This window comes from Schistocerca americana, chromosome 5, assembly GCF_021461395.2.
Source record: "Schistocerca americana isolate TAMUIC-IGC-003095 chromosome 5, iqSchAmer2.1, whole genome shotgun sequence".
In the NCBI taxonomy this organism is placed as follows: Eukaryota; Metazoa; Arthropoda; class Insecta; order Orthoptera; family Acrididae; genus Schistocerca; species Schistocerca americana.
Window position 1 is genome coordinate 218,147,603 of NC_060123.1, and position 262,783 is coordinate 218,410,385.

Here is a 262,783-nt window from a genome sequence, read left to right on the forward strand (position 1 = left end):
AAGCAATATAAGGGTTTTTGGGTGTGATGCAATGGCACATATTCCAAAACAGCTAAGAGGAAAATGGGACCCAAAAGCTAAAAAGTACATTTTTGTAGGCTATTGTGAAAATTCAAAGGGCTACCGATTAATGGATCTATTGACTAAAAAGATTGTCACAAGTAGAGATGTAATATTCTTTGAAAATAGAAAGGACTCAAAAGAGAGCAAAACCACTAAGTCAACTGCACCCAGGCAGAAGGTGAAACCTTGTGTGAGGAAATAGAAAGTGAAGAAGTGGAAGACGACAGTCAAGGATAAATGGAAACAATTTATGATGACAATGAGTTAGAGGATGAAAACAATGAAGAAAACAATGTAAGGCGTTCTTCTTGTGTACCAAAACCGAAGGAATATCCGGATTTTGAGATGTATACAGCACAGTCTTTTAATGATGAGCCAAGAACAGCAGAAGAAGCAATGAGTGGCCCAAACTCTCAAGAATGGAAAGAAGCGATGCAGAGAGAATTAGAATCTTTATATCAGAACGAAACCTATGAATGGGTAGATATGCCAGGAGATAAGAAACCACTGCAGGCAAGATGGGTATTCAATTTGAAGACTCCTGAAAGCTCATCACCAAAATACAAGAAAGACTTGTGGTAAAAGGATATTCACAAAACAAGGGGTAGATTACGAAGAAACTTTTTCACCTGTAGTCAAGTATGCATCATTGAGATATCTTTTAGCCTTGGCAGTAAAACGAAATTTAATAATTCATCATATGGATGTTAAAACGGCATATTTAAATGGGAAATTGGAGGAGGAGATATATGTCATTCCACCAAGGGAAGCCATAAAAACCAGATCAGAAAATAAAAAGATTTGGCGTTTGAGAAAAAATATTTATGGACTTAAACAAAGTGGACGTTGCTGGAATCGATGTCTACATGAAACTCCAATAAATATGAATATGAAGCAATCCAAGGCAGATCCCAGCATTTACTATAAGGGGAGAAAAGAAGAAATAATAATAATGGCGATATGGGTGGACGATTTCTTTATCCTGACTGAAAGTGAAGGCCAAATGAGAATTTTCAAGAAACAGCTGCAAACCAAGTTTAAGGTGCATGATTTGGGAGAAGTCAAACGTTGTTTAGGTATGCAGATTACTAAGGATGAAGAAAGACAAGAATTGAGCATAAGTCAATCATCATACATGGAAAAAATATTTAAGAAATTTGGCATGAGTGATTGCAAACCCATAAGTACTCCAATGGAAGTAGGAGTGAAGATAAGTGTAAATGAGACTGATGTGGAATGTGACAAGAATGTTCCTTATTTAGAAGCAGTAGGGAGTCTGTTATATTTGTCTCATACGTCAAGACCCGACATTGCTTTTGCCACCAATGCAGTGAGCAGATATTGCAGAGACCCAAAGGAAAAGCACTGGAAAGCTGTAAAGAGGATATTCCGATACCTAAGAGGAACCTCAAACTATGAGTTAAAATACCATAGAGATGGTAACGCAAAACTAGAGGGATATAGCGATGCGGACTGGGGGAGTGAATTGGGAGACAGATACTCCACCACTGGCTGCTGTTTTAAATTAATGGGGGGCCTCACATCATGGTCCTGTCAAAAGCAAAAAACTGTTGCATTGAGCACCGTAGAGGCCGAGTATATGGCACTATCTTACACCACACATGAAGCATATGGCTACGAACATTAATAAGTGAAATAGAACCCAATTTAATTGAGGAACCTACAACCATCTTCTGTGACAATAAGGAAGCCATAAACCTAGCTAAAAATGATGTTCCTAGTGCTACAACAAAGCATATTGATATACGGCACCATTTCATTCAGGACCACATAGAGCGACAGAACATTGCCGTGGACTATCTGCGCACAGAAGACATGTTAGCTGACCTTCTGACCAAACCCTTGAAAAGGGAGAAGTTTGAGATGATTGTGGGACTATATGGTTTATCTTGTGGAAGCAACACACAAAGTATAAGTTCAAGGAGGGGTGTTGAAATTGTGTGAACAATATATTTCATGTGTGATGGCGCAAAGTGCACTGTGTAAAATAGACCTCTTTGGCATTGTCTAACACTCTTTGTGTGCGCTAATTATTCTGTTGTGTTCACTGTAATTTTTTTTGTTCTTGAATGTGCAAGTGTAGTTACTAGTAAAATGTCCTTTTTTTTCCCTTAATACTTATCCAGCTGCGCAAATTCCGATAATTTTTTACTGATGAAAGGGTAAAACATATTACATTTCACACCAATTTGTACGCCACACAAAAAGGAAAGCCGTTCATCCCAACTACTGAAGATGAGATAAGGGTTTTCTTAGGCATCAACTTATTTATGAGTGTCAAAAAATTACCAAGTTATCGAGATTATTGGTCTTCATCTCCAGATTTAAATGATTCATATATATGCTACTTGATGACTGTAAAACGATTCTGTTTTCCCCTCAATCATATACATTCGAATGACAACTCGATGATGCCTAAAAGGCGACAGGCCAATTTTGACAAGCTTTCTAAAATAAGGCCTCTAGTTGAAATGTTCAATAAAAGGTTTGCACAATGCTATCAGCCTCGTCAAAAAGTAGCAATTGATGAGTCAATGGTGAAATTTAAAAGCAGAAGCTCAATGAAGCATTACATGAAGGACAAGCTTCTGAAAAGAGGCTATAAAATATGGATGCTGTGTGATGAATCTGCATATAATATGAAGTTACAAATTTACTGGAAGATTAGCTACAGAGAAGTCTGAACTGGGACTGGGTGCACGGGTAGGAACAGATTTATGTGAAGAACTTTATAGCAAAAATCATATTGTTTTCATGGATAATTTCTTCACATCTTATTATCTTTTTGTCCTACTAAAAGCCCCGAAAACATTTGCAGTTGGGACTGTGAACCCTACACGTAAATTCCTCCCAAAACTGAAGGAAGATAAAAAGATGAAACGAGGGGACTTTGACACCAAAGTCAGCAATCATGATGTAGCATTTTATAAGTGGATGGACAAACGAGCTATGAATTTGCTCTCTACTATGCATGATCCTAGTAACACCACAAGTGTAAATAGGAAGGGAAAAGATGGATCAGCTACTGTAGTGGCATGTCCCCATGTATTGAGTGACTATAACAGGAGCATAAATTTTGTTGACAGTTTTGATCATCTAAAAGGAGACTATGGTTGTGATCTTAAAAGTAGAAAATGGTGGCATAGGCTTTTTTTCCACTTTATTGATACGTGTATAGTGAATGCCTTTATCATACACAAAGAAATTGAAATGGAACAATTCACCAATAAAGACTTCTGAAGCAAAGTGTATGAAGGACTGCTTGCCAAGGCAATTGTCCATTGCAGTGGCCTAAGTCAAAAAGGGAAGAGCGTAACTCTCAGTAAACATAAACCACACGTGGACAAACAAATCAGACTGGAAGGTAGTGCACATCAGCCAAAACAGGCCACCTCAAGAAGATGTGCAGTATGCAGCACACGTGCTGTTCCTGTTAGAACACTGTGGATGTGTTCTTCATGTAATGTACCTCTTTGTCTACGAAAAGGCAAAACTTGCTTTCAAACATTTCATTCTCAATAATGATGTACTTTTGAGTTGTTTGTGTAAATAATTTCCTAAGAAAACTGTTCAAAATTTTACCTCTCATAATTTCTCAACAAATAAGTAACTACTGAATATTATGGGTGGTGGTTAACAGAGGTAACCACAATTTGATTGACTGTAATTAGAAAAGCAAGCAAAATATTGTAAAATTGTATTAAAATAAATTGTTTTGTTTGATAAAAAGTTTTATAATTTTGACAAATCACGTGTTTTCATTGAAAAAAAATTCCTGCCCCTCAAAGAGTAAAAAAATATGTGGTTAACACTGATAACCACTGCCCCTGAAAGAGTTAAGTATGGAAAATAGCCACTGCGGCTTAACAAAGACATTCCAAAAATGCTGAGGTAACACTACGTCTACATCTACATCTACATCTACATGACTACTCTGCAATTCACATTTAAGTGCTTGGCAGAGGGTTCATCATACTATCTCTCTACCATTCCACTCCCGAACAGCGCGCGGGAAAAACGAACATCAAAACCTTTCTTTTCGAGCTCTGATTTCTCTTATTTTATTTTGATGATCATTCCTACATATGTAGGTTGGGCTCAACAAAATATTTTCGCATTCGGAAGAGAAAGTTGGTGACTGAAATTTCGTAAATAGATCTCACCGCGACGAAAAACGTCTTTGCTTTAATGACTTCCATCCCAATTCGCATATCATACCTATCACACTCTCTCCCCTATTACGTGATAATACAAAATGAGCTGCCCTTTTTTGCACCCTTTCGATGTCCTCTGTCAATCCCACCTGGTAAGGATCCAACACTGCGCAGCAATATTCTAACAGAGGACGAACGAGTGTAGTGTAAGCTGTCTCATTAGTGGACTTGTTGCATCTTCTAAGTGTCCTGCCAATGAAACGCAATCTTTGGCTCGCCTTCCCCACAATATTATCTATGTGGTCTTTCCAACTGAAGTTGTTCGTAATTTTAACACCCAGGTAATTGACAGTCTTGAGACTTGTACTATTTATCGAGTAATCGAATTCCAACGGATTTCTTTTGGAACTCATGTGGATCACCTCACACTTTTCGTTATTTAGCGTTAACTGCCACCTGCCACACCATACAGCAATCTTTTCTAAATCGCTTTGCAACTGATACTGGTCTTCGGATGACCTTACTAGACGGTAAATTACAGCATCATCTGTGAACAACCTAAGAGAAGTGCTCAGATTGTCACCCAGGTCATTTATATAGATCAGGAACAGCAGAGGTCCCAGGACGCTTCCCTGGGGAACACCTGATATCACTTCAGTTTTAGTCGATGATTTGCCGTCTATTACTACGAACTGCGACCTTCCTGACAGGAAATCACGAATACAGTCGCACAACTGAGACGATACCCCATAGGCCCGCAGCTTGATTAGAAGTCGCTTGTGAGGAACGGTGTCAAAAGCTTTCCGGAAATCCAGAAATACGGAATCAACCTGAGATCCCCTGTCGATAGCGGCCATTACTTCGTGCGAATAAAGAGCTAGCTGCGTTGCAAAAGAACGATGTTTTCTGAAACCATGCTGATTATGTATCAATAGATCGTCCCCTTCGAGGTGATTCATAATGCTTGAATACAGTATATGCTCCAAAACCCTACTGCAAACCGACATCAATGAAATAGGTCTGTAGTTCGATGGATTACTCCTACTACCCTTCTTAAACACTGGTGCGACCTGCGCAATTTTCCAATCTGTAGGTACAGATCTATCGGTGAGCGAGCAGTTGTATATGATTGCTAAGTAGGGAGCTATTGTATCAGCATAATCTGAAAGGAACCTAATCGGTATACAGTCTGGACCTGAAGACTTGCCCGTATCAAGCGATCTGAGTTGCTTCGCAACCCCTAAGGTATCTACTTCTAAGAAACTCATGCTAGCAGATGTTCGGGTTTCAAATTCTGGAATACTCCATTCGTCTTCCCTGGTGAAGGAATTTCGGGAAACTGCGTTCAATAACTCCGCTTTGGCGGCACAGTCGCCAGTAACAGTACCATCGGCACTGCGCAGCGAAGGTATTGACTGCGTCTTGCCGCTTGTGTACTTTACATACCACCAGAAATTCTTCGGATTTTCTACCAAATTTCGAGACAATGTTTCATTGTGGAACCTATTAAAGGCATCTCGCATTGAAGTCCATGCCAAATTTCGCACGTCTGTAAATTTTAGCCAATCTTTGGAATTTCGCGTTCTTCTGAACTTCACATGCTTTTTCCGTTGCCTCTGCAACAGCGTTCGGACCTGTTTTGTGTACCATGGGGGATCAGTTCCATCTCTTACCAATTTATGAGGTATGAATCTCTCAATTGCTGTTGCTACTGTATCTTTGAATTTGAGCCACATCTCGTCTACATTTGCATAGTCAGTTTGGAAGGAATCGAGATTGTCTCTTAGGAAGGCTTCTAGTGACACTTTATCCGTTTTTTTAAATAAAATGATTTTGCGTTTGTTTCTGGTGGATTTGGAAGAAACGGTATTGAGCCTAGCTACAACGACCTTGTGATCACTAATCCGTGTATCAGTCATGATGCTCTCTATTAGCTCTAGATTGTTTGTGGTTAAGAGGTCAAGTGTGTTTTCGCAACCATTTACAATTCGCGTGGGTTCATGGACTAACTGCTCGAAATAATTTTCGGAGAAAGCATTTAGGACAATCTCGGAAGATGTTTTCTGCCTACCACCGGTTTTGAACAAGTATTTTTGCCAACCTATCGAGGGAAGGTTGAAGTCCCCACCAACTATAACCGTATGAGTGGGGTATTTATTTGTTATGAGATTCAAATTTTCTCTGAACTGTTCAGCAACTATATCATCGGAGTCTGGGGGTCGGTAGAAGGAGCCAATAATTAACTTAGTTCGGCTGTTAAGTATAACCTCCACCCATACCAATTCGCACGGAGTATCTACTTCGACTTCACTACAAGATAAACCACTACTGACAGACACAAACACTCCACCACCAATTCTGCCTACTCTATCTTTCCTGAACACCGTCTGAGACTTCGTAAAAATTTCTGCAGAACCTATTTCAGGCTTTAGCCAGCTTTCTGTACCTATAACGATTTCAGCTTCTGTGCTTTCTATTAGCGCTTGTAGCTCAGGGACTTTCCCAGCACAACAACAACAATTTACAACTACAATTCCGATTGTTCCTTGATCCAAGCACGTCCTGTATTTGCCATGCACCCTTTGAGATTGCAGCCTACCCCGTACTTTCCCGAGGCCTTGTAACCTAAAAAACCGCCCAGTCCACGCCACACAGCCTCCGCTACCCGTGTAGCCGCCAGCTGAGTGTAGTGAACTCCTGACCTATTCAGCGGAACCCGAAACCCCACCACCCTATGGCGCAAGTCAAGGAATCTGCAGCCAACACGGTCGCAAAACCGTCTGAGCCTCTGATTCAGACCCTCCACCTGGCTCTGCACCAAAGGTCCACAGTCGGTTCTGTCAACGATGCTGCAAATGGTGAGCTCTGCCTTCATCTCGTAAGCAAGACCGGCAGCCTTCACCATATCAGATAGCCGCTGCAAGCCAGAGAGAATTTCCTCAGATCCAAAGCGACACACGTCATTAGTGCCGACATGTGCCACCACCTGCAGCTGGCTGCCTGTGCTCTTCATGGCATCCGGAAGGACCCTTTCCACATCAGGAATGACTCCACCTGGAATGCACACGGAGTGCACACTGGATTTCTTCCCCTCCTTAGCCGCCATATCCCTAAGGGGCCCCATTACGCGCCTATTGCACTTTCAGGCAAAAAACAATGCACAACTGACAACAGGCAAAAGTTAGTAGCAATTCGTGAATCTTTAAAAAGATATACGTTTGAAGGGTACAACTACTACCGTCATATCTTATCAGAAGATCTTGCTGAGAACCCGTGAAAATTCTGATCCTGTGTAAAATCGCTAGGCGGGTCTAAGGCTTCTATATAGTCGCACATTGATCAGTCTGGTATGGCAGTAGACGATAGCAAAAGGAAAGCTGAAATTTTATTTCGCATTTAAAAAATCGTTCATGCAGGAGAATCATACAAACATACCGTCATTTAACCAGTGCACAGACTCCCATATGGAGAACATAGTAACAAGCATACCTGGTGTAGAGAGACAATTGAAAGAGTTGAAAGCAAGGAAGTCACTAAGTCTGGATGGAATCCCAATTCGGTATTACAAAAAGTACTCTACGGTACTGGTCCCTTACTTAGCTTGCATTTATCACAAATCTCTCGCCCAGCACAAAACCTCAAGCGACTGGAAGAAAGCACTTGTGACTCCTGTAGATAAGAAGGGTAAAAGAAAGAACCTGCAAAATTACAGACCAATATCCTTAACATTGGTTTCCTGCAGAATTCTTGAACATATTCTGAGTTCGAATATGGTGAATTTCCTTGAGATGGAGAAGCCGCTGTCCACGAATCAGCATGGTCCTAGAAAGCATCGCTTATGTGAAATTCAGCTTGCTCTTTTTTTACATGATATCCTATGAACTATGGACGAAGAGCAGCAGGCATATTCCATACTTCAAGATCTCCAAAAAGCGTTTGACACGATGCTCTACTGCAGTTAACGAAGGTATGAGCATACGGATTCCGAGGTATGTGAATGGTTCAAATACTTATTAAGTAACAGAACCCAGTACGTTTTCCTCGATGGAGATTGTTCATCAGAGGCAAAGATCTTGTCAGGTGTGCCCCAAGGAAGAGTGATAGGACCGCTATTATTTTCTATACACATTAATGATCTGGCTGACAGGATGGGTAGCATCTGCAGCTGTTGCTGCTGATACTGTGGTGTATAGGAAGGTGTCATTGTTGAGTAACTGTACGATGATACAAGACGAGGTAGATAAAATTTCTAGTTGGTGTGACATATGGCAGCAAGCTCCAAATGTAAGTTAATGCAGATGAGTAGGAAAAACAAACCCATACTCTTCGAATTAGGTGTGCGTGGTAAACAGGCCCTAGTGCCTGCGGGATAAGCAGGTGGCCTCGCCTCCCCAATGAGTCACCGTGTGTTGACGCCATTGATGATACCAGTGCAATGGTATCACGGCACTGCCCATCTTTGCCCATGCCAAGCTCAGTTTGCTCACATCAATTGCAGCATCATAATTCCTGCCCATGATGATTTCTGGGTCCTTGGTGTTACCTTCATCTGCTCATTGGGCCACCCAGTGCCTCTGTCCTGATTGTCATTTGTTGGATGTTCGATGAGACTGGCCAAATGTGGTAGCCACGTGTGGGGTATACCACTGATAGGCCATTTGACAACTGTTTGTGACAGCTGGCGAACTGGAAGTCAGTGGCTGGATGCCCATGTTTTCACTGGACCCAGCACCCTCCGTAGGTTGCCATGGCTCATTTTACTGAAGTTGGTTATGGATGGGTGGCTGGTTGAGTTTCAGTTTCACAAAGGAGTGACAGTCAGCCTCATTATTTTAGATATGTACAGGCCCTTGGGGTGCCCAGAGTTGTAGTGGCTGCTACATCAGTTTTTGTCTTATAGTAAACAGTACATTCCTTTGCAGCGACAATTCTGTCTTCAGCAATGTGCAATGGTAACTTACTCTGTTAGTGGTCAGTTCACCACTGGAGCAAAATATTTTTGTGCTAGACGTCTTTTCTGTTTTTGGCTTCCAGATAGTTGCCAAAGAGCATTTAGTATCTCAATCCATTTCTTTTCGCAATTTGAACCTTACTACTGTCTGAGAATATCTTGGGCTGGGCACAAAATTTTGAGCCACATTTCTCTCTTAAGCCATCAGTGGTACCCAAATTTTTTGCCTCTGCCCATTCCTTTCTCCATGCGTGGGAAAATAGAAGCCAAGTTGCAGTGTTGGCAGGATGAAGGCATAGTCAGGGAACCATCTCTTTGGTGGCAATTCAGAAGTCCAACTGCTGTAAACCTTAGCAGTGATTTCAAACGGACAGTCAACACTCAACATGGTGAGGATACATATCCAGTTCCACGGCCAGTGAAGTTGTTGGTGAAGTTGTCAGGAAGCCAGTACTTTTCATGCATAGACTTGTGGAGTGCCTACCTGCAGTTGCTGCTGGATGCAGTCTCTTGAACTTTCTTTGTCCTCATTACCCCCTCTGCGGTTTACCAATTTAATACCTTGCCTTTTGGAATCCTGTCTGCGCTGGGAATTAATCAGTGGTATTTGGAGCAGTTGTTTCATGACATTCCCTGTTGCATCAATTACATTGATGAAATTTTGCTAATGGGCCCTACAAGAGAGGAGCATTTGCAAAATCTTCAGTCGGTTTTCCCATACCTCCTGGAGAATGGGCTTCGTTGCAAGCTGGAAAAGAGCATTTCTTCTCCCCGAAGGTGCAATTTTTTGTGGCGTGTGGTTAGCAGAGATGGACTTGTCGTGACTGATGACCACATCAAAGCCATTGTCAACCAGCTGATGCCCAAGAACCCGACAGAGTTCTAGTCTTTTGTGGTAAGATTTCGTATTATATTCACTTCTTTCCTCAGGTCACGCACATCTGGCATCCTCTTAACCAGATTCGCAAGAAGGGCACTAAGTTTATATGGTCTGCAGATTGTCAATTGAGCTTTTCAGTCTCTCAAGCAGTGTGTGTGCTCTGCTCCCTGTCTGGCTTCCCTTACACCAGGTAAACCTGTGACTTGTACCAGTATGGGACTGCTGCAGTCCTGTCTCATCGGAACACAGATGACACTGAACAGCACATCACTTACATACCGAGGACGCTTTTTGCAGTACAGTGTAATTTATTATTCTCAGGTGGAAAGGGAGGCACTAGCTACTTTTTTTGGAGTTAAAAAGTTTCACATTTTCCTGTGTAGGGTGATTGTTCTCCTCATCACCAATTAAAAGCTGCAAGTTTCCTTATTTAGTCCTCATTTCAAGCTGCCTGGTGGGAGTGCTCACTGGTTGCAGTGGTGGACGCTCTTTCTCAGTAATTATTATTATGACATTCGGTACCACTCTACCACACAGCTTGCCAATGCTGGTGCCCTGCTGTAGTTAACAGTGTGGCCTGACCAGGAGTTAAGTAGGAAAAACGCTTTCGTGTTTACTTGGATGATACCTTACAGTAGATGCTACTGGATTTTCCATTAACGGTACAAGAGTTCGTGTCCACCACAGCTGCTGGCCCACTTTTCCAGAAAACCACTTCAGCAGTCGAGACGGGTTTGCCAAAGCGCGTCCTTGTGGGAGCGAATCTGACATTGCATACTTTTTTCCTCCAATGTGATCAACTTAACATTGTCCAGAGAGTCCTCTTGCTTGCCGTGGAGGAGCAATGCTGTCGAGTGGTCATCTCTCCAGTGTTACACCCTTTTTATTTATTTAGTCCTTCAAATCCTATATGTATAGAATGTATACAAGGATACTGGACATGGTTAGGTATTTACAAGATAAAATACAGTTTGTATTGCAATCCTATGGACTAGATATTGAAATAATTTAGCAAAGATTCATAAATACAACAAACATTACAGGCAACATACAAAGTAGAATATTAATAATGCATCTTTATTTTTGTTGTTTGGCTTTTATATATTCTGTCAGACTGTAAAAGCAATGATCAGTTAAATGTGCCTTTACTTCAGCTTTAAAACTACAGAGTTTACCAATTGATTTAATATGTTTAGGTAGATTATTGAAAATCTTTATCCCAGTATGTAGTGTGCCTTTTTGGCACAATGATGTTCTCACCTGTTTCATATGAAGGTGAGATTTTTGCCTTGTATTGTGTGCATGTATATCTTTATTTTTTAATAAGATACCTGGGTGTCTATTGATATATTGTTTGATGAAAACTGATGTTTCATAGATAAAAATGCAAGGAAGAGAAAGAACTGACAGTTTTTCGAATATGGGTCTGCATGATTTCGTATTGTTTACCCCTTCAATAATTCTTAGTATTCTCTTTTGCATCCTGAAAAGTTTAATATTTGTTGTTGTATTTCCCCAGAAGATTATGCCATATTTAATTACAGAATGCACATAGGAGTAGTATACATTTAACAGGCTGGCTTTGCTGCAACAAGTTTTTAAGATCCGTATCATGTAACAGGTTTTGTTTAGTTTTCTTTGCAAATATTCAATGTGTACCTCCCATTTTGTGTTGTTCTGGAGCCAGAGCACCAGAAATTTAGTGCTGTCAACACTTTCAAGAACTCTGTCCCTAAGTTCTATTTCTATGTTTGGTTGGTGTCTTCCTTTTACATTATAGAAGTTCAGTGCTACTGTCTTTTCCTTGTTTATAATTAGCTTGTTGTAGCTGAACCACTGTTCTACACTGTTCATTGTTTGGATAACGGAGTCTTTTAGTTTTTCTTCTGTTTTACCACTAATAAGGAAGCTTGTGTCATCTGCAAATTGGAGGGTAGTTTGGCAATACTTGTTATACATAAGATGATTGACATAGAGGAGAAACAGAATGGGTCCTAATACTGATCCTTGAGGGATGCCATATTTCACATTTTCATATCCTGAATAGTAGTAGCTGATTTTGTTATGGTCGGTATATTGCACTTCAACCACCTGTTTGCGACCACATAGGTGTGTCTTGAGCCACTCATTGGATATACCTCTAATTCCTAATTGGTCAAGCTTCTGCAGTAGGGCATTATTGTCAATGACGTCAAAAGCTTTAGATAAATCAAGACATATGCCTGTTACAAACTCATTTGCATCCAGAATAGTATAGATTTCATTAAGAAATTCAAATATTGCACTTTCAGTTGAATAGCCTTTCGTGAAGCCATGCTGTGAAAGAGACGGATAATTTATTACCCTGCTGTAACCTAATCCTCATCCTCATCCCCTTTGCCGACAGCTGAATTAATTATGATCCCTGGAGTTCTTGTGTATTAAACCTCTCTGAATTGATTGACAGCCTATGTCCTATCAAACCCAAGGATTTTAGACCTCTCTCTCTCCTCCATGTCACTTGTCTTATGGGTGAAAATGGCAGAAAATTCAAGAACAGTTTTCTTGTTGTTGCAGTATAACAAGACAATCGGCATGACTGCCAAATGGAATTAATTGGTAGCATCCTGCCAGGTATGTGGGTTTTGGATGTCGCACTGACTAGTGTATGCTCCGCAACAGCTGATCGTTCCATTTTAGTTTTAGTGGGTACCACTAAAAGAACTGTTTCAAAATGCTTGGAAGAGCACAAGGGCAATTGTAGAAGAGGAGAAATGGAACAATCAGCTGTTGCTGAGCATGCTTTCCAGCCAGGGAACCACCATATTCGTTTCGAGGAAACACAAGTACTAACGGCCGCAAGCGGATGTTATGAAAGGCTCTACAGGGAGGCAATTGAAATCGCCAAACACCCTAATAATTTCAGTCGAAAGGAGGAGGGCATGAAATTGAATGTTATATGGATGCCGGTGTTAAAGAAGATGAGTACCACCTGTCCACTACTGGGTGATGGCAACAGCGATCGACAGCAACGGACAGCGGCCAATTGCACTGACGTTTTCAAAACACGTGACGTCACGCCGTGGCGCGGGAGTGCGCAGACTTGGCATTTAGCAGCAGTCAATAGTGAGCCAGTGGGTGTGTTGGACCTTCCATCGAGCTACAGACCTCCTTGAAGACGTCTCCCACAGACGGGGACGAGACGTTGGGAATTAGCACAAAATTCATCAACCAACCACGGCATAACAGCCTGGATAATTACACTTTAAGAAAACTCAAGAGCTTACATTGAAAGATATTGGTGTTCAATACAAGCATTTTTACTTCTGTTGTACTACATACTAAACCTTATCATTTTTTCCACCTTCCGAGGGTGACCTTGTACTGATAACTGATGTAACTAAGAACTCAGCTATTAATCAGGGCTGCGCAGGATTAGCCGAGTGGTCTAAGGCACTACAGTCATGGACTGTGTGGCTGGTCCCGGCAGAGGTTCGAGTCCTCCCTTGGGCATGGGTGTGTGTGTTTGTCCATAGGATTATTTTGGTTAAGTAGTGTGTAAACTTAGGGACTGATGACCTTAGCAGTTAAGTCCCATAAGATTTCACACACATTTGAACATTTTTTTTTCTTATTAATCACGTTAGGGAAATGATCTCAAACTTAGCAAGATCGGGCAATAACAGGCCTCACCCCAATACTGTTGTTTAAACAACAGTTGTGACAAACTAAATGTCTAATTATTATGGAAATGTGTAACACTAATTAGGAAGCAAATTATGTAGCAGAGAGTGATGGCAAAGTATTTCGTTGGTAAAAGTAAAGTCTCAGAGACATTTCATTTACTTAGCACATCAATGCTGCATACAATGTAATCTCAAACTATAATATAAGTTGGAGGTGAAGTCACATAACCATACTTAAGCAAACTTCATCCATAAGCACATGTCTTTGCAGGAAGGCTTCGGTAACTATATTTGTAATCAAATTGCAACTGTTACATATTAACAAAGTTCTTTCACACTCAATAGTGACTGGCTTAGTGTACATCATTTATACAGCATGATTGCAATAATCTCGATCCCAGATATTTGGTGACACAATGTCTTGAATGATGGACAGCACACAGACACAACAAAGTAAAACTTATGCTACACTACTACTGCATCATTTATAATTTGCAAGCAACAATTTTTAAATAACTACGACACACAAGTAGAAAGCTGTCTTGGCTTCAAACTGTCACTGACTATGTAGGCTGCTATCACAACAAGAAAATAAACTGCTAAACTATGTACAAAATTCGCCACCACATAAGAATTTCTATCACAGCTCCATAAACACAATGTACACACTGACAGATATCTGATATGTGCACAGGGAGTAGCATATGTATAGGGTTCCACTGTCACTCCTATATGCCTCTCCCATATGGGAACCGTTGACTGACTGGTGAAATGTTCCCAGACATTTCAGTCATTATAAAATGTGTGGTGTGTGGGGTTTTTGGTTACAGCTCTTTCTATACTATGTATCATATTCAAAATGTGTGCTGTAAAATCTCTCTTCCGTGGTAGTTACAAGAAGTGAAGTAAACCATTCCCACTGTATTATTCATGCAGCATTGTCACCCCACCACTGATTCCTTTGCTTATAAAAGCAGTAATGATTCATTTTACAAAGAAAGATGATGACATTGACTTTCCTTTTTTAATCATGCATTCACCATTGCTTTCTAGTTTTCACATATTACACAGCCACACAATTGTAATTTGAGAAGGTTATAGCATTCCACAACAAAATCCTGTGGTGCTCAAATCAAGATTGTAGTGTCAAAATCTAGGAGACGTATGAAATTGTCATGCATGTGATAGTAGGTGTCACCAGAGGTATCCCAACACAATGCCATTATTTGTCAGCATTCAGTACCTGTAGACAGTATTCTACATGTCTATAAAGCACCATTTTTCATCATTTTATCCCCAGCAGTATAACGCGGCTGAAGAAATAATATCTATATATTTCAACTCTTAATATGACGACGACATCTAATTGCAGTCTTACAGTTTCAAACATCAGATTAGTAGTAAAGAACCACAGATATATATGTCACAGTATTGGAGAATTACAAAATACCAGATAGGTGGTGCAAGTGTTAACAGAGGTATCCTAACACATTAAAACTGTATGTTGATGTTTATTACAGTTAGGTAGGGTTCCACAGTGTTAAAAAACACAGTCCATTTGTATTTTATTCCCTGTATAGTTTTACTGTTAAGGCATTTGCTATGTATACATTGTGATCTTAAGGTTTCAGACATGCCCTTTGAAAATACTTGCCACTATCTGATTAACATTAAAGAATCATGATTTTTAGCACCAAATTATGATAGACTTATAGAAGTATATCTAAAAACAAAGATGTTGTGACTTACCGAACGAAAGCGCTGGCAGGTCGATAGACACACAAACAAACACAAACACACACACAAAATTCAAGCTTTCGCAACAAACTGTTGCCTCATCAGGAAAGAGGGAAAGACGAAAGGATGTGGGTTTTAAGGGAGAGGGTAAGGAGTCATTCCAATCCCGGGAGCGGAAAGACTTACCTTATGGGGAAAAAAGGACGAGTATACACTCGCACACACACACACACACATATCCATCCACACATATACAGACACAAGCAGACATATTTAAAGACAAAGAGTTTGTGCAGAGATGTCAGTCGAGGCGGAAGTGAAGAGGCAAAGATGATGTTGAATGACAGGTGAGGTATGAGTGGCGGCAACTTGAAATTAGCGGAGATTGAGGCCTGGTGGGTAACGGGAAGAGAGGATATATGGAAGAGCAAGTTCCCATCTCCGGAGTTCGGATAGGTTGGTGTTGGTGGGAAGTATCCAGATAACCCGGACGGTGTAACACTGTGCCAAGATGTGCTGGCCGTGCACCAAGGCATGTTTAGCCACAGGGTGATCCTCATTACCAACAAACACTGTCTGCCTGTGTCCATTCATGTGAATGGACGTGTGAAGCTGGCCATTGGACAGGAAAGTGGCATGGGATTTGGAGTAGGACCAGGTGAATCTGATGGAACCAAAGGAGTTGAAGTTGGAGAGGAAATTCTGGAGTTCTTCTTCACTGTGAGTCCAGATCATGAAGATGTCATCAATAAATCTGTACCAAACTTTGGGTTGGCAGGCCTGGGTAACCAAGAAGGCTTCCTCTAAGCGACCCATGAATAGGTTGGTGTACGAGGGGGCCATCCTGGTACCCATGGCTGTTCCCTTTAATTGTTGGTATGTCTGGCCTTCAAAAGTGAAGAAGTTGTGGGTCAGGATGAAGCTGGCTAAGGTGATGAGGAAAGAGGTTTTAGGTAGGGTGGCAGGTGATCGGTGTGAAAGGAAATGCTCCATCGCAGGCCCTGGACGTGCGGAATATTTGTGTATAAGGAAGTGGCATCAATGGTTGCAAGGATGGTTTCCGGGGGTAACAGATTGGGTAAGGATTCCAGGTGTTCGAGAAAGTGGTTGGTGTCTTTGATGAAGGATGGGAGACTGCATGTAATGGGTTGAAGGTGTTGATCTATGTGGGCAGAGATACGTTCTGTGGGGGCTTGGTAACCAGCTACAATGGGGCGGCCGGGATGATTGGGTTTGTGGATTTTAGGAAGAAGGTAGAAGGTAGGGGTGCGGGGTGTCGGTGGGGTCAGGAGGTTGATGGAGTCAGGTGAAAGGTTTTGCAGGAGGCCTAAGGTTCTGAGGATTCCTTGAAGCTCCGCCTGGACATCGGGAATGGGGTTACCTTGGCAAACTTTGTAGGTGGTGTTGTCTGAAAGCTGACGCAGTCCCTCAGCCACATACTCACGACGATCAAGTACCACGGTCGTGGAACACTTGTCCGCCGGAAGAATGACGATGGATCGGTCAGCCTTCAGATCACGGATAGCCCGGGCTTCAGCAGTGGTGATGTTGGGAGTAGGATTAAGGTTTTTTAAGAAGGATTGAGGTGCAAGGCTGGAAGTCAGAAATTCCTGGAAGGTTTGGAGAGGGTGATTTTGAGGAAGAGGAGGTGGGTCCGCACTTATAGAAGTATCATAGATGTGATGAAAAGGATCAACAGAGATATCTCTGAACAATGCTACTGTTCATCAGCTTTCAATACATGTAGACAGTCTTCCATAGGGTTCAAAAACACCACACATCAGCGTTTTTTATCCCTTACAGAGTAATACTGTTATGACATTAAGTTCAGTACTACAAAATTCTACATCCTTTGTAAACAAATGCGTTGCGATATGAGATTACAGCTTGATTTTAACAGAGGTGAGTGAGATACTCCAAATACGTGCAAGTTGCATCTTACTGGTATTGAAAAAGAATACTACAGCAATCAGAACCCATCAAAGCAAAATGGAAAAAGCCTGCTTGCACATGACAAATCACACTCCACTAACCTAGCATTAGCAATAAAAATGACTCAAAGGAACATAACTTAATTTTATGTATATAAGAAGATACAGCCTACAGTTGCAGGTTAGATAAAGTTAACCTGCAACTGTATGCTGTATATTCTTATATAAACAGTATCAGTTGCTGTCGCTGTACAAAAATGTTAATTTTATGTATAGCTCAGAAAATATATGACTATAATAGAGGGAAACATTCCACGTGTACTACACACCACCTACACACAAAACCTCCATAAAATAAATACTTATAATTTGGTGTTTGTGGAAGACCAACATAGTAACCACAGGAATCCATGCTTTCTACTTCTATATGTCAGAATCCTTTACAATTCTCACTTTAGTAATGTTTGACTGGTTTGTACATACACTGTTGAATAATGCACATAAAAACAGTTATTTGGAAAATAGTGGCACTAAGGATCAATACCTAGCGGTCTTCTAAATTTTGGAGTCATAACCGAAACTGACCAAAAAATGCCATCATCTTCGATCTTTAGTGTATATAAGAAGCTTTGACAGCTGCAGTTGACCAGTATTCAATGTTACTAACATACTAGAATGTAAAATGGGTGTTACCTTTGTTATGTGAAGAGCCTGTTAGCAATGTTGGTGGTCAGGGAGTGAGATTTTGTAAGAATCAGTACACATAAAGCTGTATTTAGGGCAGTTGACACCAACAAACTGACCTATGTTACAGTAACTACCATTTCATTCCACTCCTCCTCCACCACAATCCATGCATTTGAGTGCATATGATAGTTTGCTTTGATAGCTAGCACTGTGTTGATTCAGTTTTTTCAGGGTGGACATTTGATGTAAGAGGAGCTCCTGTAAACACTTTGTAGGTACTTGGATTGGATGGGGAATTTGAATCAGTGATGGGTACTAAAGGAACCATCCCACACCTGGTAGAGTAACAAATAACAAAACAAATATTCTTGTATAAAATATCCATTAATTTTACATATATGCTTATGTAGTGTGGTGTATGGATCAATTTGTTAAAATATTGTTATAATACAGTGATATATGGGGCAATTTGTGAAGTTTAGGATGTCCAGGAATGTGACAGCCTGATAGTGCAGACACATAAACAAAACTAGGCCTGAGTGTAGCAGAATTTATTTTACAACTGTTTGAGATCAAATAAGTGCCATCAGGACACATATCCAGCCAGGAACATGACATTCTGCTAAAGTATAAACAGTACTGTAAACTTATTAGAATGTACCAGCTATCATTTACTGGGGAAGATGTGGGCAAATTGATCAGGGCAGCAAAGTGGCCATTAAATGCTTTTGTACACAGAGCTATCATCAGTCATTCTACCCCTTTCTGATAATATTGAATGAGTTATACACACACACACACACACACACACACACACACACACACACACACACACACACAATCTATAAAAACGAAGATGATGTGACTTATCGAACGAAAGCGCTGGTAGGTCGATAGACACACAAACAAACACAAACATACACACAAAATTCTGGTTTTTGCAACAAACAGTTGCTTCGTCAGGAAAGAGGGAAGTATATATATATATATATAACAAAGATGATGTGACTTACCATACGAAAGCGCTGGCAGGTCGAAAGACACACAAACAAACACAAACATACACACAAAATTCAAGCTTTCGCAACAAACTGTTGCCTCATCAGGAAAGAGGGAAGGAGAGGGAAAGACGAAAGGATGTGGGTTTTAAGGGAGAGGGTAAGGAGTCATTCCAATCCCGGGGGCGGAAAGACTTACCTTAGGGGGAAAAAAGGACAGGTATACACTCGCGCACACACACACACACACACACACACACACACACACACACACACATATCCATCCGCACATATACAGACACAAGCAGACATTTGTAAAGGCAAAGAGTTTGGGCAGAGATGTCAGTCGAGGCGAAAGTACAGAGGCAAAGATGTTGTTGAAAGACAGGTGAGGTATGAGCGGCGGCAACTTGAAATTAGCAGAGGTTGAGGCCTGGCGGATAACGAGAAGAGAGGATATACTGAAGGGCAAGTTCCCATCTCCGGAGTTCTGATAGGTTGGTGTTGGTGGGAAGTATCCAGACAACCTGGACGGTGTAACACTGTGCCAAGATGTGCTGGCCGTGCACCAAGGCATTTTTAACCACAGGGTGATCCTCATTAGCAACAAACACTGTCTGCCTGTGTCCATTCATGCAAATGGACAGTTTGTTGCTGGTCATTCCCACATAGAAAGCTTCATAGTGTAGGCAGGTCAGTTGGTAAATCACATGGGTGCTTTCACACGTGGCTCTGCCTTTGATCGTGTACACCTTCCGGGTTACAGGACTGGAGTAGGTGGTGGTGGGAGGGTGGATGGGACAGGTTTTACACCAGGGGCGGTTACAAGGGTAGGAGCCAGATGGTAGGGAAGGTGGTTTGGGGATTTCATAGGGATGAACTAAGAGGTTACAAAGGTTAGGTGGACGGCGGAAAGACACTCTTGGTGGAGTGGGGAGGAGATCCATCCTTCATGAAATCCTCCCCACTCTACCAAGAGTGTCTTTCCGCCATCCACCTAACCTTCATAACCTCTTAGTTCATCTCTGGGGTATCAAACTTCCTTCAGTGATCATGAGGTATCCGTCCCTGATGTCTACACACGTAAATACAAACACTCACTGATGAAACGTTAACCAACATAGAAGAAAGCGAAATGGGTATTACCTTTGTTAGTCGGAGATGCTATCAGAGCAGTGGCGAGAGTTAGGGTGAGACCTTTGATAAGACTCAGCAAGCATACAGTAAGCATTCTGGACTGAGCTGCCAGAGTTGGTGGTCATGTGTGCAGGAAGTGTGCTTGCTTGTGTGTATGAATGGTGTGTGTTTCTCTTTTGCTGATGAAGACTGTGGCTGAAAGCTGTATGTAAGTGTCTATTAATTATGCCTGCCTGAAACTTAATGTGTTTTCTTTATGGTAAGTTCTAATCTATCTTTTCTAGTACTCTATCTTTTCCTACATTGTTCAGTAAGCATACACATATTTATTTAAGGTAACTGAAGTCAAAACATTCATCTGCAAAGTGCTAATTAACATTGTGATGCTCTCCATCTGCACCACAATACATGCATTTGTATGTATATAAGGGCTGGTTATAACAGGTAGCATTGTGTTGATGGAAGTTTTTCTGGGTAGACATTTGGAAGAACAAGTGCTCCTACAAACACTTTGTACATACTCAGGTTGAGGTAGGCATCCAATCATTATTGGATACTAAAGAAACCAGCCTACATCAGGCAGGGCAGTGAATAAGAATAGGCCAGCCGGTGTGGCCGAGCAGTTATAGGCGCTACAGTCTGGAATCGCGTGACCGCTACGGTCACAGGTTCGAATCCTGCCTTGGGTATGGATGTGTGTGATGTCCTTAGGTTAGTTAGGTTTAAGTAGTTCTAAGTTCTAGGGGACTGATGACCTCAGAAGTTAAGTCCCATAGTGCTCAGAGCCATTTGAACCATTTGAATAAGAATTCTTGTACAGTATTTACAGGAGACCATAAGAATTATTGAAAAGGGATGCAAGTCCTGAACCTCTTCCTCCCCTCCCCCCTTGCGCACACACACACACACACACACACACACACACACACACACACACATAATTACACATCACTGAAGTTGTTTTTCAACAGAGACTGAAGTGCATTTGTCAGAATTTGTGTTAATGACTTCTATACTGTGGGTTGAAAACAGTGAATTTTGTCCCAAAATTTGGCATTTGCATCTGAATCAGTCAATTTTACATCCAATTCAACAAATTTTGGATTTAAATCAGTAAATTTTGTTTCAGAATCATGATGTTTCTCATTGTTTAAGGCAGTCTTCCACTGAATCCAACAAACAAGTGGATAATCACATTACTGTTTCCTTGATAGTCCCCTTGTATGCAGAAGTCATTATCTGATTTTAGTTACACCTACATCCACATTTACATATGTACTCTGCAAGCCACTACATAGTATGGTGGAGGATGCACTGTCATTCACATGTAGGAGAATGGTTTAATTTATGCTTCCTATGTCAGTAACAAGACTGCCCAAGTTTTCCAGTAATAACAACAAACCAAAGCATTCTTAGGCTGGGCTTATCTTCCTACCAAGAAGTTGATGGATGTTTAACACTTCAGAGTAGAACATACTGACACTTTGAACTACCACAGCATTAAAGTCAGAAATTGCATGTGCATGCTGTCAGTATGTGGATGGTCAAAAATTAAAGTATATATGGATGAACTATACAGTTTCTCTGTCGGAGGGAGGCTGCACCCAATGTGCGCCACTCTGTTTTGCACTGTGCTACATAAATTGGGTACTGTCCATGTTCATGTCATTTAATCTGTTAATCTGAATATCAAGTCCGAGGGGGCCACACCTTGTCCCAAATAATCCAGGTGTTGCACTGTACTGTTTCATATATACGGGTGGTACTTGTGTGGAGGAGGGAGGGGGTTGTGTGCAGACAGTGTGGCAATAGATTCATTCATGGTATACATCAAATTAATTTATATTAACTCTAGTTGTTTTTGCTGAAGCTAGGTTGGGGGAGTGTGACTTGTTGTGCACAAGTTGACTCTTTCACAAATGCTATAATTGGATTCTGAATACTGTAGTATTCTTTCTCAATACCAGTGAGCTGTAACTTACATGGATTTGGAGTATCTAACCTTACAAGGCACTTGTTTGTAGAAGATACTGAACTATGTAGTACTCATCTAAATATCTTAACAATAATACTCTGCAGGAAATGAAAAAAGCTGATGGATGGTGTTTTGTAACCCTGTGGAAGATTATCTATGTGTGTTAATGCTCACACTTGTCATCAAATGTACAACTATTTTATGTCTCCTACAGTTTGCCACTAAAATTTTGTTTCAGGTACATTAGGGTTTTGTTGTAGGATTCTGTAGCTCTACAAATTACAACCATGTCACTGTACATTGCTGGGAACTACATAGCAGTTGTAAATGTATGAGTTTTTTAAATAAGTAAATGTCACTGTCATTCTTTAAAAATTGAGTTATTGATGCTTTTATTAGCAAATGAATCAGTGGCAGCATTGCAATCCTGTGTAAATAGTAAACAGACAGTAGTTTACTTTGATTTTTGTAACTACTGTGGAAAATACATTTTACAGTATATGTCTTAAATGTGCGACATAGTCCAGAACACAGATCTGGGTTCCAAAACTCCACACAGCATCTTTTTTGTAATTACTGAACCATATGGGGACACTTTGCCAATCAGTCAATGATTCCTGAATGGGAGAGACATGTATGAGTGACAGTGGGTCCTTATGCATGTGCTACTCTGTATGCACATATTGGCTGCCTGTCAGTTACGTGTGTGTGCACTGTGCTTATGGGGCTACGGTAGGAAATCTTGCATGACAATGAATTGTATGTTGTATAACAGTTTATCTTCTTGTTGTGACAAAGGCCAGCATAGTGACAGAGACAGCCATCTAATTGAATGATACTGTGACAGGAATTGAGCAGCATGCATCCTACCTGCATATCACAGTTGTTTAAAAACTGTGACTTGCGAGTTCTGTATGATGTGGGAGTTGTGTACCATATTTCTTAGTGTATTTTTGACTATGTTCTAATCTGATTACAAATGTGGTAACCTAATCCCTTCTCCAGAATTACATGCTTATGGAGTAAATTTATTACAGTACAGATATGTGATTTCATCTCCAACTTATATTACAGTTCATGCCTAAATCACATACTGAATGCTAAGTACATGAAATATCGCCAGGACTTGGGTTTTACTGACAAAATACTTAGCAGTCACTCTCTACTACATTATTCACTCCCTAATTACTGTTATGTGTCTCCTTAATAACTACACAATTACTTTATCACATCAGTTATATAAATAACAGTTTTTGGAGAGGGGCTGCAACTGCCTAATTGCATTGAGTTTGAGATCAGTTTCCTAACCTGATTAATAGCAGATCTCTTAGTTACAACTGAGGCCAGTACAAGGTGACCCTCAGAAGCTGGAGAAGACAATGAGTTTCAGTATACAGCACAGCCAAAGTACAAATGCATGTATTAAACATACAAATGTTTCAATGCAAACTCTGATTTCTCTCATAGTAGCTCTGCAACATGCTGCCACCTCAAGGGAATATGTCATATCAAATAATGCTGGCCTGCAGATGCAATAAATTATGATATTGAAGTCTGAAAAAACTTGAGGAAAATTTGGAGGTTTTTTTATTTTGTCCATTTCACTTACACAAATATATACTTTTTAGCTGCAGTGGTTACCAGTGCCAGGCTGACTTGCCCATTCTCAAACCACACAAACAGTTATTAACTGTAACTAGTTAATAAGCTGTGTGGTTTGAGAATTAGTGAGTCATCCCAAAACTGGTAACCATTGCAGCAGTAAATTGTATATTGTGCAACTGAGATGGTCAAAATAAAAATTTATCAAATTTTCCTCAATACTATACAGCTGTGGACCTACCATCCTGAAACAGCATGCCCCAAATCAATCGGAAAAATCTGTCTACATTGGTGCATAAAAAAAGATGCGTGATGGGTACCATGCAGATGCATGCACATATGCAGGCAACACTGGTGGGTGAACAAGGTGTCTGGCTGGCAGCTACATCATGTACCATTGGAGCAGGAGCAGTCAGCACACATGTAGTTGCCTGCAAGGATGACAGATGGAGGTCACATTATATGTGCAACCTGTGCATATGCATGAATGGAGTTAGCTGGTCTCTTCAGTTGCCTCCTGTGGCATGTGAAGCCTGCAAACCTGGAAGGATTGTACAAATTAATACTGCTTGGCAACCATGCAGACTATGCCACTTTCCTTAACCCTTATAGCAACTGCTCTTAAATTTTCTGCCATTTTCACTAATGGGGCAAGTGGCCTAAAGGGGAGGGGAAGGAAGACATAAAATCCTTGGGTAATATAGGGTCTTAGCTATCAATTAATTCAGAGAGGTCTAACACACATGAACACCCAGGACTAATTACTTCAGTTGTCAGACAGGAGGATGAGGATTTGGTTCCAGCCAGGTAATAAATTATCCAGCTCTACATCCAGTGCACATACCTGTGTCCAGTTCTTTGTCTTTTTGACTCTGATAACAAATTCCACCACCTTAGAAATTATCTGGCAACCATGCAGACTGTGCCAGTACCATTAACGAATAGGACATGTGCCCTTCAATTTTGCATCAATGGGACAACTGGTCTACAGGGAGGAGGGGGAGGGGGAATCTGGCAACAATGTAGATTGTACTAAGAACTGTCAATTCCCCTACTTACCATACCATAAATTTTCTTTCCTCAGAGATGCTACTTGAAAACCAGTGCAGGACCTGTATGCAGCCATTGCAAATGCCAGAGGTCCACTTCCTTAAGTCACCCAGAGGTGCAACATGCAACACCCATGGAAGTCATCCTCCCCCCCCCCCCCTCCCCACCACCCTCTTCTGCAACCATCTACTCAGCACCCACCTAGCATGATCATCATCAGTGCCAATGCTACTATCTCCTGTGCCTGTTCATTTTATTACCAGTTTTTTGGCAGATGATTCCAGAAGTCTGCACAGAGAATATAATTTTGTGAGATGGACAATATCATCTGTTATAGTCTCCCATTAAGCTTCAACCATCCCACCACAGCACACACTTTCCCCACACTGTCGCCTACACTCACACTGCATGACGATGGTGTGGAAGTTTGGGGAGGAGGAATGTGAGATTGGCGTTGTTTATGCAAACTGAACACTACGCTGCAAGCATGCTGCTCCGAAGTCAACATACTTTGATAACAGTATTTCAGTCATTCATCACATGACCTTTGAGTGGTGCTACATATGAAGACAGTATTCACTGCTAATGGTCACATGCCCAACAGAGCAAACTGTAACATTCCATGCCTGTTTATGAACCAGCAAGTGCAGAGATCTGGCAGAAAACATGCTGAAGACACGCCAAACCTTGGAAGCCAACCGTCGATGCCTGTGCCACAATCATCAGTTACTATAAGCAGTTAATCAGAACCAAGAACAGTATTCACTGAGACAAACCATAGTAACACCAACAGGAGAGGTTAAGTGTCTGTCATCTGCCATTGCCAGGTAGGTTACATGTAAATACAGTAAATAAAACTGTGGCTTTTACCCATGCATCTGTATTCTTTGTGTTTTTAATATAAATATTAACATAAAATCTGCCACCTTCAAACGTAGACGGAGCACGTATAGCTTAAAACTGTTGATGCTAAGTCAAAATTCCCAAACATACAACACATGTGTTCCAGTATGGTGGATGTAACAGTGGAAACTCTAGCATAAATTTTTGCCATAGGATGGCCTTGTGCCAGGGACATAGACAGTAGTAGTTCACATCAGCCCCTTTCACAGAATTCTGCACCCACAATGGCATGCAGCATCTACTGACTCTACCATGTCATCCACAATCAAATGATGAAGCTGAACATTTTGTGAGAACTTTTAAGTCACAGATATTAAAAGTGTTATTGAAAATGTCTAATCAGGCAGCACTGACTTCTCTTTTCAGCACTTTCAACTCAAGACCAGTAAGGGACAAAAGTCTAACATAACTCTATATATGATGTTACTGCATCTGCTGCAGCCAAGGCAGCATGACAAGAGGCAGCATATCCATCTAACTTTCCAAGAGTTTCCTACATATAACGAATGATTTTCAGTTGCCAGATGGTTGGGTTGTGGCCTGGGTGCCCCAGAGCGACAGGTGGAGGATTATATGGTGAACCTGTTGAAGGCACCAGACTATGCCACTGTAACAAGCTTCATTCAAGGGGATCCAAACACACATAGCAGAAACCACCAGACCATCAAGAGCCACAGCCGACAGCAAGAAGCGTCACCAGTCTTATCAAAGGTTCAGCAGCAGAGCCCCACCATAAACATAATCCAGCAGCAGTGTTAAGGTGCAGATTCAGCTGCTGCCAGCAGGGCCACAGCAGAGTAATTAATCAGCACTGTTCCAGCCACAGTTGTTCTAGGCATAAGACCTACAACATGCCACTGCCGCAGCTGCCCCTGTCTACATGACAGGCGCTTGCAGCTGATGTGGCTGGCAACTGCACCTACGCCCCGAAGCAGCAGCAGCAGTTGTAGTGCCTCTGGTACCACCATGGTACTGCCTGACGAATTCCACAAGTGCCACCCTGTCAACCACACTGAACCTCCCTCCTTCCTATTATGTGGCCACACATGGGCTCGGTAGAGCCCAGGCTGCGCCCGTACACCACCAGCAGGAAGATGTCCCTAATGACCTTGATTCAGTACCACAGGGCATCACAAATTTGGAAAACAGCCAGAACACATCTTTTAAACAATTTGAAAAAATAACCCAAAGGGATGTGGAAAAGGAAATATTGTCTCTAAAAAACAAAACCTCACATGGGTGGGATGAAATAACAACATCTGTAATCAAGTATGTGTACGATATTATTTCCCAACCACTGTCAACTATTATAAATCAATCTTATGAACAGGGATGCTTTCCAGAGGTATTGAAATATGGTGAGATCAAACCTCTATTCAAGAAAGGATCGACAGAAGATATGGGGAATTACCGCCCTATCTCTCTCTTGCCGGTCTTCTCTAAAGTGTTTGAAAAGATTGCAGCAAAACAAATTAATAACTTTCTTACTGTAAATGATATAATTTTTGAAAACCAGTTCGGATTCCAACAGGGTAAAAGCACTGCGAATGCTATAAATGAGTTTACCCAAAAAATATGCTCCACGTTAGATAAAGGTAGAAAGGTCACAGGTATATTCTGTGATCTGACTAAAGCTTTTGATCCAGTGAACCATGCATTACTCCTCCACAAATTACAGATGTATGGAATCAGAGACACTGCTTTAAAATGGTTTAGCTCTTACCTGTCAGGTAGGAAACAAAGAGTAATTTTAACTTCAAATGGAACCAATTATTCATCAGACTGGAAAACAGTTCCCCAAGGAGTCCCACAAGGTTCGATATTGGGTCCCTATCTGTTTCTTTTTTACGTAAATGACCTACCACTTGCTATTGATGTTCATTCAGTCTTATTTGCTGATGATACATCAGTTCTAATTGAAAATGAGGTATCCGAAAATATTCCAGAAAAAGCCAAAAATACTTTAGAAAAACTTGAATCTTGGTTCTATCAAAATGGACTAAAACTAAATGTAACTAAAACCAAAATGATGCAATTTGAAGCTAAATCAGTAGAAAGGAGTGAAATAAAGATAACTTGCAATGATCAGGATATCACAGACGCAAATCACATGAAGTTCTTAGGCCTAAATCTTGACAAAAATTTAAATTGGAAGGTACACATAGATTACTTAGCAAATAAACTGAACAACTTAGCATTTGCAATGTGTATTTTGTCAGGTGCCACAAACATGGATACCAGAAAGATAGTTTATCACTGCTACTTTGAGTCAGTTATTCGTTATGGCATAATCTTCTGGGGAAATTCAGCAAATGTCACTAGGCTCCTAGTATTACAAAAGAAAGTAATTAGAAACATGTGTGTTGCAAAAAAACGGGAATCCTGTCGACCACTGTTAAAAAATTTAAAAGTACTATCTATCCCCTCACTTTACATATATGAGATGGTGGTGTTCCTATATAGAAATCGACATACACTAGACAATTTCCGTTTTGACCACAACTACAGCACTCGCCACAGAGATAACTTCAAACTTCCAACACATCGTTTAAAACTTTATGCCCAAACGCCAGAGTATTTGGGGTTAAAAATTTTCAATAAAATAAAAGGCAGTAATATATTTAAAATGGAGATTGGTTCACTGAAAAGATTGCTCTTTACTCTCCTGGTGGAAAATTGTTATTATTCTGTCGATGAATTAATTGAGGACAGCTTCACAATCTGAACACAGGGATTGTAATACATTTATTATTTTATGTACATGTGTAGCTGTAACTTAGAAATGTATTTCTCTTAAAAAAAGTGAAAAAAGTTTCTTTTGTAAACCTTGACATGTCTCCTGTACATCAAATCAAATGATTTGAAAATTGTATGTAATGAGATGAATAAACCACATAACATAACACATAACAGCAGCAACCTCTGGTCCCCAAATAGGCCACACCAAGCACTGCACCTATGGAAATGGACCTCCCTGAAGAAAAGACCAAGACACACTCTGTCTTCCTATGGCTCTGTTCACAAAAGCGTTACTACCTTGGGGAGCAGCAGGAGGATGTATCTGGATCGACGGACAGTGAGCATGTCAGTCAGAAGGCCTGGGCACATCATTTTCATTACAAGCACAGTACAAAGAACACCTCGGAAAACAGTCACTGCAGCACAGCTACAACAGAGTGGTTTACTGACCTGTCTGCTTACACACTTCACAAACACACAGTTGTGAATAATGTAACTAAATACAGATGAGTTTTGTAAACAAACTATTTATTTCCTGCAGTATACACCATTATTGTTGACAATATATTGCCATTTCTCTGGAACCTTATAAATGTCACTGTTCCAAAATGTGGGGGTTTTCAGGTTGATAAAGTCTTTGAGGTTCAGTCTGAAGTCCTCCAAGGAATTGAGGCATTTACCATTCAGGAAATTCGACAGGGAAGGGAATAGATGAAAATCCGAAGGGACAAAGCTTTCAGCCACAGTCTTGGGGTAATACATCCCTCTGAAAAGAACACAGCTTTTGAGGGGTCACCATAGAGGCAAGTAGTCCAGTGTTGTTGTGGTGAAAGATGACATTGTGTCCCAAATCTGGTCGTTTCTCATCAATGCCTACCTTGAGATGATCCAGCTGTGAACAGTATTTCTCAGAAATGATAGTTTCATTTGGAAGAAGTTTGTCATATGGTACGCCTTTGTAATGCCACTAGATGCATAACAGAACCTTTCTCAGATACAGCCCTGGTTTAGGAACTGATAATGGTGGCTGCCCTGTCTTCTGCCATGATTTACTCTTCTGGGCATTGCTGTTCACAATCCACTTCTCATCTCCAGTTACCAACCATTCCATAAAAGGAGCATTCTGATTGTGTCTAAAAAGCAGTCACAAATGGACAAACGCGGAATCAAAGTCGGTTCACTCAGTTCACGAGGAACCCATACATCATGAATATTTACATAAGCATGAACAACATTGAGTTCTAATGCCAACACCCAAGTTTTCATTCAAAGACTGTTGACTATCATGTCTTTAAGACATTCCGTGTCCATAACCACTGTCCATCCAAATCAAGGTTTGTCGGTTAGAAATTCCTAGCCTGAAATTTACTAAACCACTTTTTACATGCTTGGGCCATTATTGCATCATCCCTGTTGTTGTCTTCAGTCCTGAGACTGGTTTGATGCAGCTCTCCATGCTACTCTATCCTGTGCAAGCTTCTTCATCTCCCAGTACCTACTGCAACCTACATCCTTCTGAATCTGCTTAGTGTATTCATCTCTTGGTCTACCTCTACGATTTTTACCCTCCACACTGCCCTCCAATACTAAATTGGCGATCCCTTGATGCCTCAGAACATGTCCTACCAACTGATCCCTTCTTCTGGTCAAGTTGTGCCACAAACTTCTCTTCTCCCCAATCCTATTCAATACTTCCTCATTAGTTATGTGATCTACCCATCTAATCTTCAGCATTCTTCTGTAGCACCACATTTCAAAAGCTTCTATTCTCTTCTTGTGCGAACTATTTATCATCCATGTTTCACTTCCATACAAGGCTACACTCCATACAAATACTTTCAGATATGACTTCCTGACACTTAAATCTATATTCGATGTTAACAAATTTCTCTTCTTCAGAAACGCTTTCCTTGCCATTGCCAGTCTACATTTTATATCCTCTCTACTTCGACCATCATCAGTTATTTTGCTCCCCAAATAGCAAAACTCCTTTACTACTTTAAGTGTCTCATTTCCTAATCTAATACCCGCAGCATCACCCGATTTAATTCGACTACATTCCACGTTTTGCTTTTGTTGATGTTCATCTTATATCCTCCTTTCAAGACGCTATCCATTCCATTCAGCTGCTCTTCCAAGTCCTTTGCTGTCTCTGACAGAATTACAATGTCATCGGCGAACCTCAAAGTTTTTATTTCTTCTCCATGGATTTTAATACCTACTCCGAATTTTTCTTTTGTTTCCTTTACTGCTTGCTCAATATACAGATTGAATAACATCGGGGAGAGGCTACAACCCTGTCTTACTCCCTTCCCAATCACTGCTTCCCTTTCATGTCCCTCGACTCTTACAACTGCCATCTGGTTTCTGTACAAATTATAAATAGCCTTTTGCTCTCTGTATTTTACCCCTGCCACCTTTAGAATTTGAAAAAGAGTATTCCAGTCAACATTGTCAAAAGCTTTCTCTAAGTCTACAAATGCTAGAAATATAGGTTTGCCTTTCCTTAATCTTTCTTCTAAGATAAGTCATAAGGTCAGTATTGCCTCACGTGTTCCAGTATTTCTACGGAATCCAGACTGATCTTCTCCGAGGTCAGCTTCTACTAGTTTTTCCATTCGTCTGTAAAGAATTCGTATTAGTATTTTGCAGCTGTGGCTTATTAAACTGATTGTTCGGTAATTTTCACATCTGTCAACACCTGCTTTCTTTGGGATTGGAATTATTATATTCTTCTTGAAGTCTGAGGGTATTTCGCCTGTTTCATACATCTTGCTCACCAGATGGTAGAGTTTTATCAGGACTGGCTCTCCCAAGGCCGTCAGTAGTTCCAATGGAATGTTGTCCACTCCGGGGGCCTTGTTTCGACTCAGGTCTTTCAGTGCTCTGTCAAACTCTTCAAGCAGTATCGTATCTCCCATTTTGTCTTCATCTACATCCTCTTCCATTTCCATAATATTGTCCTCAAGTACATCGCCCTTGTATAGACCCTCTATATACTCCTTCCACCTTTCTGCTTTCCCTTCTTTGCTTAGAACTGGGTTTCCATCTGAGCTCTTGATGTTCATACAAGTGGTTCTCTTATCTCCAAAGGTCTCTTTAATTTTCCTGTAGGCAGTATCTATCTTACCCCTAGTGAGATAAGCCTCTACATCATTACATTTGTCCTCTAGCCATCCCTGCTTAGCCATTTTGCACTTCCTCTCGATTTCATTTTTGAGATGTTTGTATTCCTTTTTGCCTGCTTCATTTACTGCATTTTTATATTTTCTCCTTTCATCAATTAAATTCAATATTTCTTTTGTTACCCAAGGATTTCTACTAGCCCTCATCTTTTTACCTACTTGATCCTCTGCTGCCTTCACAACTTCATCCCTCAAAGCTACCCATTCTTCTTCTACTGTATTTCTTTCCCCCATTCCTGTCAATTGTTCCCTTATGCTCTCCCTGAAACTCTGTACAACCTCTGGTTCTTTCAGTTTATCCAGGCCCCATCTCCTTAAGTTCCCACCTTTTTGCAGTTTCTTCAGTTTTAATCTACAGGTCATAACCAATAGATTGTGGTCAGAGTCCATCTGCCCCTGGAAATGTCTTACAATTTAAAACCTGGTTCCTAAATCTCTGTCTTACCATTATATAATCTATCTGATACCTTTTAGTATCTCCAGGGTTCTTCCATGTATATAATCTTCTTTCATGATTCTTAAACCAAGTGTTAGCTATGATTAAGTTGTGCTCTGTGCAAAATTCTACCAGGCGGCTTCCTCTTTCATTTCTTAGCCCCAATCCATATTCACCTACTACGTTTCCTTCTCTCCCTTTTCCTACTACCGAATTCCAGTCACCCATGACTATTAAATTTTCGTCTCCCTTCACAATCTGGATAATTTCTTTTATTTCATCATACATTTCTCCAATTTCTTCGTCATCTGCAGAGCTAGTTGGCATATAAACTTGTACTACTGTAGTAAGTGTGGGCTTCGTATCTATCTTGGCCACAATAATGCGTTCACTATGCTGTTTGTAGTAGCTTACCCGCATTCCTATTTTCCTATTCATTATTAAACCTACTCCTGCATTACCCCTATTTGATTTTGTGTTCCCTGTATAAAGCAGAAATCTTCTGCTGGCATGCTGAGGCAGTTTGCCCCTTATGATAGTAAAATGGCACAAGATGTCAGAAATGTTCTTTCTTGCTTTTCATAGCCTGTAAACACATGTTCACCCTGTTCCATCCAATGCCAGGCACACACCTCTGCGTCATAAGGATGGTTAGGCAATTACAACTGTGTTACCCTGGTGGGCTCAGTGGGTGCAGGGTTTGCAGGTGCTATAAATTGAACATGCAAGCAAAACAAACGAACTTATGAGACAACACTGTGTGTGTGATATTATGGCTAATGCAAGCAGTAAGGTGCCAAGTGGACCAAGACATGCCACTCGGGGTTCTTTCCGTGGGAAGAGATCTTGGAGTGCAGTTCTAACAGCAATGCAAGGAAGTAAAATTTTAATACTAATTTGCTTTCTTTGCCAAACTAGCTGAATAAACTTTAATTATATGAATTAACATAGTAACTGGCACTGTTAAGTGACAATTAAATAAACATTAGGCCACCCCCTGTGGCAGTTATTGTGTTAATTCATGTATTCAAAGTTTATGCAGCTAGTTTGATAAAGAAAAAAAATCAATGTTGAAATCATACTTCATTTTATTACTATTAGTACTGCACTCTAAGACTCCTCCCCACGAAAATATTGCCAAGCAGCCTTTCTCAGTCACCTTGACACTCCCAGTGCTTCCATTAGTCACAGTGTCCCTGAGAACAGAGCCCCTTCAAATATGGTACATTTACAAATTGCACATGCTTTGGCATTTTAAAGTAAATCACAATGTCTTTGAATGTTAAACTAAGTTTCTTCAGAATTAGATATGCACACTGGATAAAAAGTAAGTCATTCCCAGGAGACATCATGTTAATACTTTGTAGCATCACCTCTAACATTGATAATGGCCTCAATATAGTGAGTAAAAGAGTGCACAATATTCTTCAGGTATGTCATATCCAGCTGAGGCCACTCATCGATGATTAGATCTTATGGTGTTGTTGTCTTCAGTTCTAAGAATGGTTTGATGTAGCTGCTCATGCTATTCTGTCATGTGCCTGCCTCTTCATCTCTGCTCCAACAACATCCATTTGAACCTACTTGCTGTATTCAAACCTTGGTCTTTTTCTACAATTTTTACCCCCAACACTTCTTTCCATTACCAAATTGATGATAGCTTCATCTTTCATGCGTATCCTATCAGCACATCCCTTCCTTTAATCAGATTGCAGCTTAAATTTCTTTTTTCCCCAATCTGATTCAGTACCTCCATATTAATTACTCAATCCTCCATCTAATCTTCAGCATTCTTTGGTAGCACACATTTCAAAGCTTCTGTTCTCTTTGCAAGTGGCCTATAGTGTTACCAAAAATATTTACCAGTGTTTAATCGGTCAACTATTTAGGATAGGGGCTGGATGGCAGAGTTTGATTGTGACGAAGCACATTTGGTGAACCATTAGCCAGTTTCATTTACATGACAATCCTTGCAAATAAAACTTTAACAATATAGTAATTCAAGCAATTTAAAATAAAACTTCAACAATTTAAAAATGTAGACCATTTAAAATAAAATGTTAACAACTTAGTAATGCAAACAGCTTAAAACTGACTTAATAAAAAGTAATAATTCAAACTCTGTCTGGGAATGGATGGGCTTCAATAACGGCTGCCAAACTGGGGTGATGATAAAATTAACTGGTGGAAAAAAAAGCTTAAAAGAACACAACAGACCGAGATACTCGTAAATGACAGATCAACACACTCTTTGGGCCAGAAACTGCTCACATGCACCACTCTCCATGCCCATCCACATGCAGACTTGCAGCAGGCCCCAGTTGCCTGCTGCGTCATTGCTGCTTTCTCAGCCCACACTAAGAGAAGAATAAGATGCTGTTACTCCATCCAGAAACACTCTGCTTCTTTTCCGGTGCATCTCTCTCAATTCCTCAATGTACAGGCAGTGTCCTCTTCCCAGTTCACAAGCAACACCTAACTGGACAATCAGCAAGGCAGGTGGTTTGAAGTCAGCAGACTGTGACTAATAAGAGTGTGCTACCTAATGGCACACACTTCTTGTCTGAACTGCTTATTGTCACTGTTTCATTTTTGTACAATGTAACATTCCTAAAAAATAACTTCAGAAAACTTACTAATACTGAAATTTGTATTAGTTGTTAACAAATTCCTCTTTCCCAAGAATGCTTTTCATGCTATAGCCAGTGTGTATTTTATATCTTCTCTACTCCAGTCAACAATCAGCTATTTCACTGTCCAGATAACAGAACTCATCTACTGCTTTCTTTGTTTCATTTCCTAATCTAATTCCTTGATTTCATTCAACTACATTTCGTTTGCCCTTGTTTTACTTTTGTTGATATTCACCTTATAACATATTTTCAAGACTTTATTCGATCTATTCAACTGCTCACTCAAATCCTTTGCTGTCTCTGACAGAATTAGAATGTAATCAGCACACCTCAACATTTTTATTTTTTTCTCCCTTAACATTAATCCCCTCTCCAAATTTCTTCCTGGTTTCCTTTGCTGCTTGCTCAATATAAAGATTAAATAACATCGGGGATAGGCTACAGCTCTGTCTCACTCTCTTCTCAGTCACTGCATGCCTTTCATGTCCTTCGAGCTATATAAGTGCAGTCTACCAAATTGTGGGGATGTTGATTGCTTCATCTCCCCTGCTGCTCTAAATAGTCCCAGAAATTTTCTGTGGGTTTAAGATAGGGTAATGTAGTGGGCCAGCTGAGCTGCAATAAGGTGCCTGACTGTTAATCAAGACATAAATCTATGTGTGCAACTCTGTGATCATGACTGTTACCTTGGAAGAGGCTAGTGTCTGCAGAAGACAACACTTGGTCACTGAGAATGTTCAGATATACATCTTGGTTCATGTTTACAGCAACCGGAATGAGAAGCCCTGAGTCATGGTACGATAAACACCCCCAAAACATAACAGAACCACCTCTGGCCTGAGCTACAACCTCCGCACACTGCAGGCTAAATGCTTTGTTCATTGCTGCTTTCAGTGCTTTGCATCCTTTGAAAAAGAGGCAAAATTGTGACTCATTGGACCACAATGCAGGTGTCCAGTCACATACTGCCCAGTTTCTGTGTTGTTTTGTTCACTGAAAAATGCAACTTCCTAAGTCACAGCAAGCAATGGTTTTTTGGTGAGGGGTGAGGAATCCAACTCCAAATGTTCATTAGTTGCAGTCCCCTTCATAATGTTCATGAAGAAGCTTACTGGAATGGATCTGCATTCACTGACAACAGCATTGCCAGTCGGGTTTGAAACTGACTGTATTTGGCAACGTCTGACACTCTCTGTCAATGACATCTTCTTACACCTGCTTTCCTTAAATGCCACATAGCGGTAGGTGGTACACCACTCCTTGTAGATACACTACACAGGATGTGTTGATACACCAACAACTTGGGAAACTTGGTGTCGTCGTGGACTCATCCAAACATGATAGCTCCTTTATGCCCTTCTGTCACGTTTGTGTCAACCTATCTTATTGTGCTGATTCCATACCATTGACTGGCCCACATACGCTATTCACTGCTATGACTTTTATCAGGTGGAGTGTCCCTTGACTGCTTGGTACCACCATTACACCATGTACAGTGTTCCAAACTGATCAGCATGCTCTTTTGAAGGGGTAACTAACATTTTGTCTCGAGAGCTTATGATTAATTTGTTGTGCTAACAGAAGAAAATCCTTCAAAATGTATGGCATAAGAATACAAACCTTGCTGATTATGTTTGATGGCTGGGAAATTCAAACGGATGATGAGTATGACAGAGCTATCAGCCCTCTTTTTCACATTCCTCCTCCACTTATTCACTACTGCCATGGGTCTCCTAATGGAGAAAACTGACACACATGAAATTATCAACTTTGCATTAGCTACAGAGTTTCAGGGCCAGACAGCAGTTTCCATATAATGCTGGTGTGTCACCTCCAAGGTGTGAAAGATCTTGTGGTAATGTTGTTACCTCGGAAGTGTCGTGCTCACAGCTGTACTGTGCCCAAAAATAACGGCCAGTGTTGCAAATTTTAGGATGACAGCTATGGCTCTAGGGCCCAGTTTACTGCCACAAGTTTAATGTTGTGTGCTACATAGCACCAATGGATATTAATATATTTATTGGATGCTAGTTGTGAATTGGGATTATGAGTGATGTCCTGGTGAATCAATTTAAATTTTCTTTTCTTTCAATGCCTCCTGGATCACCAACTGGTGCTATCTCTTTCTAAAGTAGGAAATCTTAGGTTGCGACACCTAAACTGTTACCTGAGAACAGGTCCTTCAACATATATATCCTATGTTCTTGACTGTGTTACTAATGCAAAATCAAAATATGGAACAATAATAAGATCTTTTTCTACAAAACAGTCCTTTATTTACACAAATATACAAGCTCAGATTAAAGTCTGAAGACTTCAGCAAAGTTCAAAAACTTCTCCTGCACAAATAAGAGTAACAACCTGTTTGAAGTTAAGAATCTGTATTTCTAGAGAAACAGTATAAATTGTATACAAGGAAAAAATATTCATTTTTGATTTGTACATTGCTTATGTTAAAAGTAACCATTATCACAGATAATTACAATGTCTTATGAAATCCTACATGGTTCATCTTGACCTATATCATCTTCAGTTTCTGGATTTGCAGAATGTGTGACAAGTTGACCTCCTTGAAGAACATTATTCACAGCAGCACGTGCTAAATAACCTACGGTTATGCTGTACTGAGTTGAAAAAAATGGCATCAAATCTTCAGTGACCTCATGTTTATTGTCCTGGAACAAAGTTATTTATCCATCAATCTGTGTATATAGTTTAGTAGTAGAGGAGGCCATTCACCAAGTAGTAGGAGCATTAAGAGATCAACAGACACACAAAAAATAATGAAGACTTTGCTAGCTTTCAGATTAATCCTTTACCAAGCATGTGCGTGTGCACACCTGCCCACACACACACACACACACACACACACACACACACACAGAGAGAGAGAGAGAGAGAGAGAGAGAGAGAGAGAGAGAGAGAGAGAGAGGGGGAGGGTGTGAGAGAGAGAGAGAGAGAGAGAGAGAGAGCGAGGGAGAGGGTTGAGGGAGAGGGAGGGAGGGAGAGAGAGAGGGAGAGGGAGAGGGAGAGGGAGAGAGAGAGAGAGAGAGAGAGAGAGAGAGAGAGAGCTGCATTGTGCCGACTGGACAGACAATGCTGGATTTGCAGTTTGGCAAGTGGCCTGGGGTTGTTTCAGATGAGGTGGTCAAGTAGAGATGGAAATGGGAAGCAGGAGGAGGAGTTGGAGAGGGGTGACAGGTGGCTTGAAGTAAGGCAGGAGGTGCGAAGGTTAGGGATGTGGGAGGGAGAGGCAGCGGATGCACAGGGTAGAAAAGCAACACAAGGTACCAGACTCAGTGGCTTTGTGTGGTACATGATGATGATGATGATGATGACATGGAGGTGTGAATTGGAAGAGGGTGTCAGGACCGAGGAAGGGGAGTCAGTTGGGTAAAGGGTGTGGGTGCAGTGGATTTGCAGAGGCTGAGGTCAGAAAGATAACAGGAGTGAAGGATGTATTACAAGGATAACTCCACTGTGTTGTTACGAGAAGCTGCTGCCGAGGAGAAGGATCCAGATGGCACAGTTTGTGAATCAGCCATTGAACTTGACAATATTGAGCTAAGCAGTGTATTCTGCTTCTGGGTGGTCAACTCTATTCTTGGATAGAGTATGACAGGGACAATTCATTCTAGTGGACAACTGGTAGTTGGTCATGCCCACAAAAAATGTAGTCCAGATATTGCAGCAAAACTGGTATGACATGGCTGGTTTCACAGCTGGCCATGCCTCTGATGGGAAAGAACAACCCTCTGACACAGAACTATAGTAGGATTTACTGAGTGGGTGAAGCAGGTAGGTCTTGCACCGGGCTCTTCCACAGGAATTTGACCCCTGTGGCAAGGGACTGGGAGAGGAAATGGTGTAGGAATGGACCAGGATTGTTTTTCTGGTTGGATGGGCAGTGGAATACTACTGCTGGGTGAGAAGAATAGTAGATATTATATCCCTCACTTGTAGGATAGAAAATCGAAGCCAATGCTTCAGTTCTGGATGATTTTGGGTGGTGAATGGAGCACTCCTCCGCAGAGTGTGGGAATAAGGTGCAGCAAATCTATTTGCAGACTAGGTTTGGGATTAGTGCCCATCTGTGAAGGCCTTTATGAGACCTTCAATATACTGTGCAAGGGAATTCTTGTAAAAACTGCATATACACCACCCACTGGCAGCCAGTCTAAATGACAGAATATTTCTCTTGGCAGGGCATCCACACCTGTTGATATTCAACATCAATGATTAAATTTGCTGCAGTTATAAAAATTTTTACAACTGTAGCAGATTTTATCATTAGTGATAAATGAGAACAGTTTTATGGTGTGGATGGGGTGACAGCTGTCAAAATGCACGTACTTAATATGGGTAGAGGTATAGATGGAGCTGTCAGAGAGATAATCAACATCCAGGAAAGGGGCATGCTGGGCTGAGGAGAGCCAATGGGATATAAGATGTTGAGGCTGTGCAGGACCGAGCTGAAGACCAAATTTGAAATTGGCAGAAATTAGTGTGACTGATTTACATTTCAAGCTCTGTGAGGAAACATCCATTTTTTTGAAACTTTCTGAGATCAAACTATGTACTGGGCCAAGGTTCAGAAGATAACATGTGAGAGAGATAGTGCAGTGCTTATTGCAGTAAACTTGCATTAACAAGGAGCACAGTTTCAATCCATATCTCAGAATCCTGGCTTAAGTGCTCCAAGTGCATTGTGATTCATTTATCTTGCGATATACACTTACGAACCATTTGGGTTGTGTGCAGGAGATGTGTCATAAATTGACTTTATAACTGCAATAATTTTGATGATGGTAAACAACAATATAACATTAAAATAGTACTCCAAAGTATAAGCAGCAGCATTTACTGAGTGAGATAAGTAACAAGTTTTATCCAGCTAAAATTACCAGTGTGTGCTTTACAGAACTTTCTTTTTAGTGCTGCTAACTTCATCTGCTACAAATTGTTCTAGTTTATTTATGTTTATCATGTAGATAAGCGAATTTTCACATTTTGCAACTGACTGTATAGTTTGATTTTAACCAAATGTGTTTCACCTATTCATACTAGGCATCATCAGTGGTCTAAAAAAAACTATTTAACTATCTATGTTTTGTTAGGAGGTACATAGTGTTTCGTGGGAGCAAATTTAAATTATCTAATTATTTACAAATATATGGTTGTGATTTATCACCCACTTTCATTTTTCTGGAACCAGTGGACACACAAAGAGAGTAGAAAAATGAAAGTAAGAGATAAATCAAAACTATGTCTTTGTAAACAGTAAGATAACGTAAATGTTCTGCTAGGAAACACACAGACATCCTAACAATATATGTATAATTAAATAATTTTCTTTAATTGTATCACAGACCACTGATGACGCCAAGCATGAATAGGGAAAGCATGTTTGTCCAGAAACATAATAAATAGGAAAAAAAATAGGACACTTATAACTAAAGTATGAACTCAAGACGAATGGCAGATAACATTAACAATATTGTTCCACTTTAATTTATTATAAATCTTCCTGCCCACATATTGAAGAGTCTGGGCATACACTCTGAGTGGTGGGAAATGGGGTTTAAAGTCTTGTTTGTTTCTTCTGTTGTATGTATGAAGAAAATAGTTTACCTTATACACTGAAGAGCCACAGATACTGGTACACCTGCCTAATATCATGTAGGGTGTCCATGAGCATGCAGAAGTGCCGCAACATGATGTGGCATTGACTCGCCTAATGTCTGAAGTAGTGATGGAGGGAACTGACACCATGAATCCTGTGGCGCTGTCCATAAACCCATAAGAGTATGAGGGTGTGGAGATCTCTTCTGAACAGCATGTTGCAAGGCATCCCAGATATGCTCAATAATGTTCATGTCTGGGGAGATTGGTGACCAGTGGAAGTGTTTAAACTCAGAAGAGTGTTCCTGGAGCAACTCTGCAGCAATTCTGGACATATGGGGTGTCACATTGATCTGCTGGAGTTGCCCAAGTTCATCGAAATGCACGATGGACGTGAATGGATGCAGATGATCAGACAGGATGCTTACGTATGTGTCACCTGTCAGAGTTGCATCTTGACATATCAGGGTTTCCATATCACTCCAGCTGCACACGTCCCACACCATTACAGAGCCCCCATCAGCTTGAACAGAACTCTGCTGACATGCAGGGTCCATGGATATATGAGGTTGTCTCCATACCTGTACATGTCCATCTGCTCAATACAATTTGAAATGAGACTCATCCAACCGGGCAACATGTTTCATCATTAACAGCCCAATGTCAGTGTTGATGGGCCCAGGCGAGGCATAAAGCTTTTTGTTGTGCAGTCATCAAGGGTACATAAGTGGGTCCTTGGCTCTGAAAGCCCATATCGCAGATGTTTCATTGAATGGTTTGCACGCTGACACTTATTGATGGCCAAGCACTGAAATCTGCAGCAATTTGCAGAAGGGTTGCACTTCTGACATACTGAACAATTCTCTTAAGCCATTGTTGGTCCCGTTCTTCCAGAATCTTTTTCCAGCTACAGCAATGTTGAAGATTTGATGTTTCATCAGATTCCTGATATTCACGGTACACTTGTGAAATGGTCGTATGGGAAAATTCCCACTTCATTGCTACCTTGGAGATGCTGTGTCCTATCACTCGTCTGCCGAGTATAATACCACATTCAGACTCACTTAAATCTTGATAACCTGCCATTGTAGCAGCATCAACTGATCCAACAACTGCACCAGACACTTGTTGTCTTATATAGGCATTGCTGACCGCAGCTTCGTATTCTGCCTGTTTACATATATCTGTATTTGAATACACATGCCTATACCAGTTTCTTTGGTGCTTTAGCGTACAATTCCTGCCTAGTGTACAAGATAATAATTTCATAAATATATAAGAATGGGACAGTTAATAGTAGCTTGTTACTAAATAATTCACAATATACTTGTTTCTTATGTATTGTGTATGTAATACAAGTTATTTTTCCTGATTTTTAGTGTATGTACTGCAGCTGAGCTTCCCCAAAATGATTCCCCTGAATCACTTCAGGCAGATGCTGGGGTAGAAGATTTATTTCATAGTAACATGGCCTATTTTCTCGTCCCTGCTTCTGCAATTGACTTAGGCTTTGCAGAAGGATCATTCAATGAAGTATACTTTTAATTTTCTTTTGAATTGGTAGGGATTCATAATTTCTTGCTTTAACTTTAGATGGGAGCTTGTTGAATACTTTTACACTAGTGTATGAAACTCTTTTACAGATGCTGGACAAGGAGACAAAGTCTAAATGAAAATTATGTTTGTGTATTGCATTGCTGTTGTGATTGCAGTAACAGTTTGTGAGCAAATTTTTTGTTTGGTTGCGGGCACATGCCTGTAGTCCTGGTACAGACTGAAATCCCTGCACCATAGTACTATGACATGCCACTTGAAAAACCAAATCAAAATGATGAAGCCCATTGAAAAAATATAGTATTGTGCAGTATTCATTTTCTGCAGGTAAACAGGAACAACACTTAAACAATCCACACTGAGCTGGTGGAAATGTAGAGCAAGACTGCATCATGATTAACATAGTGGTTAGATGGCACAGACATTTCTGTTTCATCGAAAAAGTCTGAATGACAATGAAAGAAGTGGTACAACATCTCCAAGAAAGAAACACGAACTGCAAGAGACGTGGTGGCAATCTTCTGAATTGCAGCCAGCACAGTTTTTGCACAGGCCTATACAGAAGACAGTGTTAGAAATTTAAGACAATAACAAAAGTGTGGTAGGAATCAAGCTACATATTTCAAAGGCCTTTGATACAGTAAACCATCAATTTTCTCACACACTGGAGACAAAAGGCATCAGCGGAATCAGGAAGAAATTGTCTGACTCCTGTCTCCAAAACAGAACTCAAGTTTGGAACTCATCTCAATACAAGCATAAAATGAAGTAGGTATCAGACGCTAAGAAAGAAGAAGTAAGTGTCCAGCAAGGTAGTATTCTTGGCCCTCCTATTATTCTTCATCTATATAAATGACATTAAAAGCCCCAACAGTTCATACAAAATTACGTTATTTGCAGATGATACTAGTAAAAATTCTTATCCATTTCAGTACAAAAAGTTCTGAAGTGTGTGTAACAGTGGTATCATGCTAACAAGTTAGCTCTTAATTGAAAAAAAAAATATATATATACGTTGTAGTAAAGTAAATGAGAAGGATTATCTCCATTTATTATGGAGTGAGCAGGACATTGAAATAAAACAAATTACATACAGTGTAGTAAAGTAAATGAGAAGGATGATCTCCATTTATAATGGAGTGAGCAGGACAGAGAGAAAGCACAGTCTAGAAAAGTTTTGGGCATGAGAATCGATCATAACTTGGGTGGGAACAACCATGTCATGTACATAACCCCAAAACTCAATTCTGCCTGTTTTGCAATGACAATAATTTCAAGAGTTTGGAGCACAGTGTGTGTAACATTAGTGTATTTTGCTTATGTTTATTCTATTGTATCTAGTGGAATATTGTTCTGAGGTGTGACAGAATCACATTTGAGAGACTTTTTAAATGATAGAAAATGACCATTGGAATTATAACAAACAGCTCTCCACAAACACACTGCAGGTCCTTATTCATGTAGTTAAAAATAGATACAGAACCAGCTTTGTACATATTCACAAGTGAACTCTAAACAATAACAAACTTGAGTAGTTTATACATAAATTCAGCAAGTACAATATACATATCAGTAAAAATCTGCAAGTAGAAGAAGCAAGGAAGGAAAACCTCAGAAACATGTGGATTATTTAGGGAATAAAGCTGTATAATGCTCTTTGAATTTGCATCAGAGGAATGGAATATGAGGGAAAGTTTAAGTTAGAGTTAAAAAATTACCAATTAAATAAAAGTTTTTATAATACAGATGAATATTTAGAATCCCTACATCACTAACAAATACTTGTATTTTGTTCTTTGTCATTTGAATCATGCTGTTCTCATTGTAAATTTTCTATTTTCTTTGTATACTATTTTAACTTTAAATGATATGATAACTGTGTTTTTCAAAGTATACTGTATATATGTCAAATTACTATTCACTTGTTCAGAGAGCACGTTCGAGACCAAGACTTTAGTTCACTGTATCAATTTTCTTAACACATAGTAAAGTTCTGATTTTACGTTTATTATATAAATTTGTAGAATGTGCTGTGCATATTGCTGCACAGTATTATGACAACGTCTATATCGTGTAAGTGACGCAAAAGGTGGTACTAAACTAAACTAAACCAAACTAACACTGTCAACAAATTTCATGGTTGGAACTTCATTTTTTTGAGATTATAATTATAGCTTTATGACTATGACTTGTATTACCAGAAAATAAAGCTATTAAGGAGCAAATGTTCTGAGAAGTGTGTGAAAGAATTTTAAGATCCTTGAAAATATTACTGAATGATATGTCATTATCCTCTTTCGCAATAATGTTACTGTTTGCTTCTGGTGAGTGAATGCTTTATTTACTTTAGGTATATTGATCCAAAAAGATAATTACATAACAGTGAGAACATGGAAAATAAGCCAACAGTCTTACCTTTAGGACAACAAAATGAAATATTTCTAGGATCAAAACATGTTGAACTAAGTGTCTTGATTAGTGATTAGTTTATCTGTTTGTTGATTCCATTTTAATTTGTACTTCAATTGGACCTCAAAGTGTTTTCCACAGATTTCACTTAGAGTATGTCCATTAATATCTTATTTTTTTATAGCAATTTATATTAACTTGTTTTAAATTGCATAATATGAATCTTTGAGATACAAAGACTGTTAGGAAGTATTGGGAAAGAAACATATAAGAGCAAACTTGGGGAACCGTGAAACACATATATCCAAATAATCATATGGGAATTTGAAAGTGCTCCTTACAAGCAAAAGCCATGGACCTCCACATCACACCATTGCGTGGATTATGAGAATGGAAAGTATGCTGGATGTTACATGAGTGAATGTTTTAAAACTGTTGTTCATTTTAACAAAGAAATGACAATGGCCATGAGATGCAAGATTAATCACGTTGTACCCACACACTAATGCTGACTTTCAGTTTTCATTTTGAATGTTTTACAAACACCAGATAAGAGTGATTACATGTGACATACCAAGTCAGTCCTCAAGGCATGTTTGGGTGACATAATTGCTAGTACACTGCTTAAAAATGGATTTATCAAGAGTATTGAATATGAGTCTGGTGTGAGAAGTCTTGTAAAAAAAAGTATGTCTTGTAAACAACTCACCATACTTCTTGACATAGTCTCCTTTGAGGGATTTGGTCCAGTGTCCAGTGATCCTCCAGCTTTTTCATCCCATCAGAAAAATTGGTTCTCTCAAACTCGGCAAAATACTCTTTGACTGTAACTATAACTTCCTCATTTGATGAAAATTTCTTGCGTGCAAGCCAAAGTCTCAAGTTAGGGAACAGGAAGAAGTCACTTGGGGCTTAGTCTGGTGAATAGGGCAAATGAGGGAGGGATCAGAAGCCCAGTTCATATATTTTTGCCAGTGTTAGCCCTGATATATGGTATGGTGCATTATCCAAGGGAAAGAGCATTTTATTGCATCCCAGCCTTGGTCTTTTTTCAGCCAACATGTTTCAAAAGATTCAACATGAAGCATAGTAGGATCCAGTTATAGTTCTGCCTTTTTCCAAGTAATCTTTGAGGATTATTCCTGGGGAATCTCAAAAATCGTTGCCATCATCTTACCACCTGACAAAATGGTATTTGACTTCTTCGGTGCAATTTCAACAGCCTCTGTCCATTGTTTTGACTGTCGTTTTGACTCTGGTGTGTAATGATGGAACCAGGTTTCATCAACAGTCACAAATCGGTAAAAAAAGTCTTGCAGATAGCAATTCAACATCAGCAGATATTATGTTGAAATGTTGTGCCAATGCTCTTTTGGTCGACTGTCAGCAATTGTGGCAACCATCTCGCACAAAGCTTCTTCATTGTCAATTCTCTGTGCAGGATATTATGCAGTTGCTCAGATGAGATGCCTGCAGTCTCAGAAAGCACACAAATTCTTATTTCTTGCATTACTGTAGCATGGATTTTGTTGATGTTTTCCTTTGTGGTGACCTCAGTTGAAAGGCCAAAGGGTGGTTCATCTTCGGAACTTGTCCAGCCACATTTAAATTCTGATGTAATTACATTTGCCTGGAGACATATTGAGTTTCAGGTACCCTTATCTAATGTTTAAATTCATTAATCCACAAGTAAATGGTCTTCAATGATGATGCAGAGTCTGCATGAACTTCGTACAATTCTGTTTTGATTTGTGCAGCAGTTCAACCCTTCACATGAAAATGTTTAATAACAGCACAAAACCTGGTTTTCTCAATTTTTGATTGCAGCTGACACACTGACTAATTCAGACAGCTGTCAGTATGAACTGTATGCTATACATTGTTAATATTCTTTACATGATCCTTGGAAAAATCCAGATTTGCAACAAAAATGTTTATTCTTTCGTGGAAATTTACCAGACTTATTAAACCAATCTATACAATCATTTCTGCACAAAATGTTCATTAATGCATAATGAATCTGAAATACAATGACTCACCTTCAGAGGCTTTTCACAATTCTTACATTAGTTTTTAGTCATTTGTGTACTTTTTACAAAACTAGTCTTACAAATTCTTCTTACCTTCTTACATCAGTTTAAAACATAATTTTAAAGATATTTTTACTGTTCAGTTCAAAATATACTTACTGTGAATCTTTACAGCAACACTTTTGTGCATTTTCACTTTCACCACTTTACTGTTCGAACAAACACTATGTGATCAAAAGTATCCGGACACCGCCAAAAACATATGTTTTTCATATTAGGTGCATTGTGTTGCCACCTACTGCCAGGTACTCAATATCAGTGACCTCAGTAGTCATTAGACATCATGAGGGAGCAGAATGGGGCGCTCCGTGGAACTGACTGAGTTTGAACGTGGTCATGTTATTGGGTGTCACTTGTATCATACGTCTGAACGTGAGATTTCCACACTCCTAAACATCCCTAGGTCCACTGTTGCCAATGTGATAGTGAATGGGAACGTGAAGGGATACATACAGCACAAAAGCGTACAGGCCGACCTCATCTGTTGACTGACAGAGACCGAACAGTTGAAGAGGGTCATAATGTGTAATAGGCAGACATCTATCCAGACCCTCACACAAGAATTCCAAACTGCATCAGTATCCACTGCAAGTACTATGGCAGTTAAGTAGGGGGTGAGAAAACTTGGATTTCATGGTTGAGCAGTTGCTCATAAGCCACACATCATGCCAGTAAATGCCAAACGATGCCTTGCCTGACGTAATGAGCGTAAACATTGGACGACTGAACAGTGGAAAAATGTTGTGTGGAATGGTGAATCACAGTACACAATGTGGTGATCCGATGGCAGACTGTGGCTATGGTGAATGCCCGGTGAACGTCATCTGTCAGCGTGTGTAGTGCCAGCAGTAAAGTTAGGAGGCAGTGGTGTTATGGTGTGGTTGTGTTTTTCATGGAGGGGACTTGCACCCCTTGTTGTTTTGTGTGGCACTATCACAGCACAGGTCTACATTGATGCTTTAAGCACCTTCTAGCTTCCCACTGTTGAAGAGCAATTCAGGGTTAGCGATTGCATTTTTCAACACGATTGAGCATCTGTTCATAATGCAAGGCTTGTGGCGGAGTGGTTACACAACAATAACATCCCTCTAATGGACTGGCCTGCACAGACTCCTGACCTGAATCCTACAGAACAGCTTTGGCATGTTTTTGAACGCCAACTTCATGCCAGGCCTCACCAACCAACATCGACACCTCTCCTCAGTGCAGCACTCTGTGAAGAATGGGCTGCCACTCCCCAAGGAACCTTCAGCACCTGACTGAACATTTGCCTGCATGAGTGGAAGCTACCATCAAGGCTAAGGGTGGGCCAACACCATACTGAATTCCAGCTTTACTGATGGAGGCTGCCACAAACTTGTAAGTCATTTTCAGCTAGGTGTCTGAATACTTTTGATCACGTAGTGATGATACTTTTGATCACATAGTGTAGATACTTTTGAAACATTCTGGCAACTTAAAACTATGTGGTGGATCCATGTACAAACCTGGAACTTTGCTCATATCAACTGAGGTATTCATTCATTACCCAGGACCCACTCTTACAACTTTACTGATCAAGCCAGGATACTCGGTCAGCAAGAGCACTGCTGACAAAAGCCAAGGTTTTGGGTTCAAGTTCCTACCCAGCCCATAGTTTTAACCCACCAAGATGTTACAAAACAATGTACACTCCACTGAAGAGTGAAAGACTCATTCTGGCAATATAGATTTTTTGTTAATGGCTACTACTTGAAGAAAACAAGCCACAGATGTACAAAGCAACAAGCCATTACACAGATCTTAATACACTATTGAGTCCACAAGTCATATATCTCTTTTAGCATGTTCCAAAAAACGTTTGCAAAATTGGCAAAAAGTTATGTTTATTAAATTATGTTGATTATTAAATTGTGTTTTCTTTTCCTTCTTTTTCCATTTAGCATGTATTCAGATGCTTTTAGGGAGTGTCAGCAATTTTACAGTTCATCCAACAGATCAAGCTCTCTGCCTTTGTTAGTTCCTACAGGTGCAACATGGTTTTTCAAGTGTCAGTTATTAATGGAAAAAAATGTCAATATGTTCCAATTACAAGTATGTTGTGGGTGAAAATGTACAAAGCAAAGAGTTTTTTTCATGTGTCAGTCATTAAATGGAAAAATGTCAATATGTTCTAACCGCAAGTGGTGTGGAAGTGAAAATGCACAAAACTGTCTTGAACATAAAGTATAGAAAAACAATGTAAGAACTATAAAAACTGCCTTCCTGAAGATAACCTCACATTTCTTTTTGGTGTATTTTACAGTCTTAAACATTTTGTAACTGAAGTAAGATTTATTCAGTATGGCAGTGTCAATCACATTTGTAAATATTCTTGTCATGGAATAAGTGAAAGGGAATATCTGGGACAGATGCCTCATCCAGTGTACATTTCTAACTTGTCACAAATAATCAACACAGCTTGTACTCTGCAATGGAGGATACAAATTTGTTCTCAGTATTTTTTAGAAACTGCCTTTAGTCATAATTGCCAAATTTACTCTTATATAAAATAAGTAAAAATTTCCAATTTGTTGTTTATTTTTACATGCTCATGCTTTGGCCATAAAATTAAGAAATTAAATAGAAAATGTTCACTAAAACAAAACAAAAATGATTAATTACCTTGCAAAACATATGGTATGCTTCATTCATAAGGTGGTCTAGGTCCAGTTGCTTCTGAAAGGTCAGCTCTGGATTTCGGACGAGTATTGTGGAGACAATGCAGAGCAGCTGTGAACAAGAAGCATACAGAATAGCGTTTATGATACTAACTATAGACCTCTATAAGATTTAAATACAGCAGTCCACAGAGAATATGGGGGAAAAAATATCAATCCAATGTGTGCTGGCAGAAGAATTTTTTGTTGAAATGAGTTGTACGGTAAGAACAGAGTAACAAATGGAGATTATAAAGTGAATATTGATAAGCTTGAAGGGCCTGACAATTGTGCAGAATGGAAATGGCACACGTCTATGGTGCTCCGTTCATATGAACTCAAAGACATTGTCATCAGTACACACAAACCTGTTGTATTGCCTTGAGATTCTACTACTGAACAAAACGCAGCAAACGCAAAATGGCAAAAGAGCGACGTGAAAGCAGCAAGTCTAATAGCAAGTGCGTTAAGCAAATGAGTTGCTCAACTTGTGTTGATGTACAAAAATGTTAAAAAAAATATGGGACAAACTGCATGCACGACTTGTATGCAGCAGAAGGCAACGCTTGAACACGACAAAACAGAAGAGATTAGCACACATGTTGCTAAGTTACAGATTGTATTTGTAGATCTAAATGATGAATTAATTTAATATGAAGAGAATACATTGCCAAAAGGAATATTAAATGGTCAAATGTTATCAACGCTAGGAAAGGAATACAATAATTTTAAAGATCCCTGGGAGACAATACCATCAGAAAATCAGAGTCTAAACTTACTTGTTGAAATAATTGCACCACTGAATTGCATGAACAAAGTGCATTTGTTGTTTCTAACACTCAGAAATAGAAGATGTCGAAAGAGTGAGCAAAACAAAAATTTCATGGCAATGAATGTAAACAACCTGAATGCTTTTAACTGCAATAACACATGGCAAGAAGAGAAAGTGAATGGTAGCACTGTATTTATCTCATGCACAATGGCTTTGTCTAGAAGAAATTGTATTGCTGTTAATAAATGGTATTGTAATGATGGTGCTACAAAGCATATCACTCCAAACAAACAGTACTTCATTTTGTATAGCAAATTTGATGTTGTTTCATTAGGAAAGCAAGGCACTAATGTGTGTGCATTTGGCCAAGGAACAGTCTGTATCGGAATAAGATGAAACAATAAATGGTATAGGGCTAGAATGGAAAGTGTTATGCATGTGACTGATGCAAGTGCTCATTTGTTCTCAGCCAGAGTAGCCGCATATATCAGCTACGGTATAACGTTTGACAGCAAAAGTTGGAGGAAGCAAGTATCAGATGACAATAATATAGAATCAACAGAATTCTTGAAAGCCAAAACCCATGAATTTTCTGAGGAAGTAGTGAATTCTTCATACTAACAAAGTTAGTGTTGACAACCATAAAGATCCAAACTGTTATCCTGGTGTACTGCAGTCAAATGAAGAAATAGAAGCACTAAAGAGACACAATAAGTGGGTATTAGGCAAACATCCCATAACTGACAGAGTATTGTAAAATCACTGGGTTCTATGTCGAAAAGTTGCAACTAATGGAAGCACTCGTTTCAAAGCCTGATTAGTTCCTAAAGGATATACTCAGTAAGCAGGAACTGATTGTGAAGATGCATATACTCCTGTTGCATGTTATGACACAATTCAAGTTTTGCTACTAGTAGCAACTGCTTCAAAGTAGATGGTGTTGAAACAATTTGATGTGAAACTGGCCTTTTTGAATGGACAAGCACCATGCTGCTGGAACTAACATTTTAGGGGAGTAATTAATAAAGTGGGTTTTCAAAAGAGTGCTGCAGGCCCTTGTTTGTTTTATCATAACTACAAAAAAACAGCCTGTTGTTCTATATGGCTGTGAGACATGGAGTATCTGGATACAGGACTTCCATAAGCTCCTTGTTTTTGAGAGAAAATTGCTTCGGAAGATCTTCGGTCCAGTTCTGGATGCAGATACAGGGGAATTGAGGATCAGATACAACCAAGAGCTTGAGGAACTACACCAGCAGCCCAACATAGCAGGAACTGTCAAAGCCAAACGAATGCAGTGGGCTGGCCATGTAGTCTGGATGGAGGATCACAGATGGCCTCGGAAGCTCCTGGATTTCACACCTGCAGGAAAGAGACCGCCAGGGAGACCCAAGAAGCGTTGGAAGGATGGACTCCATGAAGATTTAAACCAAGTGTCAATAGATGTGAACGGACGGCGGATAGCAGCAATGGACAGAATACAGTGGAGGAGGAAACTTGTAGATGCGTGCGGTCCACTGGGCCTGATCACATAGTAGTAGTAGTAGTAATAGTTGTAGCAGTACAATGGAAACAGACTTCATGCAGCAATATAAGTTGATGATGGTGTAATCGTTGGAAATGACAAAGAATGAATTACAACTTTTCTGGACACTTTACAACATGAATTTGATATAACAATGGGGACCCTTGAGAATTTCATTGGCATAAAAATAATGCAAAATGAAGGTGGAGCAATTATGATGTCAAATATATATACAATCAACAAATACTTGAAAGATTTTGAATGGCAGAATCCAACATGATTTAAACTGCTGCTGGATATGAAGAAAATGATCAAGATGAAGCAGTTTTATCCTCTGTCCCCTATCACAAGGCAACTGGATGTCTTATGCATCTGTCGATAGCAACTTGTCCAGACATAGCTTTCGCAGTGAATAAAGCTGCTTGACCTATGGAAAAACCAATCACTGAGGACTGGAATTGAGTAAAATGCATATTTTAATATCTGAAAGGTACATTTATTCGTAGTATTATCTATGAAAGGGAAGAAAATTTGAGAACTTACAGTGGGGTTGATTTCACTGGAGACAAGTAAACAAGACATTCAAAATCTGGCATTGTGGCAAAGTATTCTGGTGGGACAATATCATGGACAAGTTACTTGCAGAAGGCTGTGGCTACATCTACAAGCAAAGCAGAAATTATTTCTGTAGGTGAAGAAGCCAAAGAATTAATTTGGTTGCACTGTTTATTAAGTGAATTAGTTGAAATGCTGTGACACTCTCGAACACTTTACATTGACAATGACAGTGTACTAAAATTGGCAAAAAATGCTGAATATTATCATCAATCAAAACATATCAAGATTTGACACTTTCATGTTTGTGACAGATTTCTGAGCATATGGATGGAAAGAACCAGTTGACTGATCTTCTGACAAAGCCACTTGAGTGGGTTCACTTTAATTTGCTGCAAGCAGAGACTGGTGTGCAGGAAGTCAAGCAGCAACTTATTGTTTATTTATTTGGCAGATTTGTTTTATTTTTCCTTTGGGAGGAAGTGTTATGATAAAAGGAAGAATGTTTTAGTGTTCACTGTAAAGTGTTATTCCTTGGTATTTTCTGTAATATTCTGGTTTTTATATAATCTCTTTGAAGTTCATTTAAGTTATGAATAAAAGTTGTGTCCTGAGAAAATATACAATTCACAAATAAAACTGTGGAGTTCAGACTTTATAATTTACAACAGGGAACATAACACATTGAGTGGTTCAAGGATCAGTACTGGGCTCAATATTGTTTCTTACTTACATAAATAATCCTCCACTGACTTTAAAAGGAAGTTCAAAAACTGTAACATTTTCTGATGACACAAGCATAATAATCAATGGGCCAAACTCAAGCTTAGCACACACAGCTCAGACGATAGCTATACATGTCTGCAAATGGTTCATAACTAACAGTTTAAGGCTTAATTTCACAAAGATTTGTATATGAAATCCTAATTGGCAAAGATTGTATGTTAGCACCAGAAGTAGACATTAATAGTCATACATCAAATGAAATCCATGGTAAAATTCCTTGGGGTCCATTTGGATAACAAGTTAAATAGTACCACACATAGATGAACTAATCAAGAAGCTCAGTTCAGTATGTCATGCCCTTAGAAGCATCTCTCACTGTGTTGGGAAAAAAAGTTTGCTTATTTAGCATATTTTCAGTCCCTGTTTTGGTACAGAATTATCATATGGGACAGTGCACCTAAAGTAAATAAAGAATCCATTCAGCAGAATTAAACACTAAGAATATTATGTAAAGTACTGAAAGTACTTTTTGCAGCTCTATGTCTAGGAATTCTTACTCTCACTTCCATAAGCATTTACTCCTGAATGGTTTTTGTTGCAGATACTAAAAATTATTTACATTGTCACATACAGACAATGTTGTTGTTGTTGTGGTCTTCAGTCCTGAGACTGGTTTGATGCAGCTCTCCATGCTACTCTATCCTGTGCAAGCTTTTTCATCTCCCAGTACCTACTGCAACCTACATCCTTCTGAATCTGCTTAGTGTATTCATCTCTTGGCCTCCCTCTACGGTTTTTACCCTCCACACTGCCCTCCAATACTAAATTGGTGATCCCTTGATGCCTCAGAACATGTCCTACCAACCGATCCCTTCTTCTGGTCAAGTTGTGCCACAAACTTCTCTTCTCCCCAATCCTATTCAATACTTCCTCATTAGTTATGTGATCTACCCATCTAATCTTCAGCATTCTTCTGTAGCACCACATTTCGAAAGCTTCTATTCTCTTCTTGTCCAAACTATTTATCGTCCATGTTTCACTTCCATACATGGCTACACTCCATACGAATACTTTCAGAAATGACTTCCTGACACTTAAATCAATACTGGATGTTAACAAATTTCTCTTCTTCAGAAACGCTTTCCTTGCCATTGCCAGCCTACATTTTATATCCTCTCTACTTCGACCATCATCAGTTATTTTGCTCCCCAAATAGCAAAACTCCTTTACTACTTTAAGTGCCTCATTTCCTAATCTAATTCCCTCAGCATCACCCGACTTAATTAGACTACATTCCATTATCCTTGTTTTGCTTTTGTTGATGTTCATCTTATATCCTCCTTTCAAGACACTGTCCATTCCATTCAACTGCTCTTCCAAGTCCTTTGCTGTCTCTGACAGAATTACAATGTCATCGGCGAACCTCAAAGTTTTTATTTCTTCTCCATGAATTTTAATACCTACTCCGAATTTTTCTTTTGTTTCCTTTACTGCTTGCTCAATATACAGATTGAACAACATCGGGGAGAGGCTACAACCCTGTCTTACTCCCTTCCCAACCACTGCTTCCCTTTCATGTCCCTCGACTCTTATAACTGCCATCTGGTTTCTGTACAAATTGTAAATAGCCTTTCGCTCCCTGTATTTTACCCCTGCCACCTTTAGAATTTGAAAGAGAGTATTCCAGTCAACATTGTCAAAAGCTTTCTCTAAGTCTACAAATGCTAGAAACGTAGGTTTGCCTTTCCTTAATCTTTCTTCTAAGATAAGTCGTAGGGTCAGTATTGCCTCACGTGTTCCAGTGTTTCTACGGAATCCAAACTGATCTTCCCCGAGGTTGGCTTCTACTAGTTTTTCCATTCGTCTGTAAAGAATTCGTGTTAGTATTTTGCAGCTGTGACTTATTAAGCTGATAGTTCGGTAATTTTCACATCTGTCAACACCTGCTTTCTTTGGGATTGGAATTATTATATTCTTCTTGAAGTCTGAGGGTATTTCGCCTGTTTCATACATCTTGCTCACCAGATGGTAGAGCTTTGTCAGGACTGGCTCTCCCACGGCCGTCAGTAGTTCCAATGGAATATTGTCTACTCCGGGGGCCGTGTTTCGACTCAGGTCTTTCAGTGCTCTGTCAAACTCTTCACGCAGTATCACATCTCCCATTTCATCTTCATTTACATCCTCTTCCATTTCCATAATATTGTCCTCAAGTACATCGCCCTTGTATAGACCCTCCATATACTCCTTCCACCTTTCTGCTTTCCCTTCTTTGCTTAGAACTGGGTTTCCATCCGAGCTCTTGATATTCATACAAGTCATTCTCTTATCTCCAAAGGTCTCTTTAATTTTCCTGTAGGCGGTATCTATCTTACCCCTAGTGAGATAGGCCTCTACATCCTTACATTTGTCCTCTAGCCATCCCTGCTTAGCCATTTTGCACTTCCTGTCGATCTCATTTTTGAGACGTTTGTATTCCTTTTTGCCTATTTCACTTACTGCATTTTTATATTTTCTCCTTTCATCAATTAAATTCAATATTTCTTCTGTTACCCAAGGATTTCTAGCAGCCCTCGTCTTTTTACCTACTTGATCCTCTGCTGCCTTCACTACTTCATCCCTCAAAGCTACCCATTCTTCTTCTACTGTATTTATTTCCCCCATTCCTGTCAATTGCTCCCTTATGCTCTCCCTGAATCTCTGTACAACCTCTGGTTCTTTTAGTTTATCCAGGTCCCATCTCCTTAAATTCCCACCTTTTTGCAGTTTCTTCAGTTTTAATCTACAGGTCATAACCAATAGATTGTGGTCAGAGTCCACATCTGCCCCTGGAAATGTCTTACAATTTAAAACCTGGTTCCTAAATCTCTGTCTTACCATTATATAATCTATCTGATACCTTTTAGTATCTCCAGGGTTCTTCCATGTATACAACCTTCTTTCATGATTCTTAAACCAAGTGTTAGTTATGATTATGTTGTGCTCTGTGCAAAATTCTACCAGGCGGCTTCCTCTTTCATTTCTGTCCCCCAATCCATATTCACCTACTATGTTTCCTTCTCTCCCTTTTCCTATACTCGAATTCCAGTCACCCATGACTATTAAATTTTCGTCTCCCTTCACAATCTGGATAATTTCTTTTATTTCATCATACATTTCTCCAATTTCTTCGTCATCTGCAGAGCTAGTTGGCATATAAACTTGTACTACTGTAGTAGGTGTGGGCTTCGTATCTATCTTGGCCACAATAATGCGTTCACTATGCTGTTTGTAGTAGCTTACCCGAATTCCTATTTTCCTATTCATTATTAAACCTACTCCTGCATTACCCCTATTTGATTTTGTGTTTATAACCCTGTAGTCACCTGACCAGAAGTCTTGTTCCTCCTGCCACCGAACTTCACTAATTCCCACTATATCTAACTTCAACCTATCCATTTCCCTTTTTAAATTTTCTAACCTACCTGCCCGATTAAGGGATCTGACATTCCACGCTCCGATCCGTAGAACGCCAGTTTTCTTTCTCCTGATAACGACATCCTCTTGAGTAGTCCCCGCCCGGAGATCCGAATGGGGGACTATTTTACCTCCGGAATATTTTACCCAAGAGGACGCCATCATCATTTAATCATACAGTAAAGCTGCATGCCCTCGGGAAAAATTACGGCTGTAGTTTCCCCTTGCTTTCAGCCGTTCGCAGTACCAGCACAGCAAGGCCGTTTTGGTTATTGTTACAAGGCCAGATCAGTCAATCATCCAGACTGTTGCCCTTGCAACTACTGAAAAGGCTGCTGCCCCTCTTCAGGAACCACACGTTTGTCTGGCCTCTCAACAGATACCCCTCCGTTGTGGTTGCACCTACGGTACGGTTATCTGTATCGCTGAGGCACGCAAGCCTCCCCACCAACGGCAAGGTCCATGGTTCAAGACAATACAAGACATAAACCAGACAGTAACATATAGGTATTAGTGTCAGTGATGTAGAGAAATAGCTGAAATTGCTAAAGTAGAATATATTTCCAGGATCTGGTGGAAGCCCTGTCAGACTAATTTGTGGTTGAGTTAACCCCTCTTTTAATTATAATCTACCATAGATCTATTGAACAAAAAGTGCTGCCAAATAGTTGGAAGAAAGTCCCAGTCACACCCACCTACACTAAGGGAAGGAGAAGTGATCCGTAAAACTACCGTCTAGTATCCCTCACATCCATTTGTTGTAGAATCTTAGAGCGTATTCTGGGCTCAAATGTAATGAGGTACCTCCGACAGAATGACCTCCTCATCCTGGCTAACCAACACGGATTCCAAAGATACTGATCATGTGAAACCCAACTCACTCTTTTCTCATGACATCCTGAAATCCATGAATCAAGACAGTTGGGTCGATTTTCAAAGAACATTTGACTGAGTGCCATATTTATGTTTATTATCAAAAGTGTAATTATATGGGGTATCAAGCAAAATTTGAGGGTGGATTGAGGATTTTTTGATCTGGCAGACACAGCATGTTATCTTGGTTACAGAGTCATCAGCAGACATGGAAGTAACTTCCAGTGTGTCCAGGGAAGTGTGTTGGGACTCTTGCTGTTCATATTGTATACTAATGATATTGCACACAATACTAATAGTACTTCAAACTTTTTGCAGATGATACATTTACCTATAATGAAGTGCTGTCAGTAAAAGTTGGACAAATATTGTCAGATCATCATAAGATTTAAAAATAGTGTCAGGACTGACAACTTGTTTTAAGTTTTTGAAAAATTGAAACTGCGCACTTCGGAAAATGAATGAGCCACCATTGAAATCAGTGAAACCATACAACACCTGGGTGTAACACTTTGTAGGGATCTGAAATGGAATTATCACATGAGCTCAGTCGTAGCTAATGCTGGTGGCAGACTTCAGTCTATTGGTACAATAGAAATGCTATCGGTCTACAAAGGAAATTACTTACAAATAACTCATGCAACCCATCCCAGAAATCACTCAAATGTGTGGGACGCATGCCAAACATGCAGTGGTTAGTACACTGGACTCGCATCCAGGAGGACAATGGTTTAACCCCATGTTCGGCCATTTGATTTAGGTTTTCTACAATTTCCCTAATTTTCTCCAGGAAAATGCTGAGATGATTCCTTTGAATGGCCAATTTCTTTCCCAGTCCTTGAATCAATCTGAGATTGTGCTCCATCTTTTTTACCTCGACATCAATGGGCTGTTAAAGCCTAATATTCCTTCTTTTTTCCATGCCAAACAGGATTAACAGACGATATTGAATATATATATAGAAGGGCAGCACATACATTCAGAGGTTTATTTGACCTATGGAAGAATGTCACAGAGGTGCTCAAGAAAGTCATCTGGAAGACACCTGAAGACAGATGCAAACTATCCCGAGAAAGGATTTTTATAAAATTTCAAGAACCGGCTTTACATGATGATCTAGGAATGTTCCCTAGGGATCGTGAGAAGAGATTAGATTAATTACAGTATGCTGGTACAATGAGAAGTACCATCTGTCATGCACTTCGCAGTAGTTCACAGAGTATAGATCTAGATCAACATAATTTTTATGTAGACTTAGGCTCCATGCCTAGAGTTCAAAATGGACTCATGTGCTCTGATGGGAAGATATTCTACAAGCTCCCATCCAATATAAAGCAAGACATTGCTAATTTCTACTAATTCGAAAGAAAACACCTCAATGGCCACACAATCCAGAAATTACGTAAATATCTAGATTCATAGATTGAAAAGTTCTCTTAGCTAAATGCTAAGTAGTAGTGTTTGTTGTAAGGATCTGTGACAAATATTAATGTAGTGAATAAGGACTCCAATACGTAGATGTAAGTACATTTTTCTTTTAAAAACACCATTGTAACCAAATAAATGTTAAGCTACTAATTGTTTATAGTAAAACTGAAGTGGCAGCAACTTTTTTCAAAGTAGCTACTTTCTTTCTAATTCACTCAATTAAATTTAGACAGCATAAGCATGACTAGAAATTAAGTAATACAGTTATAGTTTATTGTTAATATGGTATACATATTAGGCTTCTATGATTTCCTCATCACATCGTTGAAAGCTTGCCTTCTTGATGGAAACTATGGGACTCAATGACTGAAAGAATGAATGGAAAGCTACTATACACAAACCAGTTACACAGCATTTCACTTCTGTCACCTGTACATAGAAGACAGCAGCATGTTTGAGAGAAGCACAGCTGTAGTGAGCTATCTCTGCATAGCTGTACCCATAGAAAACTACTGCACATGCCTGTCAGCTGTGGGTATCCTGCTGTAGTATTTGCCTTGTGGCCTTGTATCAGGTGGGGATATTGTATCAAGTGGATAATGCATGTCTTTGTGTATTTACTGTGATCTCATGTTGGATATGTTATGGCCATCTCCTTATTTAATCTCCTTCCTTTGTGTCCTTGGAGCTGAGGCATAGGTAGCTAGTTGTGCGTGATGGGTCCATTGAATGATTGAAATTAAAATTTGTGAATAAAATTTCAGAATTTTAATTACATTAATGATATTCACAAACTAGATTTGTGACTTCTTGTAAATTCAAACAATAATATTGTCTGCAGCCTGAAATGCTATATTCATGAATGAATCAGTTCCGTGATATCTTCATGACTCACAGTTTTGAGATGCAACTCTAGCCCAACTCGATCATAATGCATCTTCACACTGACTCAACTGAAACTGAACTGCTCCAAGAACCTATTTGCAATTGATCAGGAACCTATGACTGCTACCGAACAACAATTTAAATGTCAGTGGTTCCGCAAATTAACAAGTTTACTGCTTTCGTAATACTATAACAATAATGATCTCAAGACAAACTTTTTGCTCAGTCTGTGTCATTTAGTATCTTTGTTTCTTTATTTATAATTGGGCCATCCTCTCTCTATACCACAGAAAGTCAGATTCTTCGCCCTTGAGTCACCTGCATGTCTTAAGTGTGAAATGAACTGTTCAAGTGGGAATCTCAATACTCACAAAAAACCTTATAAATTTAATTTATCACTTATGTCAGAGAGCAGAGGTACATGCAGTGTGACAAGGAACCTCACACTAGGATATCCAACTTTGGTGGACGACATAATTTACTACACAAACTACAACAGGGGCTCACTTGCAAACTGGAGACAGTTGCGACTCTGCAGAGTTATGCTCCTTTTCCTGGTGTTCAAAAACTTTGGTACCAGTTTCCAACTGCAGGTTTGGCAATGAGAATGTGCAGCCAGGGGTGACTCAGGATATGTCATCAGTGGCCAAAATTTGCTGTTATTCACTCCACAAAATGTGACTATGAATCCATTACAATCATTGTCTTCCTCCTATCAGACACACTGAAAGAGTGATATGAAGAACATGTGCAGAGGGCTTAATGAAAGTGATGTATGCAGTGCAACCAGACCTGTGTGTCTCACTCATTATTCATAATCTGATGGAGCATTTGCAGTGGGGCACACTCATTGCTCATAATTTAATGGAACATTTGCAGTAGGCTAACCAACATGTACAATGGACTGCAACTAAGTGGATGGCTGCTCCTTTTATGGATACATAAGAGACAGCAGATGTGACATGTGAGAGGCATTCGATAAGTAATGCAACACATTTTTTTCTGAAAGCAGGCTGGTTTTATTCACAGTTCCAAACACCATATTATTCCCCACTCTTTTGGGTACAAAACACTATCTTTCAACATAATCTCCATTCAATGTGATGACCTTATGCCATCTTACTGGGAAGGCCTGTATGCTTGCATGACAGCACTCTGCTGGTCAATTTCATAGACAACATCTTGCTGCATCAATAACCTCCCCATCATCCACAAACTGCTCCCTGCAGAGTGCATCTTTCATTGTGCGAAACTGATGAAAGTTGGAAAGTGCAAGATCCGGGCCATGGGGTGGATGAGGAAGAACAGTCCAATGAAGTTTTGAGAGATCCTCTGGGGTGTGCAGACTTATGCGAGGCTTTGCATTGTCACGGAAAAGAAGTTTGTTTCTATTCTTGTGGTGACAAACATGCTGAATTTGATTGTTGCACCATGAGGGAGGACATCAAACAGAATAACACCTTCAGAGTCCCAGAAAACCATCGCGATGACTTAACTAGCTGAGCGTGCGGTTTTGAACTTTTTCTTTGGAGACCTAGTGTGGCGCCACTCCTTGGACCGCTGTTTTGTTTACAGAGAAAAGTGATGAACCCATATTTCATTGCCTATTTGACAAAAATATGTCACAATCAGCCTTGTAAAGCTAAAGTTTCACACATATGGTCCTCTGCTGCTCTCAATGGTCTTCCGTTAGACAGTGATGAACCCAGTGGGCACCATCCTTTGAGTAACCAAACTAGTGGACGAATGTGTCAGCACTACTAACATAGACATCCAGTTGTACAGCAAGGTGTTTGACTGCGATCCATCGATCACCTTGAATGAGAATGTGTGCATGTTCCAACGTTGCAGGAGTCACAGCTGTGTGCAACCGACCAGCAAGCAGGAGATCAGCCAGGTTTGAGGACAAATGCCTAACCCAATGACTCACGATGCTTCTCTTCACTGCCAAATCCTCATAGACATTCTGCAAGCACCTATGAATATCTGTGATGCTCTGACTTTCCAACAGAAAAACTCAACAACAGCTCTCTTCTTGGAACCGATTCTATTATAGATGCCATTTTCAAGGCAACATACAGCACCACACCTATTGAAACTTCATGAAACTATAGTGGCTGAAGTAGGAATGTTCCAAGATGTTTCACAATAAATTCTGCATTTTTTCGACTGAAATAGGCCACGAAAAAAATTAGCTGCATTACTTAATGAATGCCCTAAAATAAAAGTCTTTTCCTCTCACAAATACAGCTCCCAGTTCCGAAGAAACCTCATAAATACTCCACTCATCACCCAGCACCACCAGGACTTCAAATTCTTCAATACATTATTCTGCCAAGGCTGTGAATATCTCAGTAACTGAAATGAGATCATCTCACCCACTGCTGATTTCAGCTATTGCCTAATGTCTGTAACATAATTGTGAAATCACACGACATCCCCAGACCTTTGTCCATACCTCAAGGTTCGTGCCCCTGCAATAATTCCATTTGTAAAACTTTCACGTATGTACCTATCCACTATCCCTTATTCCATTTACACCCCAAATAAAGCCCGCAACACTGAAAACAGATGAATGTGTGACACCACAAACGTTGTTCACTAACAATCATGTATTCACTATACAGCATTTTACATTGCAATGACCACCTCTAAACTGGCTGAGCACATGAACAGACAATGAAGAAATGTCACATTTGGGCACATCAAGCACTGAGCTGCTGTGCACAGTCTACAGCCTGACGCACGAGAGCAGAGTGCCTGCTACATCACATGGGCTATTAGGATTATAGGAAGGTTCCTTACTTTATTGAAACAGATAACACGGTGTAGGAAGGTTACTTAGTTAACTGAAGTAAGTAAGACGTGAAGTTACACACACAGAAAGAACAGGTCCGCATGTTGCTGGAGTAACACAAATAGTCTCAGGTTCGAATGTAAATCAGTCAATCATTCAAGATGCGAATGCAGTAGACGAGTGTGGTGTGGAAGAAATGGTAGTCAGAGAAATCACTGCCTCATCCCCGTGTTCACCGCACAATATCCGCACTTATGATACCACTCTCAGACACACAAGACAAAATTTATAGCCTGCACAGGAGCCTGACACAAAAACACAATATCCTCGGTGACTGAGTGCCAGGCATAAACACATGGTAGTGTGGGCATCTTGCAGCAGCGCAAAAGCATCAGAGTCAGGTGGACCAACATATGGCCACTTCCTCTTGGCGCAGGTGTGGAGCAGCAACCAAACTGGATGCTACGAGGGATGGACAAAGACTGGTGAAACTTGGTCAGTGGAAGCCTTGCTAGGGGCAGCTATTGTTCTGCACCGGTAGTCAGCGACCATAACGATGAAGTGTCCTGTCATACGGCAAGATTAACAGCTGTGAACAGAAGTACTGCATGAGGGGTGAAACTCGCTGCCTTAGCAGAGGGCCGTAGCAAGTTGTGAGTGTACAGAACTGCTAAGACAGCTATGTGGTGAAAGGCCACCACACCACACCCCCCGTTCCTTGTGAGAGCGGAGCTGTGGTATTGTGTGAGGTGGCAATGGTGAAGGCTGAAGGCTGATACCAGTGGAGGATCATGTTGTCAATGGTGTGGATGCCGACCCTGGGGCAGTGATGGGTGCCACATGTCAAGTGTTAAGTGTTGGGCATAGTGTCTGTCTGCTGCCTGACAGTGTGTACGGGCGCATGGGGTGAATGATGCCATGCCAGGACAGTCTGAGCCAGTGTTTGGTGCTGTGTGCACAGGTGTGGGCAGGTGCAGGATGCAGCTGCCAGAGAGGGACTGCGATGGTGAGGGTGCAGCAGCATTGCCGGGTGGTTGCAAGGTGGTGTTGGCAGGGCGGCCTCATTTTACAGCTGAAAGCGTATCTGCCAAACCCTGAAAGCATGAGTCGCCTGTGCTTCTGGTGTCAAGACAGGTGGCAGTAGGTGGGGGTGCGGCACTGGAAGCACATGAAATAACACTGTTGTGTAAGTGTTGGGGGCTGTGATGAGGCAGTGGGGGTGTACCCTGCAGTTGACTGTAGGAGAGGGGAAATTGCTGGTTCGGTTGTAGGCTGTGGATGAGTAGAGTAGCAGGGATGTGAGCATCCTGTGCATCTACATCTACATCTACATCCATACTCCGCAAGCCGCCTGACGGTGTGTGGCGGAGGGTACCTTGAGTACCTCTATCGGTTCTCCCTTCTATTCCATTCTCGTACTGTTCGTGGAAAGAAGGATTGTCGGTATGCCTCTGTGTGGGCTCTAATCTCTCTGATTTTATCCTCATGGTCTCTTCGCAAGATATACGTAGGAGGGAGCAATATACTGCTTGACACTTCGGTGAAGGTATGTTCTCGAAACTTTGACAAAAGCCTGTACCGAGCTACTGAGCATCTCTCCTGCAGAGTCTTCCACTGCAGTTTATCTATCATCTCCGTAACGCTTTCGCGATTACTAAATGATCCTGTAACGAAGCGCACTGCTCTCCGTTGGATCTTCTCTATATCTTCTATCAACCCTATCTGGTACGGATCCCACACTGCTGAGCAGTATTCAAGCAGTGGGCGAACAAGCGTACTGTAACCTACTTCCTTTGTTTTCGGATTGCATTTCCTTAGGATTCTTCCAATGAATCTCAGTCTGGCATCTGCTTTACTGACGATCAACATTATATGATCATTCCATTTTAAATCACTCCTAATGCGTACTCCCAGATAATTTATGGTATTAACTGCTTCCAGTTGCTGACCTGCTATTTTGTAGCTAAATGATAAAGGATCTATCTTTCTGTGTATTCGCAGCACATTACACTTGTCTACATTGAGATTCAATTGCCATTTCCTGCACCATGCGTCAATTCGCTGCAGATCCTCCTGCATTTCAGTGGCGACAGCCGGTGGGTCAGGTGCGGCACTGGCATAGCATGGTGAGTTTCCCACAGTTTTTTTGGCTGTAGTGTTGTGAGTGTCTCATGGGCTTTGTTGACAGAAATGGTTGGTGCAGTGGTGTCGATGTTTTCGGAGGGCCTGATATTGTCAGTAGTGGTGGTGTGTGTCTGCAGGTTGTTGATGTAGACTGTAGACAAGCTGGGCAGCGTGGGCCACCGGCAGTCATGTCGCTGCGAGATGTGTGCGCAGGTCGGCATTGCAGCGTTCCAGTTCCGTGAGGCACATGGTGGTGCTGGCATGGCAGCTGCATGCATTGGGGCATCAGTTGGGGATGGGGTGGTAACCATTTGTCACTAAGTTCCACAAGAGGTGGCAAAACATGCATAAAGGAGTGAGATCACGATGTGAAGCACACTTGCGACCGTAACATAAAAAAGGAAGTTGCTGTGTGCACTTGTATGGGAGTGAGAGCTTGCACCTAATGGGGAGAGGTGGCCAAAAGTGTGCTGAAATAGAAAATTAAGTTGACTGAGTTCACTGTCGGGTCACCAGTGTAGAAGGGTTCCTTACTTCACTGAAACAGGTAACACTGGTGTAGGAAGGTTCCTTACTTTATTGAACTAAGTAACACACAGAGTTACAGACACATAAAGGAGAGGTCCATACGTGGCTGGAGAACCATAAACGGCCTCAGGTTCAAATGCAAATCAGTTCTTCACTCGAGATGCGAATGCACTAACCGGGTGTGGTGTGGTATAAACAGTGGAGTCAGAGAAATCGTTGCCTCATCTCAGTGTTCACTACACAATATCTGCACTACCACAACCACACTTCGAAAAACAAGGCACAATCTATAGCCTGCACAAGAATGTGAAGCGAAAACACAATATCCTCGGCAATTGTGTGTCAGGTACAAAGATGGATAAGTGCAGGCACCTTGCAGCATCGCAAAAGCACCAGTGTCAGTTGCATCGTCACTTGCGCGGTTCCACAAGGCGTGGGTGCAGAACCGCAGCTGAGACGGATGATATCAGGGATGGACAAAGACTGGGTAAACTTAGTCGGCGGAAGCCTCACTGGGGGCAGCTATTGTTCTGCACCGATAGTCAGCGACCATAGTCATGAAGTGTCAAGTTGCAGGGCAAGATCAACAGCTGTGAATGGAAGTACTGCATGAGGGGTGAAACTTGTTGATTTAGCAGACGGCCGTAGCAAATTGTGAGGATGCAAAACTGCTAGGACACTGTGTGGTGAATGGCTGCCACAGGATCCTTCTAAACAAGATTAGCGATGGGAACTTGCTCTGCAACACACTCTTGCACCCTGTAAGCATCTCTCCTTTCTCCAGTAGTAGAATATTATTACTTCTTCAATTAATTTTTTATCTTCGTTCTCCCTCTCCTCTCTCTCCTTCACATACTCTCTATCTTTGGCCCCTCCCCCAGCCCCCTCACTCCCCCAATTATTTCTCCCTTTTTCTCCTAGTTCTTAATTGCAATATTCATCACACATAAATTTTACTTCCCAATCTGCTCCTTCTATTGCCTCTGGTTGAGATTCTTACAATGTAGCATCATTGACCTTCTACTCTCACTGACACCATCTGTTTCAGTGAGAAAGAAACATACCAATTCTGAAAGGTAGGATAATTATTTTCTAATTTTAAGTTTGTAATTTGTAATTTACCTCCTGAATTATGCGTAGGCTAATCATTGTGTTTCAGAACAGGTCTGAAGAAATGAGATGCACAAGATGACAACATCTGACATAGAGCATTCACACTGAGAATGAACATCTTCAACAGCAAACAATTCAATATACAGGGTGTATATGCTGACAATGACAAAATTTTCCCAGATTTTCTGGTTAAAAATACACTTTTCCCAAGCTAACATACACTTTTTCCGTGTCAAGTGACAGTATACTGCCCCTCAGAACTGTAAAACTTATCAGTCCTCTCAATGGACAAGATTCCCGAAACTTTAGAAAATGACTGCCCCCCCCCCCCCCCAAAAAAAAAGCACTTTTTAAAGATCTTTGATAATCAGCAATGTGTACAAACTTAGCACGTTAGTTTCTGAGGCATTGAAATCGAGATTGCAATGCTTTTTGTAAGCCAGGCACAGCTCATGTCACATGGTCTTGCCAGTTGATGACAGCAGATATTCAAAGCACAGGACATTCCATGTAATCAGCCAACAGCAACACCACTGTCAAGTAGTGTGAATACACAAACAGGAAGAATTAAGGTTTAAATTAATACACATAGTGTAGCTACAAGAAAAGCTAAGCTTTCACATATAATTTATTTATTTATTTTTTGCGCGTGTTACATTTTACGATACATTATACAAATGTGTCAGTAACATTTTATATAATGAAACAAATGTCTGGTCTTCTGGACATGAAGTTCTTTTAACTAGCTGGTCCTTGAAGTGTTAAGTTTTAAATGAGAGTCAACGGCTTTGTGATTTAAGAAACTGATCCCACACTGACACACATAACTTAAGTCATCTTCATAAAAGGAAATTTACTTTGAAAGTAATGCTTTTCAAACCACCATTCGCAATATTTTCCAGCGAACTGTTAGAGATAAGTTTGTTTCATCCGTTTCCAGAGCGCGTCAGAAAACAGGCGTTACTGCATGTGGCCAACTACGATGATGCAGGAAGCCCATATGATTGTAAGTATATAGCATTACAAGATCTTATATTATGACATAAAAGAAAAAGGACATCAAAGGATACTCGAAGAGCGTCGGGATTTTGTAAACCATACTAAAAGGCATAATTTGGCTTAAATGCAAATTTGTATGTCCGGATTCATTGGGCTTACTTTTAAAAAAGTTAGCATGAGCTACAATTTCCTTCTACTATCTCAAATTTTAATTTATAGCTCACTTTTTTCCATACAAAAATTATAAAAAATATAAATGTTATTATAAAATTTGCATAACATTAAGAGAAAATAAAAAAAGGTAGATGCAGGTAAATCACTACGGTAAATTCACCTACTTCCAGTAGTCCACATTTACTTAAAATTTTAAAGCAAAATACATAGAAAATTAAGAGAAAAGTGAGTATGTTTGTTTTCTTACGTTCCCTTTCTCAGAAAAAAAATCAAGTTTGAAGAAAACAGGAAAACAGAGGTAAATAAAACAGCACAATAAAATCATTCACATTTACTAAAAATGTTTGTTTTAATATGATAAAAAAAACAACCTCCCCATTGCCCTCCACACAACTTTTGCTTGTTTCAGACTCCTCTGACCCTATGTACCAGTACATTTCACTCCACAGAGACTAACTTCTGAATTATCAGAAGCACTCCATTTGTTTGGGCCACTATTACGTACATAAGCGAGTGTGTTGGTTGTTTTAGCCAAATGGAAGCCCCAATCTGATATTAAGCTTTCTTGGTGTACCAGTACTGTATTATGTCATGTTTGGTTCTTTATTATGGCATAATACAATATATGACAGAAGATGAAAACATGCACTTGAAACTCAGTGAACAGTTGAAATTAGCCAATAGTATGGACTAAAACCGTTTCAAATAAATTGACTGCCTCTGTGGAAAAGATTAATAAAAGTAAAATTTCTTTAGCTAACACACAAAACTGACTTCATTGTTCTGCAAGCCGATTAATTGCTTGACTGCCACAAATGTGGAGATAAAATGAGACAAAAAAACTGAAACTAATAACATATTTTAGCATTTCATGATTATGAGAATGTATTTTAATTCACTTGGTAGCTCACAGCCACAGAAATCTGCTTTATTTTCATTTGATGTAAGAGTGCTAAACAAAGAAGAAAAGCAAAATCATGAAACATAAACATGGGTCATGTGGAGAAGCTTGGGTGTATAAGAAATTTTTTTTGGGGTAGCATCTGGTAGCTTGTTGCTACTGCTGATACATCTAACAGCCCCATTTCAAGTCGCTATAAATGGGAGAAGGTACTGCTCATATTCAACTCAACTGCGCATGAGCCTGCTGGCAACTGCTCAAGTGAACCTAATGTAAATATTTGTGCCATCACGCTTGCTGGAACCTGGTTGTCATTATGAAGTACTGCATAGTCTTCATTCTAAAGTGTTTGACACATTCGCTGGCAGTTGGCCTGTGATTGAGGAAGTGTAGTAAGACAGATACCGGTAAGCCGAAAAATGATGGAACAAATTGAGCAGTGATATTGTATCAAATTTTGCCAAAAGCTTGACAATGCCTAAGTGGAAACTATTCAATAGATTCAATGGGCTTTTGGGTGTGATGCCATGAGAAACACAAGGATAAAGGAAAGGTACAACCACTTCAAAGGCGGCTCCAAGTCAGTGGACAGCAAACTGGCTTCAAGCAGATGCTTGACAAGCCAAAATGACAATGTCACTGGGCAAGTGCAGACTTTGGTCAGGGAAGATCACCATATCACATTGTGAGAACTTGTGGAAGAGTTAGGGGTAAGCATGGGATCAATACATAAAATTTTGTGCAATGATTTGTGCATGAGAGGATTATCTATGAAATTTGCCTGCTGCATATCTGATTCGGACTTTCCTCATCACACACAACATTCCTGTGGTTACTCAGACTCGCTATTCCCCTGGCATTGATCCATGTGACTTTTCCATTTCTCAAACTGAAAACACCCCCAAAAAGAACTTGATTTCAGTCAAGAGAAGACATCACACAGAAGGCAACAGCTCAGCTGGTCACCATTCCAAAAGAACTGTTCCCCAAGTGTTTCCAACAATGGCAAGAGTGTTAGAAGAAGTGTATACATTACCAAGGAAATGAGTTGAAGAAGATTAGGGTTCTGTACATACAAATCAATAAATGTATTTCTGCCACCCGAAAGGTTTGATACTCCTTGAATGCATCTCAAAGATCATGTTTAGGATATTCTCAGGAAGAATGTTGCCACTCCACAGCCCTATTCCCATTATCAGTAGTTTTGAATGCAACTCTGTAAGAAGAACAGCATTAACTGTCTATGGAGCTCACGAACAGCATCATAAACTGCTGCATGGGGTGCATTGCTGTCAAGGCTAATCACACACTGCAGAGATGTTACTTGTAATATACTGTACTGATATATTCGTTTTGTGAATTTCAAACACATTCTAATTTTGAACATAAACCATTAGGAACTTTGTTTCATGTGTCATGTAAAGTGTGTATTTATTATACTTTCAATAGCTTGAAGCAACATACCTCAACTACAATCTGTCTATACTCAGGCTGTTGGATGTGATTGAGCATTTGTTCAACCAGTAATGCAAAATTTAGTTGTGAGCGTGTCATGTTTGACAGCGTTGGTTGCTGGGGCAGATGATAGCCTCGGACCTTGATACCTTGTGGAGTTCGAGTCATAACATCCCAGACCTGGTTATAGAAATTTGTAGGAACACGGCACAGGCAGCCTTCAAGACGCCGGCGTTGAAGAGGTGACAGCCTGGAATTTACATAAGAAACATTTTTAATGACGTCAAACACTGTCATGGTCTCTTAAACATGGCTTGTTAGACATTAATAAGAACAGTTTATTAAAGTCATCCATCACTTATATTTACAGTGTAACTAAATTATGTGAATCAACATTGTTTTTGATTTCTGTTCCAATTTAGAAATAAATCAAATTTCAACAGAGGGAGAGAACATTGCTTTAATTCCAGTTGACACAAAAATATGGATTGCAAGCTAGAAATTAGTTTTGCCATAGGAAACCATAAAATAAAGGAACTGGAGCTGTGCAGACATTTTGGATCAGTTACCATAAATATTATACTTACACACAGATACCAATAATAGTCATGTAATGAGGTATGCTTCAAAATTCGGGACTTTCATTACATCCACTGGCACTGGCTTTCTAGTTCAAAGTGATGAACCTATGTTTCATCTCCAGTGGTGATTGGTTTCAGAAATGTTTCAAATTTGTTAGCATGGCAGTCCAGTGAGTGCTCACAGATTTTCACATGGTAGCTGTTGAGGTCTTCATCAAATTGTTTGGGAATCCATCTCACAAAGACTTTGCAAAAGTTGACCTTGCTATGCATGATTTAATATGCCGAACAACAGCTAGTCTGTGTATGGCTTGCCACATGATCAACAGTCAGTCATCTGTTGTCTTTGCCTGTGTTAGGCTGTAGCATTATCACATCATCTGCTTTGCGCTACTGCTACATAAAGGTGGTCACACCACTCGCTGTTTGTACAACAGAAGAAAAGCATTCCTAAATAAGTCTCCTTTTTTTTGGTCTGAAGATGTCCAAGGAGTGGCAGTTCATAGAAGACTTTCAGCACAATACATGGACAATGTTTTGTCACAGCAAAGTGTTTACCAGTGGACTGAATGGTTTAAAAGTGTTTGAACGAGTGTGGAGGATGAGGAAAGAGTGGGGCATCTAGTTACTTTAGCGGGAGGGGGTAAGGGGGAGGGGGAACTAACAGAAATTACTTCAAAAACAGTTATATCCATTACAATAAAACATAAATCAAACAATGGAAAATCCAGGATGGAATGTAACAATATTATGAAAAGGAAAGTTATTACTCACCATATAGCGGAGAAGCTGAGTTGCAGATAGGCACAACAAAAAGACTGTCACAATTTAAGCTTTTGGACAACAAGGCCTTTGTCAAAAATAGATGACAAACACACATATACACATACACACACGCAAACACAATTCAAACACACATGACTGCAGCCTCTGTCAGCTGAAGCCACAGTCTTTTTGTTGTGCCTATATGCTACTCAGCATCTCTGCTAAATGGTGAGTAGAAACTGTTCTTTTCAATATTGTTACAATAAAACAAAAACTAGATACAATTTACCCACAGAAAAGGGTTATTACACACTTAAAGTAGCATGTTCCACCAGGAAATAATTTTATGTGAAAAGTTAGAAAAGAGATTAAAGAGCTATACAAAACAGAATACCTTGTAAATAATAGCTATGTAGTTAGAAGACAGCAAAAGACTCAGAGCAAATTTAGTAAAATGAGTAATAAAAATAAATACTAATTTTTATTTATTCTTTCTTAAAAGTGCTCATAGACAATAATACATCTGGTTGGAAAATCCTCAGTTCAATATTTATGAAGGATAATATCAGTCTCTCTCCACTTTCCACTGTTCAACATCCCACTTTGGGTGACTCAAATCTTCCTTGTACATGAAGGGAAATGAACAGAACATCAGTGCCATTAAGACTCCATCTGATGACCAGGACATCAGCACTATTAAGGCATGTAAGAATTGGTGCACAGTATGTATGATACATGTTGACCTAACTGATAAAAAAATGCTCTATAGCACTCAGATACGTAACAAAATACAAAAAGATACGTGCCTCAATTTTACACAACACAGGTAATTATTTCCCTTTGAATTACAGAACTGCCAGGTTTTCAGTAGCAGATAAAAATTATAGAACAGTAGAAGTAAAACAACATAAGCTAATTTTTATTTTTTAATGTTAATTCCTTGTGTTTATGGACAGCTTTTCTCTTGCAGTATTCTCAGCCTTAAATAAAAAAAAGCAACTGATACTGACTACTTTCACATGTGCAACAATCGTCAATGATCATTAACTTATTAGAGTCCTAAAGTTAAGCACAATCAGGAACTGAGGAAATCTGAACGAGAAAATATGAACAACCACTGTAAATTAGCTACCAACGTTTCTTTATAAACTGAACTGCAGAAACTGTACAGTGAAGGCAACTTCCTGCTTTGAACAGCAACTGTGACTCAAAGGAAATGATAATCACTATATTCAAAATCTTCTCCATATCACAAAGATGAAACCTGGATCCTATTTTGCAGGATAGAATCTTTGTGAAAGCATCTTTGAATATCCTGAGGCAGTTCAATGCAGACGGCACCCTTGAGATGTGTTGAATTAGTCACAAAGTGTAATTTTAAGGTTTAGATAATGGCTCTGACACACACAGGAAATGTCCACTGTAAGTGAGTGCTAGATCAAAGGAGGGAAATCACCCCCACAATAGGACCAAAATCCAATGATATCCAATAGATAATTGTCTTCACAGCTTATAGTGCCTATTGAGTTCCAGTTTCTCCTTCACATTGTGTACTGTGGGCTCAGAGAAGTTGGTCTATATGCTACACCTACAGTACTGTGTGTCCACTAATGGCAGTCCAGATAGGAGCCCAGTTATCTTGGCAACGAGCTCATGGCTGTCATGTTGTAGAGCATGCTCTGCAACAGGATACTGTGTGTTGCCAGTATAACCCTCTGCCTATGCACAATATTCTGTTGCAGAGCATGCTCTTACAAAATGGCAGCCATGACCTTGGTGCCTGTTTCAACACACGCGTCATTTGAATTCTTCCCCCAGACATCATTTTCTCAGAACTCCACAAGTAGGAACTAGTGCTACAACATGTCCTTGGTTCTGGCCTTAATTTACATTAATTTCTTCCATCTCAGCATTTCTTAAAATTAACTACTCCTGCCTTCACTCTCTTTTAGTTTTCTACACTTTTCATTTTCTGACCTGTCTATTTTTTTTTACACCACCCTCCCACATCTGTTACATATAATGCACTTAGCTTTTCATTCTTATTAACTCGTGCACAGTCTTTTAGCAGTAAACTCTGTCTTGCATATTGTCCTGTCTTCCATCTTTAAGCTCTCAGGTTTTCAAATCTCCTCTGATGCAGTCCCCAACAATTCTCATCCTATCCAGTAAGTCTCCCCTGACTTGGGGTTCTGGATGACTTTTCTGAACTCTACCCCTTTACCTAAATCTCTCCACTTCCAGTCCCTTTAGCACTCTTCCTTCTCCTTCAACTCTTCTGCTGGAAGAAGGAGCCACTGACTCTGAAAGCTTGCATGAGTAAAACCTTTTTTAATGTGTGTGTTTTCCTGCCGCTGCTTGGTGAGCAAATTTTTTATCTATCCAATTACAATATGTTGTCAAAAATTTATTATTTTTTATTAGAATATCAATAACAGGTGATTAAGTTGAAAAATAAATAATTATTTTAAAAAATGCATTTACATTCTCAACACTGATGCTGAAGTGGCTTCATATTGCTAATATTTGAATGTATAGCAGTTACAACTGCAATAATGGTCACTCACTTGCACTGGTGGATAAATTTCTCACAGATAAAGGTATGCATCACATGGGCTACTAGCAAGGTCTCTGTATCTGAATAATATAGAGCAGGTACACACAGGTACACAATGCACTGTGGAGATAGTTTGCAGCTTCATAACCAACATTAAAGATTCTACCAGACCTACACTCAAGCTCTTTCTCATGAATGGGGTCAATTATCACGGGAGATCTCAAATTAATTCATAAAGAATATTTCATGTTGCTGCCAAGGACATGTGGAAGCTATGGTTAACCACATCTACTGTAGTTGTGGAAGCAATTATTTTCATCTGTCCCTTCTCTTTAAGATGAACCGTTGGTTTCAAAACTTTTCCAATTAGATTCTTTGGCCACTGTTGTAAACCACCCTGTGATTAAGCTTTAATTTGGTCCATAACCATTTCGAAATTCTGTTCAGGAAATATGCCTTCATTTACTGATTATGGTGAACTTTTGGAGATAGTGCATTTAATGTAGCACACAGCTGTTTCTCCGTACTTATGTATTCTTAACTTGCTCCACATTCTTGGAGGCTTTTCTTTATAGTGGAATCTACATAACATGAAGTCAGAATGTGTGAGTGAATTTCTGAGTAGTCCTCTGGTTTTTCAAATGCTTAGCATTATGTTGCTAAAATATACTCTTGGAACACGTAATAAATCATGTATGAGGGTAACACAGGAAGTAATGACAACTGGCTTTACTAAGTACAAGAGGAGACTTTTATTACAGAAATTCATGTTGTTACACTGCCCATCAAAATACACAGTAAAGTTAAATTTTGGTATACATCCTACAGACTTCTCTTTATAATATGCAGGTATGACTGCAGCTAATTTTCACTGATTATAAATGCAGATCATTATTATGAACAGTTTAGGTGTGAGATGAATTGTCTGTACAGTTCACAAGTTTGAGAAACAGCATAGCTCACTGACTTCTATAAATAGTATTGAATACCATCATCATCCCTCTCTTATTTCAGGATGAATCCACCAGAACCCACAAGTCAAGAAATCTGCCACCTACTCAAAGGTTGTCATTACAGCCACTGAGCACTATTTCTGAAAAAGATGACAGGAAGGAAACATAGTGATATCTATATAGCAAAGACCACGCTGACACCAATTCACTACACAGTACAAATAAGGGCCTTATCCAAACAGCAACTCTGTGCACAATGGGTCTGTCAGAGTAGGTCTAGGCTTACAAAATTGGAGCTTGTTTCATTTATCCACACAGTCATTTTCATTACTCAAACATTTGTGATATCTGTCTTCAAGCTTTAGAATTCCTGTGTTGTTGTCAGTTGCTTCAATTTGTTCACCGCTCTCTTTCCCTCGACATCATTTCCAAAATGCTTAGCACCTAGGAAGTCTTGTGGAAAGAGGTCTTGCATGACTTTGTTCTTCATAGATTTTTTTTTTGGGTTGAGTTTTGACATTCACATTTATTCAGCCATTATTGAAAATTTCACATAACTTTCTCTCACTTCTTTTGTTCATTACAGCATCACCTTAGTCTTTTTTTAGTTGACAGAAAATTTTAGCAAGTTTCAACGTATGAGCATACAAAAATCGAACAACATTGCTGACTTCATAGTTGGTGCAGCTTTGTAGCACACATTTCATTCACAATACCAACTTGTTTTGACCAGTGTTTACAGATAAATGATTTCAGTTTGTACAATGGAAATATCAACAGATTGTTACTTCTTGGGTTACCCTCATATTTTTAAAGTGTCCTTACAAAAGAATGTAAAATGTGGACTAATTACGAGACCTGTGGCAACAACAGCACTGTAATTAGAAATATTTATATTAGAGCAAATAAGACATTCAGTGCTAACTTCAGTACATCATGCAGGAAGCATTTCACTGCTCTAAATTTTACAAGCAACATTCCTGACCACTCTTCCTGTATGAGTGTTAATGAAGTTTATTTCTGTTCCACAAGCTGAGATAAATTGTTACAAAATTTACTTCTCTCTGGACAGAAATTATTTTTGGTGTACTTACTTTTCTTGAGCAGCCCATTCTCTCACTGTCAAGACTTTCTGTAACAGAGTTCTGACTTCATAAGGGCTATGGTGTTCCAGTGGCTTCGAGTCTGATTTCATTTGTAAGTACAGTTTCATTGCCTCCAAAACCCACCTGAAATTTAATAAATATAAGACATGACTTGGGAACCAAGAACTCACAAGATCACACTCTAAAATAGATGGTAGAACCTACTGAGAAACCCACCTGTGAAACAAACCATGAAATATCATCAGCTGATATGCAACCTCCATTCAGTTCGCCAATCTAGGAAAGGATAGATTGCTACTTACTGTAAAGAGGACATGTTAAACTGCAGACAGGCACAAGTCAAAGACACTTACATAGAGCTTTCACTCACAGGCATGATCAGTAAAAAAGAAACACACACCTTTCATACACACAAGCAAGCACATCTCATGTACACATGACTGACAACTCCAGCAGCTTGGACCAGAATGCAACTATTATGTGGGATGGAAGCAGCAATCTAAAGGGGGCAGGGAAGTGGATGGAATAGTAGTGCAGGAGTGGGGGAAGAGATGAATGCTGTCTGGTGGAGTGTGTAGGAACCAGAATGCCAACACGTGCAGCATCTGGAGCTTGTGGGGCAGGCAGGTGGGGGGGCAAAGGAATGAAAAAGCAGAGCAGTGGGGAAAGATGGATGGGTGCATTGGCAGCGGGCAGCAAACAAAGAGGGTGGGAGATGAGAAGGGAAGGAGATGATAGGATGGAGGGGTTAGAAACTGTTGCATGGAGGTTTTTGGAATGGCTTGTTACCGTAGGTTGAGGCTGGGATAATTATGGAAGCAGAGAATGTATTGTATAGATAACTCCCATCTGTGCAGTTCAGAAAAGCTGGTGGTTGAGGAGATGGTCCACATAGCTTAAGTAGTGAAGCAGCCACTGAAATCAAACATGTTATGTTCGGCTGCATGTTGTGCCACAGGACAGTCTAATTTGTTCTTGGCCACATTTTGGCAGTGGCTGTTCACCAGGATGAATGTCGCCACATTGTGGTCAAGAACAAAGTAGACCACCCTGTGGCACAACATGCAGCTGAACATAATGTGCTTGATTTCGGACTCCACCAGATAGCATTCATCTCTCTCCCCACCCGCTTACTACTATCCCTTCCCTTCCCCCGCCTCTCCAGAGTGCTGCTTGCATCTCGCATGATTGTTGCATTCCAGTCCAAGATGCTGGAGGAGGCGATCATGTGTGCATGAGGTGTGCTTGCTTGTGGGTATGAATGGTGTGTGTTTCTCTTTCACTGATGGAGGCTGTGGCTGAAAGCTCTATGTAAGCATCCTTTAACTGTGCTTGTCTGAAGCGTAACATGTCTTCTTTACAGTAAGCAGCAATCTACCTTTTCCTACGCTATCAATATTCCTACCTGGGGTTTCCATTGTTTCACTATTCAGTTCACATTTTTGTGGTGGGCTAAATGAATACAGACAGGGAACAGACACACAACACTCAAACTCTGTGACAAAACACACTTTTTTGTACAACAATTATGATCAAATTGCCTGTTGCAGCACACAGGAAATTTAGTATTCCTCCTGGCACTATCATCACAGAATATTGTAGGCATGAACTTAATAGCCAGTGCATGCTTTATTCTTGTGTTTACCTAACCTCAGTTCACACCAGCTCTCCTTGTTACTCCCTCCTCTGCATATTTACAACTGATTTCTCATTCTTTCCTTTCTCACCCCCACTCTGCCTATATTCTATACTCTACATATAATACTGATTTCTCTTTCCTTTGCTCTCTCCTCTTTTCCTGTTACAGCCCATCTTTGTCACATGTGTACATTTTGATAAAAGTGTTCCTTTCTTTGTCTCTGACAAATCAACTGCACTTGTTGCACCTTCTAAGTTCTTATCTGTTGCTGTAATTGACATCTCATCTTATCCTGTTATGTTAGCAGGAGCTAGAGTCCTCTGTGATCTCTGCTTTGTCAGAGAATTTATTTTCTTCTGTCTGTCAAAGACATCTATGGTACTGAAAGGCAGTATTTCTATGAACATGTTCCATATCTGTGAATCTACATCTTCGTCCAAACTCTGAAAACTACTATGAAGTGCATCAGGAAGATTCTACAAGATGTATGTTGAAGATATTGGACGTTATGCTGTTACACGATAATTGGAATATTTCAATCATTATTTTATGATAGTGTCAGTTTGCTGACTCTCTTCCAGATATACAGAGTGTGTTCCATAAGTATTGTAACCAATTTTTTTTCTGATGCAATGGTATACCACAACATCTTGTAACTGGCTGGGCTAAGTGGAGGGGGGTGTTAGCTTCAAAATGCTCTTTGTCTCATTAGGGTGTGAACTGCTGGAGAGTCAGGATGTGCATTTCTGTCAACCCCATTTTGAGTTTATGTGACACGGCACAATGGATCATTCTATAGAGCAACAGTATGCTATCAAATTTTGCATTAAACTTGGGAAGTCCACCATCGAAACGTTTCCATTACTTCAGCATGTCTTTGGGACTGATTGCTTGTCCAAACCATAAGTTTTCCGATGGCACAAGTCATTTATGGAGGGCCAAGAGGAGATCACCGATGAACCTTGCAGTGGACGGCCATCAACCGCATGAGTCAATGAAAATGTGACACGTGTGTGCGATTGTTTGAACTCTGACAGAAGGCTGAGCCTTCAAGTGATACCACAAACTCTAAATATGTCAAAAACAACCGTTTTCCACATTGTGACTGAAGATTTGAACATGAGAAAGATGTACTCATCCCAAAAGTGTTGACCGATGAACACAAGCACATGCGGTTCCGAGAAATGTTGGAAATGTGTGAAAATGATCTTCATTTCTTAAACTCAGTTATCACTTGTGATGTGTCATGGATTTTTGAGTATGACTCGGAGACAAAATGGCAGAGTTCAGAGTGGCACACCCCATCGTCGCCCTGTCCCAAGAAGGCGTGCATGAGCAAGTCCAGGATCAAAACCTTGCTCATTGATTTCTTTGTCATCAGAGGCATTGTCCACCACAAATTCATACCTGCCGGGACTACAGTGAACTCAGCTTTCTACTTGGAAGTGCTCAAAAGACTGAAAAGGAGGATCTCACGCTGCCAAAGTGACAGCCAGGACATGTGGAAAGTTCACCACGACAACGTGCTGAGTCACAGTGCCTTCATTGTCAATGACTTCCTGGCCAGGACCAAGACCAGATTGGTTTCACAGCCTCCCTACATTCCTGACCTGGATCCCGCTGACCTTTTTTTTTTTGTTTCCTCGGATAAAAAGAGCCATGAAAGGAAAATATTGGGACACGATTGAAAGCATCCAGGTGCATGTTACATCAGCTCTAAAGGGCATTCCGGAAAAGGCATTCCAGGATGTCTTCCAGGCATGGAAACACCGCCTCCAGAAGTGTATCAATGCAAGAGTGTGCTATTTTGAAAATTTTTGACTATTTGTACAAATATATTCAATAAAAGATTTTTTATGAATTTGCTCGCATTACTTATGGAATGCACCCTGTATGGTTTTGGATAACAGAGAAATATTTTACAAGAAGATGATCAAATGTTTCACAACTGTATCTTATTAGGAGATTTTGAATGGCTGTAATAAAGTAGTTACATGATGAACTGCTTAATCATTACAAATACCTTCACGTGTTTTACTCAGTCATAAGAAACATTTTCATGAAATTTTCAAGATGTTTTATATTTCCATTTAGTACATCGGTTTCATTTTGACTGATATAAAAAAGTAGTGATGGACTGTGAAAGTAATATAATGATTTAATTTTTATCATCAGAACATTTACTACTGTGTGTCACAATCTCTTTTTTGATTAATTTATTTAATGCACAATGAATGCATTGCAGGAAATAAGTCATATTGTTAAATGTATGTGTTTTTTATTATTTTTTAATGTAATTTGATGACTTGAATGTTATGGTTGCTGTGAGAGAACTGTTGCAACAGTACAGAAACTCCACTGTGAAGAAAACACATGAAAATTTATCTTCACTATTATTTTATGCTCGACACACATTTAGTTACAGAATGTTGAATGTACTGTTATGCAGAAACTCACACATGCTAATTATTGTTTACATGTGCCTGCAGATTAATGGAGTGAAGTAGGAGGCATGAGGAAAGGTTGAGTTGGCTATGGTAGAGGGGCTAGAGGACATAGAGGCAGGAGGATTATGGTATTGGATGATATGCTGTAAGGAGTACATGCCCCTTAACCCCTCATTACCCATTTCTACCCCAGAATGAAACAAATTTAGCACATCCTCTGACAGAGCTTCACATATCTTTCATTCTGCCCTGAAATGAAGAACATCTTTTGCACCTCTCCCTATGGAATATTCTGCTGTCCATACCATGGTTCATCTTCATGCCACAACTGCTCCAAAAATATAGCCACAAGGGTCATATCCCTTGTCCTATGTTCTCACACAATAAATTGTATCATACTTTCATCACAGGCTTATCCTGTTCTATCAAAGGTAGGGCCACTTGTGAAAGCAGTCATATCATACACCAGCTCTGCTGTAACTTCTGTACAGCCTTTATGTGGGCACGATCATTAACCAGTTGTCCCCCTGAATGAATGGCCACCACCAAACCATGGCCAAGAAGGTGTTCTTACAACACACCTTTTCATCCTGTAATCTGTGTGGCCTCAGTCTCCCCTTGCCCGTGTCCCTTGCCTCCACCTTCATCCCTGTGCATCTCAGTTCATGCAATTAATTTGCACCCACAGTGTTCTCTCCACAGTCTGTCTCATCCTCTCTTCTAACTACACTCTTGTCTTACCCCCTCTATTCTAATTACTTCCTTTCCTATCCACTCATTCAATTCACTGTGTGTAATGGGCAACTTCCTCAGTTTGCACCAGGACAACCTAACTCAAGCCACATTCCTATCCCTATCCTGTTCCCTTGCTGCCTCCCAACCCCTTCAAAAATGGTTCAAATGGCTCTGAACACTATGGGACTTAACATCTGTGGTCATCAGTCCCCTAGAACTTAGAACTACTTAAACCTAACTAACCTAAGGACATCCTACACATCCATGCCCGAGGCAGGATTCGAACCTGCGACCGTAGTGGTCACGCGGTTCCAGACTGAAGCGGCTAGAACCGCACGGCCACACCGGCCGGCCCACCCCCTCCATTCCTCCACTTCCTTCTTTCTTGTTCTTCTCACTCAATTCACCTGACACAATCCCTCACCCTATTTGGGCTGTAGGAATGGGTTTCAGGATGATATTCAGTTTAGTTTTAAGTATTTGCATTTGTGTACACAGCTTAAAGTGGGAACATTTGGGATATGATTTACTAAATTGTACAGGCATCTGATACACACAATGGTTTCCTACAAAGATGAAACTGGTACTAGAAGTATTATGGCTTACAGAGAACATTGCAACAAATGTAGCAAACCACTGATGATTATAAAAGAGGAGATGTTAACAATTTTTGAAAAACTCCATGAATACCGTATTTACTCGAATCTAAGCCGCATTCGAATCTAAGCCGCACCTGAAAAATGAGACTTGAAATAAAGTAAAAAAAATTTCCCGAATCTAAGCCGCACCTGAAATTTGAGACTCGAAATTCAAGGGGAGAGAAAAGTTTTAGGCCACACCTCCAAATCGAAATAAAGTTGGTCCATTGTAATATGAGACACAATTTAGGTCGAATGAATGACGATACAGCTACAGTAGTTTGGTTCGAGTCGTAAGCTTAGCAGTAAAGCTTTACCAGGTAGCCATTGTTATGCGTCAGGCGCTCCATCCGTATTTATACGGGTACCCTTCCTTTTTCGTGTGCTTCGTCTGGTTTGAATCGATTGCTTATTTTGCTATGATCTGATAAGTGCCGTTTTCTTTGTTACAGGTGTTTACATCACTCTAAGCTGTACTGTGTCATGCATTGTCTGTCGCATTCTGATAGTGTGTGTTTACAGCCTGTCGCCGCTCGCGGCACGGCTTGCTTTTGTGCACACTACCGCCGCTTACAATTAAAAAAAGGGAGGAATCGTCTCATTAGTGAAACAATGACAAGAGACTGCTATTTGTTGTTACTTACACTGCTGCTTTCTTTGATAATGATCAACAAGAACCAAATAATAGACTGCGTATGATAGAACTTGTTCTGAACAAGAGTTAGGCGAAAATTTTTCTCCGTTTGAAAATCTTTGCGGCTGCTTCTGTAGTACATCAAATTCTGCACAGAAATTAGAGTCATCTTAGATTTAAAAATCTAGTCAGTTGCCGTGCTTCATTCTGACTATATCACTATTAGGCACAAGAATAATACGAATATAAACATAACATGATACGTATATTCTTCGCGTCTGCTGTTTCACTCTAGTTTCGTAATTTATTACGCAGACAGGATTTAAATGAGATAGCAGCAGACATGAAAGAATACATGGCAAAATGTTTATATTCGTATTATTCTTATGGTGAAGAGAATACTGCATGTGATTCACATTTCATCAGGTTCCTATTAGCAACCATCTCTTCTCACAGGTAGGAAAAAATTCAGAATGTAGAGTTGGCCATATTGACAAACATCCCAAACAGTCTTGCCGGTCGGATTTTCGTAGTACACTGAAATTCTGCTACATTAGAAGATGAACAATACGAAATTTGTATTTACTTCATTGGATAATGTATGAAAATGCAGTGGTCGAAACTCGGGGCTGAGAAAAAAAGCTCGTCTTCCAACTTTTTTAAAAAACATTTATTTACTGACGCAGAGGTTTTGGCACCAGTATTTATCTTTGTGCCTACAAAGCATGCCTGTGTAGCGCTACATATATTCGACGGCAGAAGTTAGTTGTGGTGGCACCAACCAACATTTTTCAGAACTTCCGCTTGCTTTGCACTCGATTCTAAGCCGCAGGCAGTTTTTTGGATTACAAAAACTGGAAAAAAAGTGCGGATTAGATTCGAGTAAATACGGTATCCATTCTATGGCTTTGTCATGTAGAATAAGTAATAATAAAAAATGAGATATGCATAATATTTATGGCCTGTGATAAAAAATGCCGCTGTATCACATTATTTGAACAATAATTATAGATTACTGATTATTTACAACCATTCACCACTTAATGTCAAAATATGTTTTACCATTACATGATATGTTAGTAACAATGGTACTTTTTACAGCAAAATTCTTCAAATTTAAGATTACCTCTTAAAGTGTAATGTTAACACTACTGCATTTGAAAATATGTGTAATGTTGTTGACTTAGTGTTCTAATACAAACTTATAATTAGTATTTTAAAAAAATTAAATAGTGAGTACAGAGTAGATTGAAATAGCTTATTAAAATTTTTAAACATGCTATTTTGTGTGTGTTAGCAGTCTCTGACACCCATTGTCTCTGTGAGGTATTTTTATAACAATTTTGGACAAATCTGATTTTATTACAACATAAATAAACATAGAATTAGCTCACAAAGTGTTTTCAGCAGTACATTCTTTCAAGATCAAACACAAAATTCAGTATCTAGCTTGAACAAAGATTAATAGCTCAAAGTCCGGTTTATCAAATCAACATGCTACATTATCTCTTTGAATTATTTTTAAAATTAAACAAATATCAAAACACTTCCTCAAAGTGGAGATTCAGATGCCTTACTATCATATCCAGGATTTTTAATGTTAAAACATGTGAATGTTAGGTCAAGTAGTGTACTCTACAATGATATTAATTCATGTGTTGTCTGCACTTTATGTTGCTCTGCTGATACTAAACAAAATAATAGACTTGTTTGTAGAAATAACAGTTTTTTCCATTTACAGTGCAAAGATGTCAATCATCACGACATCTGAGCTTTATTCACAGCACCTACACTAATGTCGAATAGAGATACTGTTTATAATCCAAAGACCAAGGTAATGTTCACTAAAACACAGGTAATGAAAACTACAAACAGATTCCGTCATTTGTTTTGAGCTGAATAAAAATCCATTCAAATGTTATACTGAAGTAATTCAAAATTCACTAATAATTAGTAAATCAATGATTATATTTGTGTTTTGATGACAGAAGTGAAACTTACCCAACTCTAATTTTTAATATACCCTTGAACATTTCCGGATTGGTGGCAATCAGACGTCCACAGTACAAAACTACCTCTTGCTGAAGAACTGCTTGAATAACATCATATGGCTGTATTGTGGAGTATATTACTTGTCGTATCTCAGCTGGAGTCATTGGTTTGTCAAACACTGTTTCCTGCTGCCCTATGACACCAACTGTTAACTGAAAAACAGACAAAGCAAATTGTTCATGTTTAGGCTGCATATTACTAGAACCGATGACGTCTAGTTGATTTCTATCCACCAGCTCCAGGATCAAACAAAATATCACACATACTGTAAATATACGGTTTTAATTCATTCTCATATCATACAAATTATGACATAATTTTATTTTCAAAACTGGAAAACTGCATTCCAACATCATTGGAGTATATGCACCAACAAAGGGACAAAATTAAGAAACAAAGGTGTTTTCTAACCAGCCACAAAGAACACTGAAGGACACAAGAAAAAAATAACTATCTGATAATATCTGGTACTTTAAAGACAAAAATTGGTAACAGAATTGTACCTTCTACCACTGGACAACATGGAGAGTGAATTCTGAATTCAAACAGATGCCAGCTTATTGATTTCTGCACAATAACTTTAATTATTAATACCTTATCATCCACATAAAGATATTCACAAGTACACTTTGTCAGCTGGGGGAAACAGATCTATTATAGGCTACACAGTAGCAAATGAGAAAATTTGATCATTTCCAGGACATAAGTGTGTTTAGAGGAGCTGAAACTGATACTAATAATTTTTACTGGCGATCCAAGATTTCGCTTGTCAGGTTTCTGAGGAAAAGACAAAAAAGTCAGGAAAATAGCAACCCAGTCAGCTAAACAAAGAGTGGTAGTTCACAAACTTGCTAGACAAGCAAACAGAGGTAGCTGTGAAAGAACTGTTAACAGATTAGAACATGATTTAACTGGAGCTCCAAAGTTTGTACTCAAAATATACAAAAATTTTCCCAGTGAAATCAATGACATTGCACAGATAGATATAATATCAGGAAAGGAATGGTTGCAGTATTACAAGCAGCTATTATCCAAGGAAGACAAGCCTTTCTACATCTATACTGTGAGTGTTGGACAATATAATTCAATCACAATGACAGCCTTAGAAAGTAGTTTAAAGGAGGCTAGAAAAAGAAAGGCTAAAGGTGCAGATGGAATAAAACTGGAACTTATTAATATATGCCAGTATTAAATGGAAAAAGTTATTTGTGCTGTTTCTGGATGACATTTAGTGATGGGGAAAAATTCTGGAGGCAAGGAAGTTGTTAAGAATTATAAGTATGTATGTATATATAAAAAAAAGAGATAAAACCGAATGATCAAATTACAGTTGTATGTCAATTTTAAGTACTGCTTACAAAATCTATTCATCTGCCATTAAAAGGAAACTTCAGCCAATAGCAGAAACATTTTTACGAGAAGATTAATGCAACTTCCATAAAGATATGTCCTGTGCAGATGCAACTTTTGGTATAAAACAATTGATAGAATAGAGATGAGATTTCTACAAATCACTATTTCTACTCTTCCTGGACTATGAGAAGGTCTTTGATAAGGTAGGTAGGATGAAATTATGGCAAATACTCATTGACTGTAATGTACCCTAAATTTGTTGAATGCCATTAAATCACTATACAATAATGCTAAAATTAGTATAAATGAAGAGTTATTGACTGTGAACCAGGGACAAAAAAGGGGGGGGGGGTGACCTCTCACCAGTCCTTATTGTTACACATATCAACAAAGTTCTAGACAAATGTAATTCTAAAAACCCAAGGAAATGTCAGAGAAGGAACAAGTTTATTAACACTGTTTTATTTTCAGAAGGCTAAATTCTTCTAACAGGCAGTTTAAGCATTTACAAGAAAATGTTTTTAACTGAATAACATTTTACAAAGTTATGAAATGGTTGCATCTGTAAATAAATCAAAAATAATGTCAATGGAAAGGAAACACATACAAACAGTATGTGCTGAGTACATGGATTAAGGAAGGAAAATACCCACCATGGTTTAATAGCAGAATTCAGAAAATGCTGAAAAGCAGAGATTGTTGCTCTCTCAGGTCAGAAGAGAACATGGAAATGTCAACAGGCAAAAGTTAGTAGAAATTAATGCATCTATAAAAAGATTGATATGTGAAGCATACAACAATCTCCACCATCCAACCTCAGCAAAGGGTCTTTCAAAGAAACTAAGAAAATTCTGGTCCTATGTAAAATCGCTAGGTCGGTCAAAGGCTTCTATCCTATCACTCACTGACTTATCTGATATGTTAATAGAAGGTAGTAAAACAAAAACTGAAGAGGGGGAGGGGGGGACGGACATAGAAGTAGGTGTCCCTTGCATTGAGAAGCAACTGAAAGAGTTGAAAACAAGTAAGTCTCCAGCTCCAAATGGAATTGTTTTCTGACTATTGGTGGGCTTGTTACTGGAAGTTACAGAATCAAGTTCATTTTGGCTCTGCTACAATCGACTTTCTTGGTTGCACATGATGGCATAACATGCTTAATAAGATGCACTGTTTCCATTTGAAGACTCTGTTGGTCTTTGTCACTGTGGTTCGTATGTTGATTGCAGAGATCACTTGGGGCCCGAAGAGATGCTTTTTCGCATTGAAACTGGTAGCACGTTTTGAATAAACAACATGTGATTTACAGTTCAGCTGTTGGTTTCAGTTTTAATTATTGAAGTACTTCAAGTCCAGCTCGTGTCCCATTGTCCTCAATGAATTACCAGAGAATCCAGTTTGGTTTACAGAGAGTACTCCACAGCACTGACCCCTTACCTAGCTTGCATTTATCACGAATCTCTCACCAGAATAAAATCTCTAGTGACTGGAAAAAAGTGCAGGTGACTCCTGCATATAATAAGAATAAATGATTGAACCCCCAAAATTACAGACCTGTAACCTTGACATTCGTATGCTGCAGAACTCTAGAACATAATCTGACTGAACACAATAAATTTCCTTGAAAAGGGCAGTTGCTACATCCCGTATAGCTGAAGCGCCATCACAGAAAAGCACAACAAAAACGCTGTCAGAGATTTAGTTTTTGGCCAACAAGGCCTTCATTGGAGATAGGCAACAGACACGAACACACACACACACACACACACACACACACACACACACACATGAGCAGGATATGGGTGGGGGACAGTAAAGTGCTGCTTGTTGGAGCATACAGGGGCAAGGTGGAGAGAGGGTATGGCAGCTAGGTGCAGCCGGAACATTAGAGGGAGGACAGGATGGGGGGCCGGGGATTAGCAGGAAAAGAGAGAAGTAAAAGGACTGTGGGTGAATTGATGGAATAGAAGGTGGTGTAGTGCTGGAATGGGAACAAGGTTGTGATTACATGGGTAAGGATAACTAATGATGGTTGGGGCCAGGAGAGTTACGGGAACATAGGATATATTGCAGAGAGAGTTCTCACCTGCGCAATTAGAAAACCTGGTGTTGGTGGGAGGGATCCAGATGGCACAAGCAGTAAAGCAGTTATTGTAATGAAGAAAGTCAAGTTGGGCAGCATGCTCAGCAATGAGGTGGTCCATCTGTTTATTGACAACAGTTCGTTGGTGCTTTTTGGTAGTCATGCCCAAGTAGAATGCAGCACAGTGATTGCAGTTTAGCTTGTAGATCACATGACTGGATTGACAGGTAGCCTTGCCTTTGATGGGGTTGGTGATGCTTGTGAATGGACAGTGGTGGTGGGAGAATGTATAAGACAGGTCTTGCACCTAGGTCTATTACAGGGTATGAGCCATGGGTCAAGTGTTTGGGAGCAGGAGCTGTGTAGGGATGGCGGAGGATATTGTGTAGGTTCGGTGGATGGCAGAATACTACTGTGGGAGGGGTGAGAAGGATAATGGATGGGACATTCTCCATTTCAGGTCACGACGTGAGGTAGTCAAAACCCTGGTGGAGAATGTGGTTCAGTTGCTCCAGTGCTGGGTATCCCTGAGTCAAAAGGGGAATGCTCTTCTGTGGTCCAATAGTGTGACTTTGGGAGGTGGTGGATGACTGGAGAGGTATAAGGCATGGGAGATCTGTTTTTGTAGAATTTTGTACACGGTTGGGAAGGTAATTATTGTCTGTGAAGGCCTCAGTGAGAGCCTTGGTATATTCCAAGAGGGACTGCTTGTCATAATGGATGCAGCAGCTATGATTGGCTAGGCTGTATGGATGGGACTTCTTGGTATGAATGGATGGCAGCTGTCGGAGTGGAGGTATTGCTGATGGTTTGTAGGTTTGATATGGATGGGGATACTGATGTAACCATCTTCAAGGTGGGGCCAACATTGAGGAAGGTGGTTTGTTCGTTTGAGTATTACCAGGTGAAGCAAATGAGGGAGAAGGTGTTGAGGTTCTTGAGGAATGTGAATTGGGTGCCCTCACCCTCAACCCAGATCTTGAAGATGTCGTCAATGAATCAGAATCAGGTGAGGGGTTTGGGATTCTGGGCATTTAGGAAGGAGTCTTCTAGATGGCCCATGAATGGGTTGGCATAGGACAGTTCCATGTGAATGCCCACAGCCATACCCCAGATTTGTTTGTAGGTAATGCCTTCAAAGGAGAAGTAATTGTGGGTGAGGATATAGTTGGTGATGGCAATTAGGAAGGAGGTTGTAGGTCTGGAATCCATCGGGAATTAGGAAAGATAGTGTTCAATAGACTGGCAATAGCAAGGAAAGCGTTTCTGAAGAAGAGAAACTTGTTAACATCGAGTATAGATTTAAGTGTCAGGAAGTCGTTTCTGAAAGTATTTGTATGGAGTGTAGCCTTGTATGGAAGTGAAACATGGACGATAAATAGTTTGGACAAGAAGAGAATAGAAGCTTTTGAAATGTGGTGCTACAGAAGAATGCTGAAGATTAGATGGGTAGATCACATAACTAATGAGGAGGTATTGAATAGAATTGGCAAGAAGAGGAGTTTATGGCACAACTTGACAAGAAGAAGGGACCGGTTGGTAGGACATGTTCTGAGGCACCAAGGGATCACAAATTTAGCATTGGAGGGCAGCGTGGAGGGTAAAAATCGTAGAGGGAGACCAAGAGATGAATACACTAAACAGATTCAGAAGGATGTAGGTTGCAGTAAGTACTGGGAGATGAAGAAGCTTGCACAGGATAGAGTAGCATGAAGAGCTGCATCAAACCAGTCTCAGAACTGAAGACCACAACAACAACAGTGTTCAACAGTGGTAATGTCATGGGCACCATGTGTTAAAGGAGCAGGAACTGCAGAGTGTCAATGGATGAAATCGCTGGTGTCTTTTATAATGGAGGGCAGGTTGTCAGTAATAGGCTGAAGGTGTTGGTCTATGACAGCATAGATTCTCTCAGTGGGGGCTCAGTAACTGGCCACAATGGGGCATCCTGGGTGGTTGAGTTTATGGACTTTATAGGAAACATGTAGAAGATATGAGTGTGGGGAGTGGTAGGAGTGAGGAGAGAAATGGACTCCAGGGAGAGGTTCTGGGATGAGCCTAAGGACTTAAGAAGAGACTGGAGATCCTGTTGGATTTCTGAAATGGGGTCAATGTGGTAGGGTTTGTAGGTGGATGAGTCTGGCAGTGAGTGGAGTCCTTCCGCCAGCTAATCTTCACAGTTCAAAACAACAGTGGTAGAGCCTTTGTCACCAGGTAGGGTTATAAGGTCCGGATCAGCTCTTAGGTGGTTGATTGCTGTTTGTACCATGGATGTAAGGTCAGTTTGCATGTTGAGGGATTTTGGGAATGATGATGAGGCAAGGTTCAAGATTATAAATTCTGGAAGGTTAGCAGGGCATGATTTGGGGGCAGTGGGGGTGGATCACAGTTGGATGGAACAGTGAAATGAGTCAAGGAGGGTTCAACATTGGTCTCTGATTGAGTCTGATTGGTAGGGTTGGCGACAAAAAGTTTTTCTATTGTAGGGACAGGAAGAAGGAGAGAAGGTATCTACCAAGTTCCATATGACTGAATTTGGGAGTGGGGCAAAAGGTGAGGCCTTTGGAAAGCACTGATATTTCTGCAGAGCTAAGGCTTTTGGAGGAAAGGTTCACGACTGTGTTTCAGGTCTGTTTGAGTTCTGGATTCCATATGGTGGTGGGAAGGAGCTTTAGTAGTGAGGTAAGTGTAGTAGGTCTGTGGGGCAGGGTTTGTTAGCTATGAGGGGATGTGGGGGAGGTTTGGAGGATGTTGTAGAGGTGATGGATAGTGGCAGTCCAACAACAACCTCCAAGCCTCCCACATATCCCCTCATAGCTGGATTTAGAAAGAACCGCTTATGCAAAACTTAACTTGTTATTTCACATGATATCCCACAAACCATGAATAAAGCACAACAGGTACATCACATATTTGCAGATTTCTGGAAATTACACAGTGCCCCACTGTAGACTGCTACTGAAGGTCTGAGATTCAAAATAGGTTCCCACATATCCTTTCTTTCAGGAGTGCTAGTCCTGCAAGTTTCGCAGGAGAGCTTCTGTAAAGTTTGGAAGGTAGGAGACGAGATACTGGCAGAAGTAAAGCTGTGAGTACCAGGGCGTGAGTCGTGCTTCGGTAGCTCAGATGGTAGAGCACTTACCCGCGAAAGGCAGAGGTCCTGAGTTCGAGTCTCGGTCGGGCACACAGTTTTAATCTGCCAGGAAGTTTCAGGTTCCCACATATTTGAGTGGCTTGAAGACTTTTTAAGTAATAGTTCCAATTATGTTGCCCTCGACAGCGAGTGTTCATGATGGACAAGTGTAACATCAGGAGTGCACAGGAGGAAGCATGATACACACACACACACACACACACACACACACACACACACACACACACACACTCTCTCTCTCTCTCTCTCTCTCTCTCTCTCTCTCTCTCTCTCTGGGCCAAGCAGCTGTCTGTAACTGTTTGCTGTAGCATATGGGAAAGTATCACTGTTGAGTGACAGTAGAAGGATGCAGCATGACATAGACAGAATTTTTATCTGGTGTGTTGAACGGCAGCTTGCTCTAAATGTAGAGAAATTTAAGTTGATGCAGATGAGTAGCAAAAACAGTCCTGTAATGTTAGAATACAGTATTACTGAAGTGCACCTTTTTAAAGTCAACTTGATTACATATCTAGGCATAACATTGCAAAGCGATATGAAGTGGAATGAGTATGTAGGACAGTACTAGTGAAGGCACATTGTCAACTTCACTTTTTTGGGAGAATTTTAGGAACATGTAGCTTGTATACAAAGGAGATCAAATATACGACGCTTGTGCAGCTGATTCTTGAGTACTGCTTGAATGTCTGGGATCTTCACCAGGTTGGATTAAAGAATGACATTGATGCAGTTCCAAAAAGCACTGCTACATATATAGATGCTATGTGAACTCAAATGGGAAACCCTGAGGGAAGGATGAGGTACTTTACATGAAATGCTGTTGAGAAAATTCTGATAACAAGCATTTTCTGCTGAGTGGAGAATGAGTCTATTTTGCATAAGGACCACGAAGACAAGATAAAAGAAATCAGGGCTTGTATGGATGCATACAGATAGTCATTTTCTCCACTTCATTTGCGAGAGGAACAGGAAAGAAATTGACTACTAGTGGTACATGGTATCCTCTGCCATAAACGTAGTGGCTTGTAAAGTATTTATGTAGATGTGGATGTAGAAGAAAAAAATAGTATTAAACAATAAAATAATAAAACAGGTCAATTTTCAATAGCTTGAGACAAAAATATCAATTAACAAAACTAATTGAGATGTGGTTCAAAGTGTACAGAAAAATAATACTACAAAAGGTTGTATAAGGTGGCATCTTGGTAGAACTATGAGGAAAGAGGTAACACTAAGACTATACAATGTGATAAATAAGTCTGCTCTTATCTATGATAACGAAAACTCATCCTAAGGAAATGAGATTAAAGAAGCATTAAAGCAGCTGAGATGAGGTTTCTGAGGTCACTTCTTGGCCTAGTGCTAGGAGACAGAATGCAGAGTGAAGGTATAAGGAGAACAATCTCCAGTTGTGAAATGATCCAAGAAAAGTTGTGCCTTACTACAGTTTGTCTACCAAGCAATTCTAAGACAAAATAAATGGCATTCCAGTCAAGGGAGCTCGTGCTGTTCCAATGATATCCTTAAACTGTAACTACATTCGGTGTAAATATATGTTCAAAACTCTTTATGTAAATGGTCAGCATTTACATATATTACTTTTGTAACCCTTGGAATAGATTTTAGATAAAAGTAAGTTAGTGTGCATATGATACGCAACCTTTGAAGTTACATTAAGTGTATTACTTGCCTTGATGCTTTATTTACATTAACAGTCTGTGACAAAAAGTGCTATGCCAAATCTATATGTCTACAGTTTCTTTTTGTCATTTAATCAGTCTTTGAGATACCAGAAATAAACACCTACCATGCTGTGCACACTTTTGGATCTTGACTTGAGCTTTGCTTTTGAACTACAACTGTGATGCTGCTGCTATGTAAAATCACTTGGTTTGATATCTGGGATTTTCTGGTCTGTGCTTTGGTAAAGGGTTCTACAGCTAGATGTTAAATTGGCAGTGAGTATATAAGAAATGGCAGACCTTCCATGGATCAGTATTAGTAGCACATAAATTCCTCACATTTCAAGTGTTGACTCATATTCTGTGTGTTTTGGGAGTAACGAAAGAGGTAGTTTGTGAACTACTTCTGTCATGGTAAGTCTGGACCAACAATTGTATTGAATGGCAAAATGCTGGTGCAGGTTGTCTGACAGAATTACAAACAAAGACTGACTCCCTATGATGCAAGTTAAAATAAGTATGGAATGTCAGAATGCAAACACAACAGCCAGTACAGCCTGTTTTCAAGTTGGCGCCACCACAGTTTCAAACATATAAACATGAAAAGGAAGATCCGTCGGCATATCGACAATGACCCTACCAGCACATAATGATTTTCCAGGTACACAACCCAAAGTGACAGTGTTCTTGTTCTTTTTTCCCCCTTGCTTGGCAGAATCTGAACTAATTCATTTTCACTACAAGTTGGAATCTCTCATGAACCCTGAAACTTTTCCATCTGATTGCATGTCAAAAATGTTGGAAGACTATTACAGTTACGTCATATAATTCAAAGAGGCTTCAATCCCACCAGTCTCAGGAGAATTCAGTCAAGAAAACTAACCAATTATAAGACAGGATTTCTGGCCAGTACTTACCTTAAGTAGGTGGAATGTGTAGTACTGCTGATATACACGTACAAAAGTTAAAGTGACACACTAGATGTAACATCCTAGCTTTCAGAACTAATAGTTCCTTCCTCAGGAAGATGAGCAGGGTAGGTAGGGGAGGATAAAAAGAATTGACAGGTAACTCAGAACCCAGGATTGTAGGGACCCACCTTTAATGAGGAAAAGGGTCCAGCAGTTCTGTCTCATAATTTATTCGTTTTCTCTATATCAGGAGAAACTATGGAGACAGTAAAATGCTGATTCTGTTATTAGGGAGATACTCAATGTCATACTCCTGATAAATGTGTCCAGTAAAAAGCATTAAAATGTATAATATGGCATAGTAAATGGGACTTGAGTAAACCCACAAACAGCTGTTAAGTGATGATTTATTAACAACCAGTTTCGCTGCATTAAAGCAGCATCTTCAGTTGGTTCTACAGAGAAAGGAAAGCATTCTTGCAATCTAGCATATCCAAAAATCAGGTGCTGCCTGACATGATGATGATAAACAGCACAGCAAAGAATGATGAGTCAACAGATAGTCTGACAATATATACTGATGAAAGAGAAAGTGCAAGAAGGAGTTGTGCGACATGAACAGAAGTTGCTAGGCATGTTTCTACTTCTGAAAGATGATACCTATTCAGATTTCACACCAGTCACATAATAGTGGCACTAAGTGATGTTAGTCAAGAATGTCTTTAAGGTGAAAAGACAACATAGTTAACACCTCACTGACTTTGAACTAGGCCATGTTATAGACATCACACACTAGCACTTAAGTTGTATGGTGACCTGCACCAGTTTAGTATACAACTGACCGCCTCCAGTGCTTTACTCTTGCGACAACAAACTACAGGGTTTGCCTTTATTAATGGGGTCATCTATTATCTGATGTTCATTTTCGGTTTTTAGTAGTTTTTGTGCCTCATCCCTTGCACTATTCGCCCAGTGCTCTGCTGGTTATTACTTGTTGTTGACAACTTCCCCTCTCCTAGTGATTGGATTCTGTGACTGCAAATGTTGGGAGTGTCACTGTGTGCTTATCTATTTGACACTATTTTTAGTAGTTTTATTTAGGTTATGTGGGCTGGTGAAACATGTCACTTGACAGCTCGCGTGTGGTTGGCTACACTGCGGTAGTGAGGTTGCAATAGCTGCCACCGCACACGCCCGCAACTCTGAAATACATTTTGTAAACGAAAGCTACGATCAACGTTTATACGTTAAGTGCAACAAAGTACATTTTTATAACAATGGAGAGAACAATGACGGAGACTCAGCGTTTGATAGTATATGAAACCGGGAAATAAAAACAACCGAAGTTAATGACAATATCTGTGAAAAGTCGTTCAAATTGTTACTGTAATAGCTGTACGTAAAACGTCGTATACTAATGTAAACCTAAGCATACCAAACAACAAGCTATCTACACTCATACAAAGAAATAAAGCAAAACATGCATAGCCTACCCAACTGCAGAGACAAAGAATTAATTCTGTGTACATTTAAACTCGCCAATTTATGATGTCAACGGCACAATACTGTCCAGTTCTCCTTCACTGTCATAGGAATAGGCACCAAAATTATTGTCTTCATCATCATTAAAAAAAAAAAGCACTCCATCTTCAGGCCACAAGTGGCCTACCGGGACCATCCGACTGCCATATAATCCTCAGAGGAGGATGCAAATAGGAGGGGGCGTGGGGTCAGCACACCGCTTTCCCGGTCATAAGATGGTATTCTTGACTGAAGCTGCTACTATTCGGTCGAGTAGCTCCTCAATTGGCATCATGAGGCTGAGTGCACCCCGAAAAATGGCAACAGCGCATGGCAGCTGGATGGTCACCCATCCAAGTGCCGGCCACGCCCAACAGCGCTTAACTTCGATGATCTCACGGGAACCGGTGTATCCACTGCGGCAAGGCCGTTGCCCATCATCATTAAGAGAAATCATTAATTGTTTGTTTTCATTTATAATGCCATCTATAATCTGTGCTTCTCTTATGAGTTTAGCAACATGGTCTACTTTTTTCCTCCATGATGTAGCGTCTACAGTAGCAAGACCTTTACGCAGCAGTCTTTCCACTTCTGTTATAGTGAAAGTCTTATTGTTACTTTTAATGTATGCCTTGACTTCACTCCAAACCAATTCGATTTGATTAAAATGGCAGTGATAATGTGGTAGCCTAATTACCAAGTGACCCTGTTCGCTTGCAATTCCATCTACAACGTATTTAGGCGTCACAGGCTTATTTTGTTTTATGAGCAAGTATAACAGCAGCTTTGTCATGCTCATGTCTGCAGCAATGTGTCTCGCCTGCAACCACTGCACCATAGTTTCCTTACAGTCACTAGTGATGGGAGTGTTATCTAAAAATCACGGAACTGTACAATGCATTGTCCAGCACAAACACTGTTGGAACACTAAACTGGAGCAACAAGTTTTTAAACCACTGTAGAAACCATGTGTGGTCCATATCCTCATGATAGTCACCTGCTTTTTAGATCAAAAAACTAAAAGTCCTTCGGACACAAAACCATTTGAACATCCTGCATGGGTCACAGTTAATCAGGATCCTCTTCCTATTGGCTGATTACCGCTAGTAATCGGAGTATCATCTGTCCAGCATTTCTCAACTGATTCTCCCACGTTGACCCAGGTTCCGTCTTACCATATGACTGAATGTGGGTCACTTCCTACAATTTTGTGTAAGAAAATGGAATGAGCTGCAACGACATGAGCGTTTTCAAGTAACAGTTTTTGTCCATCTAACTTTTTAAAATGGGAGCCCGTACTTTTTAATATCATCTTAAGTGACATTTTCCCTCCTGAGAAAAGTTCACTTTCTTTTAAAGAAATTAGCTGCTTTGCTATTGTGGAGTATTCTTTCCTTTTATAGTATCCATATACGTGCTGACGAATTGCATCGGATTGGAAAGAATCAATATCTGTAAAAGGACGAGGCTGCTTTTTTTTCTTTCCCAGAGAACTTAAAAACACACTGTTTCTCCCACAGAGGCTTTCTTCCACATAGTTTACCTCGCTGTCTTGTAAGTCTTGAAGTAGCACCCCTTTCCTTATAACTGTTCTTTCACTGAGTCCTAGTGTTTTTGACGTATGCCCTAAAACTTTATCGGCAGGAATCGATGCATGCCCAAGAACAGAAACAAATTATTTTTCTTAGCTGTAAAACTCGCGTGTGCTCCATGACACAATGGATTGTCGCTTGGTGAACAACATCGTTTTGGTGACATTGTTTAACAAACAAAAACTGTAGTCGAGGCAGTAACACCACACAACACAACAGCAGGCATTTGCGCACTAACATACAATGTTTACATGGAAGATGGCAACGTGGTAGCGTTGATGCCAGAACCAGCTTTTGTTTGGTGCTGTTATTGGTTGCTTTCCTCACTTGTTTGTTAGTTGTATTACCAACTCTACGGCATTTGGGGAGTGACCTTGAGGTGACAGGTTTCAGCAGCCCGGGTACGCTTCTACTGCCTGTTCTTAATATATATTACAAGAATGCTTTCTTCCTTAGTAGAACCACCTGAACATGCTGCTAATGTTAATAAATCATCACCTAACATCTGTTTGCGGGTTTATTCAAGTTCAATTTACCATGAATTTCAGCGCTGTGACTTCCCATGCCCGCATCTTGTGGTCGTGTGGTAGCGTTCTCCCTTCCCACGCCCGGGTTCCCGGGTTCGATTCCCGGCGGGGTCAGGGATTTTCTCTGCCTCGTGATGGCTGGGTGTTGTGTGCTGTCCTTAGGTTAGTTAGGTTTAAGTAGTTCTAAGTTCTAGGGGACTGATGACCATAGATGTTAAGTCCCATAGTGCTCAGAGCCATTTTTTTGACTTCCCATATTATAAAGTGGAACATGTATAAAATTTGGCCAAGGGCTACTAATTGTACAGTCTTTTTTCATATCTTTTTAGGGTATCACACACTTGATTCTTATTGTGTGAACTGTTTAGATAATATTATTGAATCTGGGAGGACTCAAGCACAGCATCCACAGCATTTATGGTAGCTGTCTGCCAGACATGTCTCCTTTGGAATCTGGTCAAATGCTGTTTCTTCAAGGGTGGTCATACTACATGAATCAGGTATTTGGGGCACACAGGAGCACATAGCAGTGATAAATCAATTGCCTTTTCCTTAGTATTCAAAGACCTGCTTTCTTAACAAAGGCAAAAGATTGCACTATGTTTATACTGCACGTGACCACAGACAAACTTCCATCATATCACCTGAAGAAAAAGGGAGCACATTTTCAATGGCTTGCTGCCGGTCAAGCAGCTTTGACCAAAGTTAGTGGTTGCCTGCAATTGGCTCCTGTACTAACAATATTTGATGTTAAGTGTCCCCTTATTCTTGTAGCGGATACTTCGTCTCTTAGTATTCGAGCAGTGCTCTTCCAAAGTGATGCCTCAGGGACATAGTGGTCTGTTATATATGCATTTAAGATGTTAACAACAGGCAGAATAAGCATTCTCAAACTGAGCAGGAGGCAATAGCAGTTCTCTATGGCATCTTTCCATCTGGCTTCTAACAAAGAGCCAAAGAGAATGCTATGCTTCTTTAAAACTCAGATGCCCAATCCCATGGGGGAGATAGCCACCGAAGCAGAATTAACTAACGCTGTACTCCTCAGTTAAGGTGGCATCAATATGTCACGATACCACCACCATCGCCATTATCACTGCAGACTTATGCAACAGCAAGGCCATTTCATGATGGATCCTTTTGGTTTCTCCCTTGGCCAAACATCTGTCTGGAGGTTATTGTTCAGTAAGAGAACACACCACTGCCTTCTATCTCCACATCAGTCTCACTTCAGAATACAATTTCTCTGCCCTTTTAGCAGCCATCATCACCACTGCAGTCATCTCACACAACATCTGGTTACAACCATGTGGATTTTCTGATTATGCAGTACAGTCATTTTCCTGGGTCGTGATCCCAGGGATTTCACCCACTGCCAGAGAGGCCTAACCATTGTCCAATCACAATGAGATGCAATTGCCACCAATGGTCCACACTTCCATCATGATCTTATCTCTTCCTCCATGCTGTAACTGACACTGACACACTAGGATCACTCAGTATTAGGGGATGGTTCTATTATTCGGCAGGAACAGTACAGCACACAATGCATTGCACCTGGAGCTTGCCTCACAGTTTGGCATCATTAGCAAACCTATGCAGAGTCACATGGTCTTCCCACCTCACTTTCTTAGTCCCATATGACAAAGGAATGTGCCACTAGTTCAGGAGATAATGAAAGTGGCTCCAAAGGCCACTCTTACCTCCATTATTATGCTCCTGCCTGAATGCTTATCACACCCTGCGTATTGCTGACCATCTTGGACTTTGCTTTTGGACCGCAAATACTACCCTTGCTGCTGTGTAAGATGACTTGGGATCTGGGGTTTTCATTTCTGTGCTTCGTTAATCGAGTTTAACACTATGACCTCAGTTGCTAGTGATTGTGTAACTGGTTATCTTCAGTGGACTGGCCTGAGATACTCACTCGGTATTAGTAGTGCAAAAATGGCTGTACATTTCAGCTGGTGATTCATATTGCCTGTACCTTTTATTGAAACAAATGAGTTGATCTGACAACTATTTCAGAGAAGGGGACATATTACAGCAGCTGGGGAGAGTGGATGATAAGGAAAGAATGATTAAGGTCTAATGTTGCTTTGATGATGAGTGTGGCAAATTTTGTGGTAACGTCTTATGGGACAAAACTGTTGAGTTCATCAGTCCCTGACGACGAGAGTATTCATTACTATTGTAATCAATCCAACCTAGCATACAACAACATAAGAAATGGTAATGTTCATAACAGTATTATTGAAAGGTTTCTTGCAACTGATATCACTTCCAATTTTAAAAAAAATGCAACATATTCACTTATATACATCTAGAGATACTACACCAATCATACATGTTACATGTGGTGAGGAAATAATAACTAGGGTGGAAACTACAAAAATTTTTAGTGTCCATGATGATCAGTATTTATACCGGAAAAAACACATTCTTGAACTCTTAAAACAACTAATTTCAGCCACATTTGCACTTCAAACCACTGCAAATCTTGAAGAAAGACAAATTGGTAAGTTAACATATTTTCACTCAATGATGTCCTATGGAATAATGTTCTGGGATAATTCATCTATAGGAAGAAAACTGTCATTGCTCAACAATGTGCTGTAAGAATGATATGTGGTGCTCAGCCACAACAATCTTTTAACTCTGTTAACAGATTTAGGTATGAGATTTATCTCATTGAGTCTAGCTCTATGGTAAAAGAGAAGTGCATGTTGTTCAGTACCATGTTACTACAGTTTTCACTAGGTTTTCAATGGAAGGCAGTTTTAATTTCTTTCAGCTGATACCTGCTCTTTTCTTTATAGTGTGATTACATTTTATGTCAGTGCCTGTATAGAAAGCCACTCACTTAATACCTTTAGCAGTCAATTTTTTTTCCCATTCCCAATGATAAAAACAAAAGGACCTCATTGGAATTTCAATATTTTAATTAGCTTTAAGGCTGCATGATGCTGTGAACATTATATCATAAATAAATTTGTGGTTTTATCACATATTACTAATAAAATACCTGTTTTCCATGTACAAGTACTGTTGTAATGAAAGGACTGATGCTGTCCACTGTGTGGTGTAGTAAACTGCTGCAGTATCGCACAGTGACCCAGTACAGCAGGCTCCCGGCTTGTTGATAAAGTTTTGTTATGTGCTCCTCCACTGCAATAATTCACTCATTTGACTTTATGTATATGCACAGACCAGTAAAAAAGGTAAATAAAATGACTCTAGTGACTGAAACTGCCGCATCTTCAAATTTTTATTCTCACTCATTGTAAAACAAATGTTTGTACTGATATTTCATAATGAATATTAATTTCTTGAGAGCTTATTTCGGTGGCCAGTTAATGATATTCAAACGTGACAAAAATAGTTAATAGTAATAGTAATAATAAGTTAACAGTAATAGTAATAGTAGTAATAATAATAATAATAATAATAATAATAATATTTGTTCAAGATCAAATAATCAACACAATCACTGAAATAATACAGTTTCATGAAATCACACACATCATTCTTCTGAATATGTTAGGTAAGAATAACAACAATGTAGGAAAATATGGATTGCTACTTACCGTAAAGATGACATGTTAAGTTGCAGCCAGGCACAATTAAAAGACATTTACACAAAGCTTTCAGCCACAGCCTTCATCATCAAAAGAGAAACACACACCTTTCACACAAACAAGCAAGCACACCTCCTGCACACATGACTGCCAACTCCAGCAGCTTGGTCCAGAATGCAACTATCATGTGGGATGGAAGCAGCAATCTGGAGGGGGCAGGGAAGTGGATGGAATAGTAGTGTAGGGATGGGGGGAGAGAAGAACATGTCTGGCGGAGCATTCACAAACTAGAACGACAGCAGGTGCAGCATCAGGAGGATATAGGGCAGGGAGGTGGGGGAAAAAGAGATGGGTGGGGAAAGATGGTGCATTGCCAGAGGGAGCAGACAAAGAGGTTGGGAGATGATAGTGGGGAGGAGATGACAAAACAGAGAGGTGGAACTATCAGGTGGAGGGTGTGCGGTCAGTATGTTACTGCAGCTTGAGACCACAATAATTATGGGAGCAGAGAACGTGTTGTAAGGATAACTTCCATATGCGTAGTTCAGAAAAGCTGGTGGTGGAGGGGAGGGTCCAGATGGTTCGGATAGTGAAGCAGTCACTGAAGTCAAGTATGTTAAGTTCAGCTGTCTACCAGGATGAACAGCCAATAGCAAAGTAGACCACCCTATGGGACAACATGCAGCTGAACACAACAAGCTTGATTTCAATCACTGCTTCACTAACAGAGCTATCTGTATCCTCCCCTCCACCACATGCTTTTCTCAACTGCACTGATAGGAGTGATCCTTACAACACATTCTACATTCCCATAATTATCCTGGGTTCAACCTACAGTAACATACTGTCCCCATCCCTCAACGCAACAATTTCCAACTCCTCTGACCTATCATCTCCTCCCCATTCCTGTCTCCCATCCCCTTTGTTTGCCACCTTCTGCCAATGCACTCGACTATCTTCCCCTGCTTCTCTCCATTATTCCCCACCTCCCTGCCCCACAACCTGCTGATGCTGTGTTTATTGGCATTCTAGTCCTGGCATACTCTAGCAGACAGTGTTCTTCTCTCTCTCCATCCTTACACTACTATCCCTTTCCCTTCCCCCCACACACGTGATAGTTGCATTCTGGTCTGAGCTGCTGGAGGTGGTGCTTGCTTGTAAGTATGAATGGTGTATGTTTCTCTTTTGCTGATGAAGACTGTGGCCAAAAGCTTTGTGTAAGTGTCTGTTAACTGCGCCTGTCTGAAACTTAACAAGTCATCTATAAGGTAAGTAGCAATTTATATTTTTCTGCACTGGCATATTCCTATCTGGAGTTTTCACTGTTAGGTAAGAATATCGAATTTTAGCGTTTAGAAATTAGTTTTAATTTTTAAAACACATTTTACATTTGTTATAAATGAGGACAGAGTTACAATTAGTGTTTGTTTTACTCATCATCAGATTTCTTGACATTATGGAATACTATGCACCAAAAATCCTTTCAAAAACATTTCTATTTATTGTGCATGAAGAAAAAGAACTCTTTTAGAGTATTAAATGGTTTATCTGTCATAATATTTTAAGTTTTTTTTATTTGATAGTAGGATGGGCTGAGAGATTTCTATGATCACCAGGAAGTGCAATTTTTTTTTCATATAAAGCTGTTCTTTGTACTATACGGTATTTAATTTTAGTCTAGTATTACGCTGATGCAGGTCATAACTTAAGTTTGATATCATTGTTCAACCAATATCACTTTTGTAATATATATACTTTTAATGGTGAGCACACCCAATTTTGGAAACAGGTTACAATACAGTTCTTTAGGTTTGGTATCACAAAAAATAATGATTTTTGTTCCACATTATTCATAACATATTTAACTTTGCTTGTGTTGTTGCACCTCGTATTTCTACTACATAGTAGAAAATATAATGGATTATCTGTCAGAATATGTTTAAGATTTTTTATTGTTATTATTTGGTAGTAGGAAGGGATGGGAGATTTCTAGGTTCAACATAAAGAACATTTTCCACCCTAGAAAGCAGTTCTATTTGGTATACAGTTTTTATATTTTATTCTAGTATTCTGCTGATGCATGTCATAGCTTAAGTTTGGTTTCATTGTTTTCACAAGCAATATTGCTTTTGTAATATATACACTTTTAATGGTAAAAATATGAAATTTTGAAAGCAGGTTATGACATGATTAACTTTGGGTTTGGCGCTACAAATAATTCTGAGTTTTATTCTACAGTAGTAGCAATATGCTTACATTTGCTTCTGTTGTTGCATAGATAAAATTCGATGAGAACAGTGCAGATTTTACCACATACAAATCTTTACAGTGTTTGCTGATGTCAAGAGTAACATGGACATCACTTATTGTTAGTAAAAGTGATAGGAAGTAAGAAAAATAATACAGACCAGCATAATGTCACAGTACAGAACCAACACAGAAGTACAACTTGTAAGTCTCTACTAGTTACACTATGGACACCATCAAAGTTTTTCTACATGGCACCAAAGCCTCACACTAGGAAGTGCTCTTAAAACATGCTTGGTTTCCTGTGTCTAAGTGCAACTTCACCTACATCAGCCTGCTCCAAAAACTCACTAAATTTCTTTCAAAATCATTCTTATTCTAATACTTTCCTGAGGAAATGCTTTTCACAGCACCGTACTAACAGTAAAACAACGGTGCAAGTTAGTAACTTACACCATTAATACTAGCAGTCAACACTGCTTCCCTGTCACATCATAATCACTAAGTCAGAGTTGCAGCTTTGAATCAAGTGTACTAACGGAATTCCAATAGCATCTGTTGTATCATGCAATTAACACACATTTGTGGAGAAGCACTTACATGACTGTTCTATCTGTGACTGTATAAAGTGTGAATCACAAATGCTAACACTTTTGTTATGTTATCCAGGGAAATGTTACATTAATAATTTGAGGATCCACTCTTTATGGAACAAAAAATATATCTAATCTAACCTTTGCTATTTTCCTCTCTTTTTCTCTTCTGCTTTTCCCTGTGTTTCACCATGTTTTTAGTAGTGATGCTGTAGATACATGGGGCCAATTCCTACCCACTTCATGAGGAAGTTTCTTAAACGGCACTGACACTTTTACCTTAATGTGCAACTACATATACTCATGAATAGTGTTTGTGATTAACAATAAATATTAGATAATTTGAAATTGATATACACTTCCATATAAAGATATATGAGGGCTGTTCAAAAAGTAAGGCGACTTTTCAAATTGCACGGGCAATGTACATTCGATTATCGATCTCTTTTTTTGTTATGTTGGTACACATGTCCCAAACATGTTCACAGTTTCAAGCATCCAGCATAATTCATTTGTTATTGACAGATAGAAAGGTTACATGTGTTTTAGTGTGCTACGCAATTTTCAATTATTATAAAAAAATGGAGCAAAGAATTTGCCTTAAATTTTGTGTGAAAAATGGAAGCAAGTGCTCTAAAACACTTGAAATGGTGACAGTGGCAAGATGGCTGAGAAGGTGTCAATGACGAACCTTGCTCCAGATGCCCCGGCAAATCAACAACAGATGATCATGTTGAAGCTGTGAAGAAAATTGTTTTGGAAAATCATCGCATTACCTTAAGAGAAGTTGCTGAGGATGTTAGCATATCAGTTGGCTCATATCATGCAATTTTTTGGATGTTTTGGGCATGAGACATGTTTCAGCGAAGTTTGTTTCAAAACTTCTCAATTATGATCAGAAGAACCGACGCATGAGCATTGCTCAGGAGCTCTTGAATGACATTAATGATGATCTTTGTTTCCTCAAAAGGGTCATAACCGGTGATGAAATGTGGGTTTATGGTTATGATGTGAAAACCAAAGCCCAATCATCCCAATTGAAGCATCCCAGAGAACCAAGACAGAAAAAAGCACGCCAAGTTCGATAAAATGTCAAAGTTTTGCTCCTTTTTTTTTTCAATTAGAGTGCATCATGAATTTTTACCTCAAGGTTGTAGGGTCAATAAGGAGTATTACCTTGTCATTATGAGCTGTTTATGAGAAGCAATACACAAAAAATGTCCAGAATTGTGGAAAAACAATTCATGGCTTTTGCATGATGACAACGTACCGCTCATTCATCGGCGCTTGTGAGAGATTTTTTTGGCTAAAAACAACATGACAATCATGCCTCAGCCACCATATTCACTGGGTTTGGCCACCTGCAACTATTTCTTGTTCCCAAAAGAGAAGAGACCTATGAAAGGACGAATATCTTCAACGACTGAGGAAATAAAAACTGCATCACTGGAAGTACTCAAGGCTGTACCAAAAAGTGCTTATGAGAAGTGCTTCGCGGATTGGAGGAAGTGTTGGCACAAGTGTATTGTATCTGAGGGGGTTTACTTTGAAGGGGAAAACATGAATATTTTTTCATAAAAATATAGAGCCACCTTGTGATTCCGTAGATTTTGAAGATCTCGCACTCAGGACTTCTTCTCTTCAACCTACATATTTTTGGAGATTCATGGATGATATTTTTATTGTTTGGCCACATGGAATGGAAGCTCTTAATCGGTTTTTAGATCATTTTAACTGTCTTCATCCACACATCAAATTTTTGATGGAAATTGAAAAAGATGGGAAATTACCTTTCTTGGATGTTATAGTACATAAAAAAGAAAATGGTACCTTGGGACATGGTGTATACTGCAAACCCACACACACACACATGGACCGTTATCTTCATTCTAGGAGTTATCATCCACCACATCAGTGCATGGGAGTTCTCCGTACATTAGTCAAGAAAGCTTATGCCAGTTCTGATTCTGAAAATTTGACACACGATCTGGATCATTTTAAGGCTGTCTTCAAGCTCAATGGATATATCGATCATCAAATTAATCGTGCTTTTCAGTTTGGACCATCAAGTGAACCAGCACTGGACACTAGTAAATCAGTTGCTTTTCTACCCTTTGCTGGAAGTATTTCTTCAAAAATTTCTAGAATTCTCAGGAAATATTATATTAAAAGTTTATTTTTGCCTTTGGCCAAGACTAGAGCCCTGTTTGGATTTGTTCAAGATGATTTGTGATTGAGAAAGCCTGGAGTTTATAAAATTCCCTGCCATTGTGAAAAGGCCCACATTGGACAGACTATTAGCATTGTTCATGACCAATGGAGTGAGACAGGGTTGTAGCCTCTCCCCGATGTTATTCAATCTGTATATTGAGCAAGCAGTAAAGGAAACAAAAGAAAAATTCGGAGTAGGTATTAAAATCCATGGAGAAGAAATAAAAACTTTGAGGTTCGCCGATGACATTGTAATTCTGTCAGAGACAGCAAAGGACTTGGAAGAGCAGTTGAATGGAATGGACAGTGTCTTGAAAGGAGGATATAAGATGAACATCAACAAAAGCAAAACGAGGATAATGGGGTGTAGTCAAATTAAATCGGGTGGCGCTGAGGGGATTAGATTAGGAAATGAGACACTTAAAGTAGTAAAGGAGTTTTGCTATTTAGGGAGTAAAATAACTGATGATGGTCGAAGTAGAGAGGATATAAAATGTAGACTGGCAATGGCAAGGAAATCGTTTCTGAAGAATAGAAATTTGTTAACATCGAGTATAGATTTAAGTGTCAGGAAGTCGTTTCTGAAAGTATTTGTATGGAGTGTAGCCATGTATGGAAGTGAAACATGGACGATAACCAGTTTGGACAAGAAGAGAATAGAAGCTTTCGAAATGTGGTGCTACAGAAGAATGCTGAAGATAAGGTGGGTAGATCACGTAACTAATGAGGAAGTATTGAATAGGATTGGGGAGAAGAGAAGTTTGTGGCACAACTTGACTAGAAGAAGGGATCGGTTGGTAGGACATGTTTTGAGGCATCAAGGGATCACAAATTTAGCATTGGAGGGCAGCGTGGAGGGTAAAAATCGTAGAGGGAGACCAAGAGATCAATACACTAAGTAGATTCAGAAGGATGTAGGTTGCAGTAGGTACTGGGAGATGAAGAAGCTTGCACAGGATAGAGTAGCATGGAGAACTGCATCAAACCAGTCTCAGGACTGAAGACCACAACAACAACAACATGACCAATGTGTGGAACACTGGCATCACATCCAACCTGAAAAATCTGCCGTCACCGAACATTGTCTCAATGAAGGGCATAACACGTTGTTTAAAGAGAGGGAAATTGTTGCTCTGGCTTTTCGTTGCTGGGATTGTATGCTCAAGAAATCCATCGAAATATGATTATCTGATGACATTATTAATAGAGATAAAGGTTTTCCTTTGAGCAAGATATGACACCCTATTTTACCTTATATAAAACAACAACAGTCTGGTGTTCGACCCGTTACACCTTAATTTGCGGTTTATCACTTTTTTCAGTTTCTACTGCTGGCAGCACTGTAATTCTTCACTTCGTAGGGGGCAGCTCTTCCACATCTCACGCAGGCGCAGTGACCTGTGCCTGGCAGATAAAGGAGCTGCCATTTCTGATGTTCATTCAGTTCTAGTGTGATCGGGTACTCAGCGATTGCACCTGAAGATCGTGACCAGCCGTACCACCAAAATATCATGTACTAAAGATGATCGTATCCGGCAGCATACCGGTGAGGAGCATAAACATATAAAGTCACCTTACCTTTTTAAACACACCTCATATAACACTAATATTTTCACAGAATTTTCATCTATACATAAGATAATACTTAAATTATGTATTCTCTCACCCAATCATTAAAAGATGAATACCAGCAATGAAATATGAGTGATACTTAAAAATATATGAAAATGTATTCAATAAAAGACAAGAAAATCCGGATTATGTGGTTGCCGTACCCAGCACTGCTAAAACAAGTCTTCATACTTCCAATGATAAGTATTGTTGTTTTTATGGGATTCAGTGTGAAGACTGGTTTGATACTGCTTTTCACGCTAGTCTATCCCGTGCAGGCCTTTACATCTCTGCATAACTACCAGTCAAGTGTGTGTCCAATCAGCATTACGTTCATACGGCAGCATGTGTGAGAGAGGGGATGAATAAACTTTGGCACAGCTTGGCAGAAGTTGCTGAAGATGATCAACACTACCTTGCCTAATGACACAGACATTTGTGTGGCCTGTGTATCCATATGGAAAGCACACACATGTGCAAAGGCCACGAAGTTGCAGTTACACAGGCTCAATGTTGTTCTGTAGGTCTTGTACTGTGTTATGACACAGCTAATCCTAATGTTTCCTTACCCATGTGGAAGGGGCCATATCTCTGTTAGACTGCAATCACTGAGTGCACATCCACTTGGAAACAAGTAAGATGCAGCCACATAAATAGTGAATGATGGGGAAGAACTGTCACTCACAGGGCTCGTAATGTAAACACATTGCTGAACTGCTTACTTTAGTCAAACTCAGGACTCCCACTACAATGACTATCTCTCACACTTCCCTTCATCACTAGAATAACATTTCCATGATGCTTCAAGTTGTGTGCTATTGTGCAGTTTCTTCTTTTAACCGACTTGTATCATAAATTTCTTTTCTCCATAGTACAAAGCAATACATCCTCATCAGCCGTCCATTTTATCCACATAATATTCAGTAGTCTCCTGTAGCACAACATTTCAAAAGCTTCTATTCTCGTATTGATTGAATTGCTTATCATCCATGTTTCACTTATCTACAAAGCTACATTAAAGACAAATACCTTCACAACAAAATTCCTAACATTTAATCTATACCCTATGTTACTGAATTTCTCTTTCTCATAAATGTTTCTCTTGCTATGCACAATCTGCATATTATATCCTCTCTACTTTGGCCATTGTCACTTATTCTGCTGCCCAAATAATGAAACTCATTGACTACTTTTAGTCTCTCATTTTCTAATCTAATTCCCTCAGCACCATCTGATTCAATTTGTCAACACACCATTGCTTTTTACTTTGGCTGATTTTCCTCTTATAAATTTCTTTCAAGACACTGTTCATTTCGTTCAACTTTTCTTCCAAGTCATTTGGAGCATGTGACAGTATTACGGTCTGCAGTGTCATCAACAAATCTCAAAGTTTTAATTTATTCTCCCTGAATTTTAGCTTCCTTTACAAATGTCTCTTAGTTTCCTTCAAAGCTTGCACAATGTATACATTGAATAACTACAGGGATAAGCTAAAATTCTGTCTCACTACCTCCTTGACTATTGTTTCCCTTTTATGTCCTTCAACTCTTATAACTGCAGTCTGATTTATATAAAACTTCCAGATAACCTTTCACTCCCTAAATCTTATCTCTGCCATCTTCAAAATATCAAAGCGTATATTCCAATGAACACTGCCAAAAGCTTTCTCTAAATTTACAAATGCTATAAACACAAGTTTGCAGGATTTTATTTCTTTAGCCTATATTCTAAGGTAAGTCAAAGGATCGATATTACCCAGCATGTTCCCCAATTTCTCCAGAAACTAAACTGATCTTACCTAAGGTTGTTTTCTATTAGTTTTTCATTTTTCTGTAGATAATTTGCAAAAGTATTTTCCAATTACAATTTATTACACCAAGGGGTCAGTAATGTTCAAACTTGTCAGTAACTGACTTTGTCAGAATTGGAATAACTATTATCATTCCATAAATATTTGTTGGTGAATAAACATCAATTGAGAAGTAAAACATTAATGAAAATTCCTGGATGGAGTAATACACAAAATAAGGGAAAGGCAACCATTCACCCAAAGTGGATCAAAGCATGGGCACAGTAATACATGACAGAATACAGCATTCACACCGGCTTTCAAGCACTAGCTCTTCTACTAGCAATAGTACACACATTCCTGCACACAACTGCACAGACATCCAAACACACACTCCTGTGGCCACAGCAAGACTGTTAAAGTTAAAGCAAACCAGTGCATATTCAAAGAAAAGAAACTACTAAAAACAATATAAAAATATAACAACTAAAAAGATGTAACCAAATGGATAATTTGAAAACTTAAAATTTCACTTGTATAGAGACAATAATAATCTTATCTGTTGGTGTGGAAACTATGAATGATTAATCCCATCTGTTAATGTGGGAACTATGAATGAAATTGCTATTTTGATTATCTGTAAGCAGAGTGCCAGTAAAACTGTCAGGATATCTTCAGTTTCGTAGCTCAGTTTGTTCTTTGGTAAGTGTATTTGGCTAAATTTTAAAATGACTCAACTTTTGATTTTTTTCTAGAATTTTTATTTTTTTTTCCTTTTTTGCATGATGAAGGATTTTGAATTTATTACAAATGTTTTGGGATGTGTGTTTGTTGTATTTGAGACTGTTATATCCGTGAGTAAAGCCAAGTCTGAAGTACATAGTTAATAACAAAACGGGCAACTGTTAATGACAAAAGAGGCAACAGTAAGGTTTTAGACGTAGCGAGAGGAGCTACACACCCGGTAGTGGGCTGGCCAACACTGGGCTGATGAGTGGTTGGATTTGATAACAAGTTAAAAGCTACAAAAGCACTTCTGACAATGGGGTCCTTGATAAGGATTGGACTTAAAGTTAATATACAAACAGCACTTCTGTTTAGGGAGAGAGAGAGAGAGAGAGAGAGAGAGAGAGAGAGAGAGAGAGAGAGAGAGCATGGGGCAAGAGTGAGAAAGAGAGAGGGCCTTCTGGTGGGGACAGCACTACATTGTCAGAAGCCAATACAGGGCTTAGGACGCAGTGTGTGACCACATTAAGAGAGCCTCTGAAGAACCACTGAAGAATAGTGTAAATTTACAGGCAATAAGGAGGCAAGAAGACCTTGACATTACATCATGGCAATAGCTGGTGAGGTCAAAGGAAAAAAGTGAACAAAACCCAGCAGTAGGACACTCCGAGAGGAGAAGAGATCGGCAGGATAGCACTAGAGAGAAGTTGAGGATACTCTGACGCAAAGTGCTGCACGCAAGCAGCTGTTTTCAGTGTAAAGAATATGCAGACATTATAATATTTAACACTGAATGAGTGCAGGGAGTTGAGTGTAGCACACAATGTAGTAGAAAAGTAGACTGTGTAGGTGGGTGGGCGGAGGGGTGGGTGGAAGGTAGAACAGTAGAACAGAAAGACGGAAAGAAAGAGAGGAAGGGATACTGCAAGGAGGGAAACGTGATTTTAAATTAACATGATGAGGGGGACAGGGTGGGGGTACGGGGTAGTGGTTGAGAAAGGTATGGCCCAGGAGCTAGCAGAGTTTGAGGCCAGGAGGATTATGGAACCAAAAAATGTGTTGCAAGGACAGCTCTCATTAACATAATTTAGAGAAGCTGCTATTGGACAGGAGAAGCACTAATATTGAGCATGCTGTACTCAATAATATGTTCTCTTAATAAGAGATCAATTGTGTCCTCAGCCACAGTTGGGCGGTAACTTTGTGTTTGACTGAGAATAAGAAGAAGTAGAAGACTCAATCCTATGATCTTCTTCAAATACAGTACTAATGATGTGCTGTTTGTCACAATCTTGTCAGTTAGATAATATAGGCATGACACAGCAAATTGACGTGATATGGAACGAGCATGTAAGGTTGTTTGTAGGGAAGGCTAACGTTCAACTTCAGTTTATTGGGAAAATTCTAGGAAAAGTTTAGCTCATCTATAAAGGAGACTACATACAGAACAGTCATGTGAACCATACTTGGATACTGCTCTACTGTTTGGGATCCCCACCAGGTTGGTTTACAGAAAGGTACTGAAGCAATTCACAGGTGTGCTGCTAGGTTTGTTACTGGTAGTTTCAATCAATGTGTGAGTATTACGGAAATGCTATGTGAACTCGAATGGGAATTTCTTGGAGGGAAGAAGTTATTCTTATCAAGAAACACTACAGAGGAAGTCTAGAAACCAGCATTTGTGACAGACTGCAGAACAGTTCTATTGCCATCAACATACAACTTGTGTAATGACCGCAAAGGCAAGATAACGAAAGTCAGGGCTTGTATGGAACAAATAGAATATAGACAGTTGTTTTTGCCTTGCTCCAGTTACAAACAGAACAGAAAAGGAATGGCTAGCTGCAGTAGAAAATGGGCATGTGGAGCATATACATAGATGTAAACGTAGATGTTTGGTGGTCATGCCCACAAGCTGGGCAGACATGACAGCAGGGTTGGTATACAACAGGAATGCTTCCACCAGAGGTCCTGCCTCTATTACAAAAGGATATGCCTATAACAAGATTGGAATATGATATGCTATGAGGATATATAGAACAGGTCTTCCACCTGGTCTCCCACAGGAACATAACTCATATGACATGGAGGAGTGTGTCATAAAGATGGACAAGAATATTTCATAGGTAAACTGGGTGGTGGAAACCACTTTTGGGGAGGTAAGAAGAACAATGGGAGCAATGTTCCTTATTTCTGTACAAAATAATGAGAAGTTACAGCCCTGTTGAAGGTTGTGTCTGCATCTGCAACACCGGGACAGTGTAGCTGTGTGTGTGTGTGTGTGTGTGTGTGTGTGTGTGTGTGTGTGTGTGTGTGTGTGTGTGTGTAATGGGGCGGTGCATTTTTATGTTGATTAGTTAGCTCCAAAGAAGGGTACTGTATAAGGCTCAGCAATGTTGTAAGTTTTTTCATGCCTGCTCAAAGCTCAGTGTCTTAACTGCATGGATAATAGATACCTTTACTCACTACATTATTTACAAGCTCTCATTGCTTACTGTTAACGTGTTGGAATTGACAAACCTGTTGCACCATTAAATTCATAATTTGGACCTTCTCTCTTCAACAAGAGTCCAAAAAGCTGGGCTCTTCCATGCAGTCCTTCTGTGCTTCTAAGAACATCTAGAATTTCCCAAGTTGGTTTATTCCACAAGACCTTAAATTAATAAAATGTACATTCGGTATAAGAAAATTAATTTTTTCACACACACACACACACACACACACACACACACACACACACACACACACACCAGCACAGCACAGCAATGGGATACATCTTAATTGAATATATACAGGATTTGTTTCTGGCCACTGAACAGTTTGCAGTTATGTGATTTTTAAAACCATACCATCTAAAACAAAAAACAATTATAGTTGAAGAACAGCTTCCCCATGTGACTGTAATAAATACAACAAATGTACTTAACAATATGTGACAATATAAGCATATCTGCATTTACTTAGTTTGCCAAAATACAAGACATATTTTACTATTAAAATGTTTCTTTGCACCATGGATGATGAGATTATATTATGTTGCTCTGAAGCAGTTTGTAGCTTCAGCCCATATACAGGATCCAGAACAAATTTTCACTCTGCAGTAGAGTATGCACTGATTTGAAACTTCTTGGCAAATTAAAACAATATGCTGGAGCAGGACTTGAACCTGGGACCCTTGGCTTTCACATTCAAATGCTCTATCAACTGAGCTATCAAAGCATGACTCACAACTCATCCTCACAGCTTTATCTCCACCAAACTTTGAGTCATGAGTTGTGCTTGGATAGATCAGTTGGCAGAGCACTTGCATGTGAAGGTTCCAGGCATGAGTCCTGATCTAGCAAACAGTTTTAATCTTCCAGGAAGTCTTAGGTATAAGATGTTTGTGTGATGATAATCCAAATGTTCAGGAATGATGGAGAAGGGCAACTGCAACAATATGAAATAAGGATCCCATGTTCAAAAACAAGTGAGTTGAAAGTTCTGGGAGAAAATCTGTTTTGGGATAATTCCACTAGTTATACAATGTACTAAAACGATTTATTACATATGTAGTTACTAATATTGCAGGACTGGCAATTACCAACATGGAGGTGTACACTTTAAGACGTTCTACCAGGAATCTCCAATGACACATTGGAGGTGATGTGATGTGTATGCAGATGTGGTCAATCCTAATGTAAAGGTCTGTAAGACTGCAGTGTAGTCAATCAGTTTTAATGAAATGGTGTTTAATCATGGTTTAGAATTAGTAGAAATGAATTTTGTGGATGAGCAAGCAAACCGAAAATGTATGGAAACTAACAAGTTAAATCAGTCCAAGTGTCCATGAAGTGGAAAGAAAAGGAGAATTTTTGTTAAACATTCTGTCGATGAAGAGGTCATTAGAGACAGAATAAAAGCTTAGACTGAGGACAAAAACTGGGTGTGCCCTTTGAAAGAAAGAAACCATTTTCATATTCACCTTAAACAATTTTTTTCATTTGAACTTCCATCCCCTTAAAAAGTGAGTCCAATGTCTTATCAACATGCCACCACACTCAGTATGGGGGAACACCTTATGTAAAGTAATATTGGAACAGCAGCTACATCCCTACTGTTCACAGGAAATGTCTGCTTTCAACTTCTGCTGACAATGTGTTGTGTTGAATTTACGTGTGCTACATTACTGTATGCCTGACCACCTGTTTCTCATTTATGTACTTTATTCAGTTGAAACCTGTTTCACAGAGACAAAATGCTCAGAAGTCACAATAGTCATTTGTGACGAGCCATCACCACAGATTTGCAGTGAAACTGCATGTGGACATAGTCAATAATTGCTTCACAGGACCATACTCCAAAAATTTGTGGAAGATATCACACTTGATCTTTGTGCAAGTGACATTCTGCTATCACAAAATAGCTTGAACAATGGCCACTGACCTGATAGTTTCTTCTGTCTTCATCATAAGCAACAGCCCTTGGGACATCTGTTAGACTCTGATAACCAATGTAATCATGCTCAAGCTGTTTAAATGGTTCAAAAACCATTTCAGAGGTTTCTACAGTGTTCATGAAATCAAGATGTTCTGGAAAACAAGTTTTCTGATTCAGGCATAATTATATAAAAATGAAAATAAAGTTATATGGTGTCACCATACAATTGTTACTGTACTGTCTAATGTAAGCTTAATAACGCAGAAGTTATAGCAACTCACCAATGCATGAGGAAGATATTAAATTCTGTAACCTCCCTATTCTCACTTTCATTCCATCACAGAATCCTTTTTTCAGCATGGCAAGCAAATCTAACATCTCTGTAAACTGTGGATCCCTTAAATCAAGAGAATATTTTTTAATATATCATATAGACAGTAGAACAAAGAAAAACAACATGCGTCATAGGTTTAACTATGATGATGAAGAATTACAATGAAAGTATACAGTGATTTGAATGGATGAACAAATAATTTCCATACAGATCCAACCCTCTCTATGGTTCACAATGTAATTTCTTATTCTGGTGCAAAAGTCTATAACAGATTGTCAGTGAACATCAAGTAGGAAATTGAAACTCCCCAAATATTTAAAAACACAGTGAAAGAATATCTCATTAGCCACTTCTTCTACAATTTATCAGAATAACTAGACTCAAGAATGTACATTCTATTTAACTTTAATATCGGTATTCGATAAATCTTGACTTTGCCAGTATGTAGACAACTGACAGTGATCTGTGTGAGCTTCATATATGCTCCAATTGAAGATTTAGATAAAAACAGCAGTTAAATCACACACGTGAACTAGGAACAGTCAAGTTTTTCAATAAAGCTGCTTTTCTTCTACCATACACTCTGCCAGTGAAGAAGCAATACTGTGTAACTAACAAATAGGTTGTTTTGGTTTTTCAGTCAGTTAATATCCTTGACTCTCAATGCATCTAGTCTTACTGCCAGAATGACAAATTTTTAATTACTAAAAAAAAAATGAACTAAAACAATACCACATATGTGATACAGTGAAAAAAATAGATGAAAATATTGTGTAACTGCAAAAGAATGAAATACTGCATAACTAGTGGGTTTCGGATAGGTAAATAATACTGCGTAAATGCAAAAGCACATGCAGCCACAACACTTGTTGTTGCTTACTATGTATGTCCTAGGGTTCAGAAGTTGTTCCTTTGTTGTATCTTCAGTTCATGAAAATGGACAGCATTGTACAAGATGATCTTTCTACTGAGGAAATAATTGTTTCTTGGCAGAAATTAACATATGAAAGGGGAGATTCCTGTTGGAGAGTGATAGGCAGCAGTATAAAAATTGTTTTACTATGACAATGAATCAAATATAAACTGGAAATTTTGATTTGCACACCTTTTTGTAAATGGAGAGTAGTTGCTTCGTTTCCAGTGACTGTTGTCATGCCATTTCTTTAGACAGCATCACAATATCAGAGCAAGTGGTACTCTCGCCTGTTGCACAACACATTCTATTCAAGTTTCTCACAACATAGGGCATAAACCATGCAAAATTTTGAAAAGACTTGCAACATAATTCGGGGACAACAGCCTGGGAAAGAATTAAGTGTACACATGCTACAAACAGTTTAGCAGTTTTTTGAGGATGAGAAACAGTTGAGAAAGAAGCACGCCAATTTTGCCCAATGGCTAGGACAGCCGAGAAAATAACAGTTGCTGAATCTGCTACTGTGGTTGGTACAACAGGCGCTGACAACTTCAGATTTCAGAAAATGTCTGCAAGGTGGTTCCCTTGTCTTCTCATCATACAGCACAAATTTTATCATCTCAAGGTGTGCAAGCAGCTACTGATAAGCTACCAAACTGAAGGGAAACATTTTTTGCACTGGACTGTGACCTGCAATGGAATGTGGGTACACCACTACACTCTAGAATTGAGAGAGAGAGAGAGAGAGAGAGAGAGAGAGAGAGAGAGAGAGAAAAGCAGCATGGAATTGTGCAAAACGAGCAATTCTGCAGCTATCAACGCCAAAAACCATCTCCCTAGGGGAAGATTCTTGCAACAGTCTTTTCTTTATTTTAAAGGAGTTCTTCTCATTGATTTTCTTCATTAATGTTGTATGGTGAACACTGCATACTACTGCAAACTTTGGACCAAACATTTGATCACAAAAGGCCCACGTTTCCAACCCTGGACAACAACTGACCCCACACAGCTGCCAGAACTCAATAAAAAAATGTAAGAATTGTTCTCGACTACACTAGAACATTCTCTCTACAGTTTGCACTTATTGCCCTGTGATTTTCATTTGTTTGGACCACTAAAGAAAGGAGTCGGAGGACCCAGATTTGACATTGATTGTGTTGTCAAAGTGTTCAGGCGCAACTGGCTGCTGTTATAGCCATGCTCATTTTCTGAAAATAGGATCAAGAAACTGTCTATCTGATGGGATAAACATGTTTCCCATTCAGGAGACCATACAGAAAATAAGTTTGGGTATATGAGTTTTTCTGAAGCTTAAGTAAATATATAAAAAAAGATTCAGTTTATATTTGATTCACCCTCATATTTAACTCGCATTAGCAGCAATCCACCAAAACTATGAAACTTAGTAGCACCACAGCTGCTTTGTTGTGATATAAATCAGAACACCAAACTTAACTCATTCTATATTTTAGTCATTTCTGCTCAAGATTTTTAAAACCCACTTAATTGTAGGATCTCCTGCAAAGCAGAATAAACAACAGGTGAGAATAGCAGTAACTGTGAAGTTACATGCACAGAGGAAGAATTATTTCTTTTATTTGGTTCTCAGTCACTTTTCCCGGACCACCATCAGGTAGTTTTATTGTGATTATTATTATTATTAATAATCTTACTGATATTATCATTATTGTAAATACATGAATTTGAGCTTCAACTCTGATCTTCTTAAATTGATTTACAAATATTTTTGATCTAGAAACTTTGCTGGGTATATTCCAAAGATGCTCAAATGATGCAGCAGTCATAGTTACCAATGGAGTTAACAGTACTTCTTCTACACTCGTCATTGCTACAGTACTTCGCCACACTCCTCATTGCTACACAATGGTGCTGACTGTAGACCAGAAAATTCAGTTAACTTATTGGAGGGTGACGGAAGCAAGGATATTTTAAGTAAAGGCCAATCTTGTATAGTGCACAGAAAAAAACGAATATCTATATCTTTCTGTGCGAGCTCTGATTTCCCTCATTTTATTATGGTGATCATTTCTCCCTATCTAGGCCGGTGTCAACAAAATATTTTCACATTTGGAAGAGAAAGTTGGTGATTGAAATTTCATGAGAAGATTCTACCGCAACGAAAGATGCCTTTGTTTTAATGATGTCCACCCCAAATCCTGTATCATTTCAGTGACACTCTCTCTCCTATTTCGTGATAATTCTAAACATGCTGCCCTACTTTGAACTTTTCCGATGTACTCCCTCAATCCTATATGGTAAGGATCCCACACTGTGCAGCAGCATTCTAAAAGTGAATGGACAAGTGTAGTGTAGGCAGTCTCTTTAGTACATCTGTTACATTTTATAAGTGTCCTGCCAATAAAACGCAGTCATTGGTTAGCTTTTCCCACAACATTTGCTATGTGTTCTTTCTAATTTAAGTTGTTTGTAATAGTAATTCTTAGGTATTTAGTTGAATTTACAGCCTTTAGGTTTGACTGATTTATCATTTATCTGAAGTTTAACGGATTCCTTTTAGCACTCACATGGACGACCTCACGCTTTTCATTATTTAGGGTCAACTTAGAAATCTTCTGTTCATAAACATCATGTGGCAACAGCATGATGGTGGTGTTTCCTTTGTCCACTGGTAAGACCACCATGTGCCAAAGATTCATGAAAAAGAGGTTCCGTTACGGCTGATTGCCAGTAAAATCGATGCACCCACGTATGATTTGGCAATACATCTTGCCTCTCTACTGAGATCTTTAGTACGTTAGTGTGTGCATCATGTTCACAGCTCTGCTGACTTTATCAATACACAAGTCACTTCAACTCAGTGAAACTGACTTACTAATGAGCTTCAATATCATCTCACTTTTCACTAAAGTTCCTTGTCACTCATGAGCAATAAGTTCACAGCTGATACAACAGCACTTTTTCATCATGTCTTTTCCTCAACTTACTTTTTATTTAAAAACAAATATTCTGAACATACAGATGGTATTGCCATATGCAGTCCTCTCTCCGCTCTGGTAGCAAACTCTTTTATGGAAGACTTTGAGGAAAGGGCACTTGATTTGGCAGAACTTGGAGAAACTGAGAATCTTCTCACAATATGTAGATGACACTCTTGTAGTGTGGCCCCATGGTGAAGAAGAACTGTCACGCTTCTTGCAAAATCTGAATTCAATCCACACGAAGATCCAGTTTACGATGAAAATGGAGAAGGATGGTTGCTTACCATATTTGGACATCTTGGTTACTGTGAGAGTGGATGGGTCGTTAGGGCATTCTGTCTACCACAAGCCCACACATACAGACCTTTATCTGCTAGCATCAAGATGCTATCACCCTTCATAAACTACTGGTGTCCTTAGAATGTTGGTGCACCAGGCTCATGTAGTTTCTGATGGACACAGCCTCACAGAGGAGCTAGAACATCTACAGTTGGTGTTCAAAGATAATGGTTACTCTCCACATCAGATTAGCAGAGCGCTAAGGAGGAAGAAATGTTACCACCCACAACATCAAGAACATAAGCAGCTGTGCAAGTCCATGGTATCCCTTCCACATGTCAGCAACCTTTCATCTAAAGTAGGCAGGATCCTAAAGAAACATCAAGTTAAAACATTTTATTCATAATGATGCATCTGACTTTTGTTTTCAGTGGAGTGAACACGCATTCCGACAGAGGGCGGACACATAGTTTCACCTTTACACATGTGCCTGCGTGCCACAGGCGGAAAAGTATTTTCATAGGGTGCAGATTTTGATAGAGGATGCTCCTCTGACGGCTGCTAATGTGCATATGTTTCTGCACCAATTTTTTGCTATAAATCTGACACCATGAACTAGCAGTCTCCAGTGGCAGACACTCACCTGAAGGTGGTTGGACAGCTGCCAGCTGAAATATTGTGGCAAGAAGTCAGCATGATCTAGCTGCTATCCCAAAACCTCGTAGAATATTCACTACTTCGGGAAAACTTCAAGAATCAAACCTAACATTGTGATGTTGGGAGACAGAAAGACAAAAAAAGAAGGACAAAAGTGTTGAAGTTTAAAGAAGTGGATTAAAAGGTGCTTGTTCACCTGATTCTTGAGTATTGTTCATCTATCTGGGATCCCTAACAGGTAGGACTGATAGATAGATAGAGACGATCCAATGAAGCGTGGCACATTTCGTCACAGGAATGTTTAGTCAGCAAGAGAGCATTACGGAGATGCTAAGCAAAGTCCACTGGCACACATTACAAGAGAGGCATTGTGTGTCACGAAGAGAGTTACTATTGAAATTTCGGGATAGCACTTTTCAGGAGGGGTCAGACAACATATTATTCCCCCCCCCCCCCCCCCTCCATACATCTAGTATATTGACCATGAAGAGAAAATTCAAGTTATTAGAGCCAATACTGAGGCTTACCGACAATCATTCTTCCCACACTGTATTTGTGAGTGGAACAGGATTGGAGGGATCAGCCAGTGGTACCAAAAGTACCCTCCACTACACACTATTAGGTGGCTTGTGGAATATGATGTAGATGTAGATGAAAAGCAAAGAAGAATTTCAAGCAAATAATAAATAGCAACATAGCAAGGATTGAAATGCAGTCAGTATAGGAGGAATGGGAAGATTCCAAACAATGGTGGTGGAAGTTGCAGAAAAAGTGCACAGAAGAGCTAGCAATAATAAATTGCCTGGTGAAATGATAGAGGAAGCTGGAAAGAAACATAAAGCATTCTGTATGTTGTTTCATGAGAGAACAGAGGAAGAAAGTAAGGAACACACTTGAGAAGTTGAAAATGCCTAAGAGAGTGGTGGCAGGTGAAAAGAAAAAAATTATGGAAGAGTGGACAGAAATCAAGGAAAACGACAGTGAGGGGAGTAAGATGGTCCTCCATGGAATGGGTAAGGATCAAAAGAAAGGCATGGTGGAAAAAGTCAGAATGATTAATAAAGAAGGAAAGGAAGCTGAGACGAAATCTAGGAGGTGTGGAAGATATTTTGAAGAGTCACTAAGCCTCAGTGGAAATATCGAAAAGGAAAATGAGGAGCCAGGGAATGTAGAGGATGTCAAGATGGACCTAACTTGGACAATTGTGAGGAAGGGATAAACACCATGGAGGGAGGAAACACACCCAGACTGGATGAAGTAAGTGTGCAGAAAGTGAAAGCAGCTGACATTGTTGGAGTGTAGTAGCCCTGTTGGGACATGAGACCACAATGGAAAAAAGTAGGGCACCTTAAGAATGGAAAAAGGGAATCATAGTTGCAATTTTTAGAAACAGTTTCCTGAAATTATGTCAAAATTATAGGGGGCAGGGTTACTTTGTGTTGTGACTCGCCGATTATTCAAAGTGCCGCCGCACAATTACGCACGTCCTCTACGTGCGGCGCTGTCTGCCAGCCATGCAGCAGCTGCGCCACCTAAGCGGCCAGCCGAGCAGCGGCCGCTAGACTAAGACTCACAAGGGGAGGCCACCAATTGTGAAATTCAGATTCGATTCATACTGCGCATAATAAAAGCTCATGGCCAGAGGTGTAATGTGGCAAAGCACCAAGATGCACTTCTCAGCCATTGTTGAGAAAATCGACAGTTAAAAGAAACCGTTGTGGTGAAATACTCTCTACGATTAATGATTTTCTACAGCGTCATAGCGCAGCGGTAAGCACTGGGGTTCGTAATCCGAAGGTCGCCGGATCGAATCTCGCGCCATGCCAAATTTTTTTATTATTAGTTTATTGCAATTCAAATATATATAAATACTTGAGTTAATGTGCCACAGCAATGCCTCGGCGGCGTCGCTGGCGGCGCAGCTTTCCTGTGTATCGCAGTTTGAAAGCTATTGACATTGATTTAACGTTTAACAGGGTGTACCAAAGCTGTCCCGTCCGCACTGATTTTCGACGATGTTACAAGTTGCGCTAGGGACCGCATCTACCTTCTTTCGAAGTTAGCAGGCAACTATGCTGTTATGGGGCGGCTCGTTTCGGCCCATTCAACATCTGTCCTTCAAGTGTAACGAGCGAGTAACGCAGTTTATATTTCATATCTGCCACAGCAAGTTTGTGTTCGTGGGGTCTCTAATTCGAACGTTTGACTTACGCTATACGTATTCATTTCTACGTCTTCCGTTAACTATACGTGGTTAACATTATGAAGACAATTAATAACATTTGTGAAATACAACTTTGTTTGCGGAAAACATAATGATGTTCGAAGTCGCCAGTTTTTCCACGACAAACGACTTTCAACAACTTATTATATGCATAATTGTTGCAACTGATTGCCGGGAATTATATATATATATATATATATATATATATATATATATATAAATTACAAAAAACAAATACAAAAAAAAAAAAGTTGCATGGAGCGAGATTCGATCTGACGACCTTCGGATTACGAACCGGAGCGCTTACCATTGCACCACCACGCTGTAGAAAATTACTAATCGTAGAGAGTATTGCACCGCAACGGTTTCTTTTAACTGTCGATTTTCTCGACAACGGCTGAGAAGTGCATCTTGGTGCTTTGCCACATTACACCTCTGGCCATGAGCTTTTATTATGCGCAGTATGAATCGAATCTGAGTTTCACAATTGGCGGCCTCCCCTTGTCAGTGTTTAATCGAATGCCGACTTGTTCACAGGTCCACTTACTCAGTGACTTATATGTGTTGTTGTGTTGTCCGAAATATATGTGTTAAATTTGAAGATTTAACACTTTGACATGTCATGCTCCCAAGATAGTTGAGAAGATCCTGGTAATGGGTACTGAAGATAGTAGAAAAAGGAATGCGATGAAACAATATAGAGTTAGACCAGGAAGGTTGACAGTGGATCTAATTTTTAGTGTAAGCATGCTCCAACAGAGACGTTACAAATATCATAAGGATTTAGTAATGGTTTTCCTGGACAATGATAAGGCATATGATAGTGTGAAAAGGAGCAAGACCTTGAAAACTCTTCAGGAGAGGGGTACTAGAAGACTGACTATGACAAGAATGAAGGAGGTGCATCAAGGAAGTCTGAGTTGTGTCAAAGCAAGATGAGAGAAACAGAGTAGCAGATGGTGAAGCAGAGTAGTGAGTGCAATATCCCCACCGTTTCTCATCATGCTTATGGATGAGATAATGGAAGGAATGTCAGCACAAATAGGAGATGAGCTATGAAAGCAATGGTGCTTTCAGATGATTGAATGGTGTGGCAAAATGGAGGAGGAGAGGTACAAGAAAGATTAAATGTGTGGAAAGAAGTGGTGGGACAGTATGGATTGAAATTTAAGTCAAAGAAATGTGAAGTGTTGGGGGTGACAAGGAGATTAGTGAAAGGAGAAGGCAAGCAGAGTGCAAGAAGCCTGGTTGGAGTGAGGAAGTACCACTAAAAAGGAAGCACCTGTTATACCAAGCATATTATGCTCCAGTACCCACGTGTGAACCAGAAATGTGGATAATGAAGAAAAGGTACATGAGCAGAATACAGGCTTGTGAACAGAAGTTTCAGTGAAGCAGGACAGGACTTATTAGAATGGATGGAGTAAGAAATCAGATGGTGAGAGAAATAGTGAAAGAGAACCCCATGCAAGATACAACAGAAAAGACAAGATGAAATGACAAAAGAAGGCAAGAGTCCTAGAGGAAGACCAAGAGACAGATGTATAACTGGCCTGAGGAAATGTGTGATGAGAAGAGGGTAGGACTGGGGCAGATAGGAGAGAGGAACATGATGGGAAAAAAAAGAAAAAAAGAAAGAAAGAAAGAAAGAAACAGGCAGAGGCTGGAAACTGTAGATGATGATGATGATGATGATGATGTGATTCCTGTCAAACAATAACAATATATAACATTGATTATGTGCATGTTCCCAACAAGGGCAGAAGAGTGAAAGCACAGCAGCTTTAAAAATTTGTTTTCATTGCCTTTGATAATTTGAATGCAAAAGCAACAATATATTGTTTACCACAGCATAATGATAAAACATACTAATCAGTTAAGACAATTAAAAATCACAAATGGCTCAAATAGTATGCTCAGAGAAAATCTGTGGAAAGGACAATGAGAAGAGATTTATAAAACATGCCTCATTAATGGGAAGGTCAACACCTTCTTAAACATATTCCTCAAGCACTTTCACTCCAATTTTCCACCAAGACACACAGAAGCAAAACTGATAAGAAGTAAAAAAATTATGGACAACATCTGGCATTAATATACCTTGTGCCAGGAAGAGAGAGAGTTTTATATATAAATCAGAAAGCACGCTGTAATGAATCAACTGCAAAATTCTCCTATCCACTATGAAAAAGCAAAAAGCACACACTGAGCAAAGAAAATAATACACAGTTGAGAAAGAAAAAAGCATACATTAAGCACATAAAATAAAATACAGTACCACAAAAATGATAAGGAGCATTTTGAAACAAAGAATAATACTGCAAGTGAGATTCAGCTCCCTGACAACAGCTGTAACAGAAACAATAACTCAACGAAGTTATCTGAAATCAAATTCAATGGAAACTCCTCACAAGCGCAGCAAGCAGATGAACTAATAATGGACAAACACATTTCCACCAGATTTACTTCAGCGGACATAGTGTATATGAGGGCTGTTTGGTAAGTCTGGTAAAAAAAGCAATGAAAAATGTTTGTTTCATAAGCACCTCAACTTACTTCTTGCCATAGTCACCTATGAGGAATATACACTTGGTCTAGTGATCCTCCAGCTTTTTTATCCCCTAGGCAAAATAGGTTCTTTCAAACTTTGCAAAACACTTATTGGCTGCAACTATCATTTCCTTGTTTGATGAAAATTTCTAGACAGCAAGCCAAAGTTTCAAGTCAGGGAACAGGAAGAAGTCACTTTGGGGTAAGTCTAGTGAATAGGGCAGATGAGGAACCAATTCTAAGCCCAATTCATGCACATTTTCCATTGTTATTGCTGATGTATGGGATGGTGCATTATCTTGGTTAAACAATATTTTTTTGCATGCCATCCTTGGTCTTTCTTCAGTCAACACATGTTTCAAATTATCCAACAATGAAGCATAACAGTGCTCAGTTATGGTTCTGCACTTTTCTAAGTAATCTATGAAGATTATTCATTGCAATACAAAAAAACAATGGCTATCACCTTACCAGCTGACAAAATGGTCTTTGCCTTCTTTGGTGTCCTTTCACCAACATTAGTTCATTGTTTTGACTATCGTTTTGACTGTAGTGTGTAATGATGGACCCAAGTTTCATCAAGTCACAAATTGGCACAAGAAAGTCTTGTGGATTAAACATTGCCAGACATTGTGTTGAAATGTTGCACTGGATGAGCTTTTGGTCAGCTGTGAGCAACTGCAGCATCCACCTCACATATAGTCAATTCTCTGTGCAGGATATGCACTCACTCAGTTGAGATGCTACAGTCTAAGCAATCTTATGACTTTATATCCAACAGTCTTGCATAACCATATCGTAGATTTTCTTAATGGTTCCTCTGTGGTGACCTCAACTGGATGGACAAAGTGGGCTTCACCTTCAGCACTTCTCTGACCACATTTAAATTCATTAATCCAAAAGTAAATGATCTTCAATGGTGGTGGAGAGTCCATGTGAACTTCATCCAATTCTGTTTTGATTTGTGTGGCAGTTTAGCCCTTCAAACGAAAATGTTTAATAACATGACAAAACCCAGTTTTTTCTCATTTCAATAGCAGTTGACACAGTGACCAATTTAGACAGCTGTCAATAATCAACTGTATGCTGTACACTGTTGAAATTCTTTATACAATCCTTGAAGTAATCAAGCTTACCAACTATGAAGGTGCAACAAAAACATTTCACTCTTTCATGGAAATTTACCACACACATCAAACCACCTTCATACTACGAACAGATAGTTTCAAACATAAAACTATGAACAAGCCTACAAAATTATCTTTGTAATCAATATATGCTTATAGGTACACTGAATGGTCACAGGTTTGTTTATTCCATGGGAAAGCATCATAGAGATACTGAAGAAACTGAACTGGCAGGCTCTTGAAGACAGATGTAAACTATAATGAGAAAGTCTGTTAACAAAGTTCCAAGAACTGGCATTTAATAACAATTCCTATGTATCATTCACATAGGGATCATGAGGATAAGATTACAATAATTACTGCACACACAGAGGCATTCAAACCACTATTCTTCCCATGGTCCATGTGTGAATGGAATTGGAAGAAACCCTAATATTTGGTACAGTGGGGCATACCCTCTGCCATTCACCTTATGATGATTTACAGAGAACAGATGTAGAGGAACCAAAACATTATGATCCATTGCTCAATAGCATGTTGGTCCACCTTTAGAATGGCATACACCTGTGATTTGCATGGTATGGATTTGACAGGTCCTTGGTATGTTTCCTGAAGTATGTGGCACCAGATTTTTACACACATGTAATACAGTTCCCATATATTAAGGGCTAGTGGTCTGCAGACATGGAAATGGACCTGGCACCTGCCACCATCACAGATGTATTCCATCAGGTTTACATCAGGAAAATTTGGTGGCCAAAACATCATCATGAATTCACCATCATGCTCCTCAAACCACTGGGACATGTTTCTCATCATGTGACACAGACAGTTATCCTGCTAGATGATGGCATCACTGTCGAGAAAGACATAAAACACAAAGGGATGCAAGTGATCCACAGTAATGTTCATGTACTCCCAAGCTGTCACATACCTTCAATTATGATGAGAGGCCCCTAGGAAGCCCAGATGAATGTCATCCATGGCACACTGTAGGATGGCACAGATAAAGGCAGCCCAAGTAAGCATAAAGGAAATGCAGCAAAATTACAGAAATGAACCACTAAAATGGATTTAACGTTTATTTACAGTGAAAAAAACATTCATAGAAGATGTTGAAAATGACCCCCTGCAACATCAATACACAGCTGTGCACATTTAAGCATATTCAGATACACCTGGCATAAAGTTTGAATGTCAATGATGGCCACTTCATGGCTGTGTTGTCTTTCAGTTCCTGTATTGTGTCTGGATTTGTTTTATAGACCTTGCTCTTCAAGTGTCTCCACAGGAAAAAATCACATGATGTTGTTAGATCCGGTGAACATGATGACCATAAATGTTTGCTGACAGTTTTTTCCTCAGTGAAGACGTCATGGACTCATCCCAGGGTTACCTTAGATGTGTAGCATGCAACTATGTTGACAGTAGTGTCAAAAAATATCTGTTCCGTGATGCACGTTCCTGTTACACAATACCAAATGCCAATTTTCTCATCATTGAGAGGTTGTTGACACAATATTAGGTTTCTGTGTTGCCCAGTACCTCATGTTCTATGAATTCACATGACTAGGAAGATGAAACCATGCTTTATCATTCATGATGTGACAGAAAGGATCTAACAAACCATTGTTGATGTCATTCAAAAGCTACATGCAGTAATTTTCACATTTCTGACTGTCATCCTTCCATAACTCCTGCTCTACCATTACACAATATAACTTAAAATTAAGACTTTTCAATATCCGCTGGCAACTCCTCCTACTCACATGTCTTGTGGGGCCAATTTGTGTGTAGACTTCTTTGGGCTCTCAATAATTCTTCAGTAAATGTCTGCAACAACTTCTGGTGTGCAAAATGAAGCAATTCTTCATCGTTTTGAATTTTGCACAGATCTGTAAGTGACCTAATTTTTAAACAGACTCCGTATTTCTCTCTTCGCTGGTAGTCCCCTATCAAGATACTTGTTGACCGCCAACATTTCACGAGTTTCCTTAATCGAACCTGTTTCACATATGCTTCCACTATTTCAATGCTTTCTTCTATTGAGAAAGTCATCTTGCAGACCGCAAAGAGAAACATCTATCTTCACTGATAAAATAAACAGAAATGCTGACAGAAGAATGCTAACAATAAATTATTGCATTCTTTCTTGTTGTAGCTGTGTACTATGTTTCAGAAGTCAAAATATTGCACTTGCATTCAAAGGGGAGGAGGGCTACTTCTAACCAAGCCACCCTTTACCCCCCCCCCCCCCCCCCCCCCCACCGCCCCCTCCCGCAATCTGTGTCCATGATACGGTGCAGGTTTTGAGCAGCTGTCAGCTGTTCACCTGAATGACTGCATATTTGGGCATGTCCATTGAGATGGTGTAACAAAACAGATATTCATCCAATGATGCAATACATTTCCATTGATCCACAATCTTGATGATCCGATGTTCACTGCAATTGTAACTAACCAGGTCACTGGGTCAACATGGGAATACATAGATGATGTCCACTGCAGAGTCCCATGTTCAGCAAGGTGCACTGAATAGTGTGCTCTGAAACACTTGTGCCTGAACCAGCATTGTATTCTGCAATCATGTCTGACACAGTTTGCCACCTACCTTACTTTACAGAGCAGGCAAGTCTCTGTCCTCAACACCTTGTCAGCTCCTCATAGTTTCGTTTTTCTTCAATCACTTTCCATAGATGGTCATAACACTAGCATATAAACTAGCTTCTCCATTTCTGACATTCACTTTCCCAGGCACCATGGCACATCAATCCACCCCTTGTCAGAGTCACTGATGTCAGTGGATTTCCCCATTTGTGACCTATATTGTTGCTAGAATGATTCCCCATTTGTCTATACTCTGCTTATATACTTTCCTTATCATGTCATGATCCTTGCAGTGCCACCAGGCAGCACTGAATTTCATGGTGGATGGTGATCATAATGTTTTGGCTCACTAGTGTATTTCCTGAAAGATTTAAATGTTTAGCAATAATAACCATACATAAAAATGGAGACAAGGAAATAATCTCTACTTAGACATGCATTTTTATGTCTTTTGGGTTCTTCATTTTATACCTTTCTTTCTTTTCTTTGAGAAAATTTGCTCTGACAACCCTTTCTCAACTACTGGAAAAAAGGTGTACAGTACTTTTCAAGTTTGATTTTAAAACCTGAAAAACAAATGAAAAATTTAAGTGATGCAAATGAGATTTTATACAAGCTGAAAAGCTTCCATGTTGCACATTCTTTTTATTCCAGACTGGAACTACTCACAATAGTTTGGAGTGTTTCCCTGAAAATTAGTTCTGATACAAAATTGCTTAGGAAGAAAAACTTTCTTTCAATGAGTTCATCAGTATATGACTTACTGTACACTGAGGTAAATTGTAAGAAAGAGAAAAATCTTCTTTAGCTATAGGCAATGAGTAACACCATGAGCATGAAGTTAGGACTCCCATGGTCCTCAATAAATGAATGAATTAATAAAATAAGATAAAACAAACAGAACATTGGCCTACACTTCTGACATGAACCTACTGGCTTCCACTCAGTTTGGCTCCCATAATGGGTTCTCTACAGAGTTCATTTGTATTCCTGTTTACTATTCAATGCTTTCTCTGTATAGTGAATAACTGCATTCAATTTCTTTGTTTGTCTACTAAGATAATGGGCCACATGTTGCAGTCACTTCATTACTGAGATTACAGAAGGTTCTTCCCAAATTATAAATTCATCAGTGACCTCTGCAAACAGAGAGGTAATATAAAGCCTAAGCTAAAAATTTATTTATATTAAAAGAACTGAATATCACTTTACATGCAACAATTACTGAAGGCCATGGGCAGATCTGTGATAAGAATAGCAGCTTAATGTAAGACCCACAAATTAAAAATACAGGGGACAGAACTTTTTGACCTCAGAATCTCTTTGATATCCTCTGCAGCTTCTCAGGGTTTCAAAAGACTAGTTTCTACAAAAGAGATTATAATAGTTTCATAGCAAATATTTGTAGGCCTTATTTCTTTGAACATCTGCTCATTGAAGGCAGGAATATACACACTTCAAACACAGTTTTGCATCATCTCAGTTCTAACAGTTCTGGAACCTGTACAGAAAATTGGAATAGAGATCAGCATAAACATCATTTCCGCCATTTTTATTGTTCATGAAAACCACACATTGCATTTTGTACCATCATACAGCAAGACCTTCAGAGGTGGTGGTCCAGACTGCTATACACACCGGAACCTCTGATACCCAGTAGCACATCCTCTTGCATTGATGCATGCCTATATTCATTGTGGCATACTATCCACAAGTTCATCAAGGCACTGTTGGTCCAGACTGTCCCACTCCACAACAGAAATTCAGTGTAGATCCCTCAGAGTGGTTGGCGGGTCACATTGTCCAGAAACAGCCCTTTTCAATCTGTCCCAGGCATGATCGATAGGGTTTATGTCTGGAGGACATGCTGGCCACTCTAGCCGAGCAATATCGTTATCCTGAAGGAAGTCATTCACAAGATGTGCACAATGGAAACGTGAATTGTCGTCCACGAAGATGAATGCCTCGCCAATATGCTGCCGATATGGTTGCACTGTTGGTTGGAGGATGGCATTCAGGTGTACATCGGCTCCACACAATACCACCCCAAAACAGCAGGGAACTTACACCTTGCTGCACTCACTGGACAGTGTGTCTAAGGCGTTCAGCCTGACCGGGTTGCCTCCAAACACGTCTCCGATGATTGTCTGGCTGAAGGCATATGTGACACTCCTTGGTAATGAGAACATGATGCCAATCATGAGCAGTCCATTCGGCATGTTGTTGGGCCCAAATGTACCGCGATGCATGGTGTTGTGGTTGCAAAGACGGACTTCGCCATGGAGGTTGGGAGTGAAGTTGCACATCATGCACCCTACTGCACACAGTTTGAGTCGTAACACGACGTCCTGTGGCTGCACGAAAAGCATTATTCAACAGGGAGGAATTGCTGTCAGGATTCCTCTGAGCCATAATCTGTACGAAGCAGTCATCCACTGTAGTAGTAGCCCTTGGGCAGCCTCAGCCAGGCATGTCATCAACAGTTCCTGTCACTCTGTACCTCCTCCATGTCTGAACAACATCACTTTGGTTCATTCTGAGATGCCTGGACACTTCCCTTGTTGATAGCCCTTCCTGGCACAAAGTAACAATGTGGATGTGATTAAATTGCAGTATTGACCATCTAGGCATGGTTGAACTACAGAAAACATGAGCCGTGTACCTCCTTCCTGGTGGAATGACTGGAAACGATTGGCTGTCGAACCCCCTCCATGTAATAGGTGCTGCTCATGAATGGTTGTTTACATCTTTGGTCAGATTTAGTGACATCTCTAAACAGTCAAAGGGACTGTGTCTGTGATACAATATCCACAGTCATGTCTATCTTCAAGAGTTCTGGGAACCAGGGTGATCGAAAACTTTTTTGGATGTGTGTATCTGATTCATGTATTTTCCAAACATTTCAGAAACATAAACGGTTATAGGATGAATTTACCTTGCAATTCCATACCTAAATTCTGTTATCACAAATGAATATGAAGCATTAAATGTTCTAAAAGATATACAGAGTTAAGTGACATCTTAGTATACTGGAGTATTATGGTTATTATATTTTTTATCTTACCTCATGTGCTCTTCCCTAATAAGAAGGCAAACTGTTGGCCGACCTGATAGTCTCCAATACCTCCCCACAAACTGTAGCTCTGTTTTTATATCATCAATCAGTAGTGCCATATCGCGGTATAGATAGAACTCCGAGACCTCAAATATTAAAGGGTAGCATAAAACTGTCAGTCCACAAACTCTGTACACCTTCAGAAAAGAGAACCATGCATTAATTACAAAATGAATTTCAACAATAAATTAAAGATGCCTAGTATGGCAAAGGATGACTTTCATATAGCAAAATTCAATTACTTTACTGGTTCCAAGTGCCCCAATAGGTCTCAGTGGCCGGCCTTTTAACTTTAACTTGTTGTTTACACCAAGGTGTTCATACACTTTCACCAGCTCATGAGAAGAGCATATTTGAACAGGGTCCACCTCATGTGGGGTCTGAGTCTGTATGCCATATGTTGCCATCATAGCTTGCAAGCGCATTGATTCTGCAATTAATACAATTTGCACCACCAAATCTGTAGCTGTTCCCTGCATGAGAAATTTTTCCATCATATACCATGTCAAAGTTATTGAAACATAAGGTTTAGCTCTAAGGTTTCAAAAAAATGTTTTCCTTATCTTTCACACCAATTAATGAAATGAAAAATTATCAAGACTGTCTGTCAGCATGATCCAATTAGGGTGATAAACAATGATATCACTTATACTTCATGGTGTCATGCAAATGATTCCTGGTTTGGCACTAACATTTTTTGATTCTTGAATACATACTGCCAAATGAAAAAGAAAAATGAGGAATTTGTGGTCATATGATATGTCGATATGATTATCTGTAAATACTCTAAACTGACATACAAATTGTTTCTAAACTACATGCACTATGGATCACTTGTTTAAATTTAGTAATTTTTTATTTTGTTGAGTCAGACAAATGCACAGAGCTACTCCTTTTCTAATTCAAGCTTTATGCCAGTAAAATTACAAATTTAAGTAAGAAGGAAGGGTATTGTCATCATGAACACAATGGATTCCACAGAGTAGCATATACAACTATTTGAAGCAATGAACTGTAAAGTTAAGTGTACATTTCTTATCTGGCATGTTGCATTTATCTTTCTTTGGCAGTTGTAATAACTGAAAAATTAAATTACCTTACAGAGAAGTTATCTGTAGCTAGCAGGACATTAAACGATAACAACAATTCTAAGACTGAATTTGTATAACTACTGCTATTACAATAGTGAAATAGTAAGGACAGAACAAAAATTAATCACATATAAATAGCAATAACTCATCTTGATGAGAAGCTGGATGGGGGGAGAGGGGGGGGGGGGGGGGAGGGGGGGGAGAGGGATGAACAAAGAATGCAGAATGCTGCAGGCCACAATTTTTTTAATTATATTACATGGCTAATTTTCCCTGGTCATTCACCATGGAACATACTTTATATGGCATGAGGCTACACTTTCAAAAGGATATAAATGCTGATATAACACATCACTAATGCATGATTTCTGTCAGAATTTATCAGTTTGTGGACAGATTTGTGGGCTGTGAAGGTTAGGGCTTACAATTTTTGGCATTCTGCCAAGGAGATTTTCCAGGTGTCGCACATACTCAGGCCCACTGTTTGAAATGTTATTGTGAAGTTAGCAAACCACTAAATTCAAATGATCATATTTTTTTGTCTTTTAAGCAGGACTCTGTGAAAATAACACTGAAAGTGGCTATCAGTATTAATGATGCTCAAAAATTGACAGGAACAACGTGGGGAGTACAACCAGAAACAGAGAAGCCTTCAGCACTTTCTTTGTACTGCTCTGCAGTTGAATATGCATTCCCTGTATCATAAAGATCCCATGATACCAAAGAAGCGGATATAGCTATTAATGATACATGCCACATCATTGAAAGCTGTCTACAACCCATGTCTCTGGCGAAAGTACATTGTCTCATTGAAACTGTTCCTTCTGACGTTCAATGAGAAGTAATGGCCAGAAAAGAAAATACAAAAGCAATAACATCTTAAGTTCATCGTCATTTTCGTTACCATCAAGCACAGTTGCATCGAAGTTGAGAAAGAGTGCAGCTAAGGCAACCACATCATAATCTCTGCAAATGACACTAAAAATGTAATGTATCAATGAAAAACATTAATATGTAGAAATATAATACAATTAGATAGATAACAAATCTATCCACCAAGTGGTGGCAGGAGAAATTATGTAAAAGTTATGGAACTGTGCAAGCTTTCGGAGCACTGGCCCTCCTTTCTGCAATGCGGTTCAAACCCATATCTGGCTATCTGATTCAGGTTATCCATCATTTCCCTAAATCACTTCAGGCAAATGCTGGGATGGTTCCTTTGAAACAACACGGTCAATTTCCTTCCCAAATCTGAGCTTGTGCTCCATCTCTCTTGATCTCATTGTTGACGGGATGTGAAAAACTCATCTCCTCCTCCTTTATGCAATGAATCAATACTTTCGAAATCAATGAATCAACACTTCTGAATTCAACATTTTATTATACACGATTAACTGACACAATGATCAAATAGTGAATCAGCACAGAATGGTCAAAATAATATGTGAAAGAATAAACAATATATGCTAATGTACATATGCTGTCCAAACAACAGTCAAACTTTGCATGTTATTCTGACGTCAGTGCTTCCCATAATGTTACCAAGCAAGAAAACTGTTGACAACTGAAAGTTACCACAAGTGTTTTGCACTGTTATTTCATCTACTTGTTAGTGAGGCTCTCACTAGTAGGTGACACTTATGTTGCTGTATTCTAGCAACACATACACAAATTTAGCATGGCTTTACTACAGTGGATAGAACTGGCAATGCCAGAAACAAAACAGTATGTTAAATGCTGTCATGACATTAGAGTTAAATGTTGATTGATGCTGCATCAAATCATATTAGAGAGATATGGAAACAGGGATTTGAGATGAAAATTTAGGCTCTCTGTTGATTCACCTTTATTGTAAGCATTGGAATGTGACAATCATCTTGCGGTTATAACACCCTTAGGCTCAAGTAGCTGAGCCTTCTTATGAATCGAAGGTGGAGGGGGGGGGGGGGGAGGAGGAGAGGAAAGGGGCTATTGATTATTGATGTCAGCTGTATTGGGACTTGATGTGGAATCAGCAGTGAAGAGTGAAAAATTGTGCCAGCCCGGGATTCGAATCTGAGGGACTATCTTGGTACACCTCCCAGCCAACTCACATTCCCACCCAGAACCACCTAGCCACAATCCCTGTCCATGTCCTCCATGTTTGGAAGAACAGACACCACACATTCATACAGTTGAACCTTCTAGTAGCTAGTAAGCTGAAAGTGCCCCATATGGAGCTCATGGTGTCAACCAGCATTTCTAGGTGCAACCTTAAGACCTACCTGTTTGATAAACATAATCTGACATCAACAGTTCTAGGTCATTATTTAAATCCAGTTAGAAAATATTTGAAATGTTTCTTGATAATTTATGTTCTATTATTGAAAAGCATGTGCTAATACAAGAGGGTGTGCTGGAAAGTGATGCCTCCGAATTTTATATGTGAAAATTCTTAAGAGTTTTTTTAAACAAAACAAGTTTTACTAAGATTCTGCATCTTTATTCTTCATGTTTACATATTTTCAGCCCTCTGGCACTGTTGTTGTTGTTGTGGTCTTCAGTCCTGAGACTGGTTTGATGCAGTTCTCCATGCTACTCTATCCTGTGCAAGCTTCTTCATCTCCCAGTTGGCTCTGAGCACTATGGGACTTCTTCATCTCCCAGTACCTACTGCAGCCTACATCCTTCTGAATCTGCTTAGTGTATTCATCTCTTGGTCTCCCTCTATGATTTTTAACCTCCAAGCTGCCCTCCAGTACTAAATTGGTGATCTCTTGATGCCTCAGATCATGTCCTATCAACCGATCCCTTCTTCTAGTCAAGTTGTGCCACAAACTCCTCTTCTCCCCAATTCTATACCATACCTCCTCATTAGTTATGTGATCTACCCATCTATTCTTCAGCATTCTTCTGTAGCATCACATTTTGAAAGCTTCTATTCTCTTTTTGTCTAAACTATTTATCGTCCATGTTTCACTTCCACACATGGCTACACTCCTTACAAATACTTTCAGAAATGACTTCCTGACACTTAAATCAATACTCGATGTTAACAAATTTCTCTTCTTAAGAAACGCTTTCCTTGCCATTGCCAGTCTACATTTTATGTCCTCTCCGCATCGACCATCATCAGATTTTTGCTCCCCAAATAGCGAAATTCCTTTACTGCTTTTACTGTCTCATTTCCTAATCTAATTCCCTCAGCATCACCCGACTTAATTTGACTACATTCCATTATCCTCGTTTTGCTTCTGTTGATGTTCATCTTATATCCTCCTTTCAAGACACCGTCCATTCTGTTCAACTGCTCTTCCAAGTCCTTTGCTGTCTCTGACAGAATTACAATGTCATTGGCAAATCTCAAAGTTTTTATTTCTTCTCCATGGATTTTAATACCTACTCCAAATTTTTCTTTTGTTTCCTTTACTGCTTGCTCAATATACAGATTGAATAGCATTGGGGAGAGGCTACAATCCTGTCTCACTCCCTTCCCAACCACTGCTTCCCTTTCATGCCCCTCGACTCTCATAACTGCCATCTGCTTGTGTGCAAATTGTAAATAGCCTTTCGCTCCCCCTATTTTACCCCTGCCACCTTCAGAATTTGAAAGAGAGCATTCCAGTCAACATTGTCAAAAGCTTTCTCTAAGTCTACAAATGCTAGAAACGTAGGTTTGCCTTTCCTTAATCCTTCTTCTAAAATAAGTCGTAAGGTCAGTATTGCCTCACGTGTTCCAACATTTCTATGGAAACCAAATTGATGTTCCCCGAGGTCAGCTTCTACCAGTTTTTCCATTCGTCTGTAAAGAATACGCGTTATTATTTTGCAGCTGTAACTTATTAAACTGATAGTTCGGTAATTTTCACATCTATCAACACCTGCTTTCTTTGTGATTGGAATTATTATATTCTTCTTGAAGTCTGAGGGTACTTCGCCTGCCTCATACATCTTGCTCACCAGATGGTAGAGTTTTGTCAGGACTGACTCTCCCAAGGCTGTCAGTAGTTCTAATGGAATGTTGTCGACTCCGGGGGCCTTGTTTCGGCTCAGGTCTTTCAGTGCTCTGTCAAACTCTTCATGCAGTATCATATCTCCCATTTCATCTTCATCTACATCCTCTTACATTTCCATAATATTGTCCTCACGAACATCGCCCCAGTATAGACCCTCTATATACTCCTTCCACCTTTCTGCTTTCCCTTCTTTGCTTGGAACTGGGTTTCCATCTGAGCTCTTGATATTCATGCAAGTGGTTCTCTTTTCTCCAAAGGTCTCTTTAATTTTCCTGTAGGCCGTATCTATCTTACCCCTCATGAGATAAGCCTCTACATCCTTACATTTGTCCTCTAGCCATCCCTGCTTAGCCATTTTGCACTTCCTGTCGATCTCATTTTTGAGACGTTTGTATTCCTTTTTGCCTGCTTCACTTACTGCATTTTTGTATTTTCTCCTTTCATCAATTAAATTCAGTATCTCTTCTGCTACCCAAGGATTTCTACTAGCTCTCGCCTTTTTACCAACTTGATCCTCTGCTGCCTTCACTATTTCATTCCTCAAAGCTACCCATTCTTCTTCTACTGTATTTCTTTCCCCCATTCCTGTCAATTGTTCCCTTATGCTCTCCCTGAAACTCTGTACAACCTCTGGTTCTTTCAGTTTATCCAGGTCCCATCTCCTTAAATTCCCACCATTTTGCAGTTTCTTCAGTTTTAATCTATAGTTCATAACCAATAGATTGTGGTCAGAGTCCACATCTGCCCCTGGAAATGTCTTACAATTAAAAACCTGGTTCCTAAATCTCTGTCTTACCATTATATAATCTATCTGAAACCTTCTAGTATCTCCAGGGTTCCATGTATACAACCTTCTTTCATGATTCTTGAACCAAGTGTTAGCTATGATAAAGTTATGCTCTGTGCAAAATTCTACCAGGCGGCTCCCTCTTTCATTTCTTAGCCCCAATCCATATTCACCTACTACGTTTCCCTCTCTTCCTTTTCCTACTGTCGATTTCCATTCACCCATGACTATTAAATTTTCGTCTCCCTTCACTACCTGAACAATTTCTTTTATCTCATCATACATTTCATCAATTTCTTCATCATCTGCAGAGCTAGTTGGCATATAAACTTGTACTACTGTAGTAGGCATGGGCTTTGTGTCTATCTTGGCCACAATAATGCGTTCACTATGCTGTTTGTAGTAGCTTACCCGCACTCATATTTTTTTTATTCATTATTGAACCTACTCCTGCATTACCCCTATTTGATTTTGTATTTATAACCCTGTATTCACCTGACCAAAAGTCTTGTTCCTCCTGCCACCGAACTTCACTAATTCCCACTATATCTAACTTTAACTTATCCATTTCCCTTTTTAAATTTTCTATCCTACCTGCTCAATTAAGGGATCTGACATTCCACATTCCTCTGCCACTAGAGGACTCCAAATTGTAGCATTACAAGGCAGTGTGTAGCATTACTATGTGGGTGTGTGAGAAACACCATGCTGTAATCGAGTTTTGAATTCAAAGTGTTATTCCACATAATCATCCTCCTTACAGTCTGCTTTGGTCAAATCCAATTTTCACCTGTTTCCAAAACTTAAAGAACACCTTTGAGAACTTCACTTTGATAGTGATGAAGCGGTGCAAGCAGAGGTGAGGTAGTGGCTCCATCAACAATGTCAAACACTCTTCACCAATGATATCAACAAACTACTCTCTTGTTGGAAGAAATGTGTTCATCGCTACGGTGACTATGTTGAGAAATAAGTGTGTGGACATGAAGAATAAAGATGTTGAATGCTAATAATGTTTGTTTCATTTACAAAATCTTTGAGAGTTTTCACATAAAAAATTTGGAGGCATTACCTTTCAGCACAGCCTCGTATATTAAGATATCTCCAACTCAGAGCCTTTAACTAAATGCTTCCCCTGCTATATCTGCAGCTGACTTCCACTGAAGATACTACTGAATTTACCTTAAAGTCAAACAACAAGTTTAGTTATAAACAAAAACACATACACAGTAATAAGACAAATACTACACAACATTCAAGACCAAACAGTATATACAATTGTGCATATATAATACAAATATGGTGTCAAAATACACAAATAAGCATATTATTTGCATGAAACCAGCTTATATACACAGTGTTTATGTCAACAGTTGAGAAACGAAAACTGCTTATGAAGTTCAATTATTTGTTCAACACATAAACTAAATAGAAGTAATGATCCAACAAAACTGTCTTAATTTAGAAGTGAAAAGGAATTTTTGATTTCTTAGGGCTTTGTGCTCAATGGCAAGCAAAATGAAAATTTTGGTGCCAGCATGCTTTGCATATTTCTGCATCAAGAATATTTTTTTAATAACACTGGATGTCTTTAATGCACCTGGTGTAATCACTGGGTCTTTTTGATCTGTTTTCACAGAGGTTTGGCTTTTTATAACATAATGTGTTAGAGAAAATATGCACTGGGAAGCAGTCATAGGTATTCTCAACTGCCTGAACAGTTTATGGCAAGCGGTTCTTGGACCTGCTCTACATATTATTTTATTCACTCTTTACTGAACAATGAAGCCCTTTAGCATATAAGTAGTTTCCACAGAGACTGATTCCAAGCAATATTACAGAGTGAAAATAAGTAAAGTTGCCAGTATTTGTTACAAATTCAACCCAATGTGAGAATGCATTTTCAGTGCCAAATCAGATGAGTTCAATTTTTGAACATAGCCTGTAGTACACGTTCCCAATTAAGTTTGGTGACAAGTTGGGTATCTGGGGACTTAGAGGAGTGCGTTCTCTGAAAATGTTAGTTATTATATGTCATTGAAATTACCTTTGGGAGTTTATGATCTGTGTGCAACTGTTTTAAATCGGTCTTGTAAATGATAGTGTCATTAGTGAATATGGTGAATTAGGAACACCAAACTGAGTAACTTCTCAGATTTATACAGCCATTCATGCCATTTTGTTTACCTCTGGTAGCACTTCAGAAAAAGGTACAGTGTGTACCTCTTACATGTAATAAAAAGAATTCTGAAGTAGATGTTACAGAATTAAAAATTACATCTTATTTGACAGTGGAATATCCAGGGTGGAATGTAACAATATTATGAAAAGGATAGTTGCTACTCACCATATAGTGAAGATGCTGAATCGCAGATAGGCACAACAATTAAGACTGTCAGAAAGTGAGCTTTTGGCTAACAAAGCCTTTGTCAGAAACACACATACACTGGCCGTAGCAGAGAGAGAGAGAGAGAGAGAGAGAGAGAGAGAGAGAGAGGTGTGTGTGTGTGTGTGTGTGTGTGTGTGTGTGTGTGTGTTTGTGTTTTGTCTATTTCCAATGAAGGCCTTGTTGGCCAAAAGCTCACTTTCTGAGAGTATTTTTGTTGTACCTATCTACGACTCAGCACCTCTGCTGTATGGTGTGAAGCAACTATCCTTTTGGTAAGTCTTCTTTTCGGCTGTGGTTATTTTACCAATGCTCAAGTAGTGTTTAGGTATCAAATGGTCAAGTGGAAAATTATTTTATTAAAGATCTAAACTAAGTGTGTATTCCACAAGGAGTTAGAAGATACAACTGCAAAAGATAAAGCAACGTATATAAGCAATAGCAGGTGAGAAGGCATCATTTAGTAAAACAGTGGCAATTTATCTATTTTTTGCAAATCCCTCTTCACTTACATTACTTTTCGTTGCTTTATATCCTTTGCTTATAGAGAAGTAATCTGGTGTTTGGATTTTCATACTTTATCAAGTTTTTTGCTAGTTGAAGTGCTTTCCAATATACAACAAAAAGACAGATATTTAATATGAACATTAACCAAGGCAGCAGCAGTACTACCTCTTCAAACAGGCAGCTGTTTCTCATTTAATTGCTCAGCATTGTCAGACACATCACATCATGCACAGGACAGGTGTTTCAGCATAATGGTAAATATGTATGGGCTATGAATTATTCAGACTGGAGACTAACATTCAATTATTTTATTTGTTTTATATAAAACTGAAAAATGGGGCTGAAACTAACTAGCAGTCAGCAAAATTTATGTCAGGAGTTATTTACAAAATTACTTTGGAGATTTATTCTCATAACCAGACCAGTTTAGGATTTAAGACTTTGTATGTACATATGGAAATATGAATATTTTTCTAAAGTTTTCCGAAGATCAGTTCAGCAGCTCTCTTAAGACACTGATAAAAACAATGGGAAAAGGAAAGGAAATAAATAGAAATAATGAAAGAAGACAAACATTTGTAAAGGGAAAAAAGGCTATTCAGATATTGTAGAATAATTTGCTGAAGTAAACCAACTCAGACTTTACAATTTAGTTCTCAAAAATATTCATAAATTATTCTGAATATGTATTACCTTAATAAATATGTTTCCTGGTAATTAGATTCCATATATCAAATATGCACAGGCCTTTCCTCCAGGTAGAACCAGTTTGTGCTCCATCTAACTTATTTTCTTGAAAGGAAATAAGGTGTGTGGAAACACAACACAAATTAATTAAGCATGCTACATCTTTATGGCAACTTTACTGTCTCATTAGTAGGTGTTTTGTTTTTACTGTACGGGATTTTTTTTGGTGCAAGAACTGAATCAGAGTGTATTACTCATGATTTTGGAAGCTTACAAGCTAGAAAAACAGTTAACGGTAGTGGATTTATCAAGCTAAGATAGCAACAAATATTAGACACAATGCACATGAAGAGAAACATGCCATGCAAGTGTCACAAACAATGTGCTCTGCACACAAAGCAAGAAGAAGATTAAAAGAAAATGAAAACAAAAAGGAAATTTAGTCAGGGATTTGTTTTTCTTCCTGTTACAGAACATCACATGTGCAAGCTAGAAATTTCATAAGAATGTAAAATATTACAAACACCAAAACTGATACACAAAAAAAAGACCTCTATTTACAAACTTCTTGGTAAAAACATCCTCCTTTAGTGGTTTACAACGGGAATGGGAGAAAAGAACAGACTAGAGAAAGTTGTCATTTTGAGATTGGATACCAAGGTGAAGACCATATGAACAGTTGAAGTGAATGCAAACAGTGGATAATTATGTAGCTTTTGCACTTTGTTTACCTCCTATTACTTTACATTACATGTTATTCAAGTTTCTGGAGAAACTCTGCTTGCATTTGTGCCCATCCACATATATCCTTGTTTGCCTACCAGTGATGGAAGTTCTGTTTCAAAAAATTCATTTCCATATCCACTTTTACGTATTTTTGTAGGAGCTTCTATGAAGCTTATGTTAGTGACTATGATCTTTTTATTTAAATGAAACACACACACATTAAATACAACTAGCTGCTTTCTTTTAAAACATTTATGTCATTTTGTTTTCAAACATGAGTTTTATTCTTTTAACAAATTTTGTACGTAAATCAAAGTGGCACATCAATATTTTTAAATTAAATAGCAGTCCCCCCCCCCCCCCCCCCCCCATTAATTCTCCATGGTATGCAATGTGTATGGACACACATGTGGAAAGAGACATATGACAATCTGCAGCTAAACACATATTCTATACTGTGAATGTTTCTCTTTCCCGATAGAATTATTTATATTCTATAAGTTGGAATAAGAGAAATACACCCTCCAAGGATTTTCTTCTTGTTCAGAGCTCCATCAATATTACACTTGGCGCGCACAGATATTTTATGCACTATGATTTAGGTGCACTATCTGTTGCATAATTCACTTTCAGATACACATTTTATATGCTCCTATTCATGATTTATACACCAATTGTCTTGCTACAAAAATATGACCCACTTATTTGTCTTTACAAAGGTTTTTAAAAATAAGATCATATGAAAATGGGCTGTGTCAAGGATATTTGAAATTGATAATAACGAACTTCTGAGAAAAAAATCTTTTACTTGTTGATTTCCATATGAGGCACAGGTAGAGTGTCATGAAACACTCAGATAATAGAAAGAAGTATTTACATTTCACTGCCTAAAGTACTTTTCTTCAATACAAAGTTTGCAGAACTCAAACAGTCAGAAATTTTATTATCTCATTGTTTACTGATGTGGCAGTGATATTTTTCATGTCTGGTGCAAAGTGATATCAAAAGTGCGCAAGAGTTTTTTTGGTCATGTGTTGTTTTTTATCTTTGCCGTAAGACTATAGAATCTCCTAGTTTTTGTTACTTCTCTGTTGTTGTTTTTTTTAGTTTCTTCTCATTGTGAGTTTTCACGAATAAATATTTTTTTCGTTAACTCATTATACTGGACGGCTATGCAATTATTTGTTGTAGGCAAGTCGCCTACATACTTGGTGACCTCCGATTGAGGTACTTTAAATCTTTCGTTAGCTACGTCGAACATTAACTGCAAAAGCAATGAACAATGACGGCAAACGATACGGTTCGATAACGGAAGAAATTCATAGGCTTCAGAATGAGATAGAAACTTTACAGTTGCATATTTCGAAAGATATGAACTTAAAAGCATATACCAGACCAAAGGAACAATGTTGGTTCAACAACCATGGCACACACCAGCAGGGCAACATCATTGGAAACTGGGACTACTGCAGCACAACCACAGCAAGTAACAGCAATGGAAGTACCCACTGGTTTCAACGCTTCACCAACTCAATGGTTACAATTACGGCCACCCCCATTCATGCCTTCTCAGCCACACACATAGTTCGTGGTAATGGAAAATATATTTCTACAACAAAGAACAGTCAATGATCACGAGAAGTTCACCTTGGTGATAAGTAATTTGGACCATCAGACCTCGGTTTTGATACCTGACATTATAGTGAACCCGCCTACAGAAGGAGCATACTGTAGACTGAAAGAAGAATTAATTTCTCGGTGTGTGAAGTCAGTCAACATCAGAGTCAAACAAGTACTGGACCAAGAGAAACGGCGAGATAGGACCCCGTCAGAATACTGGCGTCATTTACGCAGCCTGGTAGATAGATCGACAGTCTCTGATAAACTGTTACTCCACATATGGCAACAACAGCTACCAATGCAAGTAAGAACTACACTAGCTATATACGACGAAAGATCAGTTGACAAACTGTTGCTCGCTGCCGACAGAATCTACGAGACGCACGAGCCTACTGCAACAGTCGCAATGACGTCGACAGATGCCATGTATGGTAACTACCACTACCAGCAAGACCAAACTGACGATATAACAGTAAACTGTGCCGCGGTCGCAACGCGACAAACAACAAAAAGTTCAAACAAAATTAGAGATTTAAAAACTGCAATAGAGGATTTGCGAGCACAGCTACGCACGCTACAGCGACCACAAGTTATCTTTAAGCGCAAGAGAGACCAGGCTGGGCGTGAAATACGAAGTCAACAAGAGGACGAGCATAAGGTGTGTTGGTACCATAAACGTTTTGGGAGAGATGCTACAAGATGTACATCACCATGCGCCTACTCAGACAACCAAGGTATGTACAGAAACAGTGCAGTGTTTTCATGTCAGCGACAGCAATCGTCAATACATATGCCTCCTGCTTCGAAAAGATTGTATGTATCAGATGTACTTACGGCTACAAGGTTTTTGGTGGATACTGGGTCAGACATTAGTTCGCTTCCTGTCAGCCGTGTGCCACACAATGAAAAAGACATACAGCCACGTTTGAAGGCAGTGAATAACTCGGTGATTAACACGTACGGATGTAAAGTGTGCAAGATTGATGTGGGTTTTTCCAAACAGTTTACCTGGTCTTTTGTGATAGCTGGTATATCAGAACCTATTTTGGGTGCTGATTTTCTGGCACATTTCGAGTTGGCGGTCGACTTACAAGGAAAACGTTTGTTAAATCTGACAGACAACAGTGCAATATCAAGCACTAAAGGGCATACAACTTGTGAGAAGCTACAGGCGATTGGCAACTCTGTAGCCGAAGAGCTACATGACGAAGAGAAGAATCGGAGATGTTCTGACAGACAGACAAAAGAAGTTAAACATAGTACGGTTCACTATATTCGTACTACGCCAGGACAACCAGTTTCACGACGAGCACGTAGAATCGCACCAGAGAGATTGACAGAAACAAAGGCGATATTCGAGGAAATGTTACAGGTGGGAATAATTCACCGGTCAGACAGTCCCTGGTCTTCACCCCTACACTTTGTACGTAAGAAAGATGGATCATGGAGACTGTGTGGGGATGACCGAGCATTAAACTCAAGAACTATTTCAGATAGATACCCAGTACCTAATATACAGGACTTCACATGTGCTTTGGCCGGTGCAAAAATTTTTAGCGTCCTCGATTGCAAGAAAGCATACAACCAGATACCGGTGGCTACAAGAGATGTTCAGAAGACAGCAGTGATTACACCATTTGGATTATTCAAGTTTTTATTTATGTCTTTTGGCATTAAGAATGCAGCACAGACTTGGCAGCGTTTTATCGACGAGGTGATAAAGGGATTAACATTTTGCTTTGCTTATATTGATGACATCTTGGTTTTCTCTCCGGATAGTCAAACACATGAACAGCATCTGTGTCAACTTCGCAAGAGTCTATCTGACTACGGAGTTGTTTTAAACGAAAATAAATGTCTCATGCACAAGAACCAAGTCACTTTCCTCGGCCATACTGTGTCATCAGAAGGTATACTGCTCTGCCAGAGAAGATCGTGGCGATACAGGCCCTTCCGAAACCGACAAACTACCAAGAGCTACGACGATACATGGGAGTAATAAATTTTTATAGATGTCACCTGCCAGCAACGGCTGCGGTGCAAGCACCACTCACTGATGCACTCAAGGGACGCAACGCCAAAGGTCGACGAATAATTAAGTGGACACAAGAAATGGACAAAGCATTTAATGATCTTCAAGCAAGTCTCAGCAAAGCAGTGTTGCTCGCTCACCCAGTTCACTACACACAGCTAGCTATTGTTGTGGACACGAGCCAGTCAGCAATAGGGGCGGTGCTGCATCAGCGTGTAGAAGGGCAATGGCAACCACTACGGTTTTTCTCTAAAAAGCTACAGACTGCACAACAGAAGTGGAGTGCGTATGACAGAGAATTGTTCATGATCTACGAAGCAATTTGATATTTCTGCCCACAAATAGAGGCTAGACCAGTGACTGTGTTTACAGACCACAAACCCATAACATCGGCTTTTAAAAACACCAGTGATAAGTGCTCACCAAGACAGTTCCATTATATTGAGTTCATAAGTCAGTTCACGACAGATATATGTCATTTAAGAGGCGCAGAAAATTTAGTGGCTGACTATTTTTCAGGTATTTGCGGGATTACAGAAATTCTAGACTATGATAAACCTGCAGTGGAACAGACCAAGGATGCAGAGCTACGACAGCTTTTAAACGACCCGTCTACAGGTCTGACGTTCAAGCAAATTCTGGTACCTAACTCCAAGCGGAAGCTGTAGTGCGACTTTTCTCAAGGCAGACCAAGACTACTCATTTCAGAAACATTGCGCAAGATGGCATTTGACAGTGTCCACCCACTATCGCACCCAGGAGCCAACGCTACAATCAAGCTGCTGACAGACCGCTATGTGTGACCTTCTATGAAAAGAGACGCTTGCCTTTGGGTAGGTTCCTGCATTCCTTGTCAACAAAGTAAAGTAGGATGACATGTGCATGCTGATATTGGAGATTTTTCAAGGTACCTCTGCTAGATTCGCACATGTTCACGTGGACCTGGTTGGACCTCTCCCACAGTCAGAGAGTTACAGATATTTGTTTACGGCCATAGATAGGTGCACAAGATGGGCAGAAGCAACTCCAATAGTCGATATTTCAGCTGAAACTACTGCTAAGATGTTTCTGTGTATATGGGTTGCCCGTTTTGGATGCCCCTTCATGTCACAACTGACCAAGGACGTCAGTTCGAATCTACGTTGTTCCTCGAGCTATCCAAAATGTGCGGTTTCCAACGCCACCACACGACTACCTATCACCCTGCCAGTAATGGTATGGTCGAACGATGGCACAGAACACTCAAAGCAGCATTGAGGTGTCATCAAGAGAGATGGATGGAAGCATTACCATTAGTGTTGTTAGGCCTGCGGACAGCTCACAAACCTGATATTGGTGCATAAGTTGCCAAGATGGTTTATGGTGAGCCGCTACGGATTCCTGCAGATTATTTAGTACCAACCTCACTACCTGGATCAGAGGGCCTCACACACTGGGTGCAGCAGCTAAAACGTCACTGCACAAATATACGTTGCCCGCCACCTTCTCGCCATGGCAACCGTAAGGTGTTTGTATACAAAGAGTTGTACAATTGCTCTCACGTAATGTTGCGAACAGACTCAGTCAAATCGCCTTTACAACCACCATATACGGGCCCATTTCAGGTGCTGAGTAGAAATAAGCATCCGTGGACATAATGTACAATGGCGTTCCGACAAAGGTAGCGATTGAACGTGTCAAGCCAGCATTGATTTTACCCTCTCCGACCTCTGACACCACGTCTGTGCATCAACACAAAATGGACGCAGAGCATACCGAAACACCGCTCAGTACATCGGCCAAGACAGGTGAATCGCCACCACAAATAACATCATCACCGCCCCCGAGACACACGACACACACCAGAGCTGGACATTGAATAAAATTCAAGTATAGGGCTGTGTGGTAGTGACATTTTTCATGTCTGGTGCAAAGTGATATCAAAAGTGCGTGAGAGTTATTTTTTGGTCATGTGTTGTTTTTTATCTTTGCCGTAAGACTATAGAATCTCCTAGTTTTTGTTACTTCTCTGTTTTTTTTTTTTGTTTTTTTGTTTTTTTTTTAGTGTGAGTTTTCACGAATAAATATTTTTTTTCGTTACCTCATTATACCGGACGGCTATGTAATTATTTGTTGTAGGCAAGTCGCCTACACTAACATAAATTATTGATTTTATTAAATGTATACAAGACTCATATGTGTAAGTAATATAACTGAGCCACATACACAGTGCAAAAGCCAAAGATAGCTCTATTAGGATTTAATAATTATATAACACACACATCCACAAAGGTGGCATATAATTTTCGATCCACATATCTAGTTCCACATTGTGGAAGTTTTTCCCTTGTAATTTGTCATAAATTTTCATAATCCTGTACTGTGGAGTCTGAGCACAGAGTTTTAATTCTTGTGTTAGAAACATAACTTTTTGGTTTCTGATGCATATAACAAACAATGTTGTGGTGTCACCGCCAGACACCACACTTGCTAGGTGGTAGCCTTTAAATCGGCCATGGTCCAGTAGTATAGTCGGACCCGCGTGTCGCCACTGTCAGTGATTGCAGACCGAGCGCCGCCACACGGCAGGTCTAGAGAGACTTCCTAGCACTCGCCCCAGTTGTACAGCCGACTTTGCTAGCGATGGTTCACTGACAAATTACGCTCTCATTTGCCGAGACGATAGTTAGCATAGCTTTCAGCTACGTCATTTGCTACGACCTAGCAAGGCGCCATTATCATTTGCTATTTATCTTGTGATGCATGTACCGTCAGACCGATGTTCACCAATTATGGATTAAAGTTAAGTATTCCAGAAGCTACGTACTTTTTTTACTAGACTCAACTCCTTTAACTGTTCCAGACCTCACACCAGCCTGCGTGAACTTAACCGCGTGCCTTTCGGCTATATCATAGTGGCTTGGCTGTCTTGCCAAGTCACAACAAATGTTGTTTTTGCAATCTATTGAATATTATACTCCATAGAATCACAATAGCCAGACCACTTAAGGGTGGGTACTATAAAAGCAGTTTGCGTATAGAAACTTTAGGTTACAACTGCGAAGAAACCAAGCATAACCAGCCAGAAGAATAATATTTACAAAGGCTTTATGGTTTCAACATGGACACCCATGAAGTTCATACAACATAAGATCCCAAATTTAAAATTTTCCCTTGCATGTCAATGTCACTATAAGTCTCAGACACACTGTCTCTTTGTCTCTGTTCCTCTGTGATATTCCATTTGCTACGTCTCCTTAGTCTTAAAATGATCAAAAAGTACATTTTTATAGTGATTTACTTAAATTTAAAATTTACCCTTGGATATTAATGTCAGTATAAGTCTCAGATCTGCCATCTCTTTGCCTCTGTTTCTCTGTGCTATTCAGTTTTTTATCTTTGCTTAGTCTTAAAGTTATTACAGAGTCCATTATTTATAGTGATTCGCTTAAATATATTTGTCATGGCAAAATTCAGTGAACAAAATCTAATACAAACTCATTTAGTAGAAATGAAAGAAATTAAATTTTAATTACTTTCTGATATAATTGTATCTCAAAGTATTACTGGGAACATAGATAGAATCCTTTTTGTTGGAACCAAAAATAAACAGTGATAAAAGAGTGATTAACTGATAAGCACCAGGCAGGAATAATATAAACTTTCTAATCTGCACAAAACATGGTAGTAACATCATTAAAAATTTTAGTGTTTCGTCTTCACTTAGAAGATTAATTTGATGCAGCATACCACAACAGTCTACCAAACCACGCCTCTTAAACTCTGCGTAACTGCTGCAACCTACATTCTTTTGGACATTCTTGTTATATTAAACCCTTAGTCTCCCTCTACAACTTTTATCCCACATTCTCTTCTTGTCTTTACATGTTCGCATTTCACTTCCATTTAAGACAATACAGCAGACAAACACTTTCAGAAAAATGCTTCCTAACTCTTAAATATATATTCGATGTGAACTTATTTCTCATTTTCAGCAGAGCTTTCCTTGCTACTGAAACTCCACATTACTTCAGTTATTTAGCTACTCCTACAGCAAATCATCTCTAATACTTTCAGTGTCTTATTTCCTAATCCAATTCCCCCAAAATGATCTGACTTAAACTGAGTAGACTTCAGTATCTAGTACCAAAAAATGATGAAAGAGAGATCAATACAGTAATGTAAAGTACAATGCAACACAATACGACTGTTTTATGTTTACTGATGCTCATCTTACAATCTTTTTTCCGAAAAACGTCTAAAATGTTTTCCAAACACAAGGAAGTGGACATTAAAGTCAGTGAAAGATGAAAAAGAAATTTCAAAAGCAGAGAAAAGAAACAAGCCACAGAAGCACACATTCTGCAGCAACAATCTACTGTGTACAAAGTTTGATGTACTTACAATAGTTGGTTTTGCCTAAAATGGAAAAAAAGAACATTTAATAATTCATCAAGACATGTGGAAACATGTTATAGTTTTACCTTTAATAACATAATGAGTGTTCAATAATGAATAAATATTGCACTTTTGTAAAAGGAATAAGCAGCAGGTTACAACTAGGGGGGGGGGGGGGGGGGGGAATCATGTTTACAGTACGGTTCAGCTACAACTTAATATCTAGATCTTGTTAATGACAGCACATATGTTTCAAAATGAAAGGTAATGGTAGTTACACATTTATGATCTTGTTTCCAATGAGGATATACACTTTGACTAGAAAGTCTTTATGCATTAATAGTATTGATTCTTGTTTCTATCAATATACGTCACATTATAAAGATAATTACAATAAACATTCTACACATCCCCGAGGACTGCTGCATACTTACAGAACACTTGTCCAGAATGGCCTGAGAATAATGTGCAATAGTTCAGGAGCTAACACTTGTCACCAAGAATTGTGATCTCAGCATGCGGTCTATTCTGAGTGGTAGTTAAGATTTAAATGTTTGAATATTAGCAAACAGCTGCTTCTCTGCCATTTGGTTTCAGCTGACTGAAACTGCACAATATGTGATACACAGTGACGATTCTTCTAAAAAAATTATGGAAAGCATTCAAAAACTCCATCACCTTTTTCAATGATGACATGCTGAGTGCTGAAATCATAATGATGTTCCTTTATGGAGAGCAGGACGGGGAGGAGGGTGTGGAATTCAGGGAAGGAGAGGGAGTAAACATTTGTAGTATCCAAGAAGTGACCAAATCTAAGATAGTCCATGCAGCACTTATAAAGGTGACATAGAAATAAATTTTTGGCCCAGTTCTGTTCCATAACAAGCTATTTAACTTAACAGCAGTGAAATTAGTGCTTTCTCTCAACTCAGGCCATGTTAACCCGCCTTTCAGAATTTTGGAAAGCAGAACAAGAGAAACTGATACTCTATACATGAATGGACACTGCTACTATGCACACAAACATATGTTAATATTTTCTCTGTCAATACGTATGTATCTCTCTCCTATCTTAACTGTTTTTATAACCCATGCTTCCTCTACTTAGTTGTTGATTCCCACTTCCCACTCTATCCATTCCTCTTGCAGTTTCTTTCTTCTTCAGGTTATTTATTTCTTATTTTTATCCATGTTTACTTTTAATCTGACACCTTTAAGAAATTGCTTTCCTTATAAATTTATTTTCTATTTTCTCCTCTCTTAGTTCCTTTCCAACACTAGTTTGTCTTTGCTCTTCTCTACTCTGCAGAAACCATCTTCCACCTAGCTCTGCGATTTATATCATTCATATTTATTTACAATGTGTTCCATTAATCTGTGCTATGCATGTAGTTTCATCCCATTATTTATTTGTTTTATCTCTTCTATATGAAGAATATGAAAGCCCACCTTTCGAAATTGTTCTCTTTTCTATTTCCTTTCTCTTTAATTCACACAAACAGAAATTTCAGTTCTGCAAAACTAAGCAAATCCAAACCTAGTACTAACAAAGGGAGGGTCAGTCATATGGGTCACGAGACCCACAGGATGATCTATATAGAAAATAAAGACACAAGTGTTTCAGCTCTTTTTTTTGAAAAAATTGGGGTCAACGTAGATGATGAAAACCATATTTTGAAAGATTGAACGATCGTCTAAAAACAAACGTATGTTATTAATATTATATGGGGTCCAAACTTAATAATATTTGAGTTATTAACATTTTTGTGTTTTCATGCAGCAGCTTGGGTACCTGTGATTCAAGTCGTCTAGCGGAGCGAGGTTGGTGGTTAAGCGGTCAAGGCATTAGACTACCAAACAGCTGGTCCGTGTTTGATTCTTGGTCATTGCTTTTTCTTTTTTTTATTTCTTTTTTTTCATTTCATATTTTTTCAGTGTTTCTGACAACATTCTGATAGTCAGAATACTTTTCTTTGATTTTTTTGAAATAAAACATGAGGAGGTATGGTTAATAATCCAATAAGTATGAATAATTTTTGACAGTTATTTTCATTGTGAAACATAGTACAAAAGTACACCTGAAGTACATTATTGCAGAATCTTAAACAGTCATCTATTCATGAGCATTCTCAAAGTAAGTGGGTGAAACTGGCCATAGAAACTGGCAAAACACAAATTTTTTTGCACCACGCACAACACACCCATGAAATTCCACAGCACTGAAATGTTTTCTGTTACATTGGACATGGAAATGTTAAAAACAAATCTATCCAATACCAATTTGAATGTGTACCAAGCATATAAAAGCATATCTTGAAAGACAGGTGTGGACAACTGATTATCGCTGAATGCATGAATTTTGATAGCATCCAGCCTATCTTGTAGTAATTTGTTCTGCTGTGGTGTCACAAGATTTTGAAGTTGTGGAATGACATTTTTTACCTGTCAAAAAAGTAAACATCACACTACAGATGACAAAGAGAGGTACATTTTGGTGGTATTACTTTCATGGCATAGGTCGGGTGAGCAACATCACCCACAAAAGTACTATAATAGCACGTCATGTATCACAATGAAAATAACTATCAATATATTATGTACAGCTATTTGATTGTTAATTGCACATTCAGACATTTTACTTCAAAAAATTCTCATCATCAAGAATTGAACATGGACCAGTGTTTTGATAGTCTAATTCCTTGACCCACTGACTTCACTCTATTAGATGCATAGAAAGACAGGTACCCCTAAGTATAGCACGAAAAATGTTAATAACTCGAACATTATTAACTTTGGACCTCATATTACATAAATGAAAAAATGTTTGTTTTTAGATGATATTTTGATGTGTAGCATAAAAAAACGATTTTCCATCATCAACTCTGACCCCCCCCCCCCTCTCCCCCACCCCTGCCCGCCCGCCCCAAAAAAACTGGGGAGTATATAGCAAAAAGCCAAAACAAGTGACCCACATGTAAGTGGTAAGATGATGTGCAGCATGAAGAAAAAGATTACAAGACATTTTCAGTGGTCTCTCCTCACACTGCGTTAAGTTATTTTTCAAATTTAAGCAACCACAAGTTATCTGATTTAAGCAAACACTTAAAAAACATCCAGCATTCATAAAGATTATACTGCAAGAAAGTAACATCCTCACCTGAAAGGCTGAGTATCTTCCAGCTTTGCGTGGCCTGTTGAATGAAGGTAAGTATCGTCTAATAGGATCAAGTTCATTAATGTGTAGCAGTCCAGCTGTCAATAACTGTGCTATCACAAACATTGCTTGATTCCAAAGGTATATACCATTACTACCCCCACTGCCCTCGGCACTTGGCTGGCGGGCATGTGTACCAGGTTCTTGCTTCTCCAATTCAATGTACCCTTCTGGTACATAAAAATACATTGGAATAACTGGGTCTGAAATAAAATGAAGTACATATTTAGTCTTATTACATGTGAAATTAAATATGAATTATGACCTTATCTATCTTTACACTGACCAACTGGGGGTCACATAACAACTTCAGTTTCTCTACTTTAATCGTTTTTCACTTTTTTCAAAACTGCTTCATCTTTTCCCCAGCTTGTCTATTCTCTCTTCTGTTCATGGTGTTACATTTTTTGTAGCCCTCCCCCCCCCCCCCCCCCCCCACCTCGGGTACCTTGAGAATTGAGTATCTTAGTTCTAAGAGAGTTTTTATCTGTTGTACCTGATTCATTGATATTGTCTCTTTCTGGTTCTTTTTTTATTTCTGTGATCCAGGTTATCATTGACTTCTTCTTCTTCTTCTCCTCCTCCTCCTCCTCTTTCGGAGGTGGAGGAGAGTAGGGCACAGAGGGGTACAGGCTTCTGGAAGATCCAGAACCAAAAGAGAGCAGGTGACCTTGGGGCACACAGCTGGTGTCTCTCGTGGCTGAGCTGTGGCAGTAGGCTTTCAGCCTGAGAGACGCTGGGGAGAGGGGTCCCAGGAGGGAAGCCCTATCACCAGCAGGTGCCAAAGAAAGGGGGCACTTCTTCAGCCGGGGAGGGGAAGCGGCTCCAGGATCGGAGGTCATGGGAACTGCAGGGGAAGGGGAGATAGGGACAGGGCTGGGGAAAGGAAGAAGTAGGAGGGCGAAAGGATGTAACAAAGGCAGAAGTTGAAGAAAGTGGCACTGGATGAAGTCTCTCATACTTTTGGTTAGCCTCAGTGTAAGACAGGCGACCCAGGGACTTGTACTCTCAGATCTTCTTTCCTCTTTTGTAAGCTGGGCCCTCATGGAGTGGGTGTCCACAGTCACCACAAAGGGGATCCGCCATACAGCAGGAAGACTTAAGCCCAAAATACAAGCACCAAAAGCAAATGTTTTGTTAGACTGCCCTCTTTCATTTGGTGGCAATGTCAAAAACTGTTACTCATTTTCCAACTTTCCTTTGTTTGTGTTGCATCCATTATTTTTCTAGTGATCCATATTTCAAACACTCCTACCCAATCCAGCTTGTCATTTAGTATCAAGTACTTGCATGCATTTAATCATTCTGGCTTTACCACTGTGACATAGTGTTTCAGTTTTATACTTCCTGAGGTGCTCTTCTTGTTGTAAATGTTGTTAACTAAATCATATGCTCTTTCCATTTAATTAATTCTGACACCTGCTCCAGATCTTTCTGGTCAAATCTTGCAGTGCCCATTGTACTTGGTAATGACACAAGGACAGCAATAAAGGGTTCAAAACTCAATCATGTCAGAAACAGCCAAGCTTGACTATAACAGTTTAGTTCTTAATATTACAAAACCCCTTCTTATGCACCAAAAAAGAATCATCAATGATTACTGATAATTGACTACAAATTTTTGGTCACTTACAAGATGGAACAAGAGAACAAGAACAAATAAAGAGATGTCAGAAATGAGTGAAACACTGGACACTGTAGCACAAGTTAAACCAAAGCAGTTAACTAGGTATGGGCATGTAATGTGAAGAGATGGAGAAATTATAAGGGATGTGTTTGAAGGGAACACTGAGGGATAAGATGACAGAGAAATCCAGACAAAGATGGTTATATACGTCATTGGAAAAGAATGAGGACTACACTGATAGGAAAAAATACTGGGCCTCATTGATGAAGCAAGGAAGCTGCTTCAGTTCGACTGGTCACCAAAACAAATAAATAACGGGCTGAAACTACATGTATTAACCTTCCTGGTGTCCAGAGGTATGAAAAATTAAAACGAAACCATCATGTTGCATGTTGATCATTTTATTTTGTAATAGTTAGCAATTTAGCATTGTTAACTACACCAAATGAAAGACATGTATCATCGGTGCTCCACAATTTTCCCAATTTTGACTGTATAAACTAATGCTACAGTGTCCATCTTTGGCAAGTCAGTGTAGAAGGTGTCACAAATTCTATGCAAATTGCATTTTTTTTTATATATAAAAGCGACTTCTGAATTTTCCTATGTGTGAGATCATGTGTGCCAGAATCATCCTATTCAAAAGTCTAGTTTCTAATATGTTACTGTTTGTGTCTTTTTCACATAATCTTTCATTTATTGTGTCAGTACTCATGTGTACTGTATCATATTGTAATAAATAAATAAATAAATAGCGAACATTTAAAGTGCCACTAAGAACTCACACTATACCGACAATTGTAAATTTAATTTGAGATTTTTATAAATTTTAGGCAACACCATTTTCATTCAAAAAGAATTGTTTCCTAATTTCACAACATATTTACATGAAGAAAGGTATATTTTTGAGAATTTGTGGATGCTTGCAGACATATATTTTTAAGAATTTTCATAAGTTGTCAGTCTTGTCTATAACTTATTTCACATTAAACCGCCGCTTGTGATTTGCAGTTACTGTGAATAGGTGACAAATCATGTTACCTAATTTCTCTCTTAACTGGAGTGTATATTGCATACATTTGTTGTAAACTGACACTATTGTTGAATTTGCTAGTGACCATAACCTCAAAAACGTTTTTCTGTTGTAACAGATACCCCATTACGGTTGTTAATCACTTCAGCTCTAGAATGCTAATTGCAATATTTGTAGCATAAAAGACGAATAAATTAAAAGAAACTGAACAAGTTTACTGTTCTGTAAAATACTGCAACAGCCACAATGTAGCTCCGTTGAGTATGCTATTCTGAGGCATGGGATGAGTTGGTTATATTTGTAAGCATATGGAAATTGCCCTGACTGCTATCAAGTGATTGAAAATTGCTGCAAATGGATGTGTTGGGAGTGCTAACGAGAATCATATACCACACATACCGAAGAGACCTCAAGTACTATCCTCTCCTGTGGACACTGCCTCCTTTGCTGGAAGTACAGGATCTATCAATAACCATCCCCTTGACTGTCAGTAGTGTGTTGATGGTAGATCTAGGTGCCCTGTACAGTGGAGATGGGAACTGGACAGGACTCAGGATATCACATTTATCATCCTAATTAACTAATTCAAGGTGCTGTTTCCACTGAAACTGAGCCTGTGAGACTCACCTGTTGGGAACAGCCTGTGACTCTTGTCAAGATGAGGCAAATGGAAGGTCAGGGGTCCACCAGTTCAAATCTGTGGAAAATAATGGTACCTGCACGGGAAATGGCAGCAAGGAATGGGAGTGAATACCATGGGCACTCAATGTGTATGCCTATAGGAATCATTCATTATGTTGAAGAGGCTGTTCCAGCAGTCACTGAGGGAACTGGATGCAATCAATTGCAGGATGTTGACAATATTATGAAAATTACAGACTGTTACTCAAGACACTGAGTCGCAGACATGCACAACCAAAAGACTGCTATGCATTTGAGCTTTCGGCCAAAAGGCCTTCTTCTAAAGTAGAAAACACACACACACACACACACACACACACACACACACACACACACACACCAAGATCAACTCACACATACATAACCACTGTCTCTGACTGCTGAGGCTTAACTGTCTACTGCAACTACGCCTGATGGGAAAAGCAATCTGTAGGTGGTCGGGGTAAGGAAGAGGCTGGGGCATGGAGGCGAAGAGGATAGCAGAGTAAGGGTAGGGGAAGGTGTAGTGCTGCTTGTGGGTGTACGGCTGCTTGTGGGCGCATGCAGGGACATGGTGGGAAGAGGATAGGGCTGCTAGGTGCAGTCAGGAGGTTTGAGGGGAGGGAGGGGGGGGAGGGGAGAAGTAGAGAAGGAAAAGATTAGTGGGTGCATTGATGGAATAGAAGGCTCTGAAATCCTGAAGTGGAAGCTGGGTAGAGGACAGGTAGGTGAAGGACAGAGACTAGTGAAAGTTGTGCTAGGGGGTTTAAGGGAATGAAGGATATATTGCAAGGAGTGTCCCCGCCTGTGCATTTAAGGAAATCTGGACTTGGTAGGAAGGATATAGATGACGCAGTCTGTGAAGCAGTCACTAAAATGATGCATATTGTGTTGGGCAGCTTGTTTAGCAATTGGGTGGTCCAGCTGTCTCATTGCCACAATTTTTTGGTGAACATTCACACAGACAGACAGCTTATTGGTTGCCAGGTCCGCACAGTCCGCAGCACAGTGGTTGCAGCTCAGTTTGGAAATCACGTGACTACTTCCAACTTGTGCATTTCAGAAAATGTGGAGTTGGTAGGAAGGGTCCAGATGGCACAAGTTCTGAAGCAGCCATTGAAATGAAGCATGTTGTGTTGGGTAGCATGTTCAGCAACTGCATGGTCCAGCTGTCACATGGCCACAATTAGTTGGTAGCCATTCAAGTGGACAGACAGCTTGTTGGTTGTCACGCCCACATAGAAAGGAGCACAGTGGTTGCAGCTTAGTATGTAGATCACATGGCTACTTTCACAAGTAGCCCTGCCTTTGATGAAGTGGAAGATGCCTATTACCGAACTCGAGCAGGTGGTTTGTAGAAGGATGTATGGGATAGGTCTCACATCCAGATCTGTTGCAGGGATATGAGCCATGTGGAAAGGGGTTGGGAGCAAGGTTGGAGTAGGGATGGATAAGGATATTGTAAAGGTTCAGTGGCAGTGGAATACCTCTGTGGGAGGGGTGGAAAGGTCAGTGGGTATAACATTCCTCATTTCAGGGTGCAACGAGAGGTAATCGAAACACTGGCAGGGAAAGTGGTTGCAGGTTGTGGTGCAAAATTTGGAAAAACAATGCCTGACATCTTGGCTTTAAGGTCATACTTGGACACACACACACACACACACACACACACACACACTCTCTCTCTCTCTCTCTCTCTCTCTCTCTCTCTCTCTCTCTCTCTCTCTCTCTCTCTCACACACACACACACACACACAACTGCAGTCTCAGGCAACTGAAACCAAACTGCGAACAGCACTATGGGAGTGGCGACTGGATACACATAAGAACACGGCTGAAGTGGGAAGGGGGAGGGATAGTATGGTGGGGTTGGCAGACAGCGAAGTTGGTTGGTTGGTTGGTTTGGGGAAGGAGACCAGACAGCGAGGTCATCGGTCTCATCGGATTAGGGAAGGAAGGGGAAGGAAGTCGGCCATGCCCTTTGAAAGGAACCATCCCGGCATTTGCCTGGAGCGATTTAGGGAAATCATGGAAAACCTAAATCAGGATGGCCGGACGCGGGATTGAACCGTCGTCCTCCCGAATGCGAGTCCAGTGTCTAACCACTGCGCCACCTCGCTCGGTGACAGCGAAGTGCTGCATGTTAGACTGAGCGCAGGAGAGAAGTGGGGGTAGGGGGTGGGGAAGTAGCAGAAAAGGAGAGAAATAAAAAGACTAGGTGTGATGGTGGAAAGACGGCTGTGTAGTGGTGGAATGGCAATAGGGAAGAATCCTTCCCACCAACAACATCTTCTCTGAATTGTGCAGGTGGGAACTTGCCCTGCAACACATCCTACGTTCTAGTAACCCTTCTGGCCTCAACCTTCGTTAGCCCCTTCCCTGTTCCAATTCCAGCACTACACAGCTGTCATTCCACTACTTCCACTACCACACCCAGTCTTTCTATTTCTCTCCTTTTCTGCTACTACCAGCCTGCCCCCCCCCCTCCCCCCCCCTCCCCGTCCCCCTCCGCTGCCCTCAGTCTGACCTGCGCAGCACTTCGCTGTCTGCCATTCCCAGCATACTATCCCTCCCCCTTCCTGCTTCAGCCTCCTCCTTATCCCCACAAGTCACCACTCCCATCACACACTGGTGCTGCTGCTCGCAGTGTGGTTGGTTTCAGTTGCCTGAGACTGCAGTCGTGTGAGTGAGTTGCATTTGTGTGAGTGTGAGTGCATGTGTGTGTGTGTGTGTGTGTGTGTGTGTGTGTGTGTGTGTTTTGTTGATGATGGACTTAACAGCTGAAAGCTATAATTGTGTAATCACGCCTATCTGCGACTCAGCATCTCTGCTATATGGTGAGTAGCAACTTTCCTTATCATAATATTGTTACATTCCGTCCTGGATTTTCCATTGTCTGATTCAACCTAGGCTGTGATTTTCCTAGACTTGCACCACACGGTTGACAACTGTAGGGCCACCTAAATGGGTCAGGTGTGCACTGCACATCAGACGCTGCTATCCAGGTAGCTGAACATGTGTGGGGTGCACACCAGGTCTCCCTTTTTTATATCAGGTGACTTTCCACCCAGTCTGGATTACAGTAACTGCAGGAGAACTAGAAGTATCAGTGTAAGATCTGAAGAAATAACCTCCCTACATGAGAGAGTATTAAAATCCCACTGGTTAACTGCCAAAGTATTTACAATAAAATGCCAGGGTTTGAAGTGCTCCTAAAATGCGGCGAAGCTCACATAATAGCAGGTAAACCTGAAACTGACAGCAGCAAGATTTTGGGGAAAATTTTAGTGTATATTGAAAGGATAGGCTGATGAGAAATGGAGGTGGTGTATTTGTTGCAACTGTAGTGCACTGATCGTGTACTGGCATAATTGTGTGAATCTGAGGAGTGAATTCCAGCTGCACTGCCAGAGGCGAGTCTGGAATGTTGTCACTGTAATAATTCAACAACATTGATGCAATGTTGTGAGGCAGGTTAGCTTTCTGAAACAGCAGGCTCAGTGCTACTGCACAAACTCATGCAGCACAGTGCAAGAAAGATTTCCACACTGGCAGCCACAATGGTGTTTTAGGATATGTGACTGGTAGTAGTGCCAGCACGCAACAAACATGCTGTTGTCAGCTATAAGCACTGGACATTTTGCAATGAAACTACTCTAAGTCTCGAAGCTCTAGTTGTATGAAGGGGCTATGCCAGATGAGGCCACCACATGGAACTGCCAGTAGAAGTCACTGACTAGAGGCACTATGATTTGGTGTCAGAATTAACAGTAGCTTTGTCACTCAGCACAGTATTGGGATCATGATCTTCTGTGTCAACACAGTGCAGTACATGATGAACAATTTTGTTATTTTATGGCTGGCTTAACAGACATGGAACAAGGCATGACTGTCATCATAACTTGAAGGCTTAGTCTGGAGGAGCCAACTGACTTATCTGAGCTTAAGGCAAGACCCACAAGAAAGATAGGCCGTGGTGTGTACGTCACAGAATGTGACACTGCAGGTTTTACAAGTGCCAGCAGCTGTCTCCAGCAGGGAGTGAGTAGCTATTTCAGATGACTTTAATAGTTCTTGACTGCACATTTAAATGCATGCAAGCTCTCGACAGCACATGACAAAGTTACCACTTTTAGTGGGTACCTTACCAATTACATATTGGTTTGCCTTGGGCCTTGCACAGAGCGTGTGATTGCAATGAATAGAGGACAAGCCGAATAGTGTGATGTCACATGTTCGTTGCGAGGCTAGTATTTCTTGTGGGGCCCAGTTTAAGGGTAACTTGGTGTCTGTTGGGTTTACACAATGCAACCTGTTTGGGCATACTGTACCATACACTGTGTCAGTGCCTCTAACCCATTTATACATGTCATTGGTATGGTCATATTGAAGTGTAGAGAAGCTAGGTGATTCATGATACGATGTAAAGAGTAGTTCATGATTACTTCTTGGAGTTGTGATTTTTTTTGTACTTATTTTATCTAATTAGGAGTAAAAGTGTTGCAATGGCAGAGTCGGAGATGCATCATTGGTATTGTTAGAAAAGGTAGTAGAGCTGGCAGTGGATAGTATGAGTTACATGGGTGGTTGACATCTAGGGATGAACAGTCAGCATTGTTTCATGCACCACAGTATGAGGTGGATCCACCTGCCACAGGATTAATTTCCCTTCTTCTGGAAAATCATCTGAAGGTGTGCAGTGATTCTTGTAGGACCAAAGACGTTGGCGGAGATAGGTCGTTGGACCGACAATCAGTTGTTGCTAGTAGCAAAATTGTGGCTAATGGGAGAAGCAAAAAAAATACATAAGTGTACAGAGGGATTAAAGAATGCAGCAAACTTAGATTAGGTGGAGAAAGGGCTTTTACAAAGATAAAGAAACAGAATAGTGCGAGGTATTTTTGGAGAGGCCGAGCATTTGTGAAGAGACATGGGAAAATTATGGAAGATTTTGCTGACAGGAAGAGGGAAGTTAATATACATGCAAATGCAGCTTTGTTGCAAGATGCTGAGCACAGGGGATTTGATTCTTTTCTGAAGGAGGTATTGTCAGTGGTGTCAAGAAGGGTGCATCCAGATGCACCAAATGATCTGCAGTTTGCTATTAGGTTAGTGATGGAATGTGAAGAAGTTTATGTATCATCAGGGATATGGGATAGACATATCATATTTTCTGCAAACATTTAGCGTTACTGGTGTGGATGGACGCAGCACTTACAGAGGCAGTGTCACCAATAGCAGGGAAGGGGGGATGGGGGGGGGGGGGGGGGGGGGGGGGAAAGAAGAAGAAAGGAAAGTATCAGCAGCAGAGTTTTTATAATGGACATGGGGATGGACAAGAAGGTAGTAAGCAGCCACTAAATGCAAGGGGAATTTGAAGTCCAGCTAAAGGTATTTCCGTTAAAATCACATGCAGTGAATACTTATGCAGAGGTGGAGCGTGCAGGAATAGTTAAATGAAATGAAATAATCATGTAGCATTGTTGGCTGGAAGGCCCCATCCAGGGAAGTTCGGCCACCGGGTTGCAAGTCTTACTTCAGGTGACACGACACTGGGTGACTTGGATGTTGGTGATGATGAAATGATGATGTGGACAACACAACACCCAGTCCAAGAGCAGAGAAAATGGGTGGTGTACGAAGTAAAGAGTACAAGTTTTTGTTGAATACAGGGGCACATGTTGTGTCTTAGTAGGACGGCGGCAATGGAACCCACTACACTTTTTCTTGTAGTCGGCATGAGCCTTCTGATGAAATGTTATGTGCCAAGAAAGTCACCTCTGGTTGTCCAAACACACACTTCAACATGTTTAGGACAACGTTGTCAGTAGAGAAATGTGTGAAAACCTGAGTACAAAGCTGCTGGTGTAATTCTGACATTTTTGAGAAGCTGAGATCATCTTCAAGGTAGGCAAAACAAAGTGGCAGTCCTCGTAGTACAGAATCGGCAAATCTCTGCCAGGTTTGTACCGTATGCCTGAGGCCAGAGGTCACAAACAGGCTTCCAAATAAACCAAAAGGTGTAGTTATTACCCTCTTGGGAATGTCTTTCTTGGCCACAGGGATCTCTGTGAATGCTTTGGCACAGTCAAGGACACTGAACACTCATTTCCCACTCAATGCTGGTTGTAATCTTTTAAGTGTGGCACTGGTTAATGAGCTGGTATAGTCCTAGCATTCAAAGCACAGTAGTTCCTGCATGGCTGCCATGCACCTTCTTTTTGGGGACCAGGTGCAGCAGACTTGACCAGTGGACAAATGTCTTATTCCTTCTGCTAGCATAGCTTCAAACTCAGTCTTCGCTATGGGATATCTGTCTGGGGCCAACCGCCTCGGCCTACACAAAATGGAGGGACCTGCACTGGTATTAGTAAAATGAATAGTACTGTGGTACACCTGCTGTGGGGCCCCGGGAGGCCTGAAAAGTGTTGGGAACTGGTCGAGTAGTTGGTGAACTCGCCTGCCGCCACCTGGACAAGTTTGACATCACAGTTGGCCACATGACGTCGAGACATTGATATCTGGTCTCTTGACAGTCTGGTGACTGTCCAGCAGGCAGATGTTGGTGACATCAAGCAGTAGGTGGTAGTGGATGAGTAGGTCCACCCCAATGATTGATTCCGCTAAATTGGTGATGACGAATTTCCATGTTATTGCATGATGCAGTTCCAAGCCTAATTCTATATGCTGTGTTCCATATGTTTGAATATTGGAAACTGGAATAGTGGGCTGTTGTCACCTTGTAGGTGGTGATTGGGTGATACTTATGTGCCTTGTCCTGCAGCAGAATACTTAAATCTGAGCAGGTAACTATCAAGAATTTGCATCACAGCTTATGGTCGGTGAGATACGGGTGGGAAGAGGGACAGACAGGTGTGTCAACTTCAGCTTGCCACTTAACATTTTTATATGAAAATGCCGCACCACACTTATGTGCTTGATCCCCAAATTGCTGATGATACCGGCATAAATTCATGACTTGGGCATCAATGCGATGGGAGGCATTGTGACTGGAGCAGCTCCACGATCGCCCTTGGTAATTACTTTTAGTGCCACGATCAGTGAGGAGTTCACTCAGTTGATTAGACAGAGCATCAATTTTTCTCGTCCAGCCATCATTTAATTGTTGCTCCAATGCTGTCACTTTTTTTGAAAGCTTGTTGCAATCAGGTTTTGTTTCTGTTGCGGTGCTGTTGCACATAAGGATAGCATCAGATCCAGAAGTGGCCACAGTAGCATCCCGTATCCAGTCAGCAAATACAGCCACTTCATCCAAGGACATCTCAGTAAGAGTCAGTTATCGCTTTAACTTGTGCTGCCAGGCTACTGCTCCATATTGTGTGTAGTAATGTGTCTGGCTCGGTGTGAGCATCCACTTTGCTTCTTAAGAGATGCACAAATTGTGAAGGTTTCTTGTCACCGATGTCTTCTTGTGTAAGTAGCTATGGTACTCTCTTCTCTTCAGAGGCAGACACTCGGTGTATTAATTCCAACTTCAGTTTAGAATATGCACCATGTCCAGCGGTGTCATTATTATATTTTATACTTCTGCTGTGATTCTGTGGTCAAGTTGACTTACTACCAGGGCATATTTAGTAGCGTCCATCATTATGCCAGAACATAACAAAATTTGCTTCTAATTGTGCCAACCAGAGGGTTGGAATGGTAGGCCAGAACGGTGGAAGTCATACCACCAGTCTTCACGTATATGCATTTCTTAATCTGGCATTTTGTAACTGCATATCACTGTTTTCTTGTCACAAACTCTTCGTCTGAGCAATGATCACATCAGGATCACCAATGAAGCTATGTTATAGGGCTATAAGATAGCCACTAAACTGCGTGTGATGTGTGAGTGTACAGCACACAGCAAACGCAAGCATTATTCTTTCTACCATATTCAAAAAACTCTCCACTCTCAGCTATATATAGGAAAGTAGTGTATGTCGAGAACAAGAACATTTATTGGAAATGAGAAGGATAAGTAAACTTGTCACTATGACAGATAACAACAGAATAATCATATTAAAAACTAAAACCACGGAGTTCAATAGTGTCTCTTCTTAGGTATGGAATAAGCGAGCCATAAGCGGTGAGCACGCGAACTTCTTTGATGTAACTTGGGAATCAGCTGATTTTGCTGCAGAATGTGTGATCTCCACAATCACCACAATTTCATTCTAGAAACATCCCCCAGGCTGTGGCTAATCCCTGTCTCTGCAATATCCTTTCCTCCATGAGTGCTAGTTCCATAAGATTTGCAGAAGAACTTCTGTGAAGTTTGGAAGGTTTGAGACGAGGTACTGGTGTAAGTAAAGCTGTGAGGACATGTTGTGAGTTGTGCTTGGGTAGCTCAGTTGGTAGAGCACTTCCCTGCGTGCGAAAGGCAAAGGTCTCGAGTTTGAGTCTTGGTCTGGCACACAGTTTTAATCTGCCTGGAAGTTTCATATCAGCACACACTCCACAGCAGAATGAAAATTTCATCCTGGAAACATTCCACAGGCTGTAGCTAAGCCATATCTCTACAATATCTTTCCTTCCAGGAGTGTTTGTCTTGCAAGTTTTGCAAAAGAGCTTCTGTGATGTTTGGAAGATAGGAGACAAGGTACTGGTGGAAGTAAAGTTATGAGGATGGGTTATGAGTCATACTTGGGTAGCCTCAGTTTGTAGAGCACTTGACCACGAAAGGCAAAGGTTTCAATTTCGATTCTTTATCTGGCGAACAATTTTAATTTGCTGGAAAGCTTCATATCAGAGCACACTCTGTCGCAGAGTGAAAATTTCATTCTGCATATTTTTATTGTTAGTATGAGTTACATTTGTATAGATTTGTGATAAGAACTAAAAGTTAAAATTTGTGTTAAGCTACACCAGCACCCCAGTTCACTCAAAATACAAAAATATGAGTAATTAGAAGCATGTAATGACATAATTCTAGCAAGCACAAAGATAACAAATTTAACTGAATGCGCCAGGGGTTCTTGGTAAACCAGGCCTATTGTAAACAATTACACAAATACACACTATTTTTACCTATGTTTCAAAACACTTCTGCTCTCCCCTGTATTGCCATGAGCAAATTATCAATGATTTGTATTTAACTCCTTTCTGCACTGAAGCATGATATAGTAGAATGATGTGTAGAACATCTTTAGGGTTCTGTACCTCAGTCTGTCGAAACGGAACTATCATATGATCACTTTGTTGTCCATCTGTCCGTTCGACTGTCTGTCTGTCAACTGTTAATAACTCCTTTTCTCAGGAATGGGTACACATATCAATTAGAAATTTTTGCCACACACTAACTTCTATGGTCCCTTGGTGGTGTAATAAAGTGACGCTCCTAAATTGCCTACGTCCATGCACTCACAAGATAGGGCCATTTATGTTACATATTTTGATATTCACAAACTCGCTCATCAAAATCTATATGGTTTTCTATCTAGAATCATGAAATTTGGCATGATGCAACAATTAATAGTAAAAGTAAAGAGGAAAACCCAAAAAGTGTTAATTTGTTATTATATCACACGAAAAAATATTTATTTTGTCATTTGTTGTCCAACTTCAAACTTAAAATCTAAACATTTTCAAAAGTCTTGGAATTCCCAATGCCAATATCTTGCCAGTTCCAATGTTGTTGTTTTTTTTGTCATCAGTCTCCTGCCTGGATTGATGTGGCTTGCGAAGAATTTCTCTCCTGTGCCAACCTCTTCATTTCAGAGTAGCATTTGCAACCTACACTCTCAATTATTTGCTGGATGTATACCAGTCTCTGTCTTCCTCTGCAGTTTTTGCTTTCTACAGTTCCATTTAGTACCAAAGAAGTTATTTCCCTGATGTCTTAACAGATGTCCTACCATCCTGTCCCTTCTTCTTGCCAGTGTTTTCCATATATTCCTTTCCTCTCCAATTCTCCAGAGAACATCCTCATTCCTTACCTTATCATTCCACTACATTTCCGACATTCTTCTGTAGCACCTCATCTCCAATGCTTCAATTCTCTTATGTTTCATTACCACACAATACTGTGCTTCAAACACACATTCTCAGAAATTTTTTCGTCAAATTAAAGCCTATGTTTGATACTAGTAGACTTCTCTTGGCCCTGAATGCCCTATTTAACACTGCTTGTCTGCCTTTTATGTCCTCCCTTCTGCATTCATCATGGGTTATTCTGCTACCTAAGTAACAGAATTCCTTAACTTCATCTTCTTTGTGATCACCAATCCTGATGTTAAGTTTCTTGCTGTTCTAATTTCTGTCACTTCTCATTTCTTTCGTCTTTCTTTGATTTACTCTTAGTCCATATTCCATACTCATTGACTGTTCATTCAATTCAGCAAAATCCTGTAATTCTTCCTCATTTTCCGTGAGAATAGCAAAGTCATCATAGAATCTTATCACTGATATTGTTTCGCCTAGAATTTCAATTCCACTCTTGAAACCTTTCTTTTATTTTTGTCATTGCTTCTTCAGTGTATATATTGAACAGTAGGAGGGAAAGGTTGTAGCTCTGTCATACACGCTTTTTAATCCCACCATTTCATTCTTGGCCTTTCACTCTTAATGTTCCCTCTTGGTTCTTGTATATATTGTATATTACCTGTCTTTCTCTATGGCTTACTCCTATTTTTCTCAGAATTTCAAACATCTTGCACCATTTTACATTATCAACCACTTTTTCCATTTCAAAAAATCCTAAGAATGGGTCTTGATTTTTCTTTAGTCTTACCTCCATTATCAGCTGTAATGTTAGACCTGCCTCTCTGGTGCTTTTACTTTTCATAAAGCCAAACTGATCATCATCTAAGACATCCTAAATTCTCTTTTCCATTTTTCAGTATATTATTCTTGTCAGCAGCTTTTATGCATGAGCTGTTGAGCTGATTATGCAATAATTCTTGCACTTGTCAGCTCTTGCAGTCTTCGGAATTCTGTGGATGATGTTTCTCCGAAAGTCAGATGGTATGCTGCCAGATTCATACATTCTACACAGCAACGTGAATAGTCATTTTCTTGTCACCTGCCTCAGTGATTTTAGAAATTCTAATGGAATGTTATCTATCCCACCTGCCTTATTCAATCTTAAGTCTTCCAAAGCTCTGATTCTGATGCTGGATCCCCTACCTCTTCTAAACTGACTCTTACTTCTTCTTTCATCACATTATCACAGGCCTTCAATGTACTCTTTCCACCTATCTGCTCTCTCCTCTGCGTTTAGCAGTGGAATTCCCATTGCACTATCCTCGCTTTTAACTTCAACGAATGTTGTTTTGACTTTACTATATGGCAAGTCAGACCTTCTGGCAATCATTTCCTTTCTGATTTCTTCACATTCTGCATGCAGTCATTTAGCCTTAGCTTCTCTGTACTTCCTATTTATTTCATTCCTAAGTAACTTGCATTTTTCTTTTCCTGAATGTCCCAGAACATTTTTATACTTCCTCCTTTTGTCGATCAACTGAAGTCTCTCTTTTGTTACCCATGGTTTCTTCACAGCTACCTTCTCTGTATCTATGTGATTGCCCTTTCTAGAGATGTCCATTACTCTTAAACTGAACTGCCTACTGAGATATTGCTTATTAGAGTACCTATAACCTAAGAAAACTTCATGCCTATCTCTTCATTCCTTAGTACTTCTGTATCCCACTTTTTTTGCACATTGATTCCAATTTAGCTTCTTGAACTTCAGCCTACTCTTCATAACTACTACACATGAGTCTATATCTGCTCAAGGGTACACCTTACAATCCAGTATCTGATTTCAGAATCTCTGCCTGAACATGATGTAATCTAATTGAAATCTTCCCTTATATCCTGGCTTTTCCAAGTATATCTCCTCCTCTTGTGATTCTTGAACAGAATATTCACTATTACAGAACTTAATTATTCTTTCTCATCTCTCATTCCTGCTACCAAGCCCATATTCTCCTGTAACCCTTTCTTCTACTTCTTTCCCTATAACCACATTCCAATCCCCTATGAATATTAGACTTCCATCGCCCTTTACGTACTCAGTTACATGTCCAATATCCTCATATACTTTCTCTATCTCTTCTTCTCGGCTTGTGACATCGGAATGTATACCTGAACTATCACTGTCAGTATTGGTTTGCTGTTGATTCTGATGAAACACCAATATCACTGAACTGTTCACATTAATTCACTCTCTGACAATCCACTCCCGTTGCACCATTTTCTGCTGCTGTTGATATTATCCTATACTTATCTGACAAGAAATCCTTGTCTTCTTTCCATTTCACTTTACTGACCCCTCACTATATCTAGATTATGACTTAGCATTTCAGTTTACAGATTTTCAGGACATGTGGCCTTGAACTGAAAGGTGTCACGATGATCTCTCCCCTGGCAAAAGATTCTGGACTGGTCCCCCAATACAGGAAAAAAAAATCATTGAAATTCTCAATTCCCAGGATGAATGAACTGTTTATATACATAACTAAGTTTGTGCAGAGCCCTCAGAGCAATTCTTCTTCTAGTGTAATGTTTGTGAATATCTGTATTACTCTCAAAACTTCTCCTGTCAAGACTGATATGGGCAGGATGAACTGTTATAGAACTTTGTTCTTTTCAGCCAAATATTCCAGCAAGCTGGAAGTTCCCAGTTGGGAATATTTGGGAGAGGATTTCTTGTTCCAGCAGTCATCATCTGATGTTGTTGTTGTGGTCTTAGTCCTGAGACTGGTTTGATGCAGCTCTCCATGCTACCCTATCCTGTGCAAGTTTCTTCATATCCCAGTACCTACTGCAACCTACATACTTCTGAATCTGCTTAGTGTATTCATCTCTTGGTCTCCCTCTACAATTTTTACCCTCCACGCTGCCCTCCAATGCTAAATTTGTGATCCCTTGATGTCTCAGAACATGTCCTACCAACCGGTCCCTTCTTCTCGGTAAGTTGTGCCACAAACTCCTCTTCTCCCCAATTCTATTCAATACCTCCTCATTAGTTATGTGATCTACTCATCTAATCTTCAGCATTCTTCTGTAGCACCACATTTCAAAAGCTTCTATTCTTTCCTATCGAAACTAGTTATCATCCATATTTCACTTCCATACATGACTATACTCCATACAAATACTTTTAGAAATGACTTCCTGACACTTAAATCTATACTCGATGTTAACAAATTTCTCTTCTTCACAAAGGCTTTCCTTGCCATTGCCAGTCTACATTTTATATCCTCTCTACTTCGACCATCATCAGTTATTTTGCTCCCCAAATAGCAAAACTCCTTTACTACTTTAAGTGTCTCATTTCCTAATCTAATTCCCTCAGCATCACCCGACTTAATTCGACTACATTCCATTATCCTCGTTTTGCTTTTGTTGATGTTCATCTTATATCCTCATCTCAAGACACTGTCCATTCCGTTCAACTGCTCTTCCAAGTCTTATGCTGTCTCTGACAGAATTACAATGTCATCGGCGAACCTCAAACTTTTTATTTCTTCCCCATGGATTTTAATACCTACTCCGAATTTTTCTTTTGTTTCCTTTACTGCTTGCTTAATATACAGATTGAATAGCATTGGGGAGAGGCTACAACCCTGTCTCACTCCCTTCCCAACCACTTCTTCCCTTTCATGTCCCTCGACTCTCATAACTGCCATCTGGTTTCTGTACAAATTGTAAATAGCCTTTCGCTCCCTGTATTTTACCCCTGCCACCTTTAGAATTTGGAATAGAGTATTCCAGTCAACACTGTCAAAAGCTTTCTCTAAGTCTACAAATGCTAGAAACGTAGGTTTGCCTTTCCTTAATCTTTCTTGTAAGATAATTCGTAAAATCAGTATTGCCTCATGTGTTGCAATATTTCTACGGAATCCAAACTGATCTTCCCCGATGTCAGCTTCTACCAGTTTTCCCGTTCGTCTGGAAAGAATTCGTGTTAGTATTTTGAAGCTGTGACTTATTAAACTGATAGTTCGGTAATTTTCACATCTATCAACACCTGCTTTCTTTGTTAATGGTATTATTATATTCTTCTTGAAGTCTGAGGGTACTTCGCCTGCCTCATACATCTTCCTCACCAGATGGTAGAGTTTTGTCAGGACTGGCTCTCCCAAGGCCGTCAGTAGTTCTCATGCAGTGTTGTCTACTCCCAGGGCCTTGTTTCGGCTCAGGTCTTTCAGTGCTCTGTCAAACTCTTCACGCAGTATCGTATCTCCCATTTCATCTTCATCTGCATTCTCTTCCATTTCTACAATATTGCCCTCAAGTGCTTCGCCCTTGTATAGACCCTCTATATACTCCTTCCATCTTTCTGCTTTCCCTTCTTTGGTTGGAACTGGGCTTCCATCTGAGCTCTTGATATTCATACATGTGGTTCTCTTTTCTCCAAAGGTCTCTTTAATTTTCCTGTGCGCTGTATCTATCTTACCCCTAGTGAGATAAGCTTCTACATCCTTACATTTGTCCTCTAGCCATCCCTGCTTAGCCATTTTGCACTTACTGTCAATCTCATTTTTGAGATGTTTGTATTCCTTTTTGCCTGCTTCATTTACTGCATTTTTATATTTTCTCCTTTCATCAATTAAATTCAGTATTTCTTCTGTTACCCAAGGATTTCTACTAGCCCTCGTCTTTTTACCTACTTGATCCTCTGCTGCCTTCACTACTTCATCCCTCAGAGCTACCCATTCTTCTTCTACAGTACTTCTTTCCCCCACTGCTGTCAATTGTTCCCTTATGCTCTCCCTCAAACTCTGTACAACCTCTGGTTCTTTCAGTTTATCCAGGTCCCATCTCCTTAAATTCTCACCTTTTTGCAGTTTCTTCAGTTTTAATCTGCAGTTCATAACCAATAGATTGTGGTCAGAGTCCACATCTGCCCCTGGAAATGTCTTACAATTTAAAACCTGGTTCCTAAATCTCTGTCTTACCATTATATAATCTATCTGATACCTTTTACTATCTCTGGGATTCTTCCATGTATACAACCTTCTTTTATGATTCTTGAACCAAGTGTTAGCTATGATTAAGTTATGCTCTGTGCAAAATTCTACTAGACGGCTTCCTCTTTCATTTCTTAGCCCCAATCCATATTCACCTACTATGTTTCCTTCTCTCCCTTTTCCTACACTCGAATTCCAGTCACCCATGACTATTAAATTTTCGTCTCCCTTCACTATCTGAATAATTTCTTTTATCTCATCATACATTACTTCAATTTCTTCACCATCTGCAGAGCTAGTTGGCATATAAACTTGTACTACTGTAGTAGGCATGGACTTCGTGTCTATCTTGGCCACAATAATGCATTCACTATGCTGTTTGTAGTAGCTTACCCGCACACCTATTTTTTAATTCATTATTAAACCTACTCCTGCATTACCTCTATTTGATTTTGTATTTATAACCCTGTATTCACCTGACCAGAAGTCTTGTTCCTCCTGCCACCGAACTTCACTAATTCCCACTATATCTAACTTTAACCTATCCATTCCCCTTTTTAAATTTTCTAACCTACCTGCTCGATTAAGGAATCTGACATTCCACACTCCGATCCATAGAATGCCAGTTTTCTTTCTCCTGATAACAACGTCCTCTTGAGTAGTTTCCGCCCGGAGATCCGAATGGGGGACTATTTTACCTCCGGAATATTTTACCCAAGAGGACGCCATCATCATTTAACCATACAGTAAAGCTGCATGCCCTCAGGAAAAATTATGGCTGTAGTTTCCCCTTCCTTTCAGCCGTTCGCAGTACCAGCACAGCAAGGCCGTTTTGGTTATTGTTACAAGGCCAGATCAGTCAATCATCCAGACTGTTGCCCCTGCAACTTCTGAAAAGACTGCTGCCCCTCTTCAGGAACCACATTTTTGTCTGGCCTCTTCACAGATACCCCTCCATTGTGGTTGCACCTACGGTACGGCCATCTGTATCGCTGAGGCACGCAAGCCTCCCCACCAAAGGCAAGGTCCATGGTTCATGGGGGGGCATCATCTGATAACCAAAGGAAACTTTCCTAAAACGTTGTTCAGAATATCTCCCCCCCCAGCCCAGTATAGTATTGTGCACTGTATAAGACAAAAATAAATAAAATCTGTGTATGTGTGTGTGTGTTTGAGTAAATGCATTATAAGGTCATTGTTAATATTTCCAGCCAGTTAAACATACACCTGCAAGATGAAAATTGTGAAACAAACAATTCCAATGATTTTCTTTTCGCAACAATTTTTTTTTACCTAAATGGTGAATAATTCCACAATATTAACTCATAGAACATCTGTGCCTGAACATATGCAAAATATGTTAACTTTGTGATTTCAAAGCCCTCAAAGTTAGTAATTATTTTTGTAGCAGAAACAGCTGAACTTAATGGTTTTGTAGATTTACTGCAGGGTTTCAGCAATTTCATTTTTCATCAATAAGTATTCTTATTTAAGTTAGAAGATCCCCTGCTCCCATATGTTTATGTCTTGAGAATAGAGTGTGGAATATTAAAAATCAAATAAACAAAATTTTGCAAAACACAAACAAAAAAATGTTTCCTTCTATAATTGGAAATAGAACTTTCAAACACGACTTTCTGTGAAAGTCTAGTTTGTTTAATTCATTTTCAAACAACATTTAGACAGCTTCTGACCAGTTTTCTTCACGCACCATGAGCAATGGCTATGAATGCATAAGAAACTACTGCTGATGCATTCTCGAAAGAACAGTTGGTGAAGTAATTGCAAAAAAAAAAAAAAAAAAAAAAAAAAAAAAGAGGACACCAACAGCCCAAACAAGCACCCAAAAAATTGTTCTTTATGTATAATACTGAAATGGCAAGAAACAGCAAGTACTGTTTTCACTAACATGAGTTCTACATATTTCATCATGGATAACAAAGCAACATACCACCATTAGTGTCCCTTTTTATTTCCGTTTTCAATAAATTTTGGTATTCTTCAACTTGATCTGGCAATGTTTTAAAGACTCCATCAATTATCATGAACATGTAAAAGAGAGGCCACTCACATTCAATATTTTCAAATTCCTGAAAAATACAAAAAAAGGAAACATACATAAAATGATAAATAAAATCTTTTCTGAATGGAGAAATCAAAAGTTTGATCAATGAATATGTCATATCTGTAGAAGATACTATTGTATATCTAAAAACAAAGATGATGTGACTTACCAAACGAAAGCGCTGGCACGTCGATAGATACACAAACAAACACAAACATACACACAAAATTCTAGCTTTTGCAACCAATGGTTGCCTCGTCAGGAAAGAGGGAAGGAGAGGGAAAGACGAAAGGATTTGGGTTTTAAGGGAGAGGGTAAGGAGTCATTCCAATCCCGGGAGCGGAAAGACTTACCTTAGGGGGAAAAAAGGACGGGTATACACTCACACACACACACATATCCATCCACACATATACAGACACAAGCAGACTGCTTGTGTCTGTATATGTGTGGATGGATAAGTGTGTGTGTGTGAGTGTATACCCGTCCTTTTTTCCCCCTAAGGTAAGTCTTTCCGCTCCCGGGATTGGAATGACTCCTTACCCTCTCCCTTAAAACCCAAATCCTTTCGTCTTTCCCTCTCCTTCCCTCTTTCCTGACGAGGCAACTGTTGGTTGTGAAAGCTAGAATTTTGTGTGTATGTTTGTGTTTGTTTGTGTGTCTATCGACGTACCAGCACTTTCGTTTGGTAAGTCACATCATCTTTGTTTAGATATATTTTTTCCCATGTGGAATGTTTCCTTCTATTATATTCAGAAGATACTATTGTGTATGATTTAGATAAACTAGAACTTAATAATCACATTGTCAATACCCTTATCTCCCCTTCATTATAGAATCTTCGCTTATCATCTTCCAGTTTACATTTGAAGCCATCTCGTCCAAAACGCCTAAACCCATATGAACCTTTCAGTCGACGAATGATATTTGCTTTAGTCTCTTCATACAAAACCTCCTCATGGGTTGCAAAAGCTGGGAATGATACTGTTGGGATCAATGATGAATCAGCTCCCTAAGACACAAATTAACCAAATGTTAGGAGCATTCAAGCTTTATACAAGAAAAATCTGAGTAATCTGAGTTAATAAAATATAGAAGTAAAAATGAATATTTATATTACTTGAGAGATAAGACTTCCTATCTGTGCCTTCCTCGTCATTTATTCATTAACACATCTAGTTCCACAGGACTGAAATGAGGAGCCAATCTACGTGGCCATTGAATGAGTCACTAAATGAAATTACATCAGAAATGTAATAATAAATGAAATACAATATATAGAAAAACAAGCTATCAGGTGGTTATGTTTAAAGTTCTGTTGCTTCAAGCATTGCAGTGCAGGCTGCATACATTGCAGGACACTGATACATCATAGCTACAGTTATTAATCGGTGTGCTCATGGAGTATACAGAAAAAAAAAAAAATAGTTCCACTTTCTGCCACCTGCTGAAAATATGGCACTCTAAGCAGTCAGAATGTGAACTGTTTCCTGTTTTGATGTCACTATGCTGTTTGTCACTTGGTGACATCTTTTGCTTTCTTTTGTGAAGTGACTGTAGGTGGGAAGGATTAAAAAGGATGAAGTTTTCCATGTGAAATGCAATGGCTACTAACAAGAAAGACCATCCACTGCTGGTAAAGTTGTTTTATCAAAATTATAGCAATAGCAGTCCTGCAGGAATATTTCCAACAGAAACAGCTATGAAGAGGCCCCATGTCAATGCATGAGCTAAAGAATACGAACAAGAAATCTGAAGAAATAAGTGAATTTGGTGGTGCAGCACAGAGGATATGGCCTTTTCTCATGGCAGTTGCCGATGAATTTGCTGTAGTTATAGCCAGCCATACAGCACATGCCTCAAATTCCGTATCCAGTGCTCAAGCATGTCATCGGAATTATCTCTCTCCTGGTCAATGGTTCAAAAAACTTTGTGGTGCCTTTGACACTGGTGTCCCTATATGAACCACAATGTGCACTAAATGGATCCCTAAGACAGGCTACAAAACCATGACTTTGCCCTTCATATATTCATAGAAGTGAATGACATGTGGTTGGGGATTATTCTTTGGATGGGTGGGCCACATTTTGCTCTGCACTGTGCCAAGAATGCAGAGGACTGTCACATAAGAGTTTCTACTCTGCCAAATACTGTGCAAGAACATCCACTGCATTCACCTTATGTGACTTTGTGGTGTGGCTTCACAAGCTCCTTCATTCTTAGTGCATTTTTCATCGAGGAGATAAAACCTTGCGGGCCTGTTAGGTGTACAGCAGCATCTGCACATGGACCTCCTTGTGCACCTCTTAATTGCAGCTTTGCAAGAACACAACTGTGCCTACACCACTATTTTCATGCAAGATGGGGTGACACCACAAACCACTTGCCAAGTGAAAGATTTGCTTTGAGAAACCTCCAGTAAAGATTGCATCAACTCTAGGCAATTCCAAGATGTTTGGCCTACCAGATCCCTCGACCTAAATTCATCTGACTTCTCATTGTGAGGATAGCTGGAAGACTGTGTCTGTCGGGGATGTATCCAGACTCTTCCTGATCAAAAGGATAGCATACTATGACATATTGATCTGATTGCCTGTGAATGCTATGAGCAGGTGTCGACCATGTCGTCCTTTATTGTATGATTATATGATAGCGGGACAAACACTGGTAGCAGTTACTTCTGTAAAATATCTGGGAGTGTGCGTACGGAACGATTTGAAGTGGAATGATCATATAAAATTAATTGTTGGTAAGGCGGGTACCAGGTTGAGATTCATTGGGAGAGTGCTTAGAAAATGTAGTCCATCAACAAAGGAGGTGGCTTACAAAACACTCGTTCGACCTATACTTGAGTATTGCTCATCAGTGTGGGATCCGTACCAGGTCGGGTTGACGGAGGAGATAGAGAAGATCCAAAGAAGAGCGGCGCGTTTTGTCACCGGGTTATTTGGTAACCGTGATAGCGTTACGGAGATGTTTAATAAACTCAAGTGGCAGACTCTGCAAGAGAGGCGCTCTGCATCGCGGTGTAGCTTGCTCGCCAGGTTTCGAGAGGGTGCGTTTCTGGATGAGGTATCAAATATATTGCTTCCCCCTACTTATACCTCCCGAGGAGATCACGAATGTAAAATTAGAGAGATTAGAGCGCGCACGGAGGCTTTCAGACAGTCGTTCTTCCCGCGAACCATACGCGACTGGAACAGGAAAGGGAGGTAATGACAGTGGCACGTAAAGTGCCCTCCGCCACACACCGTTGGGTGGCTTGCGGAGTATCAATGTAGATGTAGATGTAGATGTAGATGTTATAAATGCAACATGTTGCTGAGTCCGGAGATCATACTGAATGAATGTTCTAACTTGTGACCGTATCCTAATAAACATGCTACAATCACTGTTATCTTGTATTTGATTGTTCCTCCCCTCTTACTGCAATTTTGACCATGCTGTGTTATGGATGCACCATATCACTGAGTCACGAGGCCGTAATGAACATATGTTGTAACTTGTGACTACATCCTAATAAACATGCCAGAACCACTGACATCACGTGTTTGATAGTTCCTCCCCTCTTCTTGCACCCACACCACATTCTGACTGCTTATAACACCATATTTTCACCTGGTGACAGAAAGTGGAACTATCACTTTCTTCAGCAAACTCGGCACCAATTAATGAACATACCAACAATAGTTCAGCATCCTGCAATGTATACAGCCCACATTACAGCTTCCGAACACCATCAGTTTAATTATAACCACCCTGTGTGTTGGCACACACACAGAAAACTTAACAGGTATCAATACTGGGGGTTTATAGCTTCATAGCTGTAATAGCAGTGGAGCTGGCAAAACCTCATACACATATATTATACAGAACAGGATTTATGTATGTACGTTAGTTTGTTTGTATGTCCAGTATCTCATCCTAAGCCCCCACATCGATTTCAATCAAATTTGGTACACCACATACTGTTTGCTATGTGAGAATAAGCAGTGTGGGGGTTAGAATCTACCACCTCCCAAAGGAGCACAGATAAGGGCAAAAATGGATTTAAACCCCTGATACAGGCTTTCCTGCATGACAGACATGCCGTGTGTGTAGTATTGGAATGCCCTGGAAGGACTACATGTGCAGATAGCCATGGCTGAGCAGAAAGTTGGAAAGGGGGACGGGAGGGGGAGGAGAAGATGAATAGTGAAAGAGGGGGGAGGATGTGGTGCTAGAGAAAGGGAGGAGGAGGAGGTGAACAGGCACAGAGAGGGAAGGAGGGATGGACAGAGAATGAAGGGATGGACAGAGAGAGAGAGAGAGAGAGAGAGAGAGAGGAGGATGAGATGGATAGAGAGAGTGGGTAGGAGGAGACAGAGAAAGGGGGAGGAGAATATGGACAGAGGGAGGAGAAGAAAGATATGGCGAGAGAGAGGGGATGGAGAAGATGGACAAAGAGAGGGGGGAAGAGGAGATGGAGAGACAGGGAGTATGGGGAGGAGGAGATAGACAGATGGACATCGAAAGATGAGATGGACATAGAGACAAGGGGGAGGAATAGGTGGACACAGAGAGGGAGGAAAAGGAAATGGATACCATATACAAGTTGACTGGGCAAGGGAAGCCACAGGGGAAAGGAGAGCATTAGCGTATTCAACAAAATTATTCAGGAATCAACTTAAATTAAAAACTTCCTGACAGAATAGAAAGTGTGAGATATGAGGCAATTCTTCTACTTAGACTTGAATGAGCAAGAACTACTACAAATTTTTTTTTAAATTCTTGTGGTAAAGGTGATGATAGGTCTATTTAAAAAATTCAGTGACTGTTCTCCATTTGCGTGTGTGTGTGTGTGTGTGTGTGTGTGTGTGTGTGTGTGTGTGTGTGTGAGAGAGAGAGAGAGAGAGAGAGAGAGAGAGAGAGATAGAACGTCAGGATCCAGTTGTTCCCATTTCAGCTATTAGTTAACAGAAGCCTTTCTTATGTTGCACAGTGTGTTAAGAATTAATTGAAGGTGATATTAATACCTTTGAGCTGGATTCCCTAGGCAGTAAAGTCTCAAAGATGCTTCGATTACGATTATGAGCATCAATGTCAACATATATAACTGACCATGAAGCTCCTTTGTCACCAAATAGGTTGCATCCATTAATGGCTTCTAGAGCACTTTTTGCCATGCCAATTGAACTGAAAGTAGAATAAAATTGACATTACACCAAGATAATCTTCCTTCATAATACACTTTTCTATGTCAGTTACTAATCATCATCAGGCACAAGATGCTTTTTAATTACAACGCAGCTACATATATGACGTTCCAACTCCTGTTATGTAACATCAAAATCGGAAACTGGACATCAAAACGCAGTACAAAGACTAAACAGAAGATCTCACATGTTGATCATATAATAGTGCAATGCAGTCAACTTATGGATACATGCAAAATTGTTGCAACAACATACCTGTTAGCTGTCTAAACCACAAAAGTTCAACGTGGTTCCATAGACACACAAAGTTATGGTGACTGTGTTTAGGGAAAAGCAGTGTTTTACACTATAGAAATTCAGAGTAGGCCCTAATAGTGAAACTGTTAATTCCATGGGAAGTGTAAGAAACCATACAATGTAAAATACTTGGACTCCTGATAAAGCATTTTTGTTTTTATGATAATGCTTGCCTCCTCACAGCAGTAAAAATGCAGGCGTTGTTGGAAACACTTAACTGAGAACGCTTTCAACATCTGCTATAACTGCCCCAAACACAATCTTTGAACATGGTGACGACATAGCCTGAGAAGTCACTTGTTAAGATATGACAGTTGCCACAAGAATTAGAAGTTGTTGGAAACACTTAACTGAGAACGCTTTCAACATCCACTATAACTGCCCCAAACACAATCTTTGAACATGGTGACGACATAGCCTGAGAAGTCACTTGTTAAGATATGACAGTTGCCACAAGAATTAGAAGTTGAAGGCTTCCAAGGTCTTGGCAAATGATAGGGCAGTGCTTAAATTTATCGAGGACATATTTTGAAAAGTAAAATAAATTCATGGTAGTACTTGTGGAGCTGATGTTTTCTTTTTTTTATGTTTTTTTTATGTTGGTACATGCTGTGCAATAATGTAAGTCAAGTGTCAACTTGACGTGGAAATAATTTTGCTTATAAAGTTTCCAAAGTAGTTAGGTATGTATGTTTCCTTCAAATGAATAAAAGAGAATACCATGCCATCAAATGCTTCTTTTGTAAGTGTGAAGGCTTCCACAGTCAATGTGAATTTAAATAAAATCCTCTTGTTTTGGGCAGTTTATATTCAATGTAAATTCATCTAAGACTGCTGAAAGTTTGTAAAGATTCTACTCCTTCATACCCACAGCTAAGAAATGGGTCTCTCAATTGTAATGTACTGTATTCAACATGAAAACGATGTATATGATGGGTTTCTCAAAACTGTAATCAAGGTGTTAGAAGTAGCTGACACCATAGGTATAACAGAAGATAATATGGCATATTTTACTTGTTGAATTAACTACAAAAATTCTTTTTCCAAGAAGAGCACAACAATTGTTGAATGGCACAAATGAAAAAAAAAAAAAAAAAAAAAAAAAAAAAAAAAATAAACTTGCCAATTTTTGAACTTTTTTTTAGAAAATCCAATTGATTTCAAAAAAGTAGGAACTGTGAATGAAATGTAGGTCTAGCACTTGATGTCAGAAATAAAACAGCAATGAATGCAAGGAGTGAGGGAGGGACCTGGAACTCTTGTAGCAAAATAGGCATTGTTGCTTATACCTGCTATACAGTGAGGTGACAAAAGTCATGGGATAGCGATAAGCACATACACAGATGGTGATAGTATTGTGTATATCTGGTATAAAAGAGCAGTGCATTGGTGGATGTCACTTGTACTCAGGTGATTCATGTGAAAAGGTGTCCGATGGGATTATAGCTGCATGACAGGAATTAATAGACTCTGAAAACAGAATGGTAGTAGGAGCTAGACACAATGGGGCTTTCCATTTTGGAAACTGTTAGGGAATTCAGTATTCCAAGATCCACTCTATCAAGTGTGTGCCAAGAATACCAAATTTCAGGCATTACCTCTCACCACAGATGATGCAGTGGCTGACAGCCTTCACTTAACAACTGAGAGCTGTGCCATTTGCTTAGAGTTGTCAGTGCTAACAGGCAAGCAATATTGTGTGAAACAACTACAGAAATCAATGTGTGGTGTAAAACAATATATACATTAGAACAGTGTGGCAAAATTAGGTGGAAATGGGCTATGGCAGAAGATGACTGAAGAAAGTGCCTTTCCTAACAGCACGACATTGCCTGTGGCACCTCTCATGGGCTCGTGATCACATTGGTTGGACCCTAGATGATTGGACAACCATGGACTGGTCAAATGAATCCTGATTTCAGTTAGTAAAGCTGATGGTAGGGTCTGAGTGTGCTGCTGACACCACAAAGCCATGGACCAAAGTTGTCAACAAGGCTCTTTGCAAGCTGGTGGTGGCTCCATAATGGGGTGGGCTGTGTTTGCATGGAACTGACTGAGCACTCTGGTCCAACTGAACCAATCATTGGCTGGAAATGGCTGTGTTCAGCTACTTGGAGACCATCTGCAGCATTTCATGGAATTCATGTTCCAAATAACTATGGAATTTTTATGGGTAACAATGTGCCATGTCACCAGGCCATTGTTCTTTGCAGTTGGTTTGAAGAACATTCTTGACAATTTGAGTGAATGATCTGGCAACCCAGTTTGTCCAACATGAATCCCATCAAACATTTATGGGCCATAATTGAGAGGTCACTTCATGCACAAAATCCTACACCTGTAACACTTCCGGAATTATGGACGGCTGCACAGGCGGCATGATTCAGTACTTCTGCAGGGGCTTCCAATGACTTTTTGAGCCCATGTCCTGTTGAGTTGCTGCACTATACCAGGCAAAAGGATGTCCGATGTCACATTAGGAGATATCCCATGACTTTTGTCACCTGAGTGAAAAAGGCAATGACCAGTACCTACTTGGATGCAAGAAAGATTATTCTTCTTTCTTACATCCCAAAATATAAGTCTTCTGGACTCACTGGATGAAAAAATTCACAAGAAGAAGCCTGGATTACTAATAAATAAAACAATCATTCATCAGAACAATGCAGCTGCCCACAAAGTTGCTTTTGCTAGTGGAAACACTTAATGATTTGAAGCATCAATTTTGCAAACACCTCCCTATCCACCTGATTTAATGCCCTCTACTTTACACATATTCCTACAGCCCAACAAATTTGGATTGGGAAATGTTTTAAATCCACTTATTATAGTTTGGTACCCAAAGAAGGCTTTGTTGCAGACCATTCAGGCATTTCACGGGAAGAATTTATTCACTGGAAATAATGTTTTACAAAGCACACTGCCCTACAGGGGACTACACAAAAAATAAACATATTTCCAACTTAAAAACAAGGACTTTCACTGTTAGGCTGGGAAATGCTCTCCTCACATTGTATTATGGCACTGCCACAACAGTACAACTAAAGTAGAAGGGATGTTCATAAAATTCATTGCCTGATAAATAGAACAAAAGTTTAATCGATCATATTTTCATGTTATAAACTGGAAGATTCAACTGAGAAAACCTGTAAATTCAAGAGACAGATAGGACAACCAGTGCTTCCATTCAGGGGAAGCATATTCCAGAACACCAAAAGCAAACACATTTGTCTGGGGATTGTTTGATAGGCTGGGGACTGGGGTATGCAGTAGGCCTGGATTCTTGGTGCATATGATGTCAATATAATATAACAAACAAGAAAATTATGATAAGTACTCCAAAAATTTAGAAAATATATACCTGGCATGTATTTCAGGGGTACCATTATTATACTTGCTTCCTCTTTCCCACATTCCAAAATCTGGCGTGCGATATGCTCGTTCAACATAATAAACCAAATTTTGCACAAATGCCACCTCATCTTGTGTGTATATAATTTGCAAACCTGAGGTTATCATTTGCACTAGGAACAACAGGTATAGTGAAACAACATCAATCTGTGAGAGAAACAAAACACTATAAAAAATGTCACACTGCTTGTTTTTCTCAGCAAGATAGAAAAAAAAGGTGAGTCAATATACCGAAAATATGTGTTAGGTGTCCAAATAGATACAATCCTTTGATACTTATTTCTTAATGAAACTAAGAGTACTGATTTTCTTAAAAAAATTCAAAAACTGTGTTCAAACAAGAAGTACTTATATTTTACCTGCAAGTGTGAGTAATCATCATCACTGAATACTTCATCACCAGTGATTAAATGGAATTTGCAGTGAAGTGCATATTTGCTGCTCTGTTGCTTTTTGAAAAGTTCTATGCGATGTGATTGCTTAATCCAGCATTCTAATATTCCTCTCATACATTTTACTGCCGACTGGCCCAATTCATGGGATTTTCCTCGGTCATCATCAATGCGCCTACAAGAAGCATTATATAGTATCACTGTTCACTGAAGCCAACCAAAAGAACATGCAAATATAAACAGACTAATAAAAATGGAGAGAAAATATTAAGATATAACAAATGCCATACAAAACTAAAAGAAGTGAGAGAGAAAAGTGACTGAAGAGGCAAAACTACGCAGCTAAAAGAGTAACTACGTTGGTATCCTTCAGATCTGATAAGGTAGCTGGAGCATAAAAGGTAACAAAAGTAAGAGAACTAAACCAGGACATTTTACATTTTTACAGCAAGATTTTTATTTATAGTCATATACCTTTTGTCTGGTTTCACGTCATCTTCTATTTTTCCTATCTTGTGCTAGTCTATTCATATGTGTATCTACATCTATATGCACAATAAACTGTTTTACATATTCTTGTTTCTTTCTACTGGTCCTTTCAGTATCAAATTTTCTATTCATATATGCTTTGGTATTTGTCCCATTAAAAATCATTTCTTCTGCCTTGGTATGTAATGCATTATTTGCACCCAAAATCCTTCCTTGTTGCTCTTCGTTTTATACTTCATCCTGCTGTAACCAGAAGGCTGGCACCTTTTCAAAACTACTGTTTTCTCTTTCACAGAGGGAACAGCATCCTGGCAGCAGTATACAACTTAAATAAAGCAGTTACTGAAATGGTTACATAGCTGGTGCCATACTGTAACATTTAAATCATTATTTGCACAGTTTCAGACTTTCCAAAAATATCATTTATGATGGATGAAATTTAGCAGTATATGTTTTGCAACTGTTACTGTTCACCTCTTTTGTCATTTCTCAGGAGGACAAACCACCTAAACTCTCTTTGTTAGTTTTGTTAATCCTGAAAGCCAAGAAAAGCAACTGTGAGTTTATGAAAGTACACTGACGTACCAGTACTTGCAAAACCATAGTCATCACTCACTAATGAACATATTGCCATCAGCTCTTCTATGGTATTCATATTTAAGACTACATGTATAATCACCCATTAGCAGTATTGGGTACCTCCCATTCTGCGACTATGCAAACTGTTCAATCCATTGACAACAGTCTCCCTAAATCTGTTCTTCCTTGTGGTTGATATTGTAGCATTTTACAGAACAGCCTATTTTCTGGCACTGTGACAATAAGCTGATGACATTTAATTGGTATGTTAGTTCATCATGCACCATTCTTTTATATCTCATTGTTTTCTTACATTTTCACTTCTCACTTTGTCCTTCAGTGCCCACATGCATCTATCTGTGTGCTGTTTTATTCTGCCTTCGTCATTTTGACAGTGTGTCCAATATTGTAAAATCTAATTTGTAAGTCTTTCTTTATTTGTTTATCAAAGTTTCTTTTAAATATGTCATTTTATTGGTAACAATTTGTTAAATACTTCACTATATCTGTCTGGTCTGTAAATTGCAGAATATTGTACCAAAATACATAAAGTCTGATACCCATTCTAATAATTTGTTATTAACACAAATTTTTCTTCATTCCCAGTAGTACCAATTATCTTCATTTTACTATCTGAAACTTTCATACAGTCCTATGAGAAAAGTTTTGAAGTTTGTATTCAGACCTTTGTCACTCATCTTTCGTTTCAGTCATTACCATCTAGTCATCTGCCAATAATAATGTTAGCAGCAATGTGTTTTTTTCAATTTTAACACCAGGGGAGTTTGTTTCTTTCCAATCTTAGAGTGAGGCATCTGTATAGATACTAAATAATAATAGTGATAAACCACGTCATTTTCTAGGTTCTCAATTAATTTCTATTGTTTTTACCATTTTCCTGGGATAATTTAAACTGGGCACTAAGATGCCGCTATTGCATATTTTAAGAGCAAATCATCATCATTTTGATAAACAAATATACCTCATTATTGGTTCAGATGAAGAAGACATTGGAAGGCAGATACATATAACAGTATTCCTAATTGCTTAATGTCAGTAAAGCGAAGCATCATTTTTAAATCTTCAATAATATTATGGAAAGGATAGATTCCTGTTCACTATATAGAGGAGATGTTGAGTAGCAGACAGGCTGTCTGCAACTCAACACTCCTTTATATGGTGAGTAGCAAATTATCCTTTTCATAATACTGTCATTATTCCACGCTGGATTTGCCAACGATTTTTAAATCATCTGTGCTTGATCACAAGTGATCCCAGCACCAGTAATTTTTATTTTTCCCAAAGGGACTAACCAGATCCCAAATCTTTAGCAGCAGATTTTGATTATAAGAACAAACAAATGTCTAAATTGCTTTCAACAGCATAAATTTCAGCTTTTTAGAATGACAAAATCTTTCCTATTGGTGTAAGCCGTGATTGTTAACATACTGGAGATGAGCGACATAGCTCCTGCATCTCACAGATTTACTCCAAAAAGACAAGTGACATAGGACCACCATCAGCCATTTCTCAGGTTTCTAAATGTATTCCAATGTTTGTTTTGTTTCTGACGTCTGTGAACAGGTATTCTATGATTTTTGTACTACCATGAAAAAATACAGTTGCCGGCACCTGTCACTCATATTGGCAAGAAAGGAAAGTTACTTGCTTTGTGGTGTGCTGAATCATCTTGTTGACAAATGCAAGGACACAAAACGTCACGCACAGAGCGTAGGGCTTTGATTGTTGCCTCTGTCATTGGCTTCATGCTTTGTATTTGTCTTCAGGATGGCCTTAAATGATAAAGAGATAGAGTCTGTGTTGATGGTTCAGAGCTTGATGAACAAATTTCTGGTTTCTAAAGCAGTGATGATAAGCTGTTTGTTTCACTGCATTTTTTTCTGTAACCGTATATACTGTCAACTGAACACCAGAAAGCTAAATAGACCTCCTTTGCACTGAAAGTGTTAGTCAAGAGAATGCTTTTTATCACTTCTGTGAATTCTACATCTTGTAAACAGTGTAACTCTTATTTCAAAAAGCCACCATGGGCATGATCCTATTCATAAGGTGAGAACAATCTTTGATATATTTGTGATAAACAGTGAAAGCTTATAAATCAGGAGGAAATATCACTACATATGAAGGGATTTGTCCTCTTCACAGCTGACTTACTTTCAAGGTCTACATGAAAAATAAGCCTAACAAGTATGGCATAAATTTTTTTATGTTATGTGAAAGTGGATACAATTTGAAACGTGAAATTCTAATAACAGCATTTTGCATGTAGTAAACAGACTGTGTGAATGTTACTGTGGTAAATGCCATATTCTACACATGAATCAATTTTACACTCGCTCATCTGTGGGAAAACACAACTAAGGCAGTAGGTACAGTAGTGAAAAAAGGACTAGCTAAAGATCAAGTAGCCCAGAGACTGACAGAAAATGAACTTTCGTTTTTGAAACAAGACCATTTGCAGCCTGCAAAATGGAAAGAGACTAGGGTTGTATTTATTTTGACAATGAAACAGAAAACAACAGCATCTAATGACACTGTCAGAATAAAGTTAGAAATTACAGAGAAGATGAAGCCTGACTGTATTTTGGATTACGATAAAAACAAGGCTGGAGTGGACCACAGTGGCCAGCTAATGTACTACCCTTCTGAGAGGAAACAAATAAAGTGGTCCAGAATGAGATTTTCACTCTGCAGCGGAGTGTGCGCTGATATGAAACTTCCTGGCAAATTAAAACTGTGTGCCCGACCGAGACTCGAACTTGGGACCTTTGCCTTTCGCAGGCAAGTGCTCTACCAACTGAGCTACCGAAGCACGACTCACGCCCGGTACTCACAGCTTTACTTCTGCCAGTATCTCGTCTCCTACCATCAAAACTTTACAGAAGCTCTCCTGTGAACCTTGCAGAACTAGCACTCCTGAAAGAAAGGATAATGTGGAGACATGGCTTAGCCACAGCCTGGGGGATGTTTCCAGAATGAGATTTTCACTCTGCAGCGGAGTGTGCGCTGATATGAAACTTCCTGGCAGATTAAAACTGTGTGCCCGACCGAGACTCGAACTCGGGACCTTTGCCTTTTGCGGGCAAGTGCTCTACCAACTGAGCTACCGAAGCACGACTCACGCCCGGTACTCACAGCTTTACTTCTGCCAGTATCTCGTCTCCTACCTTCCAAACTTTACAGAAGCTCTCCTGTGAACCTTGCAGAACTAGCACTCCTGAAAGAAAGGATATTGTGGAGACATGGCTTAGCCACAGCCTGGGGGATGTTTCCAGAATGAGATTTTCACTCTGCAGCAGAGTGTGTGCTGATATGAAACTCCCTGACAGATTAAAACTGTGTGCCCGACCGAGACTCGAACTCGGGACCTTTGCCTTTCGCGGGCAAGTGCTCTACCAACTGAGGTACCTAAGCACGACTCACGCCCGGTACTCACAGCTTTACTTCTGCCAGTATCTCGTCTCCTACCTTCCAAACTTTACAGAAGCTCTCCTGTGAACCTTGCAGAACTAGCACTCCTGAAAGAAAGGATATTGTGGAGACATGGCTTAGCCACAGCCTGGGGGATGTTTCCAGAATGAGATTTTCACTCTGCAGCGGAGTGGGCACTGATATGAAACTTCCTGGCAGATTAAAACTGTGTGCCCAGCCGAGACTTGAACTCGGGACCTTTGCCTTTCGCGCGCAAGTGCTCTACCAACTGAGGTACCTAAGCACGACTCACACCTGGTACTCACAGCTTTACTTCTGCCAGTATCTCATCTCCTACCTTCCAAACTTTACAGAAGCTCTCCTGTGAAACTTGCAGAACTAGCACTCCTGAAAGAAAGGTTATTGTGGAGACATGGCTTAGCCACAGCCTGGGGGATGTTTCCAGAATGAGATTTTCACTCTGCAGCGGAGTGTGCGCTGATATGAAACTTCCTGGCGGATTAAAACTGTGTGCCTGACCGAGACTCGAACTCGGGAACTTTGCCTTTCGCAGGCAAGTGCTCTACCAACTGAGCTACCGAAGCACGACTCACGCCCGGTACTCACAGCTTGCGCAGGAGAGCTTCTGTAAAGTTTGGAAGGTAGGAGACGAGATACTGGCAGATGTAAAGCTGTGAGTACCGGGCGTGAGTTGTGCTTCGGTAGCTCAGTTGGTAGAGCACTTGCCCGCGAAAGGCACAGTTCCCGAGTTCGAGTCTCGGTCAGGCACACAGTTTTAATCCGCCAGGAAGTTTCATATCAGCGCACACTCCGCTGCAGAGTGAAAATCTCATTCTGGAAACATCCCCCAGGCTGTGGCTAAGCCATGTCTCCACAATATCCTTTCTTTCAGGAGTGCTAGTTCTGCAAGGTTCACAGGAGAGCTTCTGTAAAGTTTGGAAGGTAGGAGACGAAATACTGGCAGAAGTAAAGCTGTGAGTACCGGGCGTGAATCGTGCTTTGGTAGCTCAGTTGGTAGGGCACTTGCCTGCGAAAGGCAAAGGTCCTGAGTTCGAGTCTCGGTCGGGCACACAGTTTTAATCGGCCAGGAAGTTTCAAATAAAGTGGTGGGAGAAAGTTTTTTTTTTCACAGTCTCATAATGATGGCCATAAATTTGAATGTTTTATACAAAAAGTTGAAGCTGACTAACAAACATCTAGTTGAGTTCATTACTGAACTGGCAGATGCTTTGGCGAACATTGGTTGTCTGGTTGAATCAATTTCCACTCAAAACAGTTCACCTGTAGATAGACTCAGTGGAAGACATTTCTCTAAATTGATTCCACCTTCAGAAAAGTCAAAATGTCTCAGAGAATGTGCAAAGCTTGAGCAGAAAGAAGCATTGCAAGATCTGGCAAAGTGGTGAGGAGAGATACCAGACAATTTTTATAGAAGAAAGATCCATATTTTAAATGCAATAAACTTATCTGTTTTATGAACAGGTTCCCTAACATATAACTTCTCTTTGAGAAACAGTTTTGTTCTCTGCAAGGGATCAGCGCATTTAAGTATGTTACCTCTCTTCTGTTGATCAGTAAGAATGTCAGTAGACAACGTAACCACAATAAAGCTCTCATACCTCCAGATGAGTGTTTGATTGCTTGTTACAGTTATGAGCACATCAAAGCAAAAGTCAGTCAATGGAATTCAAGCTGAAACTGACAAGTGGTGACCCAAATGTGATCCAGAACTGCAAGGAACTGAACTACAACTGATTTGTGTCAAGTCTACATGATGTTGGAAGAACCGACAGTGTCAAGATTAGTGGTCTACTTGTCTCAGTTTTGGCCCAGTAACTCAGTCCTGTGATTCTGTTCACCAGAATCACAGTTGACACAACAAAGTTTGGACTCAGAGTAAGCCAACTGGATCACCACTCCGCAGCTGAGGTGCAGGACATCATCACTGTGCCCCCAGGGGTGAGTTCCTACGAAAAGCTCAAGGCACAACTTAAACAGAGAGTCACTGCCTCACAGCAGTATAGAATATGCCAAGTTCTTATGTAAGGGGATATTGTAGATCATAAGCCATGGCAACATCTATGGCATCTGCACAGCAAGATGGATCAGTCACAGTGCTGGACAACGTATTGCACACTCAGGTAAAGGCAATAGTGGCATCTCAATTGAACATGTAATTTGATGTCATGGCAGAACTTGCAGACCAAATATAGGAAGCCATCAGCCCAGCCCAGATTAGTGCAGTCGTGGCATAGTGCTGCAGTACGATAGTCTCGGCAACAGTTGCACGCACCAATTACAACTCACTCTTAGCAAAGGTGGAAATGTTATGTACGCAGGTTGGTGGGCAGTTGTCACAAGGTGGTGCAGGAAACAATGCTGATGGCAGTTGGTCATGCGTGCAACCCCCTGTTACCTGTTCATTAGTGACAGAAGCTATGGCCTGAATTTTCTGGTGGACATTGGTTTGGACCTGAGTATCTCACCATGGTCTCAGAGACATTGCTGCAGGCCACAAACTGCCTTCCATCTATTGGCAGCCAAAAATTAAACTATTGCAACCTAGGGCATCCAGAGTATGGACTTGAATTTAGGATTACATCATCCATTCTCTGGGATTTTACTGTCACAGATGCTATAATCGGCACAGATCTCTTGGAACATTACAACCTCTTGCCAGACATAATCAACACCCGATTGGTTGGCAGCATTACTGGGTTAACTACCACTGGGTTTCATTGCAGCACAGCCATCCACAATGCGAAGCTGATACAGGCACAAGAGAGTAAGTGCACTTCTTTACTAAGTCTGTTTCTGATTTCACCAGATCACCAGAAGCACCTAAGCAAATACCACACAGTAAAGTGCACCATATCAAAAAGATGGATGGATCACCAGTGTCAAGCAAACCTAGATGTTTCCACTGGACCACCTCACTATTACTAACACAGAGTTTGACACTACACTATGAGAGGGCATCATCAGACGGTGAAGCAGTCCATGGGCCTCCACCTTACACCTGGTGCCTAAGAAAGATAGAGCCTGATGCTCCCGTGAAGACTATCATGCGCTTAATGCATCAATGCCTGACTGTAATCCTGTACCACTGTTAAGGGATTACATGGTACAATGATATTCATTGTATTAGACTGAGCAAAAGTCTATATCCTGATACCAGTAGCAAAAGAACATATCCCAAAGACTGGAACTACAATGCCATTTGGGCTATCTGAAAGCATGTATACAACATTTGGATTACGGAAGGCAGCAAAGATATGGCAAAGGTTTATTGACTCTGTCCTTCAAGTCCATCTGTTCTGCTTTGCATACCTGGATGACGTGCTCATGTTTTCAGCCATCCCAAGCAACATTGACAACACCTGCAGGAAGTGTCTGGAGCATTACAGAGTCATGTTGAACAGTGCTAATTGTGTTTTCAGGCAACATGATGTTATTTTCTTAGGACACGGAATTTCATCTGTGGGCTCTCTATCTTTAACAGAGAAGATCGAAGCAGTTCTACAGCTCCCTAGGCCAACCACAACCAAGAAACTGTGGCGGTTCCTAGGCATGCTGAGCTTTTATCATTGTCGCCTACCTCGTGAAGCAGAATGGCAGGAACCATTGACACCAGCAGGACATAAAGAGAACGGTAGTTCCTCAGTGCAGTGGACCAAGGCTATGTGCTTCACATTTGAGGATGCGAAACAGAGCATGGCTGACACAGTATTCCTTGCACATCCCAAACTCAATGCTTCCCTAGTGTTAGAAGTTAATGCAACAAGACGGCTATCGGTGTGGCACTACAACAATAGTCAGAGGGCTCATGGCAACCATTGGTGTATTTCTCTCAAGAACTGTCCAAATCTCAGAGGAAGTGCAATGCCAATGACCGAGAGTTGCTGGTTGTATATGAGACTAAATTCTTTCTACCACAGATTGAGGCATGAGTATTTACAATCTTCATGGACCAAAAACTGATGACCTATTCAGTTAAGTGGAACAATACCAACTGCTCTCCTCACAAATATAATAATCTTGAATTTATGGCACAATTCAGGACTGACATCAAGCAGTTTTTAGTATTGATAATTAGTAGCTGACTGTCTTTCGCACATCAGCAGCATGATGGGGGCTGTTGATTTTTCCACACTGGCCCGAGCGCAAAAAAATGATGAAGAGCTCCGAACACTCATTGACGATCCTGTCAGTATTACAATTGCAACTCACTGACATTGTGGAAAAAGATGTCAGCCTCTACTGTGATATCTCCTGAGGAAGACCTCACCTGTTTCTTCCATCAGCATTCAGAAGACAAGTTTATGGCCGCGTCCACAACATGTGCCACCCAGGAGTCCATCCCACCTTTAGGCTGATGTCTCGATGTTTCAAGTGGCTGGGATGGAAAAAAAGACTGTCAGAGATGGGCATGAATGAGTCTAAAATGTCAACGGTGTAAGGTGTCTTGCCATGTGCAAGTGCTGATTGGTGATTTTCTGAATATAACCATGCATTTTACGCATGTTCATCTTGATGTAGTAGGACCACTCCCTTGATAGATTTATTTCACCCTGTGAGCAGAGGCAGTGCTCACTGACGACATTACCAGTGAAAAATTGGCCTCTACATTTGTGTCAGCATGGTTAGCGAGATGTGTTTGCCTTTTGCATATTACTATTGGTTGCAGTTGGAAATTTAAGTTATGCTTATTCAGACAGCTTGCCAAATTTTGTGGGTATGTCAACCACAAGAGTACTAGTTACCATTCTGCTAGCAATGGCATGATTGAGCACTGGCCTTGCTCCCTGAAGGAAGTGCTCATGTGCCATGACACAACTTGGACATCGGCTCGTCCTATTGTCCTCCTCAGCCTGCAAACCACATATGAACCTGACATTGATTCTTCAGCTATGAAGTTAGTCTATGAAGAGACTCCAGGTGAATTCACTGATGCTGTTGTCCTGCATATATCTACACAAGACCAGCCAGAATTCTTACGTCATATGTGGGACCATATTGCACAGATATGACCTTTGAAAACTTCCCATCACAGCACACCACTTTGTTATGTGCATCAAGGTATAGTTAACCTTGAAATAACTGATTTCTATGAACACAGTTTTTTATAAGTATATTGATAACCTCTGGTATCGTGGGATTCTGAATGTTCGTTGGCTTTATTACATTACAAAATACAATGTCATTCGTCTTTGCAGCGAAACCGAAATTGAACAGCAGAAACATCCTTGATTTTCACCTATGAAGGAACCTCCAAAGACAAAGTTCATCAGAGCACTTTTTCCTTGCTGTCTATTTTTCCCACTGTATCATCAACAAATGCCTGTAAATAAACTTTTGTGCCACTTATTGTCTCAGAACATGGGCAAAATTTCATTGATTCTTACAAGAGTGTTTCTCAATGGGGAATTTGCTGCAATTTTCATTGAACACTTGGTATTTCGTGCTACGGCCAACCATGAGTGTATCCATAGAATCTATTTGTACCTATCTTTTTTGTGCAGTATAGAATATGACTTGACAGCTGCTCTCATGTCATGATCCAAACTGATGGCATTAAACCACCATTGCAACCTCCATACACTGGCCATACCACGTGTTATGAAGAGGTACGCATATGCTGAACATCTTGGTGAATGTCAAGACAATGACCGTTTCCTTCAACAGAGTCAAACCTGCGTATGTATTTCAAGAGGCGTCACTGTCCACAACACCACAAAGACATCAGAATCTTCCAGAGCCTGATACCCAGCCACAAGTACTGCAGTTACCACAACCAGCCGCCACAGAACAACTACTGGTACCGTCAACCCATTCTGGATGATGTGTACATTTTCCTGTTTGTTTCCTCTACATCAGCACTTTGCTTCCACCAAGGGGGTGCATGTAGTGTCTGACACGAGTGTTGTCATGCACTAGTGCAGAATTAAGTGTCCACATAGTGTTGGTAGCACAGTATCACATAATGTAACCAACTGAACTGCAGGTGTCAAAGCAGTTTCACACCCACGCACAAGGGATGCTGTGTTTTTTATTCATACTCTATGTATTCCTTTTATTCCTTGTTATTGTGAATTTACTGTGTCATTTTTGCTCCTTGTTCATTATCTGTTACTGTGTTACTATGGGTTAACTTGTTCCCTTTCAGCAATTCTGTTTTCTGCAAGGGATCAATGGATTAAAGTATATATCTCTTCTACCAAGTAGCATGGGTGTTGGCAGATGACATACCAGCAATAAAGCTGCTATACCTTCAGACGAGTGTTTGATTGCTAGTTCTGGATATGGGCATGTCAAAGCAAAGATGGTCAGTCAGGGTCAAGTAAAAACTGACAAGATTATGTTAACATACTGACAAAGATTGTATTGACCTTCAGATGAGTTGTTAGCCTTGTTTTTATATTTTATTTACAGGTTTTTTGGAATAAATGTAAACTAAAAATTGACAACATCCATTCAATACAATCTTAGTTCATAGCAACAACATCCATTTGCTAACATATGCTGGTAACTGTGGTTGATGACACCTAAAGTCTTTTACAATGCTGACTATTGGTGCCAATGAATTGAAGGGCTCGGAGAGATATAGTCATAAGCCACAACTTTCACGAAATTGAGTTTTTCATGTTGCGGCATTCTTAACAATGTCTTCTTCACAATGTGTTGAAAAAGTTCCATGTTACTGCAACAGATGGCAGCTATGATGGAGTGCAGTTCTATGCTGTGCCATCTGGTGGTAGTTTCAGAAGATACATAGTCACAAGCCACGGCAAAATGGCAGGTGGGTCAGGGACGTCTGAAGCATCTTCGGGTCTTCAACGCATATTTGACACAGACAGTAGTGGAAGTGAAGAGCTTGACCCTTTGGATCCTGACAGTGATGAATCTTGGCATCCATCGACCAGCAGTTCCAGCTCAGATGATGTTTCGGTAAGTATATAAAATGGTTTATTTCTGGTGATTAATTTCCTGTGGCTTGTGACTTTGTTCCTCTCAACATTGCCAACACATTTGACAGCCATCCTGTGTGTTAATGATGAAACTTGATGGGCACATTTATATAACTACTTAATGGTGCAATAATGTAGTTTCAAAGGTAAAAGATGTGTAAAAAATATTTTCTCATTAATGTGGTTTTAGCGAAATTTTATGTTTTGTGTGGCTTATGACTATTTCTCACAGAAATTCTTAGACTATTTTGCTCTTCATATTATAGCTTGAAATAAGTAGAATAAATGAAGAATCACCCGAAAAACCAAAGCCTTCACAGAAAAGAACGCGAAATATTTATCAGTGGAAGAAAAATAAAGCAAAACGTCGACGAAATGCTGGTCAGCAGTATAAGTCTTTAAAAACCCACAAGACTGTTCAGGCTGCTACTATAGGAAGTCCCTGTACTTGTTTAAATAAATGCTTCACAAAACTGCTTGGAGAGGAAGAAAACATTTTTCATTCATTTTGGGACATAGGAAACTTTAATGGCCAGAATAATTACCTGATGAGCTGTATGAAAATGGAACCGAAAAAGCGGAGGTTTGTTCACTATATAAATAAAAATGGTTTAATATTTTGTATATTTATTTCATTTTGTTACATTTGTCATAATTTCTTTCAAAGCTATCCAAAAAAGACTTCCAAGAAAATATCATCCAGGGATGTTACATTTTCTTATAATGTGAGGGTATGCGGAATACAAGCAATGATCTGCAAGGAAACTTTCCTAAGGGTTCATGGCTTACAGATACATGCACGAAGAGTGAGAAATTTGCAACATCAAATGATGCAGGGATTTGCAGTGCCAAAAGAAGATGGAAGAGGTTTGTATGTTACTCTGTGCTATAAGTTAGGGATGTACTCAAACTGAGTACTATACAAATATTTCTATGAGTCAGAGGATATAAGCTCATCCTTTTTTTTCTTTCAGGAAAACATGGAAACTACCCACATAAATTTCAAGATGAAGCTGTACAAAGTGTTAGAGAATTTCTCAACACCATACCGAAATATAACAGTCATTACAGTAGGCAACAGAACCCCAATAGAGTGTATTTGGATTGTGATCTCACAACTGCTTCCTTATTTCGAGATAAATACTCAGAATACTGCAAGGGAAAGCAGGTTCCTGCAGTATCTGAAAGTAAATTCAGAGAAATTTTTGTATCTGAATTTAACATAGGCTTCAAACTACCAAAAAGTGACACCTGTTCAAAATGTGATGGATTTCTAATTGCAATAAATAACCCAGAATTATGTGCAGAAGTAGTCACAGAAAAGAAATAACAATATGAACTGCATCTCAAAAAGGCTGACAGAGGACAAAATATGATTGCGTCTTTAACTGCTCTGGCTAAAGAAAATTCGAAAGAGCATCATGTGATAGCAATGGATATGCAGCAAACATTCCCCACACCTAAACTAACAGTTGGTCCAGCATTTTATAAGAGGAAAATATGGACATACAACTATGGTATCCACGACTGTGGATAAAATAAGAGTTATATGTTTCTGTGGAGCAAGAAAGATGGAGGACGGGGTTCAGATGAGGTTGGGAGCTGCTTATTGAAGTACTTGGAGATAACAAATCATCAGACAAAACATCTCCACATAATCACAGACAACTGCAAGGGTCAGGCAAAGAACTGGACTATTATTGCTTTGGAAAGGTCCCTTGTTGCTACCAAAAGATTTGATTCTGTCCAGCATTACTTCCCTGTGGTAGGTCACACCATGCTACCTTGAGATCGTGATTTTGGTCGCATTGAACGGTATGCAAGAAACAGACGTCCAATAGTGTACACTCCAGATGAATGGGCAGAAGTAATAAAATCTACGAATCCGAAACATTTCATTGTAACTAAAATGGAAAGAGAAGACTTCAGAAGTTTGGAAAGCCTGAAGACATTGATCTCAAAACGTACAGAATCCACGTCTGGAGATCCCCTCCATTTCAGTGAAGCTACTCAATTTAAGTTTGAGTCTGAAGATCCCTTCAAGCTAAGTGTAAAGCACTCAGCTAAGTGTAAAGCACTCTTATTCAGACATAGGAGCTTTCACGTCAGTGGATATTCGTGTCAAAAAGAAAGGAAGGCTAGTCGAACCAAATCCATATCAGCTGCGAATAAAGTACAGAAAGCCACTACCAATTAACCAGAAAAAAACTGATGATGTACTGTCTCTTATGCCATACATACCTGCAGCAAATCAAGATTTCTTTCGGTCATGTACTGGAAATAACGTGTACAATGATGTGGTAGAGGAACTTCCTTGATGTTACTGTATCAATGAAAAAGTAATTTATACATCTCAGATACCTGATATGTATATATTAATGTGTAAAAATTATATATTCTGCTTGCTGTGTAAGAGTAGTTAAAATAAATCCTTACAAATTCATACTTTATGTTTTAAACAATTTTTTGGGAGATATAGTCATAAGCCACCATTGACTACATCTTAATTAGAATCATTCTAAAATTAATATTTTATAGCATGCAGACAGATGACTATTTAACAACATGCTTTGCAAGTATTAAGCAAGTGTTTGCAGTAGAAATAAAGTTTCTATTTTCTATTAAACATTTTCAGACCTCTGTGGAACTTTAAACTCGCTGTATCTCAAAACTAGTTCGATGTGGCTTATGACCATATCTCTCCGACCCCTTCAATTATTGAAGACAACTATTTCAAAAACTAGAAAAACTACCATGGGCATAGCAGTTCATTCCATGGCCAATAATGCCTGAATAATCCAAATAGGGAATATGGTGAAGTTAAGCCCTGTCATTATGGTGGTTGGGCAATAAGAGAGATGTACTGTCATGACTGTGTATTCAGAAGGGCAAACTCCTGGCAAAAAAAAGTAGTTGCTTCCACAGTTGCACTACAGGAAGCAGCAGCTTTTTTCAAAGTATCAACTTTTTCTCTAATTTACTACCTAAAAATTTAGCTGACATAAACACAAATAGCATTAAGCACAGCAGAGAGTGTTTATTATTATACAGGTTACAGATTAGGTTTCTATGAACTGTTCTATCTTTTGTTAATGTACACCCTGACTTGTTCCACGTTTTTGAAGTTTCCCCATCTACACAGGATATATGGTGTAAGATGAATGAATGAACAAATCAACAGAAAAGACAAGCTGTAGTCATGATCTAGGTATTCCTTTACTAAACTGCATGCCCATCATTCAAACAATAACTTCAGCTGCTGATCTTCTCAGTTAGCTTACTCTTGTTCAGTGGTATTGTTGCTCTTGCCATCTTTTTAATAGTGTGAAAGTTATCACCTTCATCAGATTTAGAGAAACATACACACACACACTCATACTCGCACAACCAACCCACATATGGCCACTGTCATCTCCGGCCACTGAGGCTCGAATCTCAGTTGAAGTGGGGAGGGGGAAGGATAGCAGAGTAGGGGTGGGGGAAGAAGATGCTGTAGTGCTGTCTACAGGAGGGGATGTGGTGGGGACAGGATGGTGGACCGCATTTACAGTTTATTGGGAGTGTTCTGGGAATCTGTTGTACATCTGTAAAGAGTCGCAAGTTCAGAAGATTTGTGCACACCATTCTTAAGCACTTGCTGACTGTTTGGGATCCTCCTCATGTCTGGTTTAAGGAAGACATTGATGAAACTCAGAAATGTGCAGCTGGATTTGTTACCAGCATCTGAGTCAACCAGTATAAGACACTTATGGAAATGTTTCATGAGTTTCGATGGGGATCACTGAAGAGGAGAAGACGATCTTTTCACAAATTGCTATTGATGAACTTTAAGAGACTCACAATTTGTGACAGACTATAGAACAATTTTACCTCATACAACATTAGTAATGTAAAAGGAGAAAATAAGAGATATTATGATGTAAGACGACACTTATTTGTCACTCATTCAATGTGTGTGCGGAACAGGAAAGAAAATTACAAACAACAGTACAAAGTACCCTCATTATGCTCTGTACAATGATCTGGTTGTAAAAGCAGATGTAGATAAAATTCAGGATTTATTACTCATGCAGTCAAAATACAGGTAAGTGAGAAATTTATAAGTTATAGTGTCATTAAAATTACTTGTTAACTGATACTTCTTTCCTTGGCACAACAAAGCACCAGTTCACCTGTAGTTTCTTACTAGTGTAATGTGCATGCATGGGAACTGTTAACAGCTCATTTAACAGTTGACAGCTGCAGCAGGCAAAACACATTTGTCAATGTTGACAGCCCTCTACCTGTCATCTGAGCTTCAATCAAGTCACAGCTGACAGCCAATGTGGCAACACTATAGCCATATAATGAACAGTTTTAATCAGAGTATAGTATTAAGAATTTTACAACTTGATTCCAAAGTTTTAAAATATGTCACCTTAAATATATGTATGCAATGAAACTCAATGCCAAAGGGGTATGACATAATGACAAATTGTGGTACATGATGACTCCTCTTACAGGATGGATAAAAACATGATACTACACACAGAGTGTCACAAACTGCCTGTTGGCTTCTGTCTCAGGTTCTCCAGCCAACATTTGTTTGAAGATTTTTCTGACATTTTTTCAGCACAAATGCTGATGGCAGACTGGAGCTGAGCTCACACCACAGATTATATATGTACCTGGTACGCCAATTTCCAAGGGCTTTTCCATGGTCATTACCACTGTGGTTCTCCCCTTGCTACTTGTAATGGTTGTTTGCTGCAGCACAGGAGTCCAGGATCCATTCGCCTTGAGGCTTTCTCTTTCTTATGGAAGCTATTGTCATATTTGTGTATTTCTATAGTAGCCTTGAACATCTGAGTTTGATAGTTCTTTTCTACAGTAATCACTTCCATGTCCGGGAATTTTACTACGTGGTCCATCTCATACAGTGCACACTCCACCATGGCCAATTCCTCCACCTGCCCCAACCTGCAATGTCGCTTTTGTTCAGTGATCCTGATGTTGATTGATTGTCCAGTCATTCTAACAGATTTTTCCTCATGTACATGATATTTGGTATATTCCTTACATTGCAGTGTGTCTCTTTTCTGCTTTGCTGATCTGAGACTCTTTGATCTTCTTTGTCAGTTTATAAACAATCTTTAAGGCATGTTGGCACAAGATGTGGCTGATTCTGTCTGACACTCTGGGAATGTGTGGCAGAAAGACCGTACCTGACATTTCTGTTTTCCAACATGTAACTTTGCCATGTGTTCAATTTTACAACATTTCTTATTTAACTGGTGGAGTACCCATTGCTTGCATTACGTGTGTATTAATGATGACTCTTTTCTGGCCCAGGTGGCAGTTTGACAGTTTGTGCAGGTATCGATCCGTGTGTGTCGGTATCGGGCACATGCTGTTTTCCAGGTTTTCACAATCCCTTATGACCAACACATCTGGAAAGGGTAGCTGTTGGTCCTTTTCTTCCTCCATGATAAATTTTTTGTTTGCAAGGAGACTGTTCAGGTGTCTTAAGAAGTCACCGAGCTATTCCTCACCATGGTTCCACACAATGCAGGTATCATAGAAGTATCTGTACTATATCTTTGGTTTACAAGGTGCCAAGTCCACTGCCTGTGGTTCAAAATGTGTAATATAGAAGCCCTACCACCTCGGCAGTATGGATTACCACAAATCCATAAGAATAATGTTCCATTAAGACCAACTGCTAGTGCTCCTGGCTCACATATATACAAATTGGTGAAATACTTGGCCCCTCTGCTCCAGCTGCAAGTGGGAAAGGACTCAGGACATTTCACTGAGAAGCTGAAGAAACTAAAACTTGGACCAAATGACATCCTGGTCAGCTTTGATGTTGTTTCTTTGTTTACCAAAGTGCCACTCAATGATTCTCTACAGTATATCAGTTCCATTTTCCCCACATTACATTACCAAATTTCGTGTATGTCTCACCATGAGCTATTTCAAGTGGAATGGTGACTTCTACGAACAGCAGGAAGGCATCACCATTGGTACTCCACTTAGTCTAGCAGTGGCCAACTTCTTCACGGAACATTTCAAAGCACAAGTGCTGGACTTGGCACCCTGTAAACCTAAGGTGTGGTACAGATATGTTGATGGTACCTTCATTGTGTCGACCTGTGGTGAGGAACAGCCTGGTGACTTCCTAAAACATCTGAACATTCTCCATGCCAACATAAATTTTACCATGGAGGAATATCAGACCAGCTGTGTGGCTGGATTGAAGAGTTTTTAGCAAACAGAACACAGCATGTTGTTATCAATGGGGAGACGTCTACAGACGTTAAAGTAACCTCTGGCATGCCACAGGGGAGTGTTATGGGACCATTGCTTTTCACAATATATATAAATGACCTTGTAGATAGTGTCGGAAGTTCAAGGCGGCTTTTCGCAGGTGATGCTGTAGTATACAGAGAAGTTGCAGCATTAGAAAATTGCAGCGAAATGCAGAAGATCTGCAGCGGATAGGCACTTGGTGCAGGGAGTGGCAACTGACCCTTAACATAGACAAATGGTTCAAATGGCTCTGAGCACTATGGGACTCAACTGCTGAGGTCATTAGTCCCCTAGAACTTAGAACTAGTTAAACCTAACTAACCTAAGGACATCACAAACATCCATGCCCGAGGCAGGATTCGAACCTGCGACCGTAGCGGTCTTGCGGTTCCAGACTGCAGCGCCTTTAACCGCACGGCCACTTCGGCCGGCAACATAGACAAATGTAATGTATTCCAAATACATAGAAAGAAGGCTCCTTTATTGTATGATTATATGATAGCGGAACAATCACTGGTAGCAGTTACTTCTGTAAAATATCTGGGAGTATGCGTGCGGAACGATTTGAAGTGGAATGATCATATAAAATTAATTGTTGGTAAGGTGGGTGCCAGGTTGAGATTCATTGGGAGAGTCCTTAGAAAATGTAGTCCATCAACAAAGGAGGTGGCTTACAAAACACTCGTTTGACCTATACTTGAGTATTGCTCGTCAGTGTGGGATCCGTACCAGATTGGGTTGACGGAGGAGATAGGGAAGATCCAAAGCAAAGTGGCGCGTTTCGTCACAGGGTTATTTGGTAACCGTGATAGCGTTACGGAGATGTTTAGCAAACTCAAATGGCAGACTGCAAGAGAGGCACTCTGCATCGCGGTGTAGCTTGATCGCCAGGTTTCGAGAGGGTGCGTTTCTGGATGAGGTATCGAATATATTGCTTCCCCCTACTTATACCTCCCGAGGACATCACGAATATAAAATTAGAGAGATTCGAGCGCGTACGGAGGCTTTCAGATAGTCGTTCTTCCCGCTAACCATACGCGACTGGAACAGAAAAGGGAGGTAATGACCGTGGCGCGTAAAGTGCCCTCCGCCACACACCGTTGGGTGGCTTGCGGAGTATAAATGTAGATGTAGATGTAGATGTTTCTTGATGTGCTGGTCAGGAGGGATGGTGAAACCTGGGACACAGCATGTATCTAAAACAGACACACACAGATAGAAACCTGTGCAAGAGAAGAGGTATGATTAATATGTTTGTACTGCAAGGAAGACAAATATGTGCCAGATGCAACACCTAGGAAGGGTTCTGAGGTGCGGTGGGTACTCTACCAGTTACATAGGAAGTGTCACAGAATTAAACACTTAGCGAAGTGACACTTCAGAAAAAGAAATGTTGGGTATGGACTCTGTGCCATACATTCCTAGACGGACAGACAGAAATGGCCATATATTGTGCAAACAAGGTGTAAAGATATTTATAAGCCAACAAAGATGATCAAAGAGTGTTTCAGATCGGCAAAGGGAGACACATGCAATGCCAGGAATATACTACATACAATCTAAATGTGGAAAAGTTATGTTGGATTGACTGGATGATCAATTGATCATTGAACATGAGAGGCTTTGCAGGTTGGGACAAGTGGAGAAATCACCCATGGCAGAGTGTGCACTGTGCGAGACCGACCACATAGTAAAACTTGCCAATGTGTAAGTTCTTGCTGTAGAGGAGAGCTACCACACCTGCTTGTTCAGTGAAACTGTGAAACACATAAACATTATAATAGCTTCAACAAGAAATAAGACAGCATCAAGATGAACAGATCCTGGATTCCAGTGCTGCAGCAAATGACCATTGTAGGTAACAAGGGGAGAACCATAGCAGTAATGACCACGGAAAAGTCCCTGGACACTGGTGCACTAGGTACATATATCTATGGCTGCGAACTTGACTCCAGTCCACAACCAGCAATGGTGGGTGAACCTCTGACAAAAATAACCACTCGTGCTGTCAAAATATCAGAAAAATCAGCAAACAAATGTCAGATGAAGAACCTGAGACAGATACCAACTGTCAACAAGAGGGCAGGAAAGCCTTAACAATTTTGTACAACACAGAGTGTATCACAACAGTTATAATATTTTACAATGAGTGGTATTATCAATTTGCACAAAGAGTTCACAGATAAAACACCATGAGCCTGGAAACTTCATACATGCAGTAAAAAAGAGCAATCTAAAACTTCAATTTGTACTTTTGTGTAAGAGAATCAAAATACCTGTATGACTGATAAAGACTCCAGATAGCAGCAGCACAATATATGCTGTCCCTAACACTCCCAACCGTCTCATCAGTTGACAACACAGGAAAGAGGCCAGTAATTGGACTCTGGTATCGAAGAAGCTGACGTTTTACTAAACAAAGAAAAAAAATTAAAAATTAACAGTGAATCCAATATAATCTCTAACATTTGTCCTTCAGTGAACTTTATATTTTGATCCACACGTCACCAGGAGGAATAGCTACTGATGTTAAGAGATCATACTACAGTACAGTGAGAAATTCTGTGTAGTTAATACAGAAAAAGTATCTCATTTATAAGACTATGTAAATAGCATAGCACAAAAGAAAAAAGTTTTATTTCATGGTGTGATTCCAGGTGTTCCGCCAAATTGTTGTTCCCACTTTATGCACAATATTACGACGGCCGCCCCAGCCATATTCTTCAGGCACTGCAAGTTTTGCTGTTATTGTACTATCTGCTGGACTTTAACCTGACTGTGAACTTTTGTCGGTGTCGCACTGCTATTAATAGCCAAGTTTGATTCCCAACACCCAATATGCCTTTTGATGCTCTTTGCTATTCAAAGCTTGAACCCATATTTTGTGGCAATCACATTCTCTCAGTGTTTTCCAACTCTGGTAGATATGACAGTCAGCAAGATTTTAATAAATTAAGTGCTGGGCCCCAAGCATTATTTAAATTGAAACCTCTGTCCCTCTTTATTGGGTTTTCTGACATATTTATTTCAATAGACTCCTTAATTATGCTGTCACAGAAACTTACCATTTGCACCACAATACTGGTCTCAGCTATAGCATTTCACAATTGTATTTGGGGAAGGGCAAAATACACTGGATGCCACGTTCCCATAGGTGTCGTACTGATCTTTCCAGATAATAAGCCAGAATATGGTAGGTAACTGAGTTTTAGCTTATGCCGGTCCAATAACTGGAAAGATCGGTAGACTCCTGTGGAAACATGGCATACAGTGTGATTTTCTCCTTCAACTAAGATAAAAAGTATGCTTTGTAATTTTAAACATGACCTAGGTCTCTAAAAGCCATGTCTGTATCACATTCCATGCTAATGTGGCATGTCTTCCATGGGGAACAGTCAAAGGAAGATGCAAGGAACATCAGTGACACACCCAACTAAGACAACTAAGCAAATCACCTGTCTTACCGGTTCACGGATACCCACTATATCTAGAATGAGAATTTGCATTGCCCTTTTCAGGTTTTCTAGCTTCCTTATCACATTCAAACTTCTGACATCCCATGCTCCAACTCACAGAATGTTGTCCTTTTGTTGGTTACTCAATTTTTTTCTCATGGTCACCTCTCCCTAGGCAGGTCCCTGCTGCAGGTTCAAATGGGACACTACTCCAAAATCTTTTGCCAATAGAGAGATCATCATGACATTTTTCAGTTACAGGCACTTATCCTGTGAATACATATTAAGTGTCTTCACTACAATGAGACGAGATCTCGTCCGATGCAGTCCCCAATGATCAGCCTTTCCTTCTCATCCCATTCATTAAGTCTCACCTGACCTGGGATTATGTGTGACTTTTCTAAATTGTACCACTTTTCCTAAACCTAACCTCTCCAGTCCTTTTTCTTCATCCCTCTTCCTCCCCCTTCAACTCTTCTGCCAGAAGGAGGAGTCACTGGCTTGAAAGTTTGTAAAAGTTAAATCCTTTTGTGTTTGTGTTCCCTTGCCACCACTTGGTGAGTAAATTTTTTTATCTGTCCATTTACTTTATAGTCATTAGAAGAATTTGATGCATAAAAAATGACTTGTATTTGGAAGGAACTAAATAATTGCCTATGATAATTTATTCATCTGTAATACATTATTTATTTCATTTCTTATCAGATTGTTGCCTTTTACAAATGTGAAATACCTTTAATTTTGTGATTAACTACACTTATCTTGTAAAATCTTCTGTACATGATTCTTCAGGTACTCCTTATGGATATGTATTTTTGCTTTTTTTCCAAATTATAACATAAATTGCAGTACTGCTATATGTTATAGTACATATTTAAAGAAGGCTTACCCTACACATAATTTATCTAGTGTTTTTCAGTTCTTTACAAAACAAAGATCAATGATGTAAATCATTATTTTTTTATAACTGTCTTTGTGTCTGACTCGTTCCACATCTCCTGTGATGTGCTCACAATCTGATATCAACAGAAGATGAAATACATAAATAAAAGATAATAATATGTAATTAACTGAAAGGACACGAAAAGTGTACAATGCAACACCAGTGCATTTGGTAGACACAAGTAAACAGCATGGCTAACTTAAAAAGAAGAAGAAGAAGATAATAACTGCACACTAAAACAAAGACAAAATTCCAAATTTACCTATTCCATAGTATGTGTCTAACTGCCGTACTGTAGCTTCATAATTAGCCATTTTCAAACTGAGGTCTACTTCCAGGTCATATACACTGCCTTGACGGTTCATCCTAAAATTATAATTGAAAACAATGATTTCTAATTTATTCAGTAAATATTTATACCTTTCAATGTAGTTATAAAAGGAAAAAAATGCAGCTTTATGGTAAAATGCAACCTACTGGTATTCACTTCTAAATCAAGAAAAAAGTCTCTTCAGAAAAATCTTAGTTATAGAAATATGCTATATATTTCATATGGTTATAAGGAAACAGTCAGAAATGAAAACTACAAACTTACTCAAGACACACAAAAATGTGCCAATAAAACACGCACATGCATGGAGACAATATAACATAACAATACTGATTAGACCTACTGATTCATTAGTTTTATGCACCTGTAGTGGTCTTTTCACACAGACATTTTCAGATGATAGCTTTTGAATAAAAATTTAGCTTTCAGGATTTTTTTTGGAAAGATTATGTAACAAGTACAAGAAAAGAGACAGTACAGACTAAGTAAATGCAGTTTTTGTAATTACAGCTCATACATATTTTTCAAATTATTGAAAATCCATTTTATGTTATATATGCCTTATATGTATTGTTTAGCAACAAGATAACTAGAATTATAAAGTAACAGAGCAAAGAGGATAGTAACAAATGAGATGGCATTAAATAACTAAAACAGATGATCAAATTACTTAAAATAGAATACCTTCGCATTGCTGCTTACATTTAAAGCAAAAGCTATTCATAAAATACATTTTTTTCCATATTTTTAAAGTCCCACCACCAACTGAACTATTCACTTTTCTACTTCATATTTTACTTTCTCCCTGTTGCTTTTATCTTTAATTATATTTACATTTCTTATTGTTGAGGATTTGATTCCATTTTTTATTTTCAAAATTAATAATTGTTGTGTCATCTTCATCATCATCATCATCATCATCATCATCATCATCATTCATCCCCCAGAGGAAGGCAACGGCAAAACAGCTCCACTAGGACCTTGCCTAGTACGGCGTTGCGGGTCTTCCACAGCGTTCCCCTACGCACTGTCACAGAGTATGGGACTTCATCATCATCATCAATTCAATTACGTTCCCATTCATATTTCATAAGTTCTTATATCCATTTGTCCACAATGGATCACCTTCATCCAGAACATCTTCAGTGCATAATAAATTTCCCTGATGTTTGAATTACTGTTGACTGATGTGGAGTTCAACCACTGTTTTCTGATTGCAAGAAGTGACACTTGTCTTACTTGAGCAAGGGTTACAAATAGCTTATCCTCCTTTTCATGACCTCAGCTAGATTTTTACCACTTTATCTCTCTCCTTTTCCCTGGGGTACTGATGAGGGAATCTTGGATTTCAAAAGCTCGTTATTCAGTCTGTAACTGTTTCATGTTGTTCTTAATCTGTTAAAATCTATACATATTTGACAGTTGTGGGTTAGTAGCTGAAGTCACAAAGTGACACAGATATGTATTATGTTTACCAATGAATTAAATAGTAAACTGATCTAATTCCCCCCGCCCCCCCCCCCCCCCCTCCTTTTCCCCATTTCCCATACACATCAGATGAAGTCTGCATGGGCATATCACCTATAGTAGACAGCACTGAAACAGTGGTTTGGGTTGGTAACTACTTACTAAACATCAGAGTGAACTATTTACAGACACGTCCAAGGGAATTAGAACAAAAAACAAACAGAAAAAGAAGTTGTACTACCGGCTGCCAAGCATCCTTTCTTCAACAGCTGTCATTATGAACTGATTATAATCTTCTCTGTTTTCTGTGTTTTCAAATAAAAGCCTGCATCAACCCTCTGGAACGTGATTCAGAAACTCAATACCATCACACCTGGAAAAAACTGGATGTAAAAATATATTATGAGTACTGAAAATTGTAGAAAGAAATGTGTAATAATATATTTTTTTCTGTGTTGTATATTTTTTATGCTTAAAAACAAGGATTACATAGACATTACAGAAGGTAAAGGAATTGGCTCACTTACTTACTTATACACTGAACAATAGCAACATCACTCATTCATTCATTCACACACTGTGTTCCGTTAATCTCCTAATGAAGAAGAGCCTTCAGGAACGTGGAACAAGTTAAGTTGTACATCAGCAGTCAAAGGCAGGTACTGAAGGCTACTTCTGTGTAGTATACTTACAACAAATTTTTAGTAGCACTAATCTATTCATTGATAATTATGAGAATTACTTCCAGATTACTTTATACAGGGTAAAACACAATTCCACTGACAAACTTTCAGAGGTTATGACATATCTGGTTTGTTCCTGTGATCACCCTAGTTTTTGTGCAAATACCTCCACGACAGTGATGAAGCTTGTAACACAAATTAAACAAAATGTACAATGTGCAGCACAGAGTAATGTCACAACCCTCATTGCAAAACACTTACACTTTTATTACAGTGTGTTCTGTCTGTTTTGTAAGTGTACAACACTTACATAACAAATACAGAACAGTCCCCCTGCAGATACTGTTCAAAATTTTGATCACTATGATTATGGCAAAGTGCACAGCAACACACCATTGACTGTCTTACACACTCAAGAATGCCACGAGTTTGGCATACTATTTCCGCAGGTGTGATAATTCTAACAACCAAGTCTGTGCATGTATTCACTGGACTCTCGTAAACTAGGCTCTTCACGTGGGCCCAGAAGAAGAAGTCCTTGTCCTTCTACGGACATGTGAGGAGCCTAGTTAATGAGACTCCAGTGAATACTTCTGCAGACTTGATGGTATTAGTGTTATGTCTGAGCTGGCCAAAGAACTAGATCACAGTGACTACTCCATTGTCGTCCAAACCGTTCTTCAATGTGGTTCCTAACATTGAATGTGAAGCGTGCAGGTGCCTTGACATGTTGAAACCACATAAGCTGATGAATTCTCAGTGGCACATCATCTAGGAACTGTACGAGACGTTGAGGAAAGTTCTGTACACCACTCTGCTCACTGTATCAGGAAATAGATAAGGTCCAACCACAAAATTGTTGACAATACCAGCCCATACATTCACAGCAAACTTCTTTTCATAGGATCGATACACCAGTGTGTGTGGATGTTCGTCATTCGTTATACAGCTATTCCCACTTTTGAACATGCCCTCTCTTGTAAACATGGCCTCCTCTGTAAATTACACATTGTCATTCCTTACATGGCTATTCCTACTGTTGAATATGCCCTCTCTTGTAAACATGGACTCATCTGTAAACAATATGAAAGTAAGAAAACTGGTGTTTCCTGTACATTCCTCTGGAAACAATTTTCAAATGCCACTCAAAATGGGAAGTTAGCTAGCTGCTACTATTGCACCTTCTGTGTATGATATGAGTGCAATTGTTGTTAATATTAGACTATAAAACAGTTGATTGGCTGGTGTTTGGAGCTCATGCAAAATGCAATTAGAGGCAGAACTGTTACCAATTGTGTCTAACACACTCTCTTTCATATCTGGTGTTCTAGCATACCTCACACACCCAGTGTGTTAAATTTTAGCATGGAAGATTCCAGTTTTTCATAGGGGCCTATGCACAGATGCAAAAGTCCCATGGTGTGGCCAACATCATCACTGCAGGAAGAGCTCAGCAGAGCGTCATTGTCCCTCTCTTCCACTGCAATATATGCATATCAGCTGACTCTTCATCAGTAAACCCACCCACAGTATTGCTGTGTGTCACTATAATCACACAGCTAGTATTGCCATGAAGAAAAACCCTGCGCAGAACCACGTAGTGATGAATGTAAAATTGAAGGCAATGAGGTAAGAAAGACATTACTGTTGTCAACAGCAGGTATCATGAATGAATGGAAACAATACACACAGTGCATACTACCGGCATGTGCATTGCTATGCTCTATTTTCAGTGCAATATAGATAAAAAGCTAACTGCAGCAAGAAACCAAACAAAATGCGATAACTCCGTAATGAGCCGCTGGGGACCATGGATTCCTCATATTAAAATACTCAGAAGGTATACCAACCCCTGAAAGTTTGTCAATGGAGTACTGTTTATCCCTTACGTGTACTGCACACTGGTGTGAAGAACCACCATGGTGTAGTACAGATAGTAACTGATAGAAATACGCAATGAGACAAACAGATAGGGCACTTTTATTCAAAGGCAATAATTACAGTGAAGTCACTGTGATTCATGGTGGCCCCCTGGACATTACAAAAGGCACCACATGATTCTTAATAGGATGTGTCATCACCACAGACAGCAATGCATGCTGTGCAATATGTTCTCGTGCTGGCCACAAGCTTGCTAAATAATTCTTGTGGTAGGGTGTTCCGTTTCTCAGTCAGTGTTGTTGACGAATACTGGATGGTCATTGGTGCATGTGGATGTGCTACAATGTGGCTCCCCAATGCATCCCATGTGCTTGATGGGATTTAAGTCGGGGGAATGGGCAGACTAGTCCATTCGCAGAATATCCTCTCATTCCACAGGCTCCTCTTTCTGCACTGTTTGTTGCACATTGTCATCCATAAAAAGGAAGTCAGAGCCAAATGCCCCTCTGAAAAGATGCACATGAGGAAGAAGCACAATGTCACAATAATGTTAACTGGTGAGTGTACCATGTTCAAAGACCTGGATGTCAGTACATCCATGAAACATCATGTCCCTCCACACTATAGCACCTATACCACCAAAATTATCATGTTCAATAACGTTCCTGTGTGCATTACGGGTTCCCATCTCTTGGCATATGAGGGCATATAAAGCATCCACGAACTTTGTTGAACACGGTCGTTTTGGTGACTCATGTGTTATGGTGTGGGGAAGCAGAAATTGCAAGGGTATACTGACATTCAAATCTTTGAATATGGTACACTAATCGGTCAATGTTACTGTGACACTACTTCTATCTCAACTGCATATTTTCAGGCATGCATTCACCTTGACTGTATTTTTATGGATAACAATGCACATCAGCATTGCACAGCGCAGCTGGAGCAGCTCTTGGAATGAGAGGACATTTGGCAAATGGACTGGCCTGCCCATTCTGGCATTCGCCCAACTTAAATTCCATCGAGTACATGTATGATGCATTGGGGAGATGTATTGCAGGGTAGAGGAAAGGAACACCCTACCACAAGAATTGCTTACCAACCTTGGGGTTAGCATTGGAGCATGCAGTAGAGAATGCATTGCCATCTGTGGTGATCACACACTCTTTTAAGAACCATGTGCCACCTTTTGTAATGTAGAGGAGACTATCATGAATCACAGTGCCTTCGGTGTTATTATTGTCTTTGAATACAAGTGCAATTTGTGTTCATCTCATTTTGTATTTCTTTCAGTTACTGTCTGTAGTACCCCATAGCAAACTTTTCTATATAGCATCCAAGTTTCATCAAGCTATGTTACTTGGTACTGAAACATCATGTGGAAGTTACTTCTTTCCTTAAGTTTTGCATAGCAGTGAATATAATCTGAGAAACAGCTACTCTGAAAAAGCCACTGATCTTTCTCCAATACTACTTAGCTGTGTCAGTTGTTATTATTATTATTTCTTTCCTTTCTCAGACATTATGTTTGGTTAAAAATGGAAAGTGATGCGGACCTTGATCAAGTGTGACTTCCTTTTAACTGTACAGTATATATTACATTGCATTTAGGTACTTTCGAGTAATTGAACATGTATCAATAATTACAGATTTCTGTAGTTGTATATATACATTTGGATGTAGCTGTATTGCGTTGATGTACTGGTGGATATTGTGTGGTATGTCTCCTGTAGTTGATAGCATAATTGGTATAATGTCAACTTTATCCTGATGCCACCTGTCCTTGACTTCCTCAACCAGTTGGATATATTTTTCAGTTTTTTCTCCTGTTATCTTCTGTATATTTGTTGTATTGGGTATGGATATTTTGATTAGTTGTGTTAATTTCTTCTTTTTATTGGTGAGTATGATGTCAGGTTTGTTATGTGGTGTTGTTTTATCTGTTATAATGGTTCTGTTCCAGTATAATTTGTATTCATCATTCTCCAGTACATTTCGTGGTGCATACTTGTATGTAGGAACGTGTTGTTTTAAAAGTTTATGTTGTAAGGCAAGCTGTTGATGTAATATTTTTGCTACATTGACATGTCTTCTGGTGTAGTCTGTATTTGCTAGTATTGTACATCTGTTTGTGATGTGATCTGCTGTTTCTATTTGTTGTTTGCAAAGTCTGCATTTATCTGTTGTGGTATTGGGATCTTTAATAATATGCTTGCTGTAATATCTGGTGTTTATTGTTTGATCCTGTATTGCAATTATGAATCCTTCCTTATCACTGTATATATTGCCTTTTCTTAGCCATGTTTGGATGCGTCTGATGGATGTGTAGCTGTGTTAGATGATACGGGTGCTTGCCATGTAACGTTTTCTTTTTCCAATTTACTTTCTTTGTATCTGTTGATGTTATGTGATCTAAAGGGGTGTAGAAGTGGTTATGAAATTGCAATGGTGTAACCAATGTATTTATATGAGTGATTGCTTTGTGTATTTTACTAGTTTCTGCTCGTTCTATAAAGAATTTTTTTAAATTGTCTACCTGTCCATAATGAAGGTTTTTTATGTCAATAAATCCCCTTCCTCCTTCCTTTCTGCTTAATGTGAATCTTTCTGTTGCTGAATGTATGTGATGTATTCTACATTTGTGGCATTGTGATCGTGTAAGTGTATTGAGCACTTCTAGGTCTGTGTTACTCCATTTCACTACTCCAAATGAGTAGGTCAATATTGGTATAGCATAAGCTTTTGTCTTGTTTCTTGCTGTCAGTTCTGTTTTCAGTATTTTTGTTAGTCTTTGTCTATAATTTTCTTTTTGTTCTTCTTTAATATTTGTATTATCTATTCCTATTTTTTGTCTGTATCCTAGATATTTATAGGCATCTGTTTTTTCCATTGCTTCTATGCAGTTGCTGTGGTTATCCAATATGTAATCTTCTTGTTTCGTGTGTTTTCCCTTGACTATGCTATTTTTCTTACATTTGTCTGTTCCAAAAGCCATATTTATATCATTGCTGAATACTTCTGTTATCTTTAGTAATTGGATGAGTTGTTGATTTGTTGCTGCCAGTAGTTTTAGATCATCCATGTATAGCAAATGTGTGATTTTGTGTTGGTATGTTCCAGTAATATTATATCCATAATTTGTATTATTTAGCATGTTGGATACAGGGTTCAGAGCAAGGCAGAAACAGAAAGAACTTAATGAGTCTCCTTGGTATATTCCACTCTTAATCTGTATTGGCTGTGATGTGATATTATTTGAATTTGTTTGGATATTAAGTGTGGTTTTCCAATTTTTCATTACTATGTTTAGGAACTGTATCAGTTTAGGATCTACTTTGTATATTTCCAATATTTGTAGTAACCATGAAAGGGGTACACTATCAAAAGCTTTTTGGTAATCAATGTTGTTATTATTATTATTATTTCTTTCCTTTCTCAGACGTTATATTATTATTATTATTATCTTCATCATTATTATTGCAGTGTAAGTGGACAACTAGTTAATTTCAAATTACAAGTAATACGTAGAGAAGTGAGAAGGTATTACAATATGCAGATGGAAAGTATATGTTTGCCACCTGGTGGATAAAAAATGAGGTAACAGAGTGGAGCAAATGCATTCAAAATACAATAGAGAAATCATAGAAGTTAAAACTATGTGCTGGTCAGGGACTTGCCTCAAACCTGGGATCTCTGATTTTTCAGGCAAATACGTACTCTACCAACCAGGGCTAGTTTAAGGCACAAGCAACATAAACTTCCACTCAGGGCACCATAACTGTAAGATTTCCATACAGGATTTACCAAATTAGTAGTGGCCAATTTGAGTACCACCAAGCTGTGAGGAACACCCAACTGCATATCTGTACACAGTACATGTATCACAAATAGTAGCAAAAACTGGAATGGGTGAAAGTGTACTGGGAGGAGGAGGAGGAGGAGGAGGAGGAGGAGGAGGAGGAGGAGGAGGGGGGGGGGGGGTAGCAAATAATAAGTCACTAAGTCACATGTGTAGAAAAATTATAAATTATCTCAAACTGGCCATGCTAACATCTGAGCTAAGCATTACTTACAACCCACATGCTTACTTTTACTTCTGTCAGTACTGCCTTTCCTGCCTTCCAAGGGCCACAAAGTTTTAAATCAGCACACATTCTACTGAAGAATAAAAATTGATTCTGGAAACAGTACCCTAGTCTATGGCTAAGCCTTTTCTCCACAATATCCTTTCTTGGACTTATTCTAGCCACATAAAGTATGTAGGAGAACTTCTGCAAAGTTTGAAAGGTAGGAGAGGATGTGCTGGCGGGAATAAAGCTGTGGGGGCTGGTTATGAGTATCATTCGGTTAGCTCAGTCAGTAGGTCACTTGCTTACGAAAGATAAAGATCCCACATTTGGCTACTGGTTTTGGCACACAGTTTTAATCTGCCAGGAAGTTTCAAAATAAACACACAGTCCACTGTGGAGTGAAAATTCATTGTGGAAGACATACAAAGTGAGCCAAGAGTAAACAAATTTTTCTCTTGATCTACCATTGTGGGGCTGTGGATTATTATCCTACAAATTCCTTTATCTTGCATTTCTCTGAAGTCCCAACACAATCCTAATTTTAAAAATGCTACATTCAACTAAAGAGTGTTATTTCCATCTGTTCTCTACCCAACCTGTTATCACTTTCAATGACAGGTAAGCGGGTGCTTCTAAATTTGTGATCTATATTTTTGTCTTGACTTTTAATTCCTTTACACTCATGTTTCTCCTCATTACAAATACCTACAGCTAATGATGATCATTAAACTAAAAGTTTGAAGTACATTAGTAGCTCATGCTTATCTCTAAATACCTTCTATACTGATCTGCAACCTCCACTAAATTGAATGTAACCTTATTTGGTACAACTAAAATGATGGAAACACACACACACCTATCCCCCTACATGGTGCTCACTTGATTAACACTATTTTCTGGCAGGTTGACTAATTGTGGTGGAGGAAGTGTCAACTGGGTGGCAGGAGGCAGAGAGATGGACTAGAGATGAGTGGCTAACAGCTTGGAGAGAGGCAGCCTGTTTGCTGGCTAGGAACATGTGAGGAAGGGGTGGCACAGATATATGGGCTTGACATGGAATGCATGATTGTTGGGTTCGTGAGGAGCAGCACAAACTGAGGGCGGCATGGGGATGTGAACTGGGAGGGAGTGATAGGGCTGAGATAGAGGCAACTGTTGAATGGAGGGTGCGGAGAAAGTGGGTCACCTGTGATTGAGGTTGGAACAGTTACAGGAATGGAGGATGTATTGTAAGGATAGTTCTCATCTGCTTAGTTTGGAGGAACTAGTGATGGAGGATATTATCCAAATTGTCCTGGTTGTGAAGCACCCACTGAAATTCAGCATGTTGTGCTCAGCCACACGTTGTGCCACTGGACTGTCAACTTTGTTCTTCACAACGATTTTGGTCCTGTTGGACAGCTGGTTGGTAGTCATACTGTCATTAAAAGCTGTGCAGTGTTTGCACATGGTTGCTTTCATGGGTGGCCCAGCCTCCGATGTGGTAGGACAAGCCTGGAACAGGACTGGAGTAGGTGGTGTCGAGTGGGTGGACTGGGTAGATCTCGATCCCTTTGGCAAAGGGTTGGGAGTGGGAGTGGCGTAGGGATGGATTAGGATGTTGTGGAGATTGGATGGATGATAGGACGCCACTTTAGGAAGGGTGGGAATGATCTTGGGTAGGATGTCTCTCATTTCAGGGCAGGTTGAGAGATAATCAAAGATCTGGTGAACGATACAGTTCACGTGCTCCAGTTTGCAACTGATTCTTGGCACTGGTGGGAACTCTGGAGCTGAATATATGGGATGGAAAATCTGTTCGTGGCACAGGTTTGTGGAGTACTGCCTGTATGTAGGAACCATTGGTGGTTAGTGGTTTTTTGTTGACAGAGGTGTGGATGGAGCCATCTGAGAGGTGGAGGTCAATATTCAGGAAGGTAGCCCATTGGGCAGAGGAGGTGGAGGGGAAAGATGTTGAGGTTGTAAACGAATGAGGACAGTATGCCCTGATCCTAAGTCCAGACGATGAAGATATCATCAGTGAACCTGAACCAGACTAGGGATTGGGAGTTTTGAGAGGTTAAGGTGGTTTCCTCTAGATGGTCTAGAAACAGATTGGCATAAGAAAATTCCTTGTGGGTGGCCATGGCTGTGCTACAGATTTATTTATATACCTTCCCTTCAAACAGTAATTGTGGGTCAGTATACAGTTAGTAAGGTGTATAAGGAATGAGATGGTGGGTTTGGAGTCTGAAGGACATTTAGAGAGGTAGTGTTTGATAGCAGCAAGGCCATGGGCTTGAGGGATGTTGCTGTATGGGGAGGGGGAGTGGCATCAACAGTGACAAGCAGGTATCCAGGAGGTAAAGTGGTGGGGATGATGGGAAGTCCGTGAAGGAAGTAGTTACCATTTTTGATGTGGGGAGGGGGGGTTAGGTTTCGGGCAATTGGTTGGAGGTGTTGGTCAACAAGAGCAGAAATTCTTCCAGAGGGAGTAAAATAGCCAGTTACAATGGAGTGTCCAGGATTGTTGGGTTTGTGGAGCATGTAGAAGGTGGGTGTGCAGAAAGCTGTTGGTGCCAAGAGTGAGATAGACTCAGGGGAGAGGTCCTGGGAAGGGGCTATGGATTTCAGTAAGAATTGCAGGTTATGCTGGACTTCTGGGATGGGATCACTCTGGCAGAGCTTGTAGATGGAGAAGTCAGACAGTTGGCAGAGGCCTTCCGTCAGGCAGTCACTGTGACTTATTTCGACAGTGGTGGTACCTTTGTCTGCAGGGAGGATGATTAGGTCAGGAACTGTTTTCAGGTTGTGTACATCTGCCCTTCCTTCTGCTGAAAGGCCAGTGTTCTTAGGAAGGGACCTGGGTAAGGATGGTAAGGCCAAGTTGGAGGTAAGGTGTTCCTGGAAGGTAACAAGGGGATGGTTGGATGGGAGAGTCGCCACTGGCTTTGGTTGGAGGGACTGGTGGCAAATACATGTTTCCACTGTAGGGATCGGGAGACTGACAAATTGGACATTGTTAAACTTGGGAGTAGGGCTGAAGGTGAGGCCTTTTGGAAGGTCTGAAACTTTCGTGGGACAGAGGTTTTGGTGGAAAAGCCAGCAACAGTGTTTTGGGTGTGCTTGGGTTCTGGGTTTTGTGGGGTGTTGGGAGGGAGTTTTGGAGGATGTGGGAAACTGAAGACATCAGGAAGACATCAGCTAGGCTGGGTCTGGGTGCAATGAGGCGTTCACGAGAGGGTTCACTATGAGCATGATGGGTGTTGACGGATAGTGGTGGGAGCAGAACATTCTTGTCAACAGGTTACATAATGATGTATATTACATGCATTTCTTCCATGAATGTAAACAGTTTCTCTTCCACAGACCTTTTCAAACAAACAACACTTTCTGCTCTCTCTAGCACAATTACCAACTACTTTGTCCAATGTAACCCTTTATTTCATCTCACTTCAGTCACTCACTGAATCAGATAAACCTATCTAGTTATCCCTGCAGTCCTTCAGAAGGTAATAAATTGTGGCACAGATGACATGAGATACTACAAGCATCGGGAAGCTACTCTGATCCACAACAGCTCAACTACCACTGACAACTTGCAAAAATTTATCAGAACTAGGTTTGAGATATGCACATCTTTCTTCATGGAACTAAAGACACAATACAATTGACATCACGTCCGTCCACATCAAACCCACCAACAAGCAACAGTACCTCCATTATGACAGCTGCCGCCCATTCCACATCAAACGGTCCCTTCCCTACAGCCTAGGTCTTCGTGGCAAACGAATCTGCTCCAGTCCGGAATCCCTGAACCATTACACCAACAATCTGAAAACAGCTTTCGCATCCCGCAACTACCCTCCCGACCTGGTACAGAAGCAAATAACCAGAGCCACTTCCTCATCCCCTCAAACCCAGAACCTCCCACAGAAGAACCACAAAAGTGCCCCACTTGTGACAGGATACTTTCCGGGACTGGATCAGACTCTGAATGTGGCTCTACAGCAGGGATACGACTTCCTCAAATCCTGCCCTGAAATGAGATCCATCCTTCATGAAATCCTCCCCACTCCACAAAGAGTGTCTTTCCGCCGTCCACCTAACCTTCGTAACATCTTAGTTCATCCCTATGAAATCCCCAAACCACCTTCCCTACCCTCTGGCTCCTACCCTTGTAACCGCTCCCCGGTGTAAAACCTGTCCCATGCACCCTCCCACCACCACCTACTCCAGTCCCGTAACCCCGAAGGTGTACACGATCAAAGGCAGAGCCACGTGTGAAAGCACCCACGTGATTTACCAACTGACCTGCGTACACTGTGAAGCTTTCTATGTGGGAATGACCAGCGACAAACTGTCCATTCGCATGAATGGACACAGGCAGACAGTGTTTGTTGGTAATGAGGATCACCCTGTGGCTAACCATGCCTTGGTACACGGCCAGCACATCTTGGCACAGTGTTACACCGTCTGGGTTATCTGGATACTTCCCACTAACACCAACCTGTCAGAACTCCGGAGATGGGAACTTGCCCTTCAGTATATCCTCTCTTCTCGTTATCCGCCAGGCCTCAACCTCCGCTAATTTCAAGTTGCCGCTGCTCATACCTCACCTGTCTTTCAACAACATCTTTGCCTCTGTACTTCTGCCTCGACTGACATCTCTGCCGAAACTCTTTTGCCTTTACAAATGTCTGCTTGTGTCTGTGTATGTGCGGTTGGATATGGGTGTGTGTGCGGGTGTTTAGAAATAGTTGGTGAAAGCCTGTGTTTGTAAGAATAATGACTTTGTTTGATCTGTCAGTCATGATTTTTATTTATTTACTATCCTTATCATGCATTTCAGGATATAACTCTCATTTTCAGGTGCATTTTTATGTATTATGACATATTTAGCCATGATGATTGTGACATGTGAGCCTGATTAGTCTGGTATCTTTTATATAAACATGCTTAATTTTGAAATTACTGGCATACACAGGGTGATTCAAAAAGAATACCACAACTTTAAAAATGTGTATTTAATGAAAGAAACATAATATAACCTTCTGTTGTACATCATTACAAAGAGTATTTAAATTTTTTTTTTTTCCACTCAAAAACAAGTTCAGAGATGTTCAATATGGCCCCCTCCAGACACTCGAGCAATATCAACCCGATACTCCAACTCGTTCCACACTCTCCGTAGCATATCAGGCGTAACAGTTTGGATAGCTGCTGTTATTTCTCGTTTCAAATCATCAATGGTGGCTGGGAGAGGTGGCCGAAACACCATATCCTTAACATACCCCCATAAGAAAAAATCGCAGGGGGTAAGATCAGGGCTTCTTGGAGGCCAGTGATGAAGTGCTCTGTCCCGGGCTGCCTGGCGGCCGATCCATCGCCTTGGGTAGTTGACGTTCAGGTAGTTACGGACAGATAAGTGCCAATGTGGTGGCGCTCCATCCTGCTGAAATATGAATTGTTGTGCTTCTTGTTCGAGCTGAGGGAACAGCCAATTCTCTAACATCTCCAGAGAGTGTGGAACGAGTTGGAGTATCGGGCTGATATTGCTCGAGTGTCTGGAGGGGGCCATATTGAACATCTCTGAACTTGTTTTTGAGTGAAAAAAAACCTTTTTAAATACTCTTTGTAATGATGTATAACAGAAGGTTATATTATGTTTCTTTCATTAAATACACATTTTTAAAGTTGTGGTATTCTTTTTGAATCACCCTGTATTTCTCTATAGGTAATGGTGAATTTGGAAATAATATTTACTTATAAATTTCTTTTCTTCCTCCTATGTGGAAGTTTCTGTGTAAGAGAACCATAAGAAATCTACCAGTAAAATTATTTTCCAAGTTTTTCATTACCTATAGAGAAGGATACACTGAGCAACTACAAAACTGTGTGTTTTTATATTGCAGTAAGGGCACCAGAATAATGTAGCAGCTCAAACACTACGAACATCTCACCTAAAAATGCCATAAAACATGAAAAATGCAATTGATAGTGGGGATTAGTTCTCGTAGGGAGTTCTGCACAATGTAGGTAAACGAAAATCGTGATTTGCAGCAGCATATGTTACTTTGTAACTAACGAAACCAATGGATCATAAGGTCTATGATGTGTTCCTCAAACTGTTCTGTCACAACTAAGGAACGTTGGGGAGGTGCATAGTCTTGAAGTAGCTACAAGTTGCCTACAGAGTGCCCTCGGTGAACAAACAGTTATTTATAATGGGCAGTAGGTTCCTATTCCATTTACACTTCGAAGAAATGGCAGACATTTCAGGGAACCCTTTTCATACTGTAGAAACATTTCCCACATGAGAATATCTCTACCGCCTACTTTTATGGTGTCCTGTAGCCAATCAGGATCACTATTTCATGTAGTTTTCTATGTACTCATATTATACCTGCACGGAGTCAGGAGTGAAGTGAATCACCACAACAGTAATTTTTTTTATGATTTTAGTGTGAAATTGAGATGTTTCTGCACCAATGACAAACTTTGTGACATGTGGTCAGTAGGTATCCCATAGTGACTATGTGAGGTGACCTCTCCAGTACCTGTTAAGAAACCAGATGGATAATAATGTTGCTCGTTGGTTGTATTACCCTGGCAGTGAATTGGTGAGTGATCTATAACACTGTGGCCGGTTGCTACAATGCATGATAGTTGGTGGCACCTCCTGCATTCAACATTGGTTGACACTAGCGTTTCCTGTTTGCCGCAATCAAGATAATCACACTGCATTCTTGAGACAGCATAAGTTGAATGTTAAGACCCACACATCCTTGGAGATGGAGTGTCCCATGAGCTGAGCATCCATGATAATATGATTTAATCAAATGTGCTGACATTATGCACCTTTTCCAGTCTGTGCTTGTATGTGATGCCCACAGCTGGAACAAGGTCTGATGACACTTCAGTTACATAAAACACCATACTATTCCTTTAGCAATGGAGACTGGAGTACACTCTCTCCATCGCAGCAGCTATTTATGGTTCCTTTGCCTGAAAAGGTACACTAAAACTTCAATGTGTTAAAGCACCCAAACTAATTAAGATATTCTCAGCATGTTTGGCTTATGTGAGGGATAAACTCAAGTTTTGGCCAGCTGTCTCCATATCATTGGATTGGCAGGGATGGTCCAGTTCCCTGGCTTCCTAGGTCACGTGGCATTGCGCCACTGGACTTCTTTCTGTGGTGATGGGTCAAGGACAGAGTCTACCAAATGACTTTCAACTCCATCAGTCATTTAAAGGATTGAATTGTTGCTGCCATTGTCACAGTTGACGCAAAGATGTTGCGCCGAGAGTGGATAGAGTCTGAATACAGACTGTATGTTGTGTGTGCCACCAAAGGTGTATGTGTACCAATTGATTGTGTGACATAAAAACTTTGTGAGATAGATTGTCACATAAGCCAAACACGGTGTGAATATCTTTATTAGTTTGGATGCCACAACACATTGAAATTGTACTGTATCTTTTGATACGCCAGGTATTAATATCTTACTTTCAATTCTTTTACTTCTATGGTGAAATTTTTTATTCTGCTCTTGTACTAACCATCAGTAAGAAAAAAATAACTTATAAACAGTTTGTAACAACTTATCTTGCAAATCATAATCTAGGGTACACACAGTAAAAGAGGATGATTATTCATGGATGTGAAAACAGAATAGCAATGCAGACTAACTTATACCACACATAACGTATATCACACAAAAGGAAGGCTACTAGAAGCGCATCAAGGCACTAAGCAAAGAACAATGGATTAAGAGATTTTTGCTCAGCATTTTTTAAATGTTGAAACCACGACCTTCCTGATACAAGGAGACTATAGTAAATTTGTCTTCTTTAGCTTCTGGTATACATATGGTTGATTTTAAATCAAACAGTGGAAAATCCAGGATGGAATGTAACAATATTATGAAAAGGAAAGTTGCTATTGCTACTCACCATGTAGTGGAGTCATCTAGTTTTGACAAAGGCATTGCTGGCCAAAAGCTTATTTGTGACAGTCTTTTTTGGTGTGTTTATCTGTGACTCAGCATCTCCTCTATACAGTGAATAGCTAATTTCCTTTTCATAATATTGTTACGGCTGATTTTACTTAAACTTCCCACCTAGATGGAACATACTATCAAAATACAATCCTAATGGCAGACAAAAATTTCTCATTCATACAATTCTTTTTTCTTTCTTCCCCTCTCCTCCCCCCCCCCCCCCCTTAAAATAATCTTCTACGTTCTAAAATCCTTCATCTCTGACTGCTGTCACTCAAATCCCCAAGCCCTCCAATTAGTCACTTCTGGATTTTTTCTTCCATCACAAAGCACAGTGCATGTATTAAGGAAGAATTTAGAAGTAATTCACTTAATTATCAGTATAACTACATTAACACTAGTCATAATTTGTTGCTAGAATACTTCACAGAGGTATCCAGCTAAAGTCCAGTTCAGAGCCAGTTGCAGTCACGGTGGTATTTCTCTACTGCCATTAGGTTGGCAATACATTTGTTTTGCTCTGCCAATTGGATGGTAAAAGCAATAAGAGATGGGGCAAGAGGCAACCAATTTCTAGCACCAAAATAAGTATTCTCCTCTTGGCTGTCATCACAAATATTTGACTGTTTTTTTTTCTGAGTATGTCATGAATTATGAGGCCATAATTAAGTTGGAATGTTACAGTTTGGTTGTGAGTTGGTGAAGCCAATAAAGGGGAAAGCTAAAAAAATCTGGTTGTGATGACTCTGTCCACATCCCAGAATGCTGTCCTTCAGGATAGGATTTGCATGAGAACAAACACACACACACACACACACACACACACACAATTTTCTCAGCAGCTGAATCTAACAAGACATCAGACAAACACAGGTGGACATGTTTTACTGATGTATCTGTCTATTGTTTAAAACTTCCTCTGTCAGTGAGTGGTTGTCTTCTCTCGGACCACTGTATCTAATCCACCAAGGACTTCACAGAGTCACATTGAATCAAGGAATATATTAGTATGTTGCAATTACAGATTTACTGTTTAACAATTTATTATACTCAATGAATCATCACAAACAAATCAAGTTTAGGATATACGTGGCACAAACTGATTCAAAGAAGTGGAGAAATCAGCAAAGCAATAAGTCAAATGATGTCATAATAAAATACAATTCCAAGCTCAGACCCATGATGAGCTTATGACTTATCATTGTGCCATCCTGTATCAATGGCACGTTTTTATGTTGTTATGCAGCTGCATATGATTAGCACATTGCTCTCCAAGCCATTTGTGTCACTCTTTGAACTGGGGTTCTTTTCTTCTAGCTCCTTGATTGTGCTCATGAAGATGACTGCTTACAGTTTCAGTCCTTCCACTAAAGAAAATCCTTGGCATTAGATGGGTCCTCACCCGATGTTCAGTCCAATCACTACGTTGGGAGAGAGCCTTTCTCTCACTTAGTCTGTGATGAAAACATCTACAACAGTTGTCAGAATACCATGGAAGGAAAATTATAACATTAACTCAGCTGTAAATACATAAACTTTGAAATCAAGAATCAAAAGGTTTGATGTGAATCAGTTATAGTTACTGTACTGGCTATGACTGGTATGGTTGAGTTTTGGTATTAGTTAATATGCAATTAATTGTTACTTATGAAGGTCACGAAGGGATGCATGGCACCTAACAAATTTTAGGGAAGCCTTACTTGATATCACATTCTCATTATATTCTTATTCCTGTAATGTAATCTGCTCATGTGATACTTTCCTTTCTATTATGGTGACAAGATATCATCCTGCAGGGGGGAGAGAGGATTAATTTCCTTATCAGGGGATTAGTTTCCTTTCCTTGCTACAAGTTTATGCTCTACAGAACTGATGATTAACATGGTAAAAGAATAACATTTATTCTCTCTACAACCAATCACCTGCCACCTCTCGGTGCTGGGCAGCAGCCTCCAGATGGTACACACAAGTTTGGACCATTTTCCACTCCTGTGCCACACCCATCTGCATGTCGTACTCATGTGCTGACAGCACTGCCAACTGCCAAAGGGAACACTGTTAACTGTGGACTGCGTTGTTTCTGCCTTGTACTGGTGGAGATGGAAATCCTTTCATTGACAGGCACAAAAGAAAACACAGTGCGGTCACGCACTCCAACAGTTCAAGTACAGCAGTGAGACCGTTTAGTTCAGAGCCTGCAGCCATTTCAGTACATCTCCTGCAATTATGCTATGGAGCACAATTCTATGAGTTCTGTTAAGAATACAACATTCTGACTTAGTTTCTATCTACATAGCAAATGAACAGCTGAGGGTGTCTGCGTAACTCTTTTCACTTTTAGTGACAATATCAAAGATGCCAAGAGGCAGCAAAGTTATTTAGATGTTACTGTATTACGCTAGGATATACTCTTAATAATTATGTTATTTATTTCTTTGACACATTTCTGTTCTAAAGCCACTCTGTCGAAAGCAAGGGTTTAAATTGATAGTGACAGCTTGAAATCTGCCACCTTAACAGGACTCCAGCAGTAAAACCACTTTTCTGCTACCAGGGATGTTTGGGCTGAATTAATAGCAATATTCAGTTACAACATTCCCAGCACACTTACATGTAGTTGTTTTTTTTTGTTGTGCCTGCAGTATTATCTAGTACCTACCTACAGGTTTCTGTTGAAAATCCGGAATTCCAAGTAGTGTCACAATCAATGTATGCCATCCAATCATACATGCTTCTTTCTTTTTTACCAGCAGGTTAATTTTTTTCATTTTGAAGCAGTTATTTTGCTGGAATACACTAAGGAGTGTTCACTCATATTAACACTTCCAACCAAGCTCCAATGCTTTACTTTGCTAGTTGTTGCTCTTTAGTGTAATCTTTTGAAATAATTTAATCTACAGATGCCAGCAAAAACACCATAAATCATTTGGATTTGAAATTGTTTTGGTCAGTCTTTAGACTTTTAGGAAACTAATTATGATCACACACTGTCCTTTATGATGCACCCAATTCATTGGTGAGCCATTGATCTTCCACACTAGCAACTTCCACAGATTTACCTAGACATTTGCATAGGTCAAAGATGGAGCCAATCATAACACTAGTGTGGCATCAGAATCACCAATACCCACAACTCAAGTTTCTTTCCCCAAGATATTTCACCAGATATGACAAATCGGAGGTGACGTAGCTAAATTCTGCATTATGAGTTTAAAATATTTACTAAATTACAAGTCTGTCACTGTTCAAAATTTATGGGCAGTTTTATCATTACTGAAACGTAAATTAAGATGTGAGCATATTTTAAATGACTGATAATATAGTCAATAACAATGCACTGTGAGAAATGAACTAGGCCCTAATTGTAAGCAGTTTAAACGTTGGTATGCCGTACAATTTGTTTCAAACCAGGGGACCACGCAAAGAAAAACAAGTAATGGTAACGTGTAGAAACAAGATACCATGAAGTCAGCCTTCAGAAGCTGTTCCTGAGAAAATTTCTTTAATAGGCATGCTTCGAATATGCAGTTTGGTAGCACCTTACAAAAGTTTTGACAGTAATCAATGGGCTATTTTCAGTTTTAATTAATTTTGTTGCAAATTTATAATTCAACAATGAAGAATCACATTACAATAGAAAATAATAAAAAGAAGAAATGTTTCACAGAACTAGCTGAAAAGATGGAGGTAACGTCACTCATTTAGCTGTCTTAGCATTGGGAACTGATACGTTTCAAGGGAGGGAGGGAGAGGGGGACGAGAGGCAGCAGATACACGAGAAAACGATGGCTCAAATGTGTACGCCATTCATCAAAACCAGATTCTTTACGCTAAAAAGATCGTGTCTATCTGCGACTTTGTGTACGTAGAAAATTTCCTGTGATATCACTTACTATATTGAAGATAAGCTTAGATTCTTAAGTTGTACACTTAAAGTGTTTTCAGGTCATAAACACTAAACATGCTTAGTTTCAGCAGTTACAACCTTTCGCTTCCTTGATACAATTATTACAGGAGAGGCAGTTACAGCTTACAATTGTGTACCTATTTGCTGTAGAGACATGGTATATCAAGACTAATATGTAAGGAATGGGTTTCAAAACTTAACTTCTATTGTATAAAGCCCAGACAGGGGTTCAACTAATTTGCGGCAACCCACTGTGACTGTTTCCAACGATTGATTTAAATCCAAAGTTAAGTCCGCATTTCTATAGAGCGCAGTGATATTTTTTTTGCTGTCTGTTTTGTCCATCTTAATTATGCTACATTAATCAAAGGTGAAACGGCTCATTAATGCCCTGAAATGCTTCTTTTCTATATACGTTCTACGCCGACGGATTCCTATTCTACAAATTCGAATTAACTCAGAGACGCACAATGCTTTTGTATGGAAATAATTAACACTCAAATGTTTTCCAATGCAGTTATTTATTGTCTTGGCACGTGTACATGCATTTTTGGCAGTAAATCTCATTATAAAGTGTCAATTCAGTCATAGCATGCAAGGAAACAGAATACTGTCACGCAACACTGCAAATCTAAACTGACCTTGACAATAAAGAAGAACATTTAATAAAATCTCGTCGATTGCAAATGTACCAAATTTCGTATGACCGTTGATATTTTTAAAATCAATTTACTTTTTTGTTTCCTTTTTCACCTAACCATAAACACAACACAAAACAAACACTTCCCCTTCCTTCAGTCAGCTGGCATTTCTCTGTTCTCACTCAGAGATGAGGCCACAAATCTTGGTAGCTGAAACAAAGAGATACAGAATATCACCTTGTAACTATTTTCATTCAGATAATGTCAACTGTAATATATTAATATTTAGTTATCCATGGCTAGAATTTGCCCTTTTACGGTAATTATCTCCGGGGTTTAGCAGTTTTGTTACGTCGAAGTATATGACATTCGAAAAATCGTAGGGAATGATTTTGAAAGCACGATAATTGTCTAAAACAGACCCCCCCCCCCCCCCCCCACTAACGTTTAAGAAAGCCATCTCTGAAAATGATAATGATTATTAAACTTTCGCGGGGAAAAATTACGTATGGAAGAAGTTGTGCATTTTTGAAGTTACTCTGGAGAACAAACATGAAGCACTTCTGTTAGAGTTAATCGAATAAGATATTTCGGTTATTCCGCGAAAGATGTGCGAAACTTGCCCGAGTGTTGGATGGAGTTACATCAGTGGGCATGGCACATATATACAACAAATTAATTTACAATCAAACATATTGATACACTATACAACATCTGTAACCAGAGATGATTGCTTAATGTTGATTTGCAGACGAAGTTTGTAAATGTAAACATTAAACAGTCCTGTGTCTTGTAGTGTACGCAAAGTGTCACTGACCTATAATGGGAGGAGGAGATTTGGTAAGTGATTCAAATGAAATTCTTAAATGTGGAATGAGAAACTGATTAGAATTATTACCTGCACATTAACAGTTATTAACGGAACAAAACTGACATTACACGGATTGTTTTCAACTAATCTCGAGCTTTCTCAGGAATATTGCTGGATGTTTATAGCGTGCTGCAACAATGATTTTGAACGAAATTCGTGTGGAAATATTCTGCTGTAAACATCATCTGTGGTGATTCTCAAATTTATCACAAGATTAATCTAGAATATCTGAAACAAATATAAATAAGTGTTGATACCATTTTTCCTCCATGCTACCGACTAACATTGACTACCAGCAATAATCTCAACTAAATGGAATCGCTTAAAAAATTTTCATTGGCCTACTTTTCAACGCGATGCTATCAATGTGAATGTTATATGTTATTAAGAGTCTGTCTATCGACACCTGAAATAATCTTTGTAGTTGAGTTAACTGGCATAAATGTTTTAAAAATGATGATTAACAGTAATCACAGTACATCAGCTTGGTCATGAAATTTGTGGTTGTGAAAATGAACTTGTTTAAAAGGAACAATATCATCTGTTCTGAAACATAAAGGAATGATCACTAGATTGTGAGCGCATCTTTAAGTATTGTAATTTCTATGAGAGGTTAAACCTTGCAGTGAGAAGACACAACTTTCCAAATACAATTTGAAGACTTCAATTTCACTTATTGATCTTCATTGTTTTCCTGAATCATTCCATACAGTTGCAGAACAGTACCCTTTGATATGACACATCTGACACCTTCCCTTTTATACAATATGTTAATTATTTTAGGCTGCATTTATTAGGTTATATACTTTTAATTGTTTATTGTTATTATGATAGCATATTTTTGTCATATATATACTTCAATATCATGATATTTTTCTTTTTTAAAAATTATTGCCATTTTATGACATGTCTCATAAAGTTGTGTCATCAGCAGTGTCTGATAGATAAAATAAAACAGTAAGAAGTAACACAGAACAGTATTTTATACGGCTTTTAGTTTCTTCAGAAAATAGTGATATGTATCACATATGGAATACTATACTTAGGCCTACTTATCTGTGTATTTATATTCTTTATCAACATGTGTTCTTTTCAGAACTTAAAGAAGTCATGGCATCCATCTACTACAAGAAATATTGAGAAAGTATGGAAAGCAGAGCAAAGACATGATGAGGAGCAAAAAAGAATTAATGATCTGCGTCGTGAAATAATTGCAGAAAAGGACAAGGAAGATATAAAGAAATATGCTGAAGAGAAGGGTGTAATTGAGTAAGACAGTCAGCGTTAAAACATAGTGTGATAAGAATTATACCACATTCATCCAATGAGCAAGTTTATCAATTACAGAGCATATTGTTTCTCATTCGCAACGAAACACATCATCTGCATTGAGGGTGACAGTTAAATTAAAGTACTTGTTAGATGATGCTGGCCATGTGTCACTAGAGCATTACCATATCAGCTTTCTGCTTTACCTTTGTTTATGCTCAATCAATCAAAGATGCACTTGCCAGCAAGGGCAGAATGCAGGTTTCAGCCCATGGTAGTCAGCCATCTGCAGGTTGGGTCTAATAACTGTTTACGAACAGTAATGTAGCCTTTAAAGCCACAAGTACACTGTCCGCCTTGATCGAGCATGCGTAATTGAGTAAGTTAAACTTTGAAACCGCTGTAGAAATAACACCACTCATCAGAATGACATCAAATTGCAACGGAGTATCATCGGAGAAGGGGGGAAAGGTATGGCAGAAGAAAAATAAGTAGTTATAAAATGTAGCAATAGCTGATGCTGTAAGCATCATAATTTAATAATGGTTGACTACACATGACAAAAGAACCTTCCAAAATGCCTAAGGTGTATGTTTGACATTAAACAAACTGTACTACTCAGTGTGCATGGGTGTACAGATGTGATACTATTAGTTATGTAAGCGCACCCACCTCGGCGAGGTCATATCACATCGGATGGGAAAAACTGGTTTTTAATTGTCCTGAGGCCAAAAACCGCATAAAAAGCATCAGTCAAAATCAAATCAGATTATTAATTTCCATGTGACTGGTACAAAACATGTTCAATATACTGTCCACCATTTTCTGCAACAAATTAAAATTTAGAAACAGCATGTTCCACAACTGATTGAAGTGTTTCCAGAATCACATTCAGAATGTGTTGCGCAATGCGTGCCTTCAGTGTAGCTAAGTTTGCAATTTGAACACTGAACATATTATCTTTCAGATATCCCCACAGCCAGAAGTCACACAAATTTAGATCAGGTGATTGGGATGGCCAGGCTGTAGGGAAATGGTGGCTAATAATTCTAGCATTTCCGACATGGTGCTTCAGCAGCTGCTTAATTAGCTTTGCAATGTGCGGGTGTGCGCCATCTTACATAAAAATGATCCCACTTACATATACACACTGTTGGATTGCTGGAATGACATGGTTGCACAAAAGACACTCATAGAGCTTACCAGCGATGGTACAGATAATAGCAAGCATGTGTCTCTTCGAAATAATATGGCCCTATGATAAATGATGCCGTAAACCCACACCACATGGTGACCTTTTCAGGATGTAGTGGTACTGGTTGATTTGCATGTGGATTTTCCGTTGCCCATATTCAACAATTCTGTGTATTGACATATCCTGACAGATAGAAGTGAGCTTCATCTGCCCACAAAATCTTCCACAGCCAATCATTGTCCACTTACATGCGAGCAAGAAATTCTAAAACAAAGGTCTCTCTTGCCACCAGGTCAACAGGAAGCAACTTGTGTACATGGGTAATTTTGAATGGATACAAAGAAAGATGTTTTGTAGGATTTTATGCACCGTGCTCACATTTATTTCCAATGTACGGGCAATTCTCTGTGCACTCCAAGTTTGCTCACCAGCACTCATCTCCTCATACATTGCTGTGGCCACTGCTTCCACTGATGTTGAATCAATTTGTTTCCTCCTTCTATCAGGTTGTACACCAAAAGAACCAGTCTTTTCGAGTTCCTGAATCATTTTCTCCAGACCCATGGCAGTCTTCAAACCCCTCAGTGTCCGGAACTTCTTCAGAGCAATGTGTGCACAGTCATCATTCTTGTAATACAGCTTTAAAAGCAGAGTATGATCCTTCATTGGGACAGACATGGCGAACGTCGTAGATGTGAAAGGAGGAAAAGCCGTGTACCCGGTGTGTTTATAGCAACTTTAATGGGTCGTGCACATGACAGGTGTTTTCATTTACGTATTCTGACATGTACAGCACCATCAATTGATCAATTTTCACACTTTTTCTTTTCTTATGCCGTATGTTTTCCCCCTTCTCCGATAATATTCCGTTACAACTTGATACCATTCTGACCTGTGGTGTTATTTCTACAGCATTTTGAAAGTCTAACTTTAATTACAATCACCCTCTCTCTCTCTCTCTCTCTCTCTCTCTCTCTCTCTCTGTGTGTGTGTGTGTGTGTGTGTGTGTGTGTGTGTGTGTGTGTGTGTGTGCTACTTCATATCTAAATTCATCTATTGAATACAAGGAATTGTCATTCAGAAATTCTTTTAATTTGTCTATCAGACTTTTAATGTCATTTGGCAAATGACCAAAGATTTTTGTGCCAGCATAGTTCACCACTATCTGTGCCAAAGTCAAATTTAACCCAGAATAGTGAAGATCATCCTTTCTTCAAGTGTTGTAGCTATGCGCTTAGCTATTATTTTTGAACTGATATGGACTATTAATAACAAATTTCATAAGTGAATGTATGTATTGCAAAGGTGCTGTGAATATCCCATGTTCCTTAAATAAATCTCTGCAAGGTGTCTTGGATGAACTCCAGCCATTATTCTGAATTCATGCTTTTGTGCAGTGGATACTTTTTCTCTTAATGATGAATTACCCTAAAATATGATGACATATAAAAGCAGTGATTGAAAATAGGCATAGTAATCCAATTTACTGACATGTTTATCACAAAATTTTCAGTATCCCTAGTAGTGTAGGTAGCTGAACCTAACCATCTCAGCAAATCATCAATGTGTTTCTTCCAATTCAATTTCTCATCCATGCACACAACCTGAAATTTTGAATAGTCTGCTATAGCAATAGACTTCTGTTCAAAGTTGATATTTATCAATGATGTAATGCCATTTACTGTACAGAATTGTATGTACTGTGTTTTCTCAAAATTTAGTGAGAGTCAATTTCCAGAGAGCCACTTAACAATTTTATGAAAGACATTATTTACAATTCCTCAGCTAATTCTTACTTGTTGGGTGTGATTACTATACTTGTATCATCAGCAAAAAGAACTAGCTTGATATTTTCATGAATATAAAGCGGCAGGTCATTAATATATATATTATGAACAATAAGGGACCCAAAACTGAACCCTGTGGGACACCATTGTTGATACCTCCCAGATTTTTGCAAACTATCAGCACTGTTAATTCTAACCTTATCCATTCTTCCAATTAAGTATGGATTAAACCGTTTGTGCACTGTCCCACTCATACCACAATACTTAATCATATCTATAAGAAGTTCATCATTCACACAGTCAAAAGCCTTGTAGAGATCACAGAAAATCCCAATGGGTGCTGTTAAGTCATCCAGAGCATTTAATATTTGATCAGTGATAGCGTATATAGCATTTTCTGTTGAAAAGCCTGTCTGAAAACCAAATTGACATTTTGTTAGTACTTCATTTTTACAAAGATGTGAAGCTACTCATGAATACATTACTTTTTGAAGAATTTTGAATAAAGCTGTCAGAAGTGAGATTGGGTTGTAGGTGTTAGCATCAGACCCATCCCCTTTTTTATGCTATGGTTTAACAATAGCATATTTCAGTCTATCTGGAAAAATTCCTTGCTTCAGTGAGCTACTACATATGTGGCTGAGAATCCTACTTATCTGTTGGGAACAAGCTTTTAGTACTCTGTTGGAAATGTCATCAATTCCCTGTGAGCTTTTACTTTTGAGTGAATTTATTATTTTCCTAATTTCAGTAAGAGAGGTGGGTTGAATTTCAATTTTATCAAATTGCCTTTTCCATGTACTGCCTTGCATTTTGTACTGAATAGTTGTATCCTAGTTTCACTACACTTAAGAACGATTATTAAAAACATTTTGTACTTTTAACTTTTTGTTAACAAATTTTTCATTGAGTTTGATAGAAATATTCTTCCTGCACTCTCGGTTGCACTGTTTCCCTCTTAACAATATTCCAAATTGTTTTAATTTTATTATCAGAGGTGCTAATCTCAGACATGATGCATAAACAACGATATTTTTATCCCTGTAGTAAGCCATGGCTTTGTAGATGCTTTCTTACAATTATGTTTCACTGTTTTCGTAGGGAAACAGTTTCCAAATACACTCACAAAGGTATCATGAAATAGGTTAAATTTTAAATTGGCATCAGGTTTCCTGTACACCTCATCAAAGTCAAAGTATTGCAAGCTTTCCCTTAAATTTGCAGTTAAATTGTTAATTGAATGCCCTTCTTTGGAAGACTGTTTTGCATTATTGTATGGCGCTATGTCATATACTGTAACTAGCTGTGTGTCATGATCAGACAGATCATTCTTAACAGGAAAAGCTTTTATTTGATTAAATTTATCTTGGTTTGTAAAAAACATTATCTATCAGTGTGCTGCTTTCCTGTACCACCTGAGTAGCAAAATCAATAACTGACGTCAAATTGAAAGAACCAAGTGACACTTCAAGGTCAAGCTTTCTGTTGGACTCTTTCAGAAAATTTACATTGAAATCCCCACAAATAATAATGTACTTCCCTCTGTCTGACAGATAGCACAACAAAGAATCCAAATTTTTCAAAAATAGCTGCAAATTTCCCAAGGGGGACCTATAAACAGCTACAATTATGAAAGTACTGTTATTTAATTTAAGGGGCTCTGGGACACAATGTCTTCCTGCTGTTAAAATAACACTTGTAAATTACATGTTTTCTAGGAAAGTATTTGAGCTAGAAAGATGAAATTTCTCAAGGTTATTTATTGGAGTATTGGCTACAACTTAAGACAAGGATTTTAAAATTTGAATTCAGTTGCTAGAAATTAATTTTTTCTATTGTAATGAAAATTCACTTCCTTTTTGTGCCATTTTTTGTTTATAAATTCAACAATATACAGGTTTTTGGAAAAAGGCTGTGTTGAATGATGCAGAAGGGACTGTGTAATATTTCCTGAAAATCTGAAGCAAATTGATTTGTTCGATCCTGAGAAACCATGTAATTTGTACAAAAAAATAAAACTTTTGGGAATTGAGCAACAGAGTTTGGATTATCTCTCTAGTGCATTCCAGGAGCATAGGATGAGTTATCTTCATCTTGTGCAAACTCCTCCTTCAGCTTCCTCTTTGTCCTCCTCCTGCTTACTTTGGCTTGTATTTCTAGGCTATTTGCAGCCCTGTCAGCAGCCCAAAGACTTTCCTTGTCCAAAGCAAGCATCATTCACACCTTGTTGAAACCTATCTTCATTCCCATATTTCGAAATACTTTGCACTGTACAACATTGCCATCATTGAAAGTAGCAAAAGCATATACACACCAAAGTGAAGTGTTTCTATTCCAACAAACACAGTCGTGGGGATTTTTGGCCGTACAACACTATTTAAAGTTTCATCAGAGTTTTAAGTTTTTGCATGAGCACACCTTTTCAACATCTCAGGTGCTGCTAAGTTTCTGAAAATAGGTTTTATCACCTCCATTACCGCATTAGGCAGACTTATGTTTATGAGTGTACATTTCACCAGTTGGCAATCCCTTGTTGTACTTACACCAACTGTTTTTTTCTTTTGGGCCACAAGTAATGATGGGGACTTTCATTGGTTGAAAAAGTATGAAAAAAAAGAGAGCCCAAACAGCCATCTTCATTTCAATGACACCGTGTGTCTTTTGCCTAATAGCCATTCCATAATAGTTCTGTATTTTTCAATTACACTGTCAGTTAACCTTCCCTTCTCATGCAACCCTTCAACATCAATCAGTTTTTGTTTTCTGGACAAAGCTTTCAGTCACTGAAGTCTTGATTGCATTCATTTTTTTATGTGTCCAATACACTCAAATTTCTGCTCTACAACATTATCACCAAAGCACTTCAGTTTTTGAATATGTTTGAATCACCGTCACTATGGTAATTCACATATCGCGCTTTATCACGTGCAACAGAACGTTGAAATATACTAGCGACACCAGATACCTCCATTCCTCCACTACTGCCACTATAGTTAGCCGTGCAATTATTTTCATGTATACCTTTATTTTTTTGTGGACACCTACAATGTTTAGATATTACTGCTACATCTAAAACTTTCCCTTTATACGTACTGGTGGCAGATACTACACCATGAAGAGATGTGTGTCTCTGGTTACGCCAGGTACCATTGAATGCTGCAGTCAAGTCTCTATTAGCATTGTTTTCTATTACTGCCTCTTTCGTAGCTCTCTTCATAGATTCCGTACAGACATCTTCTACTTTAGACCCTATAAATCTGTTATAGTTCATAAACCTAATCTGGCGATTTGGAAGAGTCATCATGCCACAGAAAAATGCACCAGCAGCAGCACCTTTACCAGGTGTATGCAAGGCATAAACAAATATAATGTCGTGTTCATAGATTTTGCTACCATTTTCTTCATTTGGAGCTACTGCAACACTGTTCCAAAACGTGGTCATGTATGAACACTTACCATCCATTTCACTGTCAAATCCAACGTGATTCTTTATATAATGTGTTCCAGGCTGACTTCACTACACAGAATACATCGTACACAGGTTGCAAAAATTCGATTGAGAACTGACATATCAAGTATTTCATTCACATCTGATTCGCCCATAAAACATTCATACACTTCACTAACTGAACCAAGCTTCCTCTGTGAAGTACTTCCTTTCTCTCTTTCATTGCAGTGGGCAGGTGTACCAGCAAGATTAGATTCACACACTGGGTTATCGTCTTTATTGTTTACGGAAATAATACGTACCTTTGGTTTTCCAGAGACATCAATGAACAGAATTCACTTCAAAAATTTTCAGTATTACGAGCGATGTATATTGAACTATCACAGGTTAGCCATAATACCTATTTTGTAATACTTATTTTCTCTCAGATCACTAAACGGTACATGATTAGCATGTAGATTCATGAGTCATTTGACAGCAATTTAACAGTGTCACAGTGGGCCATGCCCATGGAGAACATATTTCAAAAATATTTAAAAAATAGTTGTAGTCTTCTGAACTGAATAAATTATATATCAATTAAAAGGAAAAAATCTGTAGATTTTTAAAATGCAGAAAAGTAAAAATTGAACATTTCATGATTTTGAACCTTTTTGGAGCCGTTTAGATCACACACACATGCTTCTATATGTTGCTGTACACAAAATATTTTAGTTTCTAAATTTTTCACACTGTGATAAAATTTAACATATATGGCAATCCTCCTCTGTCTGTAGTGTCTCTGCTTACATGTGCTGAGAACTTATATCCACCTACATTTACCTTTTCCATAATCTGGGACTATATGATGTTCAGGCAGGCATAGTATGTCTATTCCACCCTTGGTTTCTAAATCTTCTAAACAAACAAGAAACTCGATACTCTGATGCAATATACTAACCACTAACATTATTTTTCACTGTAATTTTATGAGAATCTTGTGGTATTTTAACATCTCTAGTACTTGCCTATATGAGCCTCTCATTAACTTCATTCAATGTTCAATCATTAGACACTGATCTTGGCCTAAAAAGAGGTAGTCCCATGAGTTTCAGTGTCCCCCCTTAAATATTTTGCTGTTGTCCCAGCCAGTTTACCCTTCCCTTTCCTACTGAGCTGCAGCCCATGCCTTGTGAAGTCCCACCTGCCAATAGCATCAACAGGGACCAAACCTATGCCTGATAAAGTAGCCACCTGAAGCAGCTGATCTAGCTCCATGTCAACCCTCCTGACAGAGCTGTTCAATTGGGGCCGATCATACCGCATGAAACCAGGAATCAAGTTGACATTTGTATGGTTTGTTGCAGATGCTGTTTTCACAAGTTCATACTCAGTATTGTAGCCCTGATCCCTATCAGTACTGTTTTCTGCTCCACCCACTATCGCAACATGATCTTGCTTTGAAAAACCCTTGCATAGTGATCCTACATCTTCTATCACTTGGCTAAGACATGCACTGGGCTTGAAAAACTTGTGACATGGTACCTCTCACCTAATTTTTCCTGCAAGATCTGGCCTACACATCTTCCACGGCTATTACTTAACAACTGAATTTTCCTCCTGCTTTCTACTTTTTTTGAAACAATTTGTTTCCTAGTGAAAGTCTGTTGAGTATTAACTACACTTACATCTACCTGAGCCTCTTCCTTAGTTAACTGAGGTAGCAAGGCAAATCTGTTGTTTGTGCCAATGATGAAACTATCAGATACAGTTCTCTTTCTGTGGCTCTTCCTCCTTGCTACCAATTTCCACCTGTCTTCACCCTTCTCCCCCCATAAGTTCATGAGTTCCTTCGTAGCATTATCTAGTTTAGCCTTAAGGGCTCTAATCTTCCCTCCCTGTTCAGCTATTTTCCTATTCTTCGAACATACTCTGCAGTGTCATGGAAGAGACTCATTTACGTCCCCAATTCCCATGCCACTACATCCCCCCACTCCCCAGTGTAACCATCTGTCACAATAGCTGCGTAGAACCCCAAAGCTAACTTTCCTATGGCAGTTCAAACACGTCTTGTTCATGGTTGTTTACAATATTTTTACAAAATTTATGTAGATAATAACAGTAATATTCTATTAGCTACAGATCACAAGAGTCACTAAAGTTATATAGAACACTAATATACATGTATACTATTAATATAGTAACATAATGTACTTGAAATAATGTTAAAACTCAAAACTTGTTTACCTAAAAAATTTGGCCTAAGATCGCGTATGCGCATATATGTTTTGAAAACAGATAAAAATGGAACTTAAAACCTTTAGTTCCCCAAGTAGATGTGGTAGTACTAAATATATGTATAAGGAAAATGACCTAGATTCTTCACTTAATACTTACACAAATGTTTTAAATTTGTATGTAAACCTACATGGAGGAAACCAGCCATTAGATGTTGCTTCTTCTTCTTCTTTTTCCAGCCATTAGGTGTTCCTTCTTCTTCTTTGTGTGTGTGTGTGTGTGTGTGTGTGTGTGTGTGTGAGAGAGAGAGAGAGAGAGAGAGAGAGAGAGAGAGAATGAATATGAAATAGGCTCTAATTAATTTCCTTGAGGTGTAATATTAACTTCATTGTCAGAGGTCAATATTCAAGCATGTATGGTCTGCATCAGGGCTGCCAACTATATCCAGAGCAACTATGATCAGAGGAACTCAGTTCCAGATCAGAAAGTGTCAATTAACAATTTAAATAAAAACACAAGTATGCAGAATGTATGTGCATTGCCAGTATTCTGGCGCTGAATACCTCATGGTTAATACTGTACTCTGAATGTTTGTTGAATAACTCGTACTTCATTGCTGAGAGCATTGTTTGTGGGTTTGGGTGGGAAACACTTGGATATGAACTATGCTCTCAGTGCAACAATATGCCATCAGTACATTTTCTGAAAACACAACTACCCATTGAATGGGAAGCAAAGACAGCCCCAAAGTAGGCAAGCAGACAAATTTGTGTGGTGGCCAAATATAGTCGGTAGGTAACAATTAAGTCCAAATCACAGCCCAGGAAAAGTGCTGGCAGATGTATCGTACCATACCATGACTAGCGACCTTGCAGGACATATGCATAATTATATTGAATGATCAATAGATGTGTCCAGCAGGATTACTAAATCAAGGAACATAATACCTACTGCCACATGCTTGTAACATTACGGCCATAAGTTAATTCGTAATTACTTACATGCATGTCTGAAAGAACAGACATTGTTGACAATCCACAGCTGTATGAAATATTTTTTGAAATCAATTCACTGATTGCAAATTCATTGACATCAGCTGCATAAGTCTGCTACCCAAAGTGACATTAAAAGTTATGCCGGACCAGGACTCGAACCTGGATTTCCCGCTTATCACGAGCAGTCACCGTAACCAATTCGGCTATACTACACTCTCCCCTATCAACCCAGACTTCCATATGTCATCAGTCTACATCTGTGTATTGTAGCTCAATAAATTCATCTCCTAGTGCTTACAACATTATTTGGATTGCTGTAACAGGGAGTATGAGACGAGGAGGAATCAAGACCAGTGTTGTTAATGATTGTTCAAGTCCTTGTCTGGCACAGATTTTTGTGTCACTGTTAGATAGTAGACCTGCACATAAAACGGCTGATATTGGGGAATGCACAGTCAGTGAATTAATTTCGATAAATTAATTCATAATGATGGAGGTGCATACCGATAGTCACTCATTCAGTTCTATTTGAAATGGCAAGAGCAAATGATTCTACACTCATTTTTGGTGGGTTATGCAGTATAGTAGTAGGGGAGACAACTTAGGAAAGTGTTCCACCTAGTTTGTTGCTTATTTCTCAGGAAGAAAAATGAACATAAACTGGAATGGATGTACAAGAAACCTGGAGAGTTAGTGGACAGAGAAGAGTACCTTCTTGGCAGATCTATTGACAAAACCTTTGAGCAAATTCAGGAATCTGAGAAAGCAGCAGCATCATCTTCATCGGTAGTTGATATTAATCTTGCTGAGAAAGGTAAATCTGATTCTTGTTTTGCTTTATAAATTTTTGAAGCTGCTGTAGAGATTGTTAATGTTTTATTTCTCTCGTTAGCAGGTGGTGAGCATTCTTCATTTGCTAGTCTCCTTGCACCTCAAGTTGATCTAGCGAGGAAACTACAGGAGGATCCCTTGTTTGCTATTCGAAAGAAAGAGCTTGAAACTCGTAGCCAGATACTAAAAAATCCTGTGAAGCTAAAGAAGCTTCAGCAGCTGGTATTTTGTACTATGTTATATTAATGCTGTATTAATGATAGTGTAAAGGAGGAAAAGGAGATGACACTATTCTTTTGCATTTCTAGCCAGAAGACATCATTACTCACTTTGTACTTGTTTAATCTTTAATAACCTATTTTCCTGTTGTATCACTAAGGTAACACATAGAAGTACTAAAATAAAATTATTTTTATGCAGCTAAGTTCCCGTAGTTCATCAAAACCGAAAAAATTAAAGAAAGAAAAAAAGAAAAAGAAGAAAAGGAAGAAAAATAGCGACAGTGAAGACAGCGATAGTGATATTGATGCTGTTCTTTTAGACAAGTACAAGAAATTGAAAGAGAAGCTTAAAGAAACAGACCTAGCTGTATTGAAAACTATTTGTGTTGATACTGATAAAGACAAAAAACTGTCTTCCAAGCCAAAAGATTCCAAGAAAAGAAAACATGACAGAAGTTCAATGGATGAAGAAGACTATCATCAAAAGAAGGTACATATAATGTCTGAGGACTGTAAAGAATAAAATTAAAGCTATATTACTAATGGAGGAATAGAAGAGAGAGAGAAAAGTAGTAATTGAAGCAATAAATAAACAAAGTAAAATAAAATGGAAGGGGGCATTTAAATTTTCAAACATGCCTCTTGTTGATTGCCTGCATGATTTAGCAAAGGTTTTTTCTCTTTTGAAATAGTGAATGTTTGCATTCTAACGGGAGTTTGTTGTATTCTGATGTGTTTATATATAGGAAACTTGTCCAGTGTAAAAAATAGAAGAAATAACCATTTCTATCTTTCAGTATTGTTTTATAAATTCACAGCACTCGAAACTGATTGTGTGCCACACGTAAGTGTTTATAACATTTTAGACAAGCAGCACAATTTTACTATTGTGTATAATGCCAATTCAAACCAAAAGACAGCTTTTGCTGTCCAGTTATTTTTACTCCCAATGTGAATAATATGCAAATTTCCAGGACAGTATGTATGGGTGAACTGCATGCAATCTTGAAGGCAATTCAGTAGAATAGGTACAATTGAAAGAAGAAATTTTTCATCTACTCTAATTTCCCAAGTGCTCTACAATTAATACAAAACTGTACCTAACAAAGATAATGATACAAAATATATAGCACTCCTTTTTCCTGCTGCAGTAAGGAAGTGTATCTTACTCTACTACGAGTTAGGGCATGAAGTAATCTTGGGAAATGAGTTGGCCAATATAATAGCCAAGTAGGCCTGTAGGGAACACAGTGTGCCATTCTTCTACAAGTTGTTATTGTGCCCTTGAGTCATTTGTATGTGTGGTAGAAACAGTAGCTAATAGTGGGGGCTAGTGAGCTGCTTTCAGAGCTACCAGCTGTATGCACCATGGCATCTGTCTCTATGGTCACTCGGACAACACACTTGTCACTCTGACATCACCTTATATGGCAGGGTTATTTTTATGCATTGCTTTATAGTACAACAAGGGAAAATTACTCTCCTTCCCCTCTATGATTGTGATGTATGAATCCCCATAACTCCACTCTTAAAACACTGTAGTTTGTAATCTGGTAGATGGTTAATGGTAAACCTAGGTGTAGATATGCCTCCCAATTTTTGTTGATGTGACATTTAGTTTGTTCTGGCTTTTAAGATGTTGCATGGTATCTGTACTCCGGCAGTTAAGCTAGAAATTCGAGTGTATAGTAAAATAGTTAGCTCACCCCTAACAGTCCACATTCTTCTTTTTTAGATTTTTTCTTAATTTTCTGATTGATTATACTTTATTTTTTGGGATAGAATAATTTTATAATTGTATTAATTTGCTTGTGTAAATGTGTGTCACCAGGTTTAGAAACATTTGAAACAATATTTTAGACTCTTTCATCTGTTTTAGTAGCACTTGCAGCTATCAAAATATAGTAGACCCACGAAGATCTTTACTGTTGAGTGCACACAAAAATTTGTCATTATTTTTGTTCAGAAAAAGGGGACATGCTGCTCTTGACCTTGTCAAAATGCTGTTGATGAAAAAGAATGCCTAACTCCAGGAGTTTAGCACATTTCTGTCTGCTTTATATCTATTACTGCACAACATTATCGTAATTTGGATGGCAGTCACAGTGTCTTTATTAAATCCTCCCTCTCTGCTATTATCCTTAATGAGATATAGATCTATTACTGACTTTTGTGGTGAGACATTTAATGGACAGGTTCACATTCCAAATTACCTAGAAGAGCTTTGTCCAAAAGATGTATAAAAGAATCTTGATTACCCTTCAGTAAAATAAGAGAAAAGATTTCGTCATTTTGAGTAGTTCTTGTGAACTAGTACCAGTTAAGGGCTGTTATACTGAGGCTGTAATTTTAGTCAGTTGTGCTTTGATTTAATAGGCTCAATGCTGTACAAAATGTTTCCCACACTTCACAGAGTAACCATCTATGTATGCCACATAGTATCTCAGTAACAAACATGCCAGGCACTGTTGTGTTATTTCTAAACATGCTTTCCTACCAAGTGTTTCTTACATGTATCCACATTGTTAAACCAATTGACTCATAACATCAGCATTCTAACTTTCCCAGTCTTAACATGTACAGAATCACTGCCAGCATTCTGTATCAGGTGACTAGTAATTCCAGCAGTTTGTAGGAGATAACAAACTTTTAGGAACAATGAATTGTCACAAAATAACTCTTTGAGAACATCCCACTTCATATAGCTGAACATTCTTTGAATTGAATTGTAATGGTAGGGACCTGGATATTTATTTTGCCTCTCTGGTCTGTTGGATATTTTGCCTCCAACACCATTGCTTCCATACTGCAAGTATGGCAATTCCAAAGCATATTCACCCTCACAGTTCACCTATTGTTAACTTGTGCAGCTTCACGAGACATTTCATCTTCATTGCTCTTTATCTCTGCCTTCATATTCTGTTTGATCTTTTGTTTGGACTTTATTTCATTTCCTGTAATTTTTTATTGATTTTGTTTTCTCTCAATTTTTCCTCAAAATTGTCAGGAACAAACTCTCTCTATCATCTGTAAGTCATTAAACAACCTCATAGTCTGCTGAAAGTTTGTATAACTGGTGTCCTCTGTCTGCTGGCATGTTTCAGTGTCATATAGAATTCATGAATTGATGAATTAAAGCCAAATGTCATGCCAAAGGTGACCCCATATTCTGTTAGGACACTGGCCATAATGTTCTGGCTGGTCAGTATAGGTGCTACATTTTGCATGTATACACGTTTGAAAGGATCATAACAGCCAGAATGATTTTCAACTGACAAGCTCCAGTGACACAGGATTTACTTGGTGGGAGCAAGTGTCCATTCTTTATAACACCTTGTTTGTTTCACATAAAGAGGCAGACCAAAGACTTCAAGGTAGTGATGTTTCCACTTATTACAGGACAGACAACAGGACAGGGACAGAACGGAGCATAATAATCCAAAGACTGATTCAAGGAATCAGCATAAACCAACCTATACAGATAAATACAAGGCTGACAGGAACTGGAAGAAGCCGGAAAAAAAGAAATTAACTGAGGAAGAAATTGAACGCAGAAGGGCCGAAATGTTAGATAATGCCAAATGGAGGGAACAAGAGCGGGACAAGAACATAGCCAGAAATAAGGCACAGGAAGAATATGAGAAAAAGCAGATGAAAGATTTTGATAAGGATTTTATAAGGTAAAGTTGTTTCATAGCAAAATATATTCTTTTTAAGTGTGATCTTTTGCTTACTTATCTGGGAGTCAATACTTTTCAAATGAAATTTCTTTCTTTCTTTCTTTCTTTCAAATCGCCTTCATATTTTATTATGTGTTTCTCTTACACAAATCTACCAATCTATTATTTTCACAGGAAGCAACTTTCGATTGCTGCATCCCAAGAGACTGTTGAAGGGCGTATTCGATCAAATATGAACAACATCCAGAGGTCTGGAATGGCAATGGACAAAAATTTTGCTCGAAGGTGATGAACACTGTGTAAGACGAATCAACAAACTACTGCCTTGTGTGAAAGAGTGTGATACAGCCATTGTTAGTTCTTGTGTTGAGTTTTTATTTTTAAAATAAAATTTATGTTTGATATCCTACTCGTTGTCACTGAATTCCTTTGTAATGTCCTGATTTTATCATCATCATCCTGGGTGTTTTCATCAGCCACATATTGGCTGGAAGGGAACATTCTTTTATTCATTATTGAGTTTAAAATGCAGTTCATTTTGTACCATATGATCCCATCCTCAGGCAACTGTTGCAGATGCTGTGCACAATCAACATCCATGAAACCTCATCAGACTGTCATGGATTTAGCCTCTGAAAGCATGTAGCATCATGCAAAGCCGCCTCCAGGAAGGGGTGGGTCAGGGCAGGGCAGGACAGCACAGCACAGCACAGCTGTCTACCCATTTCCTCCCCACTATAAGAAAAAATCTTTTCAAAGCATCTTGCCCAGACAGACAGGCAGACAGACGTATCAGTCCACTATCATATTCAAGAAAGTCGGAAAATTTACAGGTGCATATTGATCGTTAGCAGGTGTACCCACACTTCATGAAATCTTAAAACTATTTTGTCATTCAGCGCTCCCACTGCCTCCCCCCCTCCCACCCCCCACCCTACTCCTCCATCCGCTTCTGTAGTTGAGCGGTCAACATGGCTAACTCCCTTGCAAGGATTTTTCTGCGGTGGGAGGACTGGTAGCGGACGCAATCAGCCTCATGAGGCCGAGTGAGGAGCTACTCAACCAATTAGTAGTTGTTCTGGGGTCAAGAAGCATGACACTGATCAGGAGAGTGCTGTGCAATCATCTACATCAACATAATTTCTGTGCAATTCACAATTAAGTGCCTGCCAGAGTGTTTATCAAACCACCTTCAAGCTATTTCTCACAGTTCCAATCTCGAACAACTTGTGGGAAAAATGAACACTTTAATCTTCTGTGTGCACCCTGATTTCTGTTATTTTATTATGATGATCATTTCTCCATGTGTAGGTGGGTGCCATCAAAATGTTTTCACACGCAGAGGAGAAAGTTGGAGATTGAAATTTCATTAAATGAGCCTCCTTCAATGAAAACATCTTGTTTTAATGGTTGCCACCTCAATTCGTGTATCATTTTCATGACATTGTCTCCCCTATTTTGCGATAATACGAAATGATATTGCATCCAATCATGCCCCAGGCAGAGGATGACATAGCAGTTGGTCGGGCCCAATTGACTGGTGTTGGACCAGGATGGGGAACATTGCTTTTACTTTTACCCTTACCTTTACCTTTACATTTTACCTTCCCCTCCCTCCCTCACTCTCTCTCTCCCTCCCTCCCTCCCTCTCAGTCTGGCTCAGATCCAATACACACTCTTGGTATCACACCTGCAGGAACCATGAAAGTCCAGCCCCATCAATTTGAGCCATGAAAACTGCCATAGGCAGAGGCAACTGTCACTTTTAGCTGTACATATATTTGGCTGCCATTCTGTTCACCTGCCATAATTTTTTGAACTTAATAGCTGGTCTGCATAGATGGCATTTTACCTGACATCTTGTGTGGGATGAATGCTTAAGCTTTTTGTGGGAATGGTGCTTGAATATTTACAAAGAACAATACCATCATCACATTGTGGTTGACTGAACGCATTGCCACCAAATTTGGAGAGTGCTTATCACAGTCTACAGTGCAATCAAAATCAATCAAGGCCACAATCCATCGACTAATTCTACCTTTGTGACCACCCATCACAGCAATATTACCTGCTTCCGTAGCCAGTCTCGTTAACACTCACCTGTGTGTTTGTGCTTGACTCAGAAGGAGACTGTTTGAGTTGTGATGATGGAAGAAGTGTTGCCCAACGGTATACAGCTGGCATGAGGAGGTGGTGCCCTAAGGTTCCTGATCAGTGCGTGTTTTCCCAGTGTCCTGGATTAAATTTCAAACTTCTCTGAAGTGTCTCAGGGATTGAGGCCACATGACGCTGTTGACTGTGATCTTGTGGTCGGATGGAAGCATTAAGCTGGGCGAGCCTATTGGTGCTGTTTGAGCAGAGTAAGCTATGTGTCAGTAATGGGTTTCATCCTCTCCCTGTACTACTTGAGGTCTCCCAGCCTACAATGCCGTAGAACTCTTTCTTTCTACTGAAGGGTAGTGCTGTGACTTACAACTTTAAATATCCATTCCATCCTCTACCAGTTGCGCTAAGAGATAATTTACTAGACTTTTGGCATCTTTCTGACTTATTTCAATGTAACAAAGGTAAGGCTCATAAAGCTATGGTAGTACATGCCAGAAAGCTTGAGATATCTGCTTATAAAGTGTCTGGTCGGCAGTTGATCTGAATGAAACATCAGAGTATTTGGCTTTATGTATCTTGCTGCACAGACTCCAATGAACAGGGGATACCATCACATGAATTAGCTCATTTTGAACAAGTTTGGACTGGTTAAGATGGTTACATACTTGATGTTCTATGTATGCTGTTGTCTCCTCTATGTTGCTCTGTACTCCCATGCAAAATTAAATTTTTCATTGCTAGTAATTTTGTGTAATGAAGAAACCCATTTTAAAACAATATGACTTTTTCGTTTTGTATCTTTGTTCTCTTTCTGAAGTTTTCTGTCAATCAGTTAATTATTTTCAACAAAATTTTTCTGTAACATCTTATATTGTATGAAGAACTTGTGGTGAATTTTTGCATTTTTGTGGGGGCCCATTTCTTTCAGGTGCTTTCTATTTTTTGCTGAATAAATCTGTACCCTTGCTCAAAAGGAGATCAGGGATCCAAGTTGGAGGACAAAGGGCAACAAAAACAAAATGATGGTATTTATCATTATTATTATTATTATTATTATTATTTAATGATGAGGAATACACCAATCAGGAATGTGTCAGTTCATTGCAATAACTGTTGTCCAGTTTCCCTTTGAACTAAACAGTCTCATTGAGTGGTTCTTTTTCTTGGATAATATGGCACTACAGTCTGGAACCAAGCTCCCCACTGTAAATTTGGACGAAATCGACGATGACTGGTAGGTGCTGTTCCCTTGTGAGCATGTGCATGACGTGCTCAGGCAGTGCGCACAAATAAAATTGACTTTAATTTTTTTCATACTGTAGTGAGATGTGGTATTCCCTCCAACTTTAAAAACAATTAAGATATGTCAACTTCATTTAGTACAAACCAATGTACACCTAAAATGAACCAAACGTAAAGTAGTCAGCGATCACATTTTTCACTGCAAACCCTTCAAATGTTGTGCTACAGAGTACTTGGAAATTAATTACCACATCAGCTACAACACATATGGAAAAATGAACACTTCATCAGCAAGCTTTGATATGAAACTATAAGATATGAAAAAGCTCAATTTTACATGCCGATTATTTTCCTCAGGACCGAATGGGAGATATAAACAGTGGTGAAGAGGATGTGAAACATTTCATTTTTAATTTTTTAAAGGAAAGGGAGAACTTGTATAAAAAAACTGACTGCAGGAGCTTCATTTACATACAATATTTTGTACAGTTTAATGAGTTCTTACTGTTTACAGCAAAAAGATAGGAAAACGGAATTTTCTCCTTTTATGTTATCAGCCGTTTCTTGGGAATCGATCGTTATTTTCCTGTGTGGTCTTTTTTGTTACTACTGCTCATTATATATTTCTTACTTTTACAGTACATCCAGTAACTGTTTATTTGTAGGTAAGGCCAGCAGCTAAAATGCACAATTAATGAAGCAAACAAAACCTATCTGCTCGCATTGAGCTTAAAACACAGCTGTTTACTCCGTTTTGATATGGCAGACATCGCGCATGCACGCTAAATTCTGCGGCATAGATTTCAGATGAATTAGGTTAGGTTAGGTTAGTTCCATTCCGCATATTCTCTATTCTGTGGTACAGCTCCAGCCTCAGAGGACGGCGGAGTCAGCAACATCAGAAGTTTATCGTTGTTACACAGGATGTATATATCGTTTAGTTTAATGGTATTCTCACTTACTTATGAGGAGAAGTGAGTAGTTGCTCATTATTTTGCTGTTTTCAGTAGTGCTATTTAGTTTTCATTTTGTGCTGAGTGAGTTCAGTTTCCTGGGTTTGGGTTACATTACGTGTGCTTCGGACAATAATTGATTAAAGTGATGGATAGTGACTGCATCTGTTGTGTGTGGGTGCTGCGGGAATTCGCCACTATCTGTCCATAAGCTGTGTTGACTAAGGTCTGCGGGCTCCAGGCTGCTGCACTTGGCTGGGGTGACGCTGGGTCATCTCAGGCGAATGTTTCGGCAGCTCCTGTGGTTGTCTTCCAAAGCTTTATCACGTATAATGCTTATCCAGGTCTGTAATGTAATGCAACATAATTTACCGAGCTAATGTGAAATAGATAACAAATTAAAATGTCAACCGAGTTTTACCTATAGAAGTGTTAAATCTATGTAAAAACCCTCAGGTTTCAGAATGATAGCATTGTCTGCAGCAGAGCGCAAAGAGCATCGCTGGTGCGCTGCAGTCCGCCGCCATTAAGATGGCCACACACGTGACTGCACGCTTGACAAGCAGAGACAGAGAGAGAAGAAGAAGAAGAAGAAATGTGATATGTGGAGTGAAGAGTGGTTAAAGAAACGAAAACATTATTCCCATGTTAACTATTCGGGGTAGACACGCTATGGAAACTATCTCACAGTACTGTTGATTTCCTTTTCTCTTTCTCTATATAATTTGACCTACAGTACAGTACAACCTTTGTAAAGAATGTAATTTAAAAGAACCAAATGAAAATTAAATCAAGCCAGATCACTGACATATGCTTGCACAAGCATCCCTATTGTCAGTATACATGCTCAAGCATACACACACCTGAACACTTGCACAAATATGCATAATGGACATTCGATCAAGCATCAAGCTGCTTATACAGTCCTGATGCTTGCGCATATTTACCCTACATACTCTCAAGCACGCTTGGGGGAGCACGCTTGCGCAAGCGTGCTTGTCAAGACGTGTGGGGCGCCTTTACGCGACACATTTAAAATTTAAATTATTGATTTACTAGATCGTTAGTATTGGCGCTAATTGTTTAATAATTTTTCTTCTAGCGAAGCTGGAGACCTGGACCCGGCAGTTTTACTGGCGAATTTGTCACACATTTTAACGTGTTGATGAAGTCCCACACTCTTTGACAGAATGTAGGGGAACGATGCGGGAGATCCGCACCGCCGTACTAGGCAAGGTCCTAATGGAGGTGGTTTGCCATTGCCTTCCACCGACTATGACGGTGATGAAGACGACACAACAACACAGAGTCATCTCAAGGCAGGTGAAAATCCCTGACCCCACCGGGAATCGAACCCGGGACCCCGTGCTCGGGAAGCGAGAACGGTACCACCAGACCACGAGCAGCGGACCCATTTTAAGGTATTGTGGCAACAATGATTACCAAAGTTATCGTCCTTTAGACGGAGTACATGCCAGGGCATAAGTGTACACATTTTAAGGTATTGTGCAGAATTATGACCTGCCCTGTACTCCGTCTAAAGGACAACTTTGGTAATCATTGTTGCCACAATCGCTTCGTGGCCACTGATACCAGTTTCGATGTGGACATTTTCAGAGGACTGTTCTATTTGTTGCCATTGGATCCAACATATTTCCATCATGAGTGGTGTTCGGAACTATCTGATCTAAGTAGTTATCAGAGAAGGCATTTAGTAAAGTTTCACAGGATCTCTTATAAAGTCCACCACTAACGAAACTACAATTTTTCCAATTGATTGTTGGATGATTAAAGTCTCCACCGATTGTTACAATATGATTGGGGAACTTATGTCCAAGTGAACTGAAGTTTTCTGTAAAGTTTTCGATTAGAACAGGAGATGAGTCTGGTGGGCTATAGAAGGATCTCATTATCATTTTATGCCGACTCATGATACTGAATCTTGCCCAAACAATCTCACTTGCAGCTTCAATTTCTATCTCGATGGATTTGAGCTTCTTGTCTACTGCAACAATTACACCACTTCAATTTCCCATATGCCTGTCCTTTCGATAAACACTTAAATTTTTCCTAAAAATCTCAATGTTATCAATTTAAGGTTTCAATCAGCTTCCTGTACCTAGTGCATATTATGGAACTTCACTACCTTTCATGAGCGCTTCAAACTCCGACGCTTTGTTGCGAATGCTTCAGCAGTTTACCATTAGGATTTTAATACTTTCACCTATGGTAGGCATTTCTTTTGATCTTACACTGATACTTCCGGGTTTCCTATAGCTATCATTATTTGGATTGGATGGAGAGTCGCCTAATCTAAAAAAAAACTGTGTGCACCCCACACACAGACGCACTAATATCAGCGCATATTGTTTAATAATTTTTCTTCTAGCGAAGCTGGAGACCTGGACCAGACAGTTTTATTGACGAATTTGTCAGTCTTTTAAGGTATTGTGTAGAATTAGATCCTGGCATGTACTACGTCTAAACGCCGACAACTTCCATTACAAAGAGTGAACATTACATTTGACGTAGCCCGTTGAAAAGCAAAATGACAGCTAAAAGCATAGTTATTTTCACGAATAATTATAAAGCTGCATTTGGTTGTGTTTTAATGTGTTCGTAAGATGTCGATCTATGTGGCTTACAATTTGCATAGCTTTGCTAGATTACTTTTACTGTTTTATCAGTTGTAGCCATATTACGCCACATACAGACTATTTCACTGAAATAGTAATACTTAATTAACATAATATTTTCAAGATATGTATGAACATAATTTAGTCAGAGTACGGCTAGATTAAAATTTGGCGCCTAATAACGCTGGGCTCGTGTAAATTACTAAGCTAAATTTCCTTTTTGTATTTGTATTTATATGTATTATACATTAATTAAATGATATATTTTTTCTTACATACAAACACCGTGAGAATAAGATGCAAAGAAGAGAATGGTATAAGATATGCACGAATTTGAGAAGAAAAGGATCTCAGTGTTCGAAAGATTTCTGTTAAAAAGGAAGACAAAAATCTCAACTTCGCATATACGATAAGGACGGTAGCGCTTGTACTCCTACTTTCATGTGGTTTTAATAGTGACTGTGCAAGAAATTACTTGTGAAGTGTTGTAGGACAGTAAGTTTTTAGTTCACACGAAGGCAAAGTTATTTATTTATATCTACACTGCATTACTCTATCATATTGAGTGAAGAATGTTGTATACAATTACTGGTCAGAAATATAAATCTGTATTGTTAGGTATGATCAAGATAGGCAAACAAGTAGTATCACAAGCCAGCCAAGGCATGTCTGAACAAGTACTGTTCATAATTTAGAGGAAGATAGTCAGTTACCCTCCACTGCAGCCAATACAACACTGCTAGTGGAACCGATATCGTTTACTGAAAGTAATGTGATGGAGGTACCAAAGGTAGTTATGCCTACGAAACCGAATGTTACTCTGGGAACAGAAAGGATGACCAGTTTGTTCTCCGATTCCAGACCAATTTGCAGAATTGTTAAGAAAGTTAAAAGAGCGCGACAGGGAACGTAATTTGAGATGTGACAAGCCTTTGGTCACTAAAATGCAAGCACAATTACAGGTAAAGTTAAATGACAGAGAGAGAGAAAAAAAAAAAAAAAAAAAACAGAATGAACGTGATAAATAACTAAAACGGAGTCCAAACGAAATAAAAGGTGAATTCATCGAGCTTAAAAACGCATCATAAGACTTACCCGAATTAGTGAATACATTACCGGTAGCAAGCCTCTGGGGGCCAAACCGCACAATAACCCTGGATTCGGTGTGGGGCGGCGGTGGGGTGAGTCGACTGCTGTAGCCTGTTGTGGGATTATGTACCACTGAGGCATCGGCGGGGACGAAGCCTCTCCGTCGTTTCTTGGTCCCCAGGTCAATACAATACAATACAAGGTTTTAATAAAATGTTCTGATTATGCAGACAAGTCTGCACGCTCTTCTGGAAGATAATATACAATTTGGAGATACGTAATTAAATAAGCTTTAAAAGGAGTAAAATCAAATAACTTTAGAAATTAGATGTATTTCTATTACATTTGTTCTGTTTCTGTAATAAATATTTATGGATTATTTTGCATTTTATGTAATGATAGTGGAGAGGGAAATGACTAGAGATAATCACTTATCAGAACAAACTTGATGGAAAGAATTAGGAAATGAATGCAACACGAGTGTCCTCTGTGCGTCACATGAAGTACTGAAACTTCGTTGGGTTGGTGTATGTCTTCTACATACACAGCCTCTTTGTTGAAGTCCTATTTACAGAAACCTCTTACGTAATTAAGGATTGCGGCGTGTGTTGTGATTTACCTGTAGGAACATGCACTGCCGTCCTTGGACATGTAATCTCAAATGAGAAGTAGTAACAATTTCTTAAAATAATCTACAAACGAAAGTAGAACATTACTGCAAAGTCAGGCCAGAGTCTGTAAGGCAGATTATAGTGATCGATTATTTGACATACTGTGATACAAAAGAACTACACACTGTATACTACTATTGTATACAGAAATGTGTTAATCTATTATGCGAGAATCTTCCAAAGTACACTTTCTTGTAAATACTCGGATGCAGAGTACACTAGCATGAACTTTATAAGAAAGCGTATTGGTGGCCCAGAACTGTGTTAAATATACTCTGAGACTGTACAAACAGTGGTTGGTGGACATGGTGCGATACTGCATTTTTTCTGGCACAGAATTAAGACGATGTCGCAACGTCAAAACGAGAGCAATACATGACAATGGACCGGGGTTTGAAACTTGAAGTGAGCGAAGCTAATGTGAAGTGACGTAACGTATAAGTATGGACAGTGCTTTTGCAACTGTCGTGAGATTGGAGCAGTCAACAGTCAGCATTCCTTGCCCGCCACAGATGCGCCGGCGTAAACAATTCAAGGTCGCGACTCTGGATGTTTTCCAAATAGAAAATGCAAACGAACTCTCACTACTAGACAGACGCTAAGTGACTGCCTACGTGTGTATAAACTGTTCTTTTGTTTGTTTACTTACACAGTGTGTAAACTTTTAGATGGCAGACCTCTCCCTAGTCCTCAATCGGTAGAAGTCGGTAAACGTCGGGAGGCTTCGGTAGGCACTCAGTTTGGACTGCTGCCAACATTACGTAGCTGATTGTGTTGTACAAGGTAGCCATTGTCGTCTGCTTCGTTATTGTTGTGCGCTGTACTGTTCTGCGTGTTTTTATTGTACAGTTGTGCTAAACATTATCAAAATGAGTGAAGAGGCAGTCGCCAACAACCCCTACCGGTAGGCCTACGGTTAGAAGAAGCCTTTCGTCTGCTTTCGTGTAAGCATGACGCGCAAATTGTAGTGCCAGCACTGCAACTGGTAGGCGTGTCTTGACCCCCCTCCCCCCCCCCCGCGCAAATGGGTCCATTCCCCTCCCCTCGCCAGCCAATGCTTGCTTCCTCCTCTCCCCGCACTCCCCTCACAACTCTTCCGTCTTACAGTTAACACACTGTACACGAAGTGCAAAAATATTATCAAGAACCGTGAGACAGACTTATTACTCAGTGTCAACATACAAGACTTATGAACCCGTGATAACCAAGCCAAATAAAAAGTTTCAGAACTGATTCTGTGCTAGACAATAATAATTAACTATGATGCGTTTTCCCGCGCCGTTACCGTCAGAGCTAGTACAGTATGTAAGGCTGTATTCTGTGCTCATTTTATGCACGCATCTGTCGGAGTTGTCCAGTATAAGCAGAGTACCACAAGGGGTGAACAAGACGACGCAACACGAGACATCTACGCCAGCAGCCAAGCAGATAATAGCTGAGGGTCCTGCATTCGATGCCATGTTCCAGCCGGGCGTATTCCACCACAACTGCAGCGCACACTCAACGATACAGCGACACAACATGGAGTGGGAAACTTGGAGGACACTAGCGTAAATTTCCTGGTCGTGTTATACTGGGTGTTCAAAAAGTCTCTTCGCAAGGCCGTATGATTGTTAGCCGCGCGTGCCGTGTGATTGTTCGCCTACCTGGATTAATTCCCTTGAAGTGGACTCTCCCAACATTCCACTGTTTCGTTTATCTCAGCCAGCGTCTGTAGTATCGTTAGTGTGTGTCGTTACGTGTTGACGTGAACGTTTAATTCCTTTGTTCGTTTGTTTCGTTCTTGTCACTGTTAAAAAGCTAACCATTGTAGAACGTGGGTTTTTAGTCGAACTAGCGTTCAAAGCTGGCGGTAAATACACAGTTTCAGTTCGTCAACATTTAATTTAGTTTACCCGGAGACAAACATTCCCACATCGCAACACTGTGCGAGATTTGATTAACAAATTTCAGAGTACGGGTTCAGTAACAGAGGCACCGAGAAGTGGTCGTCCTAGCGTTTTGTCTGAGGATAAACTACTCGATATTTCCGATAAAATGTCCATGAGTCTGAACAAATCAGTAAGAAAACTCGACCAGGAAATCGATGTTAGTGTCGGAACGGCCCACACAGCTGTAAGGAAAAAATTAGAACTTTTCCCATACAAAGTGACAGTCGTGCAAGAACTGAAAAATACTGATCATGGCAAGAGACTGCATTGTTGTCAATGGTTCAAAAATTTCGTTCAACAAAATGGAAGGGACATTCTTAATGCAACGTTTTTCACTGATGAGGTGTGGTTTCATTTATACGGGTACATGAACTCGCAAAATTCTCTTATGTGGATTACTGCAAATCCATCGTGTATTCATGAGGAACTACTTCATTCTGTGAAAATAGGAGTTTGGATTACAATTTCTAGACGTCGGATTGTGGGTCCCATATTTTTCAACGATACTGCAGTGACATTCTGTACTCATTCATAGGAGAACTTTTGTTAAGTGAAATATTAAACGGTTTGTTTTCAGCAAGATGGTGCAACCGATCATACAGCTCGCGTTTCAATGTCACTGCTTGCTAATGTTTTTGGTGATCGCATAATTTCACAGGGACTTTGGCCTCCATGATCGCCTGACCTAACACCACCTGACTTTTTCTTCTGGTGTGCAACAAAGCAATTGTCTATAAAAACCGCTCAAAATCCATCGATGAACTGAAAACTGCAATATCCACTTTCACTGTTTCTGTTACAGAAGAAATGTTACAGCTTGTGTTTGGAAACTTGGTTAGACGAATTTAATTGTGTATTCAACAACAGGGGGGACACTTTCAACATTTAACGTGAAAATTTGTAAGGAAAACTGAATATTCAACAAATGAATAACTTGTATTTCACTGATTTCATTTCGGTATATTCACTGCGGCATACGGCACGCGCGGCTAACAATCATACGGCGCTGCGGAGAGACTTTTTGAACACCCCGTACTATTAATGGGGCAATTTCAATTTACGAGCTATGGACTGCGGGACTCAAGCGATTAGGACAGGTAGTAAGGACGGAGAAACATGTGAAATTTTTCTAAATGCTTTATCCGAAAAGTACCTTGAGCACCTAATCAGAGATCTGCCTCGTGAACATAACGTTTTAGATGTGCTTGTGACAAACAGACCCGAGCTCTTCAACTCAGTTAGCATAAAACGGAATCACTGATCATAAGCCCGTTGCAGCATCAGTGGATACGACTATAAATATGAATACAATGAAAGGCAAGATCTTTCTGCTTAGCAAGAGTGTCAGGTAACAGGTTCCAGATCACCTGAGCAGTCAGCACGAAAATTTCATCTCCAGCACTAACAGCGTTGAGTATCAATGGACGAAGTTCAAGAGCATTGTTCAATATGCTCCAGATAGGCATGTCCCGAGAATGGTAAGACCCGCTGTGGTTCAACAATCGTGGTAGAAACCTGCTAGACAGTAAACAGAGCTTCACTGCAGATATGAAAATACCCAAAACCTTACAGACAAACAAAAATTAAACGGAGACAAAATTGACGTAAAGAGAGCCGTGCGTGAAGCACACAGCTAATTCGGAAGTAAAATTCTGTCTACCGACTTGACAGAAAATCCTAAGTCGTTATTGTCTTAACCGTTAAATCAGTAAGTCTGTCGAAGCCATCTGTGCAGAACCTCTGTGACGATACTGGTGCCGGCCACTGTGGCCGAGCGGTTCTAGGTGCTTTAGTCCGGAACAGCGCTGCTGCTACAGTCGTAGGTTAGAATCCTGCCTCGGCCATGGATGTGTGTGATGTCCTTAGGTTAGTTAGGTGTAAGTAGTTCTAAGTCTATGGGACTGATGGCCACAGATGTTAAGCCCCATAGTGCTCAGAGCCATTTGAACCATACTGGTACTGAAACGGAGAACGACGTAGAAGAGGCTGGAGTACTAAACGTCTTTTCCCAAAGCTGTTTCACCGAGGAAGATCACACTGTAGCGCCTCTCTTAAATCGTTGCTCGAACGAACTAATGACTGATATCGAAATAAGTGACCATGGTATTGAAATGCAACTAAAATCACTCAACAAATGGAAGGCCACTGGACCTACAGGACACCACTACGAGTCTACACAGAGTTTGCGAAAGAACTTGCCCTCTTCTAACAGCAGTGTACCGTAGATCTTTCGAGGAGCGAGGTATTCCTGATGAGTGGAAAAAAGAACAGGTCATTTCCGTTTTCAAGAAGCGTCGTGGAACAGAATACACCTTTAAGCTCCTTTCTCTGGCTACGGGATGCTGTTGTCCATAGTGGCACTGGCGTTGCCCATAGGCCTTCATCGATATCTCTGACGTCACTAAGTTGTTGAATTTTGGAATACGTTTTATGCCCACGTACTATGACATTTCTGGAGGCAGAAAATCTCCTCTATTGGAACCAACATGGGTTCCGAAAGCGACGGTCGAGTGAAACTGAACTCCCTCCGTTCCTCCACGGAACCAAAAGAGCGGTAGATAGAGGCACCCAGGTAGATGTTGGGTTCCCTGACTTCTGGAAGGAATTTGATACAGTTCCATACTGCCGCATGATGAACAAAATACAAGCGTGCGGGATGTTAGACCAACTATGTGATTGGATTGAAGAGTTTCTAGCAAACAGTGCACAGACAAATGGTCCTTCGTTGTTGTATATGGTCTTCTGTCAGGCGGGCACACACCTTTGAGTACTCCAACTGGGGAACGCGTGTGTCAGAACTACAAACAGAGATCTCCAGCTGTGCAGCAAGGTGTGTGAGTGTGATCCGCCGATCACCCCGAATGACTGTGTCCGCACGTTCCGACACTGTAGGATCGCAGCCTGCTTGCAGCCGGCTGGCACACGGGAGATTGCATAAGTTTGCGCGACCCTGTTGCGATGATGAAAGATACCTCGCCCAACGAGTCACCGTGTTTTTGATCACTGCCAGGTCTCCGTAGAGATTCTGCAAGTGCCTACGAATATCTGCAATGCTTTGGTTTTCCGCCAAAAGAAACTGAGTGACAGCTCTGTGCTCTGAACGCACCTCCGTTACAGACACCATATTAAAGGCTACGTATAGTGCTGCCACCTATCGGAACTTCTTGAAACTATAGGGGTTGAAGCGGGAAAATTACACGGTATCCCATAACAAATTCGACATATTTTCGACCAAAACTGGCCGGAAAAAAATGTATTGCGTTACTTATTGAAAGCCCATCGAACAAGTAGAGATGAATACACCGACATTGAAACTCAGAGATTAATTATGTAGAAGCATCTCATGATGAAATCAGGGAGTCATTGGAAGTATTGTGTTTGGACGTCAAATAAAAATAGTACGACCTCATCCCCTTCCCCCACCTTCTCCTGTTCCTTGAACACATCCTCACACTATATATTGTCCGCCGCATTAATCCCCCTCATCCCCTGGTGTCTACCTTCCTCTCCATACCCAGCCCACTGCCGCGCCTTTACCGTTGTGTCCCACCCTCTCTCCATCTCCACACCCTCCGCCTCCTTTCCCAACGCAACTTCCACCATCTACCCCTACAGGATAATGAGCTTCGCCCTGACATCTACCCTTCCTACCAACTCTAATCCCACCTTCCTCTTGCCTCCCATCAGGGCTCCCTCTCCTCCCCCTCCCTCCTCCTGAGCGGCTTTCCCCTCCTACTCCCCCTCCCTCTCTTGTGGTCTCCTTCAGTGTCTCTTCACTCCCTCCTGCCTTGTCTTCCCTCTTCATCTCCTGCCCCACCAGTCTCCTGCCTCTAGTGTACCTGCTGAGGCCCCTACTATTTTCATCCTGCCGCCTCTGCTGCCCCTTGCTCTCCCATTTTCCATCCTCTCCGGCCTCTCCCTCGGGAGGTCCCACCTGGCAGTTTTATTCTTCATCATGTGTGCTCCAAGTGGGTTTTAAGTGTGTTGTTTTGGAGTGTTTTTAATACTGTGGCCAACTTTTCACCTGTGTGTGTGCCTTCAGTGTCTTCTTTGTGTTTTAAGAATCGCCAACTGTGTTTTTTAACTTTATGTAGACTTTTTTAATTGTCTCCCCCATGAACGTCAACATATCTGTGTATTTTTACCTACATTGTCTCCCCTTACTCTGGTTTATGTTCCCCTTTTTTATCGCCTTATATGTGTAACATTTTATTCTTGTCTTATTTGTCATGTCAATCGGCTGAAGAGCGGCGGATTGTGCAGCTGACAGCCCTCCCCTGCTCATATGAGGCAGGGGAATGAAATCACAACTAAGAAAAAATAAATAAATAAAAATAGCGACATTACTCTATTCAAATGTTGCCTTACCTCCTCATTCTGCTAGTTCATGCAGTGCATGTGAAACAAAACTCCTATCTATTTCAGTGCAAAACTTCAATGGTAGTGTTGCAAAACTCCTGCACTTATTCGATATTTTTAAAGCACTCGTTACTAACAACCAGTAAACAACCCATTCTTTAAGGAATCTAGCTTACGTGTATGAAACAGCTTCAAACGTCTGATTACTTTACAAATGAGTTAATGTGTTCAATATTAAACGTTAAGCGTGTAAGCGAGAAAAAGTTTGAAAAGCTTTGAAATTATATTTAAAGTTTGTTGAAAGTCGCTACATGTTCTCATTATGAAACACTAGATGAATATAATCTGGGTAACTTGTGTTCTGTTTCAAGTAAAAGCCAGTTTTTCACGCATCTCAGTATTTATGACCTCATATTTCCTGAACTATGTGTCGTACAATGATATAATTTTGCTGGTACACTCCCAGTGATGTAGGTAGAAACTGTCTGCAAAGTGTGTTGCGAATAGAGTTAGTAGTGGGGAAGGTGTCAGCGAGAAAAAGTTTCCTAAACGTTTGAAATTATGTGTAAAGTTTGTTGGAAGTCGCAACATGTTCTCATTCCCAAATACTGTGGGAATAAAGTCCAGGTATTTGCAGGTTGTCAGTTAGGCTGCCTCAAGAAAAAAAAAAGTTTGTAGATGTAATACTTGTCTTATTGTGTTAAACTTTTAACATAGGAGTATATCTCTTGATGAACAGATTACAGTAGCATTTTAAATTCGGTCGATGTCCGCCCGCGGTAGCTGAGTCGTTAGCCGGCACGGTAGCTCAGCGTGTTCTGTCAGAGGGTTAGCTGCCCTCTGTAATAAAAAACTGAGTCAACGGCTCAACATTGAACTTGGACGCGTGTCACAGGACATCCGTACCGAACAAATTCAACGAACAATATCGAACAAAATGAGATTTAAAAAAATGGTAATAAAAAAACTGAGTGGAAGGATCAACAAACGAACTTGAACGGATGTCATGTGAGGTACGCAACGAACAACAACGAACAAAATGAAAAAAAAAAGAAAAAAAGTGGTCAGCGCGACAGAATGTCAATTCAAAGGGCCCGGGTTCGATTCCCGGCTGGGTCGGAGATTTTTTCCGCTGAAGGTCTCTGTGTTGTGTTGTCCTAATCATCATCATTTCATCCCCACCGACGCGCAAGTCGCCGAAGTGGCGTCAAATCGAAAGACTCGCACCCGGCGAACTGTCTACCCGACGGGAGGCTCTGGTCACACGATATTTTTTTTAATTCGGTCAATAGTTACGCGAAATATTGAACAGCAATTTTTTTTGCCCGTAGAGGCCGTTAGATATGCAGCTTGCAACTGGTACTGAATCCTGGGTTCCGGAGTAGACACTTTAGTATAAACTGCCGAAACAAAATAGTAAATCCTTTCAGAGGTTACCAATTGACCCAATATTTATTACTGCAACAGTGGATACGGAGTACATGAAATGATTACATTTATAGATCAATAGCACAAGCGTTTCTGAGGCACCAGGTATGGACCCATGCTGAAACACCCAAATTAGTACGTGGCATAGCCTACACGGGCGGCAATGCAGGCCGTGGCTCTGGCATCCAAGTCGATCGTACAGATGGCGAATACTGTCCTGGAATACTTTATGCCAAGCCTGTCCGACCTGTTCACGTAGTCCTGCAAGAATTGTTGGTATACGAATCGCACGAGTCACTTCTTGCCCCATCGTTTCCCACACGTGCTCCATTTGAGACAAGTCCAGAGATCGTGCTGGCCGGGGAAGTTACTGCACGCCTTGCAGAACACGTTGAGTTTCATGGGCAGTGTGTGAGCGAGCATTATCCTGTTGGAACAATACATCACCTTCCTGTTGCAAAAATGGCAAAGGAACGGGTCTAACAACACTTTGCACGTACCAAGCGCTGGTTAGCGACCCCTCCAGAAACGCCAAAGGTGAACGAGAGCTGTGGCTTGTCGCACCTCAGACCATAAAATTTCAGGTCGGACCAGTGTGTCTTGGAAGAATGCACTCTACGGGACAGCGCTCACCAGGTCTACGTCGTACTTGGAAACGACCTTCACTTGTTTGCAGGCAGAATCTGCTTTTATCACTGAAGATTACGGCGCGCCATTCCATTTTTCAAGTGATCCTCGGACGGCACCGGTCGAGCCGTGCACGTCGATGCTGTGGCCTGAGTGGAAGTAGGGCTAGAGGTGTGCGTGTCCATAGTCCCACTGCTAATAACCACTTCGCTACAATTAGTGTTGACACGTCTGGGCTCACAAGCTCTCTTATCTGTGCTGTGGTAACTGCACGATCTGCCACTGCTGCCCTTACAAGACGACGATCCTGGTGAGTATCTGAGCTACGTGGACGTCCAGGGCATCTTCTGTTGGTGTGAGAATGTTCACGTGGCCGCTGATACTACATTATCTGACGCAGCACGTCCAAATTGCGTAACAGTTCTCCGAAAGGACTATCCCACCCTCCGCAGGCCACAATTTGACCCCATTCAAACTTGGTCAGTTGGCTGCAGGAAGGACGAATGCATCTCCGTGACATGGTTGCCTGCTGCTTCACACTTTTGCACTACACCGTTCCTTCAGGGTAGACGCAAATGGCGCTCTAGTAACTATGCCATTACGCTCTCTGTGGGCGGACGACTTCAAACCCTTATCAGTTCCTTTACTATCCGCCAGGTGGCATATGCCGTCGTCGGATCAAAATCGACATCGTCTTTCCAGGAGTACTAATTTTCTTCCCGGCAGTGAAGATGAGGTTTTAAATGATGTCCACCGGTGTTATCATTTGCTGTCCTGTGTGTATGGTGAACCTCTTAAGCAGACTGAGAACTTATTGGTTACAGGAAGTAACTTTAAGGGTGCACTGGATCTGATTCAAATGGTTCAAATGGCTCTGAGCACTATGGGACTTAACATCTGAGGTCATCAGTCCCCTAGACTTAGAACTACTTAAACCTAAATAACCTAAGGACATCACACACATCCATGCCCGAGGCAGGTTTCGAACCTGCGACCGTAGCGGACGTGCGGTTCCAGACTGAATCGCCTAGAACCGCTCGGCCACACCGGCCGGCCTGGATCTGATTCTTCAAATGTATAACAATTTCAAGTTCACTATTGATTTACATAGAAAAGGACCCTGAATCTGCCCTTGCAAACATCACCAACAAAAATGAAAGGTGTATCAATATAGAGCACTTCTTGACAGTGACTTGCAAGTGAACTTCGTGTCTAGTTGCTTAGCTGATCGGATGGGATTGCAGCTCAGCCAGTAGCCGATACCAATTACTTGCATCAGCGATGTTCAAACCACAGAATGGTTGCAAATTTACGAGGATATACATTTCCTTATGAGTTGCTGACTGCCTCACACATGCTGTCGGCGTATTACTGCCACATGTAACACGGCCACTCCCAACAGTATCCCTTGAAAATTCCACATGGCAACTTCTTAAGCACATAACGTTAGCAGATCCATTGTTCAATAAACTTGATGAGAATGAGCTTTTGCTTGGAGCATCGATTTTTTTCACTTATTGAAGCCTAGTCAGCTGAAGAGACAGAACCACCCAACCTCACAGGATTCAGCGTTCGGTCGGATTGTGTCAGGAAAGATACTCCTTCTCTCAATCAAGTCCAATGTGCAAAGTGTACTGTCTGTCATGCTTCACACACAATCACCGTCCAGATAGCACGCTTCCTGAATTAAGAAGAAATTAAGTCTGCCTCTGTACACAAGGAAGAAGAGCGATAGCGCGAGGAGCATTTTGCGAAAACCATTCAGAGCAAAGCAAATGGTAGATTCATAATGAAACTGTTAGTGAAAAACAGTCATACAGACTTAGAGATTCCATAAACAATGCTACATGCTGTTTTCAGCCCCAAGAGAGCAGGCTACAGCGTCATCCGGAATTAAAGGCGCAATAAGCTAGCTTTATGAGCCATATGAAGATTAGGGTCGCATGGAATTGATAAGCACACATACAGAAAACCGCACGTATTACATGCCACATCATGCGGTGCTTAAAGAATGAAGCAGTACTGCTAGACTTCGAGTGGTGTATTGCGCCTTAGCGAAGATATCTCTGAACACTACCCTCAATGACATCTCGATGACTGGACCAAAAGTACGAGATGACTTATATTCTATTGTCCTGCAGTTCCGTACACACACAGACAGCAGCTGCGCTGTTTTTAGTAACAAGACCTCTTTTACAACCAGCAGAAGGTGAGAGAACAATATACTAATGGCCTGCACACATATTCAAAAGAGATTTTTATGTATGCGATATTATGAGCGGAGCGGAGACTATAGAGGAGGCACTCAGCCTGTAGGAGGGGCTGATCATACACTGTTGGGCCACAACATTATGACCACCTGCTTAATAGCTTGTTCGTCCATCTTTGGAACGAAATACATCACTGATTCTGCGTATCAGGGATCCGACAGTTTGTTGTTAGGTTTGTGGAGATATGTGGCATTAGATGTCTACGCACAGGTCATGTAATTCGCGCAAACAACGGGACGCTGATTTGCGTACGCGGTGATGGCGCCCAACAGCGACACAGATGGGTTCCATAGGATGTAAATCAGCCGAATTAGCTCCCCGAGACATCAACGTGAGTTCACCTAATGCTTCTCAAACCACTGCAGCACGGATCTGGCTCCGAGACGCGGACAATTATACTGCTGAAAGATGACAGTGCCTTCAGTGAAGACATCAAGGATGAAGGGATGCAGGTGGTTCGCAGATGTCAACGTGTCTTTGATTTCTACCACAGGTCCCATGCAAGCGCAGGAGAATGTCTCCCACAGCATAATACTGCTCCCACAAGCCTGCCTCAACGGCGCATTACACGCTTCGAGCCGCTGTTCACCTCGATGGCGGCGTTCATGGGGACGACAAAAATGTGTTTCGCGCGAAGAGCCGACAAATTTCCACCGATCGACGATCGCATCACGACGGTCCTGTGCCCACTACAATCGTAACTGTCGGTGTCGTTGGATCAATATGTAAACACGTAGGGGTAATCTGCTGCGGAGTTCCATGGTTCAAATGGCTCTGAGCCCTATGGGAACTATTTAAACACTATGGGAACTACCTAAACCTAACTAACCTAAGGACATCACACACATTCATGCCCGAGGCAGGATTCGAACCTGCGACCGCAGCGGTCGAGCGGTTCCAGACTGTAGCGCCTAGGACCGCTCGGCCACCTCGGCCGGCCGCAGTTCCATGTTGAACGAAGTACGATGAACGGTGTTCTCAGAAACACTTGCGCGTGCACCAGCGTTGTGCTCTTTCGGCAGAGATGCCACAGATCACCATTATTTGTCCTACTTCACAGAGCAAACAATCCTCACGTAGCGGTGACCTACGTGAATTTATTCGCACCTCTTCATCTACTAGATGCGAAACCTGTTTCCTTTGTACTTTCCTCCAATTGTCCCATGGATTAGTACCAACTATTATTCTTGCCTCGTTCAGGTCCATCACGTTCCTTTAGGGCGTTACGTTACTAGTAGGACCAGACCTAGACCTAGGCCTAGTAGATAGTCTCGGAAGTTCCATGCGGCTTTTCGCGGGTGATACTGTAGTATACAGAGAAGTTGCAGCATTAGAAAATTGCAGCGAAATGCAGGAAGATCTGCAGCGGGTAGGCACTTGGTGCAGGGAGTGGCAACTGACCCTTAACATAGACTATTGTAATGTATTGCGAATACATAGAAAGAAGGATCCTTTATTGTATGATAATATGATAGCGGAACAAACACTGGTAGCAGTTGTAAAATATCTCGCAGTATGCGTACGGAACATTAATTGTTGGTAAGGCGGGTGCCAGGTTGAGATTCATTGGGAGAGTCCTCGGAAAATGTAGTCCATCAACAAAGGAGGTGGCTTACAAAACACTCGTTCGACCTATACTTGAGTATTGCTCATCAGTGTGGAATCCGTACCAGGTCGGGTTGACAGAAAATGGCTCTGAGCACTATGGGACTTAACAGCTATGGTCATCAGTCCCCTAGAACTTAGAACTACTTAAACCTAACTAACCTAAGGACATCACACAACACCCAGGCATCACGAGGCAGTGAAAATCCCTGACCCCGCCGGGAATCGAACCCGGGAACCCGGGCGCGGGAAACGAGAACTCTACCGCACGACCACGAGCTGCGGACGGGTTGACAGAGAGAAGATCCAAAGAAGAGCGGCGCGTTTCGTCATAGGGTTATTTGGTAAGCGTGATAGCGTTACGGGGGAGATGTTTAGCAAACTCAAGTGGCAGACTCTGCAAGAGAGGCGCTCTGCATCGCGGTGTAACTTGCTGTCCAGGTTTAGAGAAGGTGCGTTTCTGGATGAGGTATCGAATATATTGCTTCCCCCTACTTATACCTTCCGAGGAGATCACGAATGTAAAATTAGAGAGATTCGAGCGCGCACGGAGGCTTTCCGGCATTCGTTCTTCCCGCGAACCATACGCGTCTGGAACAGGAAAGGGAGGTAATGACAGTGGCACGTAAAGTGCTCTCCGCCACACACCGTTGGGTGGCCTGCGGAGTATAAATGTAGATGTAGAATAATGTCCAAACTCGGTTACTATTTGTAAGTGTTATCACCATGGTCCCACTAATTATGTCTTTCAACAGTGAGTTTAATAACCGCATCATGTTTAGTACGTTTCTCAAGGTATAATAATAATAATAATAATTATTATTATTATTCTATCGATAGGATTGTGGAAACATCACGTCTATTACCGTTAGGGAAACAGTGTAATTCGAAATCGAACATTTCATAAT

General features: G+C 39.8%; 2 protein-coding genes, 1 non-coding gene and 1 pseudogene across 13 annotated transcripts; 1 reads left to right on the forward strand and 3 right to left on the reverse strand.

Annotated features, from left to right (window-relative positions):
* Positions 1–37,017: 37,017 nt before the first annotated feature.
* LOC124616710 (probable phosphorylase b kinase regulatory subunit beta) lies at positions 37,018–224,648 on the reverse strand. Of its 9 annotated transcripts, none has more exons than XM_047145060.1 (22): positions 224,445–224,648; positions 205,519–205,650; positions 203,742–203,845; positions 201,358–201,493; positions 181,269–181,476; positions 180,860–181,056; positions 177,022–177,181; positions 172,821–173,018; positions 171,893–172,031; positions 151,644–151,903; positions 148,493–148,507; positions 130,521–130,751; positions 130,228–130,415; positions 113,791–113,906; positions 113,516–113,661; positions 111,611–111,743; positions 99,361–99,503; positions 83,465–83,667; positions 75,359–75,493; positions 69,418–69,658; positions 49,066–49,173; positions 37,018–37,422 (listed from the first exon to the last, which is right to left on the reverse strand). In XM_047145060.1, exons 2-22 carry the CDS (start codon positions 205,551–205,553, stop codon positions 37,237–37,239), a joined length of 3,282 nt encoding a protein of 1,093 aa, XP_047001016.1. In that variant the 5' UTR covers positions 205,554–205,650; positions 224,445–224,648; the 3' UTR covers positions 37,018–37,236. The 9 variants fall into 9 exon arrangements, with proteins under 9 accessions (XP_047001016.1, XP_047001010.1, XP_047001014.1 ...); XM_047145054.1 differs by having other exon boundaries at positions 205,519–205,660; XM_047145058.1 differs by lacking the exon at positions 224,445–224,648 and adding an exon at positions 223,941–223,962 and having other exon boundaries at positions 205,519–205,660.
* Positions 94,535–94,651, reverse strand: LOC124616821 (annotated as a pseudogene).
* Positions 185,430–185,504, reverse strand: Trnal-caa. Its single transcript has one exon. It is a non-coding gene; the product is annotated as a tRNA-Leu (tRNA).
* Positions 224,649–224,912: 264 nt separating the features above from the next.
* Positions 224,913–241,362, forward strand: LOC124616712 (pre-mRNA-splicing factor CWC25 homolog). Of its 3 annotated transcripts, none has more exons than XM_047145065.1 (7): positions 224,913–225,284; positions 226,412–226,584; positions 236,868–237,040; positions 237,122–237,279; positions 237,478–237,768; positions 240,678–240,958; positions 241,133–241,362. In XM_047145065.1, the coding sequence occupies exons 1-7, from the start codon at positions 225,267–225,269 to the stop codon at positions 241,245–241,247; spliced, it is 1,209 nt and encodes a 402-aa protein (XP_047001021.1). In that variant the 5' UTR covers positions 224,913–225,266; the 3' UTR covers positions 241,248–241,362. The 3 variants fall into 3 exon arrangements, with proteins under 3 accessions (XP_047001021.1, XP_047001022.1, XP_047001020.1); XM_047145064.1 differs by having other exon boundaries at positions 224,915–225,284; positions 237,119–237,279; XM_047145066.1 differs by lacking the exon at positions 237,478–237,768 and having other exon boundaries at positions 224,914–225,284; positions 237,119–237,279.
* The last annotated feature ends 21,421 nt before the right edge of the window (positions 241,363–262,783 follow it).

Coding starts and splice junctions, on each gene's coding strand:
- LOC124616710 (XM_047145060.1), bottom strand. CDS start 205,553: ATGACAGCTGTTGAAGAAAGGATGCTTGGCAGCCG. Junction 173,019..177,021: donor CTAGGGAATCCAGCTCAAAG/GTATTAATATCA, acceptor TTTGTGTCTTAG/GGAGCTGATTCATCATTGAT. Junction 151,904..171,892: donor AAAAAGGGACACTAATGGTG/GTATGTTGCTTT, acceptor ATTTTATTTCAG/ACCCAGTTATTCCAATGTAT.
- LOC124616712 (XM_047145064.1), top strand. Junction 237,041..237,118: donor TATTAATCTTGCTGAGAAAG/GTAAATCTGATT, acceptor TTCTCTCGTTAG/CAGGTGGTGAGCATTCTTCA. Junction 237,769..240,677: donor AAGACTATCATCAAAAGAAG/GTACATATAATG, acceptor CACTTATTACAG/GACAGACAACAGGACAGGGA.